Genomic DNA, 270,016 nt, shown 5'->3' with positions numbered 1-270,016 from the left:
ACTGCATGAAGAAGGGCTTCTCCAGCTTAGTTATCAGCTAGGTAGCAAGAAATAAACTTCTGTTCAACTGTTACATGGGGGCACCTGGCTGGCTCAGTTGGTGGAGCACGTGACTCTTGATCTCGGGGTTGTAAGTTCGAGCCCCGTGTTGGGAGTAGTGATTACTTAAAATTAAAATCTTTTAAAATGCTATAAATAAATTTAAAAAATCTTTAAAAAAAAAACCATTATATGTTTATGAAAGATTTTGACATCTGGTTTACAGGGTCTCTTCACCCCAAGGCCTGCTCTCATCTGGGGTGACCCATCTATTACTTTGGCTTCTCTCTGTGTGTGTGTGTGTGTCTACTTTAATCCATTATCTTGTACTCTTACATCTTGGAATCTTAAACATTTTACTCTCTACTACCTTCCAGTCTTCTAGTTCTTCCACTTTCCCCAAAGCCCTTCTTTCATTTCAAGGATTCCTCTAGTCCTTAAACCTCTCAATAATCAGCCACCTCCTATCCTTTTTTTTTTTCCAAGTTAGATAATGAGCAAATATATAAAATATTGTCATGTCTTAGATATATCTAACTGCCTGCTAGACCGCTCCATTTGGATGTCCTGAAGTCACCACATACTCCAAACTGAATTGTCTCTTCCCTTTTCTTTCTTTCTTTCTTTCTTTCTTTCTTTCTTTCTTTCTTTCTTTCTTTCTTTCTTTCTTTTCTTTCTTTTTCTTTCTTTCTCTTTCTTTTCTTTCTTTCTTTCTTTCTTTCTTTCTTTCTTTCTTTCTTTCTTTCTCTCTCTCTCTCTCTCTCTCTCTTTCCCTTCCCTCCTTCCTTCCTTCCTTCCTTCCTTCCTCCCTCCCTCCCTCCCTCCCTCCCTCCCTTCCTTTCAGGCCAAGAGGCCTGCTCCACCAACCGAGCCAGCCAGGCGTCCCTTCTCCCCTATCTGCTCCTCGTCCACATTACCTATCTCAATTCTGTCCCCATTTGGCCAACCCCAAAACCTGGGACCATTATTCCCTCCTCTCGTTCATCATCCTATTTCCAGTCGTTTACCATATCTAAAGTCCTAAGCATCTATAAAATCAGTCCACTTAACTTCATCCCCACTACTGCTGCCTTAGTTCAAACTGCCAACTTCTCTCATCTAGACGTCAACAGCCACCTAACTGGTCTTCTGCCCCTGGTCTCAGCCCCTCCCGTCCCTCTGTCACATTGCAGTCCTAGTGAGCTAGCTTTATCTCTTTCCTTCCCTTCCTTCCTTCCTTTCTTTCTTTCTTTCTTTCTTTCTTTCTTCTTTCTTTCTTTCTTCTTTCTTTCTTTCCTTCTCTCTCTCTCTCTCTTTCTTTCAAGATTTTATTTATTTTTGCGAGAGAGCAAGAGAGCGAGAGAGAGAGAGAACACATGAGCATGGGGAGGGGCACAGGGAGAAGCAGACTGCCCGCTGAGCAGGGAGCCCAGTGCGGGGCTCAGTCACGACCTGAGCTGGGGGCAGATGCCTAACTGACTGAGCCACCCAGGCGCCCCTCTAGTGAGCTTTCTATAATTCATATTATGTTAGATTACATTCTCCTGCTGCAGATACCTAAACTCTCTGCAGAGAGGTAGCGAGCTCTTTTATATTCTAGTTCCCGCTTCTCTCTCCAGCCTTAGCTCTCCTTGCTCTCCCTCCCGTACTCTGGGCTCTAGCCACACTGAATTTCTTGACGTTTCTTTACCTGACCTGCCTACTTGCCCCTCTAGGCTTTTGTTTACAGTCTGTACCTCTATCTGACTCACCTTCAATTACCAGTCTTATCTGACACTCTAATTTGGGCTGTCTGTCCCATGTCCTCCGTTGGCACTATGTGCTGACCATTGTAGCATCACGCTGCACTGACGTCACCTGCTCATGCCTGTCCCCAGACCGAGACTGATCACTGGTGGGTTTCCAACACCCAGCTCTGCTTGAACACACAGAAGACACCCCGGGTATGTATTTCTGACCCCCCCCCCAAAAAAAAAGAAAAAAGAAAAACAGAAGATAGGCTAGAGGTCATCAAAAGCCAAGTGGGAGCAGTGGGTCGGAATAATCCTAGAGACATAAGAAAGGTACTGCGTCGGGGCTCCCGCCTGGCTCAGTCGGAAGAGCATGCGACTCTTGATGTCCAGGTTATGAGTTTGAGCCCCACGGTTGGGTGTAGAGATTACTTAAATAAATAAATATTTAAAAAAAAAGAAAAGAAAAGAGAAAGTTACTGTATCAGTTAGCTTTTGCTGCGAAATAAACCATGTCAACACTTAGTGGCTTCAAACAACAGTCACTGGGGCGCCTGTGGCTCAGTCCGTAGAGCGTGTGACTCTTGACCTCAGAGTTGTGAGTTCAAGCCCCATGTTGGATAGAGATTACTTAAAAATTTTTAAAACACACACACACAAATGTATTTATCTTGCAGTTCTGCAGCTTAGCAATTTGGGTCGGCTCAGCTGGACTGTTCTTCTGGTCTACTTAGCTTCTGATTGTGGGCTGGCTGGTCTTGGATGGCCCTCAGCTGACACAGTTGACCTCTGCTTCCTGTGGTCTCCCATCCTCCAGCAGAGTAGCCTGGACTGGTTTTCATGGCCAGAAGAACAGGCAGAATCACACAGAGCCTCTTAAGGCCTGGCCTTAGACCTGACACAATGTCAATCCCACTGCATCCTTTCACGTTCTACTGATGGCGGCCAGCCAGGATTCAAGGACTGAGGAAACAGACTCCACCTCTTGATGGGACGAGCTGTGAAGTCGTATTGCAGAGGGGAGCAGATAGAGGAAGAGTGAAGGATTGTGGCAATTTTTGCAATCTACAGAAGATACCCCATAAAACAAGCTATTTGATTAAAATGTATAAAGAAGCATAAATTACTAGGAGGCATCATCATTAGACAAGTCAATATCCAAATGTTTATAGTTTTTCTCTTTTTAAAAAATTCTTTTTAAGTAGGACCCAAGTGCAACACGGGGTTCGAACTCATGACCCTGAGATCAAGAATCACATGTTCTACAGACTGAGCCAGCCGGGCGCCCTATATATTTCTTTATTTTATAACTTGAATATTTTGCATGCGCAAGCATGGTTTTTAATTTATTTTATTCTTTGAAGTAATCTCTACCCCCAGTGTGGGGCTTGAACTCATGACCCGGAGATGAAGAGTCGCGTGCTCTACCGACTGAGCCAGCCAGGCACCCCAAGCATTACTTTCAGCACCTGCCAAAGTAGGTGTGTAGCACTGGGACTTGGGGACTGTTGGAGAAGAAAGGCACATGGAAGAGATTACCGAGAATGAAAAGACGGACAGCACGTTTCTTAAGGTCAGGGTTGGGTCCAGTTTATTCACTTTCGTCTGTGACACCTCACATGATCACCACATGGAAAACACTCAGCAAATATTTGTTAATGACCAATAGTAAACCTCTATTTACTGTCGTAAAGGAGAACTAAATGTCTAGTCTTACTCGCAGTGCGGCTGCGTGTGGATGTAGACGTTCCGCCCTAACCCAGGACGCGTGGCGCGCGGAGGAGCGCAGCTGAAACCCAGCCTGTGCTCTGCTGGCCTTACCTGCCTGCAGGGGGCATGGTTTCAAACCCAAAGAGGGTCCCCTTTTGCCTGCTAAGCAGCGAGCCTCCAAGACTGTGTGTTGGAGGGGCGCCTATTTAGAAAGCTCCCCGCAGCTCCCTAGGGACCGGCAGGGCCCTGATAATCTGTGGGAGCAGAGCACTGGTTACTGAGCAGCACAAGATGGCGCAAAACGCACAAAGCGAGAATCAAGCACAAAACTGGAGACACCGTTCTTACAAATTGATCAACATGAGTGGGTGAGGGATCGAGAGAAATAGGAGCAAGAAAAAAAAGATATTGTGCAGTTAGCATGTCTGAATCCAAAGGAGAAACCAACCGAGAGTTAACAAGGAGACCAAAACCCTGGAGCGCACAAAACATGATTTGTTTCTATAAAGGGCAAATCTATGAGACAGAAAATAGATTACTGGCTGCTGGGACTGGGAGTAGGAATGGGGATTGACTGTAAATGGGCTCAAAGTTTCACTTCGTGTGATGGAAATGTCCTAAAATTAGATTGTGGCAATGGATATATACCTCTGTAAACACACTAAAATTCATTGAATTTTATGCATGAAACAGGTGTATTTATGGTGTGTACATTATATCTCAATGAAGTTATTTTTAAATATTTGTCCCCAAGAAATAAATAAAAATAAATAAGTAATAAAAATATTTGTCTCGGCAAGAAATAACAAGTGTTGGGGTGCCTGGCTGGCTCAGTTGTCAGAGCACACAGCTCTTGATTTTGGGGTTGGTGAAGTGTTGGTGAAGATGTGAAAAAAAGGAACCCTCGTGCACTCTTGGTGGGAGTATAAATTGGTGCAGCCACTGTGGAAAACAGTACGGAGTTTCCTCCAAAAAATTAAAAATGGAAATACCATATGATCCAGTAATTCCATTACTATTTACCCCCCAGAATGAAAACACTAATTTGAAAAGGCACCCCTATGTTTATTGCAGCGTTGTTTACAATAGCCAGGATATGGAAGCAATCCAAGTGTCCATCCATAGATGAATGGATAGGGGCGCCTGGGTGGCTCAGTCGGTTAAGCAACTGCCTTCAGCTCAGGTCACAGTCCCAGGGTCCTGGGGTTGAGCCCCGCATCAGGCTCCCCGCTCAGCGGAGAGCCTGCTTCTCCCTTTCCTGCTTGTGCTCTCTCTCTCTCTGTCAAATAAATAAAAAAAATATTTTACAAAAATAGATGAATGAATAAGAAGATGTGGTATGTTAAATAAATAAATATATTTATGGATATATATATAAAGTGGAATATTACTCAGCCATAAAAAAGAATGAGATCTTGCCATTTGTGACAACATAGATGGACCTAAAGAGTATTATGCTAAGGGAAGCAAGTCAGACAGAGAAAGACAAATAGTATACGATTTTACTTATATATGGAATCTAAAAAAACAAATCAAACAAAAAACCCCAAACAGACTCTTAAATACAGAAAACAAACTGGTAGTTGCCAACGGGAGATGGGTGGGGACAAAATAGGTGAAGGGGTCTAAGAGATACAAATTTCCAGTAATAAAAGAAATAAGTCACGATAATGAAAAGTACAGCACAGGGAATATAGTAAATAATGTCTGTCACTGTATGGTGACAGACGGTGAGCACACTTTCCGTGGTGAGCACGGAATGATGTATTGCCAAATCCCTATGTTGTACACCTGAAACTAACATAACATTGTATATTGCATAATAATTATATTTCAATGGTACAGAAAATTTTTAAAAAATTGTTCTGGGCATAATAAAATTATTATTTGTCTCGTGAGTGTTAGCCACACTGAAAGTGAACAAGACATTGTGTGTCTCTGCTGGATACAACAGGAAGCTCACAGCAAGCACCACCTCTGAGGCATTCAAATAAAAACAAAATTGAACCCGACTCTAATCCAGCGACCAGTCTCCAGGAAATGCGAGGAACACGGGAAAGTTAAATACACCGTAAGGGAGCGAAGAAACAAATCCAGGGTGCGAGATATTTTACAAGACAAGTAGCCCAGTTTCTTCTTAAATAAATGATATGAAAAAGAAAAGGGACCGGAAGAGAGATCTGTTATGGATAAAAAGGGACTTAAGAGCTCTATCAACTGACATATTTTGTGAATTTAGTTTGTATCCTGATTCAGGTAAACTAATTGGGGGAAAAAAAACCATTTGATACAACCATGGGAAATTGAACATGGGCTGAATATTAGATGATATTAGAAAATGGGGGCGCCTGGGTGACTCAGTGGGTTGAGTGTCCAACTCTTGCTTTCAGTTTAGGTCATGATCTCGGGGTTGTGGGCTTGAGCCCTGCATTGGTCTCCATGCTCAGCGGGGAGTCCGCTGGAGATTCTTTCTCTCCCTCTGCCCCTTCCCCTGCTTGTGCTCTCTCCGTCTCTCTAAGTAAGTAAGTAAGTAAGTAAGTAAATAAATAAATAAATAAATAAATAAATGTGGGGACCTGGCTGGCTCTGTCAGTAGGGCATTTGACTCTTGATCTCAGGGTGGTGAGTTCGAGCCCCACATTGGATGTAGAGATTACTTTAAAAAAATCTTTAGGGGCGCCTGGGTGGCTCAGTCGTTAAGCGTCTGCCTTCGGCTCAGGGCGTGATCCTGGCGTTCTGGGATCGAGCCCCACATCAGGCTCCTCCACTGGGAGCCTGCTTCTTCCTCTCCCACTCCCCCTGCTTGTGTTCCCTCTCTCGCTGGCTGTCTCTCTCTATCAAATAAATAAATAATATATTTTTAAAAAATCTTTAAAAATGAATGAATGAGGGGCACCTGGGTGGATCAGTTGGTTAAGCATCGTAAGTATCTTTGTAAGAGGGACGAAGGAGGAGTCAGAGTCAGTAAAGGAGATATGACAATGGAACCAGAGGTTCCAATGAGGTGCCTTGAAGATGGAAGAAGGGACAATAAGCTCAGTATCACAGGCTGACTCTAGAAGTTGAAAATGTCAAGGACATAGATTCAACCATAGAGCCTCCGGAAGGAACACAGCCCTGATGACACCTTGAATTTAGGACTCCTTATCCCCCAGAACTATAAGATAATATATTTGTGTTGTTTTAAGTCACAAAATCTGTTGTAATTTCTTACAGTAGCAATAGGAAAACATTACAAATAACTTCATGAATATAGCCTTTGCTTCAACTGAATTATTTTTAGCTAAATTCCCAGGTGTAGGGTTACTGGGTCATGGCTATCACCACATTTGAATATTTTGCTTCCCAAAGGGTGTTTACCCATTGTCCACCCTGCCAGGAGTGTAACCTGGAAAGCATGGACCATCATTCAATTTTTTTCTGATCATTCAACTTGAAAAAAATAATTTAGTAAATTTAAAAGTACATCTTGGGGCGCCTGGCTGGCTCAGTCCATAGAGCATGTGACTCTTGATCTTGGGGTTGTGAGTTTGAGCCCCACATTAGGTGTAGAGATTGCTTTAAAAAAAAATCTTAGGGCTGGGGCGCCTGGGTGGTGCAGTCGTTAAGCGTCTGCCTTTGGCTCAGGGTGTGATCCTGGCGTTCTGGGATCGAGCCCCACATCAGGCTTCTCCGCTGGGAGCCTGCTTCTTCCTCTCCCACTCCCCCTGCTTGTGTTCCCTCTCTCGCTGGCTGTCTCTCTCTCTCTCAAATGAATAAATAAAATCTTAAAAAAAAATAAAAATAAAAATAAAAAAAGGTTAAGATAAATTTGTTGTGTGTTTTACTATAGTTAATTTTTTTTAATTTTAAAATTATTTTTTTCAAAACGTATATCTCAGGCACTTTATATATTTTTATTGTGAGAATGAATATATTTCCATTTATTAACCCCTTGAACTTTCTCATGTATGAATTAGCAGGTTATACACTTTTCCTATTTTACTTACTGAGTTTACTATTTAAAGATTTATTTATTTATTTATTTATTTATTTATTTATTTATTTGAAAGAGAGAACGCACATGTGCAAGTTTGGGGGGAGGGGCAGAGGGAGAGGGAGAGAGAGTCTCTTAAGCCAGCTCCATGTTGAGCATGGAGCCCCATGCAGGGCTTGATCCCACAACCCTGAGATCACGACCTGAGCTGAAACCTAGAGTTGGACACTTAACTGCCTGTCCCAGGATTTACTAGTTATTCTAATAGTCAATTTTTACTTTCAATGTTAAAAAACCTTCTTCCAGAGATCTGAGTTATTTGATTCTATCTTATAATAGTATTTCTATAAGTTGATTCTTTTTTTAAAAAGATTTTATTTATTTGACAGAAAGAGAGAGAGAGAGCACAAGCAGAGGGTGAAGCAGGTAGAGGGAGAGGGAGAAGCAGGCTCCCTGCAGGGCAGGGAGCCTGACCCGGGGCTCGATCCCAAGACCCCAGGATCATGACCTGAGCTGAAGGAAGACACTTAACCGACTGAGCCACCCAGGAGCCCTACATGTTGATTCTTAACCTTACTTTATTAAATTTAGAAAACCAATTGGCCAATGGCAGAAAGTGTAGACCCAACCTCTCTCTAATTTACTATTGTCCTCAAGCCACTGGCTAGATAATCTTTCCTTCTTCCTAATTCGTGGAATCGTGAGAGGTGCAGAAGCGATGATTTGAAGGGCAGAAGCTTGTTTGGCATCAGCCACAAAAGAAGAAGGACGCACGTGTGGAGGATTGCTGACCCGCCCAAGCCTCTCCTTGACCCCCCACCGGAGGACTGAGGAGAGCTGGCAGGAGAGGGGAGGTGCCAGGGGAGCCATCGGTACTCCTGTCTTTTGGCACAATATAAACGTGGGTGTTTTCCTGTGGGCCGAATGGACAAGACAGTAAGTCGCTGGGCTGAACCCACTTGCCTGTAACCTACCGAGAAGGGCAGCCCTTCGGAACCCTCTCAAATTCACACAGGTGTCCCCAAGCAAGCCAGTCACGGGCCGCCTGCCCCATGTATAACTAAGAAGTTAGCCCAGCAATGTTAGAAGCTCTATTAATATAATTAACCATACTTACTCATTAAAGAAAGCAAAATCATAGTTCATAAGAACAGAGCCTGAAAAAGCATCCAGTGAAAAGTCAACAGCCTTAAAAAAAAAAATCTTTAAATAATCTCTACAGCCACTGTGAGGCTCGAACTCACAACCCCAAGCTCCAGAGCCACGGGCTCTACTGACTCAGCCAGCCAGGTGCCCCAGCACTCATTTTTTTTTTTTTTTTAAGATTTTATTTATTTGACAGCGAGAGAGGGAGCACAAGCAGGGGGAGTGGGAGAGGGAGAAGCAGACTTCCCGCTGAGCAGGGAGCCCGATGAGGGCGCGATCCGAGGACCCTGGGATCATGACCTGAGCCGAAGGCAGACGCTTAACGACTGAGCCACCCAGGCGCCCGCAACACTCATTTTTTAAGACCCATTTCCCCGCACGTAGACGGCTGGTTCATTAGCACCGGGGCTGCCGGGAAGCAGCGCGGAGGTGGCCGAACACGGCGAGGCTCAGACGCGCCCACCGCAGGCTCCGATCGCTTCCCCGCGCTCTTAGCCCCACTGGGCTGAGAAGCCCCGAATCGCGCCGACCTCCACGTGGGGCACCCTCGCGGTGCGCTCGGCCACCCGTTCAGACGTGTGCTGCTCGGGCCGTGCGCGTCGTGCTTCTGCCAAGTCGGAATGGGAGCGGTGCCCACCGCCGTCCTCCCCTCCGTCGTGCTCCCGGTCGCTTCGGCAGAGCCGCCCTGGCCGCGACGCGGTGCAACTGCCCGCCGCTCCAGGGAGCCTTCGCCTTCTCTTGCGGGGCCTCCTGGCCGGCAGAGAGCTCTGGACGTGGGCCACACGGGCCGGGGATCGTCCCGCCGGTCGGCGCGAGTCGGAGAGCAGTCTCCCCTCTTGCCGCCGCTTCCCTGGGCTCGCGCGCACGCGGGTGGAGAGCGCAGGCCGGACCCTCGGGCAGCCGGGCTCTGCGACCCCCGCCACCGCCCTCTGCGACCCCCGCCACCGCCCTCTGCGGCCCGCGCGGGGAAAGTTAAACTCGCTTTTTAATAAACACTCTTACCAAATTAGAAATAGAGAGATCTCTTTAACTTGATTTTTTAGAAAAACAACCAAAAACTAGGGGCAGCTGGGCGTCTCTGTCGGTGAAGCGACCCACTCTTGATCTCGACTCAGGTCTTGATCTCGGGGTCCTGAGTTCAAGAAAAGACAAAATGAAACAAAACAAAAACAACAATAACTACTTATCAGAAACTAATAGAAAACATGACTTAATGGTGAAAGAGTAGACATTTCCATTAAAACGTGGAATTTAACAATAAATGCCCATTTTGATCTCTTATTCAGCTTTTCTCTCAGGCGCCATAGATGTGGAGGAATGAGAAGTAGGTAAGAGCTGTATATATTAAAAAGGTAAAGACAAAACTTTCAGCAGTGCGCTCTGGAAAGCCAAGCCAATGAACTGCGAAACTACCACAACAGGAGCGCCTGGGTGGCTCAGTAGGTTAAGCAGCCGACTCTTGATTTTGGCTCAGGTCATGATCTCGTGGTTCTGAGCTCAAGCCCCTCATTGGGTCCACGCTCAGTGGGGAGTCTGCTGGAGATTCTCTCTCCCTCTCCCTCTGTCCCCCGACCCCGTGCTCTCTTTCTCTCTCTCAAATAAATAAATAAATCTTTAAAAAACCTATCAGCATAAAGTCCAATGAGGCAGATGGATGCAAGATAACTATTCAAAAATCCTTAATTCTTGTATATATTAGCAGTAACGATCAGAAACAAAAAGCAGAAGGAAACCCCATTTATAATATCAACAGCCTGCTAAATACTTGGAAACAAAAGTCACTGGAAATACATGAGGTCTCTAGAACTCTAATGACACAGACTAAGAGCGTACTACAGAGACTCTAAGAAAATTAGAGAAAAGTATTCCCAAGTGGGAAGACTTATTTTGTAAAAGATTCCCAATTTTCCGCTCATCAATCTATAAATGCAGGGCAACTCCATCAAAATCAAAACGTATCTTGAGAGAATGTTTCAAGTTGAATCTCCATCCAGTTCAGCCGGGAAACTAATAATACAAAATGAGTGAAATTTTGAAGAAAAAATTTACCCTACCACAGATGATAATGTGCTGTAAAACTATTGTGATAAATAATATCACATTGGGGCGCCTGGGAGGCTCAGTCAGTCAAACATCTGTTGGGCTCAGGTCATGATCCCAGGGTCCTGGAATTGAGCCCCGCATGGGGCTCCCTGCTCCGCGGGGATCCTGCTTCTCCCTCTGCCCCTCCCCCTGCTTATGCTCTCTGTCTCTGATGAATAAATAAATAAAATATTAAAAACCCTGCTTTTAACCTTCTTTTAACTCATTTTTTATTGTTTTCTAAGTATAATTGTATTTTTAACAATATGATAATACTGAACATGTGATTTCACTTCTTGGCTTTTATACTTAATCACACATTGTGAGAATTTTTCATGTGTCTCTTCATACACATCTGTATTGTAAAGGTAATACCTATATTTTAAAATTTTAAACAAATTCAAAAGGTTTAAAATAAAATAATTAGCTTATTTTTACAAATGAAAACACAATGATAACTTAAAAAACAAACAACCAAACTGCAAGCTCCTGGAGGCGATGACTCACGGTGTCCCTTGCGTCCTGTTTCCTCCTTGTAGTGCTTAGTTCACTACCATGTATGGACACTTTACTCAAGACACGGCAGGTGAGGTCTTGCTTCCATTCAAGGAAATTTTTCAATGAAGTTGGGAGAGTCGTATGTAAGGGCATGACTTAGTGACCTGGAGATTGTTTAAAGGATTGTCAGTGGAGTAGGAAGTACTCGTGCACAGCAGCTGCGAGAACAGTACCAGACTGTGCGAGCCTCAATACAGCGCCAGGATTTTCTCCTGTTTAAGTTATCTCTTCACCCAACGTGGGGCTCAAAATCATGACCCTGAGATCAAGAGTCGCGAGTCCTACGGACTGAGCCAGTTAGCGCCCTGTGCACCATGATTTTTTATCTCTGTTTATAGCCTCAGATGCTAATCAAAAATACTTCTGCTTTTTTATTCAACATAGTCCTGGAAGTCCTAGGCATAGAAATCAAACAAGAAAAAGAAAAAGAAATGAAAGACATCCAAATCCATCAGGAAAAAGTAAAACTTCCACTACATTTTTAATAGATGCAAACTATTTATCGAATATTTGCCACCAAATATTGTTAAATACATTATCTTGCAGTATATCATTTTCAAAGATTTATTTATTATTTTTAAGATTTTATTTATTTGTCAGAGAGAGAGAGGGAGGGAGCGCACAAGCAGGGGGAGGGGCAGGCAGACAGAGAAGCAGGCTCCCAGCTGAGCAGGGAGCCCAATGATGTGGGGCTTGACCCTGGGATCACGACCTGAGCCGAAGTCAGATGCTTAACCAGCTGAGCCACCCAGGCGCCCCAGCATATGGCTTTCAAGTTAAAATGTCAAATGAACACCAGTGTTCGCAATTCTTTTAAGGAATGTTATATAATGACACATTAAGGCATAAATTCTTTCAGCTCTAAATCTTAAAAGAATGAAAATAGCAAAAGTGATGCAAAATCTTCAGAGTGAGATTATGATTAAGCTACATTTTACAAAAATATGGTATAAAATGGCAATAATCCCATTCAACATCCTGGATTAGATATCTTTTAGGAGGGACTGATAATCTATACAGTTAAACTCTAAATTTTACAGATAAAGGCAGTTTAATAATGCTACTAAGTACGTCTCTTAACCTGTACAACTTTCAGGCCGCAGTTTTTTTGTTTTTTTTTTAAGATTTTATTTATTTATGTGACAGAGAGACAGCCAGCGAGAGAGGGAACACAGCAGGGGGAGTGGGAGAGGAAGAAGCAGGCTCATAGCGGAGGAGCCTGATGTGGGGCTCGATCCCACAACGCCGGGATCACGCCCTGAGCTGAAGGCAGACGCTTAACCGCTGTGCCACCCAGGTGCCCCATGCTTGCTTTTTTATGTTCAAACATTATAGACGTATATAAAAACTTACACGTTTTGGGGCGTTTGGCTGGCCCAGTTGGCAGGGTATGTGACTCTTGAGTCCAAGCTCCACATTGGGTACAAACCCCACTTAAAAATGTATTAAAAGTTTCTCATTTAAAGTCTTATTAGAAAATACAACTGATTTTGTGTGTTGAGTGTATCCTTCAACTTTACCGAATTAACAGGTTTTGTTTTGTTTGTTTTTTGTTGTAAACTTTATGGTTTTCTACTTGTAGGGTCAAGTCTGCAAACAGAAATCATTTTACTACTTTAAAATTGGAGTGCCTTTTAATTCTTTATATTTCCTGATTGTGCTGGCTCGAACTTCTAGTACTATACTGAAGAGCTGGGAAAGGGGGCCATTTTATCTTGTTCACGATCTTAGGGGTAAAGCTTTCAGTCTTTTACCATTGAGTATGGTGTTAACTGTGGGTTTTCCATATACGGCCTTTATCATGTTGAGGAAGTTCCCTACTATTCCTAGTTTATTATATTTACCATGAAAGGTCCAATTTTTAAAAATATTTTTTTTCCTAAAGATTTTATTTTTAAGTAATCTCTACCCCCAGTGTGGGGCTCGAACCTACAAGACAGGGTTCAAGAATTGTATGCTCTACCAACTGAGCCAGCCAGGCCCCCTGTTAAATGCTTTTTTTTGGGTACCCATTGAGCTGATCATGTTATTTTCCCACCTTCATTCTATTAATGTAGGATATTAATTACATTGATTTTCTTTTTTTTTTTAAGATTTTTATTTATTCATTTGACAGAGAGAGACAGCCAGTGAGAGAGTGGGAGGAGTGGGAAAGGAAGAAGCAGGCTCCTAGCGGAAGAGCCTGATGTGGGGCTCGATCCCAGAACGCCAGGATCACGCCCTGAGCCAAAGGCAGACACTTAACAACTGAGCCACCCAGGCGCCCCTAATTACATTGATTTTCTTAAAACATCTTTGCATTCCTGGTTAACTCCCACTTGGTCATGGTGTATAATCCTTTTACTATACTGCTGAATTTATTGAATTATTTGAAGATTTAACTTTTTTAAAAGATTTTATGTATTTATTTATATAGAGAGCCAACAGGGGGAGGGGGAGGGGTAGAGAGAGAGGGAGAGAGAGAATCTCAAATAGACTCCATGCCAAGTACGGAGCCAGAGGTGGGGCTCAATCTCATGACCCTGAGATCATGACCTGAGCCGAAATCAAGAGTCAGATGCTCAGCCGACTGAGCCACCCAGGCGCCCTCTATGCTGTCGTATTTAGTTTGCTATTACTTTGTTGAAGATTTTTGCATCTATTCATGAAAGGTATTGACCTGTAGTTTTCTCGTCATGTCTTTGTCCAGCTTTGGTGTTAGAGTGCCAGGTAAAGCTGGTGTAACAAACTGAGGGAGGAAGCGTTCTCTCAGCTATTTTTTGGGAGAGCTTAAGAAGGATTGGTGTTAATTCTTCTACTACTTTTTTTTTTTAAGTTTATTTTTTGGCAATGGGTGGCTCGAACTCACAGCCCTGACATAAGAGCCTCGTGCTCTGACTGAGCCAGCCAGGTGTTAGTTCTTCTTTGTTTCTTTCTTTTTTGTTTTAATTTTTAAAAACGATTTTATTTATCTATTTGAGAGAGAGACAGAGATAGCAACAGGGAGCATGAGTGAGCGCAAGCCAGGAGGAGAGGGAGAAGCAGACTCTCTGCTGAGCAGGGAGCCCGACACTGGCCTCGATTCCAGGACGCTGGGATCACGCCCTGAGCCGAAGGCAGACGCTTAATGGACTGAGCCACCCAGGCGCCCCCAGGTTTTCTATTTCTTGAATCAGTTTTGGTAGTTTGCACGTGCTGCCATCTGTTTCTACACACACCACTTCTGATACCGAATGTGTGGGGTTCCCACACCAAACAATTTTCCAGTTATCTATGGAGGCCAATTGGGTATCCTGCAATGTAGTTCAATTCTGGTACCACCCAGAGTTAGCTCAGACCCATGAGACTGAGGTGAGAGCTGGGTTCCACAAGACTGCTCCCCACTTCCAATGCCAATTGCAAGCAGTGGGTCTCCAGGTTATTCAAACTTCTGTCCAACTTGGCCACAAATTGTGAATTTTCACAATTTGTTCAGGTTTAATAATTTGCTGTGGTAGCTCACAGAATTCAGGGAAATGCTTTACTTATCCTTACTGGTTTATTATAAAGAATGCAAACAACCAGATGAAGAAACACATAAGGTAAATTCTGGAAGGGTCCCAAGCACAGGAGCTTCTGACCCTGTGTGGTTTAGGGTATGCCACCCTGCTCCTGGCATGTGGATACATTTACCAATGTGGAATCTCTCTGAACCCCATATTTTGGGGAGTGCCTGGATGGCTCAGTCAGTTAAGTGTCTGCCTTTGGCTTGAGTCATGATTCTGGGGTCCTGGGATCGAGCCCCATGTCAGGCTCCCCCTCAGCAGCGAGTCTGCTTCTCCCTCTGCCTCTGTCCTTCTCCCCATTCCTCCCTGCTTGTGCTCTCTCTTTCTCAAATAAATAAATAAAATCTTAAAAGAACCCCATGCTAAAGGTCTTTATGGAGTTTCCATTATTTAGGTATGATTAAGTCATTGCCCATTGGTGATTAACTCAATTCCCAGCCTCTCCCATCCCTGGAGATCAGGAGTAGGATGGGTAGGATCCTGGGTGGCTTAATCGGTTACACATCCGACTCCTGATTTCAGCTCAGGTCATGATCTCAGGGTCATAGGATGAAGCCCCACGTCCGGCTGCTCACTCAGCAGGGAGTCGGCTTCTCTCATTCTTTTTTTTTTTTATTAAAGATTTTTATTTATTTATTCGACAGAGATAGAGACAGCCAGTGAGAGAGGGAACACAAGCAGGGGGAGTGGGAGAGGAAGAGGCAGGCTCATAGAGGAGGAGCCTGATGTGGGGCTCGATCCCATAACGACAGGATCACGCCCTGAGCCAAAGGCAGATGCTTAATGCTGTGCCACCCAGGCACCCCGGCCTCTCTCATTCTTCACCCTCGGTCCCTCCCCTGCTTGCGCTCTCGTGGGTGCACGTGTGTGTTCCCTCTCTCTCAAATAAATACACCTTTTATATATTTTCATTTTTTAAAGATTTTATTTATTTCTGTGGGAGACAGAGATAGAGAGAGCACAAGCAGGGGGAGGGACAGAGGGGGAGGGAGAAGCAGACTCCCTGCTCAGCATGCGGGGGCTTGATGCTGCGACCCTGAGACCATGACCCGAGTTGAAAGCAGACGCTTAACTGACTGAGCCACCCAGGAGACCCTCAGATAAATGAATCTTAAAAAAAAAAAAAAGAATTCCAGGGGCACCTGGTGGCTCAGATGGTTGAGCATTTGTCTTCGGCTGGGGTCATGATCTCAGGGTCCTGGGATTGAGCCCCACGTCAGCGGGAGTCTGTTTCTCCCTCTCCCTCTGCCTCTCCCCCCTGCTTGTGCTCTGTCTCTGTCTCTCTCTCTCTCTCAAATGAATAAATAAAATCTTTAAAAAAATTCCAGGGGTGCCCGGGTGGCTCTGTCAGTTAAGCGGCTGACTCTTGATTTGGGGTTGTCATGATCTCAGGATCCTGAGAAGCCCCCGTCAGGCTCTGCACTCAGTGCAGAGTCTGCTTGGGATTCCCTCTCGCCCTCACCCTCTGCCCCTCCCCCGGCTCGTGTTCTCTGTCTCTGTCTCTCTAAAATAAGATAAATCTTAAAACAAAATTCCAATCCTCTAATTACACGATTGGTCTCTCCGGCAATCAAGCTAGAGCATCCACAAGATTCACTTCATCAGGGCGCCTGGGCGGCGCAGTCGTTAAGCGTCTGCCTTTGGCTCAGGGCGTGATCCCAGGGTCCTAGGATGGAGCCCTGCATTGTGCTCCCCGCTCAGCAGGGAGCCTGCTTCTCCCTCTCCCACTCCCCCTGCTTGTGTTCCCTCTCATGCTGTCTGTCAAATAAATAAATAAAATCTTAAATTAAAAAAAAAGATTCACTTCATTAGCACAAACTTGGGTAAGTTTGAAAGGGGCTTAATATAGGGGCACTGGGTGGCTCAATCGGTTAAGTGTCTGCTTTCAGCTCAGGTCATGATCTCAGGGTCCTGGGATCGAGTCCTACGCCAGCTGTCCGCTCAGCGGGGCGTTTGCTTCTCCCTCTGCCCCTCCCCTCCACTCGTGTTCTCTCTCTCTCTCAAATAAATAAAATCTTTTATTTTTTTAAAAGATTTTTAAAAATTTATTTGACAAAGAGAGAGAGAGCACAAGCAGGGGGAGCAGCAGGGAGAGACAGAAGCAGACTCCCCACCGAGGAGGAAGCCCAATATGGGGCTCAATCCCAGGACCCTGGGATCATGACCTGAGCCAAAGGCAGATGCCCAACCGACTGAGCCACCCAGGCGCCCCTCAAATAAATAAAATCTTAAAAAAAAATAGAAAGGTTTTTATTATAAATAACAAAAGAAGCTCCTCACCACTATCACTTGGGAAGTTTTCAAGAGTTTTAGGAGCTCTGTGCCAGGAACCATGGACAAAGGCCAAATATGTTTTTTTACTATATCACGATTTCACAGTATGTTTCTAGGAATGTGTCCATTTATTATCCTGTTTATTGGCATACCATTGTTCATAATACTCATACTACTTATTTTTGTAAGATTTGTAGTGCTGTCACCACTTTCATTTCTGATTTTATACTTTTTTTTTAAAGATTTACTTATTAATTTGAGAGAGAGAGAAAGAGAGAGAGCATGAGCAGGGCGAAGGACAGAGGGCATCTTCAAGCCGACTTCCTGCTGAGTGCAGAGCTCTACGTGGGGATCCATCCAATGACCCATGAGATCATGACATGAGCCAAAACCAAGAGTCAGACGCTTAACCGACTGAGCCCCCACCCCCACTGCCCCTACTCTTTCTTTAAAAAAGATTTTATTTATTTTAGAGAGAGCGAGCGAGAGTGAGCACAGGGGGCAGAGGGAGAGAGAGAGAGAATCCCAAGCAGACTCCGCACCCAGTATGGAGCCTGACACAGGGCTTGATCCCACCACCCCGAGATCATGACCTGATCTGAAATCAAGAGTCGGATGCTCAACTACTGAGCCACCAGGTGCCCCTTGTTTGATTTTAATTTTGAACTTTTTTTTTCTTCTTAGTCAACCTAATTAAAGATTTTTCAATTTTGTTGATGTTTTCAACGAACTAGCTTTTGGTTGGTTGATTTTTTCTATTCTCTATTTTATTTAATCTCCACTTTAATTTTTGTTTATTTCCTTCTTCTAATTTCTGATTAGTTTGTTCTTCTTTTTGTAGTTTCTTAAGGTGTACAATTAGATTATTAATTTGAGATATTTCTTTTCTAGTGCAGGCATTTACTGCTATAAATTTCCCTCTAAGCACTATTTTTGCTGCATCTCAGAAGTTTTAGTATATTGTGGTTTTGCTTTTATTCATCTCAAGGTATTTTTTAATCTCTCTTGTGATTTCTTCTTGCCCCATTAGTTATTTTACAGCGTTATTTAATTTCCACATATTTGATAATTTTCCAGTTTTCTTTGTTTTTTTCAGTTTCAATACATGGTGTTAGGAAATGATATTTTGTATGATTTCAGTCTTTTAACATTTATTAAAACTTGTTTTGTAGCCTATAATACAGTCTCCGGTTCCTTAACTTAGAGGAACATGTTTGCTGAAGGTCACATATTTACTTATAGAATTGGGACTGGAACCCAGATCCTTTCTCACTTGTACCATTAAAATTTGATAAGTATGTTTAAAGTGTAAAGGGTCTTAGTTCAAAATGCAATAAGGAGCCACTGAGTCTCCTTCGCTGGCTCTTTTGCTTTCACATATCTCTTAAAAGTAGGTATTCTTCAAGGTTTGTTTGGTCTTCTACCTGCAGACATTCTCCAGTTGCTTTCATGGCGGCCTCCTTTCAGTTTGGAATGCCAGTCCCTTTTCCAATTGCATGCTGGTAATTTCTATGTGGGTAATCTATTAGAACCTTAGAACTAACATGTGCTGAAAGGAATTCATGCCTCTCTGTGCAGTCCGTCAGCAACTTTCCCTACCAATCCTATTTTTTGTCAATGGTACTACCACTCTTTATCCCAGTGACTCAGGGTGGGAAGACGGAAAGTCAATTTTGATTTTTGTTCCTTCTCACAAAATCTACACATCTGATCAAATATAAGCTTTTTTTTTTTTTAAGATGTTACTTTTTAAGTAATCCCTCCACCCAGTGTGGGGCTCGAACTCACAATCCTGAGATCAAGAGTCCCATGCTCTCCAACTGAGCCACCCAGGTGCCCCCAGCTACAAACTCTTGCTTTTCTCTGCAGTACTATTCCTATTTGTCCTTTCCTTCCCATTTTCACTGCAACCACGTATTACCTTTTACCTGTATTATTGTAGCCTGATAGTTTAATCTCTTCTTTGATCATGGCTATGCAATCTTTTTTGTTTAATTTTTATTTCATAATCATAAATGTAACTCTGCAATCCAGCTAGACTTGGAGGGGAGTAAGGAAAAATAATCCCTAGAACTGCGGTGAGAGCACAAAGATTATAGGATATTTCAACCAGATGGGTGTGGAAGAGGTGCTCTCCTGAGCTACAGAAGGAATGGCGTGGTGGTTAAAACACAAGTCAGGGATGCCTGGGTGGCTCCATCATTAAGCGTCTGCCTTCGGCTCAGGTCATGATCCCAGGGTCCTGGGATCAAGTCGGGCTCTCTGCTCAGTGGGGAGTCTTCTTCTCCCTCTCCCACCCCCCTTGCTTGTGTTCCCTGTCTCTGTCAAATAAATAAAATCTTAAACAAACAAACAAACAAAAAACCACCACAAGTCAAATTTATTAGATTTGTCCACAGTCAGCAATGGTGATCTTCTTGCTGATCTTGCCATTTCTGTACCCAAAGCTCTCCATGGCTTCCACGATATTCATGCCCTCTTTCACCTTGCAAAAGACCACATGCCTGCCATCCATCCAATCTCTTAATCTTGGCAGTGCAGAAGAAAAACTTTGTGTTGGGTCCTGCATTTGATGCCAGATGCCAGAACCCATATGCTTCGGGATGAAATTCTCGTCATCAAACTTCTCCCCGTAGATGGACTTGCCACCACTGCCACTGAGGGCGTGTGAAGTCACCACCCTGGCACATACAACCCAAATAATCCTGTGAAGGCAGGAATCTTTATAACCAAATCCTTTCTCCCCAGTGCTCAGAGCACGAAAGTTTTCTGCTGTCTTTGGAACTTTGTCTGCAAACAGTTTGAAGGAGAGGGGGCCAAGGGCTCCCCATCCAGAGCGTTGTCGAAGAACGCGGAGGTGTTGTCCAGGGCCAGGCAGCCCTGGTTGGCTCCAGGGCAGCGGCTCCGCAAGGCTCCCTGTGTAATCTTTATTAATCTTTTCAAAGTGTATCTATGATGGCATCCTCCATGCAAAATCATAGAAACATAACTCCTTTGTGCCCACGGAATAAGGTGCAAACTTCCTAGCTTACCATCCATCTTCATAATTTGGTTCCAACCTAGTTTGTTTGTTTGCTTTTTAAAAGTAGGCTCCATGCCCAAGGTGGGGCTTGAACTCAGGACTTGGGATCGAGAGTTGCATGCTGTACAGGCTGAGCCAACCAGAAGCCCCCAATCTACTTTTTATTCTGCATGTACTGCACACTCCACCACATAGTTTGTATTCTAACCTGAGCTTCAGTCTTGCGACCAATACTTTATTGAGTACAAGGTGCTGGGAATACATTGGGAAGCAAAGCACGCCAGGTTCTTCCCCAGTTCTGACTCAATCTCGATTAATCTTGGTCCCACTCTTCCATATCTTGCACTTCACCTAGACTTGTCTAACAACTTCCTTGTTCCTATCCATGGAGGGCCTAGGGTGAAAAAGAAGGATAAAAGGAGAAGAGAAAGATTGCAAAATGCGAGGGTGAGTTGAGGTGTGAAAACTGCGAGGCCCCTTTCCCTTACCATTTATAGCAGACCCCCACTCTTTACCCCGTGTCAAAAGGTTGTGAAAAAAGCCCAGGATGGGGATTGGCTAAGAAAACGGGCAAGGTAGGAGAGAAGTTGGTTTCAGTAAGGCCTGCCATTACAAAAACCGTTACAGCTTTCTTTGCCCGCAGGTCTAGGCGTGGGCCCTCGGTCACAGGCCAGGATCCCTCGCTCACTTTCTTCAGGAATGGTCCAGGCGGCTCCCCGCCCCCGTCCCCCGGGGCTGCTCTCCCTCCCAGCCATCGCAGTTCCCGCCTCAGCCCTCCGACGCCCTCGGAGCCCATGGAGGAGGGACGTTTAGCTGGTTCCAGCCTCTTCGGGCTCTGAGCTCCCGGACCCGCCCCCCGCGCCAGTTGCCAGGGAGCGGTTGCCATAGAGCTGAGCAGTTGTCCGCGTGCGCAGGCGGAAGTCCCGGATTGAGGCGCCGCCATTTTTGCTGCCCGGACACGGAGCGAGAGGCTGAGAGAGTCGGAGACGCTATCCGCTTCCATCCGTCGCGCAGACCCTGCCGGAGCCGCTGCCGCTATGGATGATCGGGAGGATCTGGTGTACCAGGCGAAGCTGGCCGAGCAGGCTGAGCGATACGACGGTGAGTTGGGGGGGCAACAGGGGGCTGGAATTCTCGGACCCTCTGCCGCCGCCCACAGAGGCCGGGAACAGGAGACAAAATGGCGGCATCGTCTCCGAGCCTGGCCGGGGACGTGGATTCGGGAAGTAGGAAATTTCCTGTGGGCTCCCGGAGCGGTGGGAGGCCCCAGGCCCGGGAATTTGACCCCTTTGGCGTCCTCTGCTGCAGACACTCGCTGGCCAGGAGGCCGAGGCGAGAGGGTGGAGGAGTTGGTTGTAAAATGGCGGCTGGGGGGAGGGCGAGTCCCGGGGCGGGGGAGGGGGAGGAGATGGCGGGTGCTGTCTCCGGGCGAGCGATCCCCAGGGGAGCTTCTGGGCCATCTTGGGATGTGGAGAACAATTGGATGGGGTGATGGGGGGAAGAAACACCCGCCACATGGGGGAGAGTAGCACCAGGAGCTGCAGCGCGGGCGCCTTTCAGGGAAATATGGCGGGTGGGGGCGGTGGCTTTTCCCCGGAGGCCCAATGTGGGGCGGCGGCTGTGGAGTCTCACAAAGGAGAATCCTTGCGAGCGGAGGGCTCTTTGGGTTTGTGGTGGAGGGCAGTCTTGGATGAGGGTTGGGGAAGGACAGAGTGGGAATCACTGCAGTTCATCCTTGAGCGGAGGCCAGCTGAGATGCTGCGATCGGATTTCCTTTCTGTAGGCCGGCACACCTTGTGTTGAGGGTTTTTTAGGCTTTACGTTCAACCTCGTCGTCTTCTGGGGAGGTCTCGAAAAACCTCACTCACCGTCCCTTCCCTCGGACTTATCCTGAAGAGCTCGAAGTTCTTGTAATCATTTTCTGGCACCGTTATCTGGGGGTTCTTTTGGATAGAGCTTTGAACAGGAAACAGACCATGACTCTCAGTCCCTCAGAAGCCCGTGCCTCAGTTTACCAGTTTGTAAAAATGTTGTTTTTCCTGTTTACACGCACCATTATGACAGATGGAAAGGCCTGTGGGAAAATAAAGTTATTTAAAATAACGTATGGTAACTGTATTTTGGTCGACTCCCCGGGATTGGAATGCGTGTTTGTACTTCATTGGGGATCTTCACCTATCCCAAGCACTCACCCGACGCTTGTGTTTTTGGATTTTGAACATAGGGCATCCCGGTAGATCCTATTTTCTTTTTTTCTATTTTAAATAAATGGCTTTGTGTACAGATTTGAACAGTTCTTTGTTCATTGCTGCTTTGCCCCTCAAGGTTCTGCAGTCATTTTTTCAGAACTTGATCGAAATGTCCATTGTGTCCGTTTAGTCATCCTCAGACAGATGCTTTTTAAAATTGCCCCCCACTCCCTTCATTTTGGACCTAGGTACTTGAATTACCCACTTATCCGTTAAATTGTAGTATTATAAAAACAAAAATTCTTAAATGTGGCTTCTGTGCTTTTTGTGCTCTCTAGGGTGAGAGAAGGTTGGAATCCAGTGCCATCGATCTTCAGATTTTTTCGTAATTACTGAAGCCACTTACTTTTCAAAGTGTTTTGTAGGGCCCTTGCTTTCCTTGAATGCCAGCTTGGTCTTGTGAATAGCCTCAGGGGTAGTCCCAGTGTATCATCATACGTTAGGATTCAGGAATTTGAAAATTAGGAAAAAAGGCCGGGAACTCGAAGAAAGGTGTAGTGCACTAAATATCGTTTTGTAAATCCTTAAATGTCTGTTTGTACTGAACAAGATTCTTGGGAGGGAGAGGGAAATAAGATGGGGAAGTACAGCTCAAGGTCAGATTTGTCTTTATTTCAGTGTTTAAAAGTGAAACAATGTAGGTGTGCTAGTAGTGGAAGTTTTTCTTCTGTCCTGGTAGGCACCCAGTGGTTTTCTTTCTTAATCTATTAATGTCCTTGGTAGGAAACTTGAAATTACATTTGAATGGTTTCTGGTCTGTAAGAATTAGGCTTTGAGTAAACTTGATGTTGTAACAGAAAAGGATGTGGAGGAACTTTGTTTTTGTTTGTTTTTGTTTCTTTTTTAAAATTTGTTTTAAAAACAATTTGGAAGCTCATGGTTGTAGCTTCCAAGTAAGTGACAGTCTAGTACTAGTATTTTGGATTTGGGTGCTGAGGATTTTTAATGAAAGCCCATATTGGTTATTCAGCATAACACTGTCTAGAGAGAGCCTCATCATTAAGTTATTTAAACGTCGCGTCTCCTTCAGGATAGAAAGGGGGAGGGAAGTAGGATCTACCAGGTGGGGAGGAACTCCAGTGACTTTTGGGCACAAGATAGGGAGGAATTTATTGGAAAGGAAGAAAAGGAAGGCAGTCATCAGGAATCAGCCTCTACTGTGTCCACTCCTTTATTGGGTACAATAGTTCACTTTTGTTTGTGGTGACTAAATGTGACTAAAATTCCCCATAGTTTTAGTCGCCGAACAATATGTGGTGTGGGGAGTGGAAGAAAGGAAAAGTGAGTTTGAATGATTTGGTTTTGGGTACTTGGATGTAAATACTGGCTTTTCTTATTATTGCAGTATCTTTTATTTTGCATACTCTGTTGAACCTCATACTTCTTTGTAGCATTATTTAGTTATATCCTGGGGAATTGTAATCAATTTATATGGATTATTTAATGGTATTAGGGGAAGAGCTAAGCTGTGTTCAGGAAAAGGACACTTGTGGGTTTCAGATAGGAAATACTGAAGTTTGGGGCTAGGACTGTTCATGTTGAAGATTAAATCTAGCCTCTCATTTAAGAAGTCCGAAGTCTAGGGAATAGTTTTTATAACATTTGTAGTTGTATGAGTCCAATCCATTACCTTTTAGCATTTCTGAACCAAGTCGTACCCTCCCACATATATATGAACCACACTAGTAAAGAAAAGAGATTTCACATTTTTCAGGGTAGAGGGATCAGCATAAAGTACATCTGGGTTTGTGAGGTAGTTGCCGGCTCTGTTGTTTCCTTACCTTTTCCCTGTGATGATTGACTCCATGTGGGGTAAGAGTAAAGTTTTGTTGGTCACTTTTGATTATTCATTCTCTGTGAATGCATCAATACTAGGAATGAATCTTTTCTGAGTCACTTTCTTGAGAGCTGGCATTTTAAAACACCAGAACCTCATTTCTAGCTTATTATGGTAGTCAGTCAAGGGTGGGGGCATGTTTTGAAATAACTCCTTAATATATGTTAGGAAAAAAATGGGTAAATAGAAAATTAACTATAGATTTATTTATTTATTTTAGAGAGGGGCATGAGTGGGGGGAGGGGCAGAAGGCAAGGGGGAGAGAGAATCCTAAGCAGGCTCCACGCCCTTGAAGAAGCCTGGTGCAGGACTCGATCTCAACAACCCTGAGATCGTGACCTGACCTGAAACCAAGAGCCTGATACTTAACTGCTACTGACCCACCCAGGCACCCCAGCAAATTAACTTTAGTAATGAGTTTAAAACAGGTTGCTATCAATTCTTTTCCTTAGGCCAGTAATTTTTATTAATTGCTTTTTCAGTTAATGAAGTTAACTCTATTGTATATATTTTTTCTCCTGCCTAAACATTAGCAGAATCGGATAATGCAATAGGTAGCTTTTAGTCTTCATATTTAAAGCAGATGCTCTGTTGTGTTTAGAGGGTTTTTTTCCTAGCACTTCAAAAAAAATTTTTTTTTAATGTAAACTACACCACACATGGGCCTTGAACTCACCGACCTCGAGATCGAGTGTCACATGATCCACCACCGGAACCAGCCAGGCATCCTACTTTAGACTTTTATACGATATTGTGCGTAGTGGGCAAATTTTAGTTCATTTTGTTGGCTTCCCAAACTATGGAATATAATGAAATCATTATAATCTGAGATGATGGGAGTAAATTCTTACTACTGTGGACATTCCTAGGCATCCTTTTCACCTTTATATGAAAAGGTCGCAATTTGAATTCTAGTATGAGATAGAACACATAGTCTGAACAAAATTTAGATTAGGTAAGTACAAGAAAACACATCAAAAGTTTGTACAAACAAGCAGGCTTTTCATAATTGTCTAATAGCTTGGTCAAGCGAATATGAAATATTTAAAAAATTTCCTGACTTTCACCTAGTATAGCAAGTGAATTTTCAGTCTGGTAACTTAATGTACCTAATTTTACAGATGAGTTACCAATACTTTAAGAAGTTGATCTGAAAGCATTATTTTTATTTTTACTTTTTTATTTTTTAAAGATTTTATTTGTTAGCTCGAGCAGGGGGAGCGGCAGGCAGAGGGAGAAGCAGGCTCCACGCTGACCCAGGACCCTGGGATCATGACCCGAGTTGAAGGCAGATGTTTAACCAACTGAGCCACCCAGGCGTTCCTGAAAGCGTAATTTTTCAAAAAGAGGCCTGTAAAGCTGATTTTGCAGCAATTTTTTTTACCTTATATTTAATTGTGTGTTTAAGCAGTAATTATAGGAATAGGGTAAAGGTTAAATTTCTAAACTATTTAATGCCACATTTACATAGAACTTCACTCACAAACCACTTTCACAGACATTTTTACTTATTTCACATATCAGTGAACTAGATAATGTTACTCCATTTTATGGTTCAGGAAAGTGAATTTGAGATTTAATGATTTTTTTTTTCCTCCGTCGCATGACTGGTTGGCCAGTAAATGGCAAAGCCAGAACTTGTCTTCTGACCTTTAGACCAGTACTCTGTTTCTCCTAAGCCACTCACAAAAGACTTACGTATAACTAAGTAAAGTAGTACCTTGGGGGGGTGTGCTTATTTCTTTAGCACTATGTCTTGGTGTTTATGACTGGTATCCATCATAAATAGTAGATAAAATATCTTCATGCTTTTTTAAAGAAACCTTGTGCTTTCAAAACAGTCCCATCTTGGGGCACCTGGCTGGCTCAGAAGAGCATGTGACTCTTGATCTTGAGGTCCTGAGTTGGAGCCCCAACTGTAGAGATTACTAAAAAAAAAAATCTTAAAAAAAATCCCATCTCAAGGCACAGTGAATGAAGTTAGAATGAGGGATTTTAGGGAATTTCAAAATGTGTGTTTGCATACTGTTCCCTTGGTTGGTCATGATGTCTGTGCTGGGGTATGGCTAATGCCATGCATTTCTGCAAATTGCTTTTTTAAAAGCAATCCCCCCACCCCCACTTTTGTCTTGATGGATGCAGCCTTTTAGTTAATGATGCAGTCATAACACTTTTAGGAGGGGGAAATGTTGGCAAATAATAGCCTAGTCGTCAAACAATCCAATAAGGGGTAGTGAGAAACAGCAACAAAAAGTTACGTCTATTTCTGAAATGGTCAGTTAACAGTTTTGATACAGTTCAATACTGATGTACCCCAGTTGACAAATTGGTTTGCCAACATAATTCTAAGGTTTGAGCTCATTAACTATTCATGTTAATGAGGTTACATAATAATAACTGGGTCATAATAACTGCCATAATAATTAAAGGGTCATCGTAATTTATCATTCAAATCAGGATACCTTGAAACGAAGGGGTACCAATTCATAGTAGTGCTGGTACAGTAAGCATAAACTAGGATTGTCTTGAGCTGCAAACTTGCCTAATGGTTATCATACTTAAGACCATTTGTTCTACTCATTTAGATTCATACAAAAGTTCTTTTTTTTTTTTTTTTCAAGATTTTATTTATTTGACAGACACCGTGAGAGAGGGAACACAAGCAGGGGGAGAGAGAGAGGGAGAAGCAGGCTCCCCAATGCGGGGCTTGATCCCAGACCCTGGGATCATGACCTGAGCTGAAGGCAGACGCTTAACAACTGAGCCACCCAGGCGCCCTAGAGTCATACAAAAGTTCTTAAGCTTTGTTCATCCTCTCTACCACAGAGGTATCTTAGACTTAAGTCCCGTTCTTTCTGAAATGAAGTTAATGTTTGGCAGAAAATAAAAGAAATCAAAGGCAAAATGAAAGATTTCCTCCTCCCCTCTTCCCCAATTGGGAACTTGAAAAGTCAAGGATATGGTAGTTGCTGAAAATAGAGCTTGCTGGCATACCAACTAGTCAACCTGACTGATAGTGTCAGAGCCAAGTATGTTGGTTTTATGTATGTCTACCTTGAGCTAGATCAGTGTTTAAAAATACTTAGGTGTTAGCAGCAGTTTTTGTCCCTAAGCTCAGAACTTTCTTCCCCAGATACGTTTTTATAGTCTCACCCATACCTTGTTAGGACTATTCTGTTCACGAATACTGAATTCTGTTTAGTTTAGAAACATAGCCATGATCCTGGTTTATCTTGTTTGAAATTTAAACTTGAATTTATTGCCCTTCTTCGAGTGATCTAGCACAGTAGCTGGGCAGATCTGTCATTGGTAGGCTTGATTTGTGATCAGGTCAGGATTTTATCCAGCTAAAGTGATATGAAATATTTCTTTTTTTTTTTTTTTTAAAGATTTTATTTATTTATTCGACAGAGCTAGAGACAGACAGCGAGAGAGGGAACACAAGCAGGGGGAGTGGGAGAGGAAGAAGCAGGCTCATAGCAGAGGAGCCTGATGTGGGGCTAGATCCCATAACGCTGGGATCACGCCCTGAGCCGAAGGCAGACGCTTAACCGCTGTGCCACCCAGGCGCCCCTGAAATATTTCTTTATATATAAAATTTGAACGAGACACTTTGTACTAAGGGTTATGACTATTTCATACTTTGGCAGATGCAGTGTAGTGCAAAGGCCTTGGAATCATCTGGATTCCCTGTCTTATAGAAGGGCAATTAAGATACCTGTCTTGCCTGCTAATTTACAGTGTTGTTACTCAATTATATGGTTTAGTAAAGGGCAGAGTATACTACTTGCCAGGTAATAATATTTATTGTGAAAAATTCCTTTCTTCTAGTGTGAAGGATGCACAAAATATTTTTATAACTGATATGCTGTGGTCATATTAGAAGATGACCTACCTTTTCTCAGTTATTTCTAGCAAGCGTACTCTGTGGTTTTAGTTTCCAAGTTACATTTGCATAAAGAAAAATTAGTTCTCAAAATAAAATCCTTAATTGTAACTCAGATCTGAAAATTTGCATATCCTGAAAGTGAAGTGGCTATATTATTCCCAAGCAATATAATCTATAGTTGGGTCATGTTGAAGTGCTACGTAGTTCTTTTGATATTAATTTCAGGTTAATATTCAGGAGAATATGCTTATCTCCCTGGCAAATATAACACTTGTATATAGATTTGAAATGAAAGGTTCCATAGAATAAAAATATAAAGTAATTCAGGGTTAAAATATTTTTGTTAGCAGTCTCAGATTACTGACCAGGAACATAATGATACTACGTATAACCAATTTCGTGAATTGTGATTCTAAAGGCTTAGGGTAAACCTTGGGCAGTGAATGGGTTCTAATTAGTAGAATGTTACCAGTTAATACTACTTAATCCTTGGTGGTTAGTTGTTTGAGGTCTTTGTAGGACCTTGAAATGGTTATTGTGAACACCTTCGTGTTGCAAAAATGTGTCCTACTTAAGAATTTGTGTGATTGATTTTTTTGATTAATTGATTTTTTAAAAAAAGATTTTGAGGAAGAAGGGGGGGGGTGGGGCAGAGGGACAGGCAGACTCCCCACAGAGCAGGAGCCCGACCCCTGAGATCCCCTTGAGATCCCCTTGAGATCGTGACCTGAGCTGAAGTCAGATGCTTAACTGACTAAGCCACCCAGGCACCCCTTAATTGATTTTTTTTGGTACTAGGTTAAATTTTAAGTTATCTAGTAAAACTTCATGGAAGTATTACCATGAAAATTTCAAAACTTTGTGTGCTCTTGACTAGAAAATATCACTGACAGTTGTGATACTGTTTTTAGATTTCCCAGAAGGAATTCATTAATGAAATTTTTTTCGTGCAGTATAGACTTCTTTCTCACAACTTTAAAACTGCTGAAATTTTGATGAGGGTTTCTTGGTCTGCTCAGAGACTTAGAAAAAGTCAAATTGGTAATAAATCTGAATGAATATTATAACCTCCCTCTTAAACTATATCCATATAAGGGTTATTTCTGGTCATTTTTTTGCCCTGATGTATTCCAGAACAAAATTTTAATGTTTCTTGTTTGTGTCTTCTAATTCTACAGAAATGATGAGAAGAAATTTAGACCTTGAGCTCTTTTTTTCCTTTTTCCCCATATATCAGTGTCTCAGGTCACTTACCTTGCCAATCTCTTACTTTCTCTCTTTTCTTTGCCCCTCATCTTTCTGGTTCTGCCACAGCTAAACATGTTTGGCTGCCTGAGGGAATATCCTCTTAAACTCTGAAAGGAGAAATCTCCTGTTTTGATGGAGTAAGAGGCAATTCTCCACCTCCCTCAATATTGAGACTGATGGGAGAGGTACTTTTTTGCTGTCAAAATTACAGAATCTGGGTAGAAGGTTGTCTTGTTTTCTGCCTAACAAACTAATTGGAAGTTCTTTAGAAGGCTTAAACAAAAAATTTTCCCATTTCTAGGGAAGACAGGAGTTAATTTTACAGTGAGAGGTACTTCTGTTTAGGCTGGTACCAGAAGAAAAAAATTGTATGTGCTTGAATGTCAAGATCATTGTGTTTTGAAAAGCCTTTGTATTTGGAGTATTAAAAGTTAAGTTCCAAAGGCATTTGACAAATGCATATTGAGATCCAACTATGTACCCGGCACTCTTCTAGACACTTGGGATTCATCTTTAAACAAAATGGACAAAGGGACTCTTCAAGGAGCTTATATTGTAGTGAATGTATAAATACTTCTAGAATTATTTTTAGTAACTGTTGTTATTAATTCAGATTACCTCAGTTACACATACAGACACTATGTAGACTTAATGTTGATCCCTGTCCCGTATCAAAGACTGCAGAAAACTACAAGTGTCCTTCGGGCCCGCCCGCCCTCCTTCCTTCCTTCCTTCCCTCCCTCCCTCCCTCCCTCCCTCCCTCCTTCCTTCCCTCCTTCCCTCCCTCCCTCCCTCCCTCCCTCCCTTCCTCCCTTCCAGTAGGCTCCATGCCCAGCATGGAGCTTGAACTAAGCAGAGATGAAGAGTTGGATGCTTAATTGACTGAGGCACCCAGATGCCCCTTAAATGTGCTTTCTTTCTTGACTGCTGTTGTCAAATGGTGCTAACAAATTGAAAAGCTTTAAAAATTTTTCAATGACTCTATAGTTCTAAAACTCCATAACTATAAATACCATTTACTATTAACAACTATATGCCAGGTGCTTATCAGTCTCTCAGTCCTCAAAAAAAAAAACAAAACAGAAAACAACCTGCAAAGTAGATATACCACCCATTTTACAGGTAAGGATCAAGAACTTTAAGAAAGTTGACAGGTAATAGATAACATCACTAGGATGGATCTCTTTCACGCCCAGGCTGATAAGACTTCATATTTGAATGTAAACTTTAGTCTAAACTGCTTGAAGCTCTATTTCTGTTCCTTAGATTTTAATTTTATAATTTAAAAGTTGCTTTGACAGAAAGACAACTATCATATGATTTCTCTCATCTATGGAACATAAGAACTAGGATGATTGGTAGGGGAAGAAAGGGATAAAGAAAGGGGGGGTAATCAGAAGGGGGAATGAAACATGAGAGACTATGGACTATGAGAAACAAACTGAGGACTTCAGAGGGGAGGGGGGTGGGGGAATGGGATAGACCGGTGATGGGTAGTAAGGAGGGCACGTATTGCATGGTGCACTGGGTGTTATACACAACTAATGAATCATCGAGCCTTACATCGGAAACCGGGGATGTACTGTACGGTGACTAACATAATATAATAAAAAATCATTAAAAAAATAAATAAATAAAAGTTGCTTTGAGGGGCGCCTGGGTGGCACAGCAGTTAAGCGTCTGCCTTCGGCTCAGGGCGTGATCCTGGCGTTATGGGATCGAGCCCCACATCAAGCTCCTCCGCTATGAGCCTGCTTCTTCCTCTCACACTCCCCCTGCTTGTGTTCTCTATCGCTGGTTGTCTCTATCTCTGTCAAATAAATAAATAAAATCTTTAAAAAAAAATAAAAATAAAAAGTTGCTTTGAAGATTTTTTTGACTTAATGTCTCTTTGTTTAGCATTTTCTTTCATATGAAGGAGACAGAAGGGTATATAAATTGAGTATAGTTTCCAGTGGAGAGGCAACAAGAGATAACAGGAACAAAGACTGGACCAGAAGTCATTAAATTTAGGGGAGGTTTGTCATGTCCAGATTTTATCTCAATTACTCTCCCTTTAGACATGTTACTTTCAGGGCCTTTTTCGCATCTGTAATGATAGATGTCTGAAAGTTATTTTATGAATTTGCAGGCTGATTTTTTAAAATTATTTTATTTTTTTAATATTTGCCTTGTGGGCAGTGAATGGAGAGCTGTGAAATCTAAATTCAGCTCTGGATTACATCTACCACTTTGGTTTCTACTCCAGCCAACTTAGCTACTGGTTTGTTGAATAGAAAACTCCCATTCTCCAAATTTGCATTTATGTTTCTACTTGTGTTGAATGAATTACAAGGTTGAACTATATGAAATTTCCAGTTTGTCATTTTTTTGAAATGTAGTTAGCATTTGATGTACGGGTGTATAACGTAGTGATTCAGTACTATACATTGTACGGTGCTCAGCACAATAGGTGTAGTTACTGTCTGTCACCATACCAAGTTATTACAGTATTATTGACTGTATTCCCTATGCTTTATGTACTTTTTATCATTGCGATTTATAACTGGAAGTTTGTACCTCAGTTTCATTCATTTTTGACCTATAAAAATGATCATTTTCTGTGGTACAACCTAAGTTAAGTGATGGTTGAAAGGTCTGGAAGGTGAGGCCTCAATATACTCAAAAAGGCATTAGGCTTTTAAGGAAGTACCAGGGTCATTGAGGTACTGTACGTGAATATTTTCTGAGGTTGGTTTTGCTTTTTGTACTTAACTAATTGATTTTACCTATTTTCATTTTCTAGGTCTATTGTTTTTTTTTCCTCAGGATTAAGATTAAATTTGCTCTTTTGCAGGTTTTTTTTTTTTTTTTAAGGATTTTATTAGAAAGCACGAGAGGGGGAGGGTCAGAAGGAGAAGGAGACTTCCCACTGAGCAGGGATCCTGATGCAGGACTTGATCCTGGGACTTAGGATCATGACCTGAGCTGAAGGCAGCCGCTTAACTGACTGAGCCACCCAGGCGCCCAGGTTTTTCTTTTCTTAAAGATTTATTTATATATTTGAGAAAGAGACTGAGCATGTGTGCGAGTGGGGATGGGGCAGAGGGAGGGGGAGGGAGAGAGAGAGAATCCCAAGCAGACTCCCCAGTATGGGGCTCCATCTCACGACCCATGAGGTCATAACCTGAGCCAAAATCATGAATTGGACACTTAACCCACTAAGCAACTCAGGTACCCCTGTTTGCAGTTTTTTTTGTTTTTGTTTTAAGAGTTTATTTTTTGAGAGAGAACACAAAGAAAGAGTGAGAGGGAGCAGCAGACTCCCTGCTGAGCAGAGAGCCCTATATGGGACTTGATCCCAGGACCCTGAGATGATGACGTGAGCTGAAGGCAGACTTTTAACTGAGCCACCCAGATGCCTGTACAGTTCTCTTAATGAAGCACTTTTAGGGTCACTGTGTAGTATATCTTCTGGAAATGTTTTTTTTTTTTTTAATGATTTTTTATTATATTATGTTAGTCACCATACAGTACATCCCCGGTTTCCGATGTAAGGCTCGATGATTCATTAGTTGTGTATAACACCCAGTGCACCATGCAATACGTGCCCTCCTTACTACCCATCACCGGTCTATCCCATTCCCCCACCCCCCTCCCCTCTGAAGTCCTCAGTTTGTTCTTCTGGAATTGTTTTAACAGGTACTGCAGGTATATTTTGAAAATTTTGGAGAAAAGGTGGCACATAAAAATTTTTTTCCTCAAAATGAATCTTTTTTAAAAGAAGTTTTTTTTTTTTTTAAGATTTTATTTATTTATGTGACAGAGAGACAGCCAGCGAGAGAGGGAACACAGCAGGGGAGTCGGAGAGGAAGAAGCAGGCTCCCAGCGGAGGAGCCCGATGTGGGACTTGATCCTGGAACGCCGGGATCACGCCCTGAGCCGAAGGCAGACGCTTAATGACTGCGTTACCCAGGCTCCCCTAAAAGAAGATTTTGTTTGTTTATTTAGATTTTTTTTTGAGAAACAGCGAGTGCACAAGTGGGGGTAGGGACAGAGGGAGAGTAACAGACTCCCCTCTAAGCAGGGAGCCTGATGTGGGGTTGGATCTCACATCCCTGAGATCATGATCTGAGCCAAAATCAGGAGTTGGATGCTGAACTGACTGAGCCACCCAGGCGCCCATAAAGATTTTATTTTATTTTATTTTTTTAAAGATTTTATTTATTTATTTGACAGAGAGAGAGAGACAGCCAGCGAGAGAGGGAACACAAGCAGGGGGAGTGGGAGAGGAAGAAGCAGACTCCCAGCAGAGCAGGGAGCCGGATGCAGGGCTTGATCACGCCCTGAGCTGAAGGCAGATGTTTAACGACTGAGCCACCCAGGCGCCCTTAAAGATATTATTTTTATGTAATCTCTGCACCCAAGAAGGGACTAGAACTCAACAACCCTGAGATCAAGAGTTGTACACTCCACCAACTGAGCCAGCTAGGCAGCCCAGAATTTATCCTTTTTGGTTAGTTGTCAGACTAAAGAGAATGGAAAAAGACCATTATGTTCACTTTTCTTTCCAGAGAAAATTGGACTCTGATACATTTCACAGTTGATGAACTGCAGTTGTAAAAAAATGTTTGGATTTATTAGATTGTGCAGTGGTAATATGCTTCCTTAACTGTAACCAGTAGAATCTCATTTATAAATGTAGAAGTTTTCTTACTATTCTATTCTTTTTATTTATTTAAAAGATTTGAAAGGGAGCGTGCACAAGCAGGGTGAGGAGCAGAGGGAGAGGAAGAAGCAGGCCTCCCCTACTTGAGCAGGGATCCTGATGTGGGGCTCAATCCCAGGACCCTGAGACCATGACCTGAACCGAAGGCAGCTGTTCAACCAACTGAACCACCTAGCACCCCCCCTTTTTTTTTTAAAGAACTGATATCCTCCCTCTTTCTCCTCCCCCATTGTGAGATTCTTTGTTTCTTTCTAAAAGCTTTGAATTCTAAGAAATCCTTGACTTATTTCTCAGCCTTCTAGCTTTTAACATGGCTACTGAATATGTTCATATGTTACTTAACCAAGGAAGAGAAAGGTTAAAAACAATGTCGAGCATAAGAAAAATACCACTGTTTGTAACTTCTTGATATGAGACTAAAGCTTTATAAAGGGCTGGTTAGGAAAGAAGCTCTGGGAACTTAACGATGCAGCAGTGTGGCCCTCTACTTTTTTTTTTCTTTTTTTTCTAAGTTTTCTTTATTTAAGTAATCTCTACACCCAAAGTGGGGCCTGAATTTATGACCCCGAGATCAAGAGTTGCGTGCTATTCCGACTGAGCCGGGTCCCCCTGGCCTTTTCCCTTCTCTTTATGTACCTTTTCGATATGTCTTTTTTTTTTTTTTTTAAGATTTTATTTATTTGACAGAGAGCACAATTAGGGGGAGTGGCAGGCAGAGGGAGAGGAAGAAGCAGACTTCCTGCCGAATAGGGAGCCCAGTGCGGGGCTGGATCCCAGGATCCTGGGATCAAGACCTGAGCCGAATGCAGATGTTGAACCAACTGAGCCACCCAGGCACCCCTAATATGTGACTTATAAAGCATGTAATTTGGGGGCACTGGGGAATGGTCACAGGGGATCTTGGTTTTTTACTAGACTAGATGCTGTTAAGTTTTACTGCCATTAACATGGTTCTTTATGCCTTCATCTTTTATTCATCTTTGCTGCAGCTTGGTTAGGACTTTCTTGACTTTTAGCTTTCCTCATTTCAGAGTGCTGGTTTGCCAACATTTCTTAAGTCATTTTGTTTTTACCTTTTATTCTTGTCTATCACACTGCGTTAATACTGTTTTCCAATTTTCTTGCCTCCACTTCTAAAATCTGAAAGAGTTTTGGAACACTAGTATATGTATAGCAGTCTATTTTGTTTTAGTTCTGTATGGCTTTGAAGATAATTAGATTAAGAGAATGTTTTATGCCTGTTTTAAGGACCTTCAGGTCAGGTCTGGATCAGGTAGATTTATTTCACTAATCAAGATGTGATTTACTTTTTCTCTTACTTTTATTTGATACTCAGGTTTTTAAGCTTAAAAATCTGAAACTGATTTTTTTTTTTTTAAGATTTTATTTAGTTGACGGAGAGCACAAGTAGGGGGAGTAGCAGGCAGAGGGAGAGGGAGAAGCAAGCTCCCTGCTGAGTAAGGAGCCTGGTGTGGGGCTCTATCCCAGGACCCTGCGATCATGACCTGAGCCGAAGTCAGACACTCAATTGACTGAACCACCCAGACACCCCTGAAACTGATTTTTTAAGTTTATGACACTTGCAAAGCAGAGGAATTAGGAGGTCAGTCATTACTAAAAATAGTAGCTGGCTAAATTGCATTAAAATTAACTTGAGCACCTTGGATATTTTCCAGCTAAAGTATCTATTCAGTATATTTTCTGTATTTTTTTCAGTTTAGATGTATTTATTTGTGAAAAATTTGAAAAAATCAAAGGTGGAAAGAAAACTTGTATTAACTGGTGTTTTCTGTGCAGTAGTTTTTTGTTCTGTTTCATTTTGGGTTTGTTTTGTTTTGTTTTGTTTTTATATATCTCTATATCCAGTTTTACTTAATTTTGCACTTTTTTTTTTAACACCTGAAAATATTTATTTATTTAAAGTAAGCTGTATGCCCAGTGTGGGGCTTGACTTCACAATCCTGAGGTCAAGAGTTTATGTTCCACCAACTGAACCAACCAGGTGCCACTGGTTTTACTTAATTTTTTTAAAATAAGGAATTATTGTTTACATATTAGCAATAAGTATTTTATTTTTTATTTATTTTTATTTATTTATTTGACACAGAGCAAGCACAGGCGGCAGGCAGGGGAGAAGCAGGCTCCCCTCTGAGCAAGGAGCCAGACGTGGGCCTTGATCCCAGGACCCTGGGATCATGACCTGAGCCAAAGGCAGCCAGCCACTAAACTGACTGAGCCACCCAGGTGCCCCTGGTTTTACTTAATTTTGTATCATGGACATTTTTATTTCATCATGAACTATTTGTAATTATTTTTTAAAAAGAATATATTACTTTAGAGAGTGTGTGCTGAGTGCCTGTGTGAGATGGGAGGGGTGGGGGAGAGGGAAAGGGAATCTCAAGCAGACTCCTAGCTGAGCGCAGAGCCCAATGCTCCATCTCAGGGTGATCTTACCCAAAATCAAGAGCTATCACGAACTGGACACTTAACCAGCTGAACCACCCAGGTGCCCCTATTTATAAATATCTTTTATTGGCTATAGACCTGTCCGCTGACAAACTACTGTTAAGTTTTTGGCTAGAATTTTGCTGGTAATAACTGCAGTGAAATACTTCTATCCAAAATAGTATTTTCTGTAATTTGGGTTATTTGTTTAGGAGAGATTCTGAGGAGTGGAATTTACTAGTCAAAGTAAATGAACCTAAAGCTTTTGGCTTCTGTGCTCTCATTATTCTCCAAAAGGATTTTTTTCATTGTATAGTACCACCAGTTTATGAATGTGCAGTGCATAATTTTTTCACCACAAAACTTCATGTATTTAAGTATTTTAAATGTTAATTAAAATGTGAAATGCATACTTTAATTTTTAACTACAAAATCTAAAATGAAGTGTAAGAAAGTTAAATTGTGGGGCTCCTGGGTGGCTCAGTCGTTAAGCGTCTGCCTTCGGCTCAGGGCGTGATCCCAGGGTACTGGGATCGAGCCCCATATCAGGCTCCTCCGCTGGGAGCCTGCTTCTTCCTCTCCCACTCCCCCTGCTTGTGTTCCCTCTCTCGCTGGCTGTCTCTCTCTCTGTCAAATAAATAAAATCTTTAAAAAAAAAAAAAAAGAAAAAAGAACGTTAAATTGTACAGCCCCACAAAATAAATACTGATAGCTACTCTGCCCTGCCCAGTAGTTACTATTGTTATTGTTAATAGTTTGAATATACTTCGAGAACTTTTTTTGCTCAGTTTGCCAATGCAGTATAAATGCAGAAACATACATCATTTTGTAGACACCAACGTGCTATTGATTTAACATGCATAATTATTTTAAATAACACCAGTAAAGAAAAATGCTGCCAGTTGCTCCATTGACAGACACATCACTAAGAAAAATCTGGATTTCATTGATGTTAATGTGAAAAAATGTTTCCTAAAACAGCTGATGTACACATCTGTATCGTATTTTTTCGTGGGAACATATATATTATTTAGCAACATGCTCTTTTCCCTCAACAAAACATTGTGACTATAAAAATTATACTTTGGGGCACCTGGGTGGCTCAGTTGGTTAAGCATCTGACTCTTGATTTTGGCTCAAGCCATGATCTCAGGGTTGTGAGATCCACTCTTGGCATGGAGTCTGCTTAAGATTCTCTCTGTGCCTCTCCCATCTTAAAAAAAAAAAAAACTTCAAAAACAAATTGGGTGGTTTTGGACAGACTAACATGAAAACTTAACAAAAGGTGTGTTAATCTAGGTCAGTCTAATCTCTAAAAAAGAAACAGAATTTTAGTGCGCAGCCAGGGTTGAGAACCACTGGAATCAATTGTTTTTCATATGCCTCACTGAGTGTGCTTATTAAAAATGTAAGTGTTTGGTCTGTACTCTAAATTTAATGCATATCTGGGTATAATACAGCTGGGTTTGACTAGATGACCTTGTAATGTTTCCTTCTGCAGGCGCTCTCAGCTGTTTTTCAGCAATTAAGTAATTGCCAAGGATTGAGTTTTAGAATACTTGAAGCTGTGTAGCAGTACTGCATAGCTTTTTGTCTAACTTTTGTCTGTTAAACTTTTTTTTTTTTTTTAAGATTTTATTTATTTATTCGACAGAGATAGAGACAGACAGCGAGAGAGGGAACACAAGCAGGGGGAGTGGGAGAGGAAGAAGCAGGCTCATAGGGGAAGAGCCTGATGTGGGACTCGATCCCGGAACGCCGGGATCACGCCCTGAGCTGAAGGCAGACGCTTAACCGCTGTGCCACCCAGGCGCCCCTGTCTGTTAAACTTTTAACAGACAGTGGTTAATGGTTATGGATATAGTTGCCCAAGTGCGGTATTACAGGGTTAGTTACTGCCTTTCAAATGATGGAATATTTAACATAACTTTAGCTTTACTTTTTTTTTATTTTTAAAAATTTAAGTAGGCGCCATGCCCAGTGCGGGGTTTGAACTCACAACCTTGAGACTGAGAGTTGGGTGCTCTATTGACTGAGCTAGCCATGTTCTCCATATAAAGTTTAGGTTTAAATTTGGCTGTATAAATGCTAATCAAATTTAACTTGACTTTAAAAATATTATTATTATTATTTTTTAAAGATTTTATTTATTTATGTGACAAAGAGACAGCCAGTGAGAGAGGGAACACAAGCAGGGGGAGTGGGAGAGGAAGAAGCAGGCTCCCAGCGGAGGAGCCTGATGTGGGACTCGATCCCGGAACGCCGGGATCACGCCCTGAGCCGAAGGCAGACGCTTAACAACTGCGCCACCCAGGCGCCCCTGAAAATATTATTAATCTTGTTTCGGGGTTACACCGCATGCCTTAGGGTCTCCTTAATGTTTCTTCCCTTCATTTACTGTAGCTTGTTGATTTCTGTCATTTTTCCTTGTATTGGCGTCTGTTGTATTTTTTTAGAAGACTTTCTTTATTTGAGAGAGTTGGAGCCTCTACACACAAGCTGGGGGAGGAACAGAGGAAGAGGAAGAAGCAAACTCCTTGCGGAGTGCAGAGCCGTATGTGGGAACCTCAGCCGAAATAAAAAATCGGATGCTCAACCTACTGAGCCAACAAGGTGCCCCCATTCTTGGTCTTTTTAATCAATAGGTATTTATTTAATGAGTTTTGGGAATGAGTTTCCCCTTCTGAATGATCAAAGAATTTATCATTATACCTAATTCAGAAGAGCTTACAGTCTAGTTTAAGGAAAATTGTGTCTAAAAACAAGAATGAGGGCCACCTGGGTGGCTTGGTTGGTTAAGTGTCTGCCTTTGGCTAAGGTCATGATCACAGGGTCCTGGGGTCAAGCTCCACGTGGGGCTGCCTGCTGGGTGGGGAATCTGCATCTCCCTCTCCTGCTCTCTCTCCCCCCTGCTTGTGTTGTTGCTCTTAAATAAATAAATAAAATCTTAAACAAAAACAAGAATGATTATTGCTAACTTTTGTGATACGGGAATTTCAGAAAAGGGGAACTGACGGCATTATGGACTGTGGTTATCAGGGAAAGCTTGAGTAATAGAACTGAATAGATAGAATGAATTCATTGGGGTGGGTATGATTCCGGTGGTGGGAGAGGGAGGTTCTTTCAGATATATTATCAAAAGTACAGTATTGGGCGGGGAGGCGCCTGGGTGGCTCAGCCGTTAAGCATCTGCCTTTGGCTCAGGTCGCATCGGGCTCCCTGCTCAGTGGGAAGCCTGCTTCTCCTTCTCCCACTCCCCCTGCTTGTGTTCCCTCTCTCACTGCCTCTCTCTCTGTCAAATAAATAAATAAAATCTTTAAAAAAAAAAAAAAAGAATGGAGTATCTGGGCTAGAAAAAAGAAATGGAGTCAGATTATGCAAAAGGTTGTATTATGTTTAGATTCTAAACTCTGTTCTTTATTTAGCTCATTACTACATCAAGCTTAGCTCATCACTACATCAAGCATTGTTTTAACATTCCTCTAAAGGGCTTATATCCTCCTGGATTCTTCCCTCCCCATTTTTTAAATCTTGGAAGACAGGCAAGCAAAGAAAAGCATTTTAACATTGATGAGTTTTGTTATGTGCCAGAGAATTTGCCTATGCACTCTTCATTTTAATTCTCAGAACCCAGTGAGAGTTGTAGATGAGGAAACAGGAAACAGTCTCATAGAGGTTACGTGACATAGGTCAAATAGCGTGTATGTAAATACCTAAGCCAGAATGAAAGTCTCATCTAAATTTGGCTATAAAGGTGGTGTTTTCCTAGCATGCTATGTTTCTCAGAGTGTTTCTTTTGGTACACCTAGTAAGGGTACAAGTGGTAATGTATATTTGGCAGGAACAGTGAAGTGTTGTTAGAATAAGACCTCTTTTTTTTTTTTAAAGATTTTATTTATTTATTTGACAGAGATAGAGACAGCCAGCGAGAGAGGGAACACAAGCAGGGGGGGTGGGAGAGGAAGAAGCAGGCTCATAGAGGAGGAGCCTGATGTGGGGCTCGATCCCATAACGCCGGGACCACGCCCTGAGCGTGAAGGCAGACGCTTAACCGCTGTGCCACCCAGGCGCCCCTAAAATAAGACCTCTTAAGAGAGGCTTCCCGGTCTTCCTGTTTTCTGTTTCAAAAATCCTGTTTCATGGTACTCAACACAAAGTGTACTTCTTTCTTTATTTGTGAAGATTTTATTTATTTTAGAGAGCACGTGCGCCTGTGGAGGGGAGGGGCAGAAAGAGGAAGAAAGAAACCCAAGCTGACTATGAGCTGAGCGCTGAGCCGGACATGGGGCTTGATTCCATGAACCTGAGCTGAAAGGATTAGGTGCCTAACTGACTGGGCCACCCTTGTGCCCCCACAAAGTGTACTTCTAAATGAATTTGTAATCCTGTCCACTGTAAGCCATTTAAACATTTGCTTAGCGGGTTGCCTGGGTGGCTCATTCAGTTGGGCATTTGCCTGGGATCAAGCCCCATATTGGGCTTCCTGCTCATCGGGAAGCTTGCTTCTCCTTCTCCCTCGCCTGCAGCTCCCTCTGCTTTTCTCACTCTCTTGCTCTCTTGACAAAAAATATCTTCCCAAAAAATCTGCTTAAAGAAAAATCCCAGGAGCAGTTTCCAAATCTTGCCAAATAGTTTAGTTCAGATTATTCGGTTCAAATTATTCCTTCCTTTGTAACTCTTCTTTTTTTTAAGGTAGTTTTTACATCCAATGTGGGGTTCGAACTTGTGACCCTAAGATCAGGAGTCCTTTGCTCTACTGACTAAGCCAGCTAGGCGCACCTTTATAATTCTTGACTGACTCTTGCGATACATATCCTGGGGCACCTGGCTTGCTCAGTTGGTAGAGCTTGTGACTGTTGATCTGAGATTGGGGGTAGAGCTTACTTAAAATATATACATACATACATATATATCCTAATATTTTGCGGGTTTTAACTAAACATATGTAGTGATTATTATAATAGCATTTTATCTTCTAGGAAAATATAAGTGATACAAGACTCCTAAAAGCTTACCTCAGGTTTTTATTGTATCCTTAGATCCTTTCTACATTATTTGCCATTGCAATTACAGTAGGTTAAGGTGTTTTTTTTTTTTTTTTTTTTAGGGGTTCCTGGGTGGCTCTGTCGGGCGACCAACTCTTGATTTCAGCTCAGGTCATGATCTTGGGGTCCTAGGATCAAGCTCTGCATTGGGCTTTGTGCTCAGTGGGGAATCTGCTTGAGAGTTCTCTCTCCTCCTCTCCCTCTGCACCCCCCCCATGCTTTCTCGCTGTCTCTCAAACCTTTTTTTTTTTAAGTGTTTATAGATTAAATTACAGTTTTGAGTAATGTAAAATCTCAAACTGTTTTAGCATCTCAATAGAGCTATTAAGTGATTTGGAAGCACACTCATACCAATGCAAATAGCCTTTATTTTGTTTTTGTTTTTTATTTTCAAAGATTTTATTTATTTATTTGACAGAGAAAGAGACAGTGAGAGAGGGAACACAAGCAGGGGGAGTGGGAGAGGGAGAAGCAGTCTCCCCACTGAGCAGGGAGCCCGACTTGATCCCAGGACTCTGGGATTGTAACCCGAGCTGGAGACAGATGCTTAACCCACGCACCCCGCAAATAGCCTTTAAAATAATGGTACCACAACCTTTGAGTGTACTCAAGCAGATACTAAGCAGATTATTCATTTATTTATTTATTATAGGTTTATTTGAGAGAGAGATTGAGAGTGTGGGCAGGGGGAGGGGCAGAGAAAGAGCAGGGGAGAGAATCCCAAGCAGACTCCCAAGCTGAGCGTGGAGCCTAAATTGGGGCTCAGTTTCACAACCCTGAGATCACAGCTTGAGTCAAAACCGAGAGTCAGGTGCTTAACTGAGGTTCCTAGGTGGCTTAGTTGGTTAAGCGTCTGACTCTAGATCTCAGCTCGGGTCTTTCTTACGGTTGTGAGTTCCAGCCCTATGTTGTTGAGCCTACGTTTAAAAAAAAAAAATTAAAAAGAAATGCCCTCATGAAACCAGAAATACCCAAGTGAAAACCGCTTCTCATGTAAATCTAGTCAAACATTTCCTGTTACTATTCCCTTTTTAAGTAAAGTTTCGTATGATAAGTCTCTCTTCTAAGTATATTGGAAATTTTCCCCCAATAAATTTGCATACTTCTTTTTTATAAGTAACAATAAAAAGTTTAACTTCAGACATCTTTTTTAAGATTTCATTTATTTTAGAGAGAAAGAACACAGGCAGGGGGAGGGGCAGAGGGACAAGCAGACTCCCCGCTGAGCAGTGAGCAGGCTATAGGGATCAAACCCAAGACCCTGAGATCATGACGTGAATCTAAGACACTTACTTGACTAAGACACCCACACGCCCCATAATTTTGGACATCTTAAGTTGTTGCTTTAATTGCTGTTAACCATAGACAAAATTTGTGGTCTTCATTAATTAATTGTTCATAATTTCTATGTGTATCTCTTTTAAATAATGTCTGATCTGACTTGACAGCCTTTTTTTTTTTTTTTTTAAGATTTCTTTATTTGAGAGAGCTCGAGCGAGCACGAGTGAGGGGGCAGAGGGAGAGGGAGAGAGAATCTCAAGCAGGGAGGCGCCACACTGAGTGCAGAGCCCAGCTCAGGGCTCGATCTCACAACCCACAAATCACTATCCAGGCTGAAACCCAGGAGTCCACAGCATAACTGGCTGTGCCACCCAGGCTCCCTAACTTGACAGCCTTTTTTATTTTAGTGTGGTTTCATTGGCTTTTCTTTTTCTTTTCTTTTGACACACTGTGCTACCTCTCCTCTTTTCCCAACTTCTGTACTTAGATGGAAGGGGCCTGTGAGCTGTTCTCAAACTTGAGCAGAACTTATGTAATTGTAGAAGCAGTGAAGACCCCTTTTCTGATTATTTTGTTTTTCCCTCTTCTGGTTTGACCAGGAATCCTCAACTACCAAAAGGCATAGATCCTCACTTAAACCTTTGTTGTGTGAAATCTCTGAAATTTGGGGAGTAGTTTGGTTCCCAAGCATTCCTATCCTATCCTTTGAGAATACAGACTTAGCAGTCACAATTTAGGGTTATATTACCCCCCCCCCCAGGTTTTATCAATTCTTTAGAAAAGGTTTAAAACATGTTTACAGCTGTTTTGTGTTTTCAGTTTTGAGATGCTAAGTAGATTACATCCAGGCTACTTTGCTTTCCAGAATCTTAGGGGGATTGTGTAAAATTATATGGGAACTTCTCTGAAGATGAAAATCATCCCTTTGACTATTAAATATGTGCATGCCATATGACGGACACTGTACTTCCATGGCAACCTCAGAACATGAATGAATCATATAGAAGCATGACACTTAACTTCTCTGTATAGACTGATTCTCTGGTAGAGTTCCTTTTCATTTGTTAATTTCTAAACTATATCTTTTTAGAACTAAGTACTGAGATTTAAAAGGAGACGTTCTTCACTTTGAAGTTCTCTGGCCAGCCAGAGCTCTTTTCTCTTAGGTCTTTTAGTTCTCCCTTTGGCCCTCAGTCTAGCAGTTCTCCGAATTTATTTGCTGGTGCAGGTCTGGGTTTATGTTTTTTATTCCTTTGGGACTCCATCCCCCATGCAGACATCAGGTTGTCCTTTGCTGCTGTACTTACTACCTTTTTAGCCCAGAAGACACAAATATTTTTCCTACATAGGTGCAGGAGACATCATTCATCATCATGCAAGGATCTCTGCTCTGGTTGTTAATAGTGTATCTGATAATCACAAGATGGGAACATTGTGAAATTTAAGCTATTGACACTCCTCCAAGTTCACCTCTTTTTTTATCATCAAAGGATAAAATACCTTTTTGCAGCAGCTGGGAAAATGCTGGAAGATGTTTTTTCTCTTTCTTCTTGCTGTTCTCTTCTAGTGCAAATGGCTTTCTGTGATGTGATGGTAAGTCTTCTTTATTGTATTTGTCCTTATTTTTAGGTTTTTAGTTATTTGTGAAATGTCTGGTAGTTATAGCCCTCACGTGATAAAGGAAAACTCAAGATGGTGGCATTTTATTGGGATGTATAGGTCTTAGACTGCCACTTACAATTGTACAGTAGATTTTCCCTTTTTGGTAGGAGTTCTCTTCATAGAAATATTTTATCTCAGGATTGGTAAAGACTTCTCTGTTGATATATGCATATAAAATATATTCTGGTAGATCTCAGGCAATTTCAAACAGCCAGGCCTGAAAACTAATAATTAGTCTAGAGAGATTTTTACTCAGATGATTTTTATAATTATACCAAGGTGAATTTTACAGTTTTTCAATTTACAGAGGTATCTTGCTTTTTTCCTTGACCCCTCCCTCAATGATAGTTCTGTGTCATCCCTAGGATAGCTTTGCATTCTTTCCATTTGATATACGGATTTGGGAAACTTGCTTCATGCAAGCCAGTCTTTGGAGGAGTTTCTTTTCAACAGTCTCCAGTCAACTGAAGATTCCACTTCATCATGTCTGTCATCCAAGTTACTTTTCATTGAGAAGGGGACTAGAGTTTGGGACATAGCTACTTAATTCATCTTAGTTTATTTTTTTTAATTGTGTTAAGATACACAACAAAATTTATCTTAACCATTTTTGTGCTTTTTAAAGGTCATATTTATTTCTTCTAAAGATTTATTTATTTATTTTAGAGAGCGAGCAAGCTGGGTGGAGGGGCAGAGGGAGAGAGAATCCCAAGCAGACTCCCCGCAGAGCATAGAGCCTGACGAGGGGCCTGATCCCAGGACCCCGAGAAAGTGACCTGAGCTGAAACCAGGAGTCAGTTGGCTTAACTGACTGAGCAACAAAGGCCCCCTTCCCCCAAAGACTTTTATTTGAGAGAAAGCAAGCACTCACGTGCTGGGGGAGGGGCATGTGGAGAGGGAGAGAGAGAGAATCCCAAACAGACTTTTCACGCCAAGCTCAGAGCTGACACGGGGCTCTCTCCCAGGACCCGTGATCATGACCTGAGCCAAAATCAAGGAGTCCGATGATGAGCCAACTGAGCCACCTGGGCATTTCTGTCTTAACCGTTTTTAAATGTACAATTCAGTGGTATTTAAATACATCACATTTCTCTGAAGCCATTACCACCATCCATCCTCATATCTCTTTATGTTGTCAAACCAAAACTGTATACCCATTAAATAATAACTCCCCATGGTCCCTCCCCCCCAGGCTCTTAAAATATCTGTCTTTATGATTTTGACTAAGTACCTCATATAAGTGGAGTCATACAATGTTTGTGTTTTTGCGATTGGCTTCTTTCACTTGGCATAATGTCAGGGTTCATCCATGTTGTAGCATATTGCAGAATTTCCTTTTTTTAAGGCTGAATAATATTTTATTGTATGTATTTATTACATTTTGATTATCCATTTATCCACTGATAGACACTTGGGTTGTTTCCATGTTTTAGCTATTGTGAATAATGCTGCTGTGAACGTGGGTGTACAAATACATTTTCATGACCCTCCTTTCAGGTTTTTTCAGTATATTCTCAGAAGTGGAATTGTTGGGTCAGATGGTAATTGTGTTTTACAAAATTTCTGAGGAGCGACCATACTGATTACACAGCAGCTTACCATTTTACCTGCCCACCAACAGCACAGGGTCTAATTTAATTTCTCCACTTCTCCATCAGTGCTTGTTTTCTCTTTGTTTGGGTGGTAGCCATCCTTAGTCTTTTATTTTTTTAAAGTTTTTTTTTTTTTTTAAAGATTTTTATTTATTTATTTATTTGACAGAGATAGAGACAGCCAGCGAGAGAGGGAACACAAGCAGGGGGAGTGGGAGAGGAAGAAGCAGGCTCATAGCGGAGGAGCCTGATGTGGGGCTCGATCCCAGAATGCCGGGATCACGCCCTGAGCCGAAGGCAGACGCTTAACCACTGTGCCACCCAGGCGCCCCTATTTTTTTAAAGTTTTAATTTAAATTCCAGTTAGTTAAAACAGTGTAATACTAGTTTCAGGTGTACAAAATAGTGATTGAATAATTCCATACACGAGCTGGTGCTTGTCACAGGTGCACTCCTTAATCCCCATCACCTATTCACCCATCCCCCCAACCACCTCCCTTCTGATAACCATCAATTTTCTACAGTTAAGAGGAGTCTGTTTCTTGGGTTGCCTGACTCTTTCCCCTTTACACGTTTGTTTTGTTTCTTAAATTCCACATATGAGTGAAATCATATGGTATTTTTCTTTCTCTGACTGACTTATTTTGCTTGGCATTATATTCTCTAACTCCATCTATGTTGTTGGAAATAGCAAGATTTCAATCTTTTTTATAGCTGAATAATGTTCCATTGTGTATATATACCACATCTCATCCGTTCATCAGTTGATGGACACTCAGGCTGTGTCCATGATTTGGCTATTGTAGATAATGCTGCTATAAACTTCGGGGTGCAGGTATCCCTTTGAATTGGTATTTTTGTATTCTTTGGGTAAATACCTAGTAGTGTGATTGCTGGATTGGAGGATAGTTCTATTTTTAAAACTACTTTTAGAACTTTTTTTTTTTTTTTTGAGATTTTATTAGAGAGCGTGTGAGAGTACAAGCAGGGGGAACAGCAGAGGGAGAGGGAGAAGCCGACTTCCCACCGAGTGGAGAGCCCAGGTGGGGCTCTGCCCCAGGACCCTGAAATCATGACCTGAGCTGAAGGCTGATGCTTAACTGACTGAGCCACCCGGGCACCCCTATTTTTAACTTTTTTTGAGGAATCTCCATAGTGTTTTCCACAGTTTGCATTCTTAGTCTTTTAAATAGAGAAAGGAAAGAGCTAGGATTTTTCCTTCACTCTCCTGGTCTAAATGAGCCCTAGGGGCTCTTGACTGGGAAAAGTGGTGTTTATTTTAATCCTCTGTTATAGATTGCTTTGAGGGACTTATTTCCCACCCACCTCCCTTTTTTTTACCTCAACCAGTTGCTTTTCTTTATAAAAGACAAATTACAGCCCTACTCCTCCTGCCTGCCTTTTCTTGATAATCTGTAGCAGAGGAATTGGTAAGCCAGGTTCTCAGAATATCTCCAACTGTTTTGACTCTTGTAAATTACGACATGGTGTTGGTTCTCCTTTAGTCATATGGTGTATAGTATGCAAGGTCAGATCCCTTGTAGATACTTTAGTCTTGTTAATTGTCCCCCCCCCCTTTTTTTAAACAGAGCAAGGTTGGGGGAGAGGCAGGTGGAGAAGGGGAGAGAGAGAATCTCAGGCTCAGTGCCCAGCGCTCCATCCCACGATCCTGAGATCATAACCTGATCCGAAAACAAGTTAGATGGTTAACCGACTGAGCCACCCAGGTGCCCTGTTAATTGGGAATGTTCAAATGGTATTTGGGCACTTTACCGAAGTGAGCTAACATAGGACACTATATTAAATTCCCCCTTACATATTCAAAGAACAGACCTCAGACCTTCAGGGTGATACCTTGGGTCTCAGGGGGCTTCTTTAGGGATAGATATACCTAAATTTTCTGCTAGATAATACTGGTTGCAGGGAAATAGTTCTGTTGAAATGGCTAGGAAAGGACCACAGAATCTCTGGTCCTACCTAGGGAGGGAATCCTTATCTGACCTATTCAATCAAGCCCACCAGAATATATTTGTCATAGTTTGGCTTACCATCTTTATTCTTTCATCAAATGTTTGTGTGCCTTTTGTGGCATTAGATGCGGTGCTCTTCTGGGAATATACAGATGAAGACACAGTTTATGCCCTTTTAGGAAGGTAATTCCTTAATTTTTTTTATCAAGGTAATATTTGATGTGAAGGAGAACACTGGTCCTCAATACAGAGAAATGTGAACATGGATTGGAAAGCACAGGAAGGCTTTACAGAAAAGATGTTTGAGTTTGATTCAGAGGGATGAATAGTTTCCCAGAAAGAGGAATGGTCATTGGCCAGCTTGTGGATCTTCACATAAAGCAAACCAAAGATCTCTCCAGACTTGGAGTGACAGAACCTTTTTAAGGTAGTGTCTGATACTCTGCCCCCCCTCTTTTTTTTTTTTAAGATTTTATTTATTTATTGGACAGAGAGAGACAGCGAGAGAGGGAACACCAGCAAGGGGAATGGGAGAGGGAGAAGCAGGCTCCCGCTGAGCAGGGAGCCTGACACGGGACTCGATCCCAGGACGCTGGTATCATGACCTGAGCTGAAGGCAGACGCTTAACGACTGATCCACCCAGGCACCCCCCCCCCCTTTTTTTTTTTTAAAGATTTTTGGCCCTAGGGGTGATTACTTTCAGTGTTCCTGGACTTAAGAGTTTGTTTCTGTGAGCACTTTACTTGGAAAGTTAGTTGAATGTAATGATTAAGAGTTGAGGCACTTAAGTTAGATTGTTTGGGTTTTTTTTTTTTTTTTTTTAATTTATTTGACAGAGACAGCCAACGAGAGAGGGAACACAAGCAGGGGGAGTGGGAGAGGAAGAAGCAGGCTCCCAGTGGAAGAGCCTGATGTGGGGCTCGATCCCAGAACGCTGGGGTCACGCCCTGAGCTGAAGGCAGATGCTTAACGACTGCGCCACCCAGGCGCCCCAGATTGGGTTTGAATTCTGGTTTTACAGCTTACTAGCTATGTGGCTTGAGGCAAGTTATTCAGCTTTACATTTTTTTGTCTTTAAAGTCAGAATTAAGTTTTGTAAAGTGGCAATATTTTTTCTGTGTTGGAAATAATTATGGTTATGACCCTGCATGCTTCTTGAGTACAAGATACATTAATTCTTTCAGCTAGTACAGTGCCTGCTCATTTTCCCATGACTGATTCTGAACAGTTCGCTTGCGTCTTGACCCTGGATTTCATTAGGAACTGTAGAAATTAGGCTTTGTGGTAACTTGTAGTCAGTCTAATAGGTGAAAACACACCCCCTTGTAGATTTGTACTTTGGCTTTATAAGATTATAAGACTATTGAATCTCAGCAGACTTGCTTTACCAGCTGTCAGGGACAGTCTTGGGAGAATCATATTTACTGGGATGTTGATGTAGAAATACTGTTGGCATGGGGGTATCTGTTCTGGTAGGCATTGGCATTAAGTTTTTTGGAGATAATTGTTCTGGAGGGTCAACTTGGTGGAAAAAGATGTGTTTTAAATGGGAATAAACCATGTTTTAATGCATTAAGCTTGTGTCTCTTATCATCGCAAGCATTTATTGCATCTGTTCTTAAAACAAAGGATCCTGGGTCGCCTGGGTGGGTGGCTTAGTCAGTTGAGTGTCCGACTTTTGGTTTTGGCTCAGGTCAGGTCTCAGGGTCCTGAGATGGAGCCCCATGGTGGGCACCTTGCTCAGTGGGGAGTCTGCTTGAGATCCTCTCCCTCTGCCCCTCCCCTCGCTTGCATGTGCACTCCCTCTCTCTCTAAAAATAAATCTTAAAAAAAATAAAAGCAAAGGATCCTATCAATTATACTTTTAATTAAAAAAAGAGATCCCCATTCAGATGGATTCAAATAAATACTCAGATTTGAGGTAATATTAAATCACAGTATAGCTCTGGAGTCAGATGGTCTGGGTTTGTAATCTCCTGAATTTGTGATTTTGAACAAGTTTAACCTCCATATTCAGTTTACTCATAAAATGAGAATACTGCTACCTACTTCAAAGGTTTATTGAGAAGATTAAATGCATTAATACATGCAAAGCATTTGGAACAGTGCCTGGCATGATGTGTTTTATTTGTGAATGAGTTTATTGAACGAACGTATTTACACAAATACTTCAAAGAGCAAAACCAAGAATCGAAGCTAAATTAAGGTCAGGGTGAAAAATAACGGGAGTCTCCTTCTGGCAGGATAGTCCAGTAATGAATAGAGGCAAGCTGGTTTAATGTAATGGATGTCTAACTAGGCTGTTACACAGTGAAGGGGAAATGACCTGGAACCAAACAGGCTTATTAGTATGTTTGATTAAGATGCCTTTTCAGTTGGGGATATTGTAAATTTCAGATTTTTTTTTTGGTAACTGGTGATTTTCAGTCAGCTACCCATTGTCCCCAGACTAACTGGAAGGCCCCAAAATTTTATGGCCCAGATTTTGTGTACCAAACTGTGCATCCACACGTAGTCATTGATGCTTCTTTCTCTGGTCCGTAAGTTATGATCATAACTGTTGCAAACAGATTTGACAGCCATCCTCCATCCCAGAAATGCTTAGATCACATTGATAAAATAGTTGTTGCAAAGAAGATTTTTTGAGGGGTGCCTGGGTGGCTCAGTCAGTTAAACATCTGCCTTTGGCTCAGGTCATGATCCCTAGATCCTGGGATTGAGCCCTGCCTTGGGCTCCCTACTCAGCGGGAAGCCTGCTTCGTCCTCTGCCTGCTGCTGCTCCTGCTTGTGCTCTCTCTCTGTCAAATAAGTAAAATCTTAAAAAAAGATTTTATGAAATACTGGTTAATTTTGAGAATTTTATGCAAATATAGTTGAATTAATCCTCTGCTGATGGTAGTTTGAGGGTGTGGCCAATTTTGGGTAAATCTGAGCTTTCACATAAAGTTTTGGGATATGTTATAGTCAGGATCATGTTTCTGTTGCTGGTGTTATAAGGGGTAAGGATAACACCAAGGTTCTGGAGCTTCATTGTAGTCATAATTTGTGCAGATTGGTACAAAGCACTGGTATAGAACTCCTAGGGGTAGTAGGAAGTGCTTTCATTTCCTGACTCACGCTACTACTGTCCGTTAGTCTGCTACCTTCAGGAATGGAGAAATTCCTGAAGATGTGGGGCTAAGAGGAGTAGTTAGGGCTTTAAAAATAAAGTAAATAACTCTTGGAGTGCCTGGACGGCTCAGCTGGTTAAGCATCAGGCTCTTGATTTCCACTCAGGTCATGATCTTGGGGTCGTGAGATAAGAGTCCTGTGTCAGGCTCCATGCTGGGAGTGGAGCCTGCATGAGATTCTCTCTCTCCCCCTTCTCTGTACCCCCTCTTCAAAAATAAATGTATGTATGTATGTAAATAACTCAGTAATAAAAAGACAAATAAGCCAGTTAAAAGGTTGACAAAGCAGGGGGCCTGGGTGGCTCAGTCAGTTGAGTGTCTGACTCTAGGTTTTTGCTCAGGTCAGGTTTTGCTCCGTGGGGAGTCTGCTTGTGCTTCTCTTTGCCTCTGCCCCTCCCCCGCTTGTGTGCACACACCCTCTTTCTGAAATACATTTAAAAAAATGGTTGGCAGCGTATCTGAATATTCTCCAAAGTATTTTCCAAGGAACACACAAATGACCAGTTAAGCGCATGAAAAGATGCTCAACATCATGACCTGATACAACTTTACACGCACTAAGGTGATTTTTAAAAAAAGATTTTATTTGAGAGCGTGAGAGAGCACAAGCAGGGGGAGCAGCAGAGGGAGAAGGAGAAGCAGGCTTCTTGTTTAGCAGGGAGCCCGATGTGGGGCTTGACCCCAGGACCCTGATCATGACCTGAGTCCAAGGCTTAACCCACTGAGCCACCCAGGTGCCCCCTCCCCTTTTTATAGAAATTAACAAATGTTGGTGAGAGTACGGAGTAATTAGAATCTTCCCATATTGCTGGTAGGAATGTAAAAATAGTGCATGCCTCCTGAAAAAGAGTTTGGCAGTTCCTTCTTCAAAAGGTTACTATGATCACCCTGCAGTTCCACTCCTAGGTATATACGCAGGAGACCTGAAAGCATACTTGCATAAATTTAAGTTCATAGCAGCATTGTTCATAATAGCCAGAAAGTGAAAATTCAACTCAAATGTCCATTAACTGATAAATGTAGAAATAAAATGTGGTATGCCCATGGAGTATGTGAAGTATATTATTAGGTACTGCCCTCTGGGTGAACCTAGAGATATGCTAAGGGATAGGAGCCAGTTACAAAAGACAACATATTACAGGCATACTTGGTGATACTGAGGGTTTGGTTCCAGACTACCTCAATAAAGCGAACATCACAATAAAGTAAGTCAGATGAATTTTTTGGTTTGCCAGTGCCTGTAAAAGTTATGTTTACAATATACTGTAGTCTGTTAAGTATGGAATAACATCATGTCTAAAAAAAAATCACATGCCTTAATTAAAAATACTTTATTTCTTAAAAATGCTAACTGTATCTGAGTTTCAGTGAGTCATCTTTTTGCTGGTGGAAGGTCTTTCCTCTGTTTGATGGCTGCTGACTGATTAGGGTGGTGGTTGCTGAAGGTAAGGGCAGGTGTGCCAACAATGAAGTTTTTCTGCATCAGTTGACTTCCTCTCGGGAGCAGTTTCTCTGTAGTACGGGATGCTGTTTGATGGCATATTACACATGGTAGAATTTCTTTTCTTTTTTTTTTTAAAGATTTTATTTATTTATTTGACAGACAGCTAGCGAGAGAGGGAACATAAGCAGGGGGAGTGGGAGAGGAAGAAGCAGGCTCCCAGCGGAGGAGCCTTATGTGGGGCTCGATCCCAGAACGCCAGGATCACGCCCTGAGCCGAAGGCAGATGCTTAACGACTGAGCCACCCAGCTGCCCCAACACGTGGTAGAATTTCTTTAAAAATTGGAAGTCAAGCTTCTGAAACCGTGCCACTGCTTTATTAACTAAGTCTGAGACTATTCATCTCAAGAAACCATTTTCTTGGGGCGCCTGGGTGGCTCAGTCGTTAAGCATCTGCCTTCGGCTCAGGTCATGATCCCAGGGTTTGGGATTGAGCCCTGCATCAGGCTCCCTGCACTGCGGGAAGCCTGCTTCTTCCCCTCCCCCTTCCCCTGCTTGTGTTCCCTCTCTCTCTGTCAAATAAATAAATAAAATCTTAAAAAAAAAAAAAAAAGAAAGAAACATTTCTTTGCTGCATTTGTAAGAAGCAGCCTAACTTCTTTGTTAGTTTTATCATGAGATCACAGCAATTGAGTCAACCTTCAGGCCCACTTTATTTTGTTATTTTTTTTATTGAGGTACAGCTTACAACATTAACATTAGTTTCAGGTTTACAGCATACTGATTCGACGACTATGCATTATGCTCTGCTCACCACAAGTATAGCTATCATCTGTCAGCATACAACACTTTTTTGTTTTTAAAGATTTTATTTATTGGAATTCCTGGGTGGCTAAGGGCGTCTGACTTCAGCTCAGGTCATGATCTCAGGGACTTGGGATGGAGTCCTGCACCGGGCTCCTTGCTCCTGCGGAGAGTTGGCTTCTCCCTCTGCCTGCCATTCTTCCTCTGCCTGCTGTTCCCCCTGCTTGTGCTCTCTCTCTTTGTCTGATAAATAAATAAATAAATCTTAAAAAAAAAAGATTTTATTTATTTGAGAGAGAGTGAGCATGTGCACAAGCTCGAGCTCCAGAGTGCTGACACAAGTGAGGGAGGGGCAGAGGGAGAGGGAGAAGCAGACTCGCCGCTGAGCAGGGAGCCTGATGCAGGGCTTGATCCCAGTACCCTAGAATCATGACCTGAGCTGAAGGCAGATGCTTAACCAACTGAGCCATCCAGGTGCCCCACCATACAACACTATTACATTCCCTATGCTGTGCCTTTCATCCCTGTGACTTACTCATTCCATACTTGGAAGCCTGTACCTCCCACTCCCCTTCACCATTTTGCCCATTCCTCTACTTTCCTTTCCTCTGGCAACCACTAGTTTGTTCTCTGTATTTATGGGCCTCTTTCTGCTTTTTTGGTTCATTTATTTTGTTTTTTAGATTTCATATGTAGGTGAAACCATATGGTATTTGTCTTTCTCTGTCTTATTACGATAGCACAATATCCTCTGTGTCCATTTGTGTTGTTGCAAATGACAAGATCTCATTCTTTTTTATGGCTTTTTTATTCCACTGTAGGGATCTTCTTTACCCGTCTATTGATGGACACTTAAGTTGCTTCTCTGTCTTGGCTGTTGTAAATAATACTGCAATAAACGGGTGCATATATCTTTTCAAATTAATGTTTTCTTTCTTTCTTTTTTTTTTTTTTTTGAGTAAGTAGTCGTGGAATTACTGGATCATATGGTATTTTGTTTTTAATTTTTTGAGGAATCTCTATACTGTTTTCCACAGTGGCTATACCAGTTAACCTTCCCACCAAAGGTGCATTAGGATTCCTTTCTCTCCACATGTTCTCGAACACTTGTTATTTCTTGTCTTTTTGATATTAGCCATTCTGACGGGATATAACTCATCTTGGTTTTGAGTAGGTCCACTTTTAAAAATTTATTTATTTTTAAAATATTTTATTTATTTATTTGACAGAGAGAAGGAGCAGAGGGAGAGGGAGAAGCAGACTCCCCGCTGAACAGGGAGCCCCATGCGGGGCTCGATCCCAGGCCTAAGGCAGACGCTTAACCGACTGAGCCACCCAGGCGCCCCACAGGTCCACCTTTTTTTAAAGTTGATTTATTTAAATAATGTGTACACTCTGGGTCCCAAACTCATGACCCCGAGATCAAGAGCCTCATGCTGTACTGACTGAGCCATCAGGTGCCCCAGGTTAAGTCTGCTTCTAATTCTAATTCTTTTGCTATTTCTATCATATCTGCAGTTAATTTCCTCCACTGAAGTCTTAAACTCCTCAAAGTCATCTATGAGGGTTGGAATCAACTTCTTCCAAATCCTGTTAATGCTAATGTATTGATCTCCTCCCATCAATCGTGAATGTTGTTAATGGCATCTAGAATGATGATTCCTTTCCAGAAGCTTTTCAATTTATTTTACCTGGATCCATCAGAGGAATGAGTATCTTCGGCAGCTGTGCCCTTACAAAATTAATTCCTTCCTTCCTTCTTTCTTTCCCTTCTCCCTCCTTTCCTTCCTTAGTAAGCTCTACACCCAGCATGGGGCTTGAACTCATGACCCCAAGATCAAGAGTCACATCCTCTCCAGACTGAGCCAGTCAGGCACCCCTCAAATGTATTTCTTAAATAATAACACTTAAAGTCAAAATTATTCCTTGATCTTGGGGATGCAGAATGGATGTTGTGTTAACAGGCATGTGAAAACATTAATCTTCTCCATCTCCATCAGAGCTCTTGGGTGACCGGGTGCATTGTCATTGAGCAGTAATATTTTTAAAGGAATCTTTTTTTCTGAGCAGTATGTCTCAACAGTAGTAAAGTCTCAACTCAGTAAACCAGGGTGCCTGGGTGGCTTAGTCGGTTAAGCCAACTGATCCTTGGTTTTGTCTCTGGTGGTGATTTCACAGTTACGGGATTGAGCCCCATGCCTGGCTCCCCTCTTAGTAGGGAGTCTGCTTGGGATTCCCTCTCTCCCTCTGCACCCCCCCAAATAAATAGATAAATCTTCAGAGATACTCAGTAGACCATGTTGTAAGCAGACGTGCTGTCATTCAGCCTTTGTTCCCGTAAACAGCACAGGCAGAGTAGATTTAGCCTAATTCTGTTTTCTTTTTTTTTTTAAGATTTTGTTTTTTAAGTAATCTACATCCACCGTGGGGCTCAAACTCATAACCCTGAGATCAAGAGTTGCATGCTCTATAGACTGAGCCAGCCAGACACCTGGATTTAGCATAATTTTTAAGGGCATAGGATTTTCAGAATGGTCGTTGAGCATTGGCTTCAACTTAAAATCACCAGCTGCATTAGCCCCTACCTAAACAAGAGTCATCCTTTCCTTTGAAAGTTTGAATCCAGGCGTTGGCTTTTGTTTGGCTGTGAAAGTGTTAGATAAGGCTGTTTCGTCTGTTAGTTTAACCTTTGTTAATGATGTTAGCTAGATCTTCTGAGTAACTTGCTGTAGCTTCTGCATCAGCACTTGCTGCTTCACCTTGTTACGGAGATGACTTCTTTCCTTAAACCTCATGAACCAACCTCTGCTGTCCTGCAGTTTAACTTCTGCAGCTTCCTCACCTCTCTCAGCCTTCATATAATAGAAGAAAGTCAGGGCCTTGCTCTGGTTTAGGTTTTGGCTTAAAGGAGTGTTGTGGCTGGTGTGATCTTCTATCCAGACCACTAAAACTTGCTCACTATCAGTGATAGGGCTGTTTTGCTCCTGTGTTAACTGGTATAGCACTTTTCATTTCCTTCAAGAACTTTTACTTTGTATTTACAACTTGGAAGATTGTTTGGGTTTTGCCTTGTATCAGCTTTCAGCATGCCTTCCTTACTAAGCTTAATCATTACTAGCTTTTGATTTATAGTGAGAGATGTGTGACTCTTCCTTTTGCTTGACTTAGGGGCCATTTTAGGGTTATTAATTGACCTAATTTCAGTATTGTCGTGTCTCCGAGAATAGGGAGGCCTGACGGGGGAGAGGGATAGATGGCGGAGGGTGGAGAGACATGACATGGCACGGAATGGCAGGCAGGTCAGTGGGAACAGAACACATTTATTAAGTTTGCCATTTTATATGGGTGTGGTTTGTGGTGCCCCAAAACAATTAGAATAGCAATATCAGGGGTAACTGATCACAAATCACCATAACAAATACAATAATGAAAAAGTTCGAAATATTGAGAGAATTATTGAAATGTGACACAGAAACATGTAGTGAACAAATGCTACTGGAAATAAGATGCCAATAGACTTGATTTACACAGGGTTGCCACAAACATTGTTTGTAAAAAACAATTCTGTGAAGCATACTAAAACAAGGTATGCCTGTATATGGTTCCATTTGTATGGAATGTCCGGAATGGTAAATCCATAGAGATGAAAGTACTTGGTTACCTAGGGTTGAGGGAGTTGGTAGTAGGTGGGGAGTGATTGCTGATGGGTATGGAGCATTTCTTTTTCAAGTGATGAAAATATTGTAAAATTGGTTGTGGTAATGGTTGCACAACTTTGTGAATATACTAAAACTACCACTAAATTGTAAATTTAAATGGTTGAATTATAGATGTGAATTATAGATTAATAAAGCTGTTATTTACTAAAACTGGACAACTGCTGCCTCTGTAGTTGTACCACAGTCGTCTTTGCCTTGGTTTTGGCTTTCTAAATGATGAGAATGCTGTATTTAATTGAATCTGGGATAGAATATCATTGAGTGCTTTAAATATATTTCAATCCCCCATTCTGCTCCCTTATTGTAAAAATATTGTTGAAATGTTGAAAAATTTGGGGGTGCCTGGGTGGCTCTGTCTTTGGGAAGCCTGCTTCTCCCTCTCCTCTGCCTGCCACTCTCCCTGCTTGTGCTTGCTCGCTCTGTCAAATAAATAAACCTCTTTAAGAAATTTTTTTTTGAAGATTTTATTTGACAGAGAGAGAGAGACAGCCAGCGAGAGAGTGAACACAAGCAGGGGAAGTGGGAGAGGAAGAAGCAGGCTCCCAGCGGAGAAGCCTGATGTGGGGCTGGATCCCAGGGCTCTGGTATCACACCCTGAGCCGAAGGCAGACGCTTAATGACTGAGCCACGCAGCAACCCATCTTAAATTTTTTCTTCCTAATACTTCTTTATCTTATTTTATTTTTTAAAATGATTTTATTTATTTATTTATTTGACAGCGAGAAAGGGAACATAAGCAGGGGGAGTGGGAGAGGGAGAAGCAGCAGGCCTCCCACTGAGCAGAGACCCCGATTGATACAGGGCTTGATCCCAGGACCCTGAGATCATGACCCAAGCTGAAGGCAGATGCCTAATGACTGAGCCACCCAGGCGCCTCCTAATACTTCTTTTTTAATGTTCCAGAGTTACATTTAAAAATCCACTTTATTGAAGTATTTGTATATGATAAAATAGATCTCTTTTACATGTACAGTTAATTCTTGAACAACATGGGTTTGAAGTGTGTGGGTTCACTTACATGCGGATTTTTTTTTCAGTGAATATAGTACTGTGAACATTTTTTCTCTTATGATTTTCTTTATAACTTTTTCTCTAGCTTTATTGTAGAATACAGTGTATAATACAACATACAAAAACGTGTTAATTATCAGCAAGGCTTCTGGTCAACAGTAGACTGTTAGTAAAGTTTTTGGGGAGTCAGAAGGTATACTTAGATTTCTAACTACTGTGACTGCTTGGTGGGTCTGCCCACTCTGCTCTCCTGTGTCATTCAAGGATTCAGCTGTACAATTCAGTGTTTAATAAATCTACTCAGTTGTATAACCACCGCAGCAGAGCAGTCCTGTTACTCCTCAACTTCCTTTGCATACAAGCTCCCTTCACTTCGCCCCTATACCTTTGGTAACCACTTGTTTGCTGTCCTTATAGTTTTGCATTTTCTGTAACTTCAAAGTTTTTGGTCTGGCTTTTTTCAGTTAGCATGATTATGTAACTCATCCATGTTGTTATTTGTATCCATGGTTTATTTTTTGTTCTTGAGTAGTATTCCATTGTATACATGGACTTTTGTGTTGTTTTCATCTTGGCTGTTCAAAAGTTGCTGTGAACATTTGTGTAAAAAGTCTTTGTGAAGATATATTTTCATTTCTCTTGGGTAACAACTGGTAGTGGAATTGTTGAGTCTTAGGGTGTTCTGTGTAAGAACTACCAAACTGTTTTCCAAAGATCTTATTACCATCTTAATGTTTCTGTTAATTTCATGATGCTCCCAAAAGGATAATGTTTTTAAACATACTTCCCTAGGATTACACATTATTTAACTATTAAGCAGTGTTTCATAAAGTTACCATCTGCATCATACCTTAAGAGACTGCTTATGTTTAGAGTGTTAATGTATGACCACAGATTCTGAATCAGTAAAGTTGGAGAGCCATATGACAATATGGCATTTAGTCTTTTCTAAAAGCATAGTTTTCATTAATACATTTATTAGGTTAGTGTTCATTGAGCTGTTTTTGGTTCTTCCTCTGCATTCACATGCATTGTTTTATTTTTTTTAAAGGTTTTTAAAAAGATTTATTTATCAGCGCGCACAAGCGAGCACACGTGCAGAGGGAGAGACCTCGATCTCAGGGCACGACCCTGAGATGAAATCAAGAGTCAGACGCTTAACTGACTGAGCCACCTAGGTGCCCCTTGTTTTAAGCAGGCTCCACACCCAGTGTGGGGCTTGAACTCATGGCCCTGAAATCAAGACCTGAGCTGAGATCAAGAGTCAGATGCTGGGGCGCCTGGGTGGCACAGCGGTTAAGCGTCTGCCTTCGGCTCAGGGCGTGATCCCGGCGTTATGGGATCGAGCCCCACATCGGGCTCCTCCGCTGTGAGCCTGCTTCTTCCTCTCCCACTCCCCCTGCTTGTGTTCCCTCTCTCGCTGGCTGTCTCTATCTCTGTCAAATAAATAAATAAAATCTTTAAAAAAAAAAAAAAAAGAGTCAGATGCTTAACCAGCTGAGCCACCCAGGGTCCCCTCATGGGCATTATGCTACCTATTTTTTCCTTTACTTGGGGATCTCCTAAGATTTATCTGGGTCCCTTTCTTTGGTCGCCACCTAGTGGTAATAAATAGGAACCATCAAAAGTTTTGCTGATGAATTGAATTCATAGGAGGGTGGACAGTTTTCCTTCTAAAGGAGGAAGGATGGAAACATCCAAAGGTAAGTTTGTTTGTGTTTGTGATTAACCAAATGCTCAAATGTGTATGTTTGCTGTATGAATGCTCTTTCCTCCCATGACTTTGTAATACAGTTTATTCGTATTTACTTGGGAAATAATTTATTTGTAAGAAAATACATTTTAGAGCCTATAACCTTTTTTTTTTTTTTTTTTAAGATTTATTTATTTTAGAGAATGGTGGGGCGGGGGTAAGGGGCAGAAGGAGAGGGAAAGAGAAACAAGCAGACTCCCTTGCTTAGTGCGGTGCTTGGTCTTACCACCCTGAGATCACAACCTGAACCGAAACCAAGAGTCGGAGAACCAACCAACTGTGCCACCTAGACGTGCCTGGAGCCTGTAACTTTTTAATATTTGTGTAAACTGCCAGCTCAGTTATTTGTACCAAGAAATGGGCAGGTGTCCTTTCCTAGTTCCCTTATTTTTTATTTTATTTAATTTTTTTTAAAGATTGTATTTATTTGACAGAGTGGAAGAGCACAAGCAGGGGGAGCAGCAGAGAGGGAGAGGGAGAAGCAGGCTCCCTGCTCAAGGCACGGGGCTTGATCTCAGGACCCTGGGATCATGACCTGAGCCGAAGGCAGACGCTTAACTATCTGAGCCACACAGGTGCCCCCCCAGTTCCCTTATTTAATGAGATAGGTCGTTCCAAACCATGCTGTGAATTACAGTAGGTACTATATGAAGTTTTGATTCCATACATCTTTTATTACAGATTCTCTTGTTCCAGGCTTTTAGTTTACTTTCTTTTACATGTTTTTAGTTTTTTACTCATTTTTTAAAAGATTTCATTTATTTGTTTGAGAGAAGGGGCAGGGGGAGAGGGACAAGCAGACTCCCCACTGAGTGGGGAGCAGCACGGGGCTCCATCCCAGGACCTCGGGATCATGACCCGAGCCAAAGGCGGATGCCCAACCAGCTGAGTTACCGAGGCACCCCTACTCATATTCTTAGTTTCAATGATTGTATGTTAAAATTCTTGCCTTTTTACACTAGCTTGACAGAAAAAAAAGACCTGTGAAGGGATATTGTGTAACAAAACTTACTTTGTAAGGTCTGATCTTTCTTTTCCTTTATAGAAATGGTGGAATCAATGAAGAAAGTGGCGGGGATGGATGTGGAGCTGACAGTTGAAGAAAGAAACCTCCTATCTGTTGCATATAAAAATGTGATTGGAGCCAGAAGAGCTTCCTGGAGAATAATCAGCAGCATTGAACAGAAAGAAGAAAACAAGGGAGGAGAAGACAAACTAAAAATGATTCGGGAATATCGGCAAATGGTGAGATTATCATATCCTAGACATCTTTAAAGAAAGATGCCTTCTTGGCGTTTGGACATTTTATTTTGAAGTTTTATTTATTTAATCTCTACACCCAGTGTGGGGCTTGAACTCATGACCTCAAGATCAGGAGTCTCATGCTCTTTCTGACTAAACCAGCTAGGGGCCCTAGGTTTTGGACATTTTTTATGTTTTGTAAGATTTATTTATTTGAGAGCGAGAGCGCATGAGCCGGGGGAGGGGCAGAGGGAGAAGCAGGCTTACCACTGAGCGGGGAACCTGACATGGGGCTCCATCCCGGGACCCTGGGATCATGACCCGAGCTGAAGGCAGATGCTTGACTGACTGAGCTACCCAGCTGCCCCGGTTTTGGACATTTTAGATCACAGCCTAGTACACATGTGTTGTATACATGTGTGATAACATTTTATATTTCAATGGATTTGCATTTTTTACTTAACCTGTATTAGGAAATACAGGCTATACAATGTTTCAGGAAAGACGTGAAGAATTTTTCCCTGGAAGCTGCAGAGGGTGTTCAGTTTTAAACACCACACAAGTAGAGAACTAATTTGATCTTTGTTCTTGTTGTAGTTAGCTGCAAAATGCTTCATTGAGTGACTTGAAATTACCATTCACGAGAATTTAGCAAAGAATTTAGCAAGTATTTTTGTACCTCTTATGAACCACACAGTTTGCTAAGTGCTATGGGGAGAAAGATGAGACAAATATACGTTACTGTCCTTATGGAGGCTCAGTCTCGTCCTTTTTTTTTTTTAATAGAATAGAAAATGTTAGAGGGCATTGGAAATTTCATGAAGTTATTGTTTCAGATGTTATATAAATGTATGTAATTTTTCTTACTGTGGGTTTTGGTCAGAAAAGTACAGTAGCCATTGATCTAGTCAGTGGTTTCCGACCAGAGGTGATTTTGCTCCTCAGAGAACACTTGGCAATCTTTGAAGACATTCCTTTTTTTTTTTTTTTTTTTTTAAAGATTTTATTTATTTGACAGGCAGCGAGAGAGGGAACACAAGCGGGGGGGGGGGTGAGAGAGAGAGAAGCAGGCGCCCCCTTTGAAGACATTCTCAGCTGTCACAACTTGAAGGGTGCTACTGGCATCCAGTAGTTAGAGACAGGAATGCTGCTTGCTCTATATCCTGTTGTGCATAGGACAGCACTACACAACAAAGAATTGTCTGGCCCAAAATGTCATTAGGACTACGCTGAGAAACTCATCCTGGTGGAAGAGATAGGCATATGTAAACACATTTAGAATACGGTGAGGGAAATTACAGGAAGACTCATGAAGTAGCACAGGGAGTGAAATTGGTAGGGAGAAGAAAAACAAACTACATTTTTATTTTAAAGGATTTTATTTGTGAGAGAGAGCACAAGCAGGGGGAGTGGCAAGCAGAGGGAGAAGCAGGGTCCCTGCCAAGTAAGGAGCCTGATGCAGAACTCGATCCCAGGACCGTGGGATCATGACCTGAGCCGAAAGCAGGATGTTTAACCGATAAGCCACCCACGCGTCTCCAGAAACTACACTTATTAATTATCTCTACCTCTGTTGCACACAGTTTTGAGTGGGGAGATATTAGTACATATAATTGTGCAAAGTAGGGTGTTTATTTAAATGACCCTGTAAAGAATAGGTTATTGTTCTACTCTATAGGTGGGGAAACTAAGGTTCTGAGTAATTGATTAACATACCTGGGGTCACATACAAGGATATTAGTCTGTCCATTAACCTCAAGTATGTTGGAACAAGAATGTGGATTGTCAGTAGAAAAGTTTGGTGTCTCAGCAGGATGATGAAATGAGAAAGTTAGGGGTGCCTGGGTGGCTTAGTCGTTGAGCATCTGCCTTCGTCTCAGTTCATGATCCCAGCGTTCCGGGATTGAGCCCCGCATCAGGCTCCCTGCTCAGCGGGAAGCCTGCTTCTCCCTCTCCCACTTCCCCTGCTTGTGTTCCCTCTCTTGCTGTCTCTCTCTCTCTCTGTCAAATAAACAAAATCTTTAAAAAAAAAAAAAAAAGTTAAAAGTGCTGAAGAGAGAGAAGTTGGTGCTGAATTGTGGGATTTGGATTAAGTAGGAAAGGAAGCAAGAAGCAAAGAGAGGGACTGGTAAATTGGGGGAAGAAGAAAGATTCAAGAGGCTGGTGTCTTGATGTGTCCCTAAGTAGGAATAACAGGAATAAAGGAAGTAAAAAAGGGGGGTGCCTGGGTGGCTCATTCATTAAGCAACAGCCGTCAGCTCAGGTCCTGATCCCAGGGTCCTGGGATCAAGCCTCGCGTCGGGCTCTCTGCCTAGCGGGAAGCCTGCCTCTCCCTCTCCCGCTCCCTCTGGTTGAGTTCCCTCACTCACCGTCTCTCTCTCTGTCAAATAAATAAATAAAATCTTAAAAAAAAAAAAAAGTAAAATGTAAGTTACGGTCCAGTAGTGAAAAAGAATTTAAGACTTCTTGGATAGAACAACACAGGGATATTGAGAAAAAAGGTCATGGAGTTGAGATCAAGGAACTGTGTTGAAAGGAACATGGGTGTGATACTGGGAATTGGAGAGGTAGGCTGTGAATATGGATGAAAGGCCTGTAGAGATCCACTGATGACAGATTCTTAGAAATTAGAACATAGAGGATGAGCTTCCAAAGAGGAGCTGTTCGGAGTAATAGCAGCCAGTCATATTGAGTCAGTGGGGAGCTAGGAGAATTCAGAAGTTGTCTTAGGGGCGCCTGGGTGGCTCAGTCGTTAAGCGTCTGCCTTCGGCTCTCAGGGCGTGATCCCAGAGTCCTGGGATCGAGCCCCACATTAGGCTCCTCCACTGGGAGCCTGCTTCTTCCACTCCCACTCCCCCTCCCCCTGCCTGTGTTCCCTCTCACTGGCTGTCTCTCTCTCTGTCAAATAAATAAATAGAATCTTAAAAAAAAAAAGAAGTTGTCTTAGTCCTACAGTAGTTGCCACTTGAAAAGCCACAAGGGAGGTAGTTATTCAGGAAAGAGCTAGTTTAACCTAGGATAAGGATGAGATTATAGGAGAAGAGAGAATGGGGCAATTCTTTACAATGGAAAGAAGGTTCCAGAGGGCATAAGAAGAATTTGGAAAGGTTCAGCAGTGTCACCGTGAATTAATGAAAAATAGAGAACAGGATATATATGTGTCTTTGGTGGTGGTATGCATTTTTAGTGTGATAAATTTTAGATAAGTGGCAATATTTACTTCAGTGTACAGATTTTTGGTGCCATAACTGATGGATCTCAGCCACTAGAGTGATTGGCTATTGGGTATAGTAGTGGTTAGGAACATGAGCATTGGAGGCAGACTGTACCCGGGTTTGAATTTTTATTCTGTCCCTTATAAACTGTGACCTTAGGCTTTAGACTAAGCTTGTCTGGGTTCAAATCCTAGCTGTCCCTCTTGAAGTTCTTTAAGTTGGTGATTTTTGGCCAAATACCATAATCTTTGTTTCCCCATGTAAATGGAGACATAGTCTATACCTCATTAAATATGCTAATTAATATAAATGTACAGCACTTGGTAATTAGTGTTACTCTCAGTTATGTAGCTGAATCATGAGGTTGTTGGCTTGGGGGTATTTCTCTCTCTCTCTCTCTCTCTCCCTCTTCCTCTTTTTTTTTTTTTTTTTTTTTTCTTTTTAAGATTTTATTTTTAAGTAATGTCTACACCCAGTGCGGGGCTTGATCTCAACGGTGAGACCAAGAGTCACATGCTCCACCAACTGAGCCAGCCAGGTGTCTCTGTGTGGTGGTGGGGTTTTTTTTGGCCTTTTTTTTTTTTTTTTTTTAAAGCACTAAACTAACAGCATGTAGAAAGAAGATAATTTCTATAACCCGGAGACAACTTTTCTCTGCTTTTATATCAAGAGTGGGGAAGAAGTTTTGGAGAGAGATGTGTATTATGTTTACTGTGGCTCTCTTCTCAAAACTAGAGGGAGAATGTGTCATAATTTATGTAATTTCTTAGACTTAAACAATTTTTGACTTTTTTTTTTTCAGGTTGAGACTGAGCTAAAGTTAATCTGTTGTGACATTCTGGATGTACTGGACAAACACCTCATTCCAGCAGCTAACACTGGCGAGTCCAAGGTTTTCTATTATAAAATGTAGGTTCTATACTAGAAGGGAAAATGTCAGATTAAATGTTGGCCCCCTTAGAATTATCACTTCTTTTGTGTAGGTGTTCAGCTTTTATTTAAGAACAGTTGTTTAATGTTAGAAGGGTAGTTACATGGGAGGAATGATTTTTAAAACTTAATTTTTGAGTACTCATTTGCATATTCACTGCTAGTGAACAATTGTTGCATTTAAGATGGTAAGACTATTTACTGTAAGAGTACTAGGTTTTATCTGTTTGCATTTGGTTTTGTGTGGAGTTACCCATCAGCTGTAGCACTGTATTACATAGTATTACATAGTTCAGTCTTAACATTTTATGTAGAAGTTTTACTTCACAAACTGTCAATGCCATTTTTGGAACCACTTTTTTATGTTTAATTCTATCATCTATCAACAAAAATTTGTTGATTTTTTAGGCTTTCCAGTTGATTTCTCTAGGATTTTGCTTATACTTGGTATTCTGAACTTTGAGGAGGAAAGCTGAATAGACTAGTCAGTCTTTGGTGAATAGTCAGTCTTTGGTGAAAGAGACTGTGAAATTATTGAAGTATCCATGTTAATTATTAAATATATTTTTGTCACATATTTCATTTTATAGATTACAAAATTTTAACAGTTTACTTTCACTTAAAAAGTATTTTACCTAATTCTATTTGTTTTATTTTGTTTTGTTTTAGGAAAGGGGACTACCACAGGTATCTGGCTGAATTTGCCACAGGAAATGACAGGAAGGAGGCTGCGGAGAACAGCCTAGTGGCTTATAAAGCTGCTAGTGATATTGCAATGACAGAACTTCCACCCACGCATCCAATTCGCTTAGGTCTTGCTCTCAACTTTTCCGTATTCTACTATGAAATTCTTAATTCCCCCGACCGTGCCTGCAGGTAAGTCATGGAAGAGAAACAAAAACTCTCACTGTGAAAGTGGAAAAAGTTACAAAAGAGAATTGTCTTGTTTTCTGGGATTGCTTTTGCCGCCTTGGCCATGTAACAGAGAATTCTTTTGGCTCTTAATGAAACTGGTTTGATATTAAGACGCACCCTGTCTCAGTTCACTAGGATAGCAGTTTTGCATTATGTTGATGGGGAAAATTTTTGGTGGTAGGTAGAATTTTTAACTTGTTAGTGGGAGAGTGGAATTATAATGGAATTTTTTTTTATATTATGTTTTAGTCTTTGTAGGCATGTTAATGTAGTTATGCTCTTAGTGTACGTATTTTGTATTTTCTATTTTAAGATGACCAGTTCTCCGTCTTCGTATGTTAATTCCCGCATTTATATATATTTTAGATTGCTCCCAATTTTTGATACAAATAGAAATTTAAGAGCTAGCTAGCTCTATGTACATAGCTTTTTACTTGTAAAAATTATTGTAAAATACAACATGAAGTTTATCATTCTAACCTTTTTTTTTTTTTTTAAAGATTATTATAATTAGAGTAAGTAAATGGGGGGACAGAAGGAGAGAATCTCCAGCAGCGTAGAACTGGACGTGGGGCTTGATCCCATGACCCTGAGGTCATGACCTGAGCCGAAATCAAGAATCAGACGCTTAATTGACTGAGCCACCCAGGCGCCCCTCATTCTAACCATTTTTAAGTTGTATAGTTGATTGGCATTAAATACACCCACAGTACTGTGTAACTGTCACCACTAAGATATTTCCAAAACTTTTTCATCACCTGAAATACATTAACCACTACCCAGTAATTCTCCAGATCCCCTACCTCTGCCCCCATTAATCTCTGCTTTGTCTTTGTGAATTTGCCTATTTTAGGTGCCTCCTATAATTGGAATAATGTATTTGTTGTTAATAACTTAGAGTCTTCTTTGAGTATATAGGAATCAGATTGGAAGGAGAGCTGAAAGGAGAGATTTTTCCTGATGGGAGGTGGATTCGTTTACATGCAAACCATTATTTATTCATCTAAAAACATTCTAAATTCCCAGTTGAGTTTGTCTAAACAGGTACAGGTCTTAACTGAAGAAGTTAATAGCTATCTGTTCAGCTGATAGTATTGATTGGATCTTTCATTGTCATTCTCCAGTCCAGCTGTCCCACATATCACTTCGATTTAAGTCTTCTCCTCTTCTGCATGCCTTTGCTCTTACGCATCTGCTTTATTTTTTAAAAGATTTTATTTATTTATTTGACAGAACATAAGCAGGGGGAGCAGCACAGGGAGAGGGAGAAGCAGGCTCCCCAATGAACAGGGAGCCCGATACGGGGCCTGATCCCATGATCCCAAGGACCTGAGCCAAAGGCAGACGCTTAACTGACTGAGCCACCCAGGCGCCCCTATGAATTTGCTTTAATTTTTAGTATTCCATTCATGCTTTTCTCCTACCCTTTAAGATGAGTTCGTATTTGACTTCCTCGTCCTCTAGGGTTTCTTGAGTACTTTCTCCAGAGTAGCACTTCATACTTGTTTTAAAATAGTTTTATGTATCAGTCGTCTCTATTCCTAGATGTTCATTGTGGACCGAGAGTGTTTCTTTCCTTTGTTCTGTTTTTCCACTGGTGTCCCGCATCACTTGGTGTTCATCCTACACCAACACCATACCCAGTAAACGTTGATTTTGTTTCTTTTCAATTCTAGCAGATAGCTTATATATCACATTTCCGTGGGTTCTGTATTGCCTTTTTTTCCCCGTTAATATTAAATTCTTTGTAATTAAACTGGGCTGTCCAACATTTCATCTTTTTAAATTAAAAAAGTGAGCTGTTGACTGGAACTTGGTAATACTTTTATTATGCATAATTTTCGTGGTGGGTCAGGATCGAATTTGGTCTGTATATTCTGTTTCCTGATAGACTTGTCAAAAGCCTGGTAAGAAATGGTGCTCTTGGATGCCTGGCTGACTCGGTCAATAGAGCATGCGACTCTTGATCTCTAGGTATGAGTTTGAGCTCTACCTTGGGATGTTTGTTTAAAAAAACAAAACAAAACAGTGCTCTAAAAATTTTCCTGCCTCCATGTGCTAGACTACAAAATTAAAGAGTTAATTTTCATCAGTTATATCTGTTTTTCCTTTATTTCAGTATTTAAAGCCAAGATACTCAGTGTCACTATTACAGACTGTAGGATAACTGAAGAAAAAGAATGATTTCTAATGTGTCATTTCTGTTTTGGGGCTTGTTTTTATAATATATTTATGTAAATACTTTTAGGTTGGCAAAAGCAGCTTTTGATGACGCAATTGCAGAACTGGATACGCTGAGTGAAGAAAGCTATAAGGACTCTACGCTTATCATGCAGTTGTTACGTGATAATCTGACACTATGGACTTCAGACATGCAGGGTGATGGTAAGGAAACTCCAAAGTTAAATGCATCTCTAATTTGTTGAGTCTTTTTACTCTTAGGAATTCCTTGGTATTTCTTCATATTAAGCTACAGTTTAGACTCAGCCTATCCTCCAAACTATTGAATTTTAATTATTACCTTTACAGCAGATGATCTCAAAGTACAGTTTTCCATTTGGGGCTATACGATGATAATGTAAAAGACTTGTTTGGAAAAGGGGGTCTTTTTTTATTCGAAGATTTAAAAGTTTTGTCTCTAATGTTTGCTAAACTTGGTTTGCTTCTCTCACTGTGTTTTGGAAGGTGGAGGCAGGAAGCAGCTCCTTTTATCTTTCTCAGATTGAATTTTAGGGATTTACTTAAGTAGTTGTATTTGAATGTCATGATCACTGCTTTGGCTGACTGGTAACCTCAGGTTAAAACTAGATGGTGTCAGTAAATATTTATGAATCATCTTCTCTGGAAATCTTTAAAGAAGGAACTTGTTTGTCTCTGGATTTTATAGAGCAAATGGAATGTTCTGCCCTTAGTCCTTACCTAAGAGGTCTGGTATAATCTCTTGTTTTGTTGTTGTTTGTTTTTAGTTATAAATAGTATTTTACAAAACTCAGTCTTGTGATGGGGGTTAATATTTATTCTGAATGCCCAAATTTGTCATAATTGTTGATTTTAAAGGAGGTTTTATTCTACTTATTCCAAAGAATCCTTTTAATCCATGATAGATCATTGAAGAGTGGTGGGGGGAGGACACGGGGCGCAAAAACTAGTGATGTGGCCATTTTATGAGATAGCTTTACGGTTGGTGGTGGTGGTATGGGAAGTAAGAAGTTTGTCGGTTTTAGTTACAGATCCTTTAAGAGTATATTACCCAAACCGAAGCATATGTTGTGTTGCTTGAGGCTAGCTATGTCTGTTGTTCAAGCCAGCATGCTGGACTCTTTGGAAGCATTGTTCTTCTTAAATGTACCTCTGAAAGTGGGTTTTCCGGGCATGTGTGTTGTAAGTTTCCTTGCTCTGGAAGGATAGAGTCAGATTTTAGACTTCCTTAGGTCCTAAAGTGAGAATTAGGTGACTTAACTTTAGTGCTAACTAGCATTATGAAATATTTAGGTATTTGACTAGGGTTGGCTTGAGATATGTGGCACGTGTGACCTACTTGCACACTTACCCAACAAAGCCAGATGGAGCTACAAATTACTTCCAACACAGCACTTTGGGCAATCGCTACCAGTCTGTGGGACTCAAAACCAATTTACCATCTCTGAACTAATGACTTGAGGTTCCTTCCAGCTTTAACATTCTTTTGCATTCTAAACAATAACTACTCAGAAGAATGGCCAAACAGCTGTGGACTCTTCACAGTCACCCTCAGCTCAGAGAAGACTAGTATCTCTCTGCCTGTCTGAGGGGATAAAAGGAAAACATGTGGAGAGTTTGGTAAGCGGGATTGACCTCAGTTAAGGTATATACCCCTATGACTTCTGGGAGCATTTTTCTGAGGGTGAAAATAACAAAGAAGGTGACCTGGGTTAGAAACATTGCTTTTTTTAGACATTTCATGCCACCTTCTGTAACTAAACTTGCTAGATTATAAAACTAAATGTTTATATTTTCTAATGCTACTCTTATAAATTATCACTGGTAACCAATAATTGGTTAATCAAAGTAAACTATATGTCATTTTGTTTTTACATAGAACCGAAGAATTTTTTCTCTTGGTTATCAAACATATTGTGAAATAGATTGCCTTTTATGATAGGCTATTTTCTTGAAACTGCTTTACATAGTTGTGAACGTTCTTTGTACAGAGATGTTTTATTACATTTCAGTATAGATTGCTCTTTAATCCTGTTAACAGTTTAATTTAAATCTAGTAAAATCCATTTGCTTCAGTTCTCATCACTTTGTTCAGACAGTTGATTAAATTTGGTTGAAACAGACTAATTTTCATTTAAGAGCTTTATGGTAAAATTATGAAACAGGTTTAACAGTGAAAAATTCAAGTAGTTTCTGGACATTTTAGTAAAATTAAATTATCTGAATTTACAAATTGTTGTGGGTACTAGTAATTTATTTGCCAGTTTCCTAAAAGGTATAGTATTACATGTTTTATTAAATTGGTTTTGTGACTTAGAATCTGTGCAAAATTGCAGTCATGAAATTGGCAGTCTCCCAGGATGTTTGGATTTAGTTGAGCATTTAGTTGAGCATTTCTCCTTTTTAATTTTATTATGAAAAATGGTGTTGAAAAACACTTGAATTAGGGGTTTCTAAAGGAAGAAGTGTGTATGTAATTCCCTAGCTTTTACTGAGATGTTTTTATGTTTTTTTAACTGCACAGTATGTTCACTTCTGTCTGTGTCGGAACATCTTTATAAACATTACCACTTTTTCTCATCAATTGATTTCAGTCCTTTTCTCTTAACCTGTGTTCAGAGGACTGTTTCATACACAAGTCCATAGAAAGGAAGTGTGTGTTCTCTGCCTGTTCCCTTCTTTCCCCCACCAAAATCAGGAAACAGCGGGCAAAGAAATACATATCCAAAGAAACCTTTTTCCCCCACTTCTGTATACCTTTTAAGAGGATATTATTTCATCCTTTTAAAGGTAAGAGGAACAGATACTTTGTAGAGTGAAGTTTATACAAAGTAAAAAGACCCAGATCTGACTCCCCTAAATCATTGGTGTTTTCTTTTGTCCTGCTCTCTCGGTTTATTTTTCTTGTAATGTGGCTTTCATATGATTGTTCTCCCTCCCTTTCTCCTTGCAATATAGATTCCTAAAGGAAAATCCAACTCTTCCTTTCCTAAAAACTCTACTTTGTAAGTCATTATCATGGCACAGCGAATTCTGCTTTTTAGTTTTGGTTCTTCACTAATCATGCCTGCATATATCATCATCCTTTTGCTTACAAAACTGCCTGTTCTACATTCTAGGATGTGAAACCTATAAGACATTTATGATCTGCTACCCCTGTCTACCTCTGGTTGGGTGGGACTCATCTGACAATATTCTATGCCAAAGTTACTTGGAACTTTTGGCAAATCTAATGGTTGCTTATAAGTGAATTAGAGTGTGCTTTATTGTTGTTTGTTAACCATATTTTGGCAGTGTATTGCTGTTAAAAATGAGCGTGAATGTTCCTATCATTTCCTAAGTTTGAATACATTATTTTGGGAACCATTGGGTGGTGCATCATTTCTTCCTCAGTAAATGGTTTTTTTGTCTTTCATTGCATGTCTTTTTCTATATATGAGTCAAAAATCCTTATGTACTTTACGTACTTTTTAAGAGTCACATTTCACTATCAAACATTTTTGTCAGAGAAGAAAATTTAAAATGTCTAAAACTATGTTTACCTAATCCTTGTTACCGTAACAGCATTGTTTATCATACCAAGGTCTTTCAGACTATTTAAAAAGCACTCCTCGGTTTAAATGCTTTATGTTGGTAGGCAGCCTGTCTTAGTGTCATTTGTCCATCCTGATTAAGTAATTTAACAAGCAATATGAATGGATGGATTGTCTGAACCATAATGGTGTTGGATTAGTTAATTGATATTTATTTTGATTCAAACTACTAACTACATAGGAATTGTAGTGAATTGTTAAAGCACAAAAGAATGTAACTTTTACCTGTTTCATTATTTTTTAGCAAAAGCCTGCATGCTTTCTTTATTATGGCTGACTTATTTAATGCTTATTAATAGGTAGATGATTCTCCAGTGAATAGGCTGGCTTTCTGTTGCATGTCATAGTGCAGTTGAAACTCCTCAGGCCAATCATCATGTTTTAAGGGAAAAGAAAAATGGCATGAGAGAACAGGTCCAAATGCCCTTCTTTAATAACCTCAGCGGTCTGGTTTACTTTGAGCATGCCATTTCACTCTGGAGTAAGAAATCTGGTTTATGGTTTGGTATGACTGGCTAAGATACAGAATGTAAACTCACTTTAAAAAGCAGAACCCTCCCTCTAAAACTATAGAACTACTTTGGAGCATTTTACTGCTCAGTTCTCTACTGAAGCATTTCACATGGAGCTTGTGGGTAGATTTTAGCAAAAAAAAAAACTATTAAGTACCCTTGATTCTTGAAGAGGTGAGGTTATTGAGAAAGAGTATTTTGACCCAAAATATACACGAAAGCTTGAAAATCATTTAATAATACGGTTACCTTGGCTGTCTACTTTCAAGAGCTTATTTAGCATAAAAATAGTTTTACTATGCATCAGTTTTTTTCATCCTGACTATTGATCATTCAGGACCTTGATCCAGCAGCACTTCTTGGCTTAGGCATCTCGGGTGTCAAGGATGGTAGAAGTCCTTTGGCTGTCTGTGTGTAATACCAATTATAGCACATATAAGGAGTCTATGCTTGGAATGATACCTTTCTTTGTTACCACAACAGTCTCATTTAGTCAGCATAAAATAATTAACTCATTCTTCTTTGCAGGTGAAGAGCAGAATAAAGAAGCGCTGCAGGATGTGGAAGATGAAAATCAGTGAGACACAAAAGCCAACAAGAGAAACCATCTCTGACCACCCCATTCCTTCCCATCCCACTCCCGTTGGAAATTCCCCCATTGTCACTGAGAACCACCAAATCTGACTTTTACATTTGGTCTCAGAATTTAGGTTCCTGCCCTGTTGGTTTTTTTGTTTTTGTTTTTGTTTTGTTTTTTTTTGTTTTTTTTTTTTTCCTTTTTGAAAACAGTTTTCAAAAGTTCTTAAAGGCAAGAGTGAATTTCTGTGGATTTTACTGGTCCCAGCTTTTAGGTTCTTTAAGACACTAACAGGACTGCATAGAGGCTTTTTCAGCATTACTGTATTGTCTCCTGCCAGATGTGGCAAGATTACCATTAGAAATGGAAATTACATTCAAAAGCCATTAGACTTCTAGGTGATGCAAGCATCTAAGAGAGAGGTTAATCACACTATAGAGGCATTGTGGTATCATTTTTCCTTTTTCTAATTGTTTAAATCGAATTTTATACCAATGTTTAAAATTAATTGGGTGTTAGCTTGAAGTGGTTTAAGATTGTTTGGAGAGTTGTTAATGGTTTTGCTGTAAAAAGTGTTTCAAACTCTGCTGAAATGTTGCTGAAAAGCATGGTGCTGGTAACAGTTCAACAATCCGTGGCTGCTCATTCTTGCCTACTTTTACTCTCCCTCTAAAGCAGGTTAGCATTGAAGGTGGTATGGAAAAGCCTGCATGCGTGTTCAATTCTTTGTTTCTTCTCCTTCCCTTTCCCCTTGGGCCCCCCCTTCCCTCCTTCGCTCGCTCAACCTCTTTTGTTCAGTATGTGTAACTTGAAGCTAATTTGTACTACTGGATATCTGACTGGAGCCACAGATACAGAATCTGTATTGTTCTTACTGAAACACAGCATGGAATTAACATTAAACTTAAATAAAACAAACCTAAATTAAAAATGCCAAATATTACTGCGCCTCCATCCTTTATCTTTCTAAAATAAACTCTAGTCCAAACACATTGACAGTATTGTTTGCCTGAATGTGGAAAGATTCCCCCCCTTCTTCCACCAGTCACTCCTGTTTCCCAAAGATGATGTGTATTTTTAGAAAAAAACTTTTACCTGTAACCTGGTTGTCGAAGAACACTGAGTAAGAACACCCAAGTCAGTTCATTACTATCCTGTCTTCTCAACCAGATAGCAACATGGTATGTATTTTAATCATTAAAGTACAAACTCATACTTACGCAAGGTGTGATATGGATCATTTTCTAGCCTGGAATTTTGGATTGTATAACCAAATAAGGCTGAATGTGTCAGAAAAATCCTCCTTAGGCTGAAGTAAAATTACTTTACCCCCACCACCACTTCTAAAGGTCAGTGGCAGGAGCAGAAAAGAATAATTAGATTCATTCTCAGTAGTACATGTACACGTGGTAGAACTGTGGAGCCACCCCCCTTACTAGAGACACTCATTGTTAAGTAGTTTCTTCCAGAAATAGTGTATACATCAGTGTGTGTAGGTGTTTAGTTATTATAGACCATTCTGTATCAGGCATGTAGATCTAATTTGAGTGACTGTGTAACATGGATGTACTCCTGATTTTTTTTTAAACTAGGTGACTCCTTTTGGACGTTGAGATTGTTTCCAGCCTTGCTATTATAAATGGTGCTGCATTAAATATCCTTGTAACTGTCTCCACTTAAATATTTGCATGTGTATTTATATGATACGTTTCTAGATTTCCTGTGGGAGAGAATATAACTTTTAAACTGATAAATACTGCCCTTTTCCTTCCTTCCAAAGGGGTTGTTCCACTTTTATAGCATCCTGTCGTCCTCCCCACCCCCAGTCAGCAGTGTGTTGAGAGTATCCGCTCCGGTACCATACTTGACTCATTGCCAAATGAGATGTTGACACCAAAAGTATACCCTGGCTTAATTCTCAGTAATAAAGACTTAAGAAATTAACAGAATAGTGATGTGTCCTAGTAGTGTATGCCCATAATTAGAATAAACAAGGTTTTTTTTTGTTTTGTATTGTTTTGCTATTCCATTAGATAGTTGGAGAGATGTGGAGCTGTGTCCAAGAGATTTTCAGGTTGATTTGTTCTTTTTCTTACAGTAAAGTGGCCAAATGTCTGCTGCATCAAGGTCCAAAACTGAAGGAAGGAATTCTTAAAACTCTATCAGATTTTTTAAAGATAATGGGACTCAGGGTTTTGCAGTCCGCTCCCACACTAAACACTAATGCACAAGTGCCTGGACTTGAAGAGTCAAACACATGCGTAATGTTTTTACAAAATAGTCTGGCTTGTGGAGGTGATTTGTTTCAAGTTGTGTTGTTACAGGCATGTGTTTAGTGAAAGTTCTCTAGTTGGCTCTGTGGTTGGACTTCTGTATTCGGCAAACTCAGGATGCCGTGAGTGTGCTCAAGAACGTGGCCGTCTCAGTACGGAGAGAAAAGAACTTGCCGCCCAGAGGACCATTAAAGGCACTTGGGGAAGGATTGTGGTGATTGGTGCAGGTCTTTAGATCCCTATAAAAAAATTGGAGGACAGGCAACCAGGGAACACTGCAGAAAGGTGACAGACCTGTAAGAACAGCGTCACTCCTATCTGTGGTCTGAAAAGGTGGTTCTGTTTAGTGCTCTGAGAATCAGTTTGTTTCAGTAGAAACTCAAGTTATTACAATTTGCAATTTATGTTTGTTACAATTCTTAGTGTTTTGCTTTGAAAAAAAGTTTTAAACCCAGAGGTTTTTTAAGATGTTGAAAGCCCCAGTAAATGTGTCTGTTCCCATGCTTGGGTTCTGGAACTGGTTGGTGGCCAGAAAAGCAAATATCCAAACTTACGTTTTGCTTCTTCAAGGAAGATGAGAATGAACTTTAAGTTAGATCATCGTAAGGGGAATTTGATGGAATAAATGTAAGCATCTAACTTGGCTTCTGCCTCAGACAAATGCCACTTGAGAGTTCAGTAAGATCCCAAATCAGCTGCTATTGCTCTTAATCCTAGGATAGTAGGATCTGTCCAGGATTAATTAAGCCAGGGTATAAAATGCTGAGATGGCATTTTAAAGATGAATCTTGCTTTGTTTTAAAAATTGTAACAAGTAATAAGGGTCACTGGTGAAATTCTAGGATGGGTCATTAAAGAATTGTGAGCTTTTAGAGGAAGTGATTCTGGATCCAATCAGCTAAGCAATATCAAGCCCTATCTTGTTTTATATATCATTTGAGTTACTAATCCTGTAGTTGATAGAATAACTAATACTTAGCTAACATTCAGTGTTGGCTGTGTACCCGCACTGTGCTAATTTTTTTGATTTTAAAGATTTTTATTTGAGAGAGCACGAACACGTAGGGGAGAGGGGCTGAAGGAGAGGGATAAGCAGTCTCCCCACTGAACATGGAGCTAGACGTGGGGCTTGATCCCAGGACCCTAAGACTATGACGTGAGCCATTGTCCGGCACTTAACTGGCTGAGCCACCTGGGTGCCCCAGCACTGTGCTCGTTATTAAGCAGTGTCTGTGCTCTAGCATGTAAATGCTCAGTAGTTCAATGAGTTGTCACCTGCATTTTACAAATAGGATGATGGATAGGGAGAAGTTGAGCTTGGCCAAAGCCACACAGCTAGTCGTATTCAAACAGGATTCATAGTTGGGTTTGTTGGACTACAGAGCCCGTGTTCTTAACCGTTAAGCCATTCTACCTTTTTGCTCTTTATCAAAACTCAGTGTTTCATTGAAATAGTTTCTGTAAAGTGACTAAAATGTGTATTTTAACATTTCTGAGATCATCTGTTTTACAACTGATACACTCCTTTTCAAAAGCTGTAATATGCACCTTAAGAAACGGGCCCTGTGCTATCTCAGTTACACTACTTTGGGGAAGACCCTGGGTTGACACTCTTGTAGGACCAGCTCACTGTGCCAGGTTGTATGTACAGGCCTGCTGTGTAAGGGAGGGTTTGTTTTCCTTAAGCGCCTTGCTTTTTGGACATTTACTTCTTTCATAATTGAAGTAAGAGTGTGTACGCAGTGTGTATCCTGTCAAGGGGCTACTTCCAAAGCTGCGATTGACCATTCTTCCATTTGTGCTGAAACTATGGGCACTCGTGTTTCCTTCTCCCAAACCCTTTTCCATTTAAAATTCTGGTGCTTCTAGGTTTGGGATAGGGTTTATTACCGCACCTAAGGCTTCTTTCCTGTTAAATAGCACATTTGTAGCCATGATAACAGGCCACAGTAACTGCTGAGTCCCCTCAGAATTTGCTTTTGATGGAATTCTAGGAACAACTTTAAGAGCATTTTCCCCCCCAGTAAGCCTTGTTCTCATGAAGATGTAAGCCAGAACATTTAAGAAATGCTAATTTTGCCTAGGTAGAGTTATAATCGTTAATTGGCAAAGATCAGGTTTATAGAATAATCTGTTGTGAGGATGTGGAGAAACATTCTCATACTGTTGGTATTCTTTAAGTTTTATATTCAAGTATAAAGAAAACACTTCAAAAGCATACAGCTTAGTAAATTCCCACAAAGGGAGTACACTGTTGAACCATCACTCACATCAAGAAATAGAACAAGACCAGAATCCTAGAAGACTCTCCCATGTTCCCTTCTCAGTCATGTAATTACCCCCTACTCCTGCACCTGAAACCAGTATCTCGATTATTGCCATCATTTAGTTTTGCCTGTTCTTGAACTTGATATAAAAGGAATCATACAGCATTTACCCCCTCAAAACTATGTGCAATCACTCCATGTTGTTGCCTGTAATAATAGTGGGTTTTCATGGTTATATAGTATCCTGTTGTATTAGTATACCACTATGTACTCTATCGATGGACACTGGGTTATTCTCCGTTTGGGGATGTTACCAATAATGATATTATGGACATTCTTGTACATATCTTTTGGCATATACGTATATGCATCGGTGTTGCATATTTACCTGAGAATGGAATTACTGGGTTGTGGGGAATAATGTTCAGCTTTGGTAGGTAATTGCAAAATAGTTTTCCAAAGTAGTTGTGCAGTTTTACAGTCCTGCCAGCAATGTAGGAGAATCTTTAGTTGCCTCACATCCTCATGGGCATTTGGTATGGTCACTGTTTTTAGTTGTAGTCTTCTGGTGGGTATGTTGTGGAATCTCATTCTGGATTTAATTGGAATTTTCCTGATGACTAAAGAGACTGAACACTAAAATATGTCTGCTGGACATTTGGGTGTGCTCTTTTGTTAAATACCCACCTTTGCCTGTTTTTCTGTTGAGTTGTCATTTTTTTTTTTAAGATTTTATTTATTTGACAGAGAGAGAGATGGCCAGTGAGAGAGGGAACACAAGCAGGGGGAGTGGGAGAGGAAGAAGCAGGCTCCCAGCGGAGGAGCCTGATGGGGGCTTGATCCCAGAACGCCGGGATCACGCCCTGAGCCGAAGGCAGACGCTTAATGACTGAGCCACCCAGGAGCCCCGAGTTGTCATTTTCTTACTGATTGTAGGAAATCTTTATATATTAGGAATAGAGTATGGTTTTGGAGTTGTCACGGCAATTATCTTCTGTATTCTATGCCCTACTTTTTCATGATCTTGGTGTCTTGACAAACATCTTAATTTTAATGTAGTCTAATTTATCCATATTTTCCTTTAAGGTAAGTGTTTTATATATTTTATTTAAGAAATATTTGCATACCCCAAGATGTTATTTTTCTGGAAGCATTGTTTGACCTAGCATATCTAGACCTAGAGTCACCTAGAATTTGTTTTGTATACGGTAGTAGGGAGATGTTAAAAATAATACTTCCCTGTATGGATGTTCAGAAGAGCCAGCACCACATATGGTTTCATTGCTCTGTCTGTCTTCGTGCCACTGCAACTCTGTATGTTCAGTATCTGGTAATGCGAGTCCTCCAGCTTTTTGTTCTTCAGGATTGCATTGGTTATTCTTGGCTCTTTGCATTTCCATATATTTTTTATTTTTATTTTTTTTAAAGATTTTATTTATTTATTTGACAGAGATAGAGACACAGCCATCGAGAGAGGGAACACAAGCAGGGGGAGTGGGAGAGGAAGAAGCAGGCTCCTAGTGGAGGAGCCTGATGTGGGGCTCGATCCCACAACACCGGGATCACGCCCTGAGCCGAAGGCAAACGCCTAACCGCTGTGTCAGCCAGGCGCCCCATCCATATAGTTTTTAGAATTGGCTTATCCATTTCAGTAGTAGAACAGCAACAGCAAAACCTGCTGGGATTTTGATAAGCATTTTATGACATAAATTTGAGAAGAATTAATGTCTTTACACAATTACATCTTTTTTTTTTTTTAAGATTTTATTTATTTATGTGACAGAGAGACAGCCAGCCAGAGAGGGAACACAGCAGGGGAGTGGGAGAGGAAGAAGCAGGCTCCCAGCGGAGGAGCCCGATGTGGGACTCGATCCCGGAACGCCGGGATCACGCCCGAGCCGAAGGCAGACACTTTAACAACTGCGCTACCCAGGCGCCCCCAATTACATCTTTTCGATCTATGAACATAGTATATTTCTCCCATTTCTTTAGATCATTAATTTTTTTTCAATGTTTTGTAGTTTTCATTGTAGAGGTCTGATGCCTTTTGTTGGCCTTATTCCTGCATTTTTAATTTTTTGATGTTATTTTAAAGAGTATTTAAATTTTTTCATTTTCATATTGTTGCTACTTAATTTTGACTATTGTATGTTATCTTGTATTCCATGACCTTGTTAATTTATTAATTCCAACAGTTTGATGTAGATTCTGTGACTTTTTTTTTTCTTTTTTTTTTAAGATTTTATTTTTAAGTAATCTCTACACCCAACATGGGGCTCGAACTTACAACCCTGAGATCAAGAGTCGTATGGTCCGCCAACTGAGCCAGCCAGGTGCCCTGAGACTTAGAGGATTATCTGACAATGTAAATGGAAGTTTTAGACACATGCATCCTTCGCTTGTATATATGCTCACAAATATATGCAGAATATGTCCATTTCAGCATTATAGCGAATTAGAAATAACCTAAATGCCCATCGATCATGGTACATCCTTGCTCTGTACACTATGTTGCTTAAGAAAAAATGAGCTAAACCATTTCTGCTAATACAGAAAGATGTCTGCATATGTTAACTGAGGAAAGTAAGATACATAAGATACGTAATCTTGCATGTGAAACAGGAGGAGTATGCTGTATGTGTACTTGCCTATCTTTAGAAAATTTCTGAAAGATACAACTTTTTAAAAGACTGTCCAGCTTTATTGAGGTATAATTGACATATGAAGTGCATGTACTAATCTGTACAGTTTGGTGAGTTTTGGCATGTGTATACACCTGTACAGCCATCATCATAATGAAGAGAGTCAGTGTAGCCTTCACCCCCACAAGCGTCCGCTGTACTTTGTTGTTTGCTCTCCTCCATTCCTGATCAAGCACTAACCTGCTTTCTGTTATATTAGTTTGCATTTTTTAGAGTTTTATATAAATGGAATCATATAGTATGTACTCTTTTGTTTTTGGAGGGCGTGTCTGGCTTCTTTCACTCAGCATACTTGTTTTGAGATTCATCCATGTTGCATGTATCAGTTCATTCCTTTTTTTGCTGAGAAGTATTCCATTGTTACGATATACCCCAGTTTGTTTATTCACCTATTGATGGACAATTTGGTTGTTTCCAGTTTTTGTCTGTTACAAATAAAGCTGCTGTGAATGTTTGTGTACAAGTCTTTATATGGGCATTTCCCCTTTTTTGTGGGTAAGTAGAAGTGGAATAGGTTGGATAGTATGATAGGTGTATATTTAGCTTTTTAAAAGGAACTGTCAAACTGTTCTTCAAAGTGATTGTACCATTTTATGTTTCCACCAGCAGTGTCTGAAAGCTGTTTTTCTTTTTCCATATTCTCTCCAGCACTTGGTATGGTCAGTCTTTGATTTTTCCATTCTTACAGGTGTATAGTAGCATCTCTCGTGTGTGTGTGTGTGTGTGTGTGTGTTGTAAGTAGGCTCCACACCTATCATGGAGCCCAACTTGGGGCTTGAACTCACAACCCTGAAATCAAGAATTGAGCTGAGATTAACCAGTTGAGCCTCCCAGGCACCCCTCATTGTGTTTTTTATTTATATTTTCCTAATGACTAATGAAGCTGTGCTTCTTTGCCATCTGTATATCTTTGGCAAAATGTCTTTTAATAATAATACAGTCTTGATCCATGAACAAGGTACATCTAATAGTATAGGCATTCTTTAATTTCAGCAGTATTTTGTACTGTTCAGTGTACAGGTCTTTTCACTTCTTTTGTCAGATTTATCTCTAAATATTTCATAATTTTTGATGTTTTTGTAAGTTTCTACTTTATTCTTTTTAAAGATTTTGTTCATTTGATAGCGAGAGAGCACAAGCAGGGGGCACCATAGAGGGAGAGGGAGAAGCAGGCTCCCCACTGAGCAGGGAACCCGATGCGGGGTTCAATCCCAGGACCCCTGAGCCAAAGGCAGATGCTTAACTGACTGAGCCATCAAGGTGCCCCAGTTCCTGCTTTTTAAAATTCAACTTCTGATTGTTCATAGCTAGTATATAGAATAAAATTGGTATTTGTGTATTGATATTATACCCTGTAACCTTGCTAAACTCACTCTAGTAGGGTTTTTTTGGTTTTTTATTTTGTTTTGGGTTTTTTGGTTTTTTTTTTTTTTTTGTAGATCTCATCAGATTTTCTTCATAGACAATCATATTGTCTGTGAATATAAAGTTTTCATTTAGTTTTTGCTCCATTCTGGAGACTTTTTATTTTGCCTGATTGCCCTGGCTGGAACCTCCACTACAATGCTGAATGGAAGTGGTATAAACATCCTTGTATTGTTCCTGGAAAGCATTCGGTGTTCCACCATTAAGCATGATGTTAGTTCTGAGTTTTTCATAGATGCCCTTTATTAGTTTGAGGAATTTACTTAGTTTGCTGAGAGTTTTTTTTTTTTTAATCAGGAATGGAAGTTGGATTTGTCAAATGCCTTTTCTGTATTTATTGAGGTGATCATACGGGTTTTCTTTCCTAGTTTGTTAATATAATTAATTAAATTGATTGGTTTTTGAATATTAAACCATTCCTGGGATAAACTCCAGTTGTTACGTATTATCCTTTAAAAATATTCTTAGATTTGATTTGCTAGAATTTTGTTTGTTTACTGTTTGTGTTACATGTTCATGAGCCCATACCTGAAAGTTCTGGGGTGATGAAATGTTAATAGCACCAAAAGTTTTTCTTCTGTGGCACTGTGGACGGTATAGAACAGCTGGCATTCACAATGGATCTGCAGGAAGGAAAGGAAGAACACTTAACGGTAAATATGAAGGTAATGTAAAAGACTCGAGATTTTTAAAGAAATTAAGAAATAAGTGTTTAAGACAAAAATTGTAACTATAATGTGGGGTTTATAACATATGTAGGTACATCATACATATGGTTACTGTGGCATAAAACGGCAGCCAGAGGGAGGTAAGTGGATCCATTTTGAATGCTAGTTTCTCACATTTTACTTGAAGTGATACAATATTAACTGTGAAGACCTTGAGAGACTGAGGATGTATGGTGATATCTGGCAAGCACTACATAAAAATAACGCAAAGAGGTATAGCTAAAAAATATGTAAACTAAAATGTAATTGTAAAAAGTGTTCATTAATCCAAAAGAGGGCAGGAGAAGACAATAGCATCTGTGCTGCCAAATCTTCCCTCAAGGAGAGATTGAAAATAAGACCTAATTTTGACAGCTGGGAACATTTGTTCTTTGTTTTTTGATGGCTGGAAACTTCTCAACAGTGTTGACATTTGGAAATGAATCCTCTGAGCAAATTACAGAACAGTTCCGCAGATTATGCCATGTGCTTTTTGAAACAAAGTCAACATTAAAAGATAAGCCCAAGTAATTTCCTCATCTAAAAATCTCTTTGTTGACTGAACTGACATTTCAGCTGCCACCCACTGCTGGTGATACAGAATTTATAGTTTATTTAGTTTATAGTTCATCAGCCAAGTAATTGCCTGATAAAAATTAAGTCTTTAGAGGAGCATAACAGAATCTAGAGTCTCATCACTTAAAATAAACTCGGACACAATCCAAAACTGTGTATGAAGTAACAAAAACGTGACCTATACTCTAGACAACTGATGGAGATTATCCCTGAGATGACCAGATACGTAAATTAGCAGAGTTTTATTGTCATTGTTCTCCCACCATAGCAGAAAAGGATTTTAAAGCTGTTATGTATTATTATTATTATGTTCAAGAAGGAAAGGAAAATGTGTTTGTGACCAATGAAATTCCTGCAGAGATACTGAAACTATGATAAAGAACCAGGGGCACCTGGGTGGCTCAGTTGGTTAAGCATCTGCCTTCGGCTCAGGTCATGATCCCAGGGTCCTGGGATTGAGCCCTGCTCAGTGGGGAGTCTGCTTCTCCCTGTCCCTCTGCCCCTCCCTACCACCCCCTCCCCACTTGAGCTCTCTTGCTCTCTCAAAATCTTAACCAAGTGGACATTGTGGAACTGAAAAATTGGTTATCTGAAATAAAAATTCACTGGATGGGGCTTAAATGATGGAAAACATCACTGAACTTGAGGGTAGCTCAATAAAAATTATCCAATCTGAAGGAGAGAGAAAAATAATTTTTTAAAAATGAGGGGTGCCTGGGTGGCTCAGGTCATGATCCCAGGGTTCTGGGATGGAGCCTCACATTGGGCTGCCTGCTCAGCCAGGAGTCTGCTTCTCCCTCTGCTCCCCGCCCCTCGACTCTGTGTGTGTGTGTGTGTGCACGTGTGTGTGCTCTCTCAAAATCTTAAACAAAACACAGCTTTAGGGCCCTGGTGAAATAATATGAAAAGGTCTAGCATATGTATAGTTCCAGAAGGAAAGGAGAGAGCAAAACGGGATGGAAAAAAAATGTGAAGTATGACTAAAGTTTACATTTTGTAGAAGACAGATTTACAATTCAAGAAGCCCAGTGAAGGGGCGCCTGGGTGGCACAGCGGTTAAGCGTCTGCCTTCGGCTCAGGGCGTGATCCCGGCGTTATGGGATCGAGCCCCACATCAGGCTCTTCTGCTATGAGCCTGCTTCTTCCTCTCCCACTCCCCCTGCTTGTGTTCCCTCTCTCGCTGGCTGTCTCTCTCTCTGTCGAATAAATAAGTAAAATCTTTAAAAAAAAAAAAAAAAAGAAGCCCAGTGAAAATTAAAGAAAATGAATACTTAGGCACATTATAATGAAACTCCTGAAAATTTAAAAACTATTGAAAATAGCATACATATTGACAAATAGGCAAATTATATACAAGGGAATAATGATTCAAATCATTGACTTTTCCTTAGAAATAACTGAAGCCAGAAGACAACGGAACGGCAAAATTAAAGTGTTCAAAGAAAAACAGCCAGTCCAGAATTCTATAGTGAAAACATCCTTAAGAATGAAGGTGAAATAGAGACATTTTCAGATCAAAGAATGAAGAAATAGTTGTAAGCAGATTGCACAATAGGGAATGCTGAAGAAAGTTCTTCAGGCTGAGAAGAAATGATATCAGATAGAAATGTAGATGTTTAGGGAGGAGTGAAGAGTATTTAAGACATTAACATGGAAGTAAATAATTCTCTTTTGATATGTTTATTATTTTATTTTTTATTTAAGTAGGCTCTATGCCCAGCACAGAGCCCAATGCAGAGCCCCACATGTGGCTTGAACTCAGAACTCTGAGAACTAGACCTAAGCTGAAATCAAGAGTTGTATGATTAACTGACAGAGCCACTCAGGTACTCCTCTTTTTGATCACTGTTTAAAGTAAATTTATAACTTGGTATCATGGGGTTAAAATAGCTGCATATGGCAACTATAACAAGTACAAATAACAAACACTGGAGGGGTTCAACGGAAGATGTGGGCAGGTGGAAGATAGGATCAATGAACTTGAAGAAAATGTAGGAAAGCTGGATATCCACATGCAAAAGAATGAAGGTAGACATTTACCATACAGAAAATTAAAATGAGTGGAAAACAAACTTAAGAGCTAAAATTATAGAACTCTTAGAAGAGGGGCACCTGGGTGGCTCAGTCGGTTAAGCGTCTGCCCTAAGCTCAGGTCATGATCTCAGTGTCCTGGGATGGAGCCCTGTTGGGCTCCCTGCTCAGTGGGAGCCTGCGTCTCCCTCTCCCTCTGCCCTTTCCCCCTGCTCATGCTCTCTCGTGCTCTTGCTCTCAAATAAATCTTACAAAAACCAACCAAACAAACAAACCAAAACTCTTAGAAGAAAATGGGCAAACCTTCATGACGTTGGATTTGGCAATGATATCTTAGGACAGCAAAACCACGATCAACAAAAGAAAATAAATTGGTCTTATTTTTAAAGATTTTATTTATTTGACAGAACCAGCAGGGGGAGAGGGAGAAGCAGGCTCCCCGCAGAGCAGGGAGCCCAATGTGGGGCTCAATCCCAGGGCCCCGGGATCATGACCTGAGCCGAAGGCAGACGCTTAACCTACTGAGCCACCCAGGGGCCCCTAAACTGGTCTTAAAATGAAGAACTTATTGTGCATCAAAGGACACTATCAAGAATGAAAAGACAACCCATGGAATGGGAGAAAATATTTATAAATTATGTATCTCATAGCGATCAATATCCAGAACATATGAAGAACTCCTACAATTCAACAACAAAAAGAACTTAATTCAAAAATGGGCAAAGACTTAAGTGGACATTTCTGCAAAGAAGGTATACAAATGGCCAAAAAGTACATGAAAAGATGCTCATCCCCACTTAGGTCAATGAAAATGAAAGCCACAGTGAGATACCACTGCACACCCATTAGAGTAGCTATTCGAAAGACAGAGTAAGTTTTGGTGAGGATGTGGAGAAAAGGCAGCCTTCGTGCGTTGCTGGCAGGGATGTGTAATGGTGCAGCCACTGGGGGAAACCGTTTGGTGGTTCCTCAAAAAGTTAAATGTAGATGCACCATATGTCCCAACAATTCTAGTCCTGGGTATAGACCCAAAAGAACCAAAAGCAGGGACTTAGATACCTGTACAATATTCCTAGCAGCATTATTCACAACAGCCCAAAAATGGAAACAACCCATGTATTCATCAACAGATGAATGGATGGGGTACCTGTCTGGTTCTGTCAGTAGAGTATCTGACTCTTGATCTCAGGGTCATGAGTTCAAGGCCCACTTGGGGCATAGAGCTTAAAAAACAAACAAACAAACATACATACAGATGAATGGATAAACAAAATGTGGTGTATTCGTATTTTTCACCCATAAAAGGAACAAAGTTCTGATATGTACTACAACATGGAGGAGACTTGAAAATATTACGTTGAATGAGATAAGCCAGTCGTAACAAAACACATATATGATTCTGATTATATAAGTTACTTAGAATAGACAATTCATAAAGACAGTAAAATAGAGGATATCAGGGGCTGAGTGTGAGGGAAATGGGGAGTTCTATTGTTTAATGAGTACAGAGTGTCTGGGATGACGAAAAACTGGAAATAGTTGCGATGGTTGCACCAGATTATGGGTGTACTAAATGCAAGTGAATCGTCAACTTAAAAATGGTTAAAATGATATTCTTTTTCCTAAAGAAAGGCAGACTGCCACATGCAGTGCCTCACCGGGCTGTGTCTAGAGTCTTGGAACCCTGACTACCCTACGTTTTCCTGCAAATGGACCTTGAGAGCTGCTTCGGAGGTTCTAGCAGGGGAGCGCAGCTACTTGTGTACCCTTGACTGAAGAACAGTCCTCCGCCATCAGGGAAGATCGTCCTGTTTGGGCGCACAGCTTTGGAGGGACACACATGGAGTGGTGGAGGAGAAAGGAGACACCTGCCTAGCCAGCCAGATCAGCTGAGTCAACCGTGGTGATCAGGTCAACCTAGGGTGACAGACGTCACAGCCAGATTGCCCTCACATCCTAAAATGAAAAATTATATTTTACCACAGTGAAATAATTTTTTCACAATGAAATAATTGAAAAGGATTGCCCTCTACACTCAATTTTAATTTTGCTTTATTCCCCTTACTTTCTATCATACATTTCCAAGACATCTCACCATGTTTATAATTAAAAATGGAAATGATTACATGGCTTTTTAGCCTTCAGATGGGCCATAATGGAAATTAGGTCTATTCCTTGTTTCTGTAGTGTTTTGGTTGTTTACCAGTCTTTGCTTTTTGAATGGTTACCGCCCTAGAATACTATGGCAGTGCTTTTTGGCTTTTGTCCCCTTTTCTTCCCTTGGCTGGCACCTCTTCCTCCTTTCCTGCTGGCTCAGGGACTTCTTTTGAAAGACATGTTTGAGCCTGTGTGCCTTGCCCGTCGCCATGGTTTTATCATGTGATCGTGGTTTTATCACCCCCTGGCCCTTTGACCCCAAGGAGGTGAGTTATGATCTGCACTGAGCCCTTTCTCTCCTGAGAAGCTAAGTAAGAGTCAGAAAATATTCCTAGGTAGCAGTGGCTGAAAAACCACTTGGGGCTGAGGCCACCATTTTGGATCATTTATGGACTAATAAATCAGAAAGCCTGTGTTCACAGAGGCAGGATGGAGGAAGGTGCAGAGAAGTGAAGAAAACCCAGGAGGCCCTGAGAGGTCTTGGGAAGTTTTGTGAGTCTCATAATGTAGTCGTTTCACTGGCTCACAGGTAGCCCCTGGAAAGCCACACAAGTGCTCCCCGGTTCAACATGTTCTCCGGGTAAGAGATCTTGCCGACCTGTGGCCAGGGGGCGCACAGAAGGGGATTGGGGCCTATGACAGATAGGAACCCACTGGGCAGAGGTGAGCATTGCATTTGGTCAAGATGGCACCAAGGATCCTGAAGAGTGAGCCCTGGAAAATCTTCCCTGGCCGAGCAGGACCCCGCTAGTTCTGGGAGCTTGGAGGACGAATAAGGCTGAACCTGCAAGAAACCTAGTGGGACCTGGGCATCTTCCACTAGACCTGCCAACACCATTTGCTTCTTACAGCAGCATAGGGTAGAGACGAAGAGTATGGATTCTGGAGCCACAAGGCTTGGGGCCAAATCCCAACTCTACCCTTTAATTATTCCTTGAGCATGTTCCTCTGTTCCTCAGTTTTCCCATCTATAAAATGGGGACTGAAAGAGTGTCACAATTATGAGAATAAAATAACACTTGTCTGTGTGTCTGAGAGCGCTATATGGGTGTTACTGCTGCTAATATTATAGTTCTGGCACCTTCTCTCTGGTTCCCAGTATTAGAGTCCTTAAAGACCGCCTTCCTGCCAAAATAGCACAAGAACTAATTGCCTTTCCTCAAATGATCTCTTTTTTACCCTCCCCTAGCGCTCTGGGCATGTGTGGGGTTTGCTGCCTTCACTGTGGTGGAATATCTGAGAGAGATGACAGGTTCAGCCTCTACCAGGTGACCTGTTAGAACTGAAATAAGGGGCGCCTGGGTGGCACAGCGGTTAAGCGTCTGCCTTCGGCTCAGGGCGTGATCCCGGCGTTCTGGGATCGAGCCCCACGTCGGGCTCCTCCGCTATGAGCCTGCTTCTTCCTCTCCCACTCCCCCTGCTTGTGTTCCCTCTCTCGCTGGCTGTCTCTATCTCTGTCAAATAAATAAAATCTTAAAAAAAAAAAAAAACAAAACACCTGAAATAAGCTCCCATCTCACACAGAGTGAAAACCAGTCTTTAAAAAGTCCTACTTGATCGGGTCCCCTGTTCTGTGCCCTCATTTAGGGCCCTCCCCTGCCCCACCCTGCTCGGGCCCCACTAACCTCCTTGCTGTTCTCAGTCATGCCACCTGCCCCCACCACTAGGGACACTGGGTATTTCCCGCACCTAAAACATTCCATTCCGGGTATCTCCATAACTCCCCCTCTCCTCCCTCCAAAGAAGGGAAGGTCCTTTGGAAAGGTCCACCTCACCTCCCTACTTAAGCCCAACCCCCCCACAACCCTCATTCCTTTGTTTTTGCTTAAGTAATTTCTACCCCCAAAGTGGGGCTCAAACTCATGAGCCAGAGATCAAGCGACACTCTTCACGGATGGAGCCAGCCGGGTGCCCCTACTGCCGTCTTTTAACAGGCTAGATTTACTCTTGGCCGCCTTGCCGACAATTGCCCCAGGGGCCTAGGCCAGGGCCCGGTGGTAGCCTTAATACTCCACAGCTGTTTGCCCAATGAGTGGGTGACAGCGTGGCACGCTGATCCCGGTATAAAAAGGCCTGGGGGGCATGAGTTGAGTCCTGCTTGTGTCACTTACCAGCTGTGATTTAACCTCTCTGAGCCTTAGTGTTCCCATGTGTAACTTGAGACCTACCTCTAATGAGTTCTTGGTGACAGTCAAGGGAGACAAGGTGCTGAGCGAGCCTCAGCTGCCATTTTCTCATTCTTTAAGGTCCTTTCATCCAAATCTATTTAAAGGAGTCTCTCAAGCCAATGCGATTGCAGTGAACGTTTTCATTTACTTTGAATTATAGGTCATTATAAATATTAACAAATAAGACTTAAAAAGGACACCCTCGAGTAGGTCAGACGAAAGTACAAAAATTGTGTGGGGGGCTGCAGTTTAAGGACGTTTTCTGCAGCCGCCACATGGTAGCAAAACGGTGTTAAGCAGTGCACGAGTCTGCGTCGACGACAGCCAGAGTCCATGCATCGGGGGTTCTCTCGGTCTGAGAACGGACGGCGGGACATGCACGGGCCGGGAGGCGCAGTTCCTCGCTCTTGCCGCTAGGGGTCAGGAGGTTACCGCCTCACGGTCGGAAGACGGGCCCGTCTGGGATTGGCTGGGGGTGGCGGTGGGAGGCGGGCGTGGAGGCGGCTGCAGCGCGCGGGCGGGCGACTTCCTGGTCCCAGACGCCAGACTTTGGAGTTACTTTTTGTCGGTGGTGGGGGAGGGGCGTGAACGTTCCCATCTTTCTGTGGGGCCGACAGACCAGGGGAAGATGCCAGTTTGAGGTCAAAGGCAGAGCTGATTACCGCAGCTTCCCGAAGAGCTTTAACAGAAACACATTCTGCAAGGGGTCAGGAGCAGAGCCAGGGTCCTGGTGAAGATTCCCTCACTCCCGAGGGGCCTCCTCCCTAAGCGCCCCACCCTCCACTTGGGCCGGTTGTCCAGAAGATCCACCTCCCATCCTGTCCCCGTGGTCAGCTGGGACCACCTTTCAGGACCAAGTCTACCCTTGCACAGCCCAGGGCAGTACAGAGCCCTAAATGGGCTCCTTACACTCGCTGGGCCTCAGTTTCCCCGGTGTCTAAGGAGGAAGCTGTACTCGGCGAGACTCGCGGCCCCTTCTGGCCGTGCCATTCAGCATTTCAGTACCTTCACGGAGCAGCTCTGCAGCTCCTTTCCTAATGAGGTCCTCCAAGAGGCAAAGCTGGAAAGTACCCAGGGCTCACGGAGCCAGGACGCCCCCCCAAAATAGGCCATCTGTCTGCTTAGTCCCCCAGAGGTTCCCCCATTCCAGCCTTGTGGAGAAAAGAGGAGCCCCTGCCTCAGCCCCCTTGAGGAGGAAGGCCTGACCCACAGACTCACAGGCTGGGGAGGGACAGCTGAGTTCCAGGCCTGGGGGGTGGGGACCTCTGGGGAAGCTCTAAGTGCATCGATGATTTCAAAGCCATCTAGGGGATGAGGCAGCAGGACAGCGCCGTGGTCCCACCCCTGCATCATGCGCCAGAGCTTCCCGAGTCTTCTGAATGTATCTGCTGAGCCCTCCACAGCACAGGAGGGAGAGGACTGGGGAGTACTAGCTCCCCAACAACCGGAGGATGTGGCAGGCACGGGACCCGGGCCGAGACCTGGTTTGCCCTTTCCCTGCTGTGTGACACTGACCAACTCCTCAGCCTCTCTGATCTAGTTCTTCGTCTGTCAAATAATGACAAACCCACCTCATGGAATTGTGAAAATCTATTAAGACAGCGCATGTAAAACCCTTTACACAAAGCCACCTTAAAGACAGGAAAACCAAGGCTCTGTGACCAGCAACGTTGCCAGGTGCTGTGTGGGGGCCGGAGTCCTGTTGTCCCTGCAGAATGGGAACGGGCTCATGGGCACTTGGTGGAATTCGCATCATCACCCTAGGCCTCAGATGGTGATGTGCTTTGTGTCTGCAGCAGGCAGGGCTGAGCCCCAGGCAGGCAGCTAACAGGAGCCCAGCACCCTCCTTCCCTTGAAGTGTGGTATCCAGAGCTTGGGGCTGGGGCTGGGGCTGGGCCTGAGGCAGGGGCCAGGAAGCCTGGCCGGGAGGGCAGGGAGGCCTCACTCAGGCGGGTCGCTTTCCCTCTCTGGGCCTCTGTGTTCCATTAGTGCGGTGCTGGGGCAAACAGAAATTCCCTGGTTCTGCATTTGTTCATACAGCAGCCTTGAAGGCCCCTTGGTAGGCAGGAAAAACTTGGGGCTTCACACCTGGGCCCCCAAATTCCGCCCTCAACCCGACTCAGGGTGCCAGGCCCACCAGGCAGGGTGTGTGTCTCTCTCAAGCTCCTGGAGGTAGGAGCCAGCCTCACAGGCCTTCTCAGAAAGAAGGCCCTGGACTGCCACCCAGCACTCCTTGAAAGGGACATCAGTGGCCACAGTAGGGCCAGGATGTGTGACATTCACCTGGACCCCTTACTCCCCAGCCCTGAACTTAGAAGGGGGTGGATGAAGGGAAGAAGAAGGTGGAGATGAGGACTTTTTGCTTCTTTTCATGAAGAAAAGTGTGTGTGGGGGGAAACCCTCTTCTTGATTACAGCTGACCTCATGCTTGAGCTGGTAAGAATGAGAGGGAAGATCCATCCTCCAAGTTCCTTGGAAGGAGAAAGATGAAAGGTGGGGGTACTGGGTCTGAGGACTGAACTTGACCCTGCCCCAACATCAGATCCACCACAGTGCTCCATCGCTTCCCCCAAAGCTATGAGCTGGGGCTAGCCTGGCAGGCCAGGGGTGGGTGACATCACCTCTAGGCCCCACTCCTGTCCTAACACACCCTGTCTCCAGAGTGACACCCCAGGTCTTGCACAGCGACCCTAGCCCAATCACTATACTCTCCCCTCTAGGCTTTTATAGGTCATTCCTGCTGCACACGTTGTCCTTCCCCTTTGTCTGCCCAGAAACTCCACTCACCCTTCAAGGCCTTGCTGAAGCATCACCTCCTCCAGGAAGCCCTCCCTGCCTCCCAGCAGAGTCAGAGTCCATGGCACTCACAGGTATGTCAGCCTGGCCTTGGTATTCCTCATTCCCTGTTGTAATGGTTTGTTTTTAGCTCCTTGATTAGACAAAGACCTCTAAGAGGGCAGGCCCTGGGTCTCATTCATCTCCGAGGGCTCGTGGAATCACTGAGCGAAGTGCTTGCCAATTGCCCATGTTCAGTGAGAGCCTGTAGGAACTTCACCACACTCCTTGCTCAGCTTTTCTCCACCTGCCCAGTAAGGCCAGCGAGGAACGGGTGTAGTAAGAACCTCCTTTGGGGAATACTTTGCCAAGTCTCCTTCCCCCCATGCCCCTCTCCCTAACGTCCCTCTCAGGAGTTCTCACTGGCCCTGCCAAGGCGCCCCTGCACTCCTGTTCTCTCAGCCTGGGGTCCCTGGGCCTTACCGCTGACCTCCACTGGGGCCCTCAGCCCCCAAGACAGCCCCATTCCCTTCCCCGGGGTGGGCGCTGAGGCCACGGTCCTCTCCCATCTCCCGCCCTCTTGGGCCTCAGGGGCTGAAAGCGGGCCCAGCTGGCCTTGCTGTCCCCGGAGCGGCTGAGCCCGCCACGGCCTCCAAGCAGCGGCCCGGCGTCCGAGCAGGCGTCCTGGATCTCCCGCAAGATGAGGGCCGAGGCCCCTGGTGGTGGCTGAGGAGGCCCGGGGCCAGGCCGGGCCAGGAGACGGGCAGGGGCGGGTGCGGCGGCAGGTGGGGCTGCTCAGTCGCTGAGCACGGCCCCCGGGAGCTCGCTGGTGAGCGTGTGCCAGCGCTCTATCCGCTTGTCCTTGTTCTTCAGGCAGTCAAACCAGTGCTTCAGGCGCTCGCCCTTAGCGTTGATGCCCAGAACCACGCCGCCTGCACGAGGGGAGCCGAGCGGGGAGCCGGGGACACAGTGACTCCAGGGGCCCCGGGGGCAGGTGCTCCCGTAAGACCGACCCAACACCACCCTCTCCGGATTCTGCGCTCCCGGGCTGTACTCTCCACCCTGCCCCCCGGGCTCTGAGGGGGGCCCAGGTCCGACCACCACCACTGCCCACCACGCCACACTCAGCCTGCCCCCTTCCACCGCCTGGCCAGGGCCCAGGATCCCATCCTTCCCCTCTCCGGAACCAGAGCAATGCTGGGGGTGAAGGGCAACGTCACGTGTTAGGGGCCAAGGGCAGCCAGGAGGCCGACGCGGGTTCAGGGCCACAGGGGCTCAGAGTCCAGCCCAAAGCACTGGCCACCCTCACTTCTCAGCCCGGCTCCACCATAGCCTGCTGGGTGACCCTGCCAGGCCTCTTGCCCTCTCTGGGCCTAGCTAGTCCTCTGTCACATGAGACAGTCTGGTTAAGGTCTGAGGCCCCCTGGGGAAAGCCGGAGCCATAGAGGCCAGGAAGGAGGGGCTGTGGCCTGGATTCAGGGCCGCTGCCCTCTGTGAACCCAGAACAGGCCATGTGGTCAAACAGCATTCTCACTGGGTGCTCTTACCAATGAAATCGTTGGATTTTCCAATGTCATAATCCCAAACAGTGACTTCCAGGGTCTTCTTGGCCAGGTCCCCATGCTTAATCTCGTAACAGAACTCCTGGTGGTCAGAAGAAGAGAGTCAGGGCCAACACCACAGGGCCTGGAACTTGGCCAGTGGCCAGGAAGGCTGCGAGGTGTGGAGCGCGGAGGCACGAATGGAGGGAGAGAGGGTGGGAGGGACAGATGGATGGGAGGGGTGTCAGTGCTCGGCGGTGGATGAGGGCAGGTTCTCACCCATTCCACCCGCTTCTGCCTGAGAGCCTGGCTGGGGTCCTCAGGGTCCCCTGCCCTCCAACCGACCTGCGCCTCTGTCACCGAAGCCGCTGCCCCCAGCTCTCCGAGAGCCTCTTGCTGCGGACCAGCACACGCGTGCTGGCCTCCTGTGCCTGACGTCTCTCGGGGCTGCTCTGCCCACCACTCCCTTCTTTGTGAAACTCTCTTCCACAGGCTCCCGGGATGATCTGACATCTGGTATCCCCTTCACTCTCTGGAAGCATCTCCTTAGTCTCCTCTGCCTGCTCCTCAGTCGTTCAGGCTCTTCCCTAGGCCCCTCTGCTCCTCTCCAGATGCCCCCTGGGTGAGGACCTGGGTATCCCCCGGGACCAGGCCTTCTCAAGGCCCTGGGTACCTCACATTCTCACATCCCACCCAGCGCTTCCCCCACCTGGCTTGCACCTCCCCTCTTGATGCTGGGTCCCCCCATTCCACCTCCACATCCTGCATGGCCACGTCCTATCAATTTGATCCTCGGAAGAGCTTTCCGGCTGCCCTGCCCCTCCATCTGTACCACCTCAGCCTGGTTCGGCCTGGCCTGTCTCTCCCCTGCCCCCATGGCTGGGGGCTCTCCTGGGGGCCCCTCCCAGCCCTCAGTTCCCACAGCGGCCCTTGGAAAAATCAGTCGGCCCAGGCCCCCTGCCCTGGGGGAGAGCAAGCAGCTTCCCAGCAGCTTCGCCAGCCCCTTGTACCTCGTTGAATTCGGGGTTCAGGGTCTTCTTCTTTACTGCTGTCTTATGTTTAGATTTCTTGTCCACATCTGGCTTCAGGTATCTGGAATCATAGCCAACAAATGGGCAGGGGTGGGGAGAGGCTGCGGGCCCGGCTGGAGCAGCAGGGCTTTGAGGAGCTGCTCGGTCCCCGGGCCTCCTGTTCCTACTCAGCAGAGGACCCCCCGTGGCAAAGGTTAGCGGTCAGTGCAGCGGGAGAAGCAAGTGGTTCCTTCGTCACCTAGACCTCTGTCCACGCCCATTTCTGAAGTCAACCACAGAGTCCCCTTCTCTCCTAGAGGTTTTTCCTTGTTTCTGGAAGTCAAATTTTCATAAAGCTTTCATTTCCCACCAGAAAAACATTTTTACCAGAGTTGGTCCCTTGTTAGAGATTTTCCTCTTTTAAGTAGCAGGTTTATTGACATATAATTCACATGCCATGAAAATCATCTTTCTAAAGTATGTCAGTTATCGTCTAGAACTATAAATACTATCTGCAGTATATAATGCCTTCGTATATTCCATCGCCTCTACCTCGCTGGAGCTTGCCTGCAGGGAGAGGCGAGCCTGGCCTGTGAGCCAGCTCCTCTAGAGGCGTGAGCACCTTAGACTTTGATGCCGAAGAGCTTTCATCAGGCTCAGAGAGGTAGAGGGACTTGCCCAAGGCCACACAGCTGCTCAGCACAGGGCTGGTACTCAGAAGCCAGGACAGGAATTCCTTTGCAGAACTTCTTAACCTGTCCCTGAATAGACACTTGAGTGATAACTGTCCCGCCTCTGCCCAGGGTGCTTTGGGGGTGGGGACTACCCCCATCTCACCATCAGCTTCCTGGCACCCTCCCGGGGGCTCAGTACACGGGTCCGTCAGCCAACATCTGCTGAAGGAATGGCTGAATTCCTAGAAGCGCAGCGACCCACCCAAAGGCGCACATGTATCCAGCTTCTCGCTTCATTATGCCCGACTGTCCTCTGACTCGGCCATACAGATGACACCCAGTGCCCTCAGCAGAGCCGAGGAGCGCCGCCTTAAATCCTCGCTGGTTTGCACGATCTCCTGAACATCAGCCTTAGCCACATACGGAGGGACGTCTCCTCGGGCAACGGAAACAAACGCAAAAAAATAAACTATCGGGACTACACCAAAATCAAAAGCTTTTGCACAGCACACGAAACCATCCACAAAATGAAAAGAGAATTTACTGAATGGGAGAAAATATTTGCAAACGATTTATCTGACAAGGGGTTAGTACCCAAAATATATAAAGAACGTATACAACTCAACACCAAAAAACCCCAAATAATCTGATTTAGAAATGGGCAGGGAACCTGAAAAGACATTTTTCTAAAGAGACATACAGAAGACCAACAGATGCAGGAAACCAACAATCATCAGGGCAATGCAAATCAAAACCACGACGGGACAGCGCCTCGCACCGGTCAGAATGCCCAGTATCAAAAAGACAAGACGGAAGTGTTGGTGAAGATGTGGAGAAAGGAGGGGGTGCCTGGGGGGCTCAGTCGGTTAAGCAGCCGCCTTTAGCTCAGGTCACAAACCCACGGTTCTGGGATCGGGCCCCGTGTCAGGCTCCCTGCTTGGCGGGGAGCCTGCTTCTCCCTCTCCCTCTGCCTGCTGCTCTCCCTGCTTGTGTTCTCTCTGTCCAATGAATAAATAAAATCTTAAAAAAATAAAAAAGATGTGGAGAAGAGGGAACCCTCATGCACTGCTGGTGGGAATGTAAACTGGTGCAGCCACCGTGGAAAACAGTGTGGAGGTTCCTCAAAAGATTAAAAATAGAACTACCAAATCCATTACTGAGTATTTACCCAAAGAAAATGAAAACACCAATTCAAAAAGATATATATATACCCCTGTTTACTGAAGCATTATATACAATAGCCAAATTATGGAAGCAGCCCAAGTGTCCACTGATAGATGAATGGATAAGAAAGTTGTGGTGTGTGTATATATGCGTGTGTGTGTACATATATGTTACGTGTGTGTATCTATGTTGTGTATGTAGATATATAGTATACGTGTGTATATATGTATCTGTCCATATGCATACACACACACACACACACACACACACACACACACTAGAATATTAACCATAAAATAGAATGAGATCTTGCCATCTGTGGCAACATGAATGGACCTACAGGGTGTTATGCTAAGGGAAATAAGTCAGAAAGACAAATACCGTATGATTTCACTTATATACGAAATCTAAAAAACAAAGCAAATGAACAAAAAAACAGAATCATCCTCAAAAACAGAGAACAATCTGGTGGTTGCCAGAAGGGAAGGAGAGGAAGGGGAGGGGATAAGCGAAGCAGGTTAAGGGAATTAAGAGGTACAAACTTCCAGTTGTGAAAATAAAAATCCCTGCTGGTTTGAAAGGCAGAAAGTGGTATCTAATTGTTGATTTTTTAGCTGTGATTTTTTATTACATAAATAACACTAGTTCATTATAAAAACACTACAAAATATGTACGGAAGAAAGCTGGAGGTGGGAGAGAGAAACGAAGACACAGATCCACACAAACCCTGTTCTTTAGCCGCTTTACGCAGTCACCAGTAACTGGAAACTCACAAAAACCAACAGGAAACACTTAACAAAATGGCAGTAAGCACTGATAGGAATAACACCTAGCAATAATTACTTTAAATCTAAATGGTCTAAGTACTCCAATCAAATGACAGAGGGTGACAGAATGGGTAACAAAGACTAGACCCATATATATGCTTTCTACAAGATACTCAGTTCAGACTTAAAGACACAGACTGAAAATGAAGGGGTGGAAAAAGATATGCCATGCAAATGGAATCAGGGGTGAGGACGAACAGGGCGGGGGGGGGAGGTTAGGTAGCAATACTTACTTACATCAGACAAAATGGATTTTAAAACAAAGAGACAAGGACATTATAAAATGAGGAGATTGGTCCAACAAGAAAACATGAGTTATAAATATCTATGCGCCCAACACTATAGCACCTAAATACATAAAGCAAATAGAACAGACGTAAGGAACAAAACTGACGGTAATGTAATAATAGTGGGTGACTAATACCCCAATTACATCAATGCATAGCTCATCCAGGCAGAAAATCAATAAGGAACCCGTGTCTCTGAGCGGCACATTAGACGAGATGGACTTAACAGACATGTACCGAGCTTTCCATCCAAAAACAACACGACACATATTCTTTTCGGGTACAGATGGAACATTCTCCAGGACCCATCCCCTGTTAGGCCACAAAACAAATCTCTACATTTAAGGGGTACCTGGGTGGCTCAGTTGGTTAGGCCTCTACTATTGATTTTGGCTCAGGTCATGATCCCAGAGTTGTGAGATTGAGCCCCATGTCAGGCTCCATGCTTAGCTTGGGATTCTCTATCACTCCCTCTACCCCTCCCCTGCTTTCTCTCTCAAATCTAAAAAAATATATTTAAAAAACTCTACATTTAAGAAGACTGAAATCGTATCAAGCATTTTTTCCAACAACAACAGCATGAAACTAGAAATCAAAAGAAAAAAACTGGAAAAACCACAAACACATGGAGGATAAACAGCATACTACTAAACAGCCAATGGGTCAACAAGAAATTGAAGAGAAAATTTAAAAATACATGGAGACAAGCGAAAATGAAAACACAATGGTCCATAATTTTTGGGATGTAGCAAAAGTAGTTCTATTATGGGATGTAGCAAAAGTAGTTCTAAGAGGGAAATGTATGGTGATACAGTCCTACCTCAAGACACAAGAAAAATCTCAAAAAAACAATCTAAACTTACACCTAAAGGAACTAGAAAAAGAACAATAAACAAGGCCCAAAGTTAAAAGAAGGAAATAATAAAGATCAGAGTAGAAGTAAATGAAATAAAGACTTAAAAACAGGAAAAATACCAAAAAGGGGGGGGGATACCAATGAAACCAAGAGCTCATTCTTTATTTTTTATTTTTTTATTTTTTAAAGATTTTATTTATTTATTTGAGAGAGAGTGAGAGACAGCACGAGTGGGGTGAGGGGCAGAGGAAGAAGCAGACACACCAGTGAGCAGGGAGCCTGATGTGGGGCTCGATCCCAGGACTCTAGGATCATGACCTGAGCCGAAGGCAGACGCTTACCCGACTGAGCCACCCAAGAGCGGGTTCTTTAAAAAAAATAAACAAAATTGGTAAACTTTCAACCAGACTGATCAAGATAAAAAGAGAGGACCCAAGTAAATAAAGTCAGAAATGAAAAAGAACTGACAACACAGTAATACAAATGATTATAAGAGACTACTATGAAAAATTACATGCCAACAAATCAGACAACCCTGAAGAAATGAATAAATTTCTAGAAACATATAATCTTCTAAAACCAATGAAAAGAAATAGAAAATCTGAACAGACTCATTACTAGTAATGAAATTGAATCAGCAATCAAAAAATCTCCCAACAAACAAAAGTCCAGGACCAGATGGATTCGCAGGTGAATTCTACCAACCACTTAAAGAAGAGTTAATGCCTATTCTCTTTAAACTATTCTAAAAAAATGGAAGAGGAAGGAAAGCTTCCCAATACATTCTATGAGCACAGTATTAGCCTGATACCACAACCAGACAAAGACACTACAAAAGGGCACCTGGGTGGCTCAGTCATTAAGTATCTGCCTTCGGCTCAGGTCATGATCCCAGTGTCCTCGGATGGAGCCCCACATCAGACTCCCTGCTCGGAGGGAAGCCTGCTCTCCCTCTCCCACTCCCCCTGCTTGTGTTCCCTCTCTCGCTATCTCTCTCTCTGTCCAATAAATAAATAAAATCTCAAAAAAAAAAAAAAGACACTACAAAAAAGAAAGAAGGAGAGAAAGAAAGAGAGAGAGAGGGAGGGAGGGAGAACAGACGAACTACAGGTCAACATGAACAGAGATGCAAAAATCCTTAAGGAAATACTAGCAAACCACATTCAACAATATATTAAAAAGATCATTCACTATGATCAAGTGGGATTTATTCCAGACATGCAAGGATGGTTCAATACCCACAAATCGACACGATAGACCACATTAACAAAATGGAAGATAAACATTACATGATCATCTCAATAGATGCAGAAAAAGAATCTGACAAAATTCAACATCCATTCATGATAAAAACTCTCAACAAAGTTGGTTTACAGGGAACACATCTGAACATAATAAAGGCTACATATGACTAACCCACAGCGAACATCATACTTGGTAAAAACCTGAGAGCTTTTCTTCTTCTTCTTTTTTTTTTTTTAAAGATTTTATTTATTTATTTGACAGAGAGAGACAGCCAGCGAGAGAGGGAACACAAGCAGGGGGAGTGGGAGAGGAAGAAGCAGGCTCCCAGCGGAGGAGCCTGATGTGGGACTCGATCCCAGAACGCCGGGATCACGCCCTGAGCCGAAGGCAGACGCTTAACCGCTGTGCCACCCAGGCGCCCCTGAGAGCCTTTCTTCTTAATCAGGAACAAAACAAGGACAACTGTCATTTTTATTCAATATACCACTAGAAGTCCTGGCCACAGCAATTAGATAAGAAATAAAAAAGCATCCATATTGGCAAGGAAGGAGTAAAACTGTCTCTACTTAGCAGATGACATGATATTATACATAGAAAACTCTAATGAGTCCACCAAAGAAGTGCTAGAAAAAATGAGTTCGGTCAAGTTGCAGGATACATAATTAATATATTGCAATCTGTTGCATTTCTATGCACTAATAATGAATTAGCAGAGAGAGAAACTAAGAAAACAATTCCAGGGCCACCTGGGTGGCTCAGTCCTGATTTCAGCTCAGGTCATGATCTCAGGTTGTGAGACTGAGCTCATGTCACAGGCTTGTGCTGGGCGTGGAGCCTGCTTGAGACTCTCTCTCTCCTTCTCCCTCTGCCCCTCCCCCTGACTCTCTCTCTCTAAAAAAAAGAGAAAGAAAAAAAAAAGAGAAAAAAATTCCATTTATAATTGCACCAAAAAGAATAAAATACCTGAGAATAAACTTAACCAAGGAGGTGAAAGACCTGTACTCTGAAAACTATACATCGTTGATGATAAAAATTGAAGGTGACACTAATAGAAAGATACATCATGCAAGGATTGGAAGAATTAATATTGATAAAATGTCCATTCGACCCAAAGCAATCTATAGATTCAGTACAATCGCTATCAAAATACCAAATACATTTTTCACAGAACTAGAACAAATAATTCTAAAATTTGTACAGAACCACAAAAGACCCCAAATATCCCAAAGCAATCTTGAGAAAGAAGAAAAAAGCTGGAGGTATCACACTCCCAGATTTCAAGACATACTACAAAGCTGTAGTAATCAAAATGGTACTGGGTGCCTGGGTGGCTCAGTGGGTTAAGTATCCGACTCTTGATTTTGGCTCAGGTCAGGAACTTGGGGTTGTTAAGATCGAGCCCCACGATGGGCTCTGTGCTGGGTGTGGAGCTTGCTTGGGATTTTCTCTCTCCCTCTCCCTCCCCCCTGCTCACACTGTCTCTTTAAAACAAACAAACAAACAAACAAACAAACAAACAAACAAAATGGTACTGGTACAAAAATCGGCACATACATCAATGGCGTGGAATAGAGAGCCCAGAAATAAACCCATGCTTATGTGGTCAATTAACATACAACAAAGGAGGCAAGAATATACAATGGGGAAAAGACAGTCTCTTCAATAAATGGTGCTGAGAAAACCGGACCATGTTTTTTTTTTACACTATATACAAAAATAAATTCAAACTGGATTAAAGATTTGAATATTAAGACCTGGTTAGTTTTACGGTTATAAAACTCCTATAGGAAAATATAAGCAGCAATCTCTCTGGCATTAGCCTTAGCAACAGTGTTCTAGATATGTCTCTCCAGGCAAGGGAAACAGAAGCAAAAATGAGCTATCGAGACTACATCAAAATATAAAGCTTTTGTGCAGCAACGGAAACCATTAACAAAATGAAAAGAAACCTACTGATCGAGAGAAGATATCTGCAAATGATATATCCGTTTTCGGGGTTAATACCCACAATATATAAAAAACTTATGCAACAACACCAAAAATATCTGATTAAAAAGTGGGCAGAATAGACTGCTTTTTCCAAAGAAGACATACAGCTGGCTATCAGACACATGGAAAGACGCTCCCCATCACTCGGCATCAGGGAAATGCAAATCACAACCCCAAGGAGAGAGCACCTCACACCTGTCAGAATGGCTAGTGTCAGAAAGACAAGAAGTAACAAGTCCTGACAAGGATATGGAGAAAAAGGGACCTTCATGCACTGTCAGGAATGTAAACTGGTGCAGCCACTGTGGAAAACTGCCTGAAGGATCTTCAAAACAATACCGAGGGGACTGGCGCCCGGGTGGCTCCGTCGGTTAAGCGTCCTACTACTGATTTCGGCTCAGGTCATGATCTCAGGGTGGTGAGATGGAGCCCCGCATCAGGCTCCTGTTGGGCATGGAGTCTGCTTAAGATTCTCTCTCTCGCCCTCTCCCCCACCCAACACGTGTGTGTGTGTGTGTGTGTGTGCGCACGCGTGTGCTCACACTACATGCACTCTCTCTCTAAAAAGAAAAAAAATACTAAAGGGAGTGGGAAGTGCAGGCTTCCAGTTATAAAATGAACAAGTCATGGGAAGAAGAGGTACTGCACAGGGAACGTAGTCAGTGGTACTGCGAGTGTTGCACGGCGACAGCTGGGAGCTACATCGGTGGCAAGAACAGCATAATGTATATACTTGTACACCTGAAGCTAATGTAACACTGCCCACTATCCTTCAGTAATCAACAAATAGTAGAATGGAAAAAAGAAATAGTGTATGATCCAGTAATTCTACTACTGGGTATTTATCCAAAGAAAATGAAAATGCTGATTCACGATAGACACACCTCCGCGTTTACTGCGGCGTTATTTCCAACAGCCAAGACACGGCCAGACGAGTGCATTAGGAAGATGGGAGACACACACAGGAATATCCCTCAGCCTGAAAACCAACGAGCTCTTGCCACCTGTGACAACACGGATGGAGCCACACAGAGTATGATGGTAAATGAAAGAGTCAGATGCAGAAAGATGAGTACCGTATCATTTCACTTGTGTGTGGAACCCAGAGAGTGAAGCAGGGACACCTGTGTGGCTCAGCTGGTTGAGTGTCTGACTCTTGATTTCGGTTCAGGTCATGATCTCAGGGTCGTGAGACTGAGCCCCGCATCAGGCTCTGCGCTCAGCAGGGAGACTGCTAGAGATCCTCTCTCTCCCTCTCCCCCTCTCCCCACTTGTACTCTCTCTCTAAATAAGTAAATAATAAGTAAGTAAGTAAATAAATAAAATCTTTTAAAAAAGGATAAAACAAATGAGCAGACAAAGCAGAAACAGACCCATAAACACAGAGAACAAACTGGTGGTTGCCAGAGCGGAGGGAGGAGATGGGCAGGGTGGGTGAAGGGCGGTGGGAGGCACGGGCTTCCAGGTGTGGGAGACTAAGTCACAGGGATGAAAGGCACATCACAGTGGTGCCGTAACAGTGTATGGGGACAGGTCGGCTACGTTTGTGGGGAGCAGCGCCAGAGTACAGAGCGCTCTAGCTACGACTGTACACCTGAAACTAACGCAATGAGCAACTATACTCAAAAAAAAAAGGAAACTCAGATGCTCTTCAAGATGAAGTGAACTGAGCACCAACTGTGGCTTCTGTGTGATAACATGTGTTATCTCGGCGATAACCATGTGGGTGAATCTCCAACGCATTACGCTCTATGAAAGAAGCTAGATTCGAAAGGCAACACACGGAAAGTTTGCCTTTATGAGAAAGTCTGCAAAGGGCAAAACTATTGGGACAGAAAACAAACTGATGGTTGCCTGGGGCTGGGGGAGCTTTCTGGGTGACAGCAGGATTCTGTATCTTGACTGTGGTGATGGTAACAAGATTGTATATATCAGCTGAACTCTGGAAGGAGAGAAACTTACAATGTGTAAACTCTATCTCAATAAACCTGACTTTTAGGGGCGCCCGGGTGGCTCAGCTGGTTAGGCGTCTGCCTTCAGCTCAGGTCGTGATCTCGGGGTCCTGGGATCAAGCCCCACGATGGGCTCTCCGCTCAGCCGGGAGCCTGCTTCTCCCTCTCCCTCTGCTTCTTCCCCTGCTTGTGCCCTTTCTGTCAGGTGGGTAAAGAAGAGCTTATAAATAAATAAATAAATAAATAAATAAATAAATAAATAAATTCCTGTCAACCTGGCAGGTGGACACTGAGCCAGATTTTAAAATCTCACTGCCATTTTGGCTTTGGATTATCTTTCCTTCTGTACGGAACTCTGGCATCATAAGCACAAGTGCAGGCACTTTGTTGCCCTCCCTAGTCCCTTCCCCTCCCTCCGTCGCTCCCTCCCCAGAGACCCCCCCCCCCCCCCGCTACTGTGACAGTCTCTGCAGGTCTGAGATACACAAATGTACAGAAACAGTATCACACTGTGTGCACTGTTCCGAAGTTTGCTTTTGGGATCGGCATGTTTGGCTAGCTGTCCATGTTAATTTACCTAGTCCTAACGTATCCGTTTAACTGCACAGTACCACGTTACATGCATATGCCGCGTTTTATGAATCGAGTCCTCTGCTGACGAACGCTTGCCCGTGTACCACGAAGAGCAGTGCTGCAGTGCACACGGGTCTCCAGGATACAAACCTGGAGGGGAAATAATGCAGCCAGAGGGTGCACACACTGGCCTCGTTGACTGGTTATCAGCGACTTTCCCTCCAATCGTTATAGAGAGTCTCCTGCTGGTCCTCGGAATGGTTTCGGCATTGCCTCTCCCAGTGGTCTCTAATCCACTGGAAATCACGGTTTTGCTAACGGTTGGCGTGGGGACCCAATTCACTGCATTTTCATGTGGAAAACCACTAGTCCCTGTGCCATGTATGGGGGAACAGCCTTCCCCCAACGACCCTGGGCCTGGTGGCATTGGATTTTTAAAAAATAACAGCTCTACTAAAATATGGCTCACATAGTGTAGAATACACCCTTTAAAGTATACAGTTGAATGGTTTTTGGTCTGTTCACAGAGCTGTGCAACTGTTACAATCAATTTTAGAACATTTCATCTCCTCGGAAAGAAATCCGGTCACTCCCCATTCCCCCCACCCCCTCCCCCAGCCCCTGGCAACTACTAATCGAATCTGCTTTTGGCCTCGATGGATTTACCTGTTTTGAACTTTCATATAAATCAATTTATACACGGTGTGGTCTTTTGTGTTTGGTTTCTTCCAGTTAGCATAATCTTGTAATAATCTTTTCAAAGTTCATAGATGTTAGAGCATGAATTAGTACTTCACTCCTTTCAAAAAAAAGTTCTTTTTAAGAGAGAGAGTGAGCACGCTGGGGGGTGGAGGGGAGGGAGAAAGAGAATCTCAAGCAGGCTCCACACCCAGAGCGGACCCCGACATGGGGCTCGACCTCACGACCCTCAGACCATGACCTGAGCCGAAATCAAGAGTCGGACATTTAACTGAGCGAGCCACCCAGGCGCCCCTTCACTCTTTTTTATAGCTAATAATATTCCATTGTATGGATATGGCCCAATTTGTTTCCCCATTCATCAGCTGATGGACATTGAGGTGGGTTTCCTTTTGTCTGCTGTGAATAAGGCTGCTATGAACATACATGTCCAAGTGTTTGTGAGGACATGTGTTTCTCTCGGGTGTGTACCTGGGATGGAACTGCTAGGTTACACGGTAACTCCGTGTGTAACTTTTGAGGAACTGCCAGACTGTTTTCCAAAGTGGCTGCACCATTTTTGTGATATTTAAAAATAAATAGTCTCTACACCCAACACGGGCCTCGAACCCATAGCCCCGAGATCAAGAATCACTTGCTCCATCAACTGAGCCAGCCAGGTACCCCTGTAACAGGATTTTAAAACTGGCAGAAATGGAACAGTGGCCACTGGGAATGGTAGCCCCAGAGTCGTGCCGTGCAGTAGCCCCGGCCTCCCCCAGCCTCTGGCACCTGGGGCTCCTCGCCGTCCCCTCAGACCAGCCTCATCCCTGCTTCTGTGTCTCAGCTCCTCTATCCCCCCACGTGACCGCAACACCTCCTTTCTGCTGAGCCAAACTCCTCCACATGTCCCACCCTTCGAGAACAGTCTCACTGGGAACAGACTGACATCCGTCTTGTATTTGCAGAAGGCCCAGAGCACTGATGGTGCTCCCTGGGCCTCCTGCTTCCTTCCTACCCGAAGGGCCACCAGCTCTTGCCTTCCCCTCACAGCGAGGACCACGGCCTAGTCCCGGCCCATGTCGCCTCGCACGGCCCCCTGACTTAGGGTTTGTCTCCAGCACCGCGAGCGGCTGGGAGGGCTGGGTGGACCCTTAGCAGCACCCGAGGCACCAGCACAGGGCTGGGTGCACGGGGGCAGCACTACGTCCTGGTGGAGCTTCTTCACTGGCTCTCTGGTCTGGCCCAGGCCCACCCCTTCCGCCAACCTGCTAACGGCCCCTCTGGGGGTCACAGTCAAGGGGAGGTCTGAATGCGGAGTCAGGAGAGAACGACTCTCTCGGCGTGACCTGGGAAGCCACTCAAGGTTCACAGGCCTCAGTTTCCTCATCTGTGAAACGGGGCTGGCCAGACTTAACCCACAGTGTTGCCAAAGGAGTAGTGCAGAGGCCATGCCCCCGCCGTGCCTCCGGGGCGCCGTCAGTGCTTGCTACACTGAACTCCTGTCCTCTGAGCTGAAGGGGGAAGGAGACCGCTGGCCTGGGCCACACACTCACGTCTTCACGTAGGGGTCCGAGTAGCCGTTGGCGTCCATGGCAGCCAGGTGGGCGCAGCGCACGATGCCGACCAGCAGGCCCTGCTTCTGTGAGCTGTACTTGAGGGAGATCAGGATCCGACCCCGCTCCTCCAGGGACTTGTCTTCAGTCTTGTCCACCTGTTGGGCAGGACGACACTTGGCTATCCTCACCCGCTCCCACACCCTCCCTCAGCCACAGGCTACCGAGGCAGTCTGCTGGCCCAGGCGATGGTGAGGGGTCACCTTGGCCTCAGCCCCCTGAAAGTGCTTCCTGGAGCCCCCCTGGGGAGCACCCGGAAGACAGAGCTCCCAAGGGGAGCAGGAGGGCAAGCAGCGGCTGTCCAGGCCTCAGGAATCAGACCTCAGCTACAGGTGGCCCCCTCCGCCCCCTGCCCCAACTAGCCTGAGATTTCCCATTCCTTACCCTCCTGAGACCACTGTTCACTGTCGGCTCCTGGAACGCCGCCTCCTCACCCTCTGTCCACCTGGACACCTCCAGCTAGAACCCCCAGGGCCCCTCCTTCGGCCTCTCTGCCAGGCTCCTGTCACTGAAGTCCCAGCCATGTCGCTTTGCCCATGACGGTCCTCTGCTTGTCACTGAAGTGATGCCCCATGCGGCTCCTCAGAGGCAGGGGCCCTACCCACACCTCTCTGGAGATGGCGCTCCTGTGAGGCCCAGTAAGGGCCACCCTCCCCAACTCGCACACCCAGAGCAGACAGGACTAAGCGATCCCTGCGTTTACTCTGAGCTCACGTTTCAGTGCCGGGAGGCCGTTATTAACGGGCCGGACTAGGCACGCGAGACTGAACAGTCTGCCACTCTGGCCCAGGGCTTGGTGCGGGACGGCCTCGCTCAACAGTGATCCTGTGCTAGTTTGCGTGAGGTGTGAGAACGAAACAACATAAACGAGCAGGAGTATTTTCAGCCATCTTTCAGGGGGTGGGACATTATACGTCGGGTTGTTTCATAGGGGACCCATCGAACTGGGGATTGTTCAGTACTCACGGAGAATGACTAATGTTCACACGTTACGTAAAATCTAAAAGGTACCATCAAAATGTGTCTATACCGCCGGAGCAGTCGTCCTGAACTGCACTCCTGCGGTCACCGCATGTCTCTGAGTCCAGAGAGATGAGCTGCTGGCAAATTCGAGCAAGGCACGCCCATACTCCCACCCAGCCACGTGCACGCACACACATGTGCACACGCATTCCACATCCTTGAAAACACGCCCACGTGTGCTTCCACAGGCAGACCCACACTCGCACACACACCCCTGCGTGCTCACGTCCCCACGCAGCTGTTTGTTATCAGGGTTCAAAACTCCAACACAACTGTAGTAGGAGTTGATGGTGCCTGTTACGAGTGACATAGATCATTTGGAAAAACTGGGTTTCGGTTAGTGACTAATAAAACAAAAAAAGGTTATACCCATCATACAAATGTCTGTGATATAGGAAAGAATGTGACAAGGGAATAAAATTTGATCAAATTATGCAAAAAGGCAGAGCTGGGATCTTGGCCTCAGGCTGACTTGTTCCCAGGGCTTGACTCGGGCCAGCCTGCAGGGGCATTTGTCCCAGCGCCCAGGCCCCACTAGGGAGGGACGGGTTGGCCACCGGGCTCCGTCCTCTTGAGCTTTCCCCTCGCCCAGGGCTCTAGGGGGGGAAATGTCCTAAAAAGGGGATCGTGCCCTGAACACTGGGCTGCTGGCAGGTCTTGGGACCCTGGGGCCTCCTGGCCAATGCCTCCCAGCCCTTCTGAGCAGGGTGAAGGCCAGGCCTCCAAGAGGTGGGAAAGGGGAGAGGGTAGGGGGAAGGGGGGAGGGTGGAGGGGGAGAGGGGAGACACAGATGGACAGAGTTTGGGTGGGTAAGCTGCTGTAGACAACAGGGGCAAGACAGGTTTTGACATTTTCAAACAACCGAAATTTCCAGGGAAGAGTTATTTTCCGTCTCCCCTAGGTAGCTCACAGGCAGCTCACGCCTACCGCGCTCCGGCTGAGCTCCGGAGCGACCCCAGCGGCTCCTCCCGCCGCCCTCCACACCACAGTGAGGAACCCCTCAGCTTTCCAGGTGCTCGCCCCCCACGTCTGGGAATGCTTGAGCTGCCAGCGCACCCAACCGGGATCCCGCACTTCTCCCGCTCCGCTGGGGCTCCGGCGCAGGCCGGTCAGGCTCGTCCCCTCACAGCCCTCCCCACGCTCAGCCTCCTCTCCCTCCCAGCCTGCACCTGGCGAGCCTCTTGGAACAGATGCCCTTGCCCCTGCCTGGCATCCCCCCGTGGCCCGCCTCACTCCCAGCTCCCCCGCCTCCCAGCCTCTGATCTCACCTCCTAGGACCCGGCCCCATCCTGCTCCCTGGCCCACGCAGCGGGCGTCTTGTCTGTGCCTCCACCAGCCTTGGTACCTGCTGTTCCCTCTGCCAGGAGCATCCCCCGAAGCTCCATCGAAACCACTGAGCTCTGCGCCTTTCCTTTGTGACCCTCATCACTGTCTAACATAGGCTCTGCTGAGGTCATCCACCTTTTTTGGAGTCCGTCTGCTGCCCAAGCTCCACGAGGGCATGCATTCTGGTCTGTTCCCCCAGCACCTGAAGCCATGCAGGGCACAGAGTGGGTGTTCCCGGCACGGAGGGCGCTGGACAGCCCGCAGAGCCCCGCCCCTGCTCACCGGCAGCTGCTTCTCCAGGCAGACGCTGAACGTCTTGGTGTGGTTGGCTTTCAGCTTCTTCAGGGGCACGCGCGTCTCCCCGATGAACTCGTTGTGGCGGAATTTGTCCTCATCGCACACGGAGATTCTGGAGGGCGGGAGGCAAGGCCCGCTCTTCAGACACACACCGGCGCTCCCACTACGTGTCCCTAAGTCAGCTGCGGTTTGCGCGCGGTGGGCGGGGACATGGGCGGGGCGGGCCCTGCAGGTGAGGCGGGGTGGGGTGTGGGGAAGCAGGGCGTCTGGGGCCCTCACCCACCGCAGGGTCTTTCGAATCATGTCTTCATCCGTGATCCCGTAGTAAGTGAGGGTCTCATTCCACGTGGGGTTCAGAGTGTTCCGGAGAGTTTTCGTTCTGAGTTTATTTGCCTGGTGAGAGCAGAAAAGATGCTCTGAGCATCTGGGAGCTCGAGCGGCAGAATAACGGCCCCAAAGACGGCCCTGCCCGACCCCGGAAACTGAATATGCCAACGGGAATTAAGGTTGTTAATCGACTGACTTTTCTTTTTATAAGATTTTGTTTATTTATTTGACAGAGAGAGCAAGCACCAGCAGACAGAGGGGCAGAGGGAGAGGGAGAAGCAGGCTCCCTGATGAGCAAGGAGCCCAACACAGGACTCGATCCCAGGACCCTGGGATCATGACCAGAGCTGAGGGCGGATGCTTAACCGACTGAGCCACCCAGGCGCCCTTGGCTGACTTTAAAATATGGAGATTATCCAGGTGATCTGGGCAGGCCCCACGCAATGCGATTACAGGGCCCTTGAACGCAGAAGAGGGAGGTCGGAGAGGAGCGTCAGAGGGACAGGCAAGGAGGGCAGAAGTCCCAGGTGGACGCTGGCGTGGAAGATGGAGGAAGGGGCGAGAGCCAAGGCATGTGGGCGGCCTCTAGGTGCTGGAAAAGGACGGAATCGCTTCTCCCCAGGGCCCCCAGAACGGACTGCAGCCCCGCCGCGCTGCACCTGCCCCGTGTGGGAGCTGTGCCAGCCTCCGGCCCGCAGCACCGGCAGACAGGAAGCGCGTGCTGCAAGCCGCTAAAAGCTGGTGGTAATGGGCCGCTGCGGCTCTCGGAACCTCAACCCGAAGGCTCGCCGCCCCCAGGCCCCTAGCGTGTGCTCAGGGCGCGGGTGCTGCAGGAGGGGCTGGGGCTGCTGGGGGCCGGGCTGGGGGGCTGGCTGCTCTCCCACACAGCTCCTTGCCTTTGCACAGGCCGTGCCCCGTCCCTGGAATGCCGCCTCTCCCAGAAACTGCCTGTGGGGTGGCGCGTCCAAGCCGCCACGCTGCCTCCCCTCCTTCCCCGCACTTCTCTAGCTCTGGGCCTTGGGCTCCTCACGGCCCGGCCCAGCTCTGAGGTCAGACAGGCCTGCATCCCGATCCCGACTCCACCCCTCGCCTAAGCTCTGTGCAGCCCGGCAGGTTCCTTACCCTCTGGGAGCGTCAGGCTCCCTGCTGCCAAAAAGGGCATAATCATGCCTCTTTCTCAGCGTGGCTTTCAGAAGCCTGCTTTTTAGAAACCACTACCCTGTGTGGGAAATCCTGTCTGCGTGGTGAGGTCCCTATGACTTGGCCTTCCGGTACTGCCGACTCTGGGTCCCATGAGTCCAGAGACTCACAGCCACTGAGCTCCTGAGCTGGGGACACTGCCCTGGTCACGCTGCCCTCAGCCCTCAGCCCTGGGGGTCCTACGTGCAACAGGAGGACCTCGAGGGCTGGAGTGGCGAGCAGCGGCCCTAGGCAGAGGTGGTGGGCCACGGCCCTCCCTTCCCGGAGAGAGTCCTCGCCTCTGTCGGGTGGTCCTCCTGGACTGGGGGGGGGGGAGAGCCTCGGCTCTTGCACTATGGCCCAGAGGGTTTGGGCCTCAGACTCAACTCGGGCCCCAGCAGCCCGGGGCGCCTCAGCCTGGGGCAGGACTGCTCAGCTGGCCTGGAAGAGTCGGTGGCAAGGGAGGCCCTCTGCCCAGGACAGCATTCCCGTTACAGACTCTTCTCACCAGGCCACTTGAAGGCCAGGAGGTAACTCCCCAGCCCCTGGTTTCTTAGAAAGAGGCCGGGATGACAACACCAGCCACTGGGCTCTGCTGCTCACGCTCCTGTGTCCTGTGTCCCCCTGCCAACCTCTGGTCTCCTCTTGGAAGCAAAGCTGCTCGTCTCCAGTTGATCCCCATCCCCTCCCCAGCAATGGGGTCCACAAAACCTGCCCCTTGAAAAGTCTGTGGGTCGCACACCCAACTCGGAAAAGATGATCTAATGCTCCCTCCTGTGAAATTAAGACTAAAATGCCACTGAACTGTAAAACACATGTAAGAAAGTCTAATGAGTTTTGATCTTCCATTGCTGAAGGTCACCTTGATGCTTTTGTTCAATAGCAGTTTTTTTTCAAAAAAAATTTCTCTTTTCCTGGGCGTACCACGTGCTTGGACGGCCTGCTGGGTCATCTACTACAGGAACAAGGGTTCTGTGGTCCAAGAGCTGGGCAGAATCTACCCACTTCATCCCCCTGTAGAGTGTCACAGGGCAGCCCATCAACATGTTAAAGGCTCTGATAAGTCTTAGAGAAAAGGAACCTGTTTAACAAGGCTTCCCAATGTTAACAAGGCTTCCCGAAGTTATCAGGCTACACAGCCCTTTATGCCCCCCCACATAGTAATCTCCAACTGAGACTGCTTCTTATAAAATGCTGGCTTAGAAATTCTCTGCAGGGTTTCCCCAACTCATCAGGCAAGCAGTGTTCCCGGGAAGTCTGGGGGCTGGGGGGCTCTTGGGTGGAGGTGAATCGGTGAGGTCCCATCATCTTGGTCGGTCTGTGAGGGCGCAGGGAAGGTATGCACCTGCCCGGTTGTCCCAAGCTCAGCCGGGACCCCTGTCACGGCAGGCAGAGCTGTGGCGGGCCTGGGGCGGACCTCCTCACCTTGCTGGCTCCCGGCAGCAGGTGCAGCTTGACGTAGGGGTCTGCCAGCCCGTTGTGGTCCATCGGCTTCAGGCCCTGAGAGGAGGGGGATGGCAGAAGGTGTGAAATGGGAGCCGGAGACAGAGTAGCCGCAGCCTCCGGGCACCTCGGTGGGCAGGTGTCCCTTGTCCTCAGGCCTCCTGGCTGGGTCCATTCAGGACCCGCTTTGCAGAGGGCCCCTGTGCCCACACTCCTAGTGCTGGAGGGAGGATGGCCTAGTGCTGGTGCTCTCTCCTCCCCTCAAATGTCCTGGCCGGGGGGCAGGTGTCATGGGGTGTCTTTGTCAGACCAGCCTTTCTCTTTCTAGTCTCCCTTTTGTGGAGGCCAGATGACTCCCCCGCCCCTGAATGAGATCCTCATTATCCTGCTTCGGTGAGGCCCTTCCTTCTGGATTCCCCTTCCCCCACTCCCCAAATACAGGGACTTCCCTCACTGATCCTATAGTCACGTGACCCTCTGTCCACTCACCAACAGGTTTCCCTCTTTACCACGGGAAAACGTTCTGTGTCCCGGAGACCATGCTCAGTCTCTCTCTGCATTTGCCACAGCTCCCTGCCAGCCTGAATCCAGGGAGGCCAGACAACCTGGATGGCCACGGAGGGTCCTTCCACAAGATGGCATCCCTCACTAACTTGGAACAATCAGTCAAGTGTGCAGAGCCAAGGAACCAAGGGAACCATAAACAGACAGGGGCTTAGCTGACCTCATGACTGCTCTTATCTCTGAAAACTGTACCCTTTGCTTCTGCGGTGGCACACAGGCGCGCAGGGCGGCAGCCGAGACACGTGTGGCATCACAGATGAACTGCCGCCGTGAGCAGGCCCACCTCCAGGGAGAATGGAGGCCCTCACCCCCCACCCTGGTTTGGTCTGGAGAGCGGGGTGGGAAGGGGGGCCGAGACAGGGGTCGGGTCCTCCAATCCCCCTGCTGCTCTGCGAGTGGGAAGGAGCACACAGGCTTCGGGGCCAGGCTGGCTGGGGCCCAGACCTCGGCTCCTGCACCATCAGCTGGGAGAGGGGAGGAGTCGCTTTGCCCCAGAGCCTTAGCTTTACAGGCTAGAAAAGGGGTTACTGGTTCCCACTTCCCAGGGGTGGACCAGGAGTGGAGGTGGCAGTGGTGATGCAGGGCCTGGCCATAGGCCATTTGTGCCCCTTCCCCACATGCCAGGCCCCTTGGAAGATGCCAGAGAGGTAGTGGAGGGCCGACATAGAGGTAGGTGAGCTGTGCGGGAGCTGCTGGGGCTCCGCAGCCCCGTGGGCACCCATGGCGAGGCGGCGGCCCTCCTGGGCACATGTCCCTCACCGCGGCCTCACTACCCGTCCCTGACGTGCCCAGAGCTGGCCAGTCGGTCAGTGCTTTCCCAGTCCCTCTGTGCGTGAGTTCCCGGGTGTCCGTGTTTGTGTGGGTGGGGCTGGGTGCCCGCCACCAGGCAGTCTTCCAGGAGGGCAGTGGGGACTGAGCACGTACTCACTCGACACAGCCACCACACAGGTGGGGTGACCGACCCTATTGTACAGATGAGCAAACTGACGCCGCTCTGCTTCCCCAGAGGGCACTGGCCAAGTTAGGGTCCAGCTCCACGGCATCTGGCCTCCTCCCAGAGCCCCTCCGCCTGTCAGCCCTGCTTCAGCCTCCATAACCCCCTCTGGTTCCCTGCCCAAACCCTGACCCAGAGCCCCAGTTCCTCCCAGGCCTGCACCACCCCCTCCCCTGCAAAACCGGATCTAAGCAGAGAATGACCTGGAGAATGGGGTCCTTCTATGGCCTGCGGTCCTCTCATCCCCCACCTCCAATGCCTTGAGTGACACACCCCAAAGGACACACACACGTGTGTGCCTACACAGGTGCCCACAGAGACCCAAGTAGGCACACGTACACCCTCCTCGCCACCCCCCCCAGTACAGCCCCACAGCCCTTCTAGAGCCTGCGTAGGGAAGGCAGGGCATGCAGCACAGGAGGGGCCCGGTGTCTGGGATGGGGAGTGGCCTGGCAGCAGGTGCCCATCCTCAGTTCCCAAGCCCAGACGACCTCTACAAAGCTGGGCAGAGGGAGAGGGAAAGGGAGCTGCCCGGGCCCTGCAGCCTGCCCTCCGCCCTGGCACAGCTGAGGGGTCACCGTTCTCAGCTCCTTCCCTGGGGCAGGTCTGGAGCCCCAGCATCACAGCCCGGGCAGCTCCTCAGGGAGAGGGCAGGGCCATGATGGCGTGTGCGGGCCTCTAGGGTGCCCGATCGGGGCCCTGGGCCTGAAGGGGACACTGCTCCCCACCGCCATGGCCGTCCAGGTGTGCTGGCCCAGGCGGGTGGGGGCCGCTGAGGCAGGACCAGGCAGCCGGGCCCTCGGAGTGGGCAGAGCCATGGGTGGGGGTGCTGAGTGGCACAGAAGCGCACAGGTTGGGACTGAGGGTGGGGTCTAGGCTCGAGAGGCTCTACTGGAAGCTCCTTGCTCCGAGCCTGGCCCAGGCCCTCCCACGGCTCTATGGGGAGTCCTACCAGGCTGCGCTACCGGCCTTACCTTGCGAGAGAACATCAACTTTGGCACCTTCCTCCCAGAGGGATCGATGCAGGGGGTGAAGGAACAGCATGGCTAAGAAGAGAGCTGATGCCAGCCCAAGGGGGGAGATGCTCACAGCTCCGACCCAGAGACCAGAGAGCAAGGCTGGGGCCCTGAGCCCAGAGGAGGGGACTCTCCTGCCTGGCGCCCACCCACTCCTCGATGAGTCCGGGCTGTGGGGAACTTCAGCAGACCAGAGACAATCAATGCAACCCCTCCTTGGCCGCCAGGACACACCTGTCATCTCTCCCCTTCCCTTCCCCCACACCACAGCCCCTCCCCAGCTCTGCCCCCTCCGCCACACCATGCCTTCCTTCTCTCATTCTCTTCTTGCTGTTTTCCCACTCCTTCCCTGAATGTCTGTCTGCACAGGGTTTTTAGGGCAGCGGAGATGATTTAGGTGAGAATTCCCTCCCTGCCCTGCACCCACGCGGCAGATGCCACAGAGCCTGGACGGACACAGTGGGGAGGACAGGCCTTCGGACCTCAGCCCCTCACCTCCACCCAGGGCCCGGGACCCCAGGGACTGCGGGGGCCAGCGGGGGCCTACCTTGGCCTTGCTGATGGTGCAGTGGAGGGCGTTGTTCTCCTGGTCGTAGAGCAGGCTGAAATCCAGTGTGCCCAGGGCAGCTGCGGACACAGGGCTCAGGTCACGCCTCAGCCACACAGGGGAGGAGTGTCGCCCACCCCTGTGTGGTGGGACAAGGTGTCACAGCGCCACAGAGACTGCCATCAACAGAGCACCTACTGCGTGCAACCCCTCTGCCCAGCCTCCCAGTCCCACCATCCCTGGGAAGGTTCCAGATGACGGAGGAGTGGAGGCTCAGTGAGGTGAGGTCAGCACCAGTCACCACGAGTGGTGGCCCAAGCGTCAAGCCCAGGTGGTAGGCCCCGCAGCCCAGGCCCCTGTGTGGTGCTGTGGTGCCTGGCCTGCGGCTGGTCCGATGCTGTGCCCCCTGTACGGGACTGTCCTCCTGCCCTCCTTGTGTGACTGCCAGTCTTGGCTCCATGCCTCAGTTTCCTTGACCTGCTAAATGTCACAAGGCTTGTGTGAGAAGGCAGAAGAGACAGGGCCGTGAGAAGCTCTGGGCCCTGGCCCGGCTGACTGGCTGATCCATCCCCCAGCAACACTCAGGGCTGCGGGTCCCCAGTTTCTCTGGTCCTTTGGGGGGCCCGGGGCAGGCTGCGAGGAGCCAGCTGGGTCCTCATGCTGCTACCTGCCAGCCTCTTAAAAGGCAGTGGGTGATTCCCTAGGGCAGAGTGTGCGGTGGTAACTGGGTGCAGCTGTAGCCTCGGGGACACTCACACGCGGCAGTTGTGGCCGCACACGTTCACAGGGCTCCTGGCGTGAAGGAGGGGGCTGCGGTTTGGGGGGGCCTCAGGGGGCAGGTCTCTGGATAGCAAGATGCACAGTGACAGGGTGTCTTTAGAAACCCAGATCCTGTGCACTGACTACTGGGCTGCTCGACTGGCACCCCATTCATTCATTCATTCATTCATTCATTCATTCATTCTTTATCAAATCTTATTATAATAAGCTGGACTCTAGGGATGAAAATACCAGTAAGGTGGGGTTCCTGCCTCAAGGAAAGCATAGCTTAATGGGAGAAACAGATGAAAACAATCAGCCCTAGCAGAGTCTCGTGAGCCAAGAGCGACAGGGGTTCAAGGGGTACGCCTTGCCCAGCTGTGAAAGGGGGCCACCAGGGAAGGTTCCCCGGAGGAGGTGATGTTTCACCTGAGCCATGAAAGGTGAGCAGGAGTTGGCCAGCGCACGGTGGTGCCGGGGGGAGGGGGGGGGAGCGGGGGGGGGGGGCATTCGGACCTCAGGCCAGCTGGAGGTGGGGGCTGAGCGGCTGGGGTGAGGCTGGGGGAGGGCAGGCTCTGTTCTTCCAGCCAGCGGCACCCGGCATGGTTCTAGAGTCATGCCGAGCCTGGCCCCCGCTCATCTCCTCACATCTGGTCCATGGGCGCTTTTGCATCACAAGGCCAGGGCTGAGTAGGTGCCCTCCGCCCGCAGACCCCTGGGCTCCTGCGCCCCAGCATGGCAGGACTTGGCTTTGCAGAGAAATGGGCAAGTTAAGGCCCAAGTGTGTGGAGCTGCCCTTCATTCAGAGGTGCTGGCACCGCGTTGCACTTGTCTTGCCCCCTGGCTCCTGAGACAGGGTAAGGAAGGCACCGGGCTCAGTCTCCGTCCTTGCCTGGGAGGGGCACATGTGGGGCACCGAGACACGCCCTCTGACACCTGACCCTGGGGTCAAGGCCTGGCTGCACGTGTCGTTGCTGTGTGACTTTAGATAGCGTTTCTAGCCTCTTCGTGCTCAGTTTCCGCATCTGCAAAATGGAGACGCAACAGTATCCACTTCGCGGCACTGCGCTTTATCAACAGCCCCTGGGGTACAGAGCAGGCTCAGGACGTAATTATAGAAGGAGCACATCCATTTAGGTGAATTTTCTACGTAAGTGTACTTGCCCCTCTGAGACGCCTTCTGGAAAGAACTCGTTCCAAACTGGATCACTGCCCTCCCAGCCTTTGTGAAGAGAATACACGAACAGTCACTTACACCCTTCCACGTGACCTGAGTCATCGTTATGACCACGACGACTGTTCTGGGCGCTACGGTCGCAGCCCCGACCCAGTGATCCCCAGTAACTACTCTTTGAGGTTTTCCTATATTTTCTCCATTTTTCTGCCTCCTCCTTTGCCATCAGCTTGAAACTCCTCTTGGAATACTTGCCTCCGACAGGCAAACAGCCCTCCTTCCTTTTCAACAGTCACTTGCTTCTTCTAAAAAAGCAGGTGTGAATACTTGTTAGAATTGGGTCCAAACTATGAATCGATAGGCCTTGAGTGGAGCCTAAGATGCTTCTCCTAAGAGTCTGTGTGCTTTGGCGCTCACTGTGTCTGGCCCTCTGCTGCCTGTATCCTGGCTCCCTTCTATGCAGGTGCACGGGTGGGGGGACTGGGAGTGAGGTATGTGTCACCATGCCTGTCACAAAGAACACGGCCATGGGCCCAAGATTCTCCAGGTCCACGCTTTTATAATATTCTCCAAAGCTGCTGCTTGATGTGACAGTAGATCAGCCTTCCGTTCCGTTCAGGCCTACCCCTGGCTTGTTCTCTCAAGACGTCAGCCTCCAGAGAGGAGGGACTATGCCAGAGCCACGCCAGTGACACCAACAAAGAGCAGATGCTCAGTCCGCACGGCGGGTCCATTCAAACCGATCTGCTTTCCAGCTGTTCACAGCAGTGGGGATTTGGTCATGCCCACGTATTAAAACGCACGCTCCACAATCCCTGCCCATTTCCAGCTCTCAGAGAAGGACAGCCAGCCAGACGGTGGGGCCACCTGCTCCCCACTGGGAAACTCCGGTCCAGGAGGAGAGAGGAGCCCCTTTTGCTGGCTCTGCAGACATCCCCGTTTAAGGAGGGCTGACAGGGCTCAGTGAAACCGACACCCGTCATCCATTCCCAGGAAGGAACAGCGCACCCAGCGCCCCCTCCACGCAATGGATGAATTTTTTTGAACTCCAGTGGAGGTTTTGGAAGAAATAATAGCTTATAAATAGAAGTGTGATCACCATTTTTAAAGATCTGCTGGTGGTGGAGCTCTCTTAGGGATCTTACAGTCCAAAGTCTTCGTTTCCTATTCAGAGAAATGAGGCTCAGAGAGGGGAGGTGACCCGCTCAGGGTGACCCAGCAAACTGGACACAGAATCCAGGCCTCTTCACTTCCATCCTACAGTTCCTGTCTTAAAGCCTAGTGGCTTCCAACATTTTTTTTGGTCTACTTTGTGCAGCTGAAATCTTAGGGGGATGCCACGAGAAACAGAGAGAGAAAAGCAGAGCTGCTCTCAGGGACAAGAGAGGGCTGGGCTGCCATCCTAGAGGGGCCTCTGAGTTGGAAACGCAGCTGCGGGCTCATGGTTCAGGTGAGGAGGGCCCTAAGGGCAGGTGAAGGTGCTCGTCTGCTTGAGCCCCGGGGTCCTGCCCTCCGCCCATGGAAATCACATGTCCTGGCTGAAGTTTACATCCTTGGAAAAATAATGAGGGTTGGTCACTAATGGGCCTTTGAGAGTTGTCACCCGCCTGTCGATAATTATAGAGCTTTAATGGGGCTAATTCAGAGAAAATCAGGCTCAAGCCCCAGTTGGTTCTTCTAAGGCCAAATGTCCCTTTGCTCTGCTGATGGAGACTGACAGCATCATTCTGACCCTGGTTTGCACCTGGACCTTCCTCACCCATATACCCTTGGGAATAGGCGACCGGCCCTGGTTCGTTCATTCTTTCCTTCTTTCCTTCTTTCCTTCCTTCCTTTCTTTCTTGAAGAAAAATGTCAGCCTCTCAAATAGTTTAAAAAAAAAAAACTGTGGCAAGAACCACAGAAAAATGGTCAAGCCTGAGCTGAAAGCATTTCATAGTTGGGGAAACTGAGGCACCGAGGCAAGCACTGCAGGGGGTACAAAGAAGAATGAGTCATCTGTCCCTGCTTCCCAGGAGCTCAGAGGCAGAGGATTAGAACTTTAGGACCTTCAGAAGTCTATTCATTCTCCTGCTTTAAATTATTCAAAGGTTCACCACTGCCTTCTAGACTCAGTTTAACCTCCTTGGTGTAGCATTCAAGGCCCTCTGTGATATGACCACTTTGGCCTCATCATGGATTTTTCCCCCTTACTTCAGCCACTTGACTGTGGCGCCTCTGCTGGGCTGTTTCCTCCACCTCTACCTGTGCACCCAGCAGTCCCCCTTTCAGGAACACCTCTCGTTCCTCCTTCCACTCGGCCAGCCTGCTTCCTCCCTTCTCCCAGGCTCGGAGCAGAGCCTTCTCTGTGGGTAAACTCTGTGCAAGCCAGTGCTTCCAGGCTGGGTTCCTGCCTTCCTGTTGTCACTGCTGGGCTACTTGTGCGTCTCGGTTTTCATGAACTCCCTCACGTCAGAGGCTGAGTCTCAGGCATTCTTGAATCTCACACGTGCCTGACATACAGCTGCTCTTGTAATGCTGACTACCTAAAGCTATGGTCTGTGTGGAACACAACTGCGCTCCGAGGAGGGGCACTCACAGCCAGTGGGGACGGGGAACCGCTCCCCGCTGAGGGCCCTGGGGACAGCGCTTCCTCCACTCCACCCTCACTCCGGGCCTCCATGGGCACCACTCCTGAACCAGCCCAGCATGAATCATGCCGGGGCAGGTGTGCACGGGCATGTGATGCCATTCTGGCCAATGGGACAGAGGACAGGTCTCCTGGGGACTCTGGGAGAGCTTTCCTCGCTTGTCAACTGAGATACGGGCAAGGAAACTTGTCCTTGTCAAAGTGAGGATCTTACTGTTCCAGGCGACACCTGGCCCTGAAGCAGCCACCCAGGACCAGGAGGTCAGCCTAAGAAGAGCAGAGCATGGCCAGGAGGGGAGGGGGCAGAACCATGCTTCTGAGGACGCTCATGAGTCCACATACACCTACCTGGATGTCACGCGGATCTCAACTGTCCTCATGGTTTAAGACACTTTGAATTTTCTGTTACTTGCAACCCAAACATTCTAGTCCTTACAGATTTGAAGAAGGGACTGGGTTTCCACAGGTGAAGGCTGGGTGGGAGAGCACGGGCAGGGGAGGGGCACATGCGCCAGGACAGTGGGGCCCGGGGCCTGTCTGGGGGGCAACAGGCAGCGGGGTCCAGCTTGGCCAGGCCACACTGTGGACCAGTGGGAGGGAAGACACTTCTAACCCCAACACTCACTGCCTTTGCTCCCCATCATTGCCCCCTGTTAGATCAGTTTGGAACATGTCAATTTTGTGCTTGGGTCTTGAGGTGACTTAATAAAGGACGAGCTATAAAGAGAAGGGGAAAAAACGGGGAATAAATAAACAGCCCTTCATTCTCAGCCTTGGACAACAGAGCAACCGCCCTAATTTCTTTTTGTTAGAACAGAGATAATCCAATAATTAGGGCAGCAAATAGCATAACCCTGGCTAAAGCCATAATGAACCATCTGGCTTGAATCACTTAGGCTAATTCTAGGGATCTGGTTGTCAGAGCCTAGAGGGGGCCTGAGCCTGGGGTATGGGCTGGAGAGCAGTTCCGTGCCAGAACCCGGTCCCACCACAGGAAGGAGCCGAGATTTCTGTGTTCCCACGCCTGGGAAGTCTGCTCAGTCACTGATGGGATCCAAGCCTGAGGTGGGCTGCTCCTTGAAGGGGACGAGGGGGCCCAAGCCGGCCCTGGCTCAGCCACACGCCTGCTCCTCAGCTCTTCCCAGCAGACTGCCTGGTGATATGGGTGTGGCCAGGCCACCGTTGAGGCTGGCAAGGCTGTGTCCAGGATGGCCTTGCACTGCCCACCTCAAGTGAGTCTGTCCCCTGCTAGGACACATGAGCTCCCTGGGTCCCGAGACCCAGTCCTGTTGCCCTTTGCCGCACTCATGCTGCTGGGACGGTGGTCAGTGAAGGACTGGAGCCGATGGGCTGGAGATGAGGAGCCAGCCTGAGTGTGGTACTTCCGGGCCTCTTCCTTGCCTGGGGCTTTAGGGAGAGCCCAAAGAAATGGCAAGATTTCTCATGTCCTAACAGTGTGTTGTCCAGAGGGCCCTGGGTGGCACGGGGAGGGGTGCCTGGAGCTCCTGCAGAAGCTCTGCCCTGCCCGCTCTCTCCCTTGGCACGGCAGGAGAGATGGTGGGAGGGTAACAGGTCCCCCACCCTTTCTTCTGGAGGAGGCTTTGGATCCAGGGCACCCAGAGCGGTGACTTGGGCCCCAGTCAGGGCCTGTCCAGACGCACAGCAGGTGAGGGGGTGAGATCTGCCCAGGGCGCTGGGAGCTGGGGGTGGGGAAGATCCAGGGCACAGCCCTGAGGGCATTAAACTCTCCCGACCCAATTTCCCCAAGCTGGCAAGAAAGTGGAGGGAGAGGACTGCTCCCCACCCCCGCGCCCGCAGCCAGGCCTCAGTACACCGGGCTCCGGCCAGATGCCCCGGTCCAGGCCCACAGAAAGTGCACAGGGGACAGTTTCCCCTCCTCAAAGGGCTGAGGACAGGCCTCCCTCGGCTCTCTCCTCCTGGGCCTCCCTGGGTAGGACGATGAGAGCTCGGCCACCTCCCCCAGCGGCAGGGTGATCTCCACCTTCAGCTTTCACGCTTGGGGAAACTCCAGGCCCCCGGCCCTAGGCCCACGTGAGCACCCAAACCAGGCGCGGCCGCTCTCGCTGCGCTGCACGCGGGGGGCACTCGGCCGGGCGGCCCTCGAGTAAGCCCGAGATAGAACCCTGCCCGGAAAGGTCCACCTCCGGGGCAGGGCTGGGGTGGCAGGTCTGAGAGGGACGCGGCTGGGGCTACAGCGGGACTGGGGCCCTAGCGAGCAGCGCTACCTCCCAGCCCCACCCCCATCTGGCGCCAACCCCTTCCGAACCACGCGGCGACCTCTTCGGCCTCGGTTTCCCCTCCAGTCCCGGGTCCGGCGCGGCAGACACCTTCAGAGACCGGAAAGGCGAGGAACGCCCGCCGGCCGGGCCTCGGCCCCGGGGACCCTGGCGCTTGCCCACTCGCTGGGGCTCGGGGCTCAGCCCGGGGCGGGGGAGGCGGGTGCCGGGGGGCCCTTCCTGGCCGCGGAAAGCGGGCGTAACAGGTGGGCGAAGGTCGGCGCCCCGGAGAGCGCCGCGGCGGGGTCCACGGACGCTGGAGGAGGAACCGCCAAGGTTTTTCCAAAGGACAAGCGGCCCCGCGGTCCTCTGGTGCTCGGCCCGGGCGCCAGCAGAGCCGCTGCGCTCTGTGGGCCGCCGGGCCCACTCGGGAGGCCGGCACGGCCCCAGCCCCCGGCCCTCCTGCCTCCCGCCCCAGCCCAGCCCCTCGGCGGCGAGGCCGGCCCGCAGCGGGCTCCCGGGCGGGGAGGATCGCGCGGCAGGCAGCAACTGGTGTCTCCCCGGGGCGCAGCTCCGCCCTTCCCGTGAACAAAAGCCACCGCCCGCACCGGAGCTCCCCGCCGGCGGGCCGAGAGGGGGCGCGGCGTGGGTTCGCAGAACCGGGCCCCGCAAATGGGACGCCCTGAGGGGGCGCCCCCAAACTTCCCACCTCTCCAGTGCGGGTGAGGGAGGGGTCGGGGCTGAGTCTGCAGGGCGCGAGGAGGGCGCACGGGGCAGGCGAGGGGCCGCCACCGGCGGGGGTGGATGCCGGCGAAAGGGGAGACCGCAGGCGGCCGGGGCACCGGCGAGGTTGGGGAGCGCTCCAGAGGCCCGGCCGGGGGAGGGGGCGGGAAGTCGGCGAGTTGGAAACTTACTGCAGTCGTCCGACTCGTAGCCGTCGGCGTCCGGCTCGTCCTCGGGCGGCTTGGCTGGCGGCCGCGCCGGGCTGGGGCCGGGGCTGGGGCCCGGGCTGGCGCCGTAGGCTCCGAAGAGCTGGTCGACATCCTCGTCGTCGTCGCGGGCGCCGTCTGAGGGGCTGCGGCGGCCCGCGCTGGCCGCGGCGGGGCGCGCGGGGGCGTCCGGGGGCGCAGCGGCGCGGGGCCCGGCGTCCGGGGGCAGGCCCCGCGGGAAGCGGGGGAAGTAGTCGGAGATCTGCTTGATGGGCCGGATGGGGCCGGGGCACACGTCGATGGCCATATGCTCCTGGATGCTGATGGTCGCCTTCTCCCCGCGCCGCCGGAGGGTCATGCAGGCAGCGCGGCCCCGCCCGGGCGCGGCCCGGCGCGGCCCCGGCCCGGGGAGGGGGGGCGGCTCAGCAGGCCCGGCGGGGCGCGGCGAGGGCTGCGGGCATCGCCGGCGGCGCCCCCGGACGGCCCTGATGCGGCTGCTGCCTGCTCGGCGGCAGCCGGCTAGTGAGTGCCGGGGGCCGGCAGGCGGGGGGCGGGCCCAGCCCGCGTCACCCGGCAGCAACCAAGCAGTGTGAGTGTGCGGGCTGCGCGGGCGGGCGCGGAGCGGAGCGGAGCGAGCAAGGCGAGCGGCGCCGCACTCACTCGCGCTGGCACCGGCGCGCGCACACCCGCGGGCACCGGGCGCTTTCCACTCGTGCACACTGGCAGGACCGCCGGGAAGCTGAGCAGGGAGCCGCAGGACGCACACTCGCACGTTCCCGCCCGTGCCAGCCCTTGTTGGGTTCTGTTCGCTCTCACAGGACACACGCGGGGGTGCCAGATCTCTCCAGGCACGTAGCAGCGTGTGCAGACGCTTGGCAGGAGCGCCCGCTGGCTCACACTTGCAGGACACATACACAAACATGTATCCATACAGAGTTGGTTGCGGTTGCTGTCAGTAAGCCCCCAGTACACGCCTGCCTAACAGGACACACAGACACACCCCTGGAAGCGATCAGGGGACTCCGAGCACAGCCCTCCCCCGGCCCCACATCTAGCAGGCCACACGGCCACACTCCTAGGAGTGTGGGGACATATTGCTGACATCCCCGTGGAACATGTCCATCCTTGGACCGCGGTCCAAGGTCATTGTGGGCAGTGTGTTCATACCCCCTCTCAGTCACATGCAAGCACACACTCTCTGTAACCCTGAGTCAGTCCCTCACTTGGTTAGTGAGTCGTTTGAGGAACCCTTACGCCCTCTCCCCACGGGGACAGGGTGGGTAAGGATCTTGACGGCAACCTGTGGTCTGGAGAGGGGAGAGCAGATAGGCACGGACAGAAGACCCCTTCCCACGCGGAAGTGGGGAGGCAGGGCGTGGCCTGCACTCGGGCTCAGGCCTCCCACATGGTCAGAGAACTAAACAAATCTGGACAGCCCAGCCCCCGTGCTTTCTGGGAACGGAACTCTGTTGGGAATGGCTGCTGCTTGTACAGGTGTGTCTCCGGAAAGCGCTGGGCCGGGACAGAATCCTGTTTACTCCCTGGTTTCTGGTGACGACGTAACAGAAATTCTTATCCTCTTGGCTGGGTCCCTTCTGTGAGCCTGAATGAGGGGCCCCAAGCCTGTATCCCTCCCTCCATCATAACCCCTTGAAAGGGGTGCGGAGCAGAGAGAAGAGAGAAGAGGACCTTTCTCATCACTTCCAGCTGCTACATTCTGACAGATCCTTTGAGCTCTTTGAACCTCAGTTTTCTCATCTGTGAAATAGGGCTAATTCCAACCTGCCAGCATTACGGTGAGGCCCCTGCTAGCACAGAACACGACACATCAGAGGTGATCAATAGGGTTGGCTTTCTCTTCTCCCTTCCCGAGGGAGACAAGACTCACTGGTGAGAAATGATGGAGAACTATACGCTGTTTTGTGGTTGGTTCTGCCCTGCCCTGGGTGGTGACAGTCGCTATACCTTATCAAGAACGTTCACAGCGCTCGTTACGTTGATTCCTTACGTTACGCCATGTTGTAGACAGGATAGACTGTTCTCATGTCCAGGCGAGGTACACTGACTTACCCACGGTGACTGCCGGCTTGTAGCAGAGCTGGGATGAGAAACCCAGGTGTCCTGACGCCCCCTCCTCTGCTTCTTCCTCCCCACCCCTACAAAGCTTGAGGGTTCAGAGTAGAGCTGGAAACACAGGTAAATGTCCCCCAGAGCTTCTCCTGAGCCTCTGGGATGGAGACCACCCAAGTTAAGGAGGAAGAGGGGAAGAGGGAGGGGGCCAATAGCCTCAGGGGTTACGGGGGGGGGGGGGAGGGGATGAACCTGCCTAGGGGCTCCCTAAAGACAGTCTGGGATCCTGGTGGGAGGAAAATTCAGCCTTCCAGGAGTCAAAGGCCAAGGGAAGGACAGGAGAGCCTAGAAGCCTAACACAGTGGGTTTCTGATTTCTGGGAATGCTTAAGGGGATTCGTCCTTAAACAGGCCCAGTGACTTGGGTGCCAGAGGCGGCTGCTTCACAAAGTGATTATGTAATGATACAGGTATTAGGACACCGACGCTGAGCCATCATTTCATAACTCCTCCACTTGAGGAGAAAGAGTGCTGTCATCTTTTTACAGTTGGGGAAACTGAGGCTTCAGGAAGTCAAGTGACTGGGGATGAGAATGGATATCCTGACCCCTGACCCTGTGCCCTTTTGACATCAAAGGCATACCTCTGGGTGGCGCATGGGGGGCTCATTCGGTTAAACCTCTGCCTTTGGCTCCCAGTCATGAACCCCGGGTCTTGGGATCGAGCCCCACGTGGGGCTCTCTGCTCAGCGGGGAGCCTGCTTCTCTCTCTCCCTCTGTCCCTCCCCCTGCTGTGCTCGCTCTCTTTCTCACATAAATAAATAAAATCTTAAAAAAAAAAGGATACGTCTGTGCTCACTGGGGATGGGGATAGAAGGGGGCTGACCTGTCCCTCTGGCCTCTTGACCTTCTGTGGGTCTGGGTTTTTGGAGGGTTAACTCACAGCACTTGGCTCTGCAGGTGCTGGTTCTCAGAGGGTCTGGAAGAAGTGGGGAGGGCCCAGCCTCCAAAACACTGAGTCAGGGAACCCTGGGATGCCCCTTGGAGAACGAGGTGGCATATGTGGGGCCAGCCTCCGGCAGGTGGTCAAACGCAAAGCCACTCTGAGGTCTGAGTCCATCCAGCTCTGAGCCCCACTGAGATGGGGTAAGGTCCACTGGAGGGGTAGAATTGGTGTTATCTGGGCAGGTGTCCGTTTTTTAGAAAAAGTATGGACTGGGGAGTCAGGCAAATTTGATTCAAAAGCCAGCGTCTCCCAGCTCCTCACTGCGTCTAACTTTGGGTAAGTCACTTCACTTAGGCCCCTCCGTCTCGCTGGTGGAAGGGGGAGGCCACGGACGATTTTGTGAGAGATGCTGATGAGGTTGGACATCAAGTGCCTGCATGCAATGGGCCCTCGGCCAGTTGCAATTCTCTCGCCCCTGCCTTCCTGGCGTAAACCATCTCCGTATGCCCTGTGCCCGCCTCAGTTTCTCCACCCGTGAAGTGCAGTGGGCCGCCCTCTTCTCATCTGCTGCAAGGACCAGGTGAGGGTGCTGGGGGAAGTGCCGGGGCAAGTGAATGTCCTTGCCAAGGCTGGGGTGCTGGTTGGCATGAATGAGGATCTTTAAGCAGCTGGACACGTCCAGACCCCATCAGTCACATTGCCTTCCATGTCGCCAGCTGGATCGGCCCTTAACAAAGTTAACTCAGGAATGCTGTGCCTACGCTTCTTCCCCACCCGCTCCTCCTAACAACTTTCGAGTCCCCTCGCCCCAAAGGGCCCCCATCCAATGAGGTAGAAGTAGGTTTCTCGAAGGGTGGCCCAGGCGTCTATACCAGCAGGACGCTTGTTAATAACGCAGATTCCAAGTCCCTACCTCACACCCACTGACTCAGGTATGTGGTGAAGACTCAGGATGCATCTTAACAAACACCCCTGAATTATTTTTATGCACAATTATTATTATGAGAATCGCTGGGTTAGAAGGTGCTAAGGTTTAATACAGTGATTCTCAACCCGTTTTGCTGCCTCCACATTGTTCAATGTGCAACACCCGGGAGGCGTTAGGTGTTGAAATTTCTAGAGTGCTTTGGCAAAGTCCCATGCACACCACTTTGGGCATTGTGACTCCTTTCCTGGCTGAGAATGACCAGTTAAAGCCTTTCCTTCCGGGAGGTGACAGGCATCTTAGAGGAAATGACCCTGTACCTGGCTAGACGTTCTTGGTTGGCATCTCTGGCTGGGGTCCACGGGCCCTGGGAGGAACGGCCCTCCCTGGCCCTGGCCTGACACGTACCCCCAATTTCCACTCTTCCTGGATTGCTGGAAGAGCTCTTGGCATGTTGTGCTGAAGGAACCTTCTCTATGTTCATAGGAAACTTTTACCCGAAGGAGGGGCTGTTGGAGGAATTCTCAGCACCGCGGCTGGCTGATGGAGAGGACTTCCGGGGGCTCTTGAGAGTCCGTACTTTCCCAAGTATTTATTGAGCCCCTCCCCTTTGACAGGCCCTGTGTTCTGTTCTATAGGGGTCCTGGTGATGAAGTCCCCTTTTTCTTTAGATTCCAGTGATGGAGGGGAGACTGCTGCCTCCTCCCTGGGCCGCACGGTGGCCTCAGGGTGGGAAGCGTGGTGGAGTGCGGGTAAGCGAGGCCCTGTGTTTGCAGGGAGCCTGGGGCTGCTGAGGGGCACACTGCATGTGACCATCTATCACGCACATTCTTGTAAACACCTTACACTCATCACAGCACATGTACTAGCATTAGGTCTACTGGTGGGGAAAAGGTAACACTTACTGATGATGCTGTTTGCAGATGTCAAATGCTCCCGGAGCTGCCGGGAAGGGCTAAGTGGCTTAGAGACACTCGTCACCTTTCCCTTCTGGGACACCTGTCCAGAGGTGTGCGGAGCACGGATGTGTGAGCCTCTCACCTGCCCCCCCTAATTCCCATGTAAGGAAACAGGCCTGCGGGGTTGGAGGACCCGGCCCAATATCACATGAGGCAGAGCCGGGACACACACCCAGGGGTTGTCTCCCTCCCTGCAGGGTGGGGTCTGTGCGGTTGGACAGGAAAGAGACCCAGGTGAGAGACTCACCGGCCAGGAGGGGCCGGCATCAGGCTGCCTCTGGTGGGAGATGAGATGCCAGCAAAGGATAAGGCTGAATCCTTCAGGAAAGCTCCAGAAATGACCTGCTGGAGGACAGGGGTGTACCCTGAGGCTTGGGTGACAGCACAGATGAGACAAGGCCCCCACCACCCTGCCTCTGGAGTCCCGGGGGCCGCTGGAGCCTAGGGTCTTGTCTGAGTGTCCCTAGGACTGGGGCGGCCAGGTCAGCATTAGGGGAGGTTAGAATGGGCAGGAGCTCTAACTGGCAATTTGGAAACCCAGGTGAACAGCCGCGAATGTTCCCTCAAACAGCTTTATATGAATGATGCAATTCAGAAAGTATTCACAGTGCAAATGGTGGCTTCCAACTTTAACGCATTCTAACTTTTGTTTTTATTTTATTTATTTTTAAGATTTTATTTATTTATTTGACAGAGAGAGAGACAGCCAGCGAGAGAGGGAACACAGGCAGGGGAAGTGGAGAGGAAGAAGCAGGCTCCCAGCGGAGGAGCCTGATGAAGGGCTCGATCCCAGGACCCTGGGATCACGCCCTGAACCGAAGGCAGACACTTAACGACTGAGCCACCCAGGCGCCCCTCATTCTAACTTGTAAAGTTCAGGTAACTCGTTCTACTTTTTAAAATTTATGAAATATTTCAGTCATACAAAAAAGGCCCAGAGGATAATCAAAAGACTGCTTGAACCCACTGGCCAGCTTACAAATAAAACATTACAGTCCCCTCAAAAAGCTAAACATACAATTAGCACAGTTAAAAAAAAATACAGATGCATTTGAAATGCCCGATATTCGTCCTCCGTTCCATTGCTCTCCCCAGAGGATGTCACTGTCTCAAATTTGATAATCATCGCACCCGTGTCCATTTTTCTGTTCATTAAACACATATGCATCTGTAAACAATGTGGGTATGTTCCGTGAACATAGCACAACTTCTCTCTCCTTTTTCCTGCTGTTGGACATTCAGGCTGAATCCCATGCCTGTTGCTATAAACCTGTTGTCATGGAGATGCCTGTCTCCTGGCCCACATGCGACAGTTCCTTTTCAGGTCCCTGGAGAGGGAATGGCTGGGCAGAAGGACATAGGTAACTTTGGCTGGACGGGGTAGCACTCGGATGCTCTCCAAAGTGGTTATGACCATTCCCATTCCCTCCAGCCGCGTGTGAGAGTTCTTTCTCCACGTCCACCTCATGCATGGTGTTGCCACACTTGCCGTTTTGTTAGTCTGATTGCTGAGAAAGGACTTCTCATTGCATTGAATTTTTCTCCTTGCTTACTCAGTGCGGTTAAACCTTTGCTGCGAAGGGTGGGCGTGTGCTGCCAATAGATAAATGTAGAAAGTTGAAAACTGAAGGGTTTCTATCAGTAAGGGGGTGGGTCAAATACAGAAGGAGTCACCCGTGTGGTGGAATAGTGTGCAGCCATCAGAAAGGACAAGACAGCTTGTGTGCAGCAATATGGAAGATCTATTGATACTCTGAGGCACTAAAAACCTTTTCATCTCAGAAGTATGGTTAAATAAAAAAAGAGGCATAAACAGGATATAAATAAAAGGATACATACATACAAGTATGTTTTCATATGGGCATAAGATACCTCTGGAAGTGCAAAGAAATGGATAGAATAGTTCATCTGGGGGCCTCCTGGGTGGCCCAGCTGGTTGAGCGTGGGACTCTTGGTTTCAGCTCAGGTCATGATCTCAGGGTCGTGAGCTCGAGCCCTGTGTCGGGCTCCACACTCACCATGGAGTCTGCTTGTCCTTCTGCCTCTGCCCCTCCCCACGCTCATGTTCTCTCTCTCTTTCTTTAAGGTAAATAAATAAATAAACTCTTTATTATTCATTTATTTATTTATTTATTTATTTGACAGAGAGAGAGAGACAGCCAGCGAGAGGGAACACAGGCAGGGGGAGTGGGAGAGGAAGAAGCAGAGTCCCAGCGGAGCAGGGAGCCTGATGTGGGGCTCGATCCCAGGATCCTGGGATCACGCCCTGAGCCGAAGGCAGACGCTTAACTGACTGAGCCACCCAGGCGCCCCTAAATGAACTCTTAAAAAAAATGGTTCATCTGGGAAGGGAATCAGGGGACAGGGAAACTTTTCTGCTCTGCATTTTCACTACATACATGTATTACCAATTAAAACAAAATCAGCCTGGAATAGGTGAATTGAGAGAGACTGAAAGTAGATAGAAGTTACCAGAGGCTTGGGGGGTTATTATTTAATGACTATGGAGTTTCTCTTTGGGAAGATGAAAACGTTCTGGAAATAGGTAGTGCTGATGCTTGTACAACATTGTGAATGTACTTAACCCACTGATCGTACATTTAAAAACGGAGAGCACGGCAGGTTTTATGTTATTATATTGTACCACAATTTAAAAAGTAGGAAAAAATAAGCCCACAACGTAAAGAAGTTTTTAATTGCACCATTAGAAAAAAATAATGCTAAGAGAGTAGGTCTTTTTTTTTATAAGTAGACGCCAACGTGGGACTTGAACCCACAACCCTGAGGTCAAGAGCGGAGCTGAGATCAAGAGTCAGATGCTTAACTGACTGAGCCACCTGCTGTCCCGAGAGCAGATCCTAGAAGTTGTCATCATGAGAAGAGCGATAACTGTGTGTGCCGGTGGTATTACCTAGACTTACCGTGTTGGTCGCCCGGCAGTGCGTGCTGACACCGAATCATGATGTTGCACGCCTACACGAATACATGTCAGTTGTACCTCAGCAAAAAATTACAGTGATTTAAAAAGTCGCTGTCTGTGTTTCCAGCCCCCCAGGCAAGTCCTAATCCTGGCTCCGTGGCTGGGATCGTGGGAGCCAGGAGCCAGCCCCTGGACCCACCGAGGCAGGACTCTCCACGGGAGGACGCTCGGACTTCCTGGGTCCTCCAGCGGGCAGAGGGGGCAGCTCCTGAGGCCTTGCCTTCCATTGCCCTGGGGGCACCTCTGAGTTTCCCCAGATGCCCGCTTCCTCCCACTGCTGGTCCCTCTCCGCCCTGTCCCTCTGTCTCAGACAGCCCTGCTTCTCTGTAAGCAAGACTTCTGATGACCTCGGCCTCCCCCACCGTTTCGCCACCCTCCTCCGCCCCTTGGCAGCGGGGTCCCCCCAAATCCCTCTGGGGCTCCTACCACCATGCTGGACCCCGGCCCCCGTCGACGCACACGATCCTCCCCGTCACGCTGGCGGCTGCTGATGCCTCTGCCGGCCAACACAACAGACCGGTCCTGGACCCCTCCAGTGCCAGCCACCCTCCCCCACGGCCACACCCACGCCGGCCCTGCCATGCCCTGTGGCCACGCTAGGTCCTAAACCACATCCGCAGCGCAGACAGGGCGCGGGGGTCAGACCCAGATGTGGGGGTGCCTCGCTCCCAGGGCAGAGTAGCTTCCTTCATGGTCCCCTGCTGCTCCTGAGCACTCTGTCGCCGAGAGGCCATCTCCACCTGCCCCAGCCTTCCGGGGGCCCCGGGGTCTGAAGAACAGTTTGGAAACCATGGGCCCCTGTGAAAGCCCAAAGCAGAGCCAAGCAGGCCCCTAAACTGGCATTCCCTAAGGGCTTAGGGGCCGGCCTCTCGACTGTCCCATCCTTTATATTTTTCTTTACAAATCAACTTGCTTCAAAACTGCTTTAAATATTCCGCTTAGCTTTGTCTGAACAACAGAATCTGTGACGGAAATCAGCGTGCTGGTTATAGTTCTTACTGTGCATTGATAGAAACATGTAATTATCTCAATAAAATAGTTTTCATTAAGTACATGAGGTTGAGTCAATTGCCCAAGGCCTCAACTAGAAAGAGCCAGAACCAACATTCGAGCCCAGGCGGTTTGGCTCCAGAATCTACGCCCTTGACCATCGCCAGCCCCCGATGTGCTCAGCCCTGTCACCCCTGCTGTGACAGTGACTGTTCCCCCAACTCCCATTGACAATCCAAGTTGGCCGCACACATTTAAGCTGAAGATGACAGAGCACAGCTCTTTGCGGGTGTGTGAGGGTGTGTTGAGCCTGGCTGAGCTTTGCTTAACATCCTCTCTGGTATTTGCCAGCTCTGGGTCCATCCTCCCCATTCATGGGTCAAGTGCCCCGGGGCCCACGCTCCCTGGGGCTCACCCCCAGCCCTCCTCAGAGAGCCCAGGGTCTGGGTGGGGGAGTGGGGTTAGCAGTGGCAGCTCTGCCCCCCCTGCCCTGCCTTCTGGGTCCCTGAAACCCAAGGCTGAGAAAGAGCCCAGCAAAGGCGGAGGAGGAGGGGCCGGGGTCCTTGCAGGGGACACGGTCCACACTAAAGCCGGGGTGGGAGAGTGTGGCTGTTTGCAGAACTGTTTGTGGTTGAGCTGGCTGCAGCTTCGGGGGTCAGGGGGGTCCATAGGGGTGGGGAGTGAAGGCCTGATGCCCTGCTGAGTGTCACACCGCCCCTGGATGCTGCCAACCCTTGGGTTCTGCCTGCCTCTGGGCAAGTGTGTGGAGCCCTTGGTGGCCTCTGTATTTGGAGTCAGAGAGTCGGGGACAGCGAAGGGTTCCTCCAGCTCCTCTCCCGCTGCACGGGCTGGTGCCCAAACACCCCCACTGGTGCGGCCCTGCGCCTCTGCAGGCTGCCTTCCCCCTACCCGACTGGCCAGTTCGCTCCTGCACTGCCCTCCGCACCCTGCTCGGCGGGGTCTTCCCACAATACCCCCTTGTGGCCGTGTCTGTGACGGGGCTTGTCACACAGCTGGGGACTTTAGTTTGAGAGTCTGTCTCCCCACAGTGTCAAATTTCTTGAGGACCTGGGGGAGACTGCTCCATCTTTGTGGCCCTCAAGGTGTGGGGTCTTACTCAAGGTGACTTTGAACCCCCTGGGAGATTCTCAGGACTCAGGCCCAGGGAGCCCCGGCTGCAGGCCCGGAGTGGGGCCTGGGAATCACCCATGTTCCCAGGGTTCTGCAGTCGGCGGCAGGCAGGACTTTCGCAAGCCTAGCACATCTTAGTAACACGGAAAGCGAGGTCCTGAGAGGTGATCCGACCAGTCCAAGGTCATCCAGTAACTTCGTGTCAGGGATAGGCCCCGAGGCTCCCTACCTCACCTTGTCGCAGGTCCCTGAACATATGCACGGGCTGCCTCAGAGCCTTTGTAGCAGCCAGCTCCTTTTCTTTCCTTCCTTCTTTCTTTCTTTCTTTCTTCCTTTCTTTCTTTCTTTCTTTCTTTCTTTCTTTCAACTTCCTTCTTTCTTTCTTCTTTTATTTATTTATTTGAGAGAGAGAGCGCTGCGCACGCCACGGGCAGGGGGAGGGGCAGAAGGACAAGCGGACTCCACGCTGAGTGGTCACCCCACATGGGACTCCGTCCCAGGACCCAGAGATCATGACCTGAGCCGAAGTCAGTCGCTTAACCGACTGAGCCACCCAGGGGTCCCTAGCCAGCTCCTTTTCCAAAATATTCTTGCACCAAATCACTCCATGGGTGGCGCATTGTCACCCTTTGGATGTCGGCTCCCAGAGAGGCCTGACAACCCCACCACGCGCGCTGTTCAGGTCCTGTTTGTTGTTTCTCATCAGGGAGCTCCCTAGGGGCAGGGATCCAGCTCCGTGAGCCGGGCCCGGCTGGTGGAGCTCAGTTCACAGTGGTCGAAGAGGGGGGATCTGAGCACCGAGGCAGCCCAGGCCAAGCAGGCCCCGTTCCGGCTGTGGGCGAGAACTCGGGGTTACAGGCAGGGCAGCGGGGTGGAAGCAGGCAGGGAAGGCCAGCAGAGGCCCTGCCGGTGCTCCCACCCCGGGCGGGTGGCCTGGCAGACAGAAGCATTTAGAGGGAGGAGAGAGGGAAAGCACAGGTCATCCACCAGCCGGGAGACGTGGGGAGCCTGGTAAATCAGGGAGGCTGTCTGAGGCCCCTTGGCCAACTGTCTGCCAGCGCTCAGGGCGTCTGGAAGCCGGGGGCGGGGGGGGGGGGGCGGGCGGAGGCAGGCCGAGGGGCCGCTGCAGCCCAGCTGTCACCACGGGGACTGAGGATGGCCAAGGCAGCCCCAGGGCCACCTTGGTTGAGGAGGGAGGACCAAGGCAACGCTCCAGGCCCTGCCGCCCCATCGCTTCAGTCTGTGGTCCCAGAGGAGGCTCATTACCCTCTACACCCCTCACCCCAGCCGCAAGGCAGGCCATTATCTTGTGTGACTATTTTGAACTTCAATACGTAAGAGTATAGAGATTAACATAACAAACCCCAAAACATCCTCAACAAAAAGAACATTTTCATCTTTTTTTTTTTTGAGAGGGTTTTTAACTTAAAAAAAGTGAGCTATAACCTTGAAAATTGCCTAAAGCGATGCATAATCGCATTTCAGCCCAGAATTCGCCAAATAAGGAAGTGACCTCCACCCGGAGCCTCCAGGGCGGGTCCTTCGCGAGCACGCTTCCCCTGCCCCTTTGCGCCCCGGTTTCTGTGACACCCCCCCCCCCGCCTGGATTTCCCGCTCCTTTAAAAATATCAATACGGTAAAATATCGCAGATAAAACTTTCCCCTTTTGAGTCCGGTGCCCAGCCCGGGGGCGAGCACAGTCACGCCGCCGACGTGCAACCCCCCCCCCCCCCGCCTTTGCTATTTCTACTACGCTTATTCGTATTAGAGAAGTATTGTTTTATGCAGTTTAAAACTTTTCATAAATGGCACCAATACTGTGTGTATTATTCTGCAACTCAGCTCTGAATGCTTTATTTAAAAAACCCAGCTTTATTGAGGTATAGTTTACACCCTTTAAACTTACCCGTTTTAAGTGTACGACATAGTGATTTTTAGTGGGTTCGTGGGGTGGCAAAACCTCAGCACAATCCAGTTTTAGAACAGTTCCATCCGTCCTGAAGTCTCAATGCTTTTTGTTTTTTCTTTCTCTGAAATGCTTTTCTTTTCTCTAAATGCTTCTTGATACACATTTTAATAGCTGCCGCCATAAAGCTCCCACTGTGTGCCAAGCACCGGTCTGAGAGCGATCCATACATCACTCACGCAGCCCTCACGGCCCCTGCAAGAGACAGTGGCACAGGGCGCAGACCGGGGGAGAAACGGCCCACACTCACCCTGCCAGACACCTACAGACGGGCTGTAACCCAGAGCCTGCAACACCCCAGTCCCGCGGAGGGGCTGCCCTGAATGCTTGTGCTTGCCTGCCGGACGGCCTGGCAGGCAAACGCTTTAATCCCACAGATGGGACCCTGAGCCTTGGGGTGGGAACTGGCAGAGCTGGGGTTCAACGCTGGTCCGTGTCACTCCTAGGTCCCCTGGCCCTCTTGTCCCCTCTGCAGCTTGTCTTTTTTTATTACTGGAAAGGGAGAAAGGGAGAAAAAGGAAGGGGAGAATGGGTGGAAAGGGAGAGAGAGAGAACTCAGAACCAACTTTTAAATTTTATTGTGCTCATGCATACACCACAGACATGCGTATATACCGGCGTCTGTGCGTGCAGACCAGCACTTGTACACGTGACCACACGTGCAGACATGCGTGTGCACACATCTGCTCACCCCCATGCTCACACACACGCTCACACGCACACGTGCGCACTGTATATACGCTCAACTGACCACAGTCAGTGTTCAGAGGTGCTCTGGCGCTCAGCGGGCAGAGACCGTCAGAGTGTGTGTGTGTGTGTGGCGGGAGTGGGGGTTTCAGCCCCACCTCTGTACCCACAGCCCCCTCTTCTGCCCCCCGTGCCTGCTGAGGGCCTTTGTTAAATAAAGTTTCAGCGCCTGGGGAAACGGAGCTGGGTGTGATCTCTGGAGCCACTGGAGCCATAGGGCCAGCCCAGCCTTGTGTCGCCAGGGGTCCAATCCACCGTGTCTGTGCTCCCTGGCCTGGATGCTTCCTGTCCCCAAAGATTACTCCATCCCTGCGATGAGGGAATGGAAGGCAAGCTGAGGACAAAGCAGAAGCTGACACCCTGCAACCCCCCCCCACTCCCCTGCCATGGGATGTATGTGACATTCCTCAGGCACTCCTGGCTGCCCTAAAGGACAAAGAAACAGTCCTTACTACCTCAGCCCATTGACAAGTCCTTGAAACAGGCAGGGTGACATTCCTCTAGGAACTCAGCTGCCTCGATGTTAATACTTTGCTGGCGGCAAAAGGCATCCTAGCCTGACCCCCTCCCCTCCACCAAGACCCTGTAAGTCTACTTTAACGTATAAAAATTCCTTTGGAAACTTCCTTTATCTCTAACCCCCCAAGATACGTGTTGGCAATCATCCCCCAAGCATACGGCCCACCCATATACATCTGAAGGGTCTCAGGTTTTATTAGACAGTAATAAATGACCTTTCCCTGACAGTAGCTAGCCCCCTCAAGGTCCTGGAGACCTTGCTTCCAAAATTCCTTAGAGACTTACGCTATCCCTAACCCCCTCCCAACTTGAGGGTATACAATGGGCCATTCCTCACAACCCCGGGGCAGCAGCTCTTTCTGCCCATGGGTCCTGTCCCCGTGCTTTAATAAACCACCATCTTGCACCAAAGACGCCTCAAGAATTCTTTCTCGGTCGTCGGCTCTGGACTCCACCCCACTGAACCTCCCGTATATTCCCCAACTTCATCACCTGGACTCATTTGAACATACACAGACCCACAGGGAACTGTGGGAGCCCCATTAAAAAAGCACCAGCAAACACGGAGTGAGCAAGCACTGGGTACCAGATACGTGGCCTCGTCTCGGGCCCACGAGGTGTGCATGGTCACGGCTGCCATTTTAGATGGGAAACTGAGGCACACAGGTCTTCTGCAGAATCCTACAACTAACAAGAGCTCCGGATGCAAAGCCAGGCTGTGTCTCTGCTCCAGCAGCCCGGGAATACCCAGCCCCCTCCCATGCAACAGCACGGGGGCTGCCCCGGACCCGGACCCAGGAGTTCTGGCATCCAGCTCCCAAGTCTTGATCCTGCTTGGGGGTTTGCAAAAGCTGGTCAGCTGACAGGCTCGTGATGAAGGTTTTCCCCAGCCATGCAAAAGAGGAAAGGCAGAGGACCACATAGTCTGTTGTTTCTTCCAAAGTTAAATCCACTTAATTTGAAAAAGATGGCCTTTTTCTTGATTCTTTTCCCTTTTTTTCTGAAATGAGAGTGATCTTATACGGTGGCTATGATTTTATATTCTTAACTCGGCAAGATTAAAACGTGGGCAACTGCATGCCAATCCCCAGATCTGGGGAAATTTTTCTGGCTTGTGCCCCCCCCTTAAGTTTGGGCCTCTTTGGGGTGACCTCCACTTGGCATACCTCAGCCTGAAATTGGGACTTCTTTTGTATCTGTCCTCCCCGGTTTCATATCTGTATTTGCCAAAACAACCTAGTTGAGGAAAGGCTGTCCCGGATGTTTGCAATTTTTATGTTACCATCTCAGACTCTGGATTGAGTTAACAACAAAATGGACGGAAACTCTTTCTCTCCTTCAGCAGTCAGACTTCAAGGCAACCTCAACCCCGGGAACTCAGCCAGTTCTGGAGAAGGGAAGAAATCAAAGGCCTCTGAACAGTAAAAAAAAAAAAAAAAAGTCTTTAGAACAGAGCTCAGTTCGGAGCCCAAGCTTCGGCCTCACTGCAAATTAAGAACAACGATCTCGTAAAGCTTGTTTATCTCGCTTGCACCAGCCCTGGGGGCAGGGGGCAGCAGGGCCCAAGGGCGGCTGGGAGGACTGTGGGGGGCTGGCCGGCTAACCCGAGCATTCAGGGGAAAGGACTCCGCCCCAACAGCCCAGGGTCATTTAGTGTGGGGGCAGAGAGGTCTCCTTTCCACAGCACCCCAAGTAGTCACGCAAAATTGACAACACACTGAAATGTTGATCTGAAGAAAAAGGTTTCTCCTGATACGTCTCAGGAAGATTTCCATCACACTGGCTAAAAAGCGATCATAAAACCACAACAAGACCAAACTGACAAGGGAAAGGATGAACTTCGGTTGTCTGGAAGCTTCCGAGAGAGCGGAGCGCACCGCAGGGTGAGTGCCTCAGCTGGTGGGAGGCGGGCTCGGTCTGGGCACCCCTCCCCCACCCTGTGAATTAGCAGTGTTGGGCACGGGCACAGCTTCTGTCTGGGAGCTGGCCCTCGGGCGGGCCTGGTACCCCAGGATCATGGATCCAATTGTGCTTTCTGTCCTCCCCTGCTGGAGCTTGCCCCCACAGCCTGGTAGCTACTCTGTGCCCCCTCTGATCCTGGGGAGTGGGCATAGCCAGAAAGTCAGGGCATTCACTGCCGTTCCCATGACCGAGGCAATGTTTGAAGCATGTGCAAAACACCATTTCATGTAATCCTCACTGCTGTTATCTCCAGGAGACTGAGCTCAGAGGGGTTAAGTTATCTGCCTAGGATCACACAGCCAGCTTGTGCCAGAGCTGAGAAGAGAACACAGCGTTGCCTATCTCCAGGGCCTGGGCTTTCTGCCCTTGACTTCCCAGCCTCTTCAGCCAGCTGGTGGCAGGTTCCCCTGCTTGGGGCTTCCAGGGAGGACACACCTGCTCGGGGCAGCCGTGTGCCAGGCCTGGGATTGACCTCACATTCTCTCCCACTCCTGGGGCTGTACTGATAGCAGAAAGGAGAACGCTTTCATTTCTCTTTCCCCAGATACCAGCTCTGACACCTCCAATTTCTACTGTGATCACAGTGTTTTCTGAGTCAAGCAGGGTATAAGGAAAATCGCTCTTTCCCTGGAATAATTTATCATCTTGTTATTTCCATTAGCCGACTCTGTTTGAGCCTATTCCGTGCCTTGCTGTTTGAATTCCCAGCTTGGAAATCCCTGGGCTGGGCGGGGCATGCTGCTTCCCACGCGTGCGGTGGATGAAGGAGGTGCTGCCGTCAGGGGGGACGGCACGTGGCATACAGTGGGGACTGGCTGCGATACAAGCCAGGGCAGGAAGCAGGGGGCAGAGGGGTGCGCGTGGTGGAGTTCCACAGGGCCTGCCGGCCGACGGCTGTGGGTGGCAGAGGCCTTCTGGGATCTACAGCTGGGGGGCCCAAGGAAGGCAGAGCCACTGGCAGGAATGGGGATGGTTCCAGAAAATGAGACGGTGGCCCTGGTCCTGGGCGCGGAGTGAGGCTGCTTGAGGCTGCGGATTGCAGGTTCCCAAGCTGAGCATCGTCGGGAGACCGTGGACGCGCCACGCCGCTGGGGTCTCGGGCGCAAGCCGTGCTCTGCCCCTGCTGTGTGAGCATCTGTACATTGCTCACCCTCTCCCAGCCTCGTTCTTTCCTCTGCGGACTGGGAGCAATAATGCCCTCCTCCCAGGGTCGCGAGGACCAAGGGAGGGGCTGCGTGTGAAGAGTCTGGGTTCGCTGCCAGCTGCGGTACGTGTGACCCGCATGCCAGCTGTTTCTTCCCAGTTGGCCCGGGGTCTTTGCTGGTTTGGGCGCTTTCATCCTGCATCCTGGGAAACCCCTGAGTTGTGGGGAGCCTGGCATGGGCGGTCACGCTGGCTGTGGTCTCCACGCTCCTCAGATCCAGGACAGCAGGCCTCAGAGCCCTGGGGAAGGCCAAAGCCTTTGCTAAGGTTCCTGCCAATCCTGAGCGTCGGCTCACTCTGGCTCTGGGTCTGGCTTTGGCTGAGTTAACTCCCTGTGGGGGGCGGACTTAAGTTCCCATATTCAAGCTTCTGAACCACAGAGATTCAGATGTGAAATTCAGGCCCTTCCTCACGAAATTGATCTGCATAAGCATCTGGGCGTGCAGGTGACCCTGGGGACAGTCAGGGTGGGGTGAGGAGTGGCTTCCCTCGCGGTGGTGCCAACGGCACCCAACCCAACGGGACGTGGCACCCTAGTGCTTCCGCCACCCCTGGGGGGCATGTGGCCACGTGGGGGGCGGCGGGGGCTGCAGTCAGGGATCCCTATCTCTTCGGTTTCAGTCTCTGACCTCTCTCCCTTCTCTGAAGACCTGTTCACTTCTGATCTCTTTTGTGTGGCCTTGGTCCCCTGGTGAAGTGTGTTCTTGCGATCATCTGTGATCAGCCTTTAAAAGTATTTTTTTTTTTAAGATTTTATTTATTTGACAGAGAGAGACACAGCGAGAGAGGGAACACAAGCAGGGGGAGTGGGAGAGGGAGAGCAGGCTTCCCTCCGAGCAGGGAGTCTGATGTGGGGCTCCATCCCAGGACCCTGGGATCACGCCCTGAGCCAAAGGCAGCCGCCTAATGACTGAGCCACCCAGGCGCCCCACTGAGCTATCCAGGTGCCCTGAAAGTATTTTCCTAAACAAAGACAGTTCCTCCCCAGGAGGACTTGCGGGGCCAACCGCCCAGATATTAGCAGCTGTGCTTCCCAGGGACCGGTGCTGAGTCATCTGTTTAGACTTGGAAAGCCCTAAGCATCGGGAAACGCCACGTTTGGGATCTGTTCCGTCCCTCCGTCCCTCCGTCCCTCCCTCCTCTCTGTCTGCCCACTCATCCACTTGCCCGGCTAGCCATCTAGCAATCGGGCAGTAACTCTTGACAGCTAACCAAAGATGAATACGACACGGCCTCTGCCTTGAAGGAGCCGGTGGGCTGGACGGACGCTAGGGAACCCAGCCCTGCCCCCCACCCCATCTGGAAGCAGAGCCCGGGCTTGGTCCGGAGCTTGGGGGCAGGGGGCCATGGCAGGATGTCAACACCCAGCCTTCTGTTCCCCTTCCCCCAGGAACGGTGAATGAGCCGGACAGAGGTGGAGAGCGGCAGTCAGAAGGGAGGGGGGTGGGGGAGAGGCTCAGCAGGCACAGTCAGACTAAAATGTCCCCAAAGAGTGTCTGCGGAGAGGCAGGGGGTGAGCACGCCGAATTATTTCTCCAGTAATCGGCACCAAGGAAGCTGCAGACATCCTGGGGTCTGCTCAGAGCTCACCTGTCTGGCTGAAGATGAGGGGGCAGCTTGTCCCGGTCTCCCGGGGCTCTTCCAGCTGCCACCCACCTCTCCTCTCCCCTCCCACCTGCCCGCCCTCTCCCCTCCCCATCTCCGGGTACCGACGGGCTGACCACGCTGTCCTTGACCTTCTGCACAGGCAGCCCGGGGGGTGGGGCTGGGCGCGTGCAGGTCAGAGCCCTGGCTGTCTGCGGAGCCTTGCGCCAGCTGCTGGGGAAGGGCCAGGGACGAGGAGACTGAGCTTCGAGGCCCTTCTCTGCAGGGAACAGCCCTTCCAGGGCCTCTGCCTATGTCTGTCTGGTAGCCGCCTGGGCAAGGCCAGCGCTGGGTTTTCCTTTGGTCGCACCCGTCTCCTGTGCAGAAAAGCCTTTGCTGGCGCTTTGGATGAGCAATTTGAACCAACTGGTCACGCGGTTTGTAAATTGTCGCATCTTTCTGTGTCTGTGTGCACGTGTGTGTGTGTGTGTGTGTGTGTGTGTGTGTGTGTGTGTGTGTGTTTGGTGTCTATCTCCCCTGGCAAGGGGTTCTGGCTGGTATCTGGGGCACCTCTCCCACAGGTGGGCCCTCCACCTGGTAGCCTCATGTTGGAGGCTTCTCCTCCCGCCCGAGGGGCAGAGTGCTTGGGTGGGCAGCACCCCTGCGGTGGGGGGTCCAGACAGGTCACTTTCTAGCCACCTCTGCCTCCTTCCTGGTGTGAATGAAGCAGAGAGAATAGGTCAAAGGGAAGCCCCTACGTTGGCAGTAGGGGTGGGCATGGGTCCCAAAGTGCCACCTGGGACTTCCTGTGCCCCCACCCCCACCCCAGGAGGCTCTGGGGGACACAATTAGAAAACTCTCTATTTAGTTCTGTTCCCCCGTCTCACAGACAGCGAGTGAAAAGGCAGAGAGCCGGCCATAGGGCCAGGATGAGGACCTCTGTCCCGCGTTCGCGGTCAGGGGCTCTGGCCTCCAGCCCAGGTGGAGAGCTGAGGGACTCCCTTTAGCAGGCCTTGACGGAGGGGCTGGCCACACTCACAGAGTGCGTGCCCAGTGCAGAGTGAGAATATGGGCCCTTGTTCAAAATTATTCAGAATTTCAAGACCGTGACAACAGAGCATTGAACTGAGCGTGGGGCCCTGTGTGACCTCACGGACCATGTGTGGGCCAAGCCATTTGGGAATGGCTGGGGCCCCTGGGTGCCCGCCGTTCCCCGGGCCAGGAGCCCCAGGGGCAAAGACGCCAGAGCGGAGCCTGTGCTTCAGAAGGAAGGGTGCCCCGAGCACCGCGGGCAGCGGGCTGCAGCTGCGGTCGGTGCACAGACTGGCGATTCCTCAGCCCCGGCGACCCCCCACGTGCGCCGGCGACCCCCCACGTGCGCCAGCGATCCCACGTCTGGGCGTCTGCCCCGAGGAGCTAAGGCAGGGTCTCGAACAGATGGTCGGACCCCCGCGTTCCTAGCAGCGTTATTCACAATAGCCCAAAGCTGGAAATCATGTCCCGGAACAGATAATTGGGTAAACCATGTGATCTATCTGTACGATGGGAGGGCTTATAACTGGGATTCGTTTCTCGGCCATAAAGTGGAAGGAAATTCTGAACCACAGGCTACACCGTGGACGGACCTCGAAAACATTACACGAAGTAAAATAAGCCAGATACAAGAGAACAAATACCGTCCGATTCCACGTATACGAGGTACCTAGGAACGGTGTTCCTAAGAGACAAGAACGCTGGCTACCCGGGGCTGGGGAGCGAGGACGGGGAGTTTGCTTCGCGGGTGTGGAGTTCGGTCTGGAGTGATGGCACGGTTCGGGAGGTGGACGGTGGTGATGGCTACACGACTATGTAAGGGTGGTTAATGTCACTGAACTGCACACCCAAAAATCACTAAAATGATGAGCTTTTGTGTACTGTGCCACGATAAGAAAAAATAAAGAAAAAGAGGAAAGAAAAGCAGGTGGCGGGACGCCTGGGTGGCTCTGTCGGTTAAGCGTCTGCCTTCAGCTCAGGTCATGATCTTGGTCCTGGGATCGAGCCCCGCATCAGGCTCCCTGCTCAGTGGGAAGTCCGCTTCTCCCTCTCCCTCTGCCCTTCCCCCTGCTCATCCTCTCTCTCTCTCTCTCTTGCACACATGCTCTCTCTCTCTCAAATAAATAAAATCTTAAAAAAAAAAAAAAGAAAGGCAGGTGGCATGGGAAGACAAGATGGTTGTAGGCTGGTGAGTTGTGCCGGGGGCTGGGGAATGGCAGCTCGCCCTCCTGGAGTTCAGGGGCCAAGTTCAGATACAGCTCCCATAGCCCTTGGAGGAGCTGCAGGGCAGTCCAGACAGGTCCTCATGCCAAAGACCCTGAGAAGCTACTTGATGGATGGAAGCTCTTGGAAACCCTCTCAGCCAAATCCACCCCTGCAACTGCCTATACTCTGTGGCCTGAAAAGCCACTTCACTGAACCCACCCTGGGTGTCCCGATGAGGGAAGATTCACGAGAACACCTGGTGTTCTCAGCCCCACAGGGCTATGGGCACAAGACAGCGTCCAACGTGGGGGCAAAATCTCTGGGCAGTGCCTGAGCCTTATTCTCGCTTCTTAGATTAGCAGTGGGAAAATGTCCCAGTGGGACGAGGGGCTGACTTTGCCCTGTTCATCTACAAGCTCGGATCCGTGCGGCTGACGTAGCCCAGCGGCCCTTCTACCTGCGCTTGGCTCCCCTGCCCTCGGAATCCTGATTCACCGGCACACCCCACCCTCCCCTGAACATGGTATTTGGCATCCAGCTGCCCTGCATTCCAATATGGGCTCTTTTGACCCCTCTGGGTCTCCGTCTCCTCTTCTGTAAAATGGGAACAATAGAAATATCTGCCTCATAGGTGAGTGAAGGTCCCTAAAGCTGATAGCAGGTGACTGATTCACCAGATGGTGGCATGATTTTTTTTTTTTTTAAGATTTCATTTATTTATTTTAGAGAGAGCACACAAGTCGGGAGGGCGGGGAGAGGCAGAGGGAGAGACAGAAGCAGACTCCCTGCTGAGTAGGGGGCCTGACTTGGGGCTCGATCCCAGGACTCGGGATCATGACCTGAGCTGAAGGCAGATGCTTAACCGACTGAACCCCCCAGGCTCATGTTCTCACGTCATCTGAACATCTTCGGAGGCAAGCGCCACATCTGAGTTCTACGGGAGTCATAACTAATAGCAGTGGTAGGAGTTTTACACGTGCTTCCAGGTTTTGAATTTCCACAATAGTCCTGTGAAGGAAGTACTATCCCATTTTATAGTTGAGGAAACTGAGGCACAGAGATGTACCCATAATTTCAGGCACTAAGTGGTAGAGCTGGGGTTTGACATGAGGTGTCCAAACTTTATGAGCTCTCCACCTGCTATCTCTTTTAGGGACTACTTGGGTTATCTAGTATTCGGGACCAATCAGGTCATGTCTGTACTCCCTGATTTTTGCAGATGACACAACATTCTCCACCCCCTGCCATGAAAGGCTCAGCTCCAAAACTTAATTTGTAAGTTTGTCTGCTTGAGACTCAAAAAGCATTTTTGTAAAAAAAGGATTTCTTGGTTCCCAGGCCAGCCCACAAAGAACCCTTGACTCCCGGCAGCTCTCAGACCCCTTGGGGGGACATCCATATTCCATCTCCAGCCTAAAGCTGAGGGGTCCAGGATTAACTCAAGAGGAAACTGCTTCAGAGCGTCATCCATCCACCCTGTGGCATGTCTTTGGGAAACGCATTTGGAGTTTATCCTGGCGACTGCGGGATCGACTCCCTCCCCGGGACTGGGTCTGGCTCTGGCATGGGGGTCCGGCAGGGGCTGAGTCTGCAGGCCTGTGCTGCAGCAGGTCTGACAGGTTTAAGGGGGATTCCTTAATTTTTTTTTTAAGATTTTATTTATTTATTTGACAGAGAGAGACAGCGGGAGAGGGAGCACAAACGGGGGAGTGGGAGAGGGAGAAGCAGGCTTCCTGCTGAGCAGGGAGCCCAATGCGGGGCTCGATCCCAGGACGCTGGAGTCATGACCTGAGCCGAAGGCAGACGCTTACCCGACTGAGCCACCCAGGCGCCCCAAGGGGGATTCCTTCTACTTCAGAGGTAGCTTACAGCCAGGAAGCAGGGGCAACAGCCCTTACAGACGGTATCTGGGTATAGATACCTCCCAGTTTGTATTTTCTCCACCCAGCAGTTCCTCACCTCTCCCTCGCCTGCTATGGCCTCAGGATTCTCACTCCTACCCTGTGGGTTTATCCTGAGTTTGATATGTTTTTTTTTTTCCTTTCGAAAGAGCTCAGTGTTAGAATTGTGATATAGTATATAGCTGAAATAAGGGCAACCATCCTCCGAAGTTTATAATATAGGACAGCAACCCCCGCGGCTCCTCACGTCCCTTTCTAAGCAGCCCTTCGAACCCCTAACAGCTCTGCGGGTATTCACTTTCCTACTGAAATTTCATGCTGATTCCATTTCTTGATCTTTCAGTATTACATATTAGATATCCCAGTATAAAATATACCATGTACATTCTCCCCAACACGCATACGCTCCTTATCCTTCTGGATACCCTTACACGCCTCCGCTGCGCTCACGCTCCAGTCTGGGCTGGATGGCCTTGGCCTCTAGCCCAGCCGCACAGTCACTGCCATCATCCCGGGGACTCTCTCTGCCCCTCTCCTGTGCTGGATCTCCAGTTTCCAGTCCCCGCTATCCTCTTTCCTGGTTTTCTCCCTTGTCTGGTTGGAGCCCATTCTTTAGTAGCTGCCTGAGAAAGAATGTAGGGGGGGTCAATTTTTTAAAACTCACATGTCTGAAAATATCTTCATTCTATCATCACTGAGATTTGGCTGGATACAAATCGACATTAGAAAGCATTTCCTATCAGAATTCAGACGATATTACTTCAAAATCTGCTTTGAGAGGGATGCCTGAGTGGCTCAGTTAAGCGTTTGCCTTTGGCTCAGGTCATGATCCCAGGGTCCTGGGATCGAATCCCACATCAGGCTCCTTGCTCAGCAGTGAGCCTGCTTACTCCCCCCACTCCCCCTGCTTGTGTTCCCTCTCTCTCTCTGATTGATAAATAACTAAATAAAATGTTTTTTAAAAAATCTGCTTTGAGAATTTCAATGCCATTTAAAATCCCCGATTTTAAATGTGACTTGTTGCTTTTTTTCTTTTTTCCCTTTGGGATTTTTAATCCTGGGATCCCGAAACTTCATGATAAGAAGGCTTGCTATAGTTCCTTAAATTATCTTATTTTGAAAGATTTCAGACCTATAAAAATAATGCAAATATAATATATAGTGAAATACTCCGATATAAACATTGCAAAACCATCCATCCATCAGTAACATTAAAACATTACCAGCACGTCGAAACCCCTCCGTAGCCGGCCCCCTCTTCTCGAGATGTGCCTCGAGGTCTGTTGTTTATCCTTCCTGCGCATTTCTTTATTCTTTCGCTGCATAAAATATATGTTAATGTATGTCATTTCTCCCTGTTTCAAAATCTATATATAGATGGTGTCACAAAGTATGCATTTCTCTGCCATCTGTCTCTTTGCTCATGGTGGTTCACGAGTCACCTACGTGGAGAGGACCTCTCACGTCCACCAGCACGTTCCGCTGACTACTCCGCATCACCGCCTATGCAGCTATTCTGTGATGCTATGCCCGCTGTTCCCAACTTTTGGCTAATAAAAAGGGAGTGCTCTAAACAGTCCGTACGTGTCCCCTGGAGCCACCCAGAGGAGCTTCTGTATGAAAATGCTCGCTGGTTCCACCAGCACACTGGAGCTCTGTGTGGCGGTTTGCAGAATCCTGACGTCGGGGCGCCTGGGTGGCTCAGATGTTAAGCGTCTCCCTTCGGCTCAGGGCGTGATCCCAGGGTCCTAGGATCGAGCCCCACATCAGGCTCCTCCGCTGGGAGCCTGCTTCTTCCTCCCCCCTCCGCCTGCTTGTGTTCCCTCTTTTGCTGCCTGTCTCTATCTCTGTCAAATGAATAAATAAAATCTTTAAAAAAAAAAAAAAGAATCCTGATGTCAAGGCTGTGCCCCACACTGATGAAACCGGAATCCCTGGGGGTGGGGGGTTAGTCCCGTGGATGTGCTTGTAAAACTCCAATGAGTAGCCAGTGGTGACAAGCACTGCCCTAACTTCCCGCTGACACCGCTGCTCCTCGGAGTGTGGCCCCAGCCAGCAGCCTGTTAGACGTACACTTGCAGCCCCTCACCCGGGCCGGGAGAGCGAGACGCCTGCTTCAGCAAGACCTCGGGTGACGGAGGTAAGCTCGTCAACAATGTTCTCCCCTTTGTTTCTTGGTTTGAAATGCCTATCAGTTGGACGCTGGACCCTCTGCATGGATCTTAACTTGGGGTCATCCAGCTTTTTGACCTTTTCCTCGTATGCTTACATCTCTTTTTGTGTTTTGCTTTCTGGGAGATTCCTGTCTCATCTTCCATCCCTTCTAATGCATTTTTATTTATTTTTTAAATTTATTTTTTAAAGATGTTATTTATCTATCTGAGAGAGAGAGAGAGAGAGAGAGAGAGAGAGAGAGAGAGAGAAAGCACAAGCAGGGGGAGGGGCAGAAGGAGAAGCAGGCTCCCTGCTGAGCAGGGATCCCAATGTGGGGCTCCATCCCAGTCCCCTGGGATCATGACCTGAGCCGAAGGCAAGACGCCAACCGACTGAGCCACCCAGGTGCCCCTATAATGCATTTTAAAATTTTGTTATTATATTTTTAATTTTCAAGAGCCTTGACTCTTCCTTTTTATTTTTACTTTTTTTTTTAACACTTCCTTTTTAAAAATAACATTCTTGGGGCACCTGGGTGGCTCAGTCAGTTAAGCATCTCTTGATTTCGGCTCAGGTCATGATCTCAGGGTCGTCAGATCGAGCCCCGAGTCAGCCTTTGTGTTCAGCGTGGAGTCTGCTTGAGGATTCTCTCTCCCTCTCCCCCTCTGGCCCTTCGCTCAATCTCTCTCCCTCTCTAAAATAAATAATCTTTATTTAAAAAAAAAGATTTTCCCTCTCCCCCCCCTACTTGTTCACTTTGTCTTTCTCTCTCTCTCTAAAAATGAATGAATGAATGAATGAATGAATGGATGACATTCTTATTCCATGGGTGAATATCTTCGGAGGGTTGTTCCCTGACCTCTTTCTCCTGTGTATTCGAATCTCTATTTTTGGTTGTTGGTTTTGGTCAACGGTTGGCGTCTTTGGCTGTTCCAGCTGCGTGCCACAGAGCCAAGCTACTAGGAACTGTGCACGCGGGCAGGGCTTGTGGACAGGGGCCTCACGGGGTGACTGGGCAGAGAAGGGGGAGTCCAACACTAGGATCTGTCCATCTTTTCTCTTCAGTCAGTTCCCCACTGACAGGCTGAAGAACATCTTGCCTTGGGGGAGGGTGGATGGAGAATAAGCCAGCTGTTAGTGGGGGAAGGGGACAGAGGGTCTCTCCATTAACTGCAGCCTCACTCCAGCCTTTGCCTGGGCTTGGGGTCCCCAGTACCAAATCCTTCTAGTTCACCCTTGGCCAGCAGTAAACCTGGGTCTATTAGGGTCTACCTGGGTACAGGTAGGGTAAGGCAAGGAGGTGTGGGCTGCGAGAAGGGACGTGAAGATCTAACTTCTTCCCACCAATACTATTTTCATACCCATCCTAACTTCCACCTTAGGGACACCTGGTCCCTCCGAGTTCTGAGCAGCTGGCAGATTCTGCAAAGCCAATGGGTGTGTTCATGGCTGGCTCTCTCCCCTGTAGACATTTTGGGGAGCTGGGGAAGCTGGCACTGAACAAGGTATCCTCATCCGTCTTCCAAGATTTTCAGACCTCTCCTCTCTGCCACCATCCCCTTCCTCTCCTTTACGGCTTGTAATTTATGCCGTTTCATTCCTTCAGGTCATCCTGGTGCAGTTTTGGGGGCAGAGGAAATACAAACGTGTTCAGACCACCATATTGAACCACAAGTCCCTGTCCATTTTACAAGCATTTTCACATCTGTGCATGGAAGTTCATACAACTCATTCTGGTTATTTATACGTATTCTTAAATTTTCCTAAGCATTGTTTTTCCATTCAACACGAGGTTCGCGAGCCCTACCACACAGAGATTGGGCTCGTTTCTCTCACTGTGGCTTAGGGAATGCTCCGGCGATCAACATACTACATTCTTTCCCACCCATTTCTCTACCGATGCATCTCAGAAACACAAGTGACTGTGGTCTCTGGATCAACACACTGGCTCAATGCAAATTCTAATCTTTATTGTTACAATTCTGAAGCATAACTTGTCACAGGGAAACAGTCAGTCTTTTCATCATCTGCCAGTGGCAAGGGCAAAAATGCTAATGGTGGGGGCCTGAGAGCCTAGAGAGCAGGCCCTTCAAGGACCAGATGTGAGGGGCAGTGGGAGAGTGGCAGGACGGAGCGATGCGGACACCAATACCAACACACACACATACACACACACACTCTCTCTCTCTCTCTCTCTCTCTCTTTCTCTCTCTCTCACGCAATCTCTGTCTTCAGGGAAGGGTTTTCCAGAAGCATTTGCTCACACTCTGAATTAATTAATTTTCATGCCAAACTGAACCTACTGAAGAGAAGTGAATTACGGGCTTAGGGGAGCCTTGCACCCCAGCTGGGGACGCAGCGGAAGGCTGCTCTTCAATGAGTGAGTTCACAGTACCCACCAGAGCCTTTCCCGGATCCACAGGCTGGGGAGAGGCTGAGCAGAACCTGGGGAGGCCATCAGGGCGGTGCCAAGAAACCCAAGCCAGGGCCAGGTTTCAACAGCAGCTCCTGAGCTGGTCTCGAGCAAAGGCAGGATGCTGCTCCCAGCTCCAGAGCCCTCGGCAAAGGGAAGGGTGGGCGAGCCTCTCATCCCACACACTCTAGGACCCACCGCTCATCTCTAGGGGCCAAGCTCAGCTTCGAAGGGCAATGTTCAGGGCTGGGTTCTTATTCCGTTAATACAAATATGGAGAAAGCCCAGCCCAGTGCCCTCTGACACTGCAGTGCATATGGGAGGGCCCCACAGGGTGGGTCCGCAGGCCTTTCGGGCCCAACCCAACGAGAGCAAACTTAAAGTGAACTTGGAGGTGGACTGGGGGAGGGGGCAGGGGAAGGACAATAAATAAAGGTCACGGCTGAGTGGGACGGCTGTGGTAGGAGTGGGGGGGGGGCTCCCAGGAGAGAAGGGGGCAGAAAGGCACTGAGTGGGGGGAAGGAGACTCAGCCCCCCAAACACTGGTTTGTTGAGTCAGAGGTCACGTCCCAACAGGGCTGGCCAGCTGAGGGCTCCAGACTGCTCACCAGACCCTCCCAGCTTGCTTTCTCTCTCGAGCTTTTCCACTGGAAAGTCTGCTCCATGCACCAAATGTGTCTCTGCCAGGGCGGGCAGACGGGGCCTTCGGAGGCCGTGTCAGCAGCGGGGAACTGCCCAGGTGTGCCTTTTGCCTTTAGGGCAGAGGGAAAGAAAGGTCACTAGACGGTGAGCAGAGGCGAGTCCCTCCCCAGTGACAGCCTGACCTTCGGTGACAGCAGGGAAGGCGGGCTCCTTGCTGGAACAGACCACACCTGAAGCAGCTTCCCTTTCTGCCACTAAACAGGGGTCCGCCGGGGAGGAGGGGGGCTCGGGCCCCAGGCAGGGGGGCAGCTGCGCTCTGGCGGAGCTCTGCCCGTTCCGCCGCACCACTACTACCAAAGCATCTCCTCCTTGTGCTTCAGTGTGTGTGTAGAAACGGGGTAAGGAACACGGGCCATCTTAGACACCAGGAAGAGCAAATGGCATGGGAATATAAAACTTCCCTCAGCTTCCTTCATATGCCCTGGGGCCCCTTATATGCCCCGGGCCACACGGCCTCTCCCGTCACCGGGTATTTGCTGAAGACCTACTTAGGGTGGGCACTCCACCAGAATGTTGCACTTCCCCCTCCCCCCAGCCCCACGAGGAATACAATGTGATCCCCACTTTAGCAATAACGGAACGGGGTGCAGAGAGATCAAATATTAGGTTCAGTCATATTGATGTCAACAGTTAACTATTTTTGGCCTATAAAAAGGCAGTTTCATGTGGTTGACTGTGATGGTCTGGCAGGGCCGGGATTAAAACGTGGTGGATTCCAGGCTGTCCTCTGTGGGGGACTTCAGGAGGCCAGAAGGAGGGGAGAGGGTCTGCTCCACAGCCACGGCCACGGGGCCTCCCTCTCGCAGAGACCTGCCCACCTGTGGCTGCTCCCTGCCCTGTAGCTTCTTGGCACCATCGAGGCAGGAGAAAGGGGAGGAGGGAGGACGGTGGGGGGCTGCCAGCACACACAGACTCCCGCCCGCCGCTGGGGAGGTCAGCGGCTGTGCTGATTGCGCGTGCGCCGTGTGCCCACGGGGATTCTGGCCCAGAGGGGCCAAGTCCAGCCGGGGCTTCTTTCTGGAAGGAGACTTGGGGCAGAACTGAGGAACCTCACCCTGCCCGCCCCCACTGCATGATGTTCCCAAGTTGGCCAGGTAGGGACAGTGGGCACAGCAGGGTGGAGCTTGGGTTCGGGCCCTTGGTTTCCGCACCCACCGGGGGCGGTGGGGGGGGGGGGGTTAGGAAGCTTCCCGTCTACCACTCCAATAGAATGCAAGGGGCCCTGAGAGGTGCGAGGGCAGGCGAGGCTCCATGCCGCCAGCTCCAGGGGTCCGGAATTCTCCGCTGAGTGAGGTCTGGGTGAGGGCTGGGTGGCCTGGCGCACAGCAGGTGCCTTGAAACAGGACTTACTAAGGCTACTGTGGAGACGGGAGAGTGCTTTGAGAGCTGACGCGGTTCACAGAGCTCGGGTTGGTAAGAACCATTGTTAGGACTGCTAAGAATGGATGGGGTGGTTCCCATGATTATCTGGGGTCCCTCTCTCTGTTCACTGCAGGCAGGGGTGGGGTCTGGCTTACCTCAGATCCCCCAGTGCCCGGCACAGCGCTCAATAAACAGAGAACTGCGAACCTCACCCAGCACTCTCCAGTTTGGGCGGATCGAGTGAGGGAGGAGGACCATCGGGAGGCAGAAGGGGGGGGGCGGTGGGTTGGAAGGAGCTGCTTGGTACTCACCGGGGCTCTTTGGGTCTGGCCAGGGTGGGGTGCCCAGCTGCGGGTCTGCAGAGCCCGTCCCGGTCTCACTGGCCAGGCTGCTCTGGCTCCCCGAGAGGTGGCTGGGCCGGCGGGTGGGGCCCATCTTGGGGGACTCCACGCTCCCACCTGCAAGAGACCATGCATGGGCTCTTTGGACCTTGAACTGAGACAGGAATGATCTCAGCTGATAAGGAGCTCATCTAACATCTTCTCATTTTGGGGGCGTCTGGGTGGCTCAGTCAGTTGAGCGTCTGACTCTTGATCTCAGCTCAGGTCTCGTTCTCACAGTCGTGAGTTCAAGCCCCACGGTGGGCTCCATGCTGAACGTGGTCTACTTAAAAATAAATAAATAGATAGATAAAAAAATAAAATCTTCTCATTTGGAACTGTGGTAGGTACCTGTGGGATTGTCTGCTCAGAGCCCCTTACCTGCTGCCCCCACATGGTTGCCATGTTCTGGTGAGATCCTATCCTCTGACCAATGCTGACTGGTCCCGGATATATAAATAGGCCCTCACGAGGGTTCAGTAAGGAACAAGTCGCCAACATGAAAACAGGCGATGAGCAGGAGTTTTTTCTGCCTTCATGGAGTGAGGGGGAAGGGTGTATATAGTCATTAACCCAATGCGATTGTTTTTAAGTTTGTTCGTTTATTTAGGTAGTCTCTATACTATCGTGGGGCTTGAACTTGACCCTGAGATCAAGAGTCACATGTTCTACGGACTGAGCCAGCCAGGGGCCTCCCAATTATTATTATTATTAAAGATTTTATTAATTTTTTGAGAGAGAGAGAGCATATGCAAGAGAGACAGAGAGCACAAGTGTGTGGGGGGGAGGGACAAAGGGAGAGGGAGAAACAGACTCCCTGCTGAGTAGGGAGCCCGATGCAGGACTCGATTCCAGGACCCTGAGATCATGACCTGAGCTGAAGGCAGACGCCCAACTGACTGAGCCCCCCAGGCGCCCCCCAATGGGGTTATTAGTTGGTGCCTTTATTAACTAAGGAATCTTCCCTCAGGTATGGCTGTTACCTTGCCGAGCCAAGAGTGCAGAGGCGGGGCCTGTAATACTGTACTCCCCCTCTTCCTATCTCCCAGGCCCCGTGGTCACAGGTGAGAGCTGGTGTGAGGGAGGGTTCAAGAGCTATGTGAGGGGCGGGGTGTGGGGAGGGGTGTAATGCTGCCCCGGAAACCAGGGCTGGCTGGTAAGCTTCCTTTACACGTTTCTAAGAGAGAATCTCTAGCCTGAGAGCCCGGGAGACCCTGTAGTGCAGAAACCAGCATCATCTCTGGTGTGGTCTCCACCTACTGATACCGACACCACTTGGAAAACTGCTGAGGAGGATTCTGAGGCCATGTCAGGCTCAGTGGGAGCGTACTGCGATCAACTAGTCATGTCTGCCATGGGCACCGGAGTGGGAGAGGCAGTGCGTGTGCCAGGCATTTGCCGTCTCTGACCTAGCCTGAACTGCCATCCCCACCGGGAATTCTTCCGTATCAGCTCTGGCAGACACCCCGCCTTGGTCCCAGGACAGCACCCCGAGGCATGTCCTTCCAGTCTGGGACAGTTACTATAAAGCTCTCTGTTCCGTGCTAAAATCAGCCTCCCTGAAATGTCTTTCAAATACCCCAGTTCTAACCTCTGGAGAACCCCAGTTCTAAACTCTGAGTGACTTGGTCCTTTTCCCAGGAGGGCCCTTGGTGTGTTTAAAGGCAAGAAAAGTGTGCCCCCAGGCCTTCTCTGCACCAGCCTCAAGGCCCCGTTAACTCTCTTTCATATGACAAGGTCACAGAGGAGAGCTCGGAGAGGTCAAACTCAGAAGACACTTTGGGGACCACCTGCCCCACCCCATGTGTGCTAAACGGAGGGAGACAGAGGGTGTTCAGGGCCCACCGTGGTCTCACGGCAGAGCTGAGCTAGCCCCGGAGCTTCGTACCTGACGTTCACAGCTCTCACTCATGAGACAAAATCTCATCCAGGCAATGCTCCCAGGGAGCCTGGGGAGGCACTCCAGGTGTGCGGGCAGGTGCACCAGACCTGCCCTCCTTCTTCTACCCCTGCACAGCCATCTGGGCCTCCCTTCTGTCCTGCTCTGCAGTGGTGCTAATGCTTAGCTCCTGGTCATCCCAGCCCCAGGCCCCCTTGTCCTCCCCGGTTGAGAACAGCTCCGTAGACCCCAGCTGGGCAGCCACGACCTGAGGAAGCGGCCACGCCGTCTGCACCGGGGGCTCAGGAACAAGCAGCGTCCTTGCTCTGCTTACCGGCTTCCCCGCAGGGCTTGGCACCTTTGGGCTCCCTGATGCCCGTCAGAAGCAGTCTGTCCTCCAGGCTAGAGGAGCTGAGATCCGAGTCACTGTCACTGTCACTGGAGACCACTGCAGAGAACAGACACCAGCACAGAAGGTTACCCCTACCGGTCACTACCGGCAGGCACAGCGGACAGAAGGCCTGGGGCAGGCCTCCCCTCCGCCTGGACAAAGTGGCCTGGAACCACAGCCGGTCCTTGTGTTTGGGACACAGAAACAGTGGCCTGGGGAGGGGGATGGCAGAGCACTCCTTTCTGCCAGCCGAAGAGGCGAGTGCTGGTGTGAGAAGGCTGGGACTCGGGCTTACCCCCCACCAAGTGTGACCCCATCCCAGTGGCAGACTCAGAAGCCTCTTGCTGTGGCAGGAGCCGATTATCCCCTTGGGCACGTACACGACTGCTCTGAGGCTTGCACCTGGCAATGCTTAGGGCGCGAGGCAATGCTGTTTTACGTTGTAATGAGGCACAACATCTATGCTTGTAACAAAATTTCCTGTCCTCGCCAACCCTTAGAAAGCACTCCAGGCACTTGACATATGCTAGCTCGCTGAAGGTTCAGAACAACCCTGGAAGACAGGGTTGCGCTCATTGTACAGGTGAGGAACCCAAAGCACTTGGCCAAGGTGGTAAGTGGGAGGGCTGGGGTTATCACCCCGGCAGACCGGCTCTACACCCCGTGCCTGCAATCACTCTGGTTTTACTGGAAGAAATGAACTGGGAGCTGGCAGTCCTGGGCGCTCGTCCCAGTTCACTCAGTAATGCGCAGTGGGGCCTTGTGAACGCCCAAGGGAGCCGGGCTGATGGGGCTGGAGTCCCAGGAGAGGGGGGAGAGGCAGCTCTCCCGGTGAACACCCGCTGTGGTAGGGATCTTCTTTTCTGGACTACATGGGACCATACTCGGCCGGTTAATCAGTAGTGCGAGTCATAATGCAGGGTGTACTCATAGACGAAACAGTCTGCTGTAATGTCAAGCATAGAAATGCACATCCATTCACCCATGTTTTCATGGAGGGCTAGGGTGCTGCTTTGAGATCGGGCCCACAGGGTCTTTCACGCCCGAGCTGCGTCCGTATTGCGGCGCCTGGGACCCTCAGGAGTGTCTCCAGACTGGAGCACAGCTTGAAGACGGGAGCAAAGCGGGATGACTGCAGGATCTTTCTCTGCTTTTCCCTGTCTTTGTCTTGCTTTTTACGGTTGTCCTGCCCACACCTGAATCAATAGCTTTTTTAAGCAAGTAGTTTCTCTCAAGTCTTTCGGAAGTCCAGGTTTTAATGAAACAACTCTGTCTTTCCTGGCTCTTTTCATCAGTTTACGTAACATTTAATTAAGTGATGTCATTCTAATACCGAGTACAAGAGCGCAGGAAGGTCTGGGATCACAGGGAAGCAGCTCTCACAGGGGACTGACTCGGCGGACGGGGTGTGAGTGTGCCTTGCCGGGGAGTGCAAAATGCCGGGTCTGGAGCGGGGGAGGAGAGGTCGGGCACTCTGCCCGGCACGGTGCCAGGTGCCCAGACAGCACTACTGCCCATCAGGCCTGTGCCCCAGGGACCCGTGTGGTGGGAGACGAGATCGGAAATCAAATCAGTCTATGCCAAGGGTAGCTAAGAGGTCTCACGGGTTGGGCCAGGCTCCCTGCGCGGCAGGGTGCAGAGGACGATCCCAAGCCAGCATCAGCACCCTGCAGGAAGGAGAGCCTGGTCAGGCAGGGAAATCCATTGCGGTACGGGAGCAGCAGGGGCAGGACCTAGGCCATGGAACTTCTACCTGGATCCAGGGCCTTCTGGACAGCCTTTGTGCCTTCAGCCAGTGTCACCTTTCAGCAAAGGGTCACAGGTCACAGAACTTGGCAACCAGAGGGATGGAGCCGGCCAACCATTCCAGCTCTAGGAGATTCTCCACCCCAGGCTTCCACAGCAGAGTGTCTGGTACACAGTAGGCACTTCGGGAAGAAGCCCCGGTGACTGCCTGGCTCTTCTCTCTCCCCCAGCCCCACATTCTGCCACATCCTCCTAAATGTTCTCCAACCACAGTTGCAGCCCCTGCTTAGCTCAAGACCTCAGTGTCTCCAGTCTGGACGCCTTCAATAGCTTCCCACCTGGGCCCCAGCCGTGGGCCCCTCTCTCTGCACGGAAGACAATGCTCCAGCTACCATGCAAATCCTAGCCTACCCTTTGTAAAAAAATCTTTTATTTCTTTGAGAAAGAGAGAGTGAGCAAGAGAGAGAGAGAGAGTGAGCACGAGCTGGGGAGAAGCAGAGGGAGAAGGAGAGGGAGCCCGATGTGGGGCTTGATCTCAGGACCTGAGCCGAAGGCAGACACTTAACCGACCAAGCCACCCAGGCGCCCCCATCCTGCACAATCTCACCCAGGCTTCTCCCCACGTCTGTGTTCTTACCAAATTGCTGGTCAGTACCTCCTACCTACCTACCTCACTTCCTACTGCCCAGAATGCCCTGCCCATGGCTCTTCTCCTGGCTCCTTTTTGTTTATTGATTTATTTTTTTAGTAATCTCTACTCCCAGTGTGGGACTCGAACTCACAACCCCGAGGTCAAGAGTCACACGCTATACCGACTGAGCCAGCCAGGCGCCCCTCTCCTGGCTCCTTTGGGACACCACCTCCTCCAGGGAGCCTTCCCTATCACTCGTGCCTGGCTGGCTGAATGCCCCGTGCCTTCTGCTACAGCCGCTCTCTGCTTTCAGAGGTGTGTGTGTGTGTGTGTGTGTGTGTGTGTGTGTGCGTGCGTGTGTGTGTGTGTGTGTGTGCACGGGGTTTCTCCCAGCAGAATGCCGCGTTCCTGGGGAGCAGGGGCCAAAGGGCACCACGAATGAGGCTGGTAGTCTTCTCCTGCACAGCCTGACCCACATGGGTGGGGCAAGAGTGATGTTAATGTGATTGTTCCCAGCTTTTCCTTCCTTTAGCTGCTCAAGGATCTTGCCTTTTCTGCTCTCTTTCCCTCCTGGCCTTCACAAGAAGGAGTTCTGCTTTGGCTTTGTGGGCTTTTGTGATGTAGAATCGATAGGGGCTGGGGATTCCGAGGGGCTCTGGTCCATGTGCCCCTTCGTAGTATTTGAGAAGTGCAAAGGCCTGATTTATTTTGCAATTGCTTTGCAGGTCCCAGACGGGGTTTCTTTGAGCATGACTCCACCGACTGGACCTCACAGGTGCTGGTTTTATAAGCATTTACGTAGTTTTGACTCACTCGGTGACTAAGCACCAACCCTGGGGGTCCTCCCAGGAAAGGAGTGGGAGGTGGGCAGGAGGCAGTGAGCAGCTCCCCGGGTCTCCCTTGGGGCAGCTGCGAAGAAATCAGGGACGGGGGTGCACCCCCCGCAGCAGGGGTCCGGCAGCCTGTTAAGCAGAGGGAGTCCCTGAGGAGAGCTGGGACTGACCTCCAATCGGCTTCCCCGGAGTCCCCTGAGACGTTTACGCCTAATGTAGTCCTTCTTCCTGACTTGGACTGCTCCATCTCCCCTATGTTCGTGTTCCTTCAATATGCAGGATCTTCATAATTCTGGCGCCAGAGGGGGGCGGGGCTGGGGCTGGGGCAGGAGGAGTGGGGGTGGGGGACAGGCAGCTCAGTGTTGAAACAACGCCTGGGTCCTTGGGCGCTACTGTGTAGGTGACCAAGGGTGCAAAAAATACCAAGAGCTCCAAAGGAAACGATGGGAGAGGGTGCCCTGGGGACTCAGGTTACGGTAGCAAGCTCATTTATCCTGCTCCTTCACCCTCCTCCCTGGCCCGTCATCTGTCATCCACGCGCAGTGCTGGGGCACGCGGGTCCCAGAGTGAGCCGAAATTTTAAGAAGACTGTGCAGTGTTGCACTGGGAGATTAGCTTTTGTTGTGAGGGGCGAGTATTGTCCCAAGCATCCCAACCTTGGAGGCCGTGTTCGGGCACCATGCTGCCTAGTCCCCATGTGCCTACGTTGTGCAAGTTCTAGAAAAAAATAAGCCCTCCCCAAGTTAGGCAAGTTAGGTGGTTGACTTGTTCTTTGTCTCCTTTTACAGACGCCAAACGCCCACAACCATGGGAAGGGGGGACAGCTCCAGATGACAACTCCGCTCACAAAGGTGTCACAGGGCGGAGAACCGGCCACGACTCATCCCCTTCGGCAGCACCTCCCTTGCTGGAGTGGCTCTGCTCATTGTGTCTGGGACTCTGAGCTGGGGCCAGGCCTCGGCTTAGAGCTCTCTGTAGTGCAAACCCAACCCCACTCTAATCCACTGTAATAAACTCTACTTGAAAGAAAGAAACCGAAAGGAGCCGACAGTGTCCACACCTGGCCTTGGCATTTACTGTCAGTGGGAAAGAAACACACCAAGAAGACACTGCTGAGAATGTCCCTCGGCAGAACCCAGTGCAAACACCATTTATCCAAACATTCCTTCAGCAGCAAGGGAAGAAGTTCTGCTTCTTCCTCCCCCTCCGACTGTCACCATAAAACCCAAATCTTGGCTAATTTGCCATTCGATTGTCGATTGCCACCTTTCTCGCCGCACAGCAGCTGTGATCGTAAATCTTCCAGGTCTATTAAAGAAGCTTTTAGGCTCATAAATCTTTTGGCCCTTGCTCTTCCATCCTCAACAAAACACTCTGTGTGTCTGAAGGCTGATTTTTCCCTTCTAATTCCCCCAAGACAGTCTAGGATGGCTTGGCGATGAGTGCTTGTATTCAGCCCACGCCTGATTTTTCAGATTGAAGATGGGAAAACACTAGGGAGAAGACTGTCCCACTCATCTTCCCAAGAAGGAGGAGTCACCAAATGGACTCACCTGGGCTCTGCCAGAAGGCAGGGAGGAGGGAAGGCGTCCCCCGCCCCAGTGGCCTGAGACCTGGGACCCCTTGCATGGGGAGCTGGCATCTCTGAGATTTTCCCGTTGTGCCCCAGAAGGGCTGCCCCACTCTGCTCACCTCTCATCCTCAGCAGCGGCTAGCCCCAGCGCCAGCCATGCCCACATCTTTGGGGATAGGCCAGCTTTTTTTTTTTTCCCCTGGCTTACTCTTAGATGGATTTGCAATTTGACTGTCACCATGGAAACTCAGAGTTTTGGTACATGAAGGGGGGGGGGAGTCTTCCCTTTTGGAAAGTCTTTCCTGACTGCCTCAAAGGACACGTGTAGCCGCTGCTGTCCTGTGAAAACACCTTGCCTGGGATGGTCCAGGCGACAGGCAGGATGCTGGCCACTTGACCTCAAAGCACTGCACTGGGGTCTGGGGGGACCTAGTTCCTGGCTCTTCTCTGCCACCACCTCTCTTTGTGACCCTGGGCATCTCTCAGGGCTTTATCACACATAAAGAGACCAACCTGGGCAGCTACTCGGTTGGGTTGGCTCTGTTTCATCAGTGGAGAGAGCCCAGGGTCCCTCTCTGGCTGAGCGTGGGGAGATGTGACTTCTGGGCTACCACATCCGCCTGCTGGCACAGGACAGCCCGTGAGCCTGGGAGGCACTTGTGAGCTGCTGCTGCTCCACTTGGAGGCTTCCAGAGCCCCCAGAAACGATGGGAATTAGAGAGGAAGAGAGATATTTTCAGCAAACATTCTGCCAAGGCAAAGCAGATGGTGGAAAATTTTGCATACTAAAAACAAAATAATTTTTTTTTAATGTAAAGGGAAGATGATAAGGCCCTGGGGAATGCATAGACATCCCCAATTAGCCTTACCCTGCCTACCAGGCTGCAGAGGGCAGTGGCAGAACTGTCCCCACCGGGACAGGCGAGGGCTGTCTCACTCGCGAGGAGGGTGAGGCCTGCAGCCTGAAATCCCCCTGAGATGCCTCCCAAGTCTGGGGCTCTGTTTGCTGGTTGCAGGGGGGAGGTACGGGGTGGTGAAGGGGTTCCCGGTGGCTCCCGGGCCAGCACTGGCTCCGTTGGGTCCTTTTCTGGGTTGCTGGGAGCATTCGCACAGAAACACAGGCGGTGCCTGGCACAGGGGAGGAGCTTTTTGCTTGAGGGGCTCTTTCTGAACTCCCGGCCCACACGGCGTGGTGTAGGACTGGCATCTGGAGTCGTGGCATTTGGTGCCTGAGCCGACCTCACAGGGGTGGGCTCGCCTTCTCTGGGGGGCGTGGATTCCTAGGTTGTGCTGGAGGCACGAGATGGCCTCAGGGGCCATCTGCAGGCTGAACTGGGATCTGAGCCCAGGCCTAGCTCCTAGTGAGACCTCTGCTCTTTCCTCCCCTCCTAGCAGGCGGGGCACCCCACAGTCTGGCCTCACCCTACGCGCTCTGCTCCCTCGGGAGTCCTCCCCTCCAGGTGGGCCAGCTCCTTCCCTGTCTCCCTAACACGCCCTTTCTGGGTTTTTCTCTGGGCCTTTCGCCCCAGAGGCAGGTGCTGCGACGTGAGAGGCTTCTGGATCCCTCCCCACATCCGGGCTTGAGTCCTGGCCCTGCCTTGGACAATCCTGGGCAAAGACTTTCATCTCCTTGAGCCTCAATCTTCTCATCTGTGAAACAGACAAGAGCAACCCCAAGGAAATAAGATCGAGTAGGACAAAAGGCATTGTAAGTTCAAAAAGCTATGCAGGCTTATAAATATTTTTAAAAATTCAATTCCGGTTCATCCTCCAAGAATCCACCTAAATTGTGCCTCTACTGAAAAGTGTCTCCAGCCCCAGGGGAAGGAGAGATGGGAGACAGGCCCTTCCTTGCTCTCCCCACGACTGCTGGGGCGGCTCTTCTGACCCTCAGCCACCGCCCAGCATTGAGTTTCTTTTCCTATCAATGCCTGCCTTGATTTCCCCAACTGTACCAGGAACCACGTGAGGTCAGGGCCCCATCTCAATCTGCATCTGGCTACTTTCCTCGGCCCCCAGCACCGAGCTTTGGGTCAAGCAGGCACTCAGTAAACACCTGACTGCTTTCTGGAAAAACCTCCCCAGGAGAGGACACAGCAGGGAACAGAGACAGCAGGACTGGACGGTGGTCAGCAAGATGGTGGCAAGCCAGCGCCGTCTCCAGAAAGGGTGGACCCAGCAAGCACCTCCTCACAGCCTCCTCCTCCCCCGTGAAGGACACTCAAGTGGGACGAGCCAAGCTGCTGGTGGCCTCAGCCTGAGCCAGGGACAGACAGATGGGGGGAGGGGTGGTCAGAGGCTGGTTGTCACAGACACGGGGTGAGTGGGCCCTGGGCGGGGCTGATGCCCTGATCCCACAGAGCCTGCTCTTTCAAACCCAAGGCCAGGCCAGGGAACAGGTTCTGCCTTTGTTTGGGAAACTAGGGCCTGGACAAGGAGATGGGTGACCTCAAGGCCAGAGGAAACTGTCCTCACAGGGGTGGATCCTGGGAAGCCAGAGAGGGGCAGAGCATGCCTCCCTCCCTCGGACCCCGGAGTCAGGAGATCTGGGTGACCTTCGCGGGCCAGCTGCTGGACAGCCTGAGCCTCGCTTCCTCATCAGTGAGGTGGACATATCACAGGACCACCTCAGAGGGCAGGGTGGGCGTGTGGCACCCAGGGAGGCCTTCTTCCTTGGTCTTTTTTCCGGGCTGCCGCCAGGCACGTGAGCAGGGACAGCAGAGACCAGGCTGGGAGCTGAGAGTTGGGGAGTGGAGCGTTTCCTGTGCTTGTTCACTCCTTCACCATTGATTTTAATTAACTCCCTCCTTTGGGCTCACAGACAGCCAGGAGGCGCTGGGTAATGAAGACAAATCCTCAAATCAATATGATGTGGTCGCCAGCACTGAAATCCTGTAGTCCTGCCCTTGCTGGAGGAGCTCCAGATAGAACGGGAGGTAGATGGCCGGAAGATAAGAACAGCTTCCTCCAGAGAGAAATGATACTCTCAGGAGGAGGGAGAGAGTATTCAGGGTGAAGGGAAGTCAGGGAGGGCTTCTTGGAAGAGGTGGAATTTAAAAACGGGCATAACTTAGACAAAAACACTGGGATAGAAATGCTGGGGCCAGCGCGTGCCTTGTATCCCTGATAGAGAACAGGAAAGGCAAAGGCCGGGTGGTGGGCTTCTCTGGGGCCCGGACAGCCCCACCGGCTCAAGAGAAAGGCTCCAGGCTCAGGCACTTAGGGGATAAGGTCTGGCTTGGGTGTGCTCTGCGCTATTTCTCTCACAGGTTATTGCTGCAGATTTATAGCAGAGATGAAACAAAGTGAGTGAGTATCTCCTGCCTTTGCTGGGATGCGAAATGTGTCTTGGTTCTGTCCTTAACCACAGCTTTCTCTCTCCTTCTGTCTCTGTGGGTCTCTGGGCCTTTGTCTTTTGTCTCTTTGTGCCTCTTTTTTGCTGATGTTTTTAAAAAAATCCCTCTCTGCCTTTGCTCCCCTCGTCTTTCTTTCCTGTCTTGTATGTCTTGTGTGTCTTTGTGTTCTGGGTCTTCCTGGGGTTTTCTCTTTGTTCCTCTTTCTGTTTTTGGTCAGGTTCTCTCTCTCCAGTCTTATCTCTCGGCATCTCTGCCTGTCTTTGGGTCTGCATCTCTCTCTTTCCCCAGGTCTCTCTGTCCCATTCCCTCAGGGTCCAGCCTTCCTGGCTTCTGGGTTAGTCCCTCCAGTTCCCCCACCTGAGCAGAGGCTCAGGGCCATGGGGTCTGTGCTCAGAGCCTGGGTGTGGGGGGTGGGCTGCCAGGTCTACCTGAATCCCAGGTGGACCCAGAGACAAGTGAGGCAGGAAAGGCCTGCCCCCCCGTCCTGTTTGGAGATCTGGGTAGACGCACGCTCCTATCCTTGCGGCGGCTCCCGGGCCAGCAGTAGGGAATCAGCTCAGCCTATGTGCCAGGGCAGCCTTCACCTATGATGGACAGGAGGCCCCAGGAGAGAGCTGGGGAGCTGAGCGGAGCTGGCACTGCTATTTCCTTGGGCTTTACTGGCATTGGACAGGGCAGATGGGCCCAGGTTTATTCACTTCACCCAGGCCCCTAGAGGCTGAGAAATCTAGAGTGGGCAGAATTGAGTTGTAGGTGTCCATGGTGAGACAGGTGAGCAGCTGGAGAGGTGTGCTTCATGGCACAGGGTGGAGCCCAGCCCTAGCCCAGCACGCGGTGGGAGTTCTGCACACATCAACTAACTGAAGCCAGAGGCTGGCTCGGGGGACTGAGCCCTGCTTCCCAGTGTTGGCTCAGATGGGGTGGGAGCGGGGACAAGGAGGCCCAAGATCTTGCCTTGCAGCTGGAATCATCAAATCAACTGAGGCTGTCACTGGGCTTGGACAAATGAGAATGGACAGCCATGCCCCTGACCTCTGTGGTGTGGCTAATGAAGGCCTTCTGCTCCTGGGAAATCAATCCCCAAGTCAGGGAGGATGCCCAGGACAGGCAGGGGGAGCTGCTGGGGCAGGGGTGGGGCACAGCAGTGGGGGCGACACAGCTCACTGAAGCTTCGGACTTCTGTCCTGGGGATGCCCCCCCTCCCCCCATTCCCACACACTGGCATTGGGCTGGCGTTTGGCTTTACCAAGGGCTCCGAAGGTCAGGACAAATTAGCATGCATGGGTTTCTCTTTCAAAACACAGCCGCATAAGAGGTGGCCAGGCCTCTACTTCCCTGATATTTAGGGAAAGGGCAGTGTTTCCTGAACGTGGAGGGGATCTTTCTGTCCACCCTGAGATTATGATGCAAGTTATCTGACCTCTCCGTGCCCTACTACAACATGGGACCACAGTAGCACCCCCTGCCCAGTTGTCAGGGGAGTCCACGAAACAAGGAAGGCAGCGCGCCTGGCACAGCCTGCAGTGAGCAACCATGCAATCCCCGGCAGCGACCACCGCTGCTGATTTTATCCGGCCACTCGGCACCGAGGCCTGAGGCCTGCCTTCCTCTTCCACCTGCGCAGACCTACAGGCAAACGCTCCCCAGGCCCTCAGCGCGCGCAGGAATGGCGGCCGCACAGGAAGACCGCCAACTGACTGGCGGCGGGTGTTGGCCCGCTGCGGCCCACATGGGTCTGGCAACTGGGCGCCACTGCCTCCTGCCTGCGGAGAAGGAAGGCATTCAGTTCCCCAAATGGCCGGTGGGAGCCCCTGACAGTGCTACGGCCTTCTTCTTCAGCGCCTGGCCCCAAACAGCGGACCCACACCACGCACCCCTGCCTCAGGGGGTTCCGGGGTACAGGGGGGGGCCCGCAGCGCCCTCTCAGGCACTTGGAAGACAGCCTCTGCCGCCCTCCTCGCTAAACCTTCCCGGCTCCCGTGCGCCTGCGTGCGTGCTTGCGTGCGTGCGTGCGTGCTTGCGTGCGTGCGTGCGCGCGCACACCGAGGGCAGGCCCGTGCTGAGATGCGGCTGGTCTCCGCTGCAGGGCGGCCTTGGCGCATGATCTGTGACTACTTCACCAGTTGCCAGAAATTTCTCCAGAAAGTTTCCTTCCCTTGGCTTTGGAAAGCTGGAAGAGAACAGACTCTGTCCCGGCTCCCTCATCTCCATCCTACTCCTGGGGCAACCAGAGCCCAGACAGGAAGGACTTCCAAAAACTAGGTTCCCTGGCCTGGGGTCAGGCTCGGGAGTGGGGAGGCACAGACGTGACACGGTCAGGCTCTGCCTTCCGCTGCTCGGCCGGCAGGGTCAGTGGGTGAGGTGGGCTGGACATGATATTTATTTTGATATATTTATCATGGTATTTCTGGATATGAGTATTTCTGCAGAGAAGTGTGCCCACTTTTGTTGCAACAGATGTTCCTGTTGCTCTAATTCCTATTCTCTCTTTTCATAGGGATGTGCAAACAAGAACTATTTCGTTTTCTTCTTAATAACCCTGTAAGGGTGACGATCAGAGTGGCAAGAGACAACAGGGAGGGGTGGGAACTGCGGCAAACCCAAGACTGCATTGCCCAGTATGAAGACGGACACTGCTACTCAGCCTGTCCAGTTTGTCCAGGGAGGGGGCAGTATCCGCAGACTTTCTGATGTTCAAAAAAGCAGCCAGAATTCCGTATCTTTTTACTAAGAATTCTCCACATTTAAAAACGTTGTCGGTGAACTTAAAGCAGTGAGCCAGATTGAGTTGCAGCCTCTAACACCGGCAAATGTCCAACCCTTGGAGGACAGATGGCATCCCACCTCCCGACATGGAAGCCCTCCTGCTCTGCTGTCCTCTGCCTCCCTCTCCAACCCTCAGCCAGCCTGGCCCCCTTCACATAACACACCCTCCCAGCTGCTCCGAAGGCTGCAGGGAGTTCATGTGCCATGTCCGGGCCAACGTGACAGAAATGGCAAGTTCAGAGTCTGGCTGGGGACACGTTGGGGGGTGAGCAGGGAGTGGGAGAGGGCAGCAAAGCACTCTGAGGAGCTTCCAAAATGCTAATTTCTTAGGAACAGAGAAAGAAGGAAGGTGGCATAGCAACAGCTGGCTCTGGGCAGTGAGCAATCCTGTATGAAAATAAAACATTTTACAATCCACAACCGTGGCTCATTAAGAATGAATGGATCTACTGGTATAAATAGCATGCTGCGTTAGGAAGTCAGGAAACAGCATATGGGTTTGATGGAAAAACGGCTGCCACCGAACTGCTGATTAGCTCCGTCGGCTGCAGCTCTGCACTAACGAGACAGAGGTCTGTGGTTCCAAGCTTTTGTGGGCCATGTGGATTTCTCCATCTTGGGCCATAGCAGGTATCCCCATCTCCCCAGCCCTGATCACAATATGGGGGCAAACTCTGGACACACGGTAACAAGTCTATATTGAATTTCCCTCAGTTTCTAAAGCATAGTGTCCTCACTATAATAGCCAGCCTCTGCTTGAATGCTCCCGGTGACAGGGAACTCACTACCACATCAGATACAAAACATCCAATTCTGTGGCTACTGAGCAAGAGCTACAAACTTCCCCCTGTGCTGTCCCAGCCCTGCTTTGAGGGAAAGCAGCCCTAACTAGCCATGCCATCTATTCTATCTGATGGGACACAGGCCAGATGCAAAAAGGACAGCCTGAGTAGGAATGAGTTGGGCCAATCACTCAGGGAAGAGTGCGGATGTGGGGTCCTGAGAGCGGCCAGAGGAAGGGGATGGAGCTGATCCGAGAGTTCCCTGTGAAGTAGAAGCAGTCGCTGCCACATTCCTCCACCCCACAGGTCTCACAAGCCTTATCTCCTTCCCTGCTTCTGGAAAACCTTCCCCAGCAGCCTGGCAGCAACGCCTGTACTTGAGCTGGCCTTGGGGGTCTGTTCCTGGCAACCAAAAATCCTCCTGCCAGATCTGAACAGGGACAGCCAGTGTGCGTGGTGATTTGGGCAACGGTTTACTCCGCGTTGAACTCAGAGGAGAGAGGAATGGGCTGGGTTCAGAAGCCTCTTGGCTGCAGCCTGTAGGACAGCCTCCCCATCCCTGTCCATCCTGACACTGCCCCATGGGGTGCCCATCTGATGAGATAGTGACCGTGAGCCACAGCGCTGTGGCTGCTGCCAGTGCGGCACCCAGCATGCTGGACACGGTGGCACTGGGGGTAGATGGGCCAGCTGGGGGTCATTCAGGAAGGCTGGCCCAGGGTAAACATTTGTAGCCTGACCTGAACCAGACTGCTCAACTCAAGCAATCCTCATGCTATCCCTGGACTGCAAACAGAACCACAGTTGAGGATTTTTTAAAAAATTGTTAAAAATTTAGTGAACCAAGGAAGTGATAATGAAACCCCTCTATTTTTCTCAAAACGATCCAATCGGAACAAATCCAAAACCTTGAAGTACTTTTCCGGAACAGACCTTGAAGTTAACCAGTGCGTCTATCTGTTCCAGTCCTTCCAGGAAGCCCCTGCTCTGCTCACGGGGCTGCCGGAGGGCGGGGGGGGGGGGGGGGGGCGGGGGCGGAAGGGCCCTGCAGAGGGACGGTGACGCCAGCTCGGTGGAGATGGGAAAGTGAACTTGCCCCACGGCTACGGGAGCTCTAGAGGCCTGTGTGCCTCAGCCAAGGGCCTTTTGGCCGACCTCGGCTTCTCTGCCACCTCTGAGGAGACGGAGTGGGGAGGAAATGGATATTTGTACCGTGTAGGTAGGGCTTTACGGGGTCTGGGGTGGAAGGCACAATGAAAAGGGTTCCCTAATCCGGCCAAGCCCCAGGGCAGTGATGTAGGCTTTAGACAAGGGTCCCCTCCCACCTGTTCAGCTCCAGGCTCCCAGGGAGAGGCCAACACAGCAAAGCCTTACCAAGCCGGGGTCAGTCTCCTAGGGATCCCAATTCTCTGGCTCCCATCGGAGAAAAGTAGATACATCTTAGAAAGCCCTTTGAACAGCGTATGGACTCTAGACTCAGGGCTTCAGGCCCCCAGTTTCAGGAGCCCGTCAGCCACAGCTGGGCAAGCTGGGGCAGACCAAACATCGAGCAGATCCAGGGCAATGTTGCCTCCAGTCAGAGTACTGGGGGCTGAAGAAAAGAAGAAGCCACATCATGTTAAGGATCCTTGCCACTGGAGAGAGAGAAGCAGAAAATCCTATCTGAGAATAATTTCCAGTTGTAATGACTTCACTCAGATAAATTCAGCTCTCTCTCTAGCTCTTATAGGGAATTTGGCTCATCCGGGTCCAGTACGAGCCCCCCTCCCCATTGCCTGCTTCTATCCTGATGCAAGGTTGCAGAAGTTAAAGGCTTGATTTTTCAGCCTCCCCTTTTAACTTTCTTCCATTCTTTATAGTGATGGCTGGAACTGCAGCAACCATCTTGTGACCATCAGGGAAAGAAGCAAGAATTACAAAGACCTCTGTCCTGACATCACTGAGCTGCTGAACCACAGCAGCAGATGCCTTCCTTGAACTTTCTAGCATATGACAAAAAAAGTAATCTCTTATTACCCAAATATGCCAGATTAATATGGTACCCGCCACCCCTACTGCCAGCAAATATCTTTGTACATAGCCCAAGGGTGGGAATCCAGCTCAAAGGAAAGAAGTCTGCTGAAGAGGTGGGCTGAGCTCTAAAGGGATTAAGACCAAGAACCCATAGTACTGGTTCCACATTTTACACCTTTTATTTCACAGGGGAGCAAAGAGACCCAGGAGTGTGCAAAAGCTGGCTTTAGTCATTGCTGCCAAAAACCTGGAGCAATGATCTGCCATTGAAAAGTAGCATGGAGCACACACCCCATTTAGATCGATCAGGTGCGAGGGTGGACCTCTCCCAGAGGCTTGCAGGTCAGACCCAGGGCCACTGCGGTCACACTGTCCCCTACTCCATCCTGGGGAAAGAACAAATGACCTGCTATAAACAAGCTTGCAGAGGGCTCACCAAGGGGTCCACAGGCAAATCCTTGTCCCACATCAACACCCATTGTCCAGAAGAGGGAGAGAGTGGTAAATTCAGGGAGTCAGCCAACCTGTCCTGCACATGCCGGAGTGTCATAGCTCTTTGAGATAACACAGCAGAAAAAAATATTTTGGATCGTCCTCTAATACATTCTTTGCTTTGTTAAAAATACATATTTTTAACATTTAGATTCTTTTTTTTAAGAGAGGGAGGGGTGGGGAGGGGCAGAGGGAAAGAAAGAATCTTAAGCAGACTCCATGCCCAGCATGAAGCTGGACGCGGGGCTCGTTCTCGCGACCCTGAGATCATGACCCGAGCCGAAATCAAGAGTCAGACGCTCAATGGACTGAGCCACCCAGGCGCCCCTAACATTTAGATCTTTAATCTATCTGCAGTGTGTTTCTAAATACACATGGAATGGGGTGGAAATCTATGCAAAGTCTGGTTGTTACATAAACCTGTTATTTTCCCACTGAACTGAAAAACTACCTACGTTCAGCTTCCATACGTCCTTAGGCCTATTATTTCTCTATTCTGTTCTACTAACCTATTTATTTATCCTATAAATAAATATTCTATTTATTCTGGTGCCAGTACTACACTATTTCTATTGATTACAGTACCTTCATAGTAAGCCTTAACATTTGGTCAGGCAGCTCCTTCTCCTATCTCGCCATTACCCAAAACATTTTGTTAAAATAAAATATAACTCATATACCATCAAATTCACCCTTTGAAAGCATACGATTCCAGGGTTTTTAGTATATTCATGAAGTCGTGCAACCATCACCACTATCCAGTTGCAGAATATGTGCCGTGTCCTCTGTACCCATAAGCAATCCCTCCCCCTACCCCCGCTCCCTGGCCCTGACAATCATGAATCTACGTTCTATCTGCATGCATTTGCCTGACCTTTTTTTTTTTTTTAAGATTTTGTTTATTTATTTATTTATTTGAGAGAGAGAGAGAGCACGCGAGAGAGCACAAGTAGGGGGAGCAGCAAAGGGAGAGGGAGAAGCAGGGTTCCCGCTGAGCATGGAGCCCGATGTGGGACTCGATCCCGGGACCCTGGGATCATGACCCAAGCTGAAGGCAGACGCTGAACTATCTGAGCCACCCAGGCGGCCCACGGATTTGCCTGTTCTGAGGGTCTCGTGTCACTGCAGCGGTACAACTGTATGACCTTCGTCTCCGGCATCTTTCACTTGGCACAGGCTGTGCACGGTTTATCCGCGGTGTGGTCTGTGTCAGTAGGTCCTTCCTTTTGAAGGCTGAATAATATCCCACTGCGTGATTACACCACAGTGCGTCTGTCCAGTGGACAACAGAAATGTGTGAACCCATTCCTTCCTAAAACTCCATGGGAGATCAGACAGGAATTACTACACTTACTAACTTGGAGGGATCAAGGTCTTTGTCTGCCCTCTGTTTGTCTCTTGCTTTTTGTCCTATGATAAGTTTCTATAATTTTCTTCAAATTGGACCTGTAACTGCTTTTCAATTTCACTTCTAGGCATTTTATAATTTTTGCTGTAATTATGAGTGAATTTTCCCATTGTTCCTTCTAATTAGCACAGAGTAAAACAATCAACTGTTTTGGTGTGTAAGCTATTGATTTACTTTGCATCCTGTCAGTTCCCAAATTGTCTTATTAATCCCAATGGGTTGTCTTAGTAAGCTCTCTTGGGTTTTCTTAGTATTTCTTCTCTTTTCCAAGAGCCACAGATTATTTTCTTGCCTTATTACATTAGTTAAATACTACAAAACACTGTCAAGGGATGGGGGTATACTCTTTTTTTTTTTTTTTTAAGATTTAAAGAGAGAGAGAGAGCTCAAGAGAGACAGAGAGAGAGAGCACAAGTGGGGTGAAGGGCAGAGGTAGGAGCAGACTCCCCGCTGAGCAGGGAGCCTGATATGGGGCTCGATCCTGGGACTCTGGGATCATGATCCGAGCCAAAGGCAGACACTTAACCAATGGAGCCATCCAGGCGCCCCGATGGTGGTATTCTTTTTTTTTTTTTAAAGATTTTATTTTATTTATTTGACAGAGAGAGAGACAGCCAGCGAGAGAGGGAACACAAGCTGGGGGAGTGGGAGAGGAAGAAGCAGGCTCCCAGTGGAGCAGCCTGATGTGGGGCTCGATCCCAGGACCCCGGTATCACACCCTGAACCGAAGGCAGACGCTTAACGACTGAGCCACCCAGGCGTCCCCGAAGGTGGTATTCTTGACATGCATTTCAGTAGAGCATGGCTTCAGTTCTTTATCAGTGAATATAATATTTGGTGTTAGATAATGTTTCTTCTTTGGTAATTTTATCATATTTATATAATTTCCTTTTATTCTCTTATGAAATTTTTTATTTAGCATATATTTGTTTTTAACCTTGGAGAGGAAGACATTTCAAAGCAAGACAGGAAACCTACAAACCACAAAACCAACGAAAGACATACTTGACTTCACAAAAATGAAAAGAAACAGGTTTTGAATGGCAAAATACTAGGAGTAAGGACTAGGGTCAAACAAAATGTAAAGTCAAGGAGGAAAGCATCTGCAAGCCGTCTACCATCCCTAACATTCAAGCAGCACCTGCAAATCAATATGAGAAAATAAACCACTTACTAAAAAATGAGGAATGGATTCGAAGAGGTAACTTTTAGCATATGTGCTGCTGAAGAGAGCACTGAACAGGTAATTTTTAACATTTATTTATTTATTTATTTGGGGGAGGGGAAGGGAGAGGGAGAGGGAGGAACTGGGGCAGGGGAAGAGAAGAGAGAGTGTTTGGTGCTAGGAGAAGGTTTATTGTTTTTTGTTTTGTTTTGTTTTTAAAGATTTTATTTATTCATTTGACAGAGATAGAGACAGCCAGCGAGAGAGGGAACACAAGCAGGGGGAGTGGGAGAGGAAGAAGCAGGCTCCCAGCAGAGGAGCCTGATGTGGGGCTCAATCCCATAACGCCAGGATCACGCCCTGAGCCGAAGGCAGACGCTTAACCGCTGTGCCACCCAGGCGCCCCTTTTTTTTTTTTTTTTTTTTTAACGATTTTATTTATTTGAGAGAGAGAGAGAGGAGCGAGAGAGCACACGCGAGGGGGGTGGGGCAGAGGGAGAGGCAGAAGTGGGCTCCCCGGTTAATCCCAGGACCCTGAGACCATGACCTGAGCAGACGCTTAATGGACGGAGCCACCCAGGTGCCCCCAGGAGCAGCTTTCACGCTGGGAAGCAGGGACCGTGGGGCGGGAGGGGGATGATGGTCCTGGGGTTCCCAGAGGCAGGGACCTGGGAGGAGAGCCGCTTCATGAGAGTGGGGGTGGTTTTAATAGTCTTCAAGTCTCTCTTGGGGCTGTCCACCAGAACCCTGACCCAGGGGAGCCTGCAGGCCCTAAGGAAAATCCTTCCACAGTTTTTCAAATATCTGGGGAGGGGGGGATGGGTGGTTCATTCATCCATCCACTCATTTACCTAAGAAGCGTCTATCCCATGCCTCTCCCATGCTAGGCGGTAAGGAACTGGCCTATTCAGTACAGACATGGCCCTGCCCATACGCAGCTTCCAGTGTGGTGGGGGGTCCACCCCCCAGTGCTGGTCACTCTATTTCTGCCCGGCCCTGAGCTCAGTTTTGGTTGAATGGGGTGCTCCAAGAGCTGGGCTTATCACACCGGCTCTCAATTGGACCACAAACTACAGTTTTGACCCCAACCAACTCCTGGGCACCTGGGCCTGCCTGATGGTAGGGCTGGGGAGGGGAAGCCACTCTTGGAGCTAGAAAAATGCTAATTGGGGCGCCTGCGTAGCGCAGTCGTTAGGCGTCTGCCTTGGGCTCAGGGCGTGATCCCAGCATTCCGGGATCGAGTCCCGCATCGGGCTCCTCCGCTGGGAGCCTGCTTCTTCCTCTCCCACTCCCCTGCTGTGTTTCCTCTCTCGCTGGCTGTCACATAAATAAATAAAATCTTAAAAAAAAAGAAAGAAAGAAAGAAAAATGCTAATTGGTTCCCCAGTTGTCAGTGGTCTGGGAAGGCCCCATGAGGCCCCTAACGCCAGACTCCCAAGGCTGCCGGCTGGGGGCTGTCTGCCACCAGGAGTCTGACAGCCTGGAGAGCAGCTTGCGAAGGAACCGGGACTGAGGCAGCAGCCCCTGGCAGCTTGGGAGGCTTCCAGACAGGCAAGGCAGACTGTTATTTTGGGGCTGCCGCAGGCATGACCTCCAGGCCTGTATGCCACCAGGAAGCCACGAAAGGGCTAACGTGGGGTTGACCTCCCCTCGTTCCAGGCCCAGGCCCACCATAAGGATGGTTCCAGCTGGCCTGGGCTTCCAGTCTCCCACAGGTATCCAGTAACCGCCCGAATGCCTCTGTGAGTACACGGCCGTGTCTGCGACAGCCAGGGGACCCCGCCTCAATCGGAAAGCACAGATCCCGGCTTCCACACGGGCTCATCAGAGAGGACAACCACAGGCTCAGGCTTGGAAGCAGCTCAGGACCGTCGGCTTGTTTGTGGTCCCTCCTTGCAAATCCCTGGGGCTTTGGTTCCCATGGCATAGGACCTCTGGGCCTTCATCCCCCCTCCAGGACGCCCCCTCAGTCTCCTCCAGCAGCTCCTAGCCTTCCTTCCTCTCCACTATGGGTTTCCTCAAGTTCAGGCCTGCCCACGCCGCGTACTCCATGCACCCCCAGGGTACCCCATGTCTACGTGTGTGCAGATGCCCCCTGGGCCTCCCCAACCAGCGTGGGGCCAGCAGTCCTCACCCTTCTGCTGCCCATGGGCAAGACACATAAGCCATCTGGCTGGGCCGCCTCCGGCTCGGCACTAAAACCTGCACCACAGAGCTGCAACTTGCCCGACCCGGGCCCGTGTGAAGGACGCGCTGCCTTGTGCTCTGGGAGCCTGGACGCTTCTGACCCAGTCTGCAGAGGGAGCCCAAGTTCACCCGGGGGACCACCACATCGCCCGGCCTGGCTGCGGTGCAAACCCAGGAAATAAACCGTGCCGCCTGCAGGCGCGTGGGCCGCAGGCCTCCTCGGCCACGTCATTAATAGGCCATCTGTGTCTGCATGACTGAGGAGATGGAGTCTCTGCCCTTCCCAGGGGTGTGCGTGTGTGTGTGTGTGTGTGTGTGTGTGTGTGCGCGCGCACGTGTGTCCTGTGCGGATGCGAGCAGAGCGGGCGGTGAGGGCCCCTGGGGCCTCCCCTCCTCAACCCACTCAAAGCAACATTCTGTCTCCCCGGCTGCAACTGCTCTGTCAGCCCGAGGGACACAGATGCACCCTGACAGGGCGGGGGCAGGAGGAAGCCCCAGCTAGAGGGTGGAGGAGGGAGCCACTTCTCCAGAAAACCCCATTCCGGGCTCCTCCCTGAGGCCCACGGCACCCCCAGGGCCAGTCCCAGCACGGCCTGCTCCTCTGCCTGCCTGCCCAGGGGCCACCTGCACTTGCCCACGGTCCCTACAAGGACTTCACTGCGGCAGGGATGGCAGGGGAGGCGACCTCGTGGGAATTAGAAGTGCAAACGGAGCCAAGTAGAATTAGCTGGGAAGGCCTTCTGCACCAAGGGCCGGGGGACATGGAGAAGGTTTCAGGAGAACAGAGGCCCAGCTGTTGATGCTGGTCATGTCTGGAGGGGCTGACCTACAGCCAGTGTTTCCCTTCTACGGGATAACACTTGGCAACCTTCAGAATTTTATAATAAACACACCTTACTTTTGGAACAATAGAAAAAAAAGCCCGAATGATATAAAGATAGATGCCAGGTCTTAATCCAAAGACAGAAGTCTTGAAGAGTCCTGCAGAAACAGCTGTCATGTCTAGCCCCAACATCAGGCAAGCCAACCATCCCTCTGGCTGCTTTCTCTCATTAAGGACCCTCAGTCTCTAAGTCTTGGGCTGAAACCTGGACCCTTTGGCGCAGAAGGAGTGAGGGCCCAGAGGACAAGACCCTGCTTTGGGCCCCAGCTCAGCCACACAGCAGCTCAGTACGTGCATCTCTCCTCTGGGCCTCAGGCTGCAGGGCTTAACTACCTGCCCCAGTCACCTCTGGAGCCTGTCGTGAGACCAGGAATTTTAAAAATGAAGACCACGAACATTAAAGCATCATGTAAGCGGTGGAGGGCCGTCTACCACACCAGGTACTGTTCCCACCAGTGGGGCCGAGCTCCCCTTGTGACGGCGGCAACCTGGCATGCCACCGCAGCAGCGCAGCCTCCACGAATACCAAAGGGCCCTGGGCACAGTCATTTTGCTCATTAGGACCAGGGAAACCAGGAGTCCTCCCTTCCTGAGACGCAAGACAAGTGCCGAGAAGAGACGGTACAGGCCAGCTTCGGAAAGATACGTTTTCATACTCTGCGAAAAACCTCAGTGGGTATCACATTCCCGCAAAGATCCATAGTGTTCATGGCATTTCCAGCCCCAAATGAGCACTTGTTTGAGAAATGGCCCCCAGTGGACACTCCTCCTGCGCGCGATCACGTGCTAAGGTCCAGCTGCCCACACGGGCACAGGTGGGGAGCTGAGGGCACAGGGAGGACGACGCGCCAGGATGAGCCCCGTGGCGGGTGTGGCAGATGCCGGCCTGGTGCCCAAGGCGCTGTCCAGCTGGCTAACGGCGGGCGTGTGACAGCTGCTATCCCGGGACGGGGGGCAAGGGGGACTTACCTCTCCCTCGGGCCCACGTGTAGACACGACTAGTCTCAGTGCTTCTGGGCTTTTGCTCTGTGGGCTCCACGGGCAAAGGTCGGAAGTGGGGGTCATCGGCCCGGCCAGGGGTCTTCAGCGGCAGGATGTACTTGGGGAGCCCTTTGTAGAACCAGGCCCCCGACCTCTTCCAGACCTGGCAGGGGTGACATCTGCTTAGAGCAAGGGATGCAGAGCGGCCCTCCCTGTGCCGCGCTCCCACGCTGGCCCGCCCTCCTCTCCTGCTGAAGTGCCCCACGCTGTGGGTGCCCAGAAGGTGCTCCCCAGATGCCACCCGCATTCCTCCCACCTGCCTCTTCCCTGGAGGCTCTGGGGCAGAGCGAGCGACAGGAGGCTAGGCGAAGGGCTGGGCTCGGGGCGGGCGCAGTACTGGAAGCTGTTCTGGAGAGCTCCCCGGGGACGAGGCTATCTCTGTGCAGGTGCAGGAAGGGCCCCAACCTCAGAGAGCCTCAGATTAGAATTCACAGCAGCACTGAGATAAGGTCCCCGAACTCTTCATGCTTACTTCAAGAAACACCAAGTACTCCATAATCTCTTCTCCGCCAAAGGAAATACATTCAGGGTATTCAGTAAGAGGAGGAGAATGTGAAGGAACGTGACCTTCTCAGAGAAGACCTTGGCAGTTCAGAGCAGACGGCCTGGGTTTGACCTGGACCTGTCACCCGGCAGCTGTGAGATCTGGACACATCGACCTTCCAGATCCCCAGTTTCATCACCAGAAGGTGGAATGTAGGAACAGTGCCCGCCCCACAGGGCAGCCATGAGGACCAGACTCTTGAATGAATGGAAGGCCCACTGCCCAGCGCCGGGCACAAAGCAGCCACTCGAAGATGTAATGCTCATCACGGTCACTGTCACCCTCTTTCTCTCATCTGACAGACATGGAAGTCTTACAACAGTGGACCAAGTTCCCTACTCAAAAGAGAGAATTAATTAATTTATTTATGGGGGCGGGGTGCAGAGGGAGATGAGAGAGAGAATCTTAAGCAGGATCCACGCCAGGCTCGACCTCACAACCCTGAGATCGTGACCTGAGCCAAAATCAAGAGTTGGATGCTTAGCTAACTGAGCCACCCAGGCACCCCCCAAAAGAGAGACTTGAAAATCAGAAGGCCAGAGGTTGCCCCGATTCTCTCTAGGACAGATTTTCCTAATCCCCAAGCTTCCTCTGTACATTGGTTTTGTGGGATATTAACACGGACTGGACCAAAAAAAAAAAAAAAAGTTCCTGCTCATGTACACTTGGGAAGCACTAGGTTAAATGAAGCATTACTGCAGGACTTCTCAGAGCCTTTAAGACACCAGTGTACGTAGGGTTCTCCAACAGAGCCAAAGAACATACAGAGCTTCCCACCTGGAATCCACTCAACAGGTTTTCCTAGAGAAACTCAACCCTATTAACTGGTCTGCATAGACTCGGCACCTAACTGTGCAGTGCTGGAGTCACTCAACTATCATGAGTCCTCCCTTTTTTTTTTAAAAGATTTTATTTATTCATTTATTTATTTATGTGACAGAGAGACAGCCAGCGAGAGAGGGAACACAGCAGGGGAGTGGGAGAGGAAGAAGCAGGCTCCCAGCAGAGGAGCCCGATGTGGGACTCGATCCCGGAACGCCGGGATCACTCCCTGAGCCGAAGGCAGCCGCTTAACGACTGCGCTACCCAGGTGCCCCCATGAGTCCTCTCTTTATGCTCCAGAGTGCCAGGCATGGGGCCACTGAGTCCCAACCCTGTCCCTGGCTGGAATCACTCACTTCTCCCTCCCAGATGCCCTGTGCAGAAGGGCCCGCTTTTGTGTGGCCCTTGAACAACATAGAACCCGTCTGGTAGGAAGAATGCCTTGTGGAGCCCCCTTTAAAGAACCCTTTCTGATCCTCTCATGGCCCTCCTCCAGTAAGTATTTATTTGAATTGACAGCGTGTACACCTGGTCTCAAATTCACGAAACACAAAATTGAAGTCTCCTCCCCATTCCGAGGCATCTAGTGATAAGTTCTTTGAGGAAGCTCTGTTATTATCCCCACTTTCCAGATGGGAAAATTGAGGTTCCTACAACTTAAGCAACTTACCCAAGGCCAGCCCACTGTTCTATGGGCCTCTGTTCCACACTGGAGGCCCCAGAGCCTCATCCCAACAGTTTACCGATGCAAAGTAGGTGCTCACTATGCGTGGCTGAGTGGTGAGTAAAGCCTCAGCAGGGCAGACATCATCGTGGACTCTGAGCGTCCTGCAGACTGGGTGCCCAGGGGGGAGGGAGCGGCCGTACAGGGAGAGCGGATGGGTTTAAGCAGTGGCCGCCAAGGCCACCCTGTCTTTGCAGAGCTGCTGCGTGGTTCCTGAGAACACGGGCCCAAGCCCAAGAGGGGCTCACTCAGCCTCCCTGTGCTAAGCACCCGTCAGTGCTGGCTTTGCCGGCCCTCCCCTAAGCACATTGGCCTCCTGCCCCCCAACATGGGCTGGGCCTCAGGGGATGAAATGCAGCGAGCCCTCAAGAGCCATCTGTATACCCTGGGCATGTATACAATTTGTTCTGAAGGACCATGTAGACGCAACCCGTGTTTGCCTCCCACCGAACTATCTATCACGGTTAAGTAATGGTCTCCACCACCACTTTTTAATGGCTTCCTAGTTTGGCTTTATTAAAACTAATTAAACCAGCCCTCCACTGATAGACATTTATTTATTTTTTTTTAAAGATTTTATTTATTTATGTGACAGAGAGACAGCCAGTGAGAGAGGGAACACAGCAGGGGGAGTGGGAGAGGAAGAAGCAGGCTCACAGCGGAGGAGCCCGATGTGGGACTCGATCCCGGTACGCCGGGATCACGCCCTGAGCCGAAGGCAGACGCTTTAACGACTGCGCTACCCAGGCGCCCCCCACTGATAGACATTTAAGTGGTTTCCAAATTTTCACTCTTGTGAACAGCACTGCAACAATCACCTTTGCACACTCATCGGACAGGTGCCCATTACGGTCTTAGAAAACACCCCGGGGGGCGGATCTGCGGGGTCAAGGCATGTGTATCCATTTAGATGGTGACCTGTATCGTCAGACCAACCTCCAGGAAGAAAAGCTGAATCTCCAGAGGAGGGCTAAGTGTCTTCAGGGTGGGAAGCCTACACTACCCTTCCCGGTGGGATCTGGGGCTGGTCTGGGGACCTGCTCAGAGCAGTTCCCATGGGCCGGCGGGTGTGGGGAAGGTGCGTGTTAGGACCCAAGGCCCCCAGATTTAGATGCCAGAGGAGGGAGGATGGGGACTCCACGGCCACCCCTGGGGCACACTGTCACGTGGGCCTGTGTGAAGGGGAGTGGACAGGACAACGCCGAGGGAGGCTCAGTGATGTGGCTTACACATCACGGCTGTGTGGCTCTCAGTGGGAGAGACCAAGAGATGCTACGGAGCTGTGTGTGGGGATTCCATGGGGCCAGACGCATCCCTGATCCTGACTGAGGTCCCATCGCGGCCTCCTGGGCTCTTGCTGCAGAGCTGGGATTATGGTTCTGGCCCATGCCTGGGCATAGTCCTTGCTTTCCTTTTTTGTTTTAAATTAAAATAAATTTTAAATTAAAAAAAAATATCATAACAGGGGCGCCTGGATGGCTCAGTTGGTGTCCATCTTTGGCTCAGGTCATGATTCCAGGGTCCTGGGATGGGCCCCGCATCAGGCCCCCTGCTCAGCGGGGAGCCTGCTTCTCCCTCTCCCTCTGCCCCTCCCCCCAACTCATAATCCTGCTTTCTCTCACTAACAAACAAATAAAATATAAAAATAAAATAAAAATTATCCATAACATAAAATTTACCATCTTGGCCATTTCTAAGGGTAGGTTCAGTAGTGTTAAGCACGGTCACATTGTATAGCCCACCTCCAGAGCTCTTCTCTTGTAAAACAGAAACTCTGAACCCGCTGAACAATAGCTCCTTCCTCCCCCGTCCTCCTAGCCCCTGACAGCCACCATTGTACTTTCTGAGAATCTGACTCAGAAAGAAGTTGATGACTCTAGGTATTTTGTATGAATGGAATCGTACGGTATTGATCTTTTTGTGACTTGGCATAAGATCCTCGAGGTGTTGCAACCTGGGTCAGAACTTTCTTCCTTTTCGAGGCTGAATGGTATTCCATCGTACGTCTATACCGCATTTTATCTAGCCATTCATCCATTGATGGACACTTGGGTCGTGTCTACCTTTAGGCTGCTCCTTTCATTTTTATTTTTTTAAAGATTTTTAAAATTTTATTTTTACGAGAGAGAGAGAACACGAGCGGGGGGAGGGGCAGAGGGAGAAGGAGAAGCAGGCTCCCCGCTGAGCAGGGAGCCCGCTGTGGGGCTTGATCCCAGGACCCTGAGATCATGACCTGAGCCGAAGACAGACGCTTAACAGACTGAGCCACCCAGGTGCCCCTGGTCCTTTCCATTTTAGAGACCACTAGGCTCTACCATCCAGGAGGGGCGGACAGGGCGCTCATCACTGTATCTTCAAACTCCTAGCCTATGCCCGACACACAGTAGGTGCTCAGCAAACACCGGCTGCATGGCTGAAAGGCAGCTGTAAGTAGTTTGTCGGAACATGTCCCAGTCCATATAGTTGTCACCTTCCTGGAGATGTGGCCTGAGGGTTTCACCTAAGTCCTTGTAATTAATCAAATGGACGTACTGTTTCAGATTAAAGAGGGATAAAGAAGAAGTGCTTAGCAGGGCGTGCCAGTGCCCAGCAAGCTCCAGCAAGCCTCCCTGACCTTGCCCTCCGGGCCCTTCCTCGAGCACCAGTGTGACCCACAGCCCTGGCTGCTCCTGGCTGCCCCGGCACATCGCAGCCAACAGGCCCCGTGTCCTCAGCCTCACCTCCTGTTGCAACGATCCACCTCCAGCCCGACCTCATGCTTAAAAAAATACTGATCAGTAAAGTGCTTTTAGAAAATAGGATAAAGAGCCCAAGATCCAAAGCATTAGGCTGAATTGCATGAACATGGGGACAGTCAATGGTTTTTTGGTATTCAATCATTTCCTATAAAGCCCCCTGTGAATTTCATATAATTCACTCTGATATTTATGCTCAGCAGGGCAATGACCCTGTGGGGCTATCCTGGGGTCCAGTGGGTCAGTCACTCTATGTGGGTCTACGGTCCTGGGGCCTGGGGTCTGCCTACTCTCTCACGTTGGCACTGCAGTCTGGGCAAACCTGAGGCCGTCGCAATGGACAGAGACCAGAAGACCAGAAAGGCCAGTGATCCTGGACCAGCTGGAGGAGCCGCAGTTCCAAGGGCCCCACAGCGGCCGTGACCAGAGCACACAGGTGCTTTACCAATACGGATGGCACTCCTGGGTAGGGGTGCATGAAATGCAGTGTTCTGGAAAGTGCCTTCCACCGGGACAGCAGGACTGCTGAGGCAAGGCGGGAGGGATCCCAGCTGGGCTGAGGTCTGAGCTGCCACCCCGCCTCCCCCCATGTCAATCCATGCCATCCTCAGATCTTCTCTCGCCTTGCTGCCCACTCTGCCCTGCGAAATGCACAACTGGAGCTTTTATTTGCATGATTTCTGCTCTGTGCCTCCAGGCCCATCACCCACTACCTGGCCCAGCACCCGGCCCCCTCCCCAAGAACAGCAGCAGGAGAAGCCCTCTACAGATCGGAAAACCTCCACTTTCTATAGAAGCCGTGGGATTCTGTAAAACCCCAGTCTGCTCCCCACGTGTGGTTTGCTGTGATAAGGCCAGCACAGCAGCCATCCTTGAAAATGCCATTTAATAGGAAAAGACCCGCATTGCCGCCATGGAATTTGCAGGGGTGGCCAGCAGCATTAAAGCCTCCCCGTAGCACTGCTCTGCACTCTGCTTCGAGATTTTCATTAGGATTTCAGCTCACGGCCAACCTGACTGCAGATACTGATGGATATTAGCCAAGCTGTTCCCAGGGAATTTTAATTACCGTGATAACAATTGCTAATCATTGGCATTTCCTAAATGGCTATGGCTGGAGAAGGTGGTGATTGCCAGGCCCTGTTGGGAAGAAGAGGATCCCACGGGACCCGCCGCTGGGGAGGATGGGCAAGGGACGGTCCAAGATCTCTGTCCCTGCCCACTGCTCCACCCCTTCCGTGTGCTACCCGCCTTTCCCTGCCTCCCAAGCAGCTCAGGAGTGCAGCTGCATGAATTCAGGGGAGGCGTCCACACCTGGGAAGAGCAGAGGTACAGTCTGTGGCCTTTGCACATGCTGTTCCTTCCACCTGATGTGTACTTCATCCTCGTCTCCCACCAAGGCAGTGACACTGCCCCTAGGAAGACTTCCGTGCCACCTGGAGCCGAGCCAGAGCACCTGTGCTCTGCTGCTGGAGGCCGTGTGGAGAGGCAGCGGCTCCGGCACCTCACCCAGCCGGGGAGCTGCGAGCCCAAGGGCAAGGCTGTGCCACCCCCGTACTCCCAGGGCCCGCGAGGAGGCGGTGCGTGGCAAGACTGTTGCTGACTGACAAAACGAACGAACAAACGAAGAAGGCAAAGCAAAGGAATCATCCTCGGGGGACAGAACGTGGGACTCTGTCTTCAGGGAGACCATGTTCTGTCTGCTTAACAAGCTCCAGGCTGGCCCAGGCTTGAAAAGCCACAGGAAATGGCCTGTTATACAGAAGTCTTCCTGCTTACACTTCGTTCTTTTAAAAAGGGTCTCTTAAAGGGTCAGCCCACTCGGCAGACAGGCCGCACGGCCTTCCCTAACACGTTACCTGAACACACACGCACACACGCACACACGCACACACACACACACACACGCACACGCACAGTGTGTCGGCCTCCCAGGAACTCCACCAGGCAAGCTAACCTTCACTGCATGGCCAACAGGACCCCAGAACTCTACCACCCTTGCCTCCCTCACCAGCCTCATCTCTTGCCTCGTCCTGCCCTGCACTCGGGCTCAGCCAGACACAGCCCCTCTCACTCCCTGACCACAGTAGGCTGTCTCTTGCTTCCAGGCCTCTGTACATGTTTTCCTTCTTCCCTCCCTGGTCTGGGATGAAGAAATCCAGCCTGCAATGCACACACTGTCATGACGACCCATATATATGGCCTGTTTCCTGCACCAGATTGAAAGCTCCAAAGTCCGTAACGGTAGGATGCACACAGGGCCCCCAACGCATGACAGCACACAAAAATCTGTCAGCTGAGGCTACTGAGCACGTCCAAATTTCAAGGCTTTATGTAACTCAAGTTCCTTAAGAGAAGCACTGGCCGAGAGGGTGTCATAGACTGAAGTGTGCCCATGCCCCAATTCATACGTTGACGTCCTGGGGGATGGTGTTGAGAGATGGGCCTTCGGGAGGTAGTTACGGTTAGATGGGGCCATAAGGGTGGGCCCCTCATAATGGGATTAATGTCCTTAGAAGTGACACCAGAGAACATGTTTCTGTGTCTTCTGTGCGAGGACACAGAGAGGTGGCAGCCACCTGCAGGCCAGGAAGAGCGCTCTCACCAGGAACTGACTCTGCTGGCACTTTGATCTGGACCTTCCAACCTCCAGAACTGCGAGCAGTAGACTCTTGTTCTCTAAGCCCCTGTCTAGGCTCTCTCGTTATGGCTGCCTGAGCTGAGGGAGCAGCTGCCTGGGAGCTTGTAGAAGCTTAACAACGGCCCCCATTATTTTCCTCTCCTCCCATCGAGAGGGGGGTCTATTTCCCCACCCTTCAAATCTGCTCTAGGCTTGTGACTTACTTTGACCAACAGACGGTGGTGGTGGGAACATAGGACTTTCGATCCGAGCCTGAGAGGCCCAGCAGCTCCCCTTCTCAGTCTGGAACACTGCGGCCATCGTGTGAGACAGCCTGGTCCAGTGTCCGAGATGGAGAACTGAGATGCCCCAGCCCCAGCCAGCACCACCTGCAGAGCAGTGAGGCTTCTTGGACCCCTCCCCGGTGCAACTGTCCACAACGGCAGCCCTTGGATGCCCTGGGAGACCTCGGCAAAGGAACCGCCCTGCTGAGCCCAGCCCAAACTGCAGGCTCATGAGCCAAGAAATGATTGCTGTTTTAAGCAATTTAAGGCTCCAGGCCTCCAGCAGGAGATCCATCCTCTGTCTAGACACTCCTAGAAAAAGAAACAATCAGGTACGTTGATAACTAATTGAGTAAAGCAGGAAAGTTAAATTCAGGGACTTAAAAGAAACAACTGGAGAAGAAAAGGCTCCTAAGAAGTTAAAAATACAATGCAGAAATATAAATGTAAAATAAAGGCTAAAAGGTAAAAATGAGGAAATTTGGAACGTGGAGCACAAAGAGAAAGAAACAGAAAAATGTAAAAGAAGTGATAAGGGACAAGAAATGATCAATTTGAGGGGTCTAATTCCTAATAGTATACTCCCCAGAAAGAGAGAGAAATAAAAAAAATTCCTGGAGCTGAAGAAGAACGTATATCTTCAGATTAAAAGATTTTTATTGAATATAAGGCAGGAAAAATGAAAAGTCAAAAAAAGCAATAGATACATACTCATAAAATCATTTAATTTCAAATATAAAAAAGAAGATTCTAGAAGCTTCCAGAAAGAAAAAAGAGGCCTATGAAGAAACCAGAATCAGAACAGCATCAGACTTATCATCAGCAACACTGGATGCTAAAAAGCTATCCACCTAGAGTTCTATCAGTCAAACTATCAATCGAACATGACAGCAGAATAGAGACGTTTTTAGACTTGCAGGGACTCCAAGTTTTCCTTGCACATTCCATTTTTAAGAGGCTACTTAAGGATGGGCTCCAGCAAAACGCAGGTGAAAAACAAGAAAGAGGAAGACAGAGGATCCTAGAAACAGCCCTCCTGAGTTGGAAGGAAGTCCCATGAGGCTGGGTTTTAGTAACTAGAGCAGGCTGGAGCCGGAAGAGGGTCTGCAGGGGTTTCTGACAGGGAAAGAGAAGGCTCTGCACAACAGAAGGTAAAATCAAGAAGCTGTGTAAATGGGCGTAACACTTCAATATTTTTTTTTGTCATTGAGGGGAAAAAAATCAGTAAAAACCTCCAGGGAAAATTAAAAATCAGACCAGAAAATCATGATCTAAATACTAGGTCAATTAAAATATGACATAGAAATGAAAAGTTCAAAAGGAATTCATCGGATCATGATACTAGGAACATTTTCATTTGGGGGATGCAGGGGTCAAGGTAGTTACCAAATGTGATCTTCAGAGGCACCTGGGTGACTCAGTACGTTAAACATCTGCCTTCAGCTCAGGTCATGATCTCAGGGTCCTGGGATCGAGCCCCTCATTGGGCTCCCTGCTCCTTGGAGAGCCTGTTTCTCCCTCTCCCTCTGCCTGCCATTCCCCCTGCTTGTGTTCTCTCTGTCAAATAAATAAATAAAATCTTAAAAAAAATGTGATCTTCACATGTCATCTGACACTGAGGTGTTTAATGTTTACAAAAAATTAGAAAACTTAAATCCCCAATAATTATTGACCACTTTGTATGTGTCAGGCACCATTCCTAGGATTTTTTTTTTTTAAGATTTTATTTATTTATTCGACAGAGATAGAGACAGCCAGCGAGAGAGGGAACACAAGCAGGGGGAGTGGGAGAGGAAGAAGCAGGCTCATAGCGGAGAAGCCTGATGTGGGGCTCGATCCCAGAATGCCGGGATCACGCCCTGAGCCGAAGGCAGACGCTCAACCGCTGTGCCACCCAGGCGCCCCATTCCTAGGATTTTATATACAGTAACTTAGTTAACTCTCACCGATACGCTATACCGTTGGTACTATCAGCAGCTCTAGTTTACAGATGGGGACACAGCAGGGGCAGAGAGAACAGGGAAGAAAGGAACATGAACTGAAACCCAGTCTGGCCTGGGACCTGCCCTCTTCACCCCCTTATAAAATCATACACGGCTTTGCTAAATCAAATGCTATTTATGGATTTCTCAACCTGAACTAACCTAGATACAGCGTGTTCTAACTTTTCGTAGATTCCGTATTTGTCTCTCTGGCATCCATTAATCACGTGGCCAAACTACTGGCCAAAGCCGTTGCTATTTGCCCTGTGATGTGGCTTCTGGAGGCACGTGAGGGTCATGTCACAAGCCCTCCGACCAATCCCGAGTCCACACCACATTGCCAACCATGCCTTAGCTGACCCTCCCCTACCAAGCAGTGTTCCCCTGCCCTAAATCACCCAGGGCTGCCCTGTAGGCCCCACCGCCTCCCTAAACTGCTGCAACTAGCCAATCCGAAGACAGTTACCCTGCCCTGCCTTGCCTTTCCTGTAGAAACCCCGATAAGGGCCCTGGCCTGAGCTTTCCCTTCACTCCTTTCTGCCTCCTGACCGAACCTGGCGCTTCCCCATGTGACCCTGTGTGTGGCATGCCCCCTTTCTCTTGGGAACGATATATAAGCAACAGATTGTCCTTTCAAGGGCATTCACCTCTCTGTGTTGTCACTTAGTCACTTTTGTAAATTAAGACCCGGCGCGAATCACAAAGCATGGGAGAATTAATTATGGCTAAAGAACAATCTCAAGGCACCATTCCGGCATCTAATTCGTAAAGGTATAGTCTAGAGAAGGAAGGAGGTGGGAACAGGGAAGGGAAGGGAAGAACAGAGGCATTCGTGCCCACCGCTCACGCAGAAAGTTGATGGAAGAAGAAAGAGGCAAATATTATATAAAGTTACACATTTCATCAAATTCCAACAAATTTTCAGTTATAAAGAATAAAAGTATCAACAGTGAGGAGTGGGGGGCAGCAGAGTGGCCAGGTCAGCCAGCTCATCACCTTTCAGAGCATGCAGTCCACAGAGGATACCCGAAGCTCTCCCAGGGATAAAGTCACGGCAGGAGCCAGCCCGTGAACTAACACAGCCCATCTGCACACAGTGGGGAGAGGCCGGGCAGGCGACTGCCCTTCTCCAGCTCCTCAGAATGATCGGATTGTTTTCTTTCTTTCTTTAGAGATTTTATTTATTTGACAGAGACAGAGACAGGGCACAAGTAGGCAGAGTGGCAGCAGAGGGAGAAGCAGAGAAGCAGGCTCCCCGCTGAGCGGGGAGCCTGACGCAGGGCACAATCCCAGGACCCGGGGATCATGACCTGAGCTGACAGCAGACACTTAACCGACGGAGCCACCCAGGCACCCTGGATTTTTCTTTTAACTACCTACGTGTATTACTTTGATTAAGATTAAAGTCTAACCGATTGGTCATCGGCTGTCCGTGTTATTGAGTTCCTGGGCTGTGTGACGTGTGGAGTTGGGCAATCTGTGGCTGGTATATTGAACCTGGATGTGACTTAAGAGAGAAACGTTGGGAAAAAAATAAATAAAATAAAATTTTAAAAAAGAGAAAAGTTGGTAGTTCAGGAAAGGAAAAGAAAGCACTCATTAAAATTTTTTGTAGTGGAGCAAGATAGGAAAAGAATCAATTCATGGTTAGTTTAAAAACATCTGCCCGAGGTGCGCCTGGGTGGCACAGCAGTTAAGCGTCTGCCTTCGGCTCAGGGCGTGATCCTGGCGTTATGGGATCGAGCCCCACATCAGGCTCCTCTGCTATGAGCCTGCTTCTTCCTCCCCCACTCCCCCTGCTTGTGTTCCGTCTCTCGCTGGCTGTGTCTCTATCTCTGTCAAATAAATAAATAAAATCTTAAAAAAAACAAAAAAAAAACAAAAAAACATCTGCACGAGGTCATATTACTGAAATTTCTGTCCCTGAAGAAAGTCAATGTCCTTCTCAGATGTCACTGTACCCATCTAACCTCCAGGAGTCAGAATTTTTTTAAAGGTTTATTTATTTATTTGACAGAGAGAGAGAGAGAGCACAAGCAAGGGGAGGGGCACAGGGAGAAGCAGACTCCCCGCTGAGCAGGGAGCCGGACCTGGGGCTCAATCTCAGGACCCTGAGATCATGAGCCGAGCTGAAGGCAGGCGCTTAACCAACTGAGCCACCCAGGCGCCCCAGGAGTCAGAATTCTGACGGCGGGAAAAACCTGGACAGTGTTTCAAAGGGAACCAGGGCCTCCCAGCACGAAGACAGGCCGCGCTGGGTCCCTCAGAAAGCAGGAAGGGCCGGGGCATCGTGTGCTGTTGGTCAGAGGGAGGCTGCTCTCAAAGACCGCTGGCCAGTGCCCTCCGACCAGGTTTCCGTGGTGACAAGCTGAGTATGAAAAGCCGTAATTACAGCCAATGGTGACAAGCTGATAGTCAGCAAGGCAAGGTGATGTGAGATGCGCTCACGTAACACACATACTCGTTTTTAGTACTGATCGGTGCAGGAACGCTGGCATTCAAACCAGACCGGGACCACCCTACCTTACAGTTCTGCCTAACAGCTTGACTGCTTGCTGCCCTCAAGGAGGAAGGAGACTCAGCATTTATATAGTGCGTGTGACCGTGGCACGGACTTGACCGTGCGTGTATTTGCTCAGCGTGAGCAGCGAGTGGGGGCGGGCAGCAGGTCCCCAGGCCTGTGACCACACAGGGGCAGCTCGGGGAGCCCTGCGGTATCTGCCAGCCTTCAACCCTACCTCTACCTGCCCCGGGGAAGGGGCTGCCTCTGTGATCCGGAAGACGGCTGCGATTCTTACCCTGAGAAGGTGCTGGGGGTCACGTCAGCAAAAAACAGAAAACAGGTGCATCCAGTCTTCCTAAAAAAAAATTGCTCAAAAGTAGAGTTCATTTGATCAACAGATGAATTAAAGCAAAAAGCCCCTGAGTAGGGAACTCACGGTACCAGAAAATGAACAGTGACCAATGAAATAAAGACAGAATTCAGTCTAAATAAGGAGTGTACATCTAATTACAAAATGATAAAAATGGGAAGGAATGATGCTTAAAATGTAGGTATAAATAATCACTTCATGGGCGCCTCGGTGGCTCCGTTGGTTAAGCACCGCAGGATCCAGGGATCGAGTGCCGCACTGGGCTCCCTGCTCAGTGGGGAGCCTGCTTCTCCCTCTCCCCTTGCTCCTCCCCCCTGCTCATGCTCTCTCTCTGTCAAATAAATAAGTAAAATATTTTTTAAAAAATCAGTTAACAAAAGAGAATCTGACCCAAAATTCCAGATTGTCTCAACAAAAGCAAAAAGTGGCTTAAAACCATAAGATATCGAGGAATAAACCTAACCAAAGAGATGAGGATCTGTACTCTGAAAACTACAGAACACGCATGAAAGACATTGAGGAAGACGTAAAGAAATGGAAAACTGTTCCATGCTCACAGATCGGAAGAACAAATATTTTGAAAATGTCTGTGCTACACAGAGCAGTCTATACATTCAAGCAATCCCTATCAAAACACCATCAACTGTTTTCACAGAGCTAGAACAAATAATCCTAAAATTTGTAAGGAATCAGAAAAGACCCGGAATAGCCAAAGGAATGTTGAACAGTAAAACCAACACTGGTGGCATCCCAAGTCCTGACTTCAAGCTCTCTTACAAAGCTGTAATCATCAAGACAGTATGGTACTGGCACAAAACCGGCACGCAGATCAATGGAACAGAAGAGAGCACCCAGAAATGGGCCCTCAACTCTGGGGTCAACGCATCTTCGACAAAGCAAGAAAGAAGATCCAATGGAAAAAAGACAGTCTCTCCAACAAATGGTGTTGGGAAAATCAGACAGCCACATGTGGAAGAATGAAACTGGACCACTTTTTTACACCACATACAAAAATAGACTCAAAATGGATGAGACCTAAATGTGAGACAGGAATCCATCAAAATCTTAGAGGAGAACACAGGCAGCAACCTCTTCGACTTCGGCCGCAGCAACTTCTTGCTAGACATGCCGCCAAAGGCAAAATGAACTCCTGGGACCTCATCAAGATAAAAAGCTTTTTTTTGCACAGCAAAGGAAACAGTTGATGAAACCAAGACAACTGACAGAATGGGAGAAGATACTTGCCAATGTCTTATCAGATAAAGGGCTAGTATCCAAAATCCATAAAGAATTTATCAAACTCAACACCCAAAGAATAATCCAATTAAGATATAGGCAGAAGACATGAACAGACATTTCTCAAAGAAGACATACACATGGCCAACAGACACTTGAAAAAATGTTCAGCATCACTCGGCATCAGGGAAATACAAATCAAACCACAATGCAATACCACTTCATACCAGTCAGAATCACTAAAATTAACAAGTCAGGAAACGACAGATGTTGGCAAAGATGTGGAGAAGGGAACCCTCTTACACTGTTGGTGGGAAAGCAAGCTGGTGCTACCACTCTGGAAAACAAGATGGAGGTTCCTCAAAAAGTTGAAAATAGAGCTACCCTATGACCCAGCAATTGAATTAATGGGTATTTACCCCAAAGATATAATGTGGTGATCCGAAGGGGTACCTGCACCCCAATGTTTATAGCAGCAATGTCCACAATAGCCAAATTATGGATAAAGAAGGTGTGGTATATACAGACAATGGAATATTACTCAGCCATCAAAAAATGAAATCTTGCCATTTGCAATGACTTGGATGGAACTAGAGGGTATTATGCTGAGTGAAATAAGTCAATCAGAGAAAGACAATTATCATATGATTCATATGTGTAATTTAAGAAACAAAACAGAAGAGCATGGGGGAAGGGATGGAAAAATAAAACAAGACAAAATCAGAGAGGGAGACAAACCATAAGAGACTCTTAATCGTAGGAAACAAACTGAGGGTTGCTAGAGGGGAGGGGGGCAGGGGAGGGGGTAACTGGGTGACGGGCATTAGGAGGGCACGTGATGTAATGAGCACTGGGTGTTACATACAACTGATGAATCACTGACCTCTACCTCTGAAACTAATCATATATTATACGTTAATTAACTGAATTTAAATAAGTTTTTAAAAAGTGGCTGAAAAAAAAGCACTGGGCTCCTCATTCTCAGAGGCAAGGGGAGTTAATAGACGCTGTTTCTATCGTGATATAAGCAATTAGACAAATACTGGCTTAAATGTTTAAAAACTTATATATGTATATACACACTTATCTGTCCATTCAAGACAACCAGCAGAATTAAAACTAGGGAAAAGTTTCATCATACCGAAATACGTGATTTTCTAAGTTTTCTTTTTCTTTCTCTTCCTTCCTCCCTCCCTCGTTCCCTGTCTCTCTCTTGTTGTTTTGAAAATTTCCTTCCTGTTCTTGCCATTTTTGTTTTGGGTAGAGATTGAGTTTCAAGCAGCCATCTTTCCTCATTGCTTGCTTCCCCTACCTCAGAAAGATGAAGCTTACAACGGCCTCTGAAGACGGAGTGAGTAGATACGAATTCATTCAAATAACATTTATTCAGCACTGCCTATGTGTTACGACAGAGCTGGGAAGAAAAGAGCAAATGGGCTTGCAAATGCGGGGCCCATGGCATAAACCAGCCAGGCTAAGGCCCATGGCCAGGTTTTCCTACCACAGGAGCGTGTCCATGCTCCGCCTTCTCAGACCCTTCTGTCCTGAGGCGGCTTCCCTCTATCCATCCCCCAAGCGCCTGGGCGCCTGGGCGGTGAAACCTAGCAATCCCAGCCGACAAAGGGCTTTGGGAAGCCCCGGGGCAGCAGGCCAGAGCTCTCCTCCTGCCCCAGGCTCTCCACTTACCCCGTGGGACATGCTAACTCAGAACTCACCAGTTAGCAGAAAGCTAAGGGAGACCCCCCCAGGAGTATTTGTGTATTTGCGTTTTAAAGGATACTACTTTAAAACCTTGAGGGTGTGTGTGTGTGTGTGTGTGTGTGTGTGTGTTTGCGTGTGTGTGTGTGTGTGTGTGTGTTTGCGTGTGTGTGTGTGTGTGTGTGTGTGTGTGTGTGTGTGTGCTGGTGAGCCTGGGAGAAAGCCTCCACGGAACTCTAGGCCCCAGCTCATCCTGGCTGGACAGTCTCGGCTTCCTGGGCTGCTGATGGCTGGCCGGCTCCCCACACTGGGGCCAGGCCTGCGCCCCGTCAGGAGACGGCTGGAAATTAAGCCCCAGCAAAGACAGGGCGCACACCCGCCCCTTCCTCCAGCCCAGCCGCAGGCAGCTCCTCCCTCAGCCCAAGAGCTTGGGGGAGCCCCTTGTGAATTTTCTTTTCAAGTGGGTTTTGAGCCACCGGGTCAGTCTGGAAGGCAAGCAATTGGCAGCGTAGTGGAACGGAAAAAATGCAGCGTGAAAAAATCTTCCGAGGGTGCTATCTGTTTTCTTGACAGATAATTTAACCACCTTGGCTAGATTATTTCAGAACCAAAGGAAATGCTCTGGCTTCCATTAACCCCTGGCGAGAGGCTCGCTCCTGTGAGGCTTCTGCACGATTACTGGCGAGGAGGGTTTGCCAGCTTCGGAGGGAAGTGGCTCCCAACAGTGGCTCTCCACGGTGGAGGGGCTGTGTGGGGCGGGTGGGCCAACCTCCACGCGGGCCTCACCCCTTCCTCACTGCCTCAACTCTGGGGCCGTGTGCCCCCGGGGTGCTGCCTAGCCCCCCGCATCTCCGCATCTCCCCCATTCCCTGTGATGTGGAAAGGTCCCCGCAAGCCACTGAGAACAGGAGCCCCCTCCCCATCTTCCTCCTCTCTGGGCCACACGCCATCTAGTCCCTGTACTCAGAGTGGTCTTGTGAGGTCACCAAATCCGTGCAGGCTAATGACGCTTTCACAACTGGTGTTAATGACTTGCTTTGTCAACCCGGCCTGCAGGCCCCTCTCACTCTTCATTTGCATGCAGCATGAAATCCCTCTGCATCCCAAATATTTAACTATCTTCCCTGTTCCAAGACAGATTTGAGAGGGCAGGCGTGTTACGGTGGCGTTTGGCCGCGAAGCCCGCCTCTGTCCCCAGATGGAGTGGGCCGAACGCAGGAAATGAATAGAGCTGGAATCAGAAAATTGGATAGGCCAATTATACCCCGCCAGGTCTTTTCAGAGGAGCTTTGTGATTTTGATTCAATTCCCAGAACAACAAACATGCCTGTGTTTAAACACAGTCTCAGAAACATATTCCAAAGCCAACGCAAAAGCGTTTCTGGGCTGACCGCGACCCGGCAGGGCTGGCGGGCCTCGCGGGCCTCGCGGGGCGCTTTCCTCCACTGTGGGTCTGATTAGTCCTTCCTTTCCCACTGCTCTGGCTCCTTCGTGGGGAAAACCGAGAATTCTAAGGCTCCAGGGCCTTGTCTGTCTTCCAGAGTCACCATGGTCTCTTTCTTCTTGTTTTTAGCTCTTTCTTCCTCCTTGCCTTCTGGGAGATCTTTAAAGTTTTTGTCCCTACCACCAATTCAAGCTTTTCGGTGTCCGGTTTTCACAATCCCATGTTATCGTTAAGGGGTGTGCTGGGAAACCCAGCACCCATACGAAAGTACACGAAAACACAGCAGATTTCAAAGAATCGTAGCCAAGTAAACACCTGTGAACTCCTGGAGAAATTAAATATTACTGAATCTGAGAAGCCTAAGCCCTCCCTGTCTTCCAGAGGTAACTGTCAGGAATCTTGTGTTAAGCCATCCTCTGCTTTTCTATAAAACAACAACAAAACAAAAAACAAAAACAACAAAAAAACACTTGTGAATTTCTAAATAAAATTAATATTTCCTATTACTGGGCTTTGAACATTATATTCGTGAATCACTGTGTATTCTTTGGTGACTTTTTTCCCCTTTGCTTATTGTGTTCTTAATTCATCCTTTGATGAGCTTAGCTGCTGTTCTTTTTTCACCGCTATATAGTATTTCACAGCCACAATTTATCTATCCATTATACCATGAAAGGCCAGCTGGCTTGTCTCCAGGTTCTTTTGCTGTTACAAAATAAGCTTCTGCCTGCACTCCTGGTCACGTCTCCCGGGGAGCACTGTGAGTTTCTCCAGGTCGTACAACTAGAGTGGGGTGTGCGGTGGGGCATTGTGCATGGGAGATGGTATTTGTAAGGTGCCGGGTGCAGTGGGGAGAGAATCAGCCGGACTCCTAGCAAATGGGCTACTCTGATTTAGTCTGCAGACAAGGGAGCATCAGGACCTGGCTCATGACTGTGACATGACCCTCAAGTGGATACAGTTTGGGAAGAGCAGGCAAAATTCAAGGGTCAAGGGGACAACCGGGTGCTGGGACCCAAAGCCAGGTTCAGAGATGCAAATCGTTATTAGAAAGTGGTGAGGGCCAGGCTGGGCTTTAGTTCTGGGTGCGTTGGCCTGGTCTGGGATGTAATGACCTACAAAGTTGAAACAAGAAGAAGCGGGGCAGGGAGCCAGGGGTCCCCCAGAGGGTGGGGGATGACCACTTTGGCAACGAAGGGGAGAGAGGCTGAGGACCACCTCTGTTCATCCATCCTGTCTCCTTCCAGCCCTGGAGCTGTCCTGGAATAGGAAGGGCTGAGGGCCTATTCTCGAGAGCAGTCGTCACAGGTTTGGTAGAAAATCAGGAGCAGGAAGCTGGTCTAGTGGCAACAGCCTGTCAGACAGCCCAGGTTCAAATCCCAGCTCTTCATGTCCTCACTGTGTCATCTTGAACTTGTCCCTTAAGGTCCCAGAGCTTCCATTTGGCTGGAAAATGGGGATACAGAGCCCCATGCCTGGCCCAGAGGAAGATCCCAACAAAGGCCAGTTCCTTCCTGATTCCTTTTTTTTTGATAGAGGGATTTTCTGGCGCTGTGGTAGGTCATGTGTCTTGAGTTATTTCCTTAGAATTGGGGATGGATGTGTTTTTCCAGGGCTGGGCACCACCTAGGAGCTTAATAAAACTTCCTGAAGGATGGAGTCACACTCTACTCCCTAGTCTCCATCTGCAAGACAGCTGGCTAGGGGGAGGGGCATCACCGTGCCAGCCTATGTCATTTGGCATCTGAAAAACGGGCAGGAAAATCTGATGATCCAAACTTTTATTCAAATTAGTGCAGGAAAACGACCAAATTATATGCTTTCTCGCTCATGTTAAGCCCACCTCCCTAGGGACACATACCGGAGGGTATCATAGCAAGGAAAACCAGGTCACAGGGACCCAATACGGGGGAGCGGGGGGGGGGGGAGCTCGATTGTGGTGTCACGACACTATCATACCAACATATCCACAGGGACAGTGAAGCTGGCCCGCACCTTGTTATACTAAGGTCGGTCACACAGATCACATGGTTCCCAAGCCCACAGACTGCTGAGCACCCTGGGGTGGCTGAGTAAGTGGGGGGCGCCCACAGTGCGACAGAGCCAAGCGGTAAGAACTGTGGGCCATGCTCCTGGTAAGGCTTCCCAGCCGGCCGTGTCAACTCATCTCCCTACTCCCCGTGGCCAAAGAGCCTCCTGCAATCAAGCCCCCTTGCCCGCCGCTCAGTGGAACCCAGGGCCTCAAACACGGAAGCAGGGAACCTCACTGGCTCCATGCTGCGCTGTGAACACGTTGGCACAGTGTGTCCCCATCCTGGACAGCTCCTTCCCCAGGGAGTCCCTGGTCTTTAGGTCTTTGCTGACATCTTAGCTTCTCAAAGAGGTCTACCCTGGTCAGTCTCCACCCCTCCCCCTTTTTAAATTTTTATTTTTTTTTAAAGATCTTATTTATTTATTTATTTGAGAGAGAAAGAGTGGGAGAGCCAGACAGCACAAGCAGGGGGAGGGGCAGAGGGCAGAGGGAGAAGCAGGCTCCCCATTGAGCAGGGAGCCCCTTGCAGGACTCGATCCCAGGACCCCGGGATCATGACCTGGGCTGAAGGCAGACTTAACCGACTGAGCCACCCACACGTCCCTCTCCCCCTTTTTTAAAACTGTGGTAAAATATACATAATATAAAACCTACCATTCTGCCCATTTTTAGTTATCCAGTCCAGGGCCATTAAGTACATTTGCGTGATCGTGCTACTGCCACCACCATCTGTCTCCAGACCTTTCTCATCTTCATCTGAAACTCTGTGCCCACGAAAGAGTAACTCCTCCCTCCCCCAACTCCTGGCCCCTGGCAACCACCGTTCCACCTTCTATGAGTTTGACTACTCCAGGGACCCCACATACGTGGGCTCCTACAATATTCGTCCTTTTGTGTGGAGCTTATTTCCCTTAGCACCATGTCCTCCGGGTTCTTCTAGGCTGTAGCGTGTGTCAGAATTCAATGCCTTTTAAGACTGAATAATATGAATAATAACCGGTGCATACAAGATTTTGTTTATCCATTCATTAACAGTAGCCACTCGGGCTGTTTCCACCGTCAGGCTGATGTGAATAGTGCCGCCACAAACGTTAGTGTGCGGTATCCGTTGGAGCCCCTGCTCTCACTCAGTGCTTCAGGGTACATACTCGGAGGAGAGCTGGTAGATCATTAATTGCCACCACACTGTTGTCCCCGGAGGCTGCGCTGGTCCACATTCCCCCAGCAGTGCACAAGGTGCCAGTCTCCCCACATCCTCACCAACACGTGCTATTTTCTGTTTTGTTTTGTTTTTTAAGGTTTTATGTATTCATTTGACAGAGAGAGCAAGCACAAGCAAGGGGAGCGACAGCAGAGGGACGGGGAGAAGCAGGCTCCCCGCTGAGCAAGGAGCCTGACATGGGACTCGATCCCAGGACCCTGGGATCATGACCCGAGCCAAAGGCAGACGCTCAAAGCCTGAGCCACCCAGGAGCCCCTATTTCCTGCTTTTTAAATATCAGCCGTCCTAATTCTCGAGTGATGTGGTGACTGGTCTACTTTTAACCCCGCAGCCTCCCTCCCCACCCTGCACCCACCACTCCTGATTATTGGCCCTGTTCTACTCTTTCTTCTTCCCATTCAGAATCTGACAGCCTATATAATTTACTTATCGATTAGTTTGGTTATGTTCATTGTTCCCTCTCTCTTCCCCTAGCCCCTGCTAGAATGTAAACTCAAGGTACAGGTATTTGGCTGTTTTGTCCACTGCTATTTTCCAAGGGCTTAAAGTAGTACCCAGCACATAGTAATTCCTCAATGCTGAACGCATAAATGAAAGAACGAACGAACGAACGAACGGAGAGTTGAGTTATGAGGAGCTTTAGAGGCAGACACACCTGGCTTCAACCCCTGGCTCCATCGATTACCACCTGGCGTCTTTGGGCAAGTGACCTCCTTTCTCTAAGCCTCAGTTTCCCCATTTGTCACACAAGGACAATAATGAGTGCCTCACCAGGCTCCTGAGAGGCTGAAGCTAGACATTCGCGGTCTGGCCCACAGCGGGTGCTCGGTTAACATCCATACTCAACGCCAGACTGCATTCCTCCGGCGCGCACGGGCAGGACAACGGGGCCAGTGGACTGGAGCACAGTGGTGAGAAAGTCCTCTTGGATTGGGTAGCATCTCAGAGAGGAAAGTTCTCTAGTGCACAGACACAGCCATAGGCAGGCACCCCAAATAAGGGGCAGGGAAATGGGTGGGAGACAGCTCTGCCCCCCCCACAGGAGGAAGGGGGGCTGGTGGGCCCCAGGACCCTACTCCTCCTGCCACTTCCACATGTGTGGGAGGCCAGGAGCCTGCACTGACGGTCTGCTTGGCAGAGCCACGGAGTGTGGGAGGTGACCAACACACTGAGGAAGTATGGCCATCCGGGTCCCCCTGGGACGCCGTGACAGCAGCCCAGAGCCAGACGCAGATGGCGGGGCCCTCAAGCAGCCGCCCGCCTGCCTGCTCGAGTGCCAGCCACCCACTCCTGAGCGCACTCATGGGCCTCCGGAGGGGGCCCTCTGGCAAAGCTGTTTGCAGCAAAAATCCAAACTGCAAGTAACAGCAGGACCGGGAGAGAACCAGCGTGGGGAAGCAGATGGCAGCTTGCAGTGAGCGCGGGCTGCCCGCCTGGGAGGCAGGTGCCACAGGGGGGCTGGGCTCGGCTGGTGCGGCCGCTTCCCACGGGCGCTGGCTTGCAGTTGAGGAAGCCCCTGCTTCTCCTGGCCTCCTGCAGGCCTGTGCCAAGGTGGACCCTCTCCAGGCTAGGCAATTTAGAGATGATTTTTTTTTAAAGATTTTATTTATTCATTTGTGAGCGAGAGACAGAGGAGAGCACAAGCAGGGGAGAGGGAGAGAGAGAAGCAGACTCTCCACTGAGCTGGGAGCCCAATGCAGGGCTCGATCCTGGGACTTGAGTGGAAGGCAGATGCTTAACCATCTGAGCCACCCAGGCACCCCAATTTAGAGATGATTAAAGACCACCGTGGGAAGCCACTTTCCTACTTCAGAAATTCCTCTTTCAGTCAATCAACAAACAGGAGAGAGGGGCCAGGAGGTGAAAATACAGACACAGAACCAATGGGCATCCATGTGGGACCCCAGCCAGGGCCAGCTGTGATGAGACTTCGGGGAAATCAAAAACACCCTACTGGGAAAACATTCTGAAGTGATCTGAACAGGGAACTGGCTTTCCTTTTTTGCAGACGTCTCTTTCAATCAGCAAACATTTCCCAAGCAGCTTTTATATGCAGAGCACTGCAGGAATCAGAGTAAGTGTCCGTGCAGCCCCCGGACTCCGCTGAGTTACAATCAGGATGCAGAGCGAAACTGGGAAGGCAAAGCAAACGCTCTAATTGTATTAATCAGCTTTCAATTGCTTACAAATTGGTCTTCTCCCCTTTCTACTCAGCCCCCTCGGAGACTGCCTGCATCCTCAAAGAAGACTTACTCCAAAGCTACAGCCTCTAAAAAGAGGCTAGAGGAATAGTTTCTAGAATCCTGGGGAATTTAGAGTCTAATTAACTTTTCCATGGATTACAGTATAACTTTGAGTGAGTCACTGTATTTTTTTAATGAATCGGGATTAAAGGCTAAACAAGAAATGAAATAATTTCCGGCTTGCAGCGTCATGTGTTTGGAAGCCCCTGACGCAGCCCCCTCCTAACCTTGCGCTAACACAGGAAAGCGCGTGAAGAAAGGGCACAAGGACAGCAGCAAAGGAAGACTCTGACGGTCAGCCTACGTACAGCTGGTCTCCCCTCTGACGAAAGAGTGGGCCGGACGGGAAGCACATCACTGGCCCACCTGGCGGGGATCAGGAGACAAGGGTCCGAAGCCCCTGGACAGCCGTCTGGGGGTTTCTGGAGCCACGGAGGAGCTGTCCTTCCTCTCCCAACCCTGTCTTTATCGCTGGGAGACAGATTCCCAGAAGAGAACCAGGTGTGGGAAGGAGCTGGCATCGTGAGCGGCATCTGGGAAGGTGAGCTTCTTGAAGGCTCAGCAGTGGGAGAGCAGGGACAGGCGGGAAGAACAAAGGAGGCCTGCAGATTTCTCCCTCCCTCCTAGTCCCGATGGCCAGAAGGCCAGGTTACAGGAGACGCACGGTGCCCCTTCCGTGGAGTGAAATCCCGGACAAAGGAAAGGGCTTGTGAGCAGCGCCCGTGCTGCCCCAGGTGCACCCTGAGTCTGTAGCACTCACAGAGTCTGAAGGTGGCCGGGGGCACGTTCCGGGCACACGCGCCAAGACGAACACGGGAAACCTCCAACGTCACACCCCCTCCCCAAGAAAGGAATCAGTGATGGGGAAGGAAAGCTTTAAGGTTTTTCAGAATGGGGGGGTTGAAAATGATCTGGTAGAAGAGCATGGATACAGAAGACAGAGAACGGAAATGCACCCTTCAAATGAAAAGTGGCCCCAAGAAGAGACAAGAATAGTTGAGAACAAAGCAATAAGCAAAAACCTAACTGACACGCTTTCTGGAGTCGAAGATCCAGGTATGCCTGTTCTAGACAAAGACCAAAATGACCTAGGCACGCCCAGACAAAACTGTTAATTTCCCTATACGTATATAAATAACACCTCCAGGTAATGCAGAGAGGAATAAAAGCAAAGTCTGGTTTCCGACTTCTCCCCCATGTCTGTGCTTGCCGTGAAAACACTCTCTGTTGTGCACTGTATCTTGTCATCCCGCCTTCTCTTTTTCTCAGTTTTGCCTTCACGGGCTTCATCTCCTCGGAGGCTCAGCTGCACCCTCAAAACAGTCCTCCGGCTCACGAGGTCCCCTTCGGGGCTCTCCGGTGGTGCCTGATGTGCCACTGAACCAGCCTACTGAGGGCTGCTTCAGTCCCCCTTCTGGTTTTTCTTTTCTTTTCCTTTCCTTTTTTTCTTCTTCTAAGATTTATCTATTTATTTTAGAGAGAGAGAGAGAGTGGAGGGGAGAGACACAGAGAAAGAGAGAAACCCAAGCAGACTCGGTGCTGAGCCTGACGCTGACCTCAAGACCCTGCGATCATGACCTGAGCTGAAACCAAGAGTCAGACGCTCAACCAGCTGTACCACCCAGGCGCCCTCCCCCGCTTCTGGTTCTTTAAATCTTGAACCCACGTCCGAGTTTATTAATTTGCCAACAAGGAAATCAGGGAAGTGACTAGAGCGTGTGCCTGTTCAAGGGGGGAATGGAGACGGGAGTGGGGTGGGGAGCAGGGAGATCCAATGCTCACGTGGCAGCAAGTTGGAAAGTACTGTGTGGTCCCCAAAACATATTTGCGACAGGTGGTACAGCAGAAATAGGGACTCGGAACTCCAGGCTGTTGGGGGTACCAACCAGGGATCAAAAATGAAAAACAAGAAGCAAATGATAAGGAAACCCGTGTGGCTGTTAACAGGAATGACGAGGTTTATTGCTCTAGAAAATTACCGAAGTTCAGTTCAACTGCGTTTTTAAATGTATTAATAACATTTTTCATTTTTAGAAGTGAAAACGGTTCAGTGGTTCTTTTTCAAATCTGCTGGTTCGTTTTTCAAAGGTCCTGCTTGTTTGATGTGGTTTCTCTTCCTTATCTACTTCACTAATTTAAAAAAACATATTTGTATCTCTTTTAGTTTCTCTGTTTTCTCCCATTCTCTGGACACCAATCCTAGTTGTTAATTTTCTGACTCTCCCTCATGGTGATTCTTTCCACATGCGGTTGGCAGACAACAGGGGCAAATCCACAGAATTTAGAGTGGGAAAGAGTATCATCAATTCTATCGGTCAAGTTGTCTTTTTTGTATGAAGGCAAGAGTTATTGGGGCTCCCGGGTGGCTCAGTTGGTTAAAAGGCTGACTCTTGATTTTGGCTCAGGTCATGATCTCAGAGTCCTGACATCGGGCCCTGAGTCCAGCTCTGTGCTGGGCGGGGTGTTGGCTTGAGATTCTCTCTCTCCCTTCCCCTCGGCCCCTCCCCTCCCCTCCTCTCTCTCAATAAATAACTAAATAAATCTTTAAAAAAATAAAAAATAAAGGCAAGAGTTATTATTTAGATAGCAAAATACTCAGAAAACATACCGCCCATGTGCCCTTATTTACGATTACATAAAATTATATACCAGCTAATTATGGGATAAATCAAAAGTAGTAACTCAAAGGTCTATAAGAAAAGAGGGAACATAAAAGCTGGTGTTTATTTTTCCCTTCCAAGAATCCATTCTGAGGATATAATTTAGAATGTAGGCAGAGAGTTGTGTACAGGTACATGCTACGGCTGTTAGTAAGAAGGAAAAAAGGAAATAGCTTGGATGTCCTAAATTAGCAGAAGCAGCCATCTGACAGAAGGTTTACAAAGAGCTACTGATTATGCTGAAAACTACTTATGATATGTCAATTTTTTTTAAAGATTTTATTTATTAATTCAACAGAGATAGAGACAGCCAGCGAGAGAGGGAACACAAGCAGGGGGAGTGGGAGAGGAAGAAGCAGGCTCCCAGCGGAGGAGCCCGATGTGGGGCTCGATCCCAGAACGCCGGGACCACGCCCTGAGCCCAAGGCAGACGCCTAACGACTGAGCCACCCAGGCGCCCCGATATGTCAATTTTAAAACATAGGTTCAACAATATAGAGAAAAAAGGCAGAAAAAAGATCAGAAGTAAACATGCCAAGATGTTAGCACTGATTGTCTCTGGGATCATAAGATTTTCAGTTGGGGGTGTGTATTTCTTTATGCTTTTTGATACACTGTAAATGTCAATAATCCATATTAATTTCATAATCAGAAAAGAGTAAAATGTATGTAATGTTTAAAAAAAATGAAAACTTTGGGGCGCCTGGCTGGCTCAGTGGGTGGAGCGTGCAGCTCTTGATCTTGGGGTTGTGAGTTTGAGCCCCACGTTGGGGATAGAGATTACTTAAAAATAAAAACAATAGGGGCACCTGGGTGGCTCAGTTGGTTAAGCGTCTGCCTTCAGCTCAGGTCATGATCCCAGGGTCCTGGGATCGAGCCCCACGTCGGGCTCCCTGCTCAGCGGGGAGTCTGCTTCTCCCTCTCTCTGCCCCTTCCCGCTGCTTGCACTCTCACTCACACACTGTCTCTCAAATGAATAAATTTTTAAAAATCTAAAAAAATTAAAATGAAAACTTCTAAGAGTAACAACAGCTAAGAACTTAAATATCTGGGGTAATATTGGCTACGAGAGATGAAATACCATCTTACTGACTCTGACATTATAGTACACAATTTATTCTCAAAACAACAGCCAGAGTATCCTTTAAAAACAGGGAGAGGATTCAAGTCACGTCTCTCCTCTATTCAAGACCCTCCAAGGGCTCCCCCTTCCACTCAGAGCGAAAGCCAAAGTCCTTACAACGGTCTACATGGAGCAACACGCTCTGACCCCTGCCGCGTCTCTGGCCTCCTCTTCCAGTCACACGGCCTCCGGGCTGTTCCTCAAACCTACCAAGGACCACCTGCTTCAGGGCCTTTGCACTCACTGTACCCTCCTCTCGGAATACTGTCCAATCACAGAGCCACATAATGTGCTCAAATGTCATCTCATCCGTGAGCCCTTCCCTGACTGCCACACAAAATACAGCAGCTACCCCCGCGTTCCCAGCACCCTCCCCTTTACCCCGAGCCCTCCGTCGCCATCTGTGACATGGCAGGATTTACGACGTCTGGGGTCTCCGTCTCCCCGGAGAAGAGCTATTCTGCCTGGCGCACAGAAGATGCTCGGTAAGTATGTGTTGAGTGCTCCAGCGGATAAAGGCATTCGATCGGGGCTGAAGTTCAGGTCGCCGCACTGGTGCGGTTCCCAGAGCAGGCAGCAGCGCCAACCTGACAGCCCCAGGGGCCTTTAACCAGCACCCAGAAAACAATCCGGACAGTTACAGCCAGAGACGACAGGAGGGAAGCGTCAAAAAGAGAGACAGGTCCGAGCATCTGGGCACAGTGGTATGAGTTTCCATCACAGGATTCAGGCTCTCCCGTCAGGATGTGGCTTCGGCCGCAGGACAGAACTCCACATTTTATCACGGGCGCAGAACCAGCTCTGTGTGGCACTTAAAACGACATTTTAAATGCTCTTTCTATTTAACTATCTCTTTGTTGTGATTAGATGATTTTTTCTAAGACAAAAAGGCATGAGCAAACCAATTACCCTGTCACTCTCCCACCCCCAAGGCAGGCGGGAAAACGCAGCACCTGGGGGTGGCCCCCCCAGGCCCGCGGCCTCCTAGACGCGCACTGTCACGGCCGTCCACACCTCCCAACTGCCCGCGCCGCGCCTGGAGCTGCGGAGGGGGCACCAGGAGCGCTCCTGATCCTGCTAGGTCGTACAGGCTCTAGAAGTTCAAGGACAAACTGATAGCATACCGCACAGCCTTATACTCTTTGCCTTAGAAGAGATAAGAAAATTCATCCTAAGCTATTTTGGACTCTTCTGGGCACCGGAGCGCTCTGGAGATTAGGATGGCCAGGGGTGGGCCCTGCACGCGGCCGCTCAGGACGGTTAGGGGGGTGTGAGGGCGACCGGAGGGGGGCTGGCCAGGGGCAGCTGCCTCCAGAGTGCTCCGCTAAGTCATTACGTTTGCTAAATTCGTCTTCCACCTCCTTTTCCCTGACAGCTCCTTCCTCTCTGTCCTCCCACGGCTTGGGGGTGACCGTCATTTCATCCTGCTAAGTGTCTGCCACAGATGCCCTGGGAAGGAGTCTCCTCTCTCGTGGCAGTGGGTACCCGCGTCTCAGAAGGGAGCCCCGAAGACCGGAAGGGCCTCAGGCTCAAAGCGGGCATTTCTGGCTGGGTGAGAGGGAGGCCTCTGACATTACGAAGCACCTATTCCAAGCCAGACCTTTTGTGCACTTTATAGGCTTTAAGGACCTTGCTGAATTCCCGCAGCTCCTCTGGCAAACTGCTGCTTTCACCTCATTTTCAGCGTGAGAAATTGGAGAACTCCAAGCAAGACAGAATGTTCGTTCATACTCTGAGGACCTTCCCTGTTCCAAGAACACAGCTGCGACAGATGAAAATATTCTAAAAACAGCAAGAAAACTTAGCTGTGTTTAAAAATACGATATATTACATATATATCTATCTCGAAGGATCAGAGACTCCAAACGTTACCATTTTGAGGGGCCGAAGGCACAGCCTGCTGAGCTCTGGGTCCAGAAGCACGTGGAGGCAGCTGGGAGCTTAGCCTTCCTGGGTACGGGGACTAAAAGTGCCACCTGAGAGATGGGGCACCACAGCCAGAGCCCCTGAAAATGGGAGCTGGGAAAGGGATTTCCCACCTGGGGAAGGAGGCTGAAAAAAGCAGAGACGGCCTCCCTGCCCAAGCCGGTGATGCTCAGCTCTGGGCATGATCCCGTCGTCACTGCGGACATACTACCCATCACTAACCCAAGACACACGGCTTTGCACTGGCGGGGGCGTGGGGGTGGGGACCCAGGACCTGGGTGGAGGAAACGCAAGACCCCTCGGCAAGGAGAGCTGGCTGGAGGTGGTGGGCAGGGAGACAGACTGACTCCCACTCAAGATGAGCGTACAAACCCAAATTCCAAGACACCCGAGGAAAGCTGACACTGAGAAAGACAGAGGACAAAACCAACAGTTGGGAGATAGTCCCAGCGTTTAGTGAACTAAAGATTCTACCCAGAAAGTATTCCAGAAGAAAGAAAGAAAAGAAAGAAAGAAAAGAAAAGAAAAGAAAAGAAAAGAGCAAAGCAAGCAAGCGCGTGTGCTGTTGGGAGCTTCTGGAGGATGGACGGAGGCTCAACAATGTATCCAACAGGATTTCCAGAAGAGGAGACATGCCTTAGCAGGAGAGAATATTCAAGGACAGCATGGCTGAAAATCTCCCGTAACTGAAGACCTTTTATGGATCCTCGGATCAAAAGCCCACATCAGTTGCCAAGAGAGATAAGTTAAAAAAAAAAAAAAATCCACATCTGGAAAACCAGGCATATGCTCGCTTGTGCCCAGCTCGTTCTGTTACCACGATCCCTGCCCCGTGACCCTCCACAGAGAGAAGCTGCCTGCCAACATCCTCTGTTTCAGCCCCGATCCTGGTACAGTGAAGGGAGCCCCGGGTTTGGGGTTAGGAGACGCGGCTCGAGCCCCCTCTCTGTGACTGCCTCAGAGAACTCACTGAGCCTTGATTTCTTCTCCTAAAATGGGGTCAGAACTACAAGTATGGAAACTTTGTACCAGAACGGACTTGGGGTGGCATCATCACAGCAGACCACGGCTGTGTTTGATTTCCAGCTCTCCCACCAACTAGCCTTGTGCCCGAAGTTATTTCACCTCTCGTGTCTCCGTTTCTCCACCAGTAAAAGGGGATAATCACAGCACCCGCCTATGGGGTTGTGCCAGGATGAAACGGATTGAGATACGTAAAGCGCTTAGCGCAGAGCGGGGCGCGTAGTAAACACTCGGCCTAGAACAGCCATTACTATTACTAGAACCATAGCCTCGCACAAAATGCTCCCCGCACCTACGCTCAGGGTGAGGGACTTCCCACCGAAACCACAGCCTCCGGGCATAGCAGAACCAGGGCCCACTGCCCCCTCTGCACCGCGGAACAGGCAAGCAGGCAGGCCAGCCCCCCCCACCCTCCTCCCTGGCCATCCTTGGTAGGCCCTCCTGGCATTTAGAGAAGGCCCTCCCAGCGACCAGCCACGAATTTCCCCAACTGCAAGCGTGCTCAGACCCGCCCCAGCCCCCCCACCTGTCGCCCCCAGGCGTCCTACCTCTCTCTGCTCACTGCAGATCTTACACAGCCACAGAGGCCGCTTCTGGCCGGGGGAGGCCTCGATCCCGCATTTGGTGCAGACTTTCTACAAGAGAGAGGACACGGGAACGTGAGCCCTTCAGCTGCTTCCTCCTCAGCTGAGGGGCTGAGCAGATCGCCAAGGAACCCTCTGGCATCTTCCAAGGGAATGGTGTCTGCCTGAGACCAGCAGGGTACGTGACTCAGAGGGCACAGATCACCTAAAATCCGTAGCTGGCTTTGGGGCACAACGGACGCACCCATCTGTGGATCGCCACGATATAACCCCCATTACGTTCTGTTAGGGTCACAGAAAAAAAGAAGCTGGTTCACATTCACAGCTGCACCATTTTCCACAGCAAAGAACTGGAAACAACCCAAACGCCCGATACCAGAAGAAGATCCAGGCAGACAGAACAGAACATGATGTAGCCTTGACTTAGCAGATTGTGTCGATACCTGGTAACATGGGCAGGACACGATATTACTCAACAAAGAACACACACGCTTGTATATAACGGCACAAAAAGCTCACATGCGTGCCTGACTAGGTGAGAAGATGATCTAGCGAGAAACACCAGTGATGGCTTTGTGCCACCATCCCGTAGCCCACGGAATGATTCTGGGAACCCTACGGTGTAAGTATGAGGCCCATTTCACAGGTGAGCAACCCGGGGCTCAGAGCAGTTGGAAAATTTGCCCAAGTTCACGCAGCAGGTAAGTAATGGACTCAGGTCTGACTCTGGAGCCGTTATGTAATTTTCTCGTGATGCCTAAGTAGCCCGAACCCAGTTTCTGCAGTGTTTTTCCTTCTACAGTGTTGCTGAATTCCTGACTTCTGCACCCACATCTCGCTTCTCCGAAATACACAGCAACAAGCGAGGGTGGGCAAGACCCGAGGAAATCCGCAGGGAGGCAGAGGGGGACTTCGTGGGGCTGAGACCTGCTTCTGGCTAACCCAGGCAGGGTACGAGCCAGCGGCCGCGCGTCCTCCGCGGAGAGCTGTCCCACTGGCTGATCCATCCTACCACGTGGAAGCTGTCCGGTCCCTGCCAGGCTGGGGGCTCTCTCCTGCCTCCCGCCGCCCAGGGAAGGTGAGATCTGTAGCATGGTCTTTTCTGCAGGCTGCCAACTGAGCAAGGAGCACATTCTCCTCGGAGAGGGAAATGTCACCGACTTGGCTTCCCAGAGCATGTCGTCACCACCTGATCAGGCGGCTGAGCCCAGCGCCGCAGGAGGCGGGAGCCGGCTCTCGGCAGAAGGAAAGCTCGGATACTGTGCGTGTGTGTGGGGGGGGGGTAGACATTTGCTACCATTCAACACTCAGGTATGAGAAATGTCACTTTTATTTCTCCAAATAAAATGCAACCTGCTTCAAGCTTTCGTCTGTCTGGGCTGGAAGGAAGTCCATCCCAGTCACAGCTGGGGCCCCTTGCCCGCTCTTGTGAAGGCCCTGAGCGTGGGGTGTCTGGGGATGCAGTCCACCTGGGAAGGGGTCAGCGAGTGCTGTCTGGAGTGCTCGCTACTCTGCTCTTCTCTCTCTGGGCTCCCATGGTCCCTCGGAGGGGGAGGAGAACGGCCACTTCTGTACCAGGCCTGGGTTTGGGATGTGTGACAGGCTGGGGATTAGTGTCACCAGGGGCCCGCGGCCTGTCTCCCAGAAGCTGCCATCCCTGACCTGGTCTGGGGACTCTCCCTACCCCTCTCAACAACCATTCTACCCTGAGGACAGGGGCTCCCATAAGCCCACAAGGTGGATCTCTGAAAAACCCAATGTGGGCCTTTCTTGCTGGAGGTAAAGAGAGAGGAAGGAAGCCCTGAAGCCAGTTGGCTGTTTTCCTTGCTAATTCCCACCATCCTGTATAAATGGTACATGTGTGAAAGTAAGTGTGGCCCTCCCAGCGAGGCGAGATTTTCCTACTGCTTAGCGGGTAGGATGGCGGTTCGCTCTCCAAGCTCACTCTGCCCCTCCCAGTGAGATGAAGGTACGAGGAATAACGAGAGGATAGAGGGCCAGTTACTACCATTTACTGGACAATGGCAGGTGCCACGCACTGAGACCGTGGTGACAAAGTAGGAACGGGGGGTGTCAGGATCTCTATTATAAGGATGAGGAAACTGAGGCTCAGAAGTGTTCAAGACTGCCCGAGGTCCCCCAGCTAGCTGGGGACAGTCAGGATTTAGGAGGCTCCCTTCCTCCAGACCTCAGGAGAGCTAGATAACTCCCTCCCCGGCCCAGGTGCCCCGCTGGTGCCCATGGCTCTCCAGGGAGCTGGTTCGTGTCCCCGGGAGTGTGGCTGATGCCTCTTGAACAGGCAGAGAAGGCAACGCGCGATGACGCTGGGAGAAGGCTTTGCTGGGAATGGGGGAGCAGCCACTCTGCTCATCAGCTGCCCAACGCGGGTTCCGGGAGCCAACCCTTGGAAGTGAGGCTGGGAGTGTGGGCAGGCACATGCCCTCGATAAATATCTGGTTGAATGAACATCTGTGCTGCTGGGGGCAATGCAAGAAACTAGGAGAGAGCGCGGAACAGCTGTGTTGTCTTCTCCCCACTGACCACGGGACGCAGACCCGCCCAGCCTGGGGACAGGAGTGGCACGGATCAGTCGCCCTCCAGAGGCTGGGTCAAAGGCTGTTGGTCAATTCCCAGTCTGGAGGGCAGGACATTTGCATGTCCCAAATGTCCCCTCTGCCTCTTGTCCTGTGGGGGATAGGACAGCACAGCAGGCCACCTGCCCCAGCCCATGCACAAGCCTGTTTTCAGGCTACCAGCCATCACTGGCGGAGCCCCCAGTTCTCGCCACCTCTCTGTCGTCTTCATGGGCCTACAGTGTCTCTGCTTGGGAATCCGAGCCAGCAAAAAGTTAACATGCTCCAGTTCAAATGATACACAATCGCTGCTCTATTAAATCTTGGATCAATAAGAGAATAATGAGCCTTTTCTCCTTATGGGCTTGGTCTTTGCTCCAAGGTTCCAATAAAGAAAATTAGGCAGGTGGCATTTGAAAAAGCCAGGGACAGAGAAGGCAAGTCAGCCATGATATTGACTTGGTGCAAAGGAAACACTGCACCATTATGTCAGGGGCAGTCTCGGGGCCTGGGGTGGTCCCTTATTCCGGGTCTGAGATGGGCTTCCATTGAGCGGAATTGCCCCAGGGGAGTGAGCACCGGCTTCGGGCTTGGCTGTCTCTTGCTTCCTGCAGCCTGGAACTGTGTGGGCGTTAAACAATAGTCTAGCTTCTGCCTCTGAGCAAAAGCGGCAAAGCTCCAGGCCTGCAGCCTGCATGTGCTCTCTCTTCTTCCCCTCCAGGCCCTCCTTTTGCAAATATGTATTCCAGCTCAGAGGGGGTGGCTCAGGGCACAGGACACAGGCTTTGGAGCAGGAAAGCGCCATCTGCATACAGACGCAACCTTGGACTTGTTTCTCTGAGCCTCATTTCTTTGCCTGTAAAATGGCGGTAACAGGCAGACTCCCACTGTTGGGGGGATCGAGGGAGGTGCTTCACGAAAGTGCTTGCACACTGTGTGGTAAAGAACAGCAACAACCGCAGTTCTTTCCCGCACACCTGTCTCAGCGAAGGGTGCCAGCACCCATCCATCACACAGGCCCAAACCCAGAATTATCCTTGGTCCTCACCCTCCCTCACTCCCACCAAACAACCCATCGCCGAGAACTCCGCATCTCACCTGCACTGTCACCCCCCCCCCCCCGCCCCCAGGTCCACACTGCGGTCATCTCCAGTGCCCGGCCTGCGCCGTGGCCTCCCAGCACATGTCCTCACCCCCACTTTGGCCAGCCTCCAGTTGGTTCCCGGCAAAGCAGCAGGAGTGATCTTTTCAAGATGCAAATCTAATCATGTCATTTCTCCCGTCCCTGCCAGCTTAAAAGCCTCCAGAGACTTCCTGTTGTTCTCTGGATGAAGACCACCTGCTTTTACATGGTGTGTCATGCCTGCTCGTCTGCCTCGGTTCATACCCCCCCCCCCCACCTTGCTGTCCTTGCTCTGAGATCTAGCCATGTTGGCTTGCCTTCAGTCCCTGGTCCTCACTTGCTTCTTCCACCACGGGACCTTTGCATATGCTGCTCCCTCTTTCTGGGATACACTTGGCCACACTCTCTCATCGTTAACCTATGCATCCTTCAGAACTCAGCAAAAAGCACCACTTCTTCAAGGAAGCCTTCCCTGACCTCTTACTCCATTGGAGCTTCCAAGAGGCTCGTGCCTCTTTTCCTCCTCTTGTCCTCTTGCCTTTTTACTCTCATTTCTGCGGTGACTATCACTGCCTCTGCTAGGCTGTCAGAGGCCATGTCTATTTCTGTTCACTTTCCAGTTTCCAGTGACCAGCACAATGAATATTTGTGGAATGAATGAATGAATAAATACAGATACTTTGAGTATCATTGAGAAGGCAAAACATGGTCCTTCCCAGAATGTGCCGGTCTGTCTGGGAGACGGGACACGCAGGGACAGGAAACAGTGTGCTGCACAAGCCGGGGTGCGAGCCCGTCCACACCACGTGATGCTCACCAGCAGGGCAACAGGAGAGCCCGGACGTGGGGCAGTGTCTGAGGTGGTAGGACTGCTGCCCGGTGGGCCTCACACTCAGGGTGTGGGGCGTGAATCCAGGCCGGCCCAGTCACAGAGGAAATGACACCGGGGGTCCGGACGAGGGGTGGGGGCGGGGGGGCGGGATATGTCCCCCACCCTCCACATGACCTCTTCTGCTTGCTTCCCCAGGGCTACATCCTGCAGGCCACCTGTGTGTGCAGACTCACTCCACGGTCGGATCAGGCGCCCTCTTCAACATCCTCATCACCCGGGCCGCTTGGGTTACCCGCCTACTCCCCGAAGCCCCCGCCCTGCAATCCAACACCACCTTCCCACAGAACAGCCAAGAAGCCGAAGTACAAGAAGGTCTGTGAGGCCACATGCACCGAGCTCAAGCATTTTACGCCCAGGCCAGGCCTTCACCTCCTCACTGTGAGCCCCCGGGAGAACCCATGCTCTGTGGGGGTCCCCACGCCGCTGCGTTAGGAGAAGGGAGGGGGCGCAGGGCCAGCGCGGGCAGGAGTGACACCGCCGGGCACACACACTCCAACACCTCCCAGGAGCAGAGGTCTGGGAGCATTTAGCAAGCGGGAGACAGCCACACAGCCCTCGACAGGCCCGGGGGGCTTCACGGCATCACCAGTCATCACACAGAAAGCCTCGTTTGCGATGCTCAGTCAAGCAGAAAGACGCAAATGCGCCCAAGTGTCCATGCAGGGAGCCAGAAAGTGTAGCTGCGCTGCAGAAATGAATCCTGACAATGGCTCACTAAAACTGCTCGGTTATTCAATTCGGCAAACCTTTGCTACTGGATGCAAGGCTCTGTGCTAGGAAGGACGGGGACGCACGAGGCATGACCCCTTGTCCTCCGTGAGTGTCCCACCGAACGGAGGAGTTTATGAACTGGCAAAACTCACCTAGAAAAGGACTTTCCCGAGAGTTCCGATCGTCCGAGGGTGATTGGTAGGTGAGGCGCCCTCGTGAGGACCCACGCGGCTGCGCCGCCCACGCAGGGGCCAGCCGGCCGACCTGCCCCCGCCCCCAGCCAGGCCCCGCCCGAATGCCTGCCGCACCTGCGCAGAGCCATGGCAGCAGCAAGCCCGCAAGCGCGCCCCTCACGCCACACCTGCTGCCAGCGCGAGAGACCGCGTTTTGGGGAAAGCTATGCAGCAATAAAAATGCTGATGATGGAAATCAAAAAGAGTGAACACAGTCACAGCAAAGCTGTATTCGTACTGAAATGGAGCAACACTCACAATAAATTAAATTTAAAAAGCACGTTCTAAACAGTATGCATAGTGTGATGCCTTACCACATAAATATGTATGAGAGCCTGTATCTATTTAGGAGTCAATATATGCACAGAAAAATATATGGAAGGATGGCGCCCCAAATGTAAATCAAGCTGTGCTAAGTCAAAATCTATTTTCAATGGATAAGCAGAATTCCTATTTAAAGGAAGCCTATGCTAAATGCTTTGGGAAATCACTGGCCCCAAGTTCATTTTTTGACCAGATCTGGATTTTTGTGCGTCCGGATGGGTTCAAGAAGCTGAAAGCATGCACGCAAACAGGCACGAGATAGGACTTCGTGGCTGACTATGGCTCAAACGTAGATCATCAGCTTCATCCCCCAGGCTCTCCCAGATGGTGTCACTGAGTCCCTGACCCCCCAGATCATAGGCTGAGCCCTGCTCACCCTTGGAGACATGAGCCAGGTTTGGAGGGGCTTCACCAGCCCCCACGGGCCAAGAGTGCAGGGGCTGGGGATGGACTTGGCTCCACAGATTCTGTATCTGGAACCTAGGTCCCGCTGCCAAGTGGCTTCGGATCGCTGAGATACCCATGTACATATTACAAACATTTATACACTTTGCTGAGCACTTATGCTACACCAGGCACCAAATTAGGTGTTTTATGTAGAACCTTATTAATTTTCATAATAATCTAGGAGGTGGGTATTATTGTCCTGACTTTATACATGAGGGATCTGAGGCTTAAGGTTAAGGAACTTGGCCACAGGGAGCTGGGATGGGAACCCCATGCTATCTGAGCCCAGATAGTGGCTTCCCAGACAGACACTTATCCAAGCCTTTACCCCCACCCTCACCCCCAAGTGACAGCTGAGCCGACCCCCCCTCCAGAACTGCGGACTAGGTCAAGCCTCAGGTGGGAGATTTCACAGCCAGGCGCCGCCTCCTTCCCATTTACCAGGACACAGCCTGGGGACCAGCAGGGTTGGGGGCACACTGACCTCAGCCCTGACCGCCTGCAAGTACCGAGTCACTCGGGCCCAAAGACGTGCAGCCTTAAGAACGCCGGCCACCTGCTGCTCCATATGAGACAGAAGCCAGGACGCAACAGGAGAAGAATCTGAGAAGGAAGTCAGTTCTCTCTGTGCTTCCCTCCGTAACGCTGGGCCACGGACACACCAGCTCTCTCCACCCTGGCTGTGGGTGGCAGGTGCACGACCATGCAGGGCCAGCTCTCCCCTCCTCACCCAGGCTTCCGGGAAGCTGCACGGCCAGCTTTAAGCAGGCCCACCCCCGCCCCCAGATGAGCCACTGACATCTGGCCATCAGCCACCCCTGGCCCCCCGACCCCAGATGCCTCTCCCAATTGAAAGGAAGCACCGCCGATTTCAGGACTGGCTTCCAAAACACCTCACTCCAGCCAGTGAGCACTGAGCCCCCAGTAGAGACGGGGGTCGAAAAAGCATCAGAAGCAGGTCTGGATTATTAACATTCATGAGCGCAGGATAAGAAATCGTGCTTGGGTGAGGCTTTGGGTCATCTCTGTGCTCGTGTCCCACCGTGCGCGTCTGACGGGGTCATGGCCTACTTTGGGCAAGATGGAGCTGCCAGGCTGGTGGGGGGAGGGGAGGTGCGCGGATGCTAACTCTTCCTGGTCCTGCCTATCCTCAGTATCACCTCTCAGATCAGAGACTGTGTCTGATTTTTGCCTCTTTTCCAGACAAACGGAAAACAGCACGTATAAGAACTTGCCACTCCTCTGAGAACGGTTCGATCAGGGTCCCTAAATACAACTCCCTAAAATCTCCTGGGCCTGGTGTGCACTCAGGGCTCACTTGTCACTGAGCCAACCAGCTGAGGGAGAAGGAATATATGGTGGATGGAGTTCCACCATCAAACTTTACATAAGCTCTGAACACAGTCTGCTTCTCCCCTGCTTGGCTCTGACAAGTCCTGCAACTAGAATCCCTGAGCCCTGATTAGCTCCTTCCAGCCCAGGGGAAGAACTCCTTGCTTCTGCACCTGGCTTGCCAGCCTGGGTTCCTGGAACTGACAGCCCCTGAGCCGTGGCTGAGGACATCTTGTCCCCCAGACTCCCAGCCGCAGGTCCAGCAGGCTCCATCTGAGACCCTGGGGGACAAGGCTCTAGCCAATGGTATCCCAGGAGTGCCATGTCACATAGCGGCCTGTGGCCCTCCAGCTCTGCTCTGTCAGGAGGGAGCGAGGGCAGGGAAAGGCCCAGGTGGTGGAGGGAGCCGGCTTCCATCCATCTTGCTCCCTGCTGCGTGGTTACTTAGAATTACAGCTCATAATAACGACAATAGCCACTCTATTCCATGCCCAGCCCCTTGCTCAGCGCTCCACACACATTATCATCATCACATTCAATCTCGTTTATGTTCGCAACAGCCCTGCGAGGGTGGGTTTATGATCTGAATGTTGTGGATGAGGGATGGGAGGCCCAGAGATGCTGGGTGATTTGGCCAGTTCGTGTTACAATGAAGTGGCAGAGTCAGGGTGGGGACCCAGGTCCATAATAATAAAAGCAGAAGCTTATATAACACGTAGTACCGTGTGCTGGGCACGGCATGAGCGCTTTACACGGATTATTCATTTAACAATGACAGGCGTGGGGCCAGACAGCTTCGGGAACTTGTCCGGGTCACACAGGGAAGTGGAGAGCTAGCCTGGGATCCCAGTCCCGGTGCTGCCTCTCACCCATGGCCCTCTAGGACCCCGCTCATTAAGAAGGATGCTTCTAGGGCCCAGGAAAGGGACAGACAGACACTGGCCATGCCAGGAGCATGAACACAAGCAACTGAAAGTCCCAAAGCCGGCTCCAGCCTCCCTCAGCCCAGCCATGGCTGCGCCATCACCCTCCGCTTTCCAGAAGCCCAGGCCTCTCACAGATGATTTCTCACTGGGAGGCACATCTGCCACCTGGTAGAAATTTGGCTCGGGTTCTATTAAAGGAACCTGGTTCTCAGAACCACAGCTGAAGAAGAGACTGGATCTTTTTTTTTTTTTTTGGTTCTCACATCCAGTATCTTGAAAATGCCCTGCCCCTCAACACCCCCTAAACTCATGGCCACAAGTAAGCCTGGCTCCTCGGGGGCCCCACAAAGCCGCACCTTGGAGGGGGGGGGATGCTTGATGTGGTCAGCGCTGGCCACGCAAGGAGCCCTTGGCCAGGTCTGCCCAACAGACCCTAGCTCAGAAACGCTATGGCTCCAGGGCAGGTGACCAGGGTGTGGGCCTGACCCCAAGGACACTGAAGTCACAGCCCCACGTTTGGAAGAGTTGAAATCTCCATGGGAAGGCAAGGCAAGAGGCTCCTGTTAAGCCTCCACCATCCCTTTCCCTAGAAGTTGGTGGGCAGAAACGTTAGCTGCAGACCAGGGCTAATGCAGGTCCAGAGCACTCAGGAAACACTTCCCAAGGCCCTGCTACCCCCAGGTCCTGGACCAGGCTGCAAGCCCAGCGAGGCTTCCAGGTGAGGGGCAGAGAGAGAAGACAACATGCACACACACCTGACAGCCTTGCTCCTCAGCGCCTCCCTAACTCTTCAGCCTCTCTGTCTGCTCCCAACACTCTCGGTTCATCCATGCTTCCAAGCTTTTTCCCAGGCTTGCTTCATGCCTAGCAAACTTCTGTGTATCCTTCGGGTACAACGTGCATGTCTCCTCCTCCAAGGCTCCTTCCTTGATTTACCCCCAGCGAAGCACTAGTCTCTCCCTCTGTGCACTTCCACAATGAGTAGACATTTCTAGACTGCTGACTGCCTCATATCGAAATTGTCTCTCCCGTGACTGCCCCCTCTAAGATTATGATTCCTTGGAGAAAAAGGGCATCATGTACATTCGCATGCTCAACTTTGGCAGGTCGCTGGCATGAAGTCGGCTGGGAGAGGAGGGAGGGGCCAAAGCACAGAGTGCTGCACGGCTGGGACGCCATGGGTTTTGGGGACAGGAGGGGCACATCGGATCTGGGCTTCAGAAAAAGTGCCTTTGCTGAGCGATTCAGTCACTTTCCTGGTGGATCTATCCTCCATGTTCGCAGCAAAGTTTCTTTTTCCAGAACATTCCAGGAATTCCTATGGAATTCCAACTCCTGGCTGGGTAAGAGAGGTGAGGCAAAGGAAGGACTCCAGGTCACTCTGAGGCTGCTAGCGTGGACGACAGGATGTGTGGTGGTGAAGTCAGCAGGGCGGAGTGAGGGTCAGGCAGGATCGTCGGCTTTGGACATGCCGCTATTTGCAGTGTGAGTGGGCTCCCTTGCAAGAGCTGCCCAGTGGTAGTGGATACACAGGACCAGGACTGGGGACGAAGGCCACGCAACAGACAAGGAAGGAGGGCTGAAGCTGGGGAACTTAAGGGCAGGGGAGAGGGCCTGTAGATCAGTGACCTTTCTGTATAGATCTGTGTGCTGTCTGCCGATTTCACCACCCCTGGAAGGTGCTTCAGAAGGGCTGAGGCTTCGCCTGCCTCGTTCCCTGAGGGAGCTCTAGAGCCTGGACGGTGCCCCAGGTTCTCGATAAATGTTTGTTTAGTCTGAAGGGAACTTGAACTCTTGGAGTCTTAGGGATGGAGCTGGTGGAGAGGGAGAGCACAGAAGGGCAAGGGGCTGCCATGGGGGCCAGCACCTGGGGGAGGCAGAAGGGGACCCGGAGCACGACCATGGGGCCTGAAGCTGGACCGCAGCTGCCAGCCATCCAACAAACTCAAGTTGCTTGGCCAAGGAGACCAGGTTGGGAAACAGGAAGGGTTGGGGAGACTGGGGATGGCTGGTCAGGGTCCGCCAGAAGCCAAGTCAGCACCAATCGCCCCCTGGTTCAAGTCAGGAGACCCCACCCATCCCCCCATCCCTGCCCCCACCAACTCAGCTTGGGAGATTCCAGCCCCTAGGGAGCCCCAACTGTCCATGGGGCCAGCACTGCCTTCTCTGACTTTACAAGATTATCGTAACTCTCAAAAGTTCAGTTTATGTGAAAATACCTCTCCCTCCAGTGCTGGGACAAAGTAAACATCCCTGAAGCCAAAATAATACTTTGTTGGAACTGATTTTTTTTTTTTTTAAACTTGAAAAATACAGCAGACTAGACAAACACCCTAGGGCTTCAAAACATTCCAGGAGCTGCCGCACTAATGATCAAGGAGGGGCCCCAGTGACAAGCAGGAACAGAGCGCTAAGGAGAGCGGTGACCGGTCTGGGCCAGGGGGAGCCAGGCCCCACCCTCAGGCTCAGAACCCCCAGCCCGGGTGTTTCATTCATGCTGAAGTCAGCCGCTTGTGCGCAGGGAATGGGCTGAAGGCCTGGATCCCGTGTGGGGGCGGTCAGACTTTACTCCGTAGGCAGCAGGGAGCGGCAGGCTGGCCACACCCGAGCAAGATGACCGAGCAGAGAAGCGGAGAAGGCGCTGGAAAGCGAATGAGACTCTGCTACAGGCAGTCTGGAGCTGGGTGGGGAGGCTCTGCAGGGGCACTGGGTGCTCGGGCCCCTTTCCCCGGAGGGCCCAAGCCACACTCCCGGCTGCACCTGCAAACTCAGCAAGGCAGGGGTGGTTCCTAGACAGGCGGGGTCTCTGGCAGCCCTCGGCTTCTCCTCAGCTTCTCCATCTGGCACCTGGGAGAGTCATGCCTCCCACAAAAGGTGGGATGACAAGGGTGAGGAAAGGGTTTGGAAGGGAAGTTACGGAGCTCCCAAGCTGTCTCTGAGAAAGGCCTGGTTCCTTCTCGGTTTGGGAGCCCAGCCTAATGGGAGCCGCAGGAGAGGCAGCTCCCCCCTCTCCCCTCAGCAGGAGACGTGCCCTGTGTCCCCCCCTCCCCTCCCGTCCCCGTGGGGGAACAGAGAACTGGCTAAATCCACCTCGAGTTAAGGTCAGTGAGCAGCAAACGGCCGGGAGGGAAATGTCGTAAAAGGAAAAACAGAGGCCACTGGAGAGCGATGAAGAATCGCAGGCCCTCCGAAGTGTGGCAGCTTGCAGGGCGCAGCCGGAGAGGTGAGGGCCACACCACTGACTGGAAATGTCATTATCTGTTATTTACCACAACACAGGACAAGAGGCAGCACAAAATTACAGTTCCTGGTAACAGCCACTAAACAGATTTGCCAACACTGCTTCCTGCTGTCCACGTTCTCGCAAAGCTACACTGAGCAGACCCAGGAAAGGAGCCGCTGAGCCCGGATGGCAAGGGGCCCAACGGGTGCTAGACAGGTGTCCTCAGGGAAGAGGCCCAACCACGGTCCCCGACACCCCAACCCAAGCCTACAGAGAAGCCTTTGCCCGCTCAGTGAGGCGCTGGCCTCACAGTGACTCTGGTCCACCACTCAACAGCCCCCAGCGACACCCCCCCACATGTCCAGCCACCCAGATACCTCAAGGGTGTGACAAACCAGGGTAAGGCCCCAGGCTTCAGGAGGGGGGGTGCTAGGGTTGGGCACTGCACCCTACGATAGCCGGCTCTAGGGGCAAGGCACTTAGTTGCCTGGGTACCCCACTGGCAAGCTGGCACCAGACACCACCTTCCTTTGGGGTCTCCTACATGTCTTTGGTTCTCTCTACTTCCCATAGTATATGTGGGCAAAGTGCTGAACCAAGTGGTGACAGTAGTTCTTGCTTAGCCTATTTCTCTATCTGGAAAATGGGTATAATCACTGCCTTTTGCCTACCTACCTCCGAGGGGGGCTGTGAGGGCCATGCGACGTCAGAGAAACATCAGAGGCAGAGGGGCTCTCAGAAGCACATGCCAGCCCCCACACTGGCTTCCTCCCGCTGAGACAACAGGGACGCGACCACAGCTTGAGCCAAAGCACACTGGGAAATAAACTGACAGCGGCTTTAAAACAACAAGCCCACCTGCGTTCTGGAGGCTTGAGAAACGAGGTTTAGCTCTCAGCTGCTGCTCCATGATCTGTGAGGCTGGCGCAGGCCCCTGGGGAGCAGGTCTGGGGCGGGAATGCTGCAAAGGCTGATGCAGTCTGAGCGTCACAGAAGGAAAGTGCTAGAAAGGCCCGAGAGACCCTCTTGCCTGATGGAGACCGAGGCCTGGGAGTGGGGAAGGGATGCTGCTCCAGGGTCCCCAGGGGGGATCAGAACAGAGCTGCGCCTGTAGCGGGCTCTCCTGATTGCGGGTCCCCCGGCTGCAGGTGCGGGCAGAGCAGGCCGGTACCACTGACACAGATGCGGACGGCTCCCACCGACAGACTTAGGCACCACTGCCCCCGCCGCGCCCCACTAGCTATGTCCATCCTCGGATTCCCTTCCGGGAAAGAACCTGACCCACAGCTCCCGACTGCATTGCAGGCATGGGGGGGGGGCGTGGGTGTGCACACGCGTGTGCGCGGGGGAAGCCTGAGCAGAGGAAGGAGAGGTGGGACTGGAGGAAGAGGCCACACCTAACGGGGACAGGGGTGAGAGGGCTGGGCCCGGTGTCCCCCACAGTCCTGACCCCCAGGGGGGGTGTGTGAGCAGCCTGGAAGAGAAGGGCCACAGCGAAGTGTGAAAAATTCTCTCACATCCTGTAGCTCTTGCAGATGGAACTGGATTTCCACGTATAGACCCGAAGGGGGTATCTTTGATGTTATTAAGTGGAAAAAAATGTGGGGAAAAAAAGGGAAACTATGAAGAGTATATTATAATCCCATTTAAAGTTACATATGTATACACACCTGGCCCACTTGCATGCGTGTGGAGACAGAAGAGTGCAGAAGGACAAACCCAGGCTGCGAAGGATGGGGATGTGGAGTTGAATTTCACGTGCTCTGTATTGTTTGATTTCTAGAATTATTGCGCAGTTACCGTATGCCAGGTGCTTCTAAGATCTTACCATATCCTTCCTTCACTCATTCCGCCCCTCCCACCCTCGCGAGGTAGGTGCTATCACCAGTCTTTAATTCCAGGTCAGGAAACAGGTAGAGAGGGGAGGCCACTTGCCAAAGGGAGGAGGCAAACCCAGGCGGCCCGAAGCCAGGGGTCTTCACTTCTATGCAATGGTGAAAAGTACTTTTTAAAATTCCAGGGGGGAAAAATTCTAGAAGAGAACCAATACAAATAAGGGGAGGCTACCCTACTAAACCCTTTAATACTCTGGAGCCCCAGCAATAACCCTAGCCCCCCCACAACACACAGCGGAGAGGGGAAGGAAGTCACACCCCTTCTCACTTCCCAGTGGCCTGGCACCCTAGGTGGGGGCCAACAGGTTAGGACAAGGGTGGCACACTATTTTGGTAAGAGGCCAGAAAAGTAAACATTTCAGGCTGTCTGTCGTAATTAGCCAATGGTGCCCCTGTCAAGCCAAAGTAGCCATATGTAAATGAATGGGCGGAGCCTGTTCCAACAGAACTTGACGGACACTGAAACTTAAATTTCATGTAACTTTCATGTGTCACAAGATATTCTTCTTTTGGTTTTTTTCAACCATTTACAAATGTAAAAACCATTCTAGTTCAAAGGTTGTACAAAAATAGGCATGGGGGGCGCCTGGGTGGCTCAGTCTTTAAGAGTCTGCCTTCGGCTCAGGGCATGATCCCAGGGTTCTGGGATCGAGCCCCACATCAGGCTCCTGCACTGGCAGCCTGCTTCTTCCTCTCCCACTCCCCTTGCCTGTGTTCCCTCTCTCGCTGGCTGTCTCTCTCTCTCTGTCAAATAAATAAATAAAATCTTAAAAAAAAAAAAAAAGGGTATGGACCCCTGATCGAGTGTTCTGCAGCTCTGGGGTCCCCGGTGCAGGAGAGCAGTGGGGCAGAGGCAGGGTCCGCAGGACGCTTGGAGTAGGCTCCAAGGTGCCCAACCCGTTTCCACAGTTCTGGAAACACTCTGGGAGCTGGGGGCGCAGGCTCTGGCGGTCATGGCTCAAGGTGAAGCCCAAGTAGGGGCATTGTCGAGAGAGCACAAAAGCCCTGAGCTCTTGGTGGCTGAAGGTGGGCCCACAAGGGACAATCAGGAGGACGAGGTGGTGCCACCTCAGAGCTGAGGGCAGCTCAACCCTGAGGGCAACCACCCCTCCCTGGAGGCCCAGCTCTCTCCAACGTCCTCTGCCCCCCAACACCCTACTGGGCAGCTTCCCTGACATTTATATGGATCAATCCTTCTCAATGTGTCCCCCATCACACCTGGGTCACCTGACTGTACGTAGCAGGTGCCCAGTGACCCGTCCTGGTTCATTTGCTGTACAGAGAGGCCCTGACGCTTCAAAAGCATGACACCCACGTGGGGACAACAAGTCACAGAAATGTCCCTGGATAAGTCATTTAGGCAGGTTCGAGGGGAGAAAACAGCTCTCCCCCTACCCTCCCACCATGCCGCATGTGGTGGGAGTCTTCTACTCAATCCAGACCTTCACTTTCTCCCATGTCACTTCCGTCGCCTCCCCCTCCCCCCCACATCCACCTCGGGGTTGCTCATGTCCCTCCAGGGTCCCTCTTTAAATGCTGCGGCCTGGGATCTTGCCCACAGACCACACGGTCCACATGGCTACCCCCAGGAACCTCGGTCCCATCTGCACCAACATGCCCCAACCAGTCCCACCGGTCTCCCCAGGCCTGCTCCAGCATGCCGGGCCCTGAGCACAAGCCTAGCAGCCGGACAAGGCCGTCAGACCCTGGCACTGACCCTCGTGTGGCCAGGAGAGGGGCCTAACCTCCACACACCTGTTTCCTCACCTGCAAAGTGGGTATCATGACCTCCCAGGGTGGCTGGTAAGTCAGTGGGCTCTCAGTCACTGGCAGCTTTTGTTATTTACAACTCTTGTCTTTTAAGTCTCCATCCTGGTTGTTCCTCTCTGATTCAGGCCCTCCTTATTGCTACTTGGATAACTGAGCGTCCAACAGGCTCTCCAACCCACTACACATTCCCTCCTCCAAATCTGCCTCTGGAAGGAACCTCCCCGAAGACCCACCTCTTTGTCATTCTGTTTTGCACCCTTTGATAGCTTTGCTGCCTATAGGATCCTTCGGCAGCCCGCCCCACTCCTTTCCTCCCCGAGCCTGCCTCTCCCCGCTCCCTGCCCCGGCACTCCCCCACCCCCAAACAGCAGCTATGGCCCCGGCCACCAGTCCCAGCTCTTCCTCTCACCCTGCCTCTACGCAGCGGGGGTCTCCTGAAACGCCCTCCCCGGCACCTCAGTGCCCTCCCGCCCAGGCCGCCCGGCTGAGAACCGGCGCTACCCTGCAGCCCTCCAGCTCTCCTGGGGCCCTGCGCCGCGGTCCACGCCACACGTCCGTGCTGCACGTTCTCACACTGCCCTTGCACTAGCCTGTCACCAGCAGTGAGCTCGGCCCGGCGGGGCTTGGCGTGAAGCCGAGCCAAGCGGGAGAGTCTCCAGAAGGCTATGGGCGGTGACCCAACGGCCACAACTCCACTCTCTCGGGGAAGCGCCAGGCCTTCCTCCCAGAGGCCACCCTCACTTGTCGACTCCTCCCCTGCTTTTGTCCCGATGACCCTGAGTTCAAGGTCGGCGGCACAACAGGCTGCGCAGACTGGGCTCTGAACTGCACGACACGGCAGGAAGAAGCCAGCGTGCGGGCAGAGAAGCCACGCCGCAGGCAGCGCAAGAGCAAGAGGGAGAGCGTGCCCTCGTGGGCAGCAAGGCAGAGGTCCCCAGGGGCCGCGTGTGTGCTGTCGCGTCCGGTCGCCGAGCCCGGCGACGGCAGCCAAGTCAGTGCCTGCCAAGCAGCCCAGCGACGCACAAGCAGCCAGAGCAGGCCCGCAGGGCAGACGAATGAAGTGACTTTTCCCGGGAATTGAGGAAACATGAGTAGCTGGATGAAAAAATCCATCTTGGGAATGAGGCACGAACACATCTGAATTAGGTCGAGGAGGAGAAAGGACAAGGCTGCTGCCGTGGGGGCAGGGCGCCGTGGATGACCTTCACCCGCTGCCTTCCAGGAGGAGGCGGGCTCGTGGAAGACTGCCCCCTCCCAGCCCTCGTGCGCACTTCGGTGGCATGGTGAGAACGGTGGCCCCCCCCAGGACAGCTCCTCAGGAAACGGGACACAGAATCACCACACCACCCAGGAACGGAAAGCAGAGCCCCGAAGAGAGGTCTGCACACCCATACTCATCGCAGCTCGATTCACAACAGCGGAACTGTGGAGGCAACCCGCCTTCCCATCCACGGACTCGTGGCTCGACAAAGTGGGTTAGGTGCACCCAGCGGAATAGAATCTGGCCTTAAAAAGACAGGACATTCTGACACAGGCTGCCACATGGACAGACCCGGGAGACGTTAGTGAAAGAAGCCGGTCACGAAGAGACGAAGGCGGCATGATTCTGTTAGGTGAGGCGCCTGGAGTAGTCAAACCCCCAGGGACAGGAAGTAGGCTGGCAGGTGCCGGGGACTGGGGTGGGAATGGAGTTAGTTTAATGGGTGCAGAGTTTCGGTTTTGCAAGATGAGAAAGTTCTGGAGATGGTGGTGGGGATGGGACAACAATGTGAATGGACTTACCGTCCATTCAGGTACCCTGAACCGTACCCTTAAAAACGGTTAAAATCGTAAATTTTACGTGATGTCCATTTTACCACAAATTAAAACAACATTTTAAAAACTGCCTCCTGTTTTGGGGGACTCAAGTTCATCCAAGGAGAAGGGTGGGGCAGCCCCCACCCTGTAGGCCCAACAAGGGGCAGACTGCAGAGATCTGAAGGGTCATTTGTGGGGCCCTCTCCCTCCCCGGGCTCCCCGGCCTTCTTTCTTCTGCTTCTCACTTGTGCCTCACTCTTCCCTCCCCCCAGCACCTTCTCCACACCCCCCTCCCCGGGCCTGGGACACTTTCTTCAGAGCCGACGTAAATTCCTTGTCACTGTCTCAGCTCTAATGTCACCTCGTAGAGGTCCATGCTGTGCATCCAAAATAAATAGCTCCTTCCTAGCCCGTCCCACCGGCTGTCCCTGTGCCCCCTGCTCTTTATGTTTTTGCCCACCACCTTCTGAAATTACTGTATGTAGCGATTCTTGTCCATCCTGCCTTCCTAGGTCATCCCCGCCCGGAGGTGAGGCAGGGCCCCAGGGCATAGCCAGGATGCTCGGAACCAGCCTGCTTGGTTTCAAATCCTGGCTCCACAACTAACTCGCTGAGGGACCTTGGACAAAGTTTAACCACTTGGTGCCTCAGTTTCCCCATCTGTAAAAGGGCGTGATAACAGCCCTGCCCTATAGTGTTGTTAGCAGGACTAAGTAAGTTAATGGGGGAAAAGCCCTTAGAAACAGTGTCTGGCGTGGTCAGTGAGAGGAATACTGACTGTCAGGGTTACCAGCACTGCTCCCAAGGGCCAGGCTGCCTCCTGCCTTGCTCCTTGCCAGTACCTCCATGGCCTGGCATACAGTCGGTGCCCAATAAACGCTGTAGAATGAATGAAGGACAGAATTCTGCAGAGAGACAGCCCTTCAGGAAAGTCAATTTCATTTGCAAGGACAGGGCTAGGGAGCTGAGCTGGCTCCAAAAGAGGTGAAAGCCCCCCAGGAGGGCTGCTCCATTCTCTTGCCGACAACGGCCCTTGCCCCTTGAGGTGGGCTCCACCCGGCCCCAGGGATTTAGCTTTTGCGCTGGGAATATCCTGAGAACATTCAGGCTGTTCTGAAGGTCCTAGGAATGCAGCTGAAAGAGCTGTTTCCCCAGTGGTGGTGGTGACAGCCAGCCACCCCCACTGTAGGCACCGGACAGAGTACAGGTGGGACGGTGGCCTCCAGACAGGGCCATCTGGGTGTGTATGGGGTCCCCAAAGGCATCTTCCGTGCTGACACAGGCATCCACTCTGGGATTGAGTCCCTCATCGGGCTCCTTGCTCAGCAGGGAGCCTGCTTCACCCTCTGCCTGCTGCTCCCCCTGCTTGTGTTCATGCTCATGCTCTCCGACAAATAAATAAATAAAATCTTAAAAAATAAATAATCTGAAATCAATCTAGAATTGACTTTTGTGCCTAGTATGAGGTAACAGTCGAGATACCTTTTTTCCCATGTGAATATCCAAATAGCTTTGCATTATTTATTCAGAAGACCATTCTCTGCCTAGCAGTGGCTCTGTCGTCCTAAATTGCACTTTTTATTTTCTCTCATTTTTGTCTCCGGTGTATGGCAACACTGATTTTCTGACACGTATATTAAGCTTGTATGCAACAACCCTGCTCATAAATTCGCCTACTAATTGTAACCATTTGTCTGTGGATTCTGTCAGACTCTCGTTACACGGTGATGTTATTCACAGAAAACGACAGCTTTAGCTCTGCTTCTCCAATCCATACACCATACATTTCCTTCCCTGCCTGAATGCACTGCGCTGGCTGCTAGTTCAATGCGGGATAAAAGCAGTGGCAGACATACGCAGAACTTGTCCTATTCCTGATTTTAAAGAAAAGCTCTCAATATTTAACCCGTGAATATGCTTCTTCTCCTGCGTTCTTTAGAAAGATGGCCCTGCTTCTCCAAGGAAGGGAAATGATGTGACTGCTTTGGCCTGAAGGAGTGGAGGGGCAGCATGGCCCAACGAACGCCCCTGGGGGCCTCAGCTCCCCACCACCCGGCTGGGTGACCCAAGTAGGCCACATGACCTCAAATGAACCCTAGTTCCCAGCTGTGACTGGGGAACAGCCTCGCCGCCCCTGCTCTCCCTGCAGCTTTGTCCTGACGGTCAAAAAGGATGAGTTTTGTGAAAGAGCTTTCTAAAGCCTAAAGGACATCGCAAGGTAAGAAAGACCACGGCCTCACTGTCCACTGTTTGCAAGAGCGTAGATGGCCAGAGGGAGGATGCGGTGTGGGGACCCTGAGCTGGGGTGTGTGTGGTGTGGGGGTGGGGAGGTGTGGGGGAGGGCAAGGGGAGCAGAGGGCCTTCAACACCAGCCTGAGCCTGAGCCGGGCCTGGGGCTTAGAGCAGAGGTTTTCGAACCACAGAGAATCAGCTTCCCTGGAGGGTCTGTCAAGCACAGATCCATGCCCTCACTCCCAGAGCTTCTGTTCAGTAGGTACCAGGGACCGAACGTGCCCCCTCCAAATTCATGTGTTAAAGTTCTACCCCCCACTGGGATGGTGTTTGGAGGGGGGTCTGTGGGAGGTGATTAAGGCTAGATGAGGTCATGAGGGTGGGCCCTCAGGATGGGATGAGTGGCCCCAAGGCTCCTGCCAGCTCCCCGGCTGTGGGTCTGGGCTGACTTCTGCAGGACACACCTCCCCGGAGCCTTGGTGGGGGCAGGAATCAATCAGGTTTGAGCGTGGCCCCTTCCCTCTGTGCTTCCCTACACCGGGTGGGACGACTGATCCCCAACGAGCTAGACTTCCTCTAAGGGCTTGGAGCAGAGTAGAAAGAGTCCCTTTTCCCCACGGACTCAGCACATATTACGGAGACCGTTGTTTCACAGGCAGGCCCCTCTGTGTTCACATCATGGAACATATTTTGGCTGAGACCAGAAAAGTGGCGATCGCTTCCCCTGCACAATGACAATGCCATCCCGGGCTCAGGCTGGTTCTCCGGCGGCCCTGTCCGGCCTCCCCACGGTTGGTGAGGACGGACTGTGAATCAAACCGAAGCTGGCTGACTCAGCTCCTAAGCAATCAGCAGCACCAGGCCTCTCTAATGAGCCAGCCAGCCCCTCTCCCTTCCCACCACAGCCCTCCGATAATGAGGACTGGCAGCCTGGGCGTGCAGGACCACTTACGGAGGGGGTCACCGCAGCGAGGCCCGCCCGGCATCGTGGGCTCTGCCGGCACACTCATTAGCTTGTGGCTGCTGAATGTGCCAGGGCTCTTGCTGGGGACAGCTCTGTGCGGCCAGGAGCACCTGAGACTTAGATCTGGACACTTCCCGTGTCAGAGATCTCCCAGCATCCCCTCTGCAGCCTGCTCCCCCACGCACTGGACTGCAACCCACACCCACGTGCACAGAAACAGAACTTAATGGCAGGCACAGGACCACGGCCCCCCATCACACAGGACGGACCGAGTGACCTCTCGCTCCAGCCCGGCTGCAGTGTAGGACCTGCTTTTCCTCCTGGGACCCTCCATCACCCCCACCTGCTTCGACACAGTGAGAAGATGGATTCTCTTAGACAGTGGCCCCCATGCTGTGCTGCCTCGTCTCCAGCCCTACTGTCTCATCCCCAACGACAGGCAGCGCCTAACTCCCCTCCCACTGTCACTTTATGTCCCCTGCCATCCACTCGCCAGACGGCAGCGAGGCTCATCACTTATGAAGACAAATCAGATCACATCTCACCCTGCTTACAACACTCCACTGGCATCCCATGAAACTTAGAATCAAATCTCAACTCCTGATCTTCACTTATGAAGCTCTCGTGTGATCAGCATGCCCGCCTCTGCCCCAGATGCCTTCATTAGTTCCTTGAACCTGCCCAGCTGCTTTCCGCCTCAGGAATTTCATGCCCGCTGCTCCCTCTGCCTGGAACACTTTGCCACCCAGATCTTCCCAGGGCTGGCTTCTGCTTGTGCTCAGGTCTGAGCTCAGAGAGCCCCTCCTAGTCGTACCTACCACACTGCCCTGTTCTAATTCACTACAGAGCCCTCAGTCTACTGGACAGTAGTTTGTTCGTTTGTTTATTGTCTCTCTTCTCCCACCCCTGGAAAAAAATTCCCGTGAGAGCAAGGGTTTTGTCTCTCTCGTTCGTGGGATTGCCAGAACCTAGAACAGGGTCTGTACACAGATGGCCCTCTACTATTTGCTGAATGAATGGATGAATGAATGAATGACACAATCTTCTCAAGGTTGGAGAAGAAAACACCCAGATGCCTACTAGCACCCTCTCCTTCCACTTCTACCCAGCAGCAACTCCCCTTGGAAACCCAAAGGCCTCTTCACCTTGCGCACAAGCCAAGACCAGGTCCTCAGCCTGCTGCAAAATAAACAATTTCAGACTGGACCAGCCCAGGGGTGCCTGGGGGGCTCAGATGGTTAAGCATCTGCCTTAGGCTTGGGTGGCGATCCTGGGGTCCTGGGATCAAGCCCCGCATGGGGCTCCCTACTCAGAGGGAAGGCTGCTTATCTCTCTCCTTCGCCCTCTGTGAGTGCTTGCGCTCACTCTCTCTAGCTCTCATCCTCTCTCAAATAAATAAATAAATAAATAAATAAATAAATAAATAAATAAATAAAATCTTTAGGGAAAAAAAACCCTGGAACAGCCCAGGACTCCAGGCTACAATGGGGTGGGGAGTGTCAAGAGCATATAGAAGAACATTTTTTTACCTCCCCTCCCCATGAAGCTGAGATCCTCCCCTAGGATGGCCACTGTTGTCTAGGAAAGGGCTCTCTGAGGACCCTTTGGTCATTAGGACAGCAGCCTGCCCCTAGAGCAGAGGTCCCAGACTTTTCCAGGGGAAAAGACAAGGCTCTGCCCCCTCGTCATGGTCCTACAAACCTGAACATTTACAGCAGTTGTGAGATGAGGGGCAGAAAAAGGAAACAGGCTGCTGGGCCCTACTCTGCCAGGCAGAAGTCACAAAGTATAACCCAATCTGCCCAAGGGCTGGGAGCAAGACATTCTGAGCCCTTTGCCTATTGCCTATGTTGGTATGTAGTCCAGGGCTTATGGAAGGCTTAAGGAGAAGCTGGCACACAAGTGCCTACCCCTGTCCTGCCACACAGGCCCCTGCCACTTCCCCACTGTTCTTGAGACTCTTCACTAGCAAATCCACATTCCTTACCCCAGTTCACCACATGTCACAGAACAGGGAGGAAAATGACCTTAGCAAAAATCCTGGCTTTTCCACTTATTAGTTTGGTATATTGACCTTTTTGCTTCTGGGTTCTCTCATCTAGCTTTTGAATGCCACTCAAAAAGACCTTATCAACGTTGCCAATGGCTTTCACATGGCTGAGTCCATGTTTACTTCTTTGACTTCTCTATAAGGTCCTTTTGGCTCTAGCCACCCCATTCCACCCCATCCCCAATCTTCTATTTCCTGTTATTTCTTCCTACAATGTATTACTTCCTGAAATATTCTTATTTATTTGATCATTATTTGGTTTTGGTTCATTTACCCAACATAATCTCAAGAGAGAAGTTTCTATCTCTGCCTTGTTAACCAAAATAACTCAAGGCTTAAAACATATGGAAGATGGATACCAGTAAAACTGAGTGAAAAAGAAAGGAAAGAGGAAAATATGGTACCTTGGGAACAGCTCTCCAACCTAGGAGGGCAGTAAAGGGAAGTCCCATGATGACAGCTATGCGGCAACTAGTCTATGCTGGAGTAGGACTAAAGGTCTAAAAAGGGAAAAAACGTAGACTCCATACAATAGACAGTAAAATTGAGATGCTAAGTAATTCTAAGGATTGGAAGGCACATTATTATATTCTTGGGTGAATAAAAAAAGAAAGGCAATTAGAAACTCCAGGAAAAACAAAAAGTTATTTTAAGAAGTCTTGGACTCAATCTGAAACAATTTAGTATGTGGCACCATTTAGAGTAATCAGTGGAGTATAAGAAAAGGGAAAAATCCATTTGACTTTCCAGCAAAGATCATTCTCATTTGAGGGACCAGGGATTGAGAGCAGATCAACAGACTAAGAAGAATAATCCTAGCATACTGTTTGGCCCTGAGGAGAATTTTATTTCTTTAATAACTAATAAAATTTACTAAGTACTTATGTGCCAGATGAGGTTTTTAAGACCTATGCATATAATATTTAACCCTCACAATTTTCTAGGGTACGTGTTATCATTATCCCTATTTTACAGATGAGGAAGATGAGGCTCAACATATTAAACAAGTTTTCTGAGGTCATCCAGCTAGTGGAAAAGCTGGATTCATACCCAGGCCTGTGAGACCCGGAGGTCCATTCCCCGGAGTTGGCCTAGACGCCAGGCCATTCAACCTTAGGCCCTAATTCTTCTTGCCAAGAAGCACAGGATACCATGTGCACACACATGCACACAAGGACACACACAGACACATACAACGTACACTCCTGGGAGCCAGGGTGCAAAGCCACAGAGCAGGTCCAATTGGCTAGCCAGAGCAGGGCCTTACCTTCCTGCAGTCTTTGCAGAACACTGATGAGCTGCCCAGGAAGCCCAGCACCTCCCCACAGAGCAGACACTGGGAAAGGCCATTCCCCATCACATTCCGCCTCATGGTCTCCAGCCGCTCCACCAGCCGTCTGCAGCACAGGACACAGAGTCAGATGGAATATGTTTCCTGCCTCCAACCTGACCACTGCCTAGGTATGGCTGCCATGGGGCCCCTGTGCTATAGCATGGCCCATGTGCTGTTCCCTCACCTGGGGTACTGTTCCCTGCCCCACCCCTTTTCCAGGCTACCTCCTAATCATTCATTCACGTACCAACTATTAATTGAGTACCTACAATGTGCCATGCCCTGGGGATATTGTAGCAAACGAGCCAGACATGGTCCCTGCTCTCATAGAACTTATGTTCAATAAAGAGAAAGCCCATAAAAAGTCAACAAGCAAACTGACTTCAGACAGGGGGAGTGCTATGAAATCAAGTAAGTGTGTGGACAGAAGACTGAGAGGGAGCATGTCAGGTGGTGATCAGTGAAGGCCTCTTTGAGAACGTGTGAACTGAGAGCTGAAGGATGACAAGGTCAAACCAGGTGAAGAGCAGGACGGGGTGGGGGGCACTCCAGACAGGGGGAACATTTGGGGGGGGGTAAAGACAAAGGCCCTGGCACATTAGAACAGCAGGGAGGCCAGTGTGGCCATTCCCTTGTGAGCCTGCGGGAGCCTGGGATAAAAGGAAGCTGGAGGGGCAAGGAGGGGACAGACGACGTAGGTTTTATAGGACAGAGAATGGAGTTTGGATTATTTTCTAAAATCAACATGAAGCCACTGAAGAGTTTTAAGTAGGGGAGGGATTTGATCTAAGGGACAGTTTAATTTTTTTTATTTTAATTTTTTAAAGTATTTATTTATTTATTCATTTAAGTAATCTCTACACCCGATGTGGGTCTCAAACTCAGGACCCCAAGATAAAGAGTCACAGGCTCTTCTGATTGAGCCAGCCAGGCGCCCCCCCCCCCCCCAAGCGGCATTTTTAAAAGCTCACTCCATCCGCCGTGGAAAGCCAGGATCACAGCAAGGGAGCACGGGTGACGAAGCCAGCAGGGGATGCCGGGAGGCCCAGCAAAGGGGCACTGAGCCTCGGAGGCTGAGGCAGCATCCATGGAAATGGGGTACAGGAGATAAGAGAGAGATCGGGGATGATGTAGAGATTTTGGTTTGAGCAAGTGGGTGGATGAAGAAGCTGGAAGAAGGAAAAGAGCTTCTCTTTGAACCTCTGACGCCGAGTGTCCAGGAGCCATCCCTGAGCCCTGTTAAGCCTAGGATAGGTGACTCTCCTCAGGGTCCCATGGCCCCTCAGCCCACTGTGACCCCCTTTTTTCATGGCAACACTACAAACCTCACAAAACCTGGTCACTTCTGTTTTGTTGGCCACTCTATCTCCAGTAGCCAGGGGACATTTAGGGAAAATTCCGGAAGGAAGGAAGGAAGGAAGGAAGGAAGGAAGGAAGGAAGGAAGGAAGAGGAAGGAAGGAAGGAAGGAAGGAAGGAAGGAAGGAAGGAAGGAAGGAAGGAAGAAAGGAAGATTATCTAATCCCCCAGGGAGGAGGATGCTATTTCCCCCCATCTCAGAGACAAGAAGACTGAGGCTCAGAATGTCAAGTCACTTCCCACCAGCGTGACACAGCTCCTAAGAGGTGGAGCCCAGGGCCCAACGCCTAGGCCCCCCGCTCACGGCAACCCTACACTCTCCCCTGAGGTGATCAGACTCCGCCTGGGGGCCAACAGGAAGCCTCTTCCTCCATGCCCTCTGACCTCCACAGGGTCCCTTCCACTGTCCCTCACCCAGGGACCTGCAAGTCCCCAGGAACAAGCCCAGCTGCAGCTCTGGCCTGAACTGCTTGTTCTCGGGGACCCGTCAGTACAACCCCGTGCCTTCTAACTCACGGAAACATACAGGATACACCTCCTCCTTCTGAGACATTTAATTGGAGGCACTGCCTTCTGGGTCATTCCACATCTCTGTCAAACCCAGTGGTCTCCGTGGGGGCCAGACAGATGGATGAGGGGGTGTAAACACGTCTCATGAAATACCCCCCACCGGCTCCCAGCATGCCCTCCTGGGGGAGCCCGAGGGATATCACGCTGGCTTGTCAATCATGAGCTTGGGGCCGCACGGCTCCTTGCGGGACCCTGGGAGAGGGCAGGGTTTGCCACCTTACATGGGAAAAAAGCTAAAGACAACTGGTCTGTCTGATATGCACTCTTTTTGTAATAAAACGACAGTAACAATATGTCTGTATTATTGAGACACATATAACAAGCTGGACAGCAGGGTCCTTGTAGTGGCGGTTTTGCTTTTAGAACTGTGCATTTCTACAATGTCTGACTTTTTAAATGATCACATATTTAATGAAAAATATGAACAGAAGGAGAACAAGGAGATCCAAATCAAATTAAATCCTGCCCGATGCGATGCACTGCCTTTGTGTTTTCCTACTTCTGTTTTTCTGTATTTTTCCAATTTTCTAGAATGTATGAATTGCTTTTATGATTCAACAAACAAAAAAAAAAGACCCAACCAAACTGTCTGAAGGCTGTACAGAGGTCAGCTCTGGATGCTGGAGGCCAGGAGAAGAGCTTAGAACAGGCTGGAGAGCCTCTCCTCTTGGAGTCCTTGTTGGGACAGGAAGGTCCAGGCTCAACTTCCACTCAAATCCCTTCTCTGGCTGGCCCTCACACATGTGGAGCTGAAGAGCCCCGAATGCGTGTCCGCCCCCCCCACGGCCTAGGGCCCATGCAGGAGCCACTGCGCACTTCTCACGGGAGTACCCTGAGGCTTTGTGGGGCTGGGTTACCCATCTATACCCCAGGGGTGTTCGGGCAGAGCGGACTCCTTCCCAGTGGGGAAAGCCAGCGCTAGGACCCAGGGTGCCACTCTCAGCCCGCGGATCTGACACTAAATGACTTTGCTGCCCTCTCAAGGACCTTGCTGGAGCCCCAGCTGGAAGCAGCCCTCACCCGATTCTCTGCTGTTCCATGACGTCCAGCCGCTCTGCCCTCTGGATGACCTGTAGGATGGCCTCCACCTCGGCGGGGCTGAGGCTCTGGTTCTTCCGCTGCTTCTCTGTCTGGTAGGTGTGCACAGACCAGCCCGTCTGCAGCCTGGAGAGAGAACAGAGCCGGCCCTGAGGCCACCGCAGTGCAAACTCAGGCAGCCCCGCCACATCACGATGCCCCCCCAACCCAGCACAGTCTGCGGACAGCCCAGGTGCGGTGTGTCCAGAAGAGGGGTTCAGGGAACAGGGCACATGCTTCGAATGCTGGCTCTGACACCTGCCAGCCGTCGGGCCCCACGAAGACGGCAGTGCCACCTTAGCACCGTGGGAGGCAGGAGCGTGCGGTGTGACCCGCTGGACAAAAGGAGAAGGTCACGGCCACAGCACGCGGGGCTGCGAGGGAAGAGCGCGGAAGATCATCAAGACTGAGATCTGGGGCGCCTGGGTGGCTCAGTCGTTAAACGTCTGCCTTCGGCTCGGGTTGTGATCCCAGAGTCCTGGGATCGAGCCCCACATCGGGCTCCCTGCTCGGCAGGGAGCCTGCTTCTCCCTCTCCCTGAGCCCCTCTCCCACCTTGTGCTCTCTCTCTCTCTCTCTCAAATAAGCAAATAAAATCTCAAAAAAAAAAAAAAAAAGGACTGAGCTCTGCGGCATCTGTGTGAAATGGAGCTTACTGTGGGATAGGAAAGAATGGTAATTAGATCAAAACCAAACACTGAATATAAAAGGAGATGCACATAGCAGTTTGAAAATGAGAGGGTCTGCGGGCAGGAGGGCAGCACAGGAGGAGAGGCGGCGAGGGCAGGCGAGGTGGCAGGAGTGTCACCCCCTGAGGCTGCGACTGGGGACTCAGGCCCTTCCTGTCTTTCTGGAGGGAATGCGGGTGGCAGCCGCAGACCAAGCCTCAACTGTCTGCCCAGGTCCCAGCCTGTCCGAGACACTCTGCGCCAGGTGCTAGGAACACGGACATGGGCAAGAGGGCAAAGTGACCACCTTGAAGAATGACAAAGGCTTGGGGACACCAGACGCCCAATCAATGATACCCATATTTACTTAATGAAAAATGAGAGGAGCTATTCGTTCAACACCTATTTACCAGTTGTCCACTACGAGGCCAGGCTTGGTAGGTGTTGGAGCCATGCTGCCGGGCGGTACGTGCAGGTGGACATCAGGGAACTAACCTAGTTGGGGGTGCGGTTCTAGAAGGGCTTCCCTAAAGAAGTGACAGCAAGCAAGAGTCTCCGATGCAGGACACGGGGGGAGGATGAGGATGCGGACGCCTTCCTCGTGGTTCCCTGACACAGATGGACACCGGTGGTCCCACTTCACTGCCCCATCCGAGCTGGTGCAGCCAACAGTTCTGTACTGTCGACACGGTGTACATCGGAAGAGCTAACCATGTCCCTCCCCTGTCAGCTCAGCAGGCTGGTTAAGGTGAAGGGCTGAGACCAGAGTCCACCGGGTGGTCTTCCCTTTGGCTCGGGCCTTTCCTAGCGCTGAGAATATGGGCAGTTGCTCATCCTGGATTTCCTGATCTGTCCCTTTAAGGGATGCCACTCGGAGTAAATGAGGCAGGGCGCACAGACTGCTCTGCGCACAGCAAATGCCCAATTGCTTAATCAGGGGTAGTTAATGATGATTACTATAATTCTCGGGGCAGAACCCTCAGGAATGGCTTGACCAAAGAGGCAGCGCTCCTGCAGGGTTTTGCAGGACGAACTGGTGCTTCCCCCAAGGGAAGAAGGAGATGGTGTCAGGCAGAGGAAGCGACACGTGCAAAGGTACAAAGACATAAAGTAAGGGGTCCTACCGAGGGTCTGCAGACTTCTAGACTGCTTCTGTCTCCAAGTCAAAAAGCAACACTGCCCTAGACCAACACTTTTTGAAGCGGTCCTCATAGGGCCAGGGAAAGCAAACAGCGGGAAGCAGGCAGGGCTGGGAGACAGAGGGAGAGGGGCCAGTCCTTGGATCAGGCAGGGGCATACACCCACCTTTGCCCTGTGTACCGAGCAGACTCGAGGGGTTCAGGCCCTGAAAAGCAACACTCGCCCACTCCGAGCTGCAGGTTTTCTCCACCTGAGCATTGCAGGGATTCAGGAAGGCAGGGATTGGCCAGGACACACTCCGTGTGACCCCCCGGGGCCAGGGAAGGAGAACTGGAAAACAGGGTCCCCAAGATCAGGCCTCCCACCACGTGGGGAAAAGGCAGGCCCAGGAACACAGAAATGCGAGGGCACGGCACCAGCACCGCCATCCGTCCTTGGAGGGTGCAACTCCTACCCAGTTAGCGCCGGGCCTGGCGCCAGCCCAGAGCACGGCACACCTCCTCGCCCCAGACCCTCCTGTCATCCTATGAGGCTGGCCTCCCCTTTTCTCAGCAGAGTGAGGAGACTGAGAGCAGTTAGACGGAGCCCATGGCCAGCGGCTGCTGGCAGCCCTGCCAGGCTTCCCTGGGGCATCCTATCAGCCTCCTTTTCTGCCTCCGCCTGGTCACTGACCAACTCCTGACAACCTGTCCTCTCATTCAACCTCCTCCCCTGTCCCACCGCCCCTGTCCAATCAGGCCGCAACTCCCACGGATGGCCCAGGATGCCACTGAGCCTCTTGTCCCCCAAACGCCCCTCCAGCTGCCAAAGGTGGCCGACTCACGGCTGCCAGATGCAGACATGGTTGTAAGCCCCAAAGAACACTCTTCAGCGGGCCCCCGTATGGAGCCCTCATCTCTGGGCTGGACTGGCCTCACACAGTGTGCCCACAACGGCTCCTAGTTCCCTGTGTTCTGGGCTGCATGTCGTCTTCTCCAGGCCTTTGCTCATGCTGTGCTCTCCACCTGCAGTGCCTGCCCACCTCCCTAAACCCCCTTTCCACTGGGTCACGCCTATTCTTTTATAAGACTTCTTTTAGGGGGTGCCTGGGTGGCTCAGTCGGTGGAGTGTCCGACTCTTGGTTTCAGCTCAGATCATGATCTCAGGATCCTGGGATCAAGCCCCACGTCAAGCTCTGCGCTCAGCGTGGAGTCTGCTCCAGAGTCTCTCTCTCCCTTTTCCTCCCCCCTACCCCGCTCATGCCCCCCACCTTGAACATAAATAAATACAATCTTAAAAAAAAAAAAAAAAAAGACTTCTTTTAGATTCCTGGTGAAGATCCACTCCAAGATGGGTTGAGTCCATTCTCAGAGTTCCCAGAAGCCCCTCCATTATGGGGCTTAAACATTACTTCAAGACCAGGGAGGACCCTAGAATGTGAGTCTGGAGGACCAGCCCTACGCCATCTGGCCCCTGCCCACTTCCCCAACTTCCTTTCACCCCATTCACCACCTCATTCTGCATTCAAGCCACATTGGCCTCCGCCAGGCCCTCTCCATGTCCTATTCCTTCTACCTCAGAGCCTTTGCACATGCTGTTCCTGCTGCCTAGAAGCTCCTTTCCCGTATTTCCATGTAACATTTACCCCTACCCCAGGACTCAACATAAACATCACAATCTCAGGGAAGCCTCTCCAAATCCGCAGATTAAGTGAGCACCCGCCGTCAGCCCGCTGCCTGTTTCTGCTGTCGAAGTAGCTGCACGTGGGTCATCACACGGAGAATGCTTACCTCTCCCCACCGGTGCCTTAAGACAAAGGACCACGTCGGTCGTGTTCACTGCTGTGCAATAGTGCCTGGCACATAGCAGGGGTTTAGAAAATGTCTGATGGTGCTGGAGGACAGACCTGAGCTGAAGCCAGGGAAGGCAACTTCCCCAGGCCTCTCGAGGAACTCTCAGGGCACAGTACCCGGATGCAAGATTCGTAGTATTCTCCTTTACGGAGCCTGGCGTTACAAGGCAGCACACCTCGGGGAGGAGATAAAAGCATTTGCTCTACTAAAAGCTGCTGCGACAGCTTCTGGCTGCTGCTGAGTGCAAGACGAGGTCAGGGAGAACTGAAGGAAATGCCAGAGGGGTCCCCAGGGGTCACACCAGGCCCCGGTACAAGAGCACAGCTCTCCCCAGCTCCTTGTATCCTGCCAGGGAGGACACATCATCTCGCCTGGCATCGGAGCAGAGAGGGAGAGCGTCGGGCTTCACCCCTGGTCTCTCCCCTCAGGGGCTGTGCAGGGGGCTGAAAGGAGCCAAGCTGTCCCAGTGAGAGGGACAAATGAACTGTGGTACAGAGATTCCTGCAAGTCATGCAGGACTCCACTCCTGGGCGTTTCGGATGAATTTTTCTATCCCCCTTTGATGTTTCAGCTCTGTCCCCCTGCAGGCCTGTAACATCTAATTGCAAATTTCTTGAACTTGGTCCCATTTGGGAAATGCTGGCTCCCATAATTGGCGTGGTCTGACAGATGAAGAGGCGTTCTTGGGCTTATCAGACCCCAGGGACCTCCAAATCCCTGGATAGACAGGGAAGCCTGGAAGGCAGGAGAGGCATCTGGGAGGCCCTGGTCTCCGGCCACAGGGGGAAAGTGGGTACAGATGGCCTGACCTAACTGGGTCTGAGGGCTCACCAGGCTGAGGGATAACAGGAAAGCTGGGACCTGAAGGGAACAAACCAGAACCAGAGAGACCCTGACAGGGTATTGGAGGAGACTGGGGGCGCTTTGAGGCTGGCTGTGTGTTTCAGCCCAGAGGGCAACTCTTCGTTCACTTGACCAGTCTTTGCTCTGTCCTGTCAGTGCGAGGCCCTCACCGTGAAGTGGGCCTCCAGGTAGCAAAGGCTCCCCACCTCCAGGGGCTCGGGGACTGAAGGCTCAGTGACATACTCTCACCAGAAAAGGCAGAGGAAGTGGTTTGGCCACTTGCCTGCTGTAGGCCTGGGAGTCAGGGGTCCTGGGCATGGGTCCCAGCCCTGCCACTAGGCAAGGAGCCCAGCCTCCCTCTCCTCCTCCGAGAAATGAGGGTAAATCCACATGGCCACGTGGCCGTTAAATGAGTGAATGGCTATTCAGTGCCGACCTCGGGGCCTGGAGTGTGGTGTGCATTAGACATGCGCTTGTCTCCAAATTTCTCTTTCTGGGTCCCTGATATTGAATCTTGCCGCTAAAAGGAGAGAAGCGGGGAGAGGGCGGGAAGGGAAGGCCTGGCAGGGCCTTGGAGGTACTCACTTGGCTCGCAGGGCGAGCTGCCGATCGTTGGGGCAAACCCACTGGTCGTTCCCACTGCCGAAGATGGTGTCGGCCATGCTCGGAGTGCCCAGCCAGGGCAGGGAGTCACATCTGAGATGAGAAGGGGAAAAAATCAAGAGCATGTCATCAGCTGGGGTGCAGCGGGCAGCCAGGGTCCCTCGCGCACCAAGCACTGGCACTTCTGGCGCATCCTTGTACCTGGCCGCCCGCAGAAGCCTCGCCATCAGAACCCTCCAGCTCAGTACGGCTCCCTCAAAGCTCCTCTTTCAAAAGGATCGTAACTTGGGAAGGTTAACTAGGTGGCTCAGGCGGCTAAGTGACCGGGTTGGACATGACTGGCAGGACATCAGAAGTTAGAAGCAGAAAGGGAGGGAAGAGGCACACCTCAGTAATCTTCAACTCGGTTGGTGGCCCAGAGGGCACTTGACTGCTGCCTCCCAAGTACAGCCCCTACCGTACCGGGCACAGTGCCTAGCAGGAGGGGCCGGGCCGGGGGGCACATAGCTAGACAGCCCGGGGAAGCCGCATGTCTCTCCCAAACCTGGGCGACCCGCCGTGGCCGCCCCAGGCCCAAGGGCGCAGCTAAAGTTGGCCACCTTCACAGGTTCTGCTCCCCAGCACGTTCTGCCAACCTTCCCCAGAGCAGGAAGGAGGGTGGGGAGCCGAGGCTACAACCAGGACCGCGGGAAGGCGGCACTCTCGGAATCCTGCCGGGAGGCCTCCGCTCTGGGACTGCCTGGTGCTTTAACGTCAGCCGCCTTCTCCTTCCACCAAGGCTATGAGCAGCTCTTTGATTATTGAGCATGCATGCTGACGGGAGTGTGTGTGTGTGTGTGTGTGTGTGTGTGTGTGTGTGTGTGTTGGGCAGAGAGAAGCGGGGGCAGGAGGGAAACTCAATCCCAGAGCAAAGATGAGGGGCTGCACTGAGTTACCCACACTGCCCTGGTCCAATCCCATCTAGACCAATGGATCTCAAACACACGAATCCTTCATACTCTTCAAAATTACTGAGGTCGGCGGGGTGCCTGGGTGGCTCAGTCGGTCAAGTGTCTGCCTTCAAGGGCTCAGGTCATGACCCTGGGGTTCTGGGATCAAGCCCCACATCGGGCTCCTTGCTCAGAGGGGAGCCTGCTTCTCCCTCTGCCTCTGCCTGCTGCTCCCCCTGCTTGTGCTCTCTCTCTCAAATAAATACATAAAACCTAAAAAAAAAAAAAAAGCTCGTATTTGGATGTTCATAGCAGCATTATTCACAACAGTCAAAAAGTGGAAATAATTCAAATGTCCTCCAACTGATAAATGGAGACCATATGGAGTTAGCCACATACGATGGAATATTATTTGGCCATTAAAAATGAAGTACCAATACAGGCTATAACACGGCTGAACCCTGAAAACATTATGCTAAGTGCAAGAAGCCAGGCACAAAAGGGGCGCCTGGGTGGCTCAGTCACTTAAGCGTCCGGCTCTTGATCTCAGCCCAGGTCTTGATCTCAGGGTGGTGAGTTCAGGCTCTGCCCTGGGCCCCACGCTGGGCATGGAGACTACTTCAGGGGAAAAAAAAAAAAAAGCCAGTCACAAAAGACCACATGTTGTATGATTCCATTTACAAGAAATGTCCAGAACAGACAAATCCACAGAGGCAGAAAGTAGATTAAAGGTTGTCAGGGGCTGGAGTGCGGGTGACGGGAGGGAGGAAGGAGTACCTGCTAATGGGTTCCGGGTTTCTTTTTGGGGTCATGAAAATGTTCTGGAATTAGATTGTGGTGATAGTTGCACAACTTTGAGAATAAACTAAAACCAATGAATGTATCCTTCTAGAATGAATTTTATGGTATATGAACTATATCTTATTAAACTGTTACAAAAATTTTGAGAATGCCAAATTATGTGGGCTGTATCTATTGATGCCACATTAGAAATAAAAACTGAAAAATTTTAATTGTGATTCATCAAAAAACACTAAACCCATTAGATGTTCACATATTTTATTTAAAAAGCTATGTTTTCAGAACAAAAACAACTAGTGAAAATAATGGCTTTGTTTTACATTTTTAACAGTCTGTGTAATGTTCAGTTCAACAAAAGTCAGCTGGGTGTTCGTATCTGATTTTTTGTTCGATTTTTTGTGATTATGTGGTTTTGTTCAAGTACGTGACGGACGTCTGGACTCTCACAAATAGGTACTACAGTTGGAAAAAGGAGTATTTCAACATCTTTCCAGGTCATTGTGGATATTCTTCTTTCATAGTGTACCAGATTCAACAGATGGTAGTTTCTTAAAGATTAGTTCTAACGTGGCATCTGAAACCATAGTAAGGAACTTTTCCTTTTCTGTACATTTGTGAGAGAACGGGACGTAGTATTTTATTGTTATTATGAAAATAGTCTGACCGTGTGGATTTCCTGAAGGGTATTGGAGACCCCCCCAGGGATCCCTGGATCATGGTTTGAGAACTACTGTTCCAGACCAATGCTCCTGATTTCTACGATGACCAGCAGGAGGCAGCGTGTTGGCCACAGTTAACTGACCCACTCAGAGACCAAGGCCATGACCTTGACTGCAGTGGTCTCTCTATCCCAGGCAGCACATCCAAGCACTTGCTCTTCACCGTGGGTCACCTTGGGAGAGAGCCCTGGGCACATCCAGCCCCTAGAGAGCCACATGTGGAGACCCTATGGTCAGGCCCGGCCCTAGGATGCCAGCTTCACCAAAGGCCTCCTCAAATCAAAAGTCTTGACCTTCTCCCAAATGAGGCTAACATATGATCCAGGGAGACAAAGACAGGGTCAAAAATGACACACTCATCAAACAAGGGTAAACCAGCGTCCCACTTCCAGCCTTCAGCTCTACGCTCTGTTTTGTTGTTTTTCAGAATTTGTCATCTTGTGAATAGCACAATCTCACGGCCACGTGGGTGTGAAAAGCATTACTCTGTTCCAAGTAAACGTTTAGATCATACTACAGTTCATTATCCCTGTTTATTATTGTTTAAAAGAATACCCTAGGAGATTCAAGAAATAGAAGTGATGGGGGGGTCTCCCTGACCAGAAGAGACCGTGCCTGGGTAAACTGGGCAACCAGTTGGCCATTTGTGATCACCTCCCAAGGGCCACTGCTCCTGCCACGGCCTGCAGGGGGCACCATGTCCCAGGCCACAGCTCCCAGGACTGGAGGGTCCTGAGCATTCCTGCCCCTCCAGGGGCAGCTGGACACAGTGAGGAGGGGTGGCCCTTCTGTTCTACTAGACACCCCCACAGAAGCAGGGGCACACCAGTGGTGACCCCAGAGGGTTGGAGCAAGCCAGGGAACTTCAGGGTGGGAATTCCATCTTCTGCAGAAGCTTCTAAACCTAGAGTGTGTGGGGCTGGGGAGGGGGTGTTGAGGAGAAAGAAGGGGTCCTATGCTCTCGGGCTCAAACCTTCACCTCCTTTATAGTGAGGACAGGTGGGGACATCCAAGAGAAGATAGCACAGGAGGAGAGGAGATGCTGTTCCTCACAGGCCGAAATCAATCTTTAGGGAATGAACCCCTTTTGTTCCTTTGGGTCACTTCCCAGTGGGGCAAGATCCTTGGGGATCACTGGCAAGAGAACCTCCAAGCTAACATTTATCTTTCCTCTGACCCATTTGAATTCTACTCCTCTTCCTCTCTTTTTAAAACTTTAGCCGAAGCAACTGCGACCACGCTCAGGCCATTCTGCTCCGTTCTTCCTAAATCTCATCACTGTTTTTCCTAGTTGGACAGAAGAGAAACAAGAGAGGTTAAGAGACCAAGGAAAGATCACACAGCTAACTGTGCTGGTCTTACTACACTCTTCGTTCCATAGTAATGTCTCTGCATTGGGTCCCCTTCCGCCCAAGGGTTTGGGGGCAGTGAGGAAGGGGGAAAGAAGACCCAAAGAGGAGAGAAAAGACCCAAGAAAGTCTGGCTTTTATGAAAACTTACTGGAAGGCCAGGAACCAGTGAGTTATCTTCCTTGGGCCTCCGTTTTCTCATAAGTAGCCAAAGGGGCTGAGACAGACAGGCTGGAGGGACCGCCCTGAGCAGTTCCAACACCTGAACCCCCCTGCCGAGCTGCAGGAGGGTGGCACAGGTGGCAGGCGGGGGGCTAGAGAAGGGTCCTGGGGCAAGAGACTGGTGGCTGCTCCAACCTGGGAGGTGGGAACTGAGCCCCAGGATGGGAGCAGTAAGGCCTCGCCCTGTCCCCCAGCCCTCTCGCTCCTGAGCTTCAGGAAAGGCAAGCAGAGCAGACGGATGTCACCTCCCCGGGCCTCGGGCTGTGAACACTGGCTCGCGGGGTCCCCGTTGATGCTAAAATCTGCTAAGATCACGGCTGAGCATGACCGCAGGGGTGGCTCCGCGAGAGAACTCGGGCTTCTGCCCAGGCTGCAGCTAACACAAGGCACAGCGGTCCTCCGCCCACACAGCGCAACCTCGGGACAGACGGCGAGAGAGAGGAAGGGCAGCTCGAGGAGCCACATTTTAGGAAACTGCCAACGGAGCCAGCTTGGGTTCTCCAAATCTCTTCAGTCTGAGCCGCCAGCTCCCTGACTCGCCAGCCAAGCCCTGTCCCTGGCTCCCTGAACCCTCTCCATCCAGGGGCTCCTCTACCAAGCTGTGTGCTCACCACCAGCCAACACGCACCTGCTGGGGCTCCGCTCCCCTCCAGCGGGGCTCTGGGAGGAGGGCCAGGGAGGGCCTGGCCTCTTAAGAGCTGGGTCCTTAAAGCTTCCAAAGAGCAGGGCCACGGGAGTTGAACATGGCCTGCACTCTTGTATGAACAAATGCCAGTCTGTCTGGGTCAAAAATCAACTGATGAGGGAACCAAACAGGGGCTTAAAGAAGGCAAGTGAAAAGGCAGGAAATGCAAACCACACATTCTCCAGGGGGAAAGAGGGACTGGGCCAAGCGCCTAGAGAGAAGCAAGGTGGCAGGGTCTGTGGAAAGAGGGCTGCACAGAGCTCTGGCCTCCTCTGTAAACAAGGAGAGACAGGCAGGCCTGTCTCTGAAGTCCTTCCGGCTGTGAGGGAGAGAAGCCTGAAGGAGAGAGGAATGTGGTGTGTGCGTGTGTGTGTGCATTCTGCGGAGGAAGGAAGACTAGGGCTGGGGGGCAGTGGGGGGGGGTCAGACCTGGGAACCCAGAGTCCTCCACTCTACTGACAACAGGCTCCCATCTCCTCCCCTGCAGGCCTGTGGACTCTCCAGGGGACCCGTGTCCTCCTCCCTCTCCATCCCTGCAGCCCAGCACAGGGCCTGCTACAAAGCAGGTGCTCAGTGCCTCTGTTCAGCGGAACTGATTTCATCAGAGAGATGGCCGTCCGCAGACGAGGAGCGATTCAGACAAGCCAAACGTGCTCAGAGCAGAGCTGGGCTCCAACCATGCTCTGCGACTTGCTCACTCACAAAACACTTTGTCCCTCAGGACTCCCCACAAGGTAGTCAGCACGCAGGGGCTCCACGGCTGAGCCACCTCCCCTCCAAGAGGCCAGCATGCCGTAAGGCTGGGACGCTGGGCCTCCAGGTACTGCCTCCATCCTGCTGAGCGAGGCTCGCTGGGGAGTGCATGGGCTCAGGGGACCCCCGGGGGACCAGGAACAGGGACCAGGAAACGCCTGGTGATGATTTCCTGAGACAATTCTGTGGGGAAGGAGTTCATGAGCCTCAGGCAACCTTCTGAGGCAGATCTGTGAAAACAAACTTGTTCTTTCAGGGGGATTCAATTCTCCTCGCCCGAAAGTCCAAAGCTTGTCACCCCGGGCGTTAGTCACTGCAGACAAACGCTGCAGTCACGGTGGCTGTCCCCAGCGGGCAACAGGCCGGCTCCTGGGCACTGCGGGGTGTCACAAGCAGGACCAGCCCCCACGCGCTCTCCACCGCCCCACGTGGAGCCTCCCGACGTCTCAATGTAAGGCCTCCCAGTTGTTTTCCAGTATTTCTGTAGAGACTTCAAATAAAATTGGATTCTTGCTATGCATCCGGTTTGGTTTTTTATCACATTGTACTTTCTCACAATATTAAAATTCCTCAAAAACATGATTTTTAATTGTTTAATTTAGCATTCTGGATATATTTGATCACTGTCCTGCTTGGGAGCACACAGATCGTTTCCAGTTTGTTCTATCATATTTCTATTCAACAGTAAAATGGATATCTGGGAGATGAACCTCTGTGCCTATCTGATCATTTCCTCAGGAGAAATTCCCCAGAGGGAAAGTACACTTTTTTCTAATGTATTGTTGAGACAATGTTTACCACAGCGACGTTCGCAGTCCCTCAAAGCTATCAGTCGCAGGCCTCCGCCTACTCTCTCCAAGGTGCTTCTGGAATTATCCACTACTTTTTGCAGTGACAGAGTTGCAGCTCTACCCCATTAGCCTCATGTGGATTTTGTATTTTTGATCCCAGAATTCAAAACCTATCTGGAGATCTCCAAAAGGGGTTTAATAATGCACACAGGCCTGTAATCACGGCAAAAGGCCTCCTCTCCGCAGTCATATCTACTTGAAAGAAACCTTCCGTCCCCTTAAGGGACTTCGTGAGCTCAGAGTCCAGTAAAGTGAACACGGAGGTGGACACAGAGCCCCGAGTGACCTGGGTGGTCATGTAACACCCCTCCAGCCAATGTCTTCCTCCATAAAGGGGTGGGGGGCTCCCCCTCCACCCAGGCTCCTGGTGAGGACGAGATGAGAGCACACTGCGGTCAGCTCCACAGAGCAGCACACATCGTCACTAATCCAAGGAAACAGCGCTGTCAGATCCCCAACCTTCCCAAACTTACAACTGTTTAACAGTGCTGGGACACGCTGCAGCCCGTGCTGTCCCTGGGGTGACAGAGGGCAGGGTGCTGCGAAACAGCCTGCCCTTCGAGAAGGATTACACACACACACACACACACACACACACACACACACACACACACACACGTACACACCCGTGGCTCTCTGCTCTGCCTGCCGGGGCCAGGGTGGGGACAAGAGGCAACTGCCCTATTACCAAAGCGAATAACCTCTTCCTTGGTGTGGTTACATCTTCGGCCTTTAGACTCTGGCATTTTCCGCCTCCTTGATTTTGTTTCAGGGAGACTTCCATGGAGACAAATGGGACAATGATCCCCCCATGTGCTGTGGATAGACAACCTCGTGGGAAGAGAAGAAATGATACAGAGAAAAGAGTGGGAATGAAGCAGGCAGAGCAGAAGGGCTCGGAGAAACCACAGGGCCTAGGAGGGGACACAGCGTGCAAAGGTAAACATAGTCACCAGCAAGTGCAGGATACTGGTTCCAAACAGCCACCGCGAGAGAACGTGCATCCCTCATCCCTCCGCGTGCGGTGCAGGGGGCTGTCTCTGAGCGGCTGAAGCACGATGAATGAACTGCGTGGCCCAGCCAAGAGCCACGGCTGACCACGGACTCAGGAACGATCAATGAAGGTCGTTCCAGGTTGGGGGGTGGTTGTTATGCAGCATTATCGTGGCAAAATATAACCGATACAAATGATATCTGGTAAACAAAATCCCCACCCTGACCTCAATACCCAGCCAAACCCCGCCCAGAGCTGTTTGGGGTTGGACTTCCAAACCTGTGAGCAGTGGGAGGCCTAAAGCCCAGATGGGGGAGGCAAACAGGAGACACCGGGGCAGACAGAACCAGTCTGCTCCCACCCCCACACCAGAGTGAGGAGAGGGGGCTGGAGAAGGGCCCAGAACCTCCTCAGGCGTCCTGTGCAGGGCTGGGAAAAGGCTTCATCACGGAGCCAAATCTGAGCCAGCAGCCAGAGAGCGGCCGGGGAAGGCCTTGGAGCCTGCATTCAGCCCCCGGGGGACCCCCTGCTGCGAGCCTTCCGCCATGCCTGCCCAGGAGGGAGGGGAGAGGGGCCATTCACCTGCCACCACCCAGTCTGCCAGCCCAGACAAGCCAGCTGTGAGCGGCCGGGGTGGCAGGAGAGCCGGTGAGGGTCTAAAGGAGGGAGAAAAAGCAGGGATGAATATAAAAAATACTTGCCCCCAAGCTGCTGCTTCCCAAGGCCTCTGAGACACCGGTAAGAGCCCTCCGATCTGTGCCCAGGTATTAATATTCCAGGGAACCCTTAGCAACAGGCCTTGACATCTGGTCTGTTACCATGATACGGGCAACATGCTAATAGCAAGATAAGGTGAGCTGAGACGTCCATGTTCCCTCCACCTGTCACACTGCACTGGGAGGATCAAAGAGCCAGACGGGAAGCCTCAGAGGCCTGTCTGAAACCAGAGCGAACCTCTCTATGGAGTCTTGGGCTAATTGTGCATGAGGCAGGGCTCGAGGGTTTGGGAGATGAGGCCCCCTGAGGAAGCTACTGCCTGACAAATGTCCCTGGAACCCACCCTGGCAGCAGGTGTCCTGACAGATCTGCCTCCTCGGGTGACTCTTCCTTCCCCACCCTGCTCAGTTCTCTGCCTCTCTTGCCCAAACAATAGCAAAAGCCTTGCAGTTGGCCTTTGGACCTCCTGAGGCCTCAGGCCCTTCACTTGCAGCCAGAGAGGTCAGTCCCACTTAGAGCTTAGGTCAGAACCTGTGATTCCCTTGTTCAAAAACCTTCAATGGCTCCCCACCGCCAAGGGGAAAAAAAAAAACCCAAAGCCACGTTTGAGGTCATCCATGATCTGGCCCGAAATACCCTTCCAGTCTCACCTGCCACTACATCCCTCCACAAAACTCATGGTCTAGCCACTGGGAACCTGGACGCGTTCTGGCCTCTCGGCTCTGTCTCCAGAACTTCTCATGTGAAACGTTGTTGCTGCACACTGTCGACCTGCAGCGGCCTGGTTCCACCTCTCTGGGAATTCCCTCACTCCTGCCCACCCAACTCCTGTTTGGACACCACCCCCTTGCCTCCCCCCAGCATTTCATCCCCCTTTGTACCCTGGGGTACCTCTGTTACCCATAAGAAGACCACAGCTCCCAGGACGCAGCTCGGTGTCCCTGGGCTAGCACGGTGCTCGGAACGTGGCAGGTGTCGGTCCACCTTTATGGACCTAATACTAACCTTCGAGAGCTGACCGCAGCCCATGGACTAACGCCCAGCCTCCCCGGCCTAGAACCGAAGGCCCCACAGTGTGACCCTCACATTTCCTTAACCACGTGCAGGCCCATCCCCTGCACAGGCCTCATGGGTCCTGCCTCTGGCCCACTCTGCAAAGTGGTTTCCACCAACTAGAACCATAGGAAATCTAGAAAGGACCCCAACTCTTGAGGAATGGTCAACAACAGTGCATCTGGGCACAAAGGCACAGTCAATATCACAAATGACGAATGACCTAGACGAGGCTTTACGGCAAGATTCGGTACAAGAAGTAGACGCGATGACGGCACGGGGGCCCAACCACATACCCACGCGGGAAATGCAGAGTCCACACGTCAGAGTACAGTTTGGCATTGGGGGTGAGTTTATTTCTATAAGCATTTTCTAAGGGTAAGTAAGGCACCCTACCTGTCCTCGGGGCTCCGGCTCACATTCCTCCTTTTGGGTGGGGCTCTCTAAGACCCGCAGGCCCCGTTCGGATTCCGGCAGCCTTTCTTGTCTGTGGCCTTCCAGCCCAGCCAATACCAGACACCCCGTGGCCCATTCCGTGGCGCATCCCCACTGAGTCACAGAGCTAGGAGTTGACTGTGGTCCCTCCGAGAGGCAAGAAGCAGCCACTGTTGGCTCCGTCGCCCTCACTCATTCCACAAACCAGCACTGAATGTTGAGTGCATCTGAGTTTGCTGCAGGGTGAGCTGGGGCAGTTCTCTGTGCCCCCAGAAGGCCTCCCGCGGCAGGGTCTTCTCCCCAGCGCAGTAAATCCTCACCCACGATGCCCACTCTGCTGGGCCCAAACCCCTGCCTGTCTCTTTGTCTAACTGAAACCGTCTTCTCATTCCCAGGCTGAAAGGCTGTGGAAAGCCTCCAACCGAAATGAGATGCAAACCATCCCACTTCTTCCCCCTCTCACTTCCAGTGCCAGCCCTCCAATTTTAACAGCCGCACACTCTGCCTGCATGTCCCCAGAGGCACAGCTCGCTTTTGTTACTTCTGAAAGGCCTAAAACAGGGCAGGTACAAGTCCCAGATGGAGGCACTCCCAGCTGGCGGAGCCCCGCCCTGGGGTAACCAGACCCCCTGGGCCAGGCTCAACCTGCACCCTGCAGGAGGAAGGGCGGCCTCACAGGCCCCGCGCAGTGGTCCGTTCCGCATCGGCCCACACGGTATCTGTCTCCTAGTGCTGCTGCAACCATTTACCACAAACGGGGAGGCTTATGCAGTTCTAGAGCTCGGAAGCCCAAACCCGAGATGTTGACAGGGCCAAGCTCTCTCTGAAGGACCTCGAAAGGAATCTATCCCACGTCTCTCTTTTGGCTGCCAGGGTTTGCACCGCAGTCCTTGGCGCTCCCTGGCTTGAAGCTATGGCATCCGATCTCTGTGTTCATCTTCATGTGGCCTTCTTCCCGTGGTCGTCTCCCTGCGCCTCTCACTATACGGGACCGAGACCAAGGGGACTCCAGGATGACCTCATCGGAACAAAGGACAACCGCAGTGCCCCTATTTCCCAATAAGGCCACATTCTGAGGTGCTGGGGGTAGGAATTCAACATATCCCTCTGGGGGACATGATTCGCCCTGTAACACAGGGCAACAACAGAAACCGGAGGCCTCCCCTGGGAGCGGGGACAGAGGCCGTGAGGACCCTTCGGTGTGTACGCACAGATGCTCCAATTGGTCTAAAATGCCTTCTGGGGGCGCCTGGGTGGCGCAGTCGTTAAGCGTCTACCTTCGGCTCAGGGCGTGATCCCGACGTTATGGGATCGAGCCCCACATCAGGCTCCTCCGCTGGGAGCCTGCTTCTTCCTCTCCCACTCCCCCTGCTTGTGTTCCCTCTCTCGCTGGCTGTCTCTATCTCTGTCAAATAAATAAGTAAAATCTTAAAAAAATAAAAAAGAAAAAAAGAAAAAAAATAAAATGCCTTCTGGAGTTTCTAGGTGCAGGAAACTAGGAGAGGAGCCCAAATCTAAGACAGCTGTCATGGCTGATGTAAAAAGAGGATTCAAGAAAACAATCTCTGGGATGCCTGGGTGGCTCAGTCAGTTAAGCGTCTGCCTTTGGCTCAGGTCATGATCCCAGGGTCCTTGCTCAGCGGGGAGTCTGCTGCTCCTTCCCACTCCCCCTGCTTGTGCTTGCCCTTTCTCTCTCTCTCTCTGACAAATAAATAAATACAGTCTTTAAAAAAAAAAAAAAACCCCAACAATCTCCTCTGGTCATTGCTTCTCTTGGGAGTTCTTAACAGGGGAGCTGTGACCTCGGATGGGAATAAATTATACCTTTATTTTTATTAACCTGCAACTGAAATTGTCTATTTTCTTTCACTATGAATGTAGGCAACACATCGTAGTCATATTACCAGCGCCTGTGGCTTGGCCGTTAAGAGACCAGCAGATATTTGCATATCACAGAATTGCAGCTATCTCCAAGTATTATTTGTGTTCATCACTACTTCAAATTCCATCAGTTGTTAGACCTACTGTCAGGTGGTTTACCTAATGATTCAAAAAAGAAGGACAGAGATTACTGTATCAAAAGCTTGTTTTTAAAAAGCACCTGATAACTCTAAGTCAATATAACTGGCACCTCTGTAATCCTGTTTGCGCATTTAAAATCATTATCTTGAGAAAGGTTCCACAGGATTCACCAGACTATCAAAAAAGGGTCGATGGCACAAAAAAAGAACAGGAGATGGAATCAGAGCTGAATTAAGGTTACCAGAAAAAAACAAGCTTTCAGGGTGATCAGGCGTCTGTGGCCCCAGGGGCTCTGCTTGGAAAATGCCCCAGTCCTCCTGGGGCGGCCAGGCACCTGGCTTGGGGTACATGGTAAGGGGTGTTAGAGCTGCTTGTCTTTTAGCAAAGACAAGCCTGTGTCCATGTAGGTGATGTGTGTGTCTGAAAGTCATAGGCAAACAATTTCCGCGAAGGAAATCTGAGTTTAGTTCACCCCTGGGAGTTGTTGCAGAAACTTCTCCATGAAGCAGAGAAACCTCTGGAAGGAAGCAGATGCACCCCTTCTCACCTGCTCAGTACAGTCCCAATCTTCAGGTATGCAGACGGGGGCAGTCCTCCAGGTCCCCGGGGCAGCTTCGGCACCGCCGCCACCCCCAGCGGCCTCCTCACGGCCCCGCCAGGACACCGGCTCTCAGGTGGTTCTTCTCAGGCTGCGCCAGGTACGTCTCCATTCTTCTTCCACCCACTCCACTGGAGCCTGGGCGGGAACCCTGGCCCTGGCTATTTGCTTAAAGCCAGCAGCCAAGGCAAGCCCCAGCCGACCTAGCCTGCTATCTGCCAGCCAGCTGTCCCCTCTCATTCGTGGAAACACAAACAGATGTCTCTCTGTTCCAACTCCAAGGTTAAGTACTGCACTGCCAGGTGCCAGCTGTCAACTTCTCTGCGTGCTCCCCGTTCCCCTGGTAGAGGCTAAGACCCCAAACAAATGGGGGTGCCCACCCTGAATGCCCACGGTGAGGGCTGCCAAGGACTCAGGCACAAGAGAGGAGAGACACCCAGCACATGGCGTGGCACAGAGGAGACGAGCAGGAGAAAGGCCAGACGGGACCAGCAGTATCTTGCTGTAGTCTTTGAGGATTTTAGGAGCAGCCTACCAATTAAACTGTATCTGCAAACGCCCAGTTGGCCCTGAGCTATCCATCGGGAGAGGGAAAGCAGCCGGCTTTATGGGGCACCACCAACCTGCCATACCTGTCACAGGCCAACCTTCGGAAATTCATCCCAATCCCAAGCGGATGGCTTGACCGTCATCCCCTTCCAGAGAAGGAGCTGAGACCTGCTGCTTGAGAGGGGCAGCCTCAAGGCCCCCCAGCTGGCCCCTGGCACTTTTGGTCACCTTCTCTGTCCCCCATGGAGCCCTGGCTATGGCACGTGGCAGCTACTGAAAGTGACAGACCAGGCGTAGTCTGCAGGCATTTCCCGCGCTCCCAGCACGAGGGAGTGTGCCAGGAGCTCACAGACACGGAGACATGCAGAAACTGGCCAAATAGTTCCGAGAAGGCTCGGGGTTCCCTGGGTCACGGCAGCACTTGGAAGCTGCCCCGGCCCGCCTTAGAGCCCGCAGAGCAGTGAGGCACGAAGCCACAGGTCTCTGATGGCCCCTGCTCCCCACCATTCCCACTGCCTGACCCAGGTGCTCAGCTAGACCTCAGTCACCCTAGGATCCTAAGTGGTTCACCTGCCTCCACGCTCCCCCGCCCAGATGCAGCTTACCCCGCCACCAGACGGGCCCCAGCAAAGCCCGGCTCTACTCAAACACTGCCAAATCAAGCCCAGCATCCTCACCTGGAAGTTCCTGGCCATCCACAGGCTCTACCCCACCTTGCCAAATTTGTCCCCAAACACACAGAAACACTTGGCATTATCCCCCATGTCTGAGCCCACACCTCTTCCAGGCAGCCCTCTTGCTGCCCCCCACTCCACATCTACTGCCCCAGCCTGAAGCAACTGCTCCCTCCCTGACATCTTCATAAACGCTTTTTACCCCTTCCCAGCACGTGACAGTTTCTGGTGGCTTATGAATGTGTCTGACCTTTCCCATCGGACCAAATGCACCCTGGGAGCAGGACAAGCCTCGTGCCCGGACGACGCTCCAGACGTGTGCACTGGAAGAGAACTGAGAGTCCCGGATACACCCATTCATCCAGGGTCCACTGATTTCAGACAAGGGTGTCAAGACCGTTCAATGGGGAAACGAGCTTCCTTTCTACAAATGCTGCTGTCACAACTGGGTAGCCACAGGCAAAAGTAGGAAGTTGGACCCTTACCTCACACCACTTAAAAAATTGTAAACGGACTGAAGAATTAAAACTATAAAACTCTTTGAAGAAAATATAGGGGTAAATCTTTACAACCCCAAACTTAGCTGTGGTTTCTTAGATAAGACATCAAAAGTGTGAGCAACAAAAGAAAAAAAACCCAGATAATCTGGTCTTCATCGACATTAAAAAGTGCACCAAAGGACACTCTCGAGAAGGTGAAAAGATGAGCCACAGAATGGGAGAAAATATTTGCAAATCATGTATCTGATAAGGGTCTAGTATTCAGAACAAGCGAAGAACTCTTCCAGCTCAACAATAAAAGAAAACTCAATTTAAAAATGGACAAAGGACTTACACAGACATTTCTCCAAGGCACATGTACCCATGCCCAACAGCACATGAGAAGATGTTTGACACCATCAGCATGAGGGAAATGCAAACCAAAACCACAATGAGACGTCACTTCACACCTACCGGGATGGCGAACATTTTTTAAATGGAAAATAGTGAGTGTTGGCGAGGAGACACTGGAGCCCTCTTACGCTGCTGGTGGGAATGTAAAACACTGCAGCCACTGTGCAAAACAGTTTGCCAGGTCCTCAAGAAGTCAAACATAGAGGGGCACCTGGATGGCTCTGTCGGAAGAGCGTGCAGCTCTTGATCTCGGCGTTTCAAGTTCGAACCCCACGTTGGGTATAGAGATTATTTAAAAATAAAATCTTAAAAAAACAACAAAAAAAGTTAACTATAGAATTACCGTATTACTCATCAATTCCACTGCTAGGTGTATTCCCCAAAGAACTGAAAACAGGTGTTCTATCAAAAACTTGTACATAGATGTGCATAGCAGCACTGTCCACAAGAGCCAAAAGGCTGCGGAAACAACCCAACGTCCATCAACTAATGAGCAGATAAACAAAACACGGCAAAGCTGTACAGTGGAACATTACTGTACAAAGTAATGGAATAGGAACAAAGTACCTATTCATGCTACAACATGGATGGACCTTGAAAACGTGGTGCCAAAAGTAGCCACAAAAGGCTGCATCATACATGACGACCTTTGTGTGAAATGCCCAAAACAGGTCAATACAGAGACAGGAAGTAGACTGGTGGCTGCCTGGGGCTCATGGGGAGGAGGGGAGGAGCGAAAGCATATGGGGTTTACCTTCACAGTGATAGAAACGTTCAAAAACTGGATGTCATGATGGCTGCCCCACCTGTGAATATACTAAAATCCACTGAATTGTACGTTTTCTTTTTCTTTTTTTTTTTTGAATTGTACATTTTAAATGGGTGACCTCTATGGTGTGTAGATTATGTCTCAAAAAGAGCTCTTTGGGGGTGCCTGGGTGGCACAGCGGTTTAGTGTCTGCCTTCTGCTAGGGCGTGATCCCGGCGTTCTGGGATCGAGCCCCACATCAGGCTCCTCTGCTATGAACCTGCTTCTTCCTCTCCCACTCCCCCTGCTTGTGTTCCCTCTCTCGCTGGCTGTCTCTCTCTCTGTCAAATAAATAAATAAAATCTTAAAAAAAAAAAAAGTCTATAAAAAAAAAAGAAAGCTGTTTAAAAAATCATCGGGCACAGCGAGGAATGAACTGGGGTCTGAACCAGACAGCCAGGTACACAGTCTCCAGGGGGCAAAGAGCCGGCCACTTGTATTTTACCATCAACCCCTGATGGTCTGGGGCCAGATTAAGTGTAAATTAACCTCAAAAAAACCAAACCACACAACAGATGGTGCATTTGTGAAAACACTGCAGGAGAAGGGCAGGGGAGAGAGAGAGAGACAGAAAGCAAATATGGTCAAATGCTAAGAATTACTGAATCTCGGGGGAGGGATGACAGGTTTTCTTTGTACTGTTCGTCCAGCTTTTCTGCAATGGTTGAAAACCTTCACAATAAAAACTTTCGTAGTGAGCTCTCAATGGTTAAAGCTGGAATGATTTGGGCAACAAAATAAATAACACCAGAATCGGATTATATAACCTGCAAGAAAAATATCTATGAGTCCTTACATAAATAATTGAGTAAATAAATAGAGAGGACAGCTCTTACTCGCAGAAGAGCTCCAATTAACAAATGTAGAGGGAATTAAGGAAACCAAAGAATCACCATTAAAACATCTCTGTAATAACTGTCACAGGGAAGATCTGTGGACGGATCTCAAAATTAGGAGGCAAAAGTTTGAGAACAAACAGGGTATTTGCACACTCCCCAAGTATCTCCCCCAGAATATCTGTGGATTGCAAGGGGGGAAATAGTGTTTTTACAGGGGAGCAGCCAGCAGACATTCCCTGATCCAGGATCAGAACTCATGTCACCAGTGGTGAGACATTTAGACATGACGTACCCCCTGACACAAGGCACTGAGACCTACCCCTCTGTGAGATTCCGACCAGAGACGCACAGCCCCGAATGAGTCGTGAGAAAATACCAGACGAACCCAAACGGAGGGACATTCTGTAAAGTAACTGACTAGTGCTCTTCTCACGAGAGAGAAGGGAAAACTGAACGAGGAGTGGTCATATTGTTACAGAAGCAGGGCAAGCGGGGGGGGGGGGACACAGGAACTCTCTGAACCAGTTTTGCAAATTTTGTGTAAGTTTAAATTACTTCAAAATAAAAAGCTTTTAAACTATTTATAATTAAAAAACAATTTTGGGGCGCCTGGCTGGGTCGGTCAGAAGAGCACGCGATTCTTGACCTCGGGGTCTTGAGTTCGAGCCCCACACTGGATGTAGAGATTACTTAAATAAAAAACAACTCTGTCTTAAGGTGTCTGTTGTTTAGAATCACTTATACCAAGGGATATGTGGTGTGAGGTGGCTTCCAAGGATGGCGACTCCTGGGGGAACATCCCCTCCCTGTCCGAAGCAGGAGCTGAGGCCCACTCAGCAAAGGCGGGGGCGGGGGGGCTCAAGATGTGACTTTGGTTCCCCTGCCCTAGGGATCTGGGCTGAAGGGATCAGGAGTTAACCAAAGAAGGAGTGTCTGCCAGGCTCTTTGCTTACTCCTGAGACAAAGGAGGGCTCCACAGAAAGAAGAGAGAACAATAATTAAGAATTTCACAAATGGGGCCTTCTCTGTGTCAGGCAATTTTCAGGACTTTCATTGTCTGAAACTATTACACTTGTATTATTTCTATACTTTAAGATAACATGGATTAAATACTAGATGACTATTTATTTATTTTTTTTTAAAAAAGATTTTATTTATTTATTCGACAGAGATAGAGACAGCCAGCGAGAGAGGGAGCACACGCAGGGGGAGTGGGAGAGGAAGAAGCAGACTCATAGCAGAGGAGCCCGATGTGGGGCTCGATCCCATAACGCCAGGATCACGCCCTGAGCCGAAGGCAGACGCTTAACCCGCTGTGCCACCCAGGTGCCCCTATGTATTTATTTTTAAAGATTTTTAAAATTTACTTACTTGAGAGAGAGTGCAAGTGGGGGAGGGGGGAGAGCAGGGCAGAAGAAGAGGGCTGAGCAGGGAACCCTACTGGGGGGCTCCACCCCAGGGCCCTGGGATTATGCCCTAAGCCACCCAGGCCCCCCTGGATGGCATTTTTAAATAACATTCCAATCTACTTAGTAACTTGTTTAAACTAGTTTTGCTTTAACAGTGAGTAGGGTCATCCATGGCCCTGAACTCCTCCAACAACCTGGTTAATGAAGACCATCTTTGTCTCATTACCACTGTCTATGCTACTAATGTATTCTCCTCATGGAAAATTCATAGCGTGCTCTGTGACCCACCAGCCAGAGACGACGCTGACCCGAGTTCCAGAAAAGGGAAACAGAAGAGCAGTAAAATATTAATAATAGAATCTAAGTGGTGGGCATGTCAGATTTCACTGTAAAAGTCTTTCAACTCTGCTTTACATTTAAAATTTTTCATAATAAATTGTTAAAAGGAAAAATTACAAATCAGTATTTTGGGCACTCAACCCGTAAACCCTGATTCACAGCCTCGGTGGGAGAAAGCAGACAAACGAGCATAGGAGGCCCCATTTGCTGAAAACTACACCCACGCGAGCTCCTCCCCCCCACAGGTGTCTGCAGGTGACAGGGCTGCCTGGAGGGAGGAGAAGTAGTGGGACTTCCCTGCCACAGCAGAGGCCTGGGGCCTGTGGAGACAGTCTCCACATAAATATATTCAGCTCTTCGGGTCCAAACCAAGTCAGAAAATGCAGCAGCCCCACTGCTTTTATTAGCTCCAAATGAATTCGGCAGTGGATGCCGGGGCTGACCACGCAGGCCCCAACCTGGTCCCGTACCCCAGGGGGTCCAGCCAAGGGGCATGTGAATTTGCCTTTTCCGCCGAGTAATAAAGGGCAGTGGTGCCAAGTCTGTTCTTCAGACCGGGAGTCGGGTTTGTGTTTTGCTCTGTGAATTATTAGCTCAGTGACCTTGGACAGCTCCTTTATTTCTCCAAACCTTAGCTGCCTCATCTGCAAAATGAGGAGGTGCCTCCTGGGGCTGTTGAGAATAAATTAAATCAGTGGTTCTGAATCAGGGTGATTTTGTCTCCCAAGGGACATCTGGCGCGTTCTGGAGACAAGGCGGGGGGGAGGGGGTGCCACTGGCTACAGCCCAGCGAGTAGAAGCCAGGATGCCCTACAAGGCACAGTCCAGCCCCCCACAACATTAAATCATCGGCTGAAAAGGTCAAAGTGCAAGCTGGAGAAGCTCTGATTTAGATGGTGCGGATAAGACATCAGCACAGGACCCGAGACCCTGTGCGTTCCCGGTGAGGGCCGCCATCATGGCCACCACTAGACCACCTCCACTGCCATCACCCTCACCATCACTGCCATCGTCCGTATTAGCAGCCTTGCAACTCCCGGTACCCAGCAGAGCTCAGGCAGAGGGCATCAAGGAATGTCACTGTACCAAACTGAACTAACGGGTCCTTCCTTTGGGTGGGGGATCGCCGTCTTCCTTCAAGCGCCTAAGCTCACCGGGGGGGGGCAGGAGTAGTGCAGGGCAGGGAGTGGGTGGGGGTAAGGGGAGTAGAAGTGGGGCGTGCTGGGGAAGGGGTCTGAACCGATGATGAAGACACCTGCTGACATTCTCATGTAACACTGACCAAGGGACACCTGGCTGGCTCAGTCGGTTAAGCATCTGACTCTTAATTTCAGCTCAGGTCATGATCTCAGGGTCCTGGGATCGAGCCCCTGTGTTGTCAGGCTCTGCACCCAGCAGGGAGTCTGCTTTAGGCTTCTTTCTTTCCCTCTGCCCCTCTCCCCACTGGCTCTCTCTCTCTCTCTCTCTCTCAAATAAATAAATCTTAAAAAAGAAAAACAAACCCTGACCATGTGTGAGTTCTGTTCATTTTACACGTATTAACTCAACCCTCTCAAAGACCGAAGGAGGTCTCTTCATAATAGAATAACAGATCGGCCCTCCCCACCTCCCCATCATGATCGCAGCCACTGAACTATGTTTCCCTGGCAGGAAGGAGCAGCATTTCACAGAGTATGCCCTCTGCCTGTGGCCAGTCTTGCCACTTGTCTGACCTCTGTACAAAGAACCTCAAAAGGTAGATGGTTTCTGAGCCTGTCATTCTGTTTTGTGGGCAAAGCCCGGAGGATGTCATTTCTGGGCAGGGCAGAGGCCTGGGGAGCAGAGAGTCTATCTCCTGGGAAAAGAAACCAGCATGAGGGGAAAGGCCACACTGCCTTCCCAAGAGACCTGTAGGGGCCCACGGGTGAGGCCATATGAGGTGCCAACTCCAACATCCGTGTCTAACGGAGCCAGGAGCCAGCCAGGAGCCAGCCAGTCACCGCTGGGACGCCTCGGTCAACCTGGTCACTTCCCCACCTCTCCTGACTTCCCCTCACTGCCAACAGCAGGGACTCGCTCAGACAAAACGGACCTGGGGTTCATCCTCACAGATGTCAGAATGAGGAGCAGCTGGGCTGTCTAAGCTTGCAGCCAGGCTTGGAGAAACAGCAACTCAGGGGACAGGGCCTGTAGAAGGTGTGAGCAAGAGAAGGCAAGTGCAACAAGTCTGGGGCTTGGAACAAGGGCCGTGAGAGGAGGCCAGGGAAGGGCTGAGGCCGAGAAGTGGGTGCCTGCTGGGGCATGACATGCGCCCCATAAGCACACACACCCTAACCAGTAGAGAAAGATAAATGGGATTCTAGTGGGCTCTGGGGTCTCAAAGACTAGGACAAAGGAAACACAAAAGGTCACACAGGAGAAGCGAAAGGTATACAAGTTAATTATCTATTAGAAGAACCACCATTTATTGAATATTTACTTATTCGTCAAGCTTGGTGCCAAGTGCTTTAGAAAATCATCCCTTTTTTTTTTTTTAAAGATTTTATTTATTTGACAGAGAGAGGCAGTCAGCGAGAGAGGGAATACAAGCAGGGGGAGTGGGAAAGGAAGAAGCAGGCTCCCAGGAGAGGAGCCTGATGTGGGGCTCGATCCTGGGATTCCAGGATCACGCCCTGAGCCGAAGGCAGACGCTTAACGACTGCGCCACCCAGGCGCCCCAGAAAATCATCCCCTTTATTTTTCATAGCAGGTTTTTTTTTTTAAGATTTTATTTATTTATTTATTTATTTGAGAGCGAGAGCACACGGGTACAGCAGGGGGAGGGGCAAGCAGATTCCATGCTGAGCACGGAGTCCATGGCTCTATCCCACAACCTTGAGATCATGACCTGAGCTGAAATCAAGAGTCCGATGCACAACCGACTGAGCCACCCAAGTGCCCCTCACAGTTTTAACATGCCCATTTTACAGGTGAGCAAACTGAGGCTCCATAAAGACAAATGATTTACCCAACGTGACACAGTCAGTAAGTGTCAAAGCCCAGGATTTGAACTCCAAGCCCAAGCTCTTAATTTCAAGGGTATCCCCACTGCTCAACACTAAACAGAACTATACGTGTTTTGGGGGTCAATCACCACCACATACACACATGATCTTTTTTCTTTACCCTTTCAGATAAGTCAGAGATGATGAGTAAGATTTCAAATGGGGGAACATTATTTTTTTCAAAAATAAGAAAACAAACAACCCAGTTAAAACATGGGCAAAAGATCTGACCAGACACCTCATCAAAGAAGATACACAAATGGCAAATATGAGCATAAGAAAAGATGCTCGGGGCGCCTGGGTGGCACAGTGGTTGGGCGTCTGCCTTCGGCTCAGGGCGTGATCCCGGCGTTATGGGATCGAGCCCCACATCAGGCTCCTCCGCTATGAGCCTGCTTCTTCCTCTCCCACTCCCCCTGCTTGTGTTCCCTCTTTCGCTGGCTGTCTCTATCTCTGTCAAATAAATAAATAAAATCTTTAAAAATAAAAATAAAAGAAAAGATGCTCAACATCCGGTCCGTAAGGAATCAGAAATTAAGATACCAGTGAGACACCACTACACACCTCTAGAACGGCCAAAATCCGCAACACTGACGACACCAAACGCTGACAAGGGTGCACAGCAACAGGAACTCTTATTTTTTTTAAGATTTTATGTATTTGAGAGACAGAGCGGGCGAGCAGGGGAGGAGCAGACGGGGAGGGGCGAGCAGCCTCCGCCCTGAGCGCAGAGCCCCATGTGGGGCTTGATCTCACAACCCTGAGATCAGGACCTGAGCTGAAATCCAGAGTTGGGCACTTAGCCGACGGCACAGCCCAGCGCCCCCGGAACAGTCATCCACTGCTGAACTGTGCGGTTACTTTGGAAGGCTGTACTTTACAAAACTAAATATACTCTTACCATATGACCCCACCATTACACTCCTTGGTATCTACCCAAAGAAATGAAAACTTCCGACATGCACAAAATGGCACACCAATGTTTATCCCGTTTCATTCATTATTGCCGAAACTTGGGAGCAACTGACATGCCCGCATCCGGTGAACGGATACGTACACTGTGGTACCTTTGCACAGTGGCATAAAATTCAGTCATAGAAATGAGCTTAAACCATGAAAAGAGGTGGGGGAAACCTAAAAGCATACTGCTGCGTGAAAGAAGCCAATCTGAAAAGGCTGTGTGCTGTATGAGTCCGACTCTACGACGTTCTGGAAAAGGCAAAACTATGGAGAAGGTTAACACGATCAGAGGACTTGGGGGAGAGAGAACAGGCAGAACAAAGGGGATTTTAAAGGCAGTGAAACTGTTATCCTCTAGGACACTATGACGGTGGCTATACTCACATCTGTCACTATACATTCATCAAAACACAAGGTACGGGACCAAGAGGGACCCCTAAATATAAATTATGGACTTATAGTTAATAATTATGTATCAATACCAGCCCATCGATTGTAAAAAACGTACCACACCCATGCAAGAGGTTCATAATGGGAAGCTGGGGGCGGTGAGGGGTATGTGTGAACCCTCTGTACGTTTCGCTCAATTTTTTCTGTAAACTTAAAACTGTTAAAGTCAAATGCTACTGATGCAATGGCAAAAAATTTTAATTTTCTTCTACAGAGCAAAAAAAGTACTACACCCAATCTTCATCAGTGGGAAAGAGTCTTGCATTACCGCTACTAGGATCAAAGTTAAATTTGTAGAACATGTCAGACCCTTCGAAATGTGTTGTGTCAGTTAACGATTTCATATCATCCCCGATCACAAACACGGAAAGCGCGTACGGTTCGTGCCTCCGTTCCACAATCGTCTCCTGCGTCCCCGCCACATGCGGACACAGCCTATTGCACAAGACTGCAAGGTCGACAGGCGCTAGCTCCCAATTCTTTTTCTTCGCCGCCTGTATCACAATTTGAACACGTTCGTTTCTTTCTTTGTTAACCTCTGTAAGATCCTCGCGGAGAGGGGCCACCTCTGTTTTGTTCGCTGCGAACACCCAGTGCTGGCTGCACGTAAGCAGGATGAATCCCGCGTGAATCAGACAATGACTCTAAGAAATGCTGGGGCGGCACAGAGAACAGCGAGAGCAAAGAGCAGGCGCAGTTAGAATTCTGCTCCGCAGCAATCCCTGAGGGCCTCAAAGAGAAGAGTCTGGTGGAGAGCTGAAAGGAAAAAGCAGGGAGTTGGCAGGCATGAGGCCAGCATTCCAGGAAGACAGTCATCCTGGTAGAACTTGCCAGAAAGGAAGAGGCCTCTCTGAATTCCGGAGCTGGATAGCTACTTAAGATCACAGGCATTTAGGACACACAGCTCCCGAGCACCGACTCAGAGCCAGTGAGATCCTGGGACTCCCAGGAGCCCACGAAAACAGCAAAGTGCACCCAGATTTTCAGGCTTTCACCTAAGTAAGGCTAATGATACAGGAGAGTGAACACAGGACCCCCCCACACACACACACACACACCACCACCAACCCCTGCCATCCAAGGTCAGGGAGTGTGGCCAGAAAGAGCCAGACCAAAGGGGAACTATCTCCGATGTCAAATCCCCATACTAGGCCATATATATTCATTATTTTAAAATTAAAACAATGTTTCTCCCTCACCCTAAGTGATACTGTCCCCAAAATGTCTCCCAGCAAAATGGATGTTCGGGATTGCATAGACTCCAGCTTTCTGTAATCACAGTAGCAGCAGCTAATATCTGTACGTCACCCTCGCCGGATCGTAAGTCGCAGAATCCCCACTGCAGCGCTGCTGGATTTTACAGATGGACCCGGCACGTGGCAGGGGGCTGCCCCCCCACACAGTGACTGGCCTCTCCCAAGTCACAGGCCCTGTCCAGTCTCAGCCCTACAGGCAACACCAGCAAGCATATGGGACCAGGCTCTGCCGTTAACCGCCTGTGTTATTTGGGACCAGCTCAGTTTCCCCACACTGTTCCCCCCTTCGCACAGAGGTAATAATCCTTTCCTCAACTGGTTTGTCCGAGATGAACTCTGATTAATGAAGTGAAAGTTCCAAACCCAGTGCCTAGAACATAGTAGGTCTTCAAGGGGGAAAACAAAAACCCTTGTTTTTTAACCCAAGCTGGTCTCGGAGCTCTTGGTGAACTTCTGCTCTAGCAGGAAGAAATAGAGTTAAATAAGACAATTGGCCCAGATGACCGCAGGTTCCGCTGATGAATGAAATCCTCGCCTGGGGCTGTCAGCCAGGCTGCCGGGCCAAGCTCGAGGGCAGGAAAATGCGCGCTTCCTTCTCCGCAGGAACTCAGTGCTCTGGCCCGGAGAGGAGCTTCCTTCAGCTGTCCCCACCCGTTTCCTCCAGAACATTCCATGCTCAGCTGGTAGACACCAAGAAGAGGCCACTGGCACCAACTGCAAGGGGTGGGCAGAACCCCCCTTCCAGGCCTCTCTGTGTATAACCCCCGACCTGCACCTTTGCCTGGCCCCCACTGCCTCCCCACCCAGAGACCAAGCCTTGGTTTGTCAACCATAGACCTGCCTCTCTCCGGCTTCTCTAGGCTGCCGGCCAGAAACAGGTAAGAAACAGGTAAGCCGGGGAGCCGGGCTGCTTGCCCTCAGCCAAGGCCCTCATTGGGCCTCTTACACTGTCTTTACTTAGGTCCCTGACTGGTCATCCTACCTCTAGTTCTGGTACCTACTACAAGCGAGTCTTTTCACGGGCAGTCACGAACCACTCCCCTCCTCAAGCACCTTCAATGTCTCCCACTGCCCCCTGTATTAAGTTCAGAGACTGCACCCTGGGATTTATAGTTCTCTCCAGTATAATCCAAACCCACCATCCAGTCCCCACAGGGCTTATAATAAAATGAATTCTACCAAGATTTGCACACACATTTCTGGACCCGTGAGTATGGATTCACCCTGTCTGGACCCTATTCCTCCACCACACCACCTGACTCTCCTTAAAGCCCTTTCCCTTCCTGGTCTCTGAATCCCTCTAGCACGCTGTTCCCAAACCTCGGGCTTCTCATGACACCTGCTATCCCCACGCGGCCCCCGCACTAGTCTTTACTTAATATGTTCCTTAAAACCAACTCACTCTTTCACTTACACTTATTTTCAAAGGAAACTTTGTATCTCCACCATAAATCGAAAACCGTATCAGGGCACCTGGGTGGCTCAGTCAGTTGACTGTCCGACTCCTGATTTTGGCTCAGGTCATGATCTCAGGGTCCTGAGATCGAGCCCCGTGTTGGGCTCTGCGCTGAGCATGGAGTCTGCTTAGATTTTCTCCCTCCTTCTCCCTCTGGCCCTCCCCCCAACTCACACACATGTGCTCTCTCTCTCTTTCAAATAAATCTTAAAAAAAAAAAGAAAGAAGACCATATCATTTGCCATAAACAGAAGGCAACTGAAAAAAAGTTATATTCTAACAGACATGAAAATACATAATTCATTAAGTGTTTTAAATGCTTATCTGTACAATGTATTTAATATTACCGTATACTTAAAATCACACCCTAAGAAACCCTGCCTTGGCAGTTTATTTTTGCCTCTCGTGGCTCTTGGTTTTTCCGGCCGGTCACACGGTTATCGGGGGACTTGTTCTAGGCCTGTCCTGATTGACCCCAAATGTGAGCACTTCGGGGGCAAATATCCTGCCGCCTCTTTCCTGGTGCCTACAGACAGCATGACGTGCAATAAAAATATTTTATCAAACTGAACATTTCGATTAGCCCAGTCGTATTAACAGGTCCCATTCTCTGCCTGGCCCTGGGACCGCTGCTGTTCAGCTTTCTACTGAAACACACATTGTCTCCGCCCACCACCCCCAAATCAATCCCTGTCGGCTGGCTCTCTCGGAGGATGGTACAGACAGTGACTGTCACAGCAGTGCTGCTGGCTGGGGGACGACCCCTCCAGCCTCTTCCTCCAGGGCAGCAGGACCTGGGCAACCCCAACCCGGAAAAGCAAGTCTCCGATTAACCATTAACCCACACTCTCGAGGCCCAGACACACCCACCCTGCCCTGGGACTTAGCAGAGTTCTGGGAAAACCCCTGTATGAGCTGAGCCCCCGGCTCCAGGAAATACAAAGTCCTCTTCCTGTCCCCTCAGAGCCAGAGACCCCGAAACACCTACCAGGAACCGAGGGGCTTCGCCGGGCCTGGCCCTGCTGGCACCCCAGACGGGAGGTCACTCTCCCTCCCACCCCGTGTTGTCAGGGGCGACCCTGAGGAAGATCTGAATCACTCAGACTTAAGTCAATATGTGGCAGCCACGGGGAGGCCCCAGCTGGAGCCAAATCAAGGCCTGGATTCTCCCTGGTGGACTGAAGCCGGGACAAAGGTAGCCCACGGGCCAGTCTGCTGGTGACCGATTTCCCTGACGACACAGTCTTCTCTACAACTGAACAGACTCGGGACACTTCTTATTAGGGGATGCCTCCTTTGGGAATGTTTATAATCTTTTTGGTATTATTTTTGTAGTCTGGTCACTTTTATGAATTTCAAGGATTTTTTGTTGTTGTTGTTAGAAAGGGTGCCTTTCATGGAAAATGCAAAATATTCATTGTAGGTGCACCTGGGTGGCTCAGTCAGTAAAGCGTCTGCCTTCAGCTCAGGTCATGATCTCACGGTCCTGGGATCGAGCTCCACATCAGGCTCCCTGCTTAGTAGGGAGCCTGCTTCTCCCTCTCCCTCTGCTGCTTCCCCTGCTTATGCTCTCTCGCTCTGTCAAATAAACAAGTAAAATCTTTAAAAACAAATTCATTCTGGATAGTGGTCATGCGAGACATCAGCATCTCGTAAGTATGGTTGTGGTTCCCCAAGGAAGAGGTAAACTGAGGAACAGATAACGTGACCAGTGTCATAAATGGAATGGCCTCCCAAATGTAGCTCGAGGAGGACAAGGATAAGAGAGCGAGCCTCTGCATAGCCAGGGACCATTACGTGCTGACACCTGCCTACGGTGGAAAGATGACAAGGATCTCCTTTTTGACCTTTTCATAGTGCAAACAAGTTAACGACAGAAAAAAGGTGTCATGATAAGAAAAACACCACGTCTAGCAACCTATACCTCATAGGGAACAAAAGCAGATGCCACTGAAAGGGATGGAGGGACATCATCCTCAAGAGGTTCTCAAACTGGGTTCCAAGGAGCCCTGGGGTGTCATAGCACCTCTTCAGGGCTGCTGACGGAGGATGGAGGGAATACAGAGAATGTGTTCCAACCCAACCCAGAGCAACACGGCTCTTGTCTGCTTCCTGTATCGGACTTTCAGGGAAGGTTTCACTTCAAGGAAAGCCCCTGTAGCTAACAATGTTGAGACATGCTGATGTGTGATCCTGGTTGTACCACACAGGAGAATGGGACGTAGCTGTCTCTGAGTTTGTGGGAGGGAAGCAGCCGCCACATCCCCAGGTATGCTGGGAACCAGCTGGTCCTTCATCCTGAGGGTGGGCTCTGAGTTCAGGAAAAATGAAGGAGAGGAACCTCCCTCGCCAAGTCCAGCCCGGCCACCTGCCCTTCACCTGGCAGGACCACAGGCTGGAAAGTACAGGCGACACCAAAATCAAGCCAGGCTTAGAGCTGAGTCAAGATCCAGAGAGGAGATTCAAACCTCAACAGGGACAGGGACAAATGCAGACATCAGAGCCAGATCTGTGACTCCCAGGACCGGAGGCCCAAAGCCCGTGATGGGAGCCGGTCTCGGGCAAAGCCCTGGGACGAACACAGTGGCCAGAGGCTGGTCTCCACGTGCCCCCAGCAGCTCGCTGCCTGCAGAAGGCACGCTTGGATGACCAGACCTGAGGATACGAAGAGGCCTGAACAGGCATATTCTTCCAAGAGCAACAGCCATGCTACCACGCCACTACAGACTCCAGACAGCCGCGTGCCCATGTGCAAAGGCAGAGGCTGGCCCGGGCATGTTTCATCTGTCCAGCATTCCTGTCTTCCAGAATGAGTCCTCCTAAAGGCCAAGGAAATCATGCCCAGTCCTCAGGGTGCGGGGGTGGGGGGCACAGACACCACACGGACCCTCCTTCCCCTTCCTCGGGGTGAATGTGACTGGGGTCAACCAATTAGAATATCCCCACCCCCTGAGCACAGTGACTGGCTCAAGACTGGGCAGACGTGTGGTCCTCCCCCAGGGTTCTCACCACAGTTACTGAGAAATACACTGTTTCCCTGTGAGAGTAAGCTGTGAGGACAATGTTGGCTTGGGGATGGCCAGTGGCCACCTTGCCACCACAGCCTGAGGATGAAAACAAGCCAAGCTGAGCCATGGAGGTAAATAACCCAGTTGGCATTGTCAGTTGCTGGATCCAGCCATGCCTGAACCACTGCTTTGATTCCCAAGTTGCCAGGTCCACAGAGTCTCCTTTTTGCTTAAGCTAGTATTAAGTTGGGTCTCCGTCTGCTGTAATCAAGAGTTCTAAGTAAGGCACCTCTCCAGGAAGGGGAAGGAGCGGCAACACATACACTAATTTGAGCGAGCTTGACATGTTAGCTGAAACGCCCTAGAAGGGAGCTTCCGGCTCCTAGAGCTTGCCTGTGCAGGCTGTGTCAGCAGCAATCTGCCTGGACACACCAGGGCGGTGGCTGCTTCCCTTTGAAATGCCCAGTGTTCGTTCCCAGGCCTACCTGGGCCCTTTGCAGCAGCCACAAGTCCAGAAGGAGTTCCCTCCACCGTGGGCTTCTTCCATGGCCCCTGCATGGTGTGGCAGTCCCCTCGTCTGTCCCCACGAGTGAACTGTTCCCTCAGCACCCACCCAAACCACTACAGGAGGTTCACCCCCTCTTCACGCCCCAGGGATACACGAGGCTGTCCCAGATCATCCCAGACCCTGACTCATCTGCTAGCCTCCACATTCGGGTTCTGTCATCCACCCCAATCGCCCCAGGTTTGCCGGGCTTCCAGACTAGCGACCAGAATGAACACGGCAAGGAGGCCTTGCATGCTGCCTTGAGAACCTTCCACAGTAACGTGTGGGGAGTCTGTGCGTCCTCTGGCCTCTCTCAATCCAGCATCCTCCTATGACGCAGGAATCATAAGCAAAAAGGCCCCGTCACCACTGCACCCCCTCACTCCCCAGTCAAAACCTCACCGGATGGGTCTGAACGCGAAAGTGGAACCAAACTGTTTAACAAATCTGTACATAAGATCTGCGAGAAGGAGCCGGAAAGGGACAAACTGAGGGACTCGTCCGTGAAAAAGAGTGATTTGATACTTAATATAAACGGGAAATAAAAGTTCCCTATGTAAGTGACTGAACAACACCTTAAAAAGCTAAAGAAGAGGGAAATGAGGAAAATAAATCTGTCCCTGGAAAATAGAAGCATTAAAAAGAAGCCATGTTCAAGAAAACATGCTACAGATATAATCAATACATATTGTATTTTAAAATTGGAAATGGGGGGGCGGAGCGCCTGGGGGGCTCAGCTGGTCAAGCGTCTGCCTTCGGCTCAGGTCATGGTCCCAGGTCCTGGGATCGAATTCCACATCGCATCGGGCTCCCTGCTCAGCGGGGAGCCTGCTTCTCCCTCTCCCTCTACCCTTCCCCCCTGCTCGTGTTCTCATTCACACGCACTCGCTCTCTCTCTAATAATTAGAAAAAAAAAAACTTTAAAAGAAATAAATAAAATAAAATTGGAACTGTGTTGGCCACAGTGTTATGCAGTGAGCTAGCTGCACAAAGCCCTTCTGGAGAGCTGGGCCAGGCCAGCAGGGGCAGCAGGCATGGCCAGGGCTGAGCGGGGGGCCGGGGGGCCAGAGCCTGCCAGAGGGTGGTCCCCGAGGGTTGACAGACACGAGAGAAGCAGGATGTAAACCAAGACTGAGAACAAAGGCTGCACGGTCTCCCCAGGCACGGCCTCCACCACTCCGGGGCCAGCCTGGGTCTGATTTCCTCAGCTCTCCTCCCGCCTGCCCCTGCCTGCTTGAGGTCCCTCCCACCCCACCCCTGCTCCACCCACAAACCTGCTGCCACCCCCTCTGCTGCCCTAGGAAGCCTGTGGGCACAGCTCCAGCAGCTGGCTTCCAGCCACTGCCCTAACAGCACCCCAAAGTAATCCTGGCCCTTCCCTCCGCCAGCGCTGCCTGTGCCTCAGGTCCCGCCGCCCCCAGGCCCTCAGATGACCCTCGCCTCCACCTCATCCTCGCAGACCCAGCAAGTGGGGCTACACAGGGAAGCCTTCCTCGATCTCCCCATGCCTGCGAAAGCGGCCTCTGCTCCCCTGAGATCTTTAGCTCCTCACTGTCCCCACCCCCTCAGTGCCGCGCGTCCGGCGCCTTAGCTGGTCTCGTTTAGGCCTTTACTTCCACCAGGCAAAGCCTGCAGCTGCTTCGTCTTTGTCCTCTCCTTGCTCTTTCACTCGTTCACGCCACAGTTATGCACTGGGCACCTACGACGTGCCAGACCCGTGCTGGGACAGGGCGTGAGCAAGACGCACACTGTCCCTGCCGCCCTGGCGCTCGGGTCTTGCAGGGCAACAGAGCCACGAAACAAATCAACACAAATAAACGCATCAGTACCGGCTGTGACGGTGGCTCTGAGAGAGAAGCGCATGGCTCGTGAGCTCTGAAGTCGAGGAGGGCATCGTGGAGGCGGTGCCTGGCACCAGAAGGGAGAGGACGGTGGGTCAGGCACACTTTCTAGGCAAATAATGGGTGTTTGCTAAACATCTGAGGAACAAATGAGAGGCTGGAGTGAGTCAGAAATTGCTAGTGTGTCCCTGTGCCCTTTCAGATGCATTTATCCCCTCTTACCAGCCTGACGGCTCACCGTGGCTGGCTCCCAGAGGACTCCGGCAGCAAAGCATGTCTGCAGTGCACACAGGACAGGCCCGCCTGTCACACCGCAGCGGTGCTTGTCCTGGGCCTGCGGCTCTCCGCTCACGGCTCCCTCGTGGCTCCCAACACCGCCCTCACGCCCGGTGCGGGCACGGCCGGTGGGCTTCGTCTCGCACGCCAGCTCCAAATCACTGGTGATGGCTGTCCGGAGCACATGCTAGAAGGATGGTAAGGCTCTCTCTGGCCTCCACGCGCAAGGGCCACGACCCATCAGTGATGTCTGCTAAGGGAGCAGGAGTGCGCAGCAGTGGTGCGTGTGTCTCATATTTTCTGTGCCACTCGGGGTCCCACAGATGACCACCCAGGCAAGAAATTTCCTATAGATCTAATGGCCTGGAAAAGCCCTCGGCGTCTGGTATCCTTTTCCTTCTAGACCACATGCAAATAATATTGTTTTCCTGATATGACCACTCATGAGTTCAGAGCTAAATTTGTGGTTCTGACGTAGCGGACTGCGTACAGCTCTATGGCCTGAGCACGTATTCTGACTCTCTCCCTGGTTCTGACCTTCCAGTTAATCCACATTTTTCCTGATCTCGCTTTCATGGGTTTCTAGTTAATTACATACACGTATGTACGTATATAGAAAACACCCTCTTCTAGGCCTGGCATATAATATTTACTGTATGTTTCTATTACAAATACATATTTCTCCATGTCGTCTATATTCAAGATCTACAGAGAAAGCTATATTCTTGCGGGCATCTTGATTCCTTAATGGAGCAAGACGCAGGCAGATGGGGAGAAATGGGCAGGTCACGGGAAAACCAGGAAGAAAGCAAGCATTCAGGTCACCGCCGCGCCCTGCCGTGAACAGAGTCCGGGATTAGAGAGGAGAGGCCGGGCTTTTCATCCCAGCTCGGACGGGCAGTGGTGAGAGTTACAGGAGAAAAACTACACTCACACCTCTGCCCCTCACCAGGCAACCTGACGTTTTACCAACTACTGAATTAACATATAAAACAATCCGTCCTACTTACCTCGCTCGGTTGTAACCGAAATTAAATGGAGAGGTTCCTGACTGCTGATCAGCAGTAAGCCCCCAGTTTATGCCACTGGCGTTATTATCAGTATTGGAAAGAACATTCTAGGCAACAGGCACCCAGCCATAAAAAAGAAAACGCCACACCGCATGGCTTCCTATAAATGCTGCAGGAATTCAAAGAGAATTGAGCCTTCAGAGCCCACATCTGCATGCAGAGTCCTTCCTTGTCCCCCCGCCGGTGTCTGAGAGCCGTGCCTGCCTGAAGGACTTCAAGTCCCTGCTTCTCACAGCCAGAGAAAAAGCACCATTCAGATCAATCACAGTGCTTGGGCCTGGAAATGGCAGTCGCCACCTCCCCCTGGTGCCAAGGGCCCTGGGCTCCAGGCCCCCACACGTCACCTGCAGGCCAGGTAAAGAGCATGAGCAGAGGCTGGAAACCACGGGGCAGGTGTGAGGTCATGGGAAGCCAACCCTCACGCACACCTCCCACTGGACCTCACACACATTTCCTGTCCCCTACCGTCTGCAATCAGACGCCCATTGATTCCACAATCACCAGGGTTTTGAGGCACCTGAGTCAGTGCCACTGAGTTTCAAACAGCAAGTGAAAACGAGACAATGACAATAACGGGGCTCCTTTTCAACATGTTTGTCAGCAGGGCACGGGTTAGGTCTTTCTTTTCTGGGGGAACAGAGAGAAGTCACAAAGGTGGTAAGACTAATTCTAAATTCTGGAATGTTCCCAGCCCAGTCAAGGGCTGAAAGTAAAGGCCAAAAGAGGAGGGGAGATGGACAGTCAGAGGGCTATGTCTGCAAGCCAGTTCAAGTGACAGAAGAAGGTCTCACCTAGTTTATCCCTGGAGGCAGACCAGGCCTAGGCAGTGAGTTGGCTAAAGTGTGTGTGGGGGGGGGGGGACACCCTGCCATAAAGGAACCTGACATCGCGTCCGATGTCCCTTCCCCTCCCTGGCCTTTCTGCAGCTGCCCAGCTGCCTTCGGGGCGGGGGAGGGCTGCAGAAGCCCAGCGTCTACACTGTGACCAGCCCTCCCGGGCCCAGCTGACCCTCTGGGGGAGCACCCAGCCCAAGTGGGCACGTTGAAGTCCTTCCCCTTGAAAATCTGGGAAATGGGCTAAGAGTCTCAACTGCTCTCTGGAACAGTAAGCCGTAAACTCAGGAGCAGATGGAGGCCCACTCTCCCCATGTGGATACCCAGGAAAGAGAAGGGCAGTGTGCAGTGAGGGAAACAAGAGGCCACACAGAGGCTGAAGCAAACGTGAGTCCCACAGAGGGCTCCTGCGTTCCCCTCGGGTCCACGGGCTTGATTCAGCCCTTCCACGGGCCTGGGCTCCGTGAGATACGCCAGTGCCCTGGCAGTAAATTCCCGTTTTTGTTCAATGGCTACCGTTTGCAACCAGCAGCCCTAGTTAGCCCGATGAATATTGAGGCCCGCTCCCTACCACGCTTTAAGCGAGGAGATCTCAGCCAGTCTCTGGGCTGATGCAGAACATGCAGGGGGGTTCAAATCAGTGGCCGGGGAGGTCTGGCTCCATCTAGCGGGGGAACCTTGAACAATAACCTCCCTGAAGTGCAG

At 49.5% G+C, this 270,016-nt stretch overlaps 3 protein-coding genes and 1 long non-coding RNA gene across 7 annotated transcripts; 2 read left to right on the top strand and 2 right to left on the bottom strand.

Moving 5' to 3' along the window:
• The first annotated feature begins 20,962 nt into the window (after positions 1-20,962).
• On the top strand, positions 20,963-73,992 carry YWHAE (tyrosine 3-monooxygenase/tryptophan 5-monooxygenase activation protein epsilon). Of its 2 annotated transcripts, XM_045773130.2 has the most exons (7): positions 20,963-21,141; positions 60,912-61,111; positions 65,126-65,232; positions 65,923-66,129; positions 68,417-68,553; positions 71,326-71,372; positions 73,001-73,992. In XM_045773130.2, the coding sequence occupies exons 1-6, from the start codon at positions 21,078-21,080 to the stop codon at positions 71,331-71,333; spliced, it is 723 nt and encodes a 240-aa protein (XP_045629086.1). In that variant the 5' UTR covers positions 20,963-21,077; the 3' UTR covers positions 71,334-71,372; positions 73,001-73,992. The 2 variants fall into 2 exon arrangements, with proteins under 2 accessions (XP_045629086.1, XP_045629084.1); XM_045773128.2 differs by lacking the exon at positions 71,326-71,372 and having other exon boundaries at positions 20,964-21,141.
• A 15,488-nt stretch (positions 73,993-89,480) lies between these two features.
• On the bottom strand, positions 89,481-123,447 carry DOC2B (double C2 domain beta). Its single transcript, XM_045773123.2, has 9 exons — positions 122,973-123,447; positions 115,260-115,339; positions 112,121-112,195; positions 109,473-109,582; positions 109,175-109,301; positions 106,484-106,641; positions 94,682-94,763; positions 93,678-93,774; positions 89,481-93,062 (listed from the first exon to the last, which is right to left on the bottom strand). The coding sequence occupies exons 1-9, from the start codon at positions 123,343-123,345 to the stop codon at positions 92,926-92,928; spliced, it is 1,239 nt and encodes a 412-aa protein (XP_045629079.1). The 5' UTR covers positions 123,346-123,447; the 3' UTR covers positions 89,481-92,925.
• A 25,762-nt stretch (positions 123,448-149,209) lies between these two features.
• Positions 149,210-263,731, bottom strand: RPH3AL (rabphilin 3A like (without C2 domains)). The gene is given in 10 exon segments (XM_087854669.1): positions 149,210-150,425; positions 152,049-152,078; positions 152,080-152,195; positions 154,331-154,444; positions 175,192-175,366; positions 205,003-205,089; positions 228,798-228,927; positions 231,811-231,954; positions 236,935-237,045; positions 262,725-263,731. Coding segments are annotated over 9 exon segments (1,098 nt in total). The 5' UTR covers positions 237,012-237,045; positions 262,725-263,731; the 3' UTR covers positions 149,210-150,200.
• Positions 221,176-231,908, top strand: LOC123776834 (uncharacterized). Of its 3 annotated transcripts, none has more exons than XR_006775506.2 (3): positions 221,176-222,100; positions 224,224-224,502; positions 231,775-231,908. It is a non-coding gene; the product is annotated as an uncharacterized LOC123776834 (long non-coding RNA). The 3 variants fall into 3 exon arrangements; XR_015721371.1 differs by having other exon boundaries at positions 221,177-222,100; positions 231,322-231,815; XR_006775505.2 differs by lacking the exon at positions 231,775-231,908 and adding an exon at positions 225,172-228,804 and having other exon boundaries at positions 221,178-222,100.
• Positions 263,732-270,016: the final 6,285 nt, after the last annotated feature.

Source organism: Ursus americanus, chromosome 23 (genome assembly GCF_024610735.1).
Source record: "Ursus americanus isolate L20-20 chromosome 23, mUrsAme1.1.p, whole genome shotgun sequence".
NCBI classification, from domain to species: domain Eukaryota; kingdom Metazoa; phylum Chordata; class Mammalia; order Carnivora; family Ursidae; genus Ursus; species Ursus americanus.
This window is presented reverse-complemented; position numbering and strand designations above follow the sequence as displayed.

Coding starts and splice junctions, on each gene's coding strand:
- DOC2B (XM_045773123.2), bottom strand. CDS start 123,345: ATGACCCTCCGGCGGCGCGGGGAGAAGGCGACCATCAGCATCCAGGAG. Junction 109,583..112,120: donor TGCTGCCGGGAGCCAGCAAG/GTGAGGAGGTCC, acceptor TGCTCTCACCAG/GCAAATAAACTCAGAACGAA. Junction 109,302..109,472: donor ATGATTCGAAAGACCCTGCG/GTGGGTGAGGGC, acceptor CCCGCCCTCCAG/AATCTCCGTGTGCGATGAGG.
- YWHAE (XM_045773128.2), top strand. CDS start 21,078: ATGGATGATCGGGAGGATCTGGTGTACCAGGCGAAGCTGGCCGAGCAG. Junction 61,112..65,125: donor TTCGGGAATATCGGCAAATG/GTGAGATTATCA, acceptor TTTTTTTTTCAG/GTTGAGACTGAGCTAAAGTT. Junction 65,233..65,922: donor AAGGTTTTCTATTATAAAAT/GTAGGTTCTATA, acceptor GTTTTGTTTTAG/GAAAGGGGACTACCACAGGT.